Raw genomic sequence first — 288,358 nt, 5'->3', positions numbered from 1 at the left:
GAGCTATCCCCACTACCTTCATTAAATAAATCATCTTGGGCAACATTATGAAAAATAACTGAGCTGTCCTGATTTTGTTTGGACGCTATGGCGCAATTATCACAAACACTTGAAGGGGGACCCACATTTGTCTCTATACACACAGAACATAGGTTATCTGATGGAAAAGACATGTTAAACAGATTTAGGCAGGCAAACAATGCAATAAAAACGATTTTAAACAAAAACGTTACTGTCTCTTTAAATAATAAAATGACACATTTATTTCTGAATGTTCAAAAAACTATGAAGGCAATATCCGATGTTTCTGAAATTTGGACCCCAGTATCTTAATGCTTAGAAAGTATTGCACAGCAAATATGGAGACTCTAGCTCTTAAAACAAGCAAACCGGAGCTAATTGTTGGATTTAACCGTTTTTATACACCACAATCCCAGCTACAGCCTTGCTGCAGCTTTTTACCTTCCTTAGGGGTCACCATTCACAGAAAAAAGCCTTTTGGAGTCACTTTCTGAGCCACAGGACCCTCTCACATGAATCTGCATGCACTGCCTTGAAATTCAACTGCACAGCTGAAGTGCCAAAATGAGGCTTCCTCCCTCAGCACACTAGAGTGAAGGGGCCTTCCTGACTAGATTTAGGTGTCTAAAACAAGCCAGATCAATAAAAAACGTTCCCAAGTGTATGTGAGCTTATAAAATATTTCAAATGGTATAATATTCGATTTAGCCCCTAACAGTGTCTACCAGCATAAAAAACAAAAAGGGGAAGCCTGTTATCTTTTTTGCTGAGGTGAAAGAAAAATGGCTTACCGTTTCCCCTGAGGGGAAAAATGACTGTCATCTAGCATTAGCCTGTGTTGTTAGAAGGAGACTAGTCATACCTGAAGCAGATGAGTCTGCAAACTGTTACCCCCAACTGAAGTTCTCTTGTTTCAACAGTCCTGCGTGGTAACAGTAATGGATTTTAGTTACTTGTGCTAAAATCATAGCCCTCTTAAACAGAAATCTTCATCACTTTTCTGTTATATAGTAAATAGTACAAGCCAGCACTATTTTAAAATAACAAACTCTTGATAGAAGAATAAAAAACTACAACTAACACCACAAACTCCTCGCCATCCCCGTGGTAGATGCTACTTGTTCAGAGCGGCAAGGAGAATGACTGGGGGGCGGAGCCAGAGGGGGAGCTATATGGACAGCTCTTGCTGTGTGCTTTCCTTGCCTTTCCCTGTGGGGGAGAACATTTCCCACAAGTAATGGATGACGCCGTGGACCGGACACACCAATGTTGGAGAAATGGTCTTTTTGACATATTTGCAAGTATTCCAAGGATACTTGGGGGTCGATTTATGAAGCAGTGGGTTCTGCTTCCACCCCACTTCGCTTCAGGTCCACCTGAAGCGGAAGTTAAGAAGCAGCATTCCTAAGACCGCTGCTTCTTAACTCGTCCGCCACCTCTGAGGTGGTGGACAGCAATCAGCCCGATTGGATACGATTATGTTGATTGAAACTCCTTGCTAGCGGCCAATTGGCCGCGAATCTGCAGGGGGCTGCATTGCACCAGCAGTTCACCATAACTGCTGGTGCAATGATAAATGCCGACAGTGCATGCTGTCGGCATTTATTGATGTGCAGCGGAAATGATACGATACATCTTATCATGTCTGTCCGCACCTTAATAAATTGACCGCTTGGAATAATTCTATTATGTTGCAGGACCCCAACATCCAGAAATAGAGTGTAGCAATTGCATTCTGTAAATTTTTGTTTCTAATTCACACCTGCATTTTCATGATTGACAGATTTAGTACAGTAATCTTCATAAACAGGATTTCAAGGGGATCACAAGGGGATCACTAATTTGTGACTGATATTTCAAATGGGATTGCACCTTCGTGACCAAGATTTCATTAGGAACCGCGCCTTTGTGATTGCAAAGACAAAACCCTTTATGACAGTGCAGTTTTCCAGTTTTTGAGCCTACGTTACTGAAATCCTGGTAACAAACGCACAATCCCATTTTAAAAGCCTAGTTAGTAAGGGGAGACCTCATTTGAAAGGCCTACATTTTTGCATCTACATTATTGCATTGCTGCAGGTTCACAGTTTAAAGTTAAAATCCCATTTTAGAAAAATACATGAGTTGCCCCTAATGCTACTGTTTCCATGTGAGCCTTCAGGCTCGGTGGAAACAGGAGTTAAGAAGCAGCGTTCTTAAGACTGCTGCTCCTTAACTCATACGCCTCCTCTGAGGTTTTGTACATCAATCCGCCCGTTCGTGTGATCGTGCCTGAGCGGCATGGCACAAACAGTTCACCAGAACTGTATGTGCAATGTTAAATGCCAACAGCGTATGCTGGCGGCATTCAGCGATGTCTGGCGGACATGATCCACTACAGCGGATCATGTCCGCCAGGCATTAATAAATTGGCCCCATACTGTTTTTTTTTATTTTAGATGTGTATCTTCCAAAACCAGAACATGGTGCTTTCTGTTTTTTTAAAACAATATTTTTAAAATATTAAAAGTCTCAATTTGATCATTGACCAAACAAACTCAGTTTGGTTAGGTATCATGCCTATATACAAATGGCAAATGTCATTCATATTGTTTACCAAATATCAGGATGAATTCAGATTACAATCTCACACCTGTAATTGATGATATCCCTTAAACCAGTGTTTCCCAAACCCAGTCTTCAGGACCCTTAACAGGCCACATATTCATTATATCTTAACTAGAGCACAAGTGAACTGATCAGCTGATGGGTGAACTGATTATTTCACCTGTGCTCTAGTTAAGAATATGTGGCCTGTTAAGGGTCCTGAAGACTGGGTTTGGGAAACACTGACTTAAACAATGTTTAAAAGGGTTAGTTCAAAAGAACTGTACTGTAACCTCTTAAATTGTAAGTTTTTCATTGTATATGTCCATTTCAGTTGGATTCCCAGCTACGATATGTACAAATACATAACAACAAATACATAACAACTGAAAACATGTTTTTGCGAACTGTTCTAATAAAAACTCATTTTCATCTGTGAGCTTTTAGAAGCTTAATCCATTTTGGGTTGTAATTGATTGAAAAACCCATTTCCCATATCAGCGAAAACCGAAGTAATTGGGGAGTCGATATTAGAAAGACTGGAATCAAATTCAATATACATTAATAAAACTGCTCCAATTAGTAGACAGAAAAATTAAATATGCAACTAAAGCAATAGTAAAACAAAGCAGCTAATTAACTTTCATAGTTTAAAAGCATTTAAAAGCATAATTTGAGTAATATTTTATCTTATAGAAACAAAAATGATTGTTTATTAACATGAGAACCAAATGGTATTAATGAAAAACCAGTATAAAATATAAGATATTCTACTTAAAAACTTCAAAATGGGTAAAATTTGTAGAAGTCAAAGTTAAATGTTAAAAGCTGCTGGATATTGTTTTCTGAGGGACTGGATTGTTCTTATGCAAGATTTAGGGTTTTTATTGTCATACATTAAAAAGCTTGCAATAAGTTGGCTCTCACAAGATTTTCAAGTAGACTGGAATGACTTTGAATTTAACAAACCTGCAGAAAAATCATTACAGCCAAAATGCACAGGGAGTCTGATGGACTGTCATGGAGTTCAGTGTATAAAAGCATCTAAGGCACCACTGTTTGCAACTCTATCCGCTGCCTTTCAAATGAGTGTTACAATCAATTTGTGTCATCTAGGCTCCTGATTGGCTCCAGGGACCCTCCCAGATATGACTATAATGTATAATATTGTACTTTAGGCATCAGTGAATGATAAGAGACAGCGGTGTAATGTAAATCTTCCATCCATATTGACTGGTAGTTTTTTAACCTTAGCACTGTGTCACATTGCCATTCCATATACCTTTAGTAGAGGGACTGTGTGTCTCTTTAACACTATTCTGTTTAAAGCAAAGAGACGCAGATCTGCATTTTTTTTTTTACAAATATGACAAAGTCAAACATATAAAAGTTAATAATTGCTGATTATTTATCTAGGTTTGTACAATATTTTTTTCACTTCTGATTTACCTCATTGCAGAATAATTACATACTGTTGTGATTTTTATATATAACCCGAAATAAAGATTATGCTACAAACTTTTGTTTTTTATTTTCATTGCTATTAATAATCTATAATAATGATAATGATAATAATAATATCAAATAATAAAAATACATAAATTAATATAGTCCATTCCTATGTGAATGTTTTTGTTTGTTGATTCCAAGATGTACTTATAGAAGAATTCTGTCCGTGGAAATATATAGCTAACTTTAAATTGTCCTATCCATCTGGGTATATCATCCTAAGGTCTTGCAGACACAGAAAACCATCATAAACATGTCTGCCTTGCCTTTTCGGCAGGTGTTTCCATAAAAAACATACCCCCTATAAAAAAAGTAATCCCATGTCTTGTGTTCCTAACCAATAAGGTCTCATGATATGCAGATATTTATGGATCAACATGATAAGAAATGTATTAATAAAAACTTTAGATACCATTTACTGTCTTTCAATCAACTTAAGCCAGTATATGGGTCACACATTGAAACTCAAGAATAAAAATTAGATTGTATGGAGTGTAATAACTATAAAAAGGATAATTAAATATTATAAATATATTGTAGTCAAGACTATCAAACTATTTTTGTACAAATGATTCATAATATTTCTCTTAAAGAATACAGGACACAGCAGTTACTGTTTATGGGATAAGCATTGTGTGGGGAGTTGCTTTGTTGCTCCGTAGTACTTGTAACATAACGGTCATTGCCCCAGTTACTGCTCTTTAAAAAGTTCAACTGAAGTCAAACCAGCCCTGACAGAAAAGTTCACTTAATGCAATATTGTACTTTATTCAGTAAATCTATGGTTTTACATTTTTTTTAAACATGTATTTCAGGCAGCTTTTACCTAAGTTTATTTGGGTTCATTAAGTTCTTCCAGATCTTGTTTTACAATGTTATATATATATATATATATATAGATAGATAGATAGATAGATAGATAGATAGATAGATGCTAAACGCGCAAGATATTACTTAACAAAGTAAAACATTTTTCAATTGATTACAATTTTAAAAATGATTCAATACCTAAATCCATGGACAACATGAATATTAATCTATGGTGCTAACAAGCACCAAGATTACAAGTTGTGCACTAAACCCGGTGCATAAATAACGCTAAAAATGTAGCGGTACCGCACTTTCCATAGCGCTGCCATTCCAAGTTACAAAAAAACCTACTTGTGTCAAGGCCTGACTTGACGTGCATGTGCACATTTTCCTCCATACACATCAATGGAGAAAAAGTGTTAGAGAAAACTAACACCTGCAATTGTGGAATGGCGATCGCTATAACACATTTCCCATTGATGTCTATGGAGACAAGAAGGTTATGTATAAATCTAACACCCTAACATAAACCCCTAGTCTAACTACCCCTAATCTGCCGCCCCCCAACATCGACAACACTAAATAAAGATTTTAACCCCTAAACTGCCGCCCCTGCATCACTAACACCTAAATAAACCTATTAACCACTAAATCGCCGGCCCCCCACATCGCAACTACTATAATAAAGCTATTAACCCCTAAACCACAAGCCCCTCACATCACAACTACTATTAACTCCTAAACCACAGGCCCCCACATCGCGACACACTAAATTAAACTATTAACCACTAAACCTAACACCCCCCTAACTTTAAATTAAAGTTACAATATAACTATCTTAAAATAAATAAAAACTTACCTGTGAAATAAAAAACCTAAGATTAAACTATCACAAAACCTAACATAACTATTTTTTTTAAAAAATAACTAAAAATAAAAAAAACTAAACTACAAAATTAAAAAATTCTAACACTACGAAAATAAAAACAAATTACAGAAAATAATAAACAAAATTATCCAAAAGAATAAAAATTCTACCTAATCTAATACCCCTATAAAAAAGCCATCCAAAAATAAAAACACCCCCTAATCTAACAATAGACTACCAATAGCCCTTAAAAAGGCCTTTTGTAGGGCATTGCCCTAAGTTAAACATTTCTTTTACGTTAAAAAAAATACTAAGTCCCCCTAACAGTAACCCCCCCCACCCAACCAATCCCCCAAAATAAAAATAAAACTAAGTCTAAATAAACCTATGCTACCCATTGCCCCTAATCTAAAAAAACACCCCCCCCCAAAAAAAAACTATGTTCAACCCTGAAATAGGTATTCACTGTTCCTGAAGTCCGGCGGTAAAGGTCTTCTTCTTACAGGCAGCTCCATCTTCATCCAGCACGGGGACATCTTCTATCTTCATCTAAAGCAAAGGCGGCACGGAGCCAATAGGATTTCAGTAGCTCTCATCCTATTTGCTGATTTGAACATTTCAGCCAATAGGAATGCAAGGTAACCCAAATATAAAACCTTGCATTCAATCTTCAGTGTGCAGCAGCGATGGCATGAAGAGGATCTGGATGTCTGTGCGGCCCGCCGTTCCTGCACCGCGGCCACCTCTGCGCCGCCTTTGCTCCAGATGTAGATAGAAGATGTCCCCGCACTGGATGAAGATGGAGCCACCTGACAGAAGACCTTCACAGCCAGACTTGAGAAATGGCGAGTATCTATTTCGGGGTTAGATTTAGTTTTGTTTGTATTTTTGTTTTTTGGGTGTTTTTTTTTTTTAGAGTAGGGATTTTTTTTTTAATGGGCACTAAAGAGTTTATTGCCCTTTTAAGGGCAATGCCCATACAACTGCCCCTTTAGGGGAAATGGGTATCTTAAGTTAATTTAGACAGGTTTTTTTATTTTGAGGGGTTTTACTGTTAGGGGGGACAGTATTTTTTAAAATAAAAGAGCTGTTTAACTTAGGGCATTACTCTACAAAAGGCCTTTTAAGGGATATTGGTAGTTTATTGTTATTTTACGGGGTGTTTTTATTTTGGGGTAGCATTTTTTTGTTTTATAGGGGTATTAGATTAAGTTTAATTGTTATTATTTTGGATAATTTTCTTTATTTTTTTGTAATCTTAGATTTTTTTTGTAAAGTTCATTTTTTTTTTATTTTTTCATAGAATTATGTTAGGTTTTTTGATAGTTAAAGCTTAGTTTCTTTTCATTTCACAGTTAAGTTTTTATTTATTTTAAGATAGTTATATTGTAACTTTAATTTAAAGTTAGGGGGTGCTAGGTTTAGGGGTTAATAGTTTAATTTAGTGTGTCATGATGTGGGGGGCCGGCAGTTTAGGGGTTAATAGGTTTATTTTAGTAGTAGCGATGTGGAGGGTCGGCGAATTAGGGGTTAATAGGTTTATTTTAGTAGTATTGGTGATGTGGGGGGTCGGTGGTTTAGGGGTTAATACTTTAGTTTCACAATATTACTAACGACTGGTCTCTGATCGCGGAATGGATCGCGGCGGTATAAGCTATCACGCTAGCGTGATAGCCGGACTGCACAGCCTGTAATATGGAAGACCTGGAAATTCCACACTCAAAAGCCATTTTTAGTGCAGAATGGAGAGTTGCGTTACAGGTTAAAACGATAGCAGTATAGCCATACCGCCGAGACTTGTAATACGGGAGACCTCCCATTCCGCGTGCAAAGGCCAATTTTTCAGCAGTATAGCCGTACCGCAAAACTTGTAATTTGGGTGAAGGTTACTTAACCCCTTCACCCAATACAACGTATATATACGTCCTGCAGTAATTTGCCTATCGTATTGCAGGACATATATATACTTTGTCGCTTCAGGATGCTCCAGCAATCTCGGCTGTTAAGTAACAGCTGAGATCTGGAGCTCCTGAAGCTTCAGGCACCTCTGGCATATGGAGCCAGAGCACGATTGGTGCTCCGCCTCCATATGAGGGCAGATGCCTGATCGTTACAGACTGTGACACTGTGTGTTTAACTGTCTGTAACGATCTTCTGCTGGAGCCGGTGGGAGGTGTGGGCGGGAGTCGGGTGGTGGGTGGGTGGCCCAGCAGGGGAAGTGGCCCTACACTACGGAAAAGGAAAAATAAAGGGACAGGGAGGGATGGGGCAGCTACGCTACAGAAAAGGGGATCTGGGGATGTGGGGGCCCCCTAACTAAAGATTGTGGGTGGGGGGGGGGGGAGGTGGTAGTTACACCACTTACATAAAAATATTAAATAGGATAAAAAAAAAAATGTTTTGTAGGTACTGGCATACAGGTGGCAGTACCTAAGATGGCGGCAATAGTTAGGGCAGGGGAGGTTTCGATAGATTAGATAGCTGTTTTGGGGGATCAGGGAGGTTTGAGGGTTAGGGTAATCCTACACTGCAGAAAAAAATAAAAAAATGTATAAAAAAAGTTTTATTTTTTTTTATTGGCAGACTGTCTGGCAGTACTTAAGATGGGGGTGACCAGTGTGGGGGGGGGGGGGGAGGAAGAGAGCTGTTTGTGAGGGATCAGGTAGAGATCAGGGGATGGGGAGTGTCAGGTAGCAGGCTAATTTCTACACTAAAGCTAAACTTTTAAGCTACCTTATTAACCCCTTCACTGCCGGGAATAACAGAAGTGTGGTGCGCAGTTGCAATTACTGGCCTCCTAATTACTAAATAGTAATGGCAATGCTATATATGTCTGCTATTTCTGAACAAAGGGCATCCCAGAGAAACTTTTACAAACATTTGTGCCATGATTGCACAAGCAGTATTTAAATAATTTCTGTAAGAAACCCAAAGTTTGTGAAAAAGTACCAATTTTTTATTTTAAACATTTGGCGGTGAAATGGTGGCATTAAATATACCAAAATGGGCCTAGATCAATACCTTGGGTTGTCTACTTAAAAAAAAAATATATATATATATATATATATATATATAGATGTGATAGGTAAATAAAAAAGGCTCTGTTTCTGATTAAATGGAGTGACAGCAAAAATGCTAAAAATGCTCTGGTATTTTGAGCAAGCTTTTGTCCGGAAGTCCTGGCAGTGAATGGGGTTAATATGTTTTGAAGCATATCCTACATATGATATGTTTTGGTAAAAATTTAGTCTCTAGTGTAGCAGCATTTCAAGAAGTAGCTAGAGAATGAAACTGATGGCTGCTTGTCTAGTATATTGTAAGCTCTCTGGGAAGCATTCTTGGACAATGTTGCATATTACAAATACATATAATAACAATAATAATATTAATGCATAATTTTATACTTTGCTTTTCCCTCTTTTTTCGTGACTCCTCATTTCAAAGAGGGGAGTCTGCCCTTTCAAATGAATGGTCACTTTTACCTCTAGCAGAAAGGGATGAGGAGATAGGGGCTCCATTAGAGACCCCACAGAGTAAATTGGGTCAATAAACAAGACATTTATGTTGTCTTGTTTGTCTTATTTGGAGGAGCAAACCTGGGCTCTAATCTAACCCAGTCATTATGTTAGTATAAAGTACATTGTTTGGCAGTTTTTTTCTGCTTTATTCAAATAAGGAGATATATGTAGCAGGATTAGCCTTACAAAGTATGCAGTTTACATTTCCAGTTATGAGAATGTTAAGAGCTAAATTATATGAAATGTGGCCCAATAGATAATGAAAGAGTAAGAGAGTTACTAGGAGCAAATGTCAAGAATAGCTTCTTTTCATCTCTGGCCTTTCCTGTGACCATATCACCAACAGTACCCGCTGGGTATTCTGTGCCTGATGAGAAAACTGTGCCTGCTTCCCTCTCACTGTTTCTGCTGTACCCAGTATTTTGTGATAACCTTACCCTTTACTGTTTAATTTAAGCACCACAATCTGTTGGACTTAGTTACTAAACCTCTGGAAGTATTATGAACCTATATTGGACTTTAGTGTTTTGTATTGGACCTATGTTCAAACTTGCTGTTTCTGTGATCTTCAATCTGAACTACCAACTGTTCAAAAGACTTTCATTGTTCTGTGTAACTGTATTCTGTGTTCGACACACCCTAACATCCTTACAGAAAGTGTATAGCAAAGTTCTTTTTATTACTCATAACAAACATTTCTGTCCAATGGCATGAAGAGCCCACAAATCCATTAAATTACTGTCAGAGTTCCACATAGCTTTGTTTGCTATTTGCTGCTGGCTGCCATTTTACTTACCTCTCTCACTGAATCTGATGCAGAGTATGTAACGCTGCTCACTTATCTGGGTGCTCTCTTATGGCCAAACTGGTGAACATTATCAGTGTGAGACAGGTTGCAGTCCCAGGATTATGATGTCACACTTATTATTTAAAGGGCCTCTGTTTGGGGGCGGAGCCAACTGTCAACACAGCAAGACGTGTACACGGGGAGCTCCCAGTTTTAAACCTTAATATAGGGGGCTATCTGATAAATATTGGATATTCATCGCTATAGATGCTTGCAAGAACCGAAACTATATCAAGGAACATTGAAGGGGTCGAAAAATCTACCTTACTGCCACTTTACTTATAGTCAGTAACGCCACGTGTATCTGCAAAATGGAGATCTCCTATCTTATAGTGTTGGAGCTGCTGACAGGATTCGAGGAGACTATGCAGGCTGGTTTTGACAGCTTGATGTTGTGTATTAGAGATATTGCCAAGCGAGAAGTGCCTAGTCCCACAGAGGGGTCAGAGGAAGTGGCCCAACTCACACGACAGAGCATCTCAACGTGTCAGGCTATCCCACTAAGTGAGAACAGCTGCAGCTCAGTCTACTTACCGGAACCGTACAGTCAGAGGGACCATCCCTACTCTTTACTAGTGTGTTCTCTGGAGGCTGCTGCTGACTATCCGGAGCGAGATATGCGCCTGCAGAGAGGATGCCACATGGTGGATCCCCTATCTATGTGGCCCTGCACGAATGTAGCCCAATTTGGAGTATATGCAGCCCAAACTTCATTTGACTTAAGTATCAGTCTGCTGCCACTATGCAAAGCTCAGTCAGTTATGGCACAGATGCTGAATTCTCTGAACTTCCCAGCCGCTGTTCATTACATAAGATTGTGTGTGATCCAGAGGAGTTTGGAATGGATATTCATCTTCAGGGTGAAATCTTTCTGGGCCGAAGGGATCGGGTGAAACAGCATGGCATCTCGCAGTGAGCAGGGGACATACACCCAGCATGATGAAGACTTCATACTACCAAACCACATTTTACAGACGCTTACCAACTATATTATAGTTTTCTCAGTCTCCCATGATAACTATTTGACTTGCCAACTCACACATTCTTCACTTTGATTGTATATGCCTAGCGGCTCTTGCGGGGCTGGTTTTGTAGCCTACTTATTTATCCTTATTTATCGCACTCATGTCACCTATGTTGCTCTTTGCTAGTGTGTGTTTTGGGCTGCATGTGTCTCCTTGTTGCTTGGATCGATGGCACTAGGGCTGTCCCTAACAATATATTTTCTGGACAAGATTATATATATTTAGATTGGCTCATATGTTTGTTACGATCTGTGGTTAGTTAATTAGCTGTTAATTTAGTGTTCTGCATGATGTCTAGCCCTAAAGTCAATTATAATGTCTCCTTACATTTCTCTATGCCTAGTATAACACACCCTCATGATAATACTCCTTCAGAGACTATCTCCCTTGTGTTATGTGCCTTTGCATCATATCTAAGTATATTTGTATTTTTTAGCGGTGATATGAACTCATGTAACTATCTCTTCTAGTCACGTTATGCACAAGACTGTATACCTATATTGTTTTTGTTTTTCTCAGGTTATCCGATTTTATACTCGGAGAGATTGTAAAGCTTTCATGAAAATGCAATGAGCATACTTTGACTCAGGCTGTATATATTATACCCAAATCAGGGTTTCTTTGTAAAATTATTTTTGGTTATGTCATGCTCTTTCTATGATTCCTCCTTCTTCCAATATATTGGAATACTCCCCTATAGTACTATTAATATATATTTAAGCCTACTAGAACTAGTATACATATTTAGTCCTCAATACTCAATAGTTGATCTGTCTAAGACCTATTGGTAAAACTCCACTATACTTCTTATTAGATATATAGATATGCCTCCCATTTGATAAGGAAAAATGCCTAATGCACAGTTAAGCTCTTTTACACACTAAGACTTATTTTTCCTCAAGGAAGCTGCAGGAATAGATGAGAAGTTAATAACCTAAATATATGTCTGCTGGACTAGATGTATTATACTTACGTCTGTTAAAATGAATCTTTGTCAGCTCTTCCTTAACAAGCCTTTTGCGCACTATTATTTTCCACAAGTTAAGGTTATTATGTGCTATTTGTAGAGGTTATACATAAGACATTATATCTCTTATTGGCTAAGATACATACCACTTATTTGATATCTCTAAATATGTCTCTCTAGTTTCCTTACTGTTCTGTTGCAATATGGCTGATAACGTTCCTTGTTTTTTTTCTTTTTTTCTTTTCTTTTTAATGTTGTAATAATTATATTTTACATGGGATAGATGACATTGAACATTCCAATTTTTTCCTACGGCATATTATAACAATTAACTCTTGCCTATCCCCATACCGTCTTCCTTTAATGTTAAACGAGTTATTTTAACTAAGCTTTCTCTCCCCTCTTAGTCTAGAAACTAGTATAATATTTGTCCTACTCCATATCTGTAATATTAACATATGCTCCGGACTTCCCTCCATATTTTACTATATGACCCTTCGAGTCATCAACACATACATACTGCATTCTCCCCCTGATGACATGCCCTCTTCTATGTATATATGCATTTCAAGCTACCAAAGGTCATGTGGTTTATACCAACGTTTTAACCTATACCAAATTCTTTAATATCATTATTGGAGGTTCCAACATATTCCCTTAACTGCCCTTATATATATATATATAAATATACGGCTCCGCCCCTCCACCCTTTCCCTCATTTATAGAGCGGTGCTTACCCGCTGAAATCCCCCCCCCCCCTTATTATATATACTCATTCCTTCTATTTGTGAAGCTCATGAAGAGCTACTCATCTGACCATCAGTTATCTTTTATACCAATAGACCATTTGGTCCTAAAGTATGTTTCTCACTGGTCAGTCGTTTATGCTACTGTATTGTAAAACAGAGGTTTCATTAGCCTCCCTATTGTGTATTTTATAACTGCTGAAATATTTTGCTCAATTTTATTTGTATTCTTTTACTGTTATCAAGAGGCGATCTATGTTATATGTCTTTTATGCAAAACCTCAATAAAAAAAAAAATAATAATGTTTAAAGGGCCTCTGTTCAGTATGCTTTTGCCCCTGCATTGTCTCAGACTTGTTTGTTAGTTCCTGTGTATTACCTGGTTCGTCTGATGTCCCTTCTGGTTTCTGATCCCCTGGCTTGTTCCTGACTCTACTGTTTTCCTAGTTCCTGATCCCGGTTCGTCTGACTACTCACTTTGGCTCCTGACTCGGCTCATCTGACTACCATCTCTGGCTTTGACTCCTGGCTTGTCATTTGGCTTGTGGACTTTTTATTATTTTTTGTTATTAATAAAGGTGTGATTATTTTTGCACTTCACGTCTCACTCTGATTCCTGGTACCCTGACCATTACTAGTGGGAATTCAACTCCTGGCCACCAGGTGGAGGCAAAGAACACCCCAGCAATCTTCAAGCATCCTCCCAATACCCACAATCCCCAGTCCTTCTTTGGCTGTGTAACATTGTAGGTGATGTGCGAAAAAGGTGCCTGAATAAATCAAGTTGTTTATCCTTTAATGGGTACTTTTCCCTGCAAGCAAGGATTGGGGTTATGCTGTGTCCATGTAATTCTCTTTAGTAAGAGTAATGTTGGATTTTAACAGTTGGAAGACGGTGAGGTGGTCTTTGCTTACCTTCCAACATTTTTGCTTCTCCTATATAGAAAACCAGGGTTGGTTACTCTGTTTTTTCTTTATCTACAGGTCTATGTCAGTGAGGATTCTGTCACACCTGTTTGCTGTACCTGCCCTACAGCAGATCCATAGTTAAGGGCTTTTACCTTCTAGGTGAGAAGGATGAAGCACTTAGGAGTTCCTTGTTTAAAAAAAAAAAAGGATACTTAGAGAACAAGGTAGATCCTTATGGGACTGAATAACCTTTTTAAAAGTTGGGGATTTATTGGGCAGCAGTTCAGGGCACTGTTCTGTCATGTGAAGGCTTTTTTTATTTTGGCTATGGGGTTTGTTTGCACAAGTTTACCTTTTATTTAGTTTGGGTAATATCTCTTTAAGAAAGTTGTTGGACCACACCTTAGTTTTGAATTTGTGATCATGTGACCGCTCTGTTACTTCCTGAGTGTTGAACAGTTTGTTTCTAGCCGGTTGTTTGGAAGCCAGATTTTCAAGGAGACAGACCGGATTTTCTAGCATTAGATCATTTTCCTGCCTTTCGCTTCTCTCTGATGTTTGCAGCTGTCTAGGATCTACAATTTGAACTGGATTTATCTGCTGGTGTGGATTGGATTCCTGGTTACCGGTTGGGTGAGTCTTTCCAGCATGGCTGGGGTGTAGAGGTGCAGGTTTTAATAATTATTTATATATGCTTCAAATTTTATTCTAATTTTTTATATTGAAATTAGAGTATAATCTAGCAAGGATCATTCGTCTGCAAGCTTCTGAGGGCGAGATCTCTGATTCAGAATCTGCAGTTCCTAGTACAATAGATTCTGAGGAGGTTAATTTTTATATTTAAACTGGAGCATCTCCGTTTACTTATGAAGGAGGATTTAGCTACTTTGGATGACTCTGAAACTGAATAGAGTTTTTGATGTAAAACCTAAATCTGTAAAGGGTTTTCCTGTTCCAGATCGCATGTCTGACATTATATCTCAGGAATGGGAGAAGCTGGGTGTTCCTTTTAACCCATCTCCTGTGTTTAAAAAGATATTTCTTGTGGCTGATTCTGTGGCACACTGATCCTAGAGTAGAGGGTGCTATATCTACCTTAGCCAAGAGAAATACTATTCCTCTCAAGGATAGTTCCTCTTTTAGAGACTCTATGAATAAGAAACTGGAGGGTTATTTAAGAAAGATATTTCTTCATCAGGGTTTGCAGTGGCAACCAGTTGCTAGTATTGCAAAAGTTGCTGGTGCAGCCTCTTATTGGTGTGACTCTTTGTCTGATCGAATTTCAGAGGAGACTACTATAGACGAGATCCAAGGTAGGATCAAGGCTCTAAAGCTGGCTAATAGACTTATCTGTGATGCCAGTATGCAGGTTATTAGGCTGGGAGCCAAGATTTCTAGTTTTGCAATACTAGCCCGCAGAGCCTTTTGGTTAAAGTCTTAGTCTACGGATGAGACTTCTAAATCCAAGCTTCTATCTCTACCTTTTAAAAGTAAGACTTTATTTGGTCCTGGTATGGCAGAGATAATTTCCACAGTTACTGGTGGAAAGGGAGTTGCTGTTTTTTACCACAGCATAAGAAGAATAGACCCAAGGATCGTCAGACTTCTATTTTTGGTTCCTTTTGTAACTTCAAGGGACAGAGATCTTCATCATCTTCTAAATCTGAGCAAGCTAAGACTTCTTGGATAGCTAGCCAGCCCTGGAACAAGGGTAAGCAATCCAGAAAGCCTTCCGCTGAGGCTAAGTCAGCATGAAGAGGCCACCCCCGATCCAGTTCTGGATTAGGTAAGGGGCAGGGTTTCCTTTTTTTAGCAGGCTTGGATTCACAACGTTCCTTGGGCAGTGGATGTAGTCTCCCAGGGATACAGGATAGGATTCAAGTCTGGTCCCCCCCGGGACAGATTCCTATTATCAAGATTATCTGTAAACCAGGTAAAGAGAGAGGTCTTCTTAAACTGCATAAGGGATTTGTCCTCTCTGGGAATGATTCCAGTTCCTTTAGCAGAACAGGGTCAGGGATTTTATTGAAATCTTTTTGTATTTCCTAAAAAGGAGGGAACTTTTTTACCCTTTCTAGACTTTAAGTCTCTCAACAAGTTTCTCAAGGTCCTGTCCTTCAAAATGGAGACTATTTGTTTTATTCTCCCTCTAGTTCAGGGGGGGTTAGTTTATGACCACTATAGACCTAAAGAATGCATATCTTCATGTGCCTATCCACAGGGAGCATTTCAAGTTATTGAGATTTGCTTTTTTGGATCAACATTTCCAATTTGTAGCCCTGCTTTTCGGCCTCACCACTGCTCCTCGAATCTTTACGAAGGTTCTAGGGGTTCTTTTGGCTGTGGCCAGATCTCTAGGGATTGCGGTGGCTCCTTACATGGATTACATGGATACATTGGCTCAGGTGCCATCTTTTCAGTTAGCAAGATCCCATACAGATTCTCTGTTAGCTATTCTCTGCTCTCACGAGTGGAAGGTGAATCTAGGGAAAAGTTTCTTGGTGCCAAGTACTAGGGTATGTTTTCTTGGGAGAATCATAGACTCAGTATTTATGAAGATTTGTTGACGGAGGTCAGAAAATTCAAGCTTCTGGATCCCTGTCTTTCTCTTCAGTCCTCTGTTCGTCCATTGGTGACTGTATGCATGGAAGTAATTGGTCTCATGGTGGCATCCATGGACATTATTCCATTTGCTCACTTCCATCTGAGACCTCTACAGTTATGTATGCTCAATCAATGGAACGGAACAGAGACCACTCGGATCTCTCTCAGAGGATAGTTTCAGACTTTCAGAATAGGATGTCTCTGTCTTGGTGGATCTCCCAGGACCATTTGTCTCAGGGCACTTGTTTCCTGAGACCTTCTTGGGAGATTGTGATCACGGACTTTGGACACAGTAGGAGTCTGCCCTCCCTATAAATATCCTAGAATTGAGAGCAATTCTCAATGCTCTATCAGCTTGGCCTCAACTGAGTTTAGTCCGGTTTATCAGATTTCAATCGGACAACATCACTTGGGTGGCGTATATAAACCACCAAGGAGGAACTAGGAGCTTGTTAGCTATGAAGGAGGTTACTTGCATTCTTCAGTAGGCAGAGTATCACAATTGTCATCTCTCTGCCATTCATATCCCAGGGGTGGACAACTGGGAAGCGGATTATATGAGCAGGCAGTCGTTTCATCCAGTGGAATGGACTCTCCATCCGGACGTTTTCTCGATGTTAACCCTCAAGTGGGGAGTTCTGAAGCTGGATCTGATGGCATCTCGTCTAAACGACAAGCTTCCAATATACAGAGCAAGATCAAGAGATCCTCAAGCAGCTCTACTAGACGCCCTGGCAGTGCCAGGGGATTTTGGTCTAATTTATCTGTTTCCTCCGGTTGAACTCCTTCCTTCGGTGATAGCTTGTATCAAACAGGAGCAGGCTTCAGTGATTCTAATAGCTCCAGAGTGGCCTCGCAGAACTTGGTTTGTGGACCTAGTGAGAATGTTGTCATTTCCCCCGTGGAAATTGCCTCTGAGGAAGGATCTTCTACTTCAGGGTCCCTTCCTCCATCTGATCTTAACTTCTCTGAACCTGACTGCTTGGAGATTGAACGCTTAGTCTTGTCCAGACAAGGTTTTTCTGTGAATGTTATTGAGCCTATGTGACCGAATTATCAAGCTCCGAATGGAGCTTGATGCCCCTTGTTTCCAGCGAGCCTTCAGGTATAAAGACCGCTGCTCCATAACTTGCCTGCCTGCTCTGAGGCGGCGGACAGAAATCAACCCGATCGAATTCCAAGGTGGTCTCGGAACGCAATATTAACCAAGAAATTGTTGTTCCTTCATTTTGTCCTAATCCTTCCTCTAAGGAAGAGTGGTTATTGTTGTGCATGCTTTAAGGTTCTATTTTCAGGCTACGAAAGATTTTCGTCAATCTGCTCTTTTTGTTGTCTTTTCTGGTAAATGGAGAGGGCTACTTCTTCTACTCTCTCCTTCTGGTTGAGAAGTGTTATTCAATTGGCTTATGAGACAGCTGGACAGCAGCCTCCAGAGAAAATTATGGCTCACTCCACTTGGGCTGTCACTTCCTCTTGGACCTTTGCAGATTTGCAAAGCGGCCACTTGGTCATCATTGCATACTTTTTCCAAATTTTCCAAATGTTATGTTTTTGTCTGAGCTGAGGCTTCTTTTGGGAGGAAAGTTCTTCATGCGGTGGTGCCTTCTCTTAAGGTTCACCTGTCTTGTGTATCCCTCCCTTCAATTCTGTGGACTCTAGCTTTGGTATTGGTGGTATTGAAGGGATTTGTGGACTCTCCATGCCATTGGAAAGAAAACATAATTTATACCTGATAAATTATTTTCTTTTCTGGCATGAAGAGTCCATGACCCACCCTTATTTTTAAGACATCTTTTTGTCATTACCCTTTGTGTATTCTTCTCTTTCCATAATTCCTTGGCTGAATGACTGGGGATTGTGGGTAATGGGAGGATACTTGAAGCTTTGCTGGGGTGTTCTTTGCCTCCACCTGGTGGCCAGGAGTTGAATTCCCACTAGTAATTGAATGGATTCGTGGACTCTCCATGCCAGGAAAGAAAATAATTTATCAGGTAAGTATAAATTATGTTTTTATTTAAAAAATCTTAAGGCTTTTACTGTCCCATTAATTATTTTAAGTGCTTTTGCAGGTTATTAAAGCTTTTTGATGTTCACCTGACTTTTTTTATGTTTTCCCCCTTAAATATATAATTTTTGCTACATTGAGTGAGTTTGGACAGTGGTAGGAACATATATAAATTGTTAGTGTGGGTAAAACCAAACTTCTGAGAAACTAGAATTTTGCATAATTTTAAAAGGTATATAATATTTTGTAGCACAGAGTCTAGCAAAACTAAACATCTCACCTATAGCCATAGAGTGAAAATATTAATTGACAGCTACATGTTCAAATGCCTTACAATCTGCATTGCCACATTGATACATTCCCTTAAAAGATAACCAAGAGGATGTGCTTGGAATCAGTGTTACCTAAAGAATAGTTTATTTGATAATCAAAACAACATCTTTTCTGTGCAACACTTTATAATTTGTCATCTGCTAATAATAATTTTAAAGTGTCTACCTACAAACTTGGTGGTATTGTTCTGAGAACCCAGTTGTGAAGGATACACCTTTAAATTTTCCTTTTTGTTGTGCATTCATACTCAGCAGAGATCATCTATCTATGTTTTTTTCTTGGTGAAACGCTCTGTTGATAACCTGAGACTTGTAACCTCTCTCAATTAACCTATTGGTAAACAGATCTGCCTGTTCTACAAAATCTTTCTGATTGGTACAGTTAAGTTTAAATCTTATGAACTGTCCTTTTTAAACTCCATGAAACGCGTGTCTAGGGTGATAACTCTGTGCATGGAACAAAGAGTTTCCTGCTATTGGTTTTCTGAATACATTTGTTTCAACTTTTTTATCCACTATACATCTCAACACTACATCAGGGTATTACATTTTTTGTGTGATGAAAATGGTAGGTGAATTTCAAGCAACATCATTCCGGTTAACCCAATCAAAAATAGCAAAATATGTTCTAAGTATTTTGAAATAGATATATACCTTTACCTATATTTATATCTGTATATAACTATCTATATATATATATATATATATATATATATATATATATATATATATATATATATATATATATATATAATCATGTATATATTTATATATGTAGGTATAAATATATATTTGTGCAAAATGTGCTTTTTGTACATTTCATGCCACTGTTTCACCGCCAAATGCGATCATATTAAAAAAACGCTAACTTTTTCACAAACTTTGTGTTTCTCGCTTAAAATATTTACATACAGTATATGCAATTCTAACACAAATGGATGTAAAAGCTTTTCTTGGGTCCCCTTTGTTCAGAAGTAGCAGATATGCATGGCTTTGCCATTGCTTTTTGGTAATTAGAAGGCTGTAAAGTGCAGCTGCGTACCATACTTCTGGAATTCCTTGCAAAGGAGGGATTAAATAGGTAGCTAGCAAGGGTTATAATATTCTAATGTAAGGATTACCCATCCACCTGACACCTCGCAACTCTCTGATCTCTCCTAAACTGCTTCCTCCCCACACACACATTCACCACCATCTTAAGTACTGGCAAAAATGTTTTAGGGCTTTTTTTATATAGAAATTAATTGTATTTATTTATTTTCTGCAGTATAGGATCCCCCCTTAGTCTTTTACAAAAATAAATGTACATAGTGTAAAAGATAATACTTGCAAATTATTAAAAGTCACTATAAAGTTGATAAGCAATCCTGCTAATATGCCCATCGCATCATGCCTACAGCAGTTGACATTCAGATGGTTAAGTAGTAGTGAGAATGGATTCCGATTGTAATAGGTTAATGTCTCACAAGTAAATGAGCACTTCCCTTCCACAGTGAACAAAGTGGTTAATTCAAAAGCACTTAACTGTGACCCTAAGAGGTGTGAAAGGGCTATTGTATATGTCAGTTTCAGATGGCTTCCAAGTTTCTATTCTGAAAACAAGTACTTAATGGTAGTGGAAGGCATATTTGTGCATGTAGCGTCTTAAGGGTTATGCTGCCTGACTGAAATGTGAAGCTGTGCAGTGTGTGAGTTTGCAACAATTGTTGCAATATGTGGGGTGGGGACTCTTACCTGTATAAAGATGCATGGATGCTGGAATACTTCCTCTTTCTTGTCTGCAACTGCTGGAGAAAGGTTTTTTCTGTTTTGCTTGCAAGATGGTGCGGCCTAGGTGTCAGTCGGTTCCTCCAAAGCGGATGAGGGAGTCTTCGCCAGTGACACGGCGAGTATCTGTGAGGGGGAGAGGTGGCAGTTTAGGTAGTGAGGTAGCAGGCCCTAGCCCTTCTCAAGGGGTAGGCCTCACCCCTTTCCGGGATTCTGGGGAACCATCTGCGGTGTCTTCCTCCCCTTCCCTTTTCCCTGGGTCCCAGGGGGAGGATTTGGGGGATTCAGGGTTGGTTTCAGGGGGTGGCGGAAGCGATGGGGGGGTGGAAGTGTCTCCGGTTGGCTCAATCAGCCTCCCGGAGGTGTTTAGGGCCGAGGTAGGCCCCGAGCGGGGGCGCGTGGCGCAGGGCCGTGGGCCAATAGGCAGGCCGTGTGTTGGGCCTGCAGGGTCGCTAGTTGCCAGGGAACGTGAGGGCCTTGATTTGCAGGGGGAGCGGGTGGGCCTAAATCTGAGCGCGGGGCCTTCGGGCCTACACCGCGTGGTTGCACCTGGTGGCCTAGTGGGTCCCTCCCCAACCCCGGTGGCTTTAGGCGGCGCTGATCGCGGCCCGCATGGTGCCCCATCTGTCGGTGGTGGTACCGGTGGGCCTGCGGCCCCTCCTTGGGACGGGTACTTACCTAACTTACCTGTCCCTGAGGCGGCACGGGCGGCGGTCGTGGCCTTAATCAAGGCCCTTTCGGCGGGAGCGGGCCCGGGCGTCGCGGCGGGTGTGGAGCAGTCCGGCATCATCTCCGGGGGTCCGGCGGGTGTTCCGGTGGTCGGCGGCGTGGTTCAGGCCGGAGCAGCGGGCGGTGCTTCGTCCCTCGGCGGAGTCCTCCGGTCGGTGGTAGGCGCGGGTGACGTCACTTACGGTAGTCCCACTGGTGACGTCACTTCCGGGCGCCGCGCGTGTGACGTAATTTCCGGTTTTGGGCACGGCGGAGTGCAGGCGACGGATGGTGGCGCGAGAGGTGAGTCGGGAGCACGGGGATCCGGGAGGGGCAGCACCGGACAGGCTGCGGCGGTGAGCGGTCTCGAGGAGACAGGCACTTGGCAGATGGGGGCAATGGTGGGGGCGCATGGTGGACATATGGGTTCTGGCAATGGTGGGTCCGAGCATCAGGCTGGGGCTTCCGTGGGCCTTGGTGTTTGTAGTACTATGGGACCTGTTGGTGCGGGACACTGGGGCGGGGAGGGCCGGGCAGCTATGGTAGTGCCGGGTGTGAGTGGAAGTGGGGGAATGGAGTTTGGCCCTGCTGGGGGCAGTAATCAGATGCTTGGCTGGCTGCAAGTTGGGCATGAGCCTCTAGGGAGAGGACAGCAGGATGTGATGGGGGAAATTTTTAGGTTGGCATCAATTTTGGCCCAAGGGGCGCACGGGGGTCCCTCCGGGGTGGGAGGGCATCAGCATACAGTGCCGGTCAGGGCTGGGGGGTTGGACCCTGGTCATGCTGGAGTTGGGCGCAGGGGGTGGGCGGGTGTAAACTCGGGGGCGGGTGGAGCAGTGCAGTTGGGAGTTGGGGTCTCGGTGGGTGGTCAGCAAGGTAGTTCTGTAGCGGGAGGGGGTGGTGCCCATTCCTTGATCCCTGGTGCTCCCGTTTCCGTTTTGTCTCCCCAGGTGTGCGGGGCTGCTGTGGTGGCAGTGGGACCTGATGCTAGGCGAGAAGTGACTCAGAGGACCGGACCAAGCCAGGAGGCTCTTCCCCCGGCGGCGACAGGAGCAGGTGAGATTGCATTGTGTGGGGTGCTGGGGGAGGGTGCGGGTGGGTCATCTAGCGACACTGGCTCTGAGAGTGACGACTCCTTAGGGCCAGTGTCCAAACCTCAAAAATGGGTATTGAAGTATCTGCGTAGGTTGGTAGCCGGGCAACAGAGGCAGGAATTGAGGCTAGCTCCGGGTGGGGGAGCGCAGATATTGGACTCAGTGAGTGTTGGTCAGCAGGTAGGGTCAGGGGCTGTCAGCTTGGTGGTGGCAGACAGGAAAGTGGCGCTGCAAGGGGATGCTTACCCCTGCAATGTGCATTCATTGCATTCTCACCTTAAAGCTAAGACGATCAAAAAAATTAGAGATGGCAAATATGTGCACATTTTCGATTTGTCGCTGGAGGCCCATAAGGCCAAGGAGCGGAGCGAGGACGGCTCCGGTCCAAAAAAGGTCAAGAGACCGGAGACAATGGACGAGTGGCGCACGTGCTTTAGGGTTTTGGCTTCTTGCCTGGTAGAGGCGAAGCCGGAGCTGCGTGTTGACATGTTAAAATATATGGAAACTATTGAGTTTGTCCATAAGACGTATAAGGAGGGGGTGTGGCGGTCTTATGACGCGGATTATAGACGTAAGATGGTGGGGAACCCTTTGCTGACCTTTGGCACCACGGATGTGCATTTATGGCAGCGCTTGGGTTCGGAGCGCTCCCTCTCCCCCCCTTCAGGTGCAAGGGCCGGGGGGAGTAAGCAGATGGGAGGAGTCAAGAGAAAAGGGCGTGAGTGTTGGAAGTTTAATGACGGGAAGTGTGACCGAGGAGCGAGCTGCTCCTTTCGACACTCCTGCATATACTTCGGAGCTGGTCACCCAGGGACCGAATGTGCTAGACGAAAAGAGACAGGGGGCCGCGGAGCCGGCAGGGGGGCTGCTGGGGCAAAGGGCACCAACGCCGTTGAGGGTGGCCGCCCTTGAGCCATGGCTCAGGGCATACCCAGACAGGAGGGCGGGGGAGCTTCTCCTGGCCGGGCTGCGCAAGGGTTTCCTCATTCCGGTGGTAGGTCCGGTGATTGGGGCGCGTCAGAAGCGGAACCTCAAGTCAGCATATGACTATCCTGACGTAGTGAGGGATAAACTGGGCAAATAACTGAGTTTAGGTCGGATGGTGGGCCCCTTTCGGGAGCCGCCCATTGAGGGTTTGGTGGTCTCCCCACTGGGGGTTGTTCCGAAGAAGGAAGCAGGGAAATTCCGGTTGATTCAGCATCTATCATACCCGAAAGGTAATTCGGTCAATGATGCAATCAACCCGGAGGTTAGCTCAGTTTTTTATCAGTCGTTTGACCAAGCAATGGTTTTGGTGCAACAGGCTGGTGTTGGGGCACTCCTGGCGAAGCTCGATATTGAGTCGGCCTTCCGCTTGTTGCCTATTCACCCAGCATCCTTTCGGTTGATGGGATGCTGGTTCGAAGGTGCTTACTATGTAGATCATTGTCTCCCGATGGGTTGCTCGGTCTCATGCGCATTTTTCGAGATGTTGAGCACATTTCTGCACTGGGCTGTGTTTTCGGAAGCGCGGGGTGGGTTAAAGCCCATTACCTGGACGATTTTCTGCTAATCGGCAGAGCTGGGTCGTCTGAGTGCGCGCGGCTCATGTCAGTGATGAGAGCCCTATTTGCACGTTTTGGGGTCCCATTGGCGGAGGACAAGACCCAGGGGCCATGCCATCGATACTGTAGAAAGGCAGTGCAGGTTGCCAAAGGATAAGGTGGTTCGAATGCTGGCCGCGGTTTCTTCGGCTGCGGCGGCTGACCGGCTCTCGATAAAAGAGTTGCAGTGTTTACTGGGTTTGCTCAATTTCGCATGCAAAGTTATCCCGATGGGCAGAGTATTCAACAGGAGGTTGGAGGGCCCTCTAAAAGGGGATAGCGGAAGCCGCAAGTCGTGTCCGGTGTCTTCAGGTATGAAGGAGGATTTGAGAATCTGGGAGTTGTTCCTGGAGGATTTCAATGGGGTCTTGTTATGGAGGCAAGTGAGGACATCTAGTCAGGCTCTGCATCTGTTCACGGACGCGGCGGGAGCAAAGGGTTATGGGGCTTACTTCAACGGCGCCTGGAGTGCCGGGGAGTGGCCTGGGGCCTGGGTTGAGAGGGGATGGACCAGGAACCTTACAATCCTGGAGTTGTTCCCTATTGTCGTAGCCATTGAGTTATGGGGGCGGCAATTAGCAAACCAGAATGTAATATTCTGGTGCGACAATCTGAGCGTCGTGTTTGCTATCAACAATCTTTCAGCCTCTTCCCCTATTGTGGTGCGTTACCTTCGTTGGGTGGTGCTGCGGTGCTTGCAGCACAACATTGACTTTACGGCGCGGCATGTGCCTGGGGTTGATAACGTATTGGCAGACGTGTTGTCGCGAGGCCAGTGGGAGGCATTCAGGAAATTGGCACCAAGGGAAGCAAAGGTTGGTACTCCTTGTCCTTCCTTTCTTTGGCAGGTGGCGGAAGGGGGGACGTGCTGACTTCGATGGTTCAGGCGTCACTGGCACCTGCTACCTGGAAGGCCTACGGCAAGTACTGGGCGGAATGGGAAGTCTTCCTCAAGGGTAAGGGCATCCCGGTGGAATCCGGATCGCCTGCTTTGTTGCTTGAGTGGATGGTGTGTTTGAAGGAAGGTGGCTGTAGGAAAGGATCCATGCAGCGAAGGCTAGCTGCTTTATCCTTCTTTGCCAAATGGAGGGGTATCCAGGATGGGACGAATGCTTTCCTGGTTAGGCAGGTAATGAAAGGTTGGAGTAGGATAGAGGCTAAGTCAGCGGATCGGCGAGAGCCCATTACAATTCAGCGGCTGGGGGCGTTATTGGCAGCGCTGCCAGAAGTGTGCGCGGATGAGTATGAGGTTGCTTTGTTTATGGCGGCGTTTGCGGTTGCTTTCTTCGGGGCTTTGAGAGTAGGCGAGATAGTTAGTCCAACCAGGTCGGCGGTAGGTTGCGGTGTCCAAGCGCAGCATGTCAGGTTTGACATGCAGGCGCTATTGTTGTTCATCCCCAGATCTAAGACAGATCAAGAAAGGAAGGGTGTATGGTTATCCATACAGCAGCAGGACACTGTGGAGTGTTGCCCCGTCCGGCTCGCTTCTGAATTTTCGGTTAGGAGGCCAGGGAGTTCAGGGCAGTTTTTTATTCATGCGGATGGGTCCAATTTGTCCAGATTCCAGTTTCGGAGGGTGTTGGAGGAAGCGGCTAAGAGGGTCTGCTTGGACCCTGGGCTCATTGCTCCCCACTCCTTTCGCATTGGAGCGGCCACCAGCGCAGCTGCGGCTGGGGCCTCCGAGCGAGAGATTAAGAAATTGGGAAGGTGGAGTTCCAAGCGGTATAGGTCATACATTCGACCCCTTCAGAGTAAAGTGTAGATAGTTGGAAACAGGGGGTGTATGGACAAGTGGACGGGGACTTAATAATGTGGATTGTTGTTGATTTTAGGTGTAAGAGCCCCTCCTTGTAGAGCGTGGATAGTCGGCCACTCGTACGTTCACTGGGCGGCCATTCACGCTTTGAAGCACCCGGGCGGCCAGCAGCTGGGATTTCGTCCAGATGCGGTTTCAATTAGATGGCTGGGAAAAAGGGGAATGTTGTGGAGTGATTTGCCGGGTCTCCTGGAGGAGGCCTTCCTTCGTTGGGGGCGGCCTTCATTGATAGTGCTGCATCTTGGGGGAAATGATGTGGGGAGTTTGCCTGTGTTGGAGTTGGTGAACATCATTCAATCGGATGTACGTTGGTTGAAAGTGCGTTTCCCGGGAGTGCGAGTGGCCTGGTCAAATGTGATTGCGCGCTTGCAGTGGCGGCATGTGAGAGTGCACCGTTCAGCCTACCGTATTCGGAAGAAGTTGAACAGGGATGTGGGGAGGTTGATCGTGGAGGAAGGTGGTTTTGTAATCAGGCACAATAACATCTTGGGGGACTGCAAGCGGCTGTACAGGCCGGACGGGGTTCATTTAACAGAGGAGGACTTAGAGCTATTTTTGGCTAATCTAGCTGGCGCGTTGAGGCGGCATGTCAGTTAGCTATCCCTAGGTGTGGCGGCAAGAGCTCCATTATGGGAGCCAGGTGGTATCTCTTGTGGCGGGGTCCCGGCCGAATAATTTTTATGGTTTCCGCGAGGGTGTGGTCGAGCTAATGGGAGGGGCATGATGTTGCAAGTCGCAGCTTGTAACGCCTCTCCCCGCGGGCCTGCTGACCTAGAAACCCCTTGTGGATGATGCCAGCCTCTGAAGGGCAATGCTCGGCAGGAGCATTGCAACAACCAATCCGGGCCGGTGACCTCACTACGCTGGTTGTATATATATATACTAAATTATGGTTAGGCTTAGAATATAGTTTAGCCTCAGATGCCGCCACCCATATATATATATAAGCCTTAAGCTTCTCAAGTTAATAAGTTTAGAGTTTGCCTGGTTCTGTTTAATAAACACGACCTTGCTTCACGGTCTTATACCTCCAAATATGTGTCTGTGTCTTTATTTGGTAAGATGGGAATGAAGTCATGGCGATTTGACCCTTATGGTAGTGGAAGGCATATTTGTGCATGTAGCGTCTTAAGGGTTATGCTGCCTGACTGAAATGTGAAGCTGTGCAGTGTGTGAGTTTGCAACAATTGTTGCAATATGTGGGGTGGGGACTCTTACCTGTATAAAGATGCATGGATGCTGGAATACTTCCTCTTTCTTGTCTGCAACTGCTGGAGAAAGGTTTTTTCCCCTCCCATCCCTCCCTTGTTGTTAACATGTTTGATATTTTGTTGCAGGAAGGGGGGCGGCACTGAGGGAACAGCTGCCATTAGGGTGGTTTTGTTAGGACTTTGGCAGGGGCATGCCTACTCAGGCTAGCTGATCTTAAGTCCAAAGTGGTAATTTTTAGCTCCACATCATGGGCGTATGTTGTGCGTCTTACGTCTAAATGATGACCTTTATGGGTACGGAGCAATTTGCTAGCATAAGAGTAGAAATCATCGGCTCACTACGCTGGTTGTATATATATATATACTAAATTATGGTTAGGCTTAGAATATAGTTTAGCCTCAGATGCCGCCACCCATATATATATATAAGCCTTAAGCTTCTCAAGTTAATAAGTTTAGAGTTTGCCTGGTTCTGTTTAATAAACGCGACCTTGCTTCATGGTCTTATACCTCCAAATATGTGTCTGTGTCTTTATTGGGTAAGATGGGAATGAAGTCATGGCGATTTGACCCTTAAGGGACAGCAAACATCTTGTTATTTGTATATAACATGTTTAGTTGTGTATAATGAAACAACTTTCATTATTCATTATTTATTTTTCAGCTTTTTAATTTATCTGCAGACTGCTGACTTCTCAAGACTAACCCTACTATGTAGCTGTTACGCAGTATAAAGAATATTAATTTTTTTTGTTTTAACGTTAAATGGATATGATGCCCAAAAATTTTCTTTCATGATTTAGATAGGGAATACAACTTGAAACAACTTTCCAATTTACTTCTATTATTTTATTTGCTTCCTTCTCTTGTTATCCTTTGCTGAAAGCTTTATGTAGGAAAGCTCAGGAGCAGCAGAGAACCTAGGTTTTAGCTGTTAATTGGTAGCTGCATATATATATATATTGATTGTGATTGGCTCACCCATGAGTTCAGTTAGAAACCATTAGTGCATTGCTGCTACTTCAGCAAATGATACCAAGAGACTGAAACAAATTAAATTTTTCTATCTGAATCATGTATTTCTTGTATTTTCATTGTATTTTCTATCTGAATCATGAAAGAAAAAATTTGGGTTTCATGTCCCTTTAAGACGTGGTTGATATGTTATTCTATAGCAACAAAACAGAAATTTCTTGTAATTACAAGCTGCTTACTGTCCATTTTTCAGGAACTTTCCTGTTGAAAAGGCATCTGCAGCTGGTGGGCGGGTGGAAACTCGGGGGCGGGTGGAGCAGTGCAGTTGGGAGTTGGGTTCTCGGTGGGTGGTCAGCAAGGTAGTTCTGTAGCGGGAGGGGGTGGTGCCCATTCCTTGATCCCTGGTGCTCCCGTTTCCGTTTTGTCTCTCCAGGTGAGCGGGGCTGCTGTGGTGGCAGTGGGACCTGATGCTAGGCGAGAAGTGACTCAGAGGACCGGACCAAGCCAGGAGGCTCTTCCCCCGGCGGCGACAGGAGCAGGTGAGATTGCATTGTGTGGGGTGCTGGGGGAGGGTGCGGGTGGGTCATCTAGCGACACTGGCTCTGAGAGTGACGACTCCTTAGGGCCAGTGTCCAAACCTCAAAAATGGGTATTGAAGTATCTGCGTAGGTTGGTAGCCGGGCAACAGAGGCAGGAATTGAGGCTAGCTCCGGGTGGGGGAGCGCAGATATTGGACTCAGTGAGTGTTGGTCAGCAGGTAGGGTCAGGGGCTGTCAGCTTGGTGGTGGCAGACAGGAAAGTGGCGCTGCAAGGGGATGCTTACCCCTGCAATGTGCATTCATTGCATTCTCACCTTAAAGCTAAGACGATCAAAAAAATTAGAGATGGCAAATATGTGCACATTTTCGATTTGTCGCTGGAGGCCCATAAGGCCAAGGAGCGGAGCGAGGACGGCTCCGGTCCAAAAAAGGTCAAGAGACCGGAGACAATGGACGAGTGGCGCACGTGCTTTAGGGTTTTGGCTTCTTGCCTGGTAGAGGCGAAGCCGGAGCTGCGTGTTGACATGTTAAAATATATGGAAACTATTGAGTTTGTCCATAAGACGTATAAGGAGGGGGGTGTGGCGGTCTTATGACGCGGATTATAGACGTAAGATGGTGGGGAACCCTTTGCTGACCTTTGGCACCACGGATGTGCATTTATGGCAGCGCTTGGGTTCGGAGCGCTCCCCCTCCCCCCCTTCAGGTGCAAGGGCCGGGGGGAGTAAGCAGATGGGAGGAGTCAAGAGAAAAGGGCGTGAGTGTTGGAAGTTTAATGACGGGAAGTGTGACCGAGGAGCGAGCTGCTCCTTTCGACACTCCTGCATATACTTCGGAGCTGGTCACCCAGGGAACGAATGTGCTAGACGAAAAGAGACGGGGGGCCACGGAGCCGGCAGGGGGGCTGCTGGGGCGAAGGGCACCAACGCCGTTGAGGGTGGCTGCCCTTGAGCCATGGCTCAGGGCATACCCAGACAGGAGGGCGGGGGAGCTTCTCCTGGCCGGGCTGCGCGAGGGTTTCCTCATTCCGGTGGTAGGTCCGGTGATTGGGGCGCGTCAGAAGCGGAACCTCAAGTCAGCGTATGACTATCCTGACGTAGTGAGGGATAAACTGGGCAAATAACTGAGTTTAGGTCGGATGGTGGGCCCCTTTCGGGAGCCGCCCATTGAGGGTTTGGTGGTCTCCCCACTGGGGGTTGTTCCGAAGAAGGAAGCAGGGAAATTCCGGTTGATTCAGCATCTATCATACCCAAAAGGTAATTCGGTCAATGATGCAATCAACCCGGAGGTTAGCTCAGTTTTTTATCAGTCGTTTGACCAAGCAATGGTTTTGATGCAACAGGCTGGTGTTTGGGCACTCCTGGCGAAGCTCGATATTGAGTCGGCCTTCCGCTTGTTGCCTATTCACCCAGCATCCTTTCGGTTGATGGGATGCTGGTTCGAAGGTGCTTACTATGTAGATCATTGTCTCCCGATGGGTTGCTCGGTCTCATGCGCATTTTTCGAGATGTTGAGCACATTTCTGCACTGGGCTGTGTTTTCGGAAGCGCGGGGTGGGCTTATAGCCCATTACCTGGACGATTTTTTGCTAATTTGCAGAGCTGGGTCGTCTGAGTGCGCGCGGCTCATTTCAGTGATGAGAGCCCTATTTGCACGTTTTGGGGTCCCATTGGCAGAGGACAAGACCCAGGGGCCATGCCATCGATACTGTAGAAAGGCAGTGCAGGTTGCCAAAGGATAAGGTGGTTCGAATGCTGGCCGCGGTTTCTTCGGCTGCGGCGGCTGACCGGCTCTCGATAAAAGAGTTGCAGTGTTTACTGGGTTTGCTCAATTTCGCGTGCAAAGTTATCCCGATGGGCAGAGTATTCAACAGGAGGTTGGAGGGCCCTCTAAAAGGGGATAGCGGAAGCCGCAAGTCGTGTCCGGTGTCTCCAGATATGAAGGAGGATTTGAGAATCTGGGAGTTGTTCCTGGAGGATTTCAATGGGGTCTTGTTATGGAGGCAAGTGAGGACATCTAGTCAGGCTCTGCATCTGTTCACGGACGCGGCGGGAGCAAAGGGTTATGGGGCTTACTTCAACGGCGCCTGGAGTGCCGGGGAGTGGCCTGGGGCCTGGGTTGAGAGGGGATGGACCAGGAACCTTACACTCCTGGAGTTGTTCCCTATTGTCGTAGCCATTGAGTTATGGGGGCGGCAATTAGCAAACCAGAATGTAATATTCTGGTGCGACAATCTGAGCGTCGTGTTTGCTATCAACAATCTTTCAGCCTCTTCCCCTATTGTGGTGCGTTACCTTCGTTGGGTGGTGCTGCGGTGCTTGCAGCACAACATTGACTTTACGGCGCGGCATGTGCCTGGGGTTGATAACGTATTGGCAGACGCGTTGTCGCGAGGCCAGTGGGAGGCATTCAGGAAATTGGCACCAAGGGAAGCAAAGGTTGGTACTCCTTGTCCTTCCTTTCTTTGGCAGGTGGCGGAAGGGGGGACGTGCTGACTTTGATGGTTCAGGCGTCACTGGCACCTGCTACCTGGAAGGCCTACGGCAAGTACTGGGCGGAATGGGAAGTCTTCCTCAAGGGTAAGGGCATCCCAGTGGAATCCGGATCGCCTGCTTTGTTGCTTGAGTGGATGGTGTGTTTGAAGGAAGGTGGCTGTAGGAAAGGATCCATGCAGGGAAGGCTAGCTGCTTTATCCTTCTTTGCCAAATGGAGGGGTATCCAGGATGGGACGAATGCTTTCCTGGTTAGGCAGGTAATGAAAGGTTGGGGTAGGATAGAGGCTAAGTCAGCGGATCGGCGAGAGCCCATTACAATTCAGCGGCTGGGGGCGTTATTGGAAGCGCTGCCAGAAGTGTGCGCGGATAAGTATGAGGTTGCTTTGTTTAGGGCGGCGTTTGCGGTTGCTTTCTTCGGGGCTTTGAGAGTAGGCGAGATAGTTAGTCCAACCAGGTCGGCGGTAGGTTGCGGTGTCCAAGCGCAGCATGTCAGGTTTGACATGCAGGCGCTATTGTTGTTCATCCCCAGATCTAAGACAGATCAAGAAAGGAAGGGTGTATGGTTATCCATACAGCAGCAGGACACTGTGGAGTGTTGCCCCGTCCGGCTCGCTTCTGAATTTTCGGTTAGGAGGCCAGGGAGTTCAGGGCAGTTTTTTATTCATGCGGATGGGTCCAATTTGTCCAGATTCCAGTTTCGGAGGGTGTTGGAGGAAGCGGCTAAGAGGGTCGGCTTGGACCCTGGGCTCATTGCTCCCCACTCCTTTCGCATTGGAGCGGCCACCAGCGCAGCTGCGGCTGGGGCCTCCGAGCGAGAGATTAAGAAATTGGGAAGGTGGAGTTCCAAGCGGTATAGGTCATACATTCGACCCCTTCAGAGTAAAGTGTAGATAGTTGGAAAAGGGGGGGTATGGACAAGTGGACGGGGACTTAATAATGTGGATTTTTGTTGATTTTAGGTGTAAGAGCCCCTCCTTGTAGAGCGTGGATAGTCGGCCACTCGTACGTTCACTGGGCGGCCATTCATGCTTTGAAGCACCCGGGCGGCCAGCAGCTGGGATTTTGTCCAGATGCGGTTTCAATTAGATGGCTGGGAAAAAGGGGAATGTTGTGGAGTGATTTGCCGGGTCTCCTGGAGGAGGCCTTCCTTCGTTGGGGGCGGCCTTCATTGATAGTGCTGCATCTTGGGGGAAATGATGTGGGGAGTTTGCCTGTGTTGGAGTTGGTGAACATCATTCAATCGGATGTACGTTGGTTGAAAGTGCGTTTCCCGGGAGTGCGAGTGGCCTGGTCAAATGTGATTGCGCGCTTGCAGTGGCGGCATGTGAGAGTGCACCGTTCAGCCTACCGTATTCGGAAGAAGTTGAACAGGGATGTGGGGAGGTTGATCGTGGAGGAAGGTGGTTTTGTAATCAGGCACAATAACATCTTGGGGGACTGCAAGCGGCTGTACAGGCCGGACGGGGTTCATTTAACAGAGGAGGACTTAGAGCTATTTTTGGCTAATCTAGCTGGCGCGTTGAGGCGGCATGTCAGTTAGCTATCCCTAGGTGTGGCGGCAAGAGCTCCATTATGGGAGTCAGGTGGTATCTCTTGTGGCGGGGTCCCGGCCGAATAATTTTTATGGTTTCCGCGAGGGTGTGGTCGAGCTAATGGGAGGGGCATGATGTTGCAAGTCGCAGCTTGTAACGCCTCTCCCCGCGGGCCTGCTGACCTAGAAACCCCTTGTGGATGATGCCAGCCTCTGAAGGGCAATGCTCGGCAGGAGCATTGCAACAACCAATCCGGGCCGGTGACCTCACTACGCTGGTTGTATATATATATACTAAATTATGGTTAGGCTTAGAATATAGTTTAGCCTCAGATGCCGCCACCCATATATATATATAAGCCTTAAGCTTCTCAAGTTAATAAGTTTAGAGTTTGCCTGGTTCTGTTTAATAAACACGACCTTGCTTCACGGTCTTATACCTCCAAATATGTGTCTGTGTCTTTATTGGGTAAGATGGGAATGAAGTCATGGCGATTTGACCCTTAAGGGACAGCAAACATCTTGTTATTTGTATATAACATGTTTAGTTGTGTATAATGAAACAACTTTCATTATTCATTATTTATTTTTCAGCTTTTTAATTTATCTGCAGACTGCTGACTTCTCAAGACTAACCCTACTATGTAGCTGTTACGCAGTATAAAGAATATTAATTTTTTTTGTTTTAACGTTAAATGGATATGATGCCCAAAAATTTTCTTTCATGATTTAGATAGGGAATACAACTTGAAACAACTTTCCAATTTACTTCTATTATTTTATTTGCTTCCTTCTCTTGTTATCCTTTGCTGAAAGCTTTATGTAGGAAAGCTCAGGAGCAGCAGAGAACCTAGGTTTTAGCTGTTAATTGGTAGCTGCATATATATATATATTGATTGTGATTGGCTCACCCATGAGTTCAGTTAGAAACCATTAGTGCATTGCTGCTACTTCAGCAAATGATACCAAGAGACTGAAACAAATTAGATTTTTCTATCTGAATCATGTATTTCTTGTATTTTCATTGTATTTTCTATCTGAATCATGAAAGAAAAAATTTGGGTTTCATGTCCCTTTAAGACGTGGTTGATATGTTATTCTATAGCAACAAAACAGAAATTTCTTGTAATTACAAGCTGCTTACTGTCCATTTTTCAGGAACTTTCCTGTTGAAAAGGCATCTGCAGCTGCAGACTTTTAACACACAGATCCATGCTATGTGAAAACACACTGCAGAATTTGGCTGGAAAGCAAATAAAACATTTTGGGGAGGGGCAGCTGATAGACTGCGATCAACACATTTTAGGAATTGGAATTTACAGTATTCTTGTGGTCATGAACGGGACTTAAGTATTTGCCATTCAATACTTGTTTGTTTAAAAGTACAATCTTCTTACAGTTGTAGTTGTCCTCTCCCCTTCGCTACATAGGGCAGCGGAAAAACAGGATCTGCTGTCCTTATGTATCATTACACGCTCAAATGAGCATGTAATGCCCGCCCCTTCTCTCGCGCGACTAAGGTGGCGTAGAGTGTAAGATGGCATAGATGACCGCTGCTTTTTACATTGCAGAAAGCATATGCAAACTTGCCCAGCAAGGGCTCCAGAGCAGCTTTTCGCTTCTTCGAACATGGAGCCCATAGAAGAGAAACCCTATTCTGTACAATTAGAGTGAGGTTTGGAAATCATGGTCTGCACAGTATGAGTGAGGTATGGAATTCATGGCCTGTAAACTGAGAGTGAAGTTTGAAAATTGCTGCCTATACAGAGAGAGTAAGGTTTAGAAATTGTGGCCTATACAGAGTGAGTGAGGTTTGGAAATCATGGTCTGCACAGTTAGGCCCCTAGTTATCAAGCCGTCAACCTCAAATACGCTGGAATTCCACAGCGTATTTGTGGCGAGGCTGATTTGCCTTAGTTATCAAGCCCTAGAAACCGGCAAAAGTAGAATATAGTGACGTAAGCTTCGATCCGCCGGACTCAGTCCGACACAGATCGATTCTTACGTCACTACAGATGTTCCGAACACAAGTTCGGCACAATCTGACTACTTTTGCTAGTTATCAAAAAACTAGCAGGTATGCTCGGCACTTTTCCTGCCCAGCGTACCTGGTTTTCAACCCACCACCCTGGAGGCGGCGGATCCCATAGGAATCAATGGGAGTCTGACCATAGCGAAAGTTCATGTTCGCTGCTGCCAGACATCCCATTGATTCCTATAGGAGCTGTCTATACCTAACACCCTAACATGTACCCCGAGTCTAAACACCCCTAATCTGTCCAACCTACACCGCCGCAACTAAATAAAGTGTTTACCCCCTAAACCGCCGCTCCCGGAGCCCACTGCAAGCTATAATAAATATGTCAACCCCTAAACCGCTGCTCCCAGACCCTGCCGCCACCTACATTATACCTATTAACCCCTATCCTGCCCCCCCTACACCGCCGCCACTATAATAAATTTATTAACCCCTATTCTGCCCCCCCTACACCGTCGCCACCTATAATAAAGTTATTAACCCCTATCCTGCCGCCCCTACACCGTCACCACCTATAATAAATGTATTAACCCGTATCCTGCCCCCCCTACACCGTCACCACCTATAATAAATGTATTAACCACTATCCTGCCCCCCCCTACACCGCCGCCACTGTAATAAAATTATTAACCCCTAAACCTAAGTCTAAAACTAACCCTAACACCCCCCTAACTTAAATATTAATTAAATAAATCTAAATAATATTTCTCTTATTAACTAAATTAATCCTATTTAAAACTAAATACTTCCCTTAAAATAAACCCTAATATAGCTACAATATAAATAATAATTATATTGTAGCTATCTTAGGATTTATTTTTATTTTACAGGCAACTTTCAATTTATTTTAACTAGGTACAATAGCTATTAAATAGTTATTAACTATTTAATAGCTACCTAGTTAAAATAAAGAGAAATTTACCTGTAAAATAAAAACTAACCTAAGTTACAATTACACCTAACACTACACTATACTTTAATAAATTATTCCTATTTAAAACTAAATACTTACCTGTAAAATAAACCCTAAGATAGCTACAATGTAATTAATAATTACATTGTAGCTATTTTAGGATTTATATTTATTTTAAAGGTAACTTTGTATTTATTTTAGCTAGTTAGAATAGTTATTAAATAGTTATTAACTATTTAATAACTATCTAGCTAAAAGAAATAGTTACAAAAGTTACAAAAAAAATAAAATAAGTTACAAACATTTAAAAAATATTACAACAATTTTAAGCTACTTACACCTAATCTAAGCCCCCTAATAAAATAACAAAGCCCCCAAAATAAAAAAAATTCCCTACCTTATTCTACATTAAAAAGTTACCAGCTCTATTAGCTTACCAGCACTTAAAAGGGCTTTTTGCGGAGCATGCCCCAAAGAAAACAGCCATTTGGCTGTAAAATAAAAATACAAACCCCCCCAGCTTTAAAACCCACCACCCACATACCCCTAATCTAACCCAAACCCCCCTTAAATAAACCGAACACTATCCCCCTGAAGATCATCCTACCTTGAGCCGTCTTCAGCCAGCCGACCACCGATGGAACCGAAGAGGAGATCCGGAGCGGCAGAAGTCATCATCCAAGGGGCGTTGAAGAAGTCTTCCATCATATTGAAGTCAACATCCAGGCGGCGCTGAAGAGGTCTTCCATCCGATAGAAGTCTTCATCCATGCGGCGTCTTCAATCTTCATCCATCCGGAGCGGATTGAAGTTCAATCCGATTGGCTGATCCAATTAGCCAATCAGATTGAGCTTGCATTCTATTGGCTGATCGGAACAGCCAATAGAATGCGAACTCAATCTGATTGGCTGATTGGATCAGCCAATCGGATTGAACTTCAATCTGATTGGCTGATTCAATCAGCCAATCAGATTTTTCCTACCTTAATTCCGATTGGCTGATAGAATCCTATCAGCCAATCGGAATTGAAGGGACGCCCTCTTGGATGACGTCCCTTAAAGGAATCTTCATTCATCGTTAGTCGTCAGGAAGAAGAGGATGGCTCCGCGTCGACTCTGAAGATGGCTCCGCTCCAGATGGATGAAGATTGAAGACGCCGCATGGATGTAGACTTCTAACGAATGGAAGACCTCTTCAGCGCCGCCTGGATGTTGACTTCAATCGGATGGAAGACTTCTTCAGCGCCCCTTGGATGATGACTTCTGCCGCTCCGGATCTCCTCTTCGGTTCCATCGGTGGTCGGCTGAGTGAAGACGACTCAAGGTAGGATGATTTTCAGGGGGGTAGTGTTAGGTTTATTTAAGGGGGGTTTGGGTTAGATTAGGGGTATGTGGGTGGTGGGTTTTAATGTTGAGGGGGTTGTATTTTTAGTTTACAGGCAAAAGAGCTGTTTTCTTTGGGGCATGCCCCGCAAAAGGCCCTTTTAAGGGCTGGTAAGGTAATAGAGCTGGTAACTTTTTAATGTAGAATAGGGTAGGGATTTTTTTTATTTTGGGGGGCTTTGTTATTTTATTAGGGGGCTTAGATTAGGTGTAAGTAGCTTAAAATTGTTGTAATATTTTTTAAATGTTTGTAACTTATTTTTTGTAACGCAGCTTTTTTTATTTTTTGTACTTTAGTTAGTTTATTTAATTTAATTTAATTGTAGTTATTTGTAGGTAATTTATTTAATTAATTTAATGATAGTGTAGTGTTAGGTTTAATTGTAACTTAGGTTAGGATTTATTTTACATGTAATTTTGTATTTCTTTTAGCTAGGTAGTTATTAAATAGTTAATAACTATTTAATAACTATTCTAATTAGCTAAAATAAATACAAAGTTACCTGTAAAATAAATATAAATCCTACAATAGCTACAATGTAATTATTACATTGATTCAGCATCTATCGGTTGATTCAGCATCTATCATACCCTAAAGGTAATTCGGTCAATGATGCAATCAACCCGGAGGTTAGCTCAGTTTTTTATCAGTCGTTTGACCAAGCAATGGTTTTGGTGCAACAGGCTGGTGTTGGGGCACTCCTGGCGAAGCTCGATATTGAGTCGGCCTTCCGCTTGTTGCCTATTCACCCAGCATCCTTTCGGTTGATGGGATGCTGGTTCGAAGGTGCTTACTATGTAGATCATTGTCTCCCGATGGGTTGCTCGTTCTCATGCGCATTTTTCGAGATGTTGAGCACATTTCTGCACTGGGCTGTGTTTTCGGAAGCGCGGGGTGGGCTTATAGCCCATTACCTGGACGATTTTCTGCTAATCGGCAGAGCTGGGTCGTCTGAGTGCGCGCGGCTCATGTCCGTGATGAGAGCCCTATTTGCACGTTTTGGGGTCCCATTGGCGGAGGACAAGACCCAGGGGCCATGCCATCGATACTGTAGAAAGGCAGTGCAGGTTGCCAAAGGATAAGGTGGTTCGAATGCTGGCCGCGGTTTCTTCGGCTGCGGCGGCTGACCGGCGCTCGATAAAAAAGTTGCAGTGTTTACTGGGTTTGCTCAATTTCGCGTGCAAAGTTATCCCGATGGGCAGAGTATTCAACAGGAGGTTGGAGGGCCCTCTAAAAGGGGATAGCGGAAGCCGCAAGTCGTGTCCGGTGTCTCCAGATATGAAGGAGGATTTGAGAATCTGGGAGTTGTTCCTGGAGGATTTCAATGGGGTCTTGTTATGGAGGCAAGTGAGGACATCTAGTCAGGCTCTGCATCTGTTCACAGACTCGGCGGGAGCAAAGGGTTATGGGGCTTACTTCAACGGCGCCTGGAGTGCCGGGGAGTGGCCTGGGGCCTGGGTTGAGAGGGGATGGACCAGGAACCTTACACTCCTGGAGTTGTTCCCTATTGTCGTAGCCATTGAGTTATGGGGGCGGCAATTAGCAAACCAGAATGTAATATTCTGGTGCGACAATCTGAGCGTCGTGTTTGCTATCAACAATCTTTCAGCCTCTTCCCCTATTGTGGTGCGTTACCTTCTTTGGGTGGTGCTGCGGTGCTTGCAGCACAACATTGACTTTACGGCGTGGCATGTGCCTGGGGTTGATAACGTATTGGCAGACGCGTTGTCGCGAGGCCAGTGGGAGGCATTCAGGAAATTGGCACCAAGGGAAGCAAAGGTTGGTACTCCTTGTCCTTCCTTTCTTTGGCAGGTGGCGGAAGGGGGGACGTGCTGACTTCGATGGTTCAGGCGTCACTGGCACCTGCTACCTGGAAGGCCTACGGCAAGTACTGGGCGGAATGGGAAGTCTTCCTCAAGGGTAAGGGCATCCCGGTGGAATCCGGATCGCCTGCTTTGTTGCTTGAGTGGATGGTGTGTTTGAAGGAAGGTGGCTGTAGGAAAGGATCCATGCAGGGAAGGCTAGCTGCTTTATCCTTCTTTGCCAAATGGAGGGGTATCCAGGATGGGACGAATGCTTTCCTGGTTAGGCAGGTAATGAAAGGTTGGGGTAGGATAGAGGCTAAGTCAGCGGATCGGCGAGAGCCCATTACAATTCAGCGGCTGGGGGCGTTATTGGCAGCGCTGCCAGAAGTGTGCGCGGATGAGTATGAGGTTGCTTTGTTTAGGGCAGCGTTTGCGGTTGCTTTCTTCGGGGCTTTGAGAGTAGGCGAGATAGTTAGTCCAACCAGGTCGGCGGTAGGTTGCGGTGTCCAAGCGCAGCATGTCAGGTTTGACATGCAGGCGCTATTGTTGTTCATCCCCAGATCTAAGACAGATCAAGAAAGGAAGGGTGTATGGTTATCCATACAGCAGCAGGACACTGTGGAGTGTTGCCCCGTCCGGCTCGCTTCTGAATTTTCGGTTAGGAGGCCAGGGAGTTCAGGGCAGTTTTTTATTCATGCGGATGGGTCCAATTTGTCCAGATTCCAGTTTCGGAGGGTGTTGGAGGAAGCGGCTAAGAGGGTCGGCTTGGACCCTGGGCTCATTGCTCCCCACTCCTTTCGCATTGGAGCGGCCACCAGCGCAGCTGCGGCTGGGGCCTCCGAGCGAGAGATTAAGAAATTGGGAAGGTGGAGTTCCAAGCGGTATAGGTCATACATTCGACCCCTTCAGAGTAAAGTGTAGATAGTTGGAAAAGGGGGGGTATGGACAAGTGGACGGGGACTTAATAATGTGGATTTTTGTTGATTTTAGGTGTAAGAGCCCCTCCTTGTAGAGCGTGGATAGTCGGCCACTCGTACGTTCACTGGGCGGCCATTCACGCTTTGAAGCGCCCGGGTGGCCAGCAGCTGGGATTTCGTCCAGATGCGGTTTCAATTAGATGGCTGGGAAAAAGGGGAATGTTGTGGAGTGATTTGCCGGGTCTCCTTGAGGAGGCCTTCCTTCGTTGGGGGCGGCCTTCATTGATAGTGCTGCATCTTGGGGGAAATGATGTGGGGAGTTTGCCTGTGTTGGAGTTGGTGAACATCATTCAATCGGATGTACGTTGGTTGAAAGTGCGTTTCCCGGGAGTGCGAGTGGCCTGGTCAAATGTGATTGCGCGCTTGCAGTGGCGGCATGTGAGAGTGCACCGTTCAGCCTACCGTATTCGGAAGAAGTTCAACAGGGATGTGGGGAGGTTGATCGTGGAGGAAGGTGGTTTTATAATCAGGCACAATAACATCTTGGGGGACTGCAAGCGGCTGTACAGGCCGGACGGGGTTCATTTAACAGAGGAGGGCTTAGAGCTATTTTTGGCTAATCTAGCTGGCGCGTTGAGGCGGCATGTCAGTTAGCTATCCCTAGGTGTGGCGGCAAGAGCTCCATTATGGGAGCCAGGTGGTATCTCTTGTGGCGGGGTCCCGGCCGAATAATTTTTATGGTTTCCGCGAGGGTGTGGTCGAGCTAATGGAAGGGGCATGATGTTGCAAGTCGCAGCTTGTAACGCCTCTCCCCGCGGGCCTGCTGACCTAGAAACCCCTTGTGGATGATGCCAGCCTCTGAAGGGCAATGCTCGGCAGGAGCATTGCAACAACCAATCCGGGCCGGTGACCTCACTACGCTGGTTGTATATATATATACTAAATTATGGTTAGGCTTAGAATATAGTTTAGCCTCAGATGCCGCCACCCATATATATATATATAAGCCTTAAGCTTCTCAAGTTAATAAGTTTAGAGTTTGCCTGGTTCTGTTTAATAAACACGACCTTGCTTCACGGTCTTATACCTCCAAATATGTGTCTGTGTCTTTATTGGGTAAGATGGGAATGAAGTCATGGCGATTTGACCCTTATGGTAGTGGAAGGCATATTTGTGCATGTAGCGTCTTAAGGGTTATGCTGCCTGACTGAAATGTGAAGCTGTGCAGTGTGTGAGTTTGCAACAATTGTTGCAATATGTGGGGTGGGGACTCTTACCTGTATAAAGATGCATGGATGCTGGAATACTTCCTCTTTCTTGTCTGCAACTGCTGGAGAAAGGTTTTTTCCCCTCCCATCCCTCCCTTGTTGTTAACATGTTTGATATTTTGTTGCAGGAAGGGGGGCGGCACTGAGGGAACAGCTGCCATTAGGGTGGTTTTGTTAGGACTTTGGCAGGGGCATGCCTACTCAGGCTAGCTGATCTTAAGTCCAAAGTGGTAATTTTTAGCTCCACATCATGGGCGTATGTTGTGCGTCTTACGTCTAAATGATGACCTTTATGGGTACGGAGCAATTTGCTAGCATAAGAGTAGAAATCATCGGCTGGCATGGCGGGGTCCCGGCCGAATAATTTTTATGGTTTCCGCGAGGGTGTGGTCGAGCTAATGGGAGGGGCATGATGTTGCAAGTCGCAGCTTGTAACGCCTCTCCCCGCGGGCCTGCTGACCTAGAAACCCCTTGTGGATGATGCCAGCCTCTGAAGGGCAATGCTCGGCAGGAGCATTGCAACAACCAATCCGGGCTGGTGACCTCACTACGCTGGTTGTATATATATTTATACTAAATTATGGTTAGGCTTAGAATATAGTTTAGCCTCAGATGCCGCCACCCATATATATATATAAGCCTTAAGCTTCTCAAGTTAATAAGTTTAGAGTTTGCCTGGTTCTGTTTAATAAACGCGACCTTGCTTCACGGTCTTATACCTCCAAATATGTGTCTGTGTCTTTATTGGGTAAGATGGGAATGAAGTCATGGCGATTTGACCCTTAAGGGACAGCAAACATCTTGTTATTTGTATATAACATGTTTAGTTGTGTATAATGAAACAACTTTCATTATTCATTATTTATTTTTTAGCTTTTTAATTTATCTGCAGACTGCTGACTTCTCAAGACTAACCCTACTATGTAGCTGTTACGCAGTATAAAAAATATTAATTTTTTTTGTTTTAACGTTAAAGGGATATGAAACCCAAAAATTTTCTTTCATGATTTAGATAGGGAATACAACTTGAAACAACTTTCCAATTTACTTCTATTATTTTATTTGCTTCCTTCTCTTGTTATCCTTTGCTGAAAGCTTTATGTAGGAAAGCTCAGGAGCAGCAGAGAACCTAGGTTTTAGCTGTTAATTGGTAGCTGCATATATATATATATATTGATTGTGATTGGCTCACCCATGAGTTCAGTTAGAAACCATTAGTGCATTGCTGCTACTTCAGCAAATGATACCAAGAGACTGAAACAAATTAGATTTTTCTATCTGAATCATGTATTTCTTGTATTTTCATTGTATTTTCTATCTGAATCATGAAAGAAAAAATTTGGGTTTCATGTCCCTTTAAGACGTGGTTGATATGTTATTCTATAGCAACAAAACAGAAATTTCTTGTAATTACAAGCTGCTTACTGTCCATTTTTCAGGAACTTTCCTGTTGAAAAGGCATCTGCAGCTGCAGACTTTTAACACACAGATCCATGCTATGTGAAAACACACTGCAGAATTTGGCTGGAAAGCAAATAAAACATTTTGGGGAGGGGCAGCTGATAGACTGCGATCAACACATTTTTGGAATTGGAATTTACAGTATTCTTGTGGTCATGAACGGGACTTAAGTATTTGCCATTCAATACTTGTTTGTTTAAAAGTACAATCTTCTTACAGTTGTAGTTGTCCTCTCCCCTTCGCTACATAGGGCCGCGGAAAAACAGGATCCGCTGTCCTTATGTATCATTACATGCTCAAATGAGCATGTAATGCCCGCCCCTTCTCTCGCGCGACTAAGGTGGCGTAGAGTGTAAGATGGCATAGATGACCGCTGCTTTTTACATTGCAGAAAGCATATGCAAACTTGCCCAGCAAGGGCTCCAGAGCAGGTTTTCGCTTCTTCGAACATGGAGCCCATAGAAGAGAAACCCTATTCTGTACAATTAGAGTGAGGTTTGGAAATCATGGTCTGCACAGTATGAGTGAGGTATGGAATTCATGGCCTGTAAACTGAGAGTGAAGTTTGAAAATTGCTGCCTATACAGAGAGAGTAAGGTTTAGAAATTGTGGCCTATACAAAGTGAGTGAGGTTTGGAAATCATGGTCTGCACAGTTAGGCCCCTAGTTATCAAGCCGTCAACCTCAAATACGCTGGAATTCCACAGCGTATTTGTGGAGAGGCTGATTTGCCTTAGTTATCAAGCCCTAGACACCGGCAAAAGTAGAATATAGTGACGTAAGCTTCGATCCGCCGGACTCAGTCCGACACAGATCGATTCTTACGTCACTACAGATGTTCCGAACACAAGTTCGGCACAATCTGACTACTTTTGCTAGTTATCAAAAAACTAGCAGGTATGCTCGGCACTTTTCCTGCCCAGCGTACCTGGTTTTCAACCCACCACCCTGGAGGCGGCGGATCCCATAGGAATCAATGGGAGTCTGACCATAGCGAAAGTTCATGTTCGCTGCTGCCAGACATCCCATTGATTCCTATAGGAGCTGTCTATACCTAACACCCTAACATGTACCCCGAGTCTAAACACCACTAATCTGTCCAACCTACACCGCCGCAACTAAATAAAGTGTTTACCCCCTAAACCGCCGCTCCCGGAGCCCACTGCAAGCTATAATAAATATGTCAACCCCTAAACCGCCGCTCCCAGACCCTGCCGCCACCTACATTATACCTATTAACCCCTATCCTGCCCCCCCTACACCGCCGCCACTATAATAAATGTATTAAACCCTATTCTGCCCCCCTACACCGTCGCCACCTATAATAAAGTTATTAACCCCTATCCTGCCCCCCCTACACCGTCACCACCTATAATAAATGTATTAACCCGTATCCTGCCCCCCCTACACCGTCGCCACCTATAATAAATGTATTAACCACTATCCTGCCCCCCCCTACACCGCCGCCACTGTAATAAAATTATTAACCCCTAAACCTAAGTCTAACACTAACCCTAACACCCCCCTAACTTAAATATTAATTAAATAAATCTAAATAATATTTCTCTTATTAACTAAATTAATCCTATTTAAAACTAAATACTTCCCTTAAAATAAACCCTAATATAGCTACAATATAAATAATAATTATATTGTAGCTATCTTAGGATTTATTTTTATTTTACAGGCAACTTTCAATTTATTTTAACTAGGTACAATAGCTATTAAATAGTTATTAACTATTTAATAGCTACCTAGTTAAAATAAAGAGAAATTTACCTGTAAAATAAAAACTAACCTAAGTTACAATTACACCTAACACTACACTATACTTTAATAAATTATTCCTATTTAAAACTAAATACTTACCTGTAAAATAAACCCTAAGATATCTACAATGTAATTAATAATTACATTGTAGCTATTTTAGGATTTATATTTATTTTAAAGGTAACTTTGTATTTATTGTAGCTAGTTAGAATAGTTATTAAATAGTTATTAACTATTTAATAACTATCTAGCTAAAAGAAATACAAAATTACCTGTAAAATAAATCCTAACCTAAGTTACAATTAAACCTAACACTACACTATCATTAAATTAATTAAATAAATTACCTACAAATAACTACAATTAAATACAATTAAATAAACTAACTAAAGTACAAAAAATAAAAAAGCTAAGTTACAAAAAAAATAAAATAAGTTACAAACATTTAAAAAATATTACAACAAGTTTAAGCTACTTACACCTAATCTAAGCCCCCTAATAAAATAACAAAGCCCCCAAAATAAAAAAATTCCCTACCTTATTCTACATTAAAAAGTTACCAGCTCTATTACCTTACCAGCACTTAAAAGGGCTTTTTGCGGAGCATGCCCCAAAGAAAACAGCCATTTGGCTGTAAAATAAAAATACAAACCCCCCCAGCATTAAAACCCACCACCCACATACCCCTAATCTAACCCAAACCCCCCTTAAATAAACCGAACACTACCCCCCTGAAGATCATCCTACCTTGAGCCGTCTTCAGCCAGCCGACCACCGATGGAACCGAAGAGGAGATCCGGAGCGGCAGAAGTCATCATCCAAGGGGCGTTGAAGAAGTCTTCCATCATATTGAAGTCAACATCCAGGCGGCGCTGAAGAGGTCTTCCATCCGATAGAAGTCTTCATCCATGCGGCGTCTTCAATCTTCATCCATCCGGAGCGGATTGAAGTTCAATCCGATTGGCTGATCCAATTAGCCAATCAGATTGAGCTTGCATTCTATTGGCTGATCGGAACAGCCAATAGAATGCGAGCTCAATCTAATTGGCTGATTGGATCAGCCAATCGGATTGAACTTCAATCTGATTGGCTGATTCAATCAGCCAATCAGATTTTTCCTACCTTAATTCCGATTGGCTGATAGAATCCTATCAGCCAATCGGAATTGAAGGGACGCCATCTTGGATGACGTCCCTTAAAGGAACCTTCATTCGTCGTTAGTCGTCGGGAAGAAGAGGATGGCTCCGCGTCGACTCTGAAGATGGCTCCGCTCCAGATGGATGAAGATTGAAGACGCCGCATGGATGTAGACTTCTAACGAATGGAAGACCTCTTCAGCGCCGCCTGGATGTTGACTTCAATCGGATGGAAGACTTCTTCAGCGCCCTCTTCGGTTCCATCGGTGGTCGGCTGAGTGAAGACGACTCAAGGTAGGATGATTTTCAGGGGGGTAGTGTTAGGTTTATTTAAGGGGGGTTTGGTTTAGATTAGGGGTATGTGGGTTTTAATGTTGAGGGGGTTGTATTTTTATTTTACAGGCAAAAGAGCTGTTTTCTTTGGGGCATGCCCCGCAAAAGGCCCTTTTAAGGGCTTGTAAGGTAATAGAGCTGGTAACTTTTTAATGTAGAATAGGGTAGGGATTTTTTTTATTTTGGGGGGCTTTGTTATTTTATTAGGGGGCTTAGATTAGGTGTAAGTAGCTTAAAATTGTTGTAATATTTTTTAAATGTTTGTAACTTATTTTTTGCAACGCATCTTTTTTATTTTTTGTACTTTAGTTAGTTTATTTAATTTAATTTAATTGTAGTTATTTGTAGGTAATTTATTTAATTAATTTAATGATAGTGTAGTGTTAGGTTTAATTGTAACTTAGGTTAGGATTTATTTTACATGTAATTTTGTATTTCTTTTAGCTAGGTAGTTATTAAATAGTTAATAACTATTTAATAACTATTCTAATTAGCTAAAATAAATACAAAGTTACCTGTAAAATAAATATAAATCCTACAATAGCTACAATGTAATTATTAATTACATTGTAGCTATCTTAGGGTTTCTTTTAAAGGTAAGTATTTAGTTTTAAATATGATTAATTTAGTTAATAAGAGAAATATTATTTAGATGTATTTAATTAATATTTAAGTTAGGGGGGTGTTAGGGTTAGTGTTAGACTTAGGTTTAGGGGTTAATACATTTATTACAGTGGCGGCGGTGTAGGGGGGGCAGGATAGGGGTTAATACATTTATTATAGGTGGCAACGGTGTAGGGGGGGCAAATTAGGGGTTAATAAGTTTAAGATAGGTTGCGGCAGGGTCCGGGAGCGGCGGTTTAGGAGTTAAACTATTTATTTAGTTGCGGCGAGGTCCGGGATCCGCAGGATAGGGGTTAATAAATTTATTATAGGTGGCGACGGTGTAAGGGGGGCAGATTAGGGGTTAATAAGTTTAATATAGGTGGCGGCAGGGTCCGGGTGCGGCGGTTTAGGGGTTAAACAATTTATTTAGTTGTGGCGGGGTCCGGGATCCACAGGATAGGGGTTAATAACTTTATTATAGATGGCGGCGGTATAGGGGGGGCAGGATAGGTGTTACTAGGTATAATGTAGATGGCGGCAGGGTCCGGGAGCGGCGGTTTAGGGGTTAATACATTTATAAGAGTTGCGGAGGGGTCTAGGAGCGGCGGTTTAGGGGTTAATAACTTTATTTAGTTGCGGGGGGCGCCGGGGTCACCGGTATAGGGGGTAGAACAGTGTAGTTAGTGGGTGTGCTTAGTGACAGCTTGTCAATAAAGCTGTCAAAAAGCCGAAGAGCAGTGAGATCGGATGAGTGAAAACTATCACAGTCCGCTGCTTATCGCCCCATACTTGGTGCGCGGCTTTTTGACAGATTTATTGATAACTTTGGCGAGATTTTTCAGGTCCGCGGCGGCGATGGTAGGCGAGCTTAGGCGGGCGTATTGGGCCGGCGAAGGCAGGTAAAGTAGACATGTTGATAACTAGAGGCCTTAGAGTGAGGTATGAAAATCGTGGTTTGTACAATGGGTTTTTGTAAACACCACTCTTTCCAATTGTAGAACACAGACTCCATTAACCCCATTAACCCATTTGTTATTTCAGTGATCGGCATCCATTATCGCCAGTAACGACTGCCATTGTGGGAGAATGTGTGTTGACAGATAGATAATTAAAAAATGAAAACAATTTCTGGCCTCAGCTTAGAATGACACATAAAATATTATTTTAAATAAGGAATATTGATGCATTGCATTATTTTCCTTTTGCTATGATGATGGTAAACTTTGTTGATCAGAAAAGTTTGATCTTTAATTCTAATAAAAACATTTTTTGTGAACAATAAAATTATATGCGTTCAGGGTAAAAACTTGCATTTTTCATTCTAGTATTTATTTTTTTCATTGCAATTTAACAAAAAAATGCAGAAATACTTTTTTTTATAATTAAAACTATTTTTTAATTGGGCTTATTTAGATTTCTTGAGTAATAAAGTGTAGATGGGTTGGGAGAACATGGAGTCTCTGCGGTTAATAAATTAGTTATTTTATATCATAGGTGGATATTTGTAGCAATAAATAGAAGGGATACCATGAAACATATCAACCATGACTCATAGGCCTCTATTTAACAAAGTCTGGCGGACCTGATCCGACAGTGCGGATCAGGTCCGCCAGACCTTGCTGAATGCGGAGAGCAATACGCTCTCCGTATTCAGCATTGCACCAGCAGCTCACAAGAGCTGCTGGTGCAACGCCGCCCCCTGCAGACTCGCGGCCAATGGGCCCCCAGCAGGGAGGTGTCAATCAACCCGATCGTACTCGATCAGGTTGATTTCCGGCGATGTCTGTCCGCCTGCTCAGAGCAGGCGGACAGGTTATGGAGCAGCAGTCTTTGTGACAGCTGCTTCATAACTGCTGTTTCTGGCGAGTCTGAAGACTCGCCAGAAACACGGGCCATCAAGCTCGTCAGAAACACCCCCCTAACTTAAATATTAATTAAATAAATCTAAATAATATTTCTCTTATTAACTAAATGAATCCTATTTAAAACTAAATACTTCCCTTAAAATAAACCCTAATATAGCTACAATATAAATAATAATTATATTGTAGCTATCTTAGGATTTATTTTTATTTTACAGGCAACTTTCATTTAACTAGGTACAATAGCTATTAAATAGTTATTAACTATTTAATAGCTACCTAGTTAAAATAAAGAGAAATTTACCTGTAAAATAAAAACTAACCTAAGTTACAATTACACCTAACACTACACTATACTTTAATAAATTATTCCTATTTAAAACTAAATACTTACCTGTAAAATAAACCCTAAGATAGCTACAATGTATTTAATAATTACATTGTAGCTATTTTAGGATTTATATTTATTTTAAAGGTAACTTTGTATTTATTTTAGCTAGTTAGAATAGTTATTAAATAGTTATTAACTATTTAATAACTATCTAGCTAAAAGAAATACAAAATTACCTGTAAAATAAATCCTAACCTAAGTTACAATTAAACCTAACACTACACTATCATTAAATTAATTAAATAAATTACCTACAAATAACTACAATTAAATACAATTAAATAAACTAACTAAAGTACAAAAAATAAAAAAGCTAAGTTACAAAAAAATAAAATAAGTTACAAACATTTAAAAAATATTACAACAATTTTAAGCTATTTACACCTAATCTAAGCCCCCTAATAAAATAACAAAGCCCCCAAAATAAAAAAATTCCCTACCTTATTCTACATTAAAAAGTTACCAGCTCTATTACCTTACCAGCACTTAAAAGGGCTTTTTGCGGAGCATGCCCCAAAGAAAACAGCCATTTGGCTGTAAAATAAAAATACAACCCCCCCCCCAGCATTAAAACCCACCACCCACATACCCCTAATCTAACCCAAACCCCCTTAAATAAACCTAACACTACCCCCCTGAAGATCATCCTACCTTGAGCCGTCTTCAGCCAGCCGACCACCGATGGAACCGAAGAGGAGATCCGGAGCGGCAGAAGTCATCATCCAAGGGGCGTTGAAGAAGTCTTCCATCATATTGAAGTCAACATCCAGGCGGCGCTGAAGAGGTCTTCCATCCGATAGAAGTCTTCATCCATGCGGCGTCTTCAATCTTCATCCATCCGGAGCGGATTGAAGTTCAATCCGATTGGCTGATCCAATTAGCCAATCAGATTGAGCTTGCATTCTATTGGCTGATCGGAACAGCCAATAGAATGCGAGCTCAATCTGATTGGCTGATTGGATCAGCCAATCGGATTGAACTTCAATCTGATTGGCTGATTCAATCAGCCAATCAGATTTTTCCTACCTTAATTCCGATTGGCTGATAGAATCCTATCAGCCAATCGGAATTGAAGGGACGCCATCTTGGATGACGTCCCTTAAAGGAACCTTCATTCGTCGTTAGTCGTCGGGAAGAAGAGGATGGCTCCGCGTCGACTCTGAAGATGACTCCGCTCCAGATGGATGAAGATTGAAGACGCCGCATGGATGTAGACTTCTAACGAATGGAAGACCTCTTCAGCGCCGCCTGGATGTTGACTTCAATTGGATGGAAGACTTCTTCAGCGCCCCTTGGATGATGACTTCTGCCGCTCCGGATCTCCTCTTCGGTTCCATCGGTGGTCGGCTGAGTGAAGATGACTCAAGGTAGGATGATTTCCAGGGGGGTAGTGTTAGGTTTATTTAAGGGGGGTTTGGGTTAGATTAGGGGTTTGTGGGTGGTGGGTTTTAATGTTGAGGGGGTTGTATTTTTATTTTACAGGCAAAAGAGCTGTTTTCTTTGGGGCATGCCCAGCAAAAGGCCCTTTTAAGGGCTGGTAAGGTAATAGAGCTGGTAACTTTTTAATGTAGAATAGGGTAGGGATTTTTTTTATTTTGGGGGGCTTTGTTATTTTATTAGGGGGCTTAGATTAGGTGTAAGTAGCTTAAAATTGTTGTAATATTTTTTAAATGTTTGTAACTTATTTTTTGTAACGCAGCTTTTTTTATTTTTTGTACTTTAGTTAGTTTATTTAATTTAATTTAATTGTAGTTATTTGTAGGTAATTTATTTAATTAATTTAATGATAGTGTAGTGTTAGGTTTAATTGTAACTTAGGTTAGGATTTATTTTACATGTAATTTTGTATTTCTTTTAGCTAGGTAGTTATTAAATAGTTAATAACTATTTAATAACTATTCTAATTAGCTAAAATAAATACAAAGTTACCTGTAAAATAAATATAAATCCTACAATAGCTACAATGTAATTATTAATTACATTGTAGCTATCTTAGGGTTTCTTTTAAAGGTAAGTATTTAGTTTTAAATAGGATTAATTTAGTTAATAAGAGAAATATTATTTAGATTTATTTAATTAATATTTAAGTTAGGGGGGTGTTAGGGTTAGTGTTAGACTTAGGTTTAGGGGTTAATAAATTTATTACAGTGGCGGCGGTGTAGGGGGGGCAGGATAGGGGTTAATACATTTATTATAGGTGGCAACGGTGTAGGGGGGGCAAATTAGGGGTTAATAAGTTTAAGATAGGTTGCGGCGGGGTCCAGGAGCGGCGGTTTAGGAGTTAAACTATTTATTTAGTTGCGGCGAGGTCCGGGATCCGCAGGATAGGGGTTAATAAATTTATTATAGGTGGCTACGGTGTAAGGGGGGCAGATTTGGGGTTAATAAGTTTAATATAGGTGGCGGCGGGGTCCGGGTGCGGCGGTTTAGGGGTTAAACAATTTATTTAGTTGTGGCGGGGTCCGGGATCCACAGGATAGGGGTTAATAACTTTATTATAGGTGGCGGCGGTATAGGGGGGGCAGGATAGGTGTTACTAGGTATAATGTAGATGGCGGCAGGGTCCGGGAGCGGCGGTTTAGGGGTTAATACATTTATAAGAGTTGCGGTGGGGTCTAGGAGCGGCGGTTTAGGGGTTAATAACTTTATTTAGTTGCGGGGGGCGCCGGGGGCACCGGTATAGGGGGTAGAACAGTGTAGTTAGTGGGTGTGCTTAGTGACAGCTTGTCAATAAAGCTGTCAAAAAGCCGAAGAGCAGTGAGATCGGATGAGTGAAAACTATCACAGTCCGCTGCTTATCGCCCCATACTTGGTGCGCGGCTTTTTGACAGATTTATTGATAACTTTGGCGAGATTTTTCAGGTCCGCGGCGGCGATGGTAGGCGAGCTTAGGCGGGCGTATTGGGCCGGCGAAGGCAGGTAAAGTAGACATGTTGATAACTAGAGGCCTTAGAGTGAGGTATGAAAATCGTGGTTTGTACAATGGGTTTTTGTAAACACCACTCTTTCCAATTGTAGAACACAGACTCCATTAACCCCATTAACCCATTTGTTATTTCAGTGATCGGCATCCATTATCGCCAGTAACGACTGCCATTGTGGGAGAATGTGTGTTGACAGATAGATAATTAAAAAATGAAAACAATTTCTGGCCTCAGCTTAGAATGACACATAAAATATTATTTTAAATAAGGAATATTGATGCATTGCATTATTTTCCTTTTGCTATGATGATGGTAAACTTTGTTGATCAGAAAAGTTTGATCTTTAATTCTAATAAAAACATTTTTTGTGAACAATAAAATTATATGCGTTCAGGGTAAAAACTTGCATTTTTCATTCTAGTATTTTTTTTTTTCATTGCAATTTAACAAAAAAATACAGAAATACTTTTTTTTATAATTAAAACTATTTTTTAATTGGGCTTATTTAGATTTCTTGAGTAATAAAGTGTAGATGGGTTGGGAGAACATGGAGTCTCTGCGGTTAATAAATTAGTTATTTTATATCATAGGTGGATATTTGTAGCTATAAATAGAAGGGATACCATGAAACATATCAACCATGACTCATAGGCCTCTATTTAACAGACCTTGCTGAATGCGGAGAGCAATACGCTCTCCGTATTCAGCATTGCACCAGCAGCTCACAAGAGCTGCTGGTGCAACGCCGCCCCCTGCAGACTCGCGGCCAATGGGCCCCCAGCAGGGAGGTGTCAATCAACCCGATCGTACTCGATCAGGTTGATTTCCGGCAATGTCTGTCCGCCTGCTCAGAGCAGGCGGACAGGTTATGGAGCAGCAGTCTTTGTGACCGCTGCTTCATAACTGCTGTTTCTGGCGAGTCTGAAGACTCGCCAGAAACACGGGCCGTCAAGCTCCTTTCGGAGCTTGATAGATAGGCCCCATAGAGAACGAAACTCAGCAGATGATCATAAGGGCTCCGTCCTGTTAAGGTATTTTTGTTAATGATTAAATAAAGTTTACATTTTTTAAATTGTGAACCTTAGAGTGCAACCGTACCTATATGATTAAAGTTATAAAAAAAATTCTTAAAAATTAATGAGTACCCAATTATGCTCTTATGTAAGGCACTGCAGTAATTGGTAATATTGAGGCATAATAAAAATAAACTGCATTTAGTTTTGCTACAAATCTCTGATATATCAGATATTAAATAAAGGATAACTCACAGAGACAGCTGAAATTTATGATTAGATACAAAACAGTTACCTCAATGGATTAGCAGTGGAAGAGTTAACATTTGGTTGTTTTTCACTACTTTTTACTGTACTGAAAGTTTTGTCTATATATCTCAGCTTAACTATTTATTTACATTTTATATTTACTTTTTCTATTTGCAGGTCACTTTGTTCCAAGAAATGTGACACAGACCACCATTCTAGGGTATTATAAGAGTTTTTTTGTTGTTTTTTTCCCTGTGTAAAAAGAGCAGTACTAGTATTGTTTAGTGTTGTTGTACTTGTTAAATGATAGTTTTGAAAATCTGTGTTTTGCAAAGCTCATATAATGCAAACACTGAATAGGTGAGGATGATAATCACATTAAACTTCCTGATTGGTTACATTCAACCTCTTTTTGGTAAATATGAGACTTTCAGTGGCAAGATGTTAAATTGTAAGAAATCTATTGAATGTACAGTGAAACTTACTTTACATATTTATTATTAGAGCTTACTACACAGAAGCCATTTTTATATTTAGTGAGTGTACATTCTATGTTGTGTAAACCTGCTTTAAATACACTCCTCCTTCCAAGATCCAAGTTCACTGGAGATGTGGGCAGATTAGCAACCCCTATTTATTCCTATAGAAGGCACGTTGGTTTACCCACTTTTTAATAAAATATCGCCAGACACACATCTCATGGGTCTGATGATCCTTTTATCACTGGGGCCTCTAAGAGAAGACAAAATCAAACTTTCATGTTCAGCTGGACCATGTATTTTAAAAGACACATCAATTTGCTTCTATAATAAAATTTAATTTGTTCTCTTGGTATCCTTTGTTGAAAAGCATACAAAGGTAGGATTGGGAGTAGGAGTGCTTTACTTGGAGCTATCTGGTGAGTGGTGACTATACACATATGCCTCTTGACATTGGCTTATCAGATGTGTTCAGCAAGGTCCCAGTAATGCACTTTGTAGTGAATTGTTTGAGTGAGAAATCTAAAAATATTACATATTGCTTTTTTTTAAGCACACTCAGCAGATTTCACTAAACATAGTTGTAAACAATAGTGTGTTTTGTTTTTCTAAACTCTATAGTCCAACAAAGGGCATTTGGATATATGTATATAACTTTGAGCTTGGCATAGGAGCTCCCATGAGCCTCTGATCAAATAAATGCACATGTATTTATGCCAGCTGATCCATATTACCACTGTGATCACCTGGCTGTTTCATCTGAAATAAGTATAAGCTTTGGTTGGCTGGAAAGTATAATCTATCGCCTAGAAAGGCCTGCAGCTCCATGGGCATGGTTCTGGCTTTTAATTTGTGCACAAAACCCCTTAGCATTGTCTATCTGCTGTGACTTCCTCTGCTTAAAGGGACACTGAACCCTTTTTTTCTTTCTTTCGTGATTCAGATAGAGCAACTTTCAAATTTACTCCTATTATCAAATTTTCTTTATTCTCTTGGTATCTTTATTTGAAATGCAAGAATGTAAGTTTAGATGCCGGACCATTTTTAGTGAACAACCTAGGTTGTCCTTGCTGATTGGTGGATAAATTCATCCAACAATCAAAAACTGCTGTCCAGGTTCTGAACCATGAAAAAAGCTTAGATGCCTTCTTTTTCAAATAAAGATAGCAAGAGAACGAAGAAACATTGATAATAGGAGTAAATTAGAATGTTGCTTAAAATTGCATGCTCTATCTGAATCACAAAAAATGTGGATTCAGTGTCCCTTTAAGTATCATGAACATATGATGATGCCACTTCATGCCACCTACAGCTATAAACCACATGTCCATGGCAGTTTCACAGCTTTTGAAAACTGGGCAGGAATTTGGCACTAAAAAATTAGGGCACTGCAAACTTAACAAGGACGAACTGAATAATAAGCACCCACTGAATGAAACCCCAAAGGAAACCATAAATACTCATAGCTGGAAAATGTGATTTAATATAAAGACCGGTGAGCCAGAACAACCCTGAAGTGACAAAACAAATTAACTGGGGAAGAGAGGGGGAGGAAAATCAAATAAAGTATGTTTGATATATCATCAGTGGTAATAGTGATATTTCCTCAGTAGGAAAATATTTGATATTTTACTATACCAGTGTTCTTTTTTTTTTCTTTTTTTTTACTTTGCAAGGATATTGCTTATTTTCTGTCCCTGTGGATGAGCAATCTTGTTTTGCAAAATGTACATGTATGAGAACAAATGGTGTAATGCTGGTAGGGGAATATAATTAATGCTTCTTAGGTTTGGAATTGTGTTCATTTATACATTTGATTAGATAACAATGTTAAAACATTGCCCAGTTCAAATGGAATGAAGTTAAAGGAAAAAGATCATATAAAGACAACCCTGCACAATAAATCAACTCATAGAAAGATTATTATTTATTATTATTATTGGTTATTTGTAGAGCGCCAACAGATTCCGCAGCACTATAAACAAAGGGGGAGTACAACAAAACAATTATATGGATGAAATGGGTAGAGGGCCCTGCCAAGAGTTGCTCTATTGTAGTCAGCTCTTAAGAAGGTGATCTACAAACAGCTGGACTCTTAGGCTATTTATTCATTACGATACATTAAAACATTAAAAGGGTATTGGTGAAATGATTACGAGTGGAGCTCTATGTATCGGTTCTGCTCTCCACTAGAAATAAGCTTTTTGCGCACATCCGGTAGATCACGTATTGGAAGTTGAAAGTAAAATGTTTTTGCACAAGTGCAAACCCGATGCCCGCAAAAATCAGAATATTGAACAAGTCGCACAAACCTGATCACGTTTAACCAAGTACAGTAACCCAACGTGAAATATGAATATTTCACATTCCAATGATCTTCACATAGCAGAATATGTTGTATTTATTTATATATATATATATAACAATAAATAGTGACCGCACCACCAATAAGTCAAAAATGCTCTGGCACGGGATGGAGTCTGGCCCTAGACTCAATAATAATATAATTACAAAAAGTCCCAGCCAAGGAGTCTTAGAAATAAATTTAAATTTTCATTTTTACAAATGCAAAATCATACCAAAGGAAGAGCACAAAAGATGAGAGCTTACTCATATCCACACATACCCCATCCACCAAACATATCCATACTCCCTCCAAGCAATCCTAAACATAAACTAAAGAATAATACTCAAATCTAGAGTAATGAATCTAAGCAAAATAACACCCGCTGGGCGTCCCCAGTGAGTGAAGACACACTCCACCTGTCACTCAAAAAAATATATTGGTATAGCTTCAAATGAAATGGAACAAACAATAGTGCATAGTATTTCACAATATCACTATATCCTCATATAAAATCAATTACGGTCCAAAAAATAAACAGTCCATGTTGAAATATTTGTATCCAAACTGAAAACAAAGAGGCTTTCTTGTATCAATTGCAAAAAATAAAGATACAAACTCAAATGTCATTTCCAAAAATGAAAATGCAAACTCAAATGACCTTTCTTGAAACTAAGACGTTATAAAGATGCATACTCAAATGTCCTTTTTTGTATTTAAGACGTTATATGCTCACACAGTGCAATTAAGGTGCACTGGGATGTCCTTATTAAAGGTTTGTGAAAAAAGTGCTTTAAGCAGTCAGAGTGCAGCCCTTATAATCTACGGCTTGAATATCAATTGTATAACCACCGGTCTATGTTATCGGTTGCCAAACTGATAGCGAGGTACATTCATATAGCAAGTACAACCTCACACCCTTTGATGTTCACTCACGGTAAAGCTGTAGTATTGTGTGGTATACCTGAATGCTCCTAACCTGTACCAGGACAGATCAATAAATAGCAGCATCATTGTCTCTGTGCAGGTAACTATAATTATAGCAAAGCTGCGGGGCCAGTCATAAGCCGCGATATTACCTGTTGCATCAGATTTGCCAGTACCGTGAGACTCTATCTCCAGCGTAACCTTCGGTGTGGAAATGTACTCACTGTTGTAAATATCCCATCTTGCTACTTCCTTTCCACAGGCTAACCGATAATCGGATGCAATGTAGGTTGTGTTTGCCGTGATCAGGGTCAGTACAGGTGTTGGAGTCTTTGCTGGTTCCGACGCGTGTTTCGGGGACTCCTCCCCTATGTCAAGGAATGTCCAACCTCAGTATGAAGGTGAAATTTAAACGCCATATGAGGTTGCCTATTGGTTGTTGATTATGTGCACCTTCAAATGATATAAGACATATTACTAAATATGGATATGGATAAAGCTCACAGATCTGCCACTCACACAGCATTCATTACAGGTCAATTAATAAAGAAACAAATATACGAAAGACAAAGAAGAACAAAAACAAAACAAACGAAAAATATATAAACCAGAGAGAACGAAAAAGAAAAAAAGGAAACATTGAAAAGCATTTTTGTTCTGAGTATACGGATCCCAAAAATAAATAAATAAAGTATGTGCTCAAAAGCGGAGAAAAAAGATAATACTTAACGCAATTTTATCCTAATACTGAGTATATGCCTGCCCAAAATAATTACATAGGTAAAGTGCAAATTGTGCACCTGGTTCCATTAATCTAGAAGTATTCCAGATACATATGGTTATGTTATCCAAAAGTATCAGTATATAGGGACTAAGTTAAAGATTCAAATAACCTAGAATACCCAGGGATACATCTTGGTATATACTCAATATTTAGTCCTACATTGTCCTCAACAAAAACGAAAACAGTACTAAGTTTATGCCTGACCAGAATAAATACATAGATAAAGTGCAAATTATGCACATAATTACATTATCCAAAAACGTATGGTTACATTGTCCAAGAGTATCAATATGAAAGGGCTAAGTTAATAGTTAAATTAACCTCAAATACCTTGAAATATATCTTAGTCTACACTCAATTTATAGTCGTATATTATCCTCAAAAAATATATTGAAAAACAAAAACAAAAGCTAGCATACCAGTTAACCTTAGAAAACTGAGATAACTCAATCACTCAAAGAGAGTTATATTCTAAGGACAATGTAGAATTTCATAGGATAATAAGGTGTGGTCATAACAAAAGACCCAGAACTATTTTCCTGCTTAATCATTATAAATTGTATTCACTTGCAGTATTAGATGCACCACTGCACTGGATAAGAGACAATTCAGATAATTCAATATACACTGAAATGACACAGAATCGCAGCCTAGAAATTCAAAAAGATATTATCTAATCAAAGATAAGTAACCTAGGAACATATCCTTATTCTTCAATAGAGGGGAACTCACTGATTATCAACACCAAGCCGAACCAACCTGATAATTAGATAAAATTGCTCCAGGAAATGTCCCTATTCAGACCTCTGGGAACCATAGTATCTAATTTCCTGATCCACTGGGCTTCTTTTCTGAAAAGTAATTGTTGCCTATCCCCCCCCCCCTCTACGTAGAGGTGGAACCCCATCAACAATTTGAAAACGTAATTGGCTATTGTTGTGGCCAAATCTCGAAAAATTATGTGCTACCGGGGCATCCTCATCATTGCTACCTATCGCTGCCTTGTGTTGGCATATTCTATCTCTGGCCATTTGGGTGGTCTTCCCTACATAGGCTAAACCACATGGGCATTTGATAACATATATCACTTAGAGGTACATGAAAATCGCCCATGGATAGGTATCCTTTTTCCGGACAGAGGGTGTGTAATACTATCCCCTTGTTGCATAGAATGGCACAAGGCACAATTCATGCATGGAAATGAGCCCTTCTTAGCTATTTCCACTGTTTTTTTCTGGGACCCCCCAATCAGCACGGATCAGTACATCTCTGAGATTTCTTTGTACAGAAAAAAGGCACGGCCATGGGTTCAAACATAGCCCCAACATATGTGAGTCTTTTCGTTGGTCAATTTGAGGAAGATATAGTGTATAAAGATCAAGGCTTTAAAGATCACATACAAGGCTGGTATCGTTACATAGACGACATATTCTTTATCTGGACAGGGAGTGATGAGGATCTATCTAAATTCGTTGAGAGGCTTAATGCATCACATGTATCTTTACAATTCACTATGGAGGCAAGTAAATCTCAAGTAAGTTTTCTTGATACTATGATATCTGTTGTGGACGATCGTTTGAGAAGTGATTTATACACTAAAGCTACAGATAGAAATAATACTCTTTTGTACCCTCTCTGATGAAGAATCTTCCCTTGGGCCAACTATTAAGAACCAAAAGAATAGTTGATGATCCAGAAATGTGTTCAAAGAGATTAGAGGAGATGTCCCAGAAATTTCTGAGCCGAGGTTATCCACTTGAAATTGTTAACCAAAATATGAGTAAAGTACTGGAGATTGATAGGATAAGTTTACTTTCGAGAAAGAAACAAGACCCTAAGAAATTCTCTGTTCCATTTGTGAGTCATTTTGGGTTTCACAGCAGAGATTTGAAGAGATCTATACTCCATCATTGGCATCTACTGAGAGATGATGTTCAAGTGGGGACTGTGTTTTCTGATACCCCACTTTTTTCATTTAGGAGAAATAGAAACCTCAGAGATGTACTGATCCGGGCTGATTGTGGGTTCCAGAAAAAAACTGTGGAAATAGCTAAGAAGGGCTCATTTCCATGCATGAATTGTGCCTTTTGCCATTCTATGCAGCAAGGGGATAGTATTACACACCCTCTGTCCGGAAAAAGGATACCTATCCATGGTCAATTTTCATGTACCTCTAAGTACGTGATATATGTTATCAAATGCCCATGTGGTTTAGCCTATGTAGGGGAGACCACCCAAATGGCCAGAGATAGAATACGCCAACACAAGGCAGCGATAGGTAGCAATGATTAGGATGCCCCGGTAGCACATCATTTTTCGAGATTTGGCCACAACAAAAGCCAATTACGTTTTCAAATTGTTGATGGGGTTCCACCTCTACGTAGAGGGGGGGATAGGCAACAATTACTTTTCAGAAAAGAAGCCCAGTGGATCAGGAAATTAGATACTATGGTTCCCAGAGGTCTGAATAGGGACATTTCCTGGGGCAATTTTATCTAATTATCAGGTTGGTTCGGCTTGGTGTTGATAATCAGTGAGTTCCCCTCTATTGAAGAATAAGGATATGTTCCTAGGTTACTTCTCTTTGATTAGATAATATCTTTGTGAATTTCTAGGCTGCGATTCTGTGTCATTTCAGTGTATATTGAATTATCTGAATTGTCTCTTATCCAGTGCAGTGGTGCATCTAATACTGCAAGTGAATACAATTTATAATGATTAAGCAGGAAAATAGTTCTGGGTCTTTTGCTATGACCATACCTTATTATCCTATGTAATTCTACATTGTCTTTAGAATATAACTCTCTTTGAGTGATTGAGTTATCTCAGTTTTCTAAGGTTAACTGGTTATTCTAGGTTATTTGAATCTTTAACTTAGTCTCTATATACTGATACTTTTGGATAACATAACCATATGTATCTGGAATGCTTCTAGATTAATGGAACCAGATGAACAATTTTCACTTTACCTATGTATTTATTTTGGGCAGGCATATACTCAGTATTAGGATAAAATTGCGTTAAGTATTATCTTTTTTCTCCGCTTTTGAGCACATATTTTATTTATTTATTTTTGGGATCCGTATACTCAGAACAAAAATGCTTTTCAATGTTTCCATTTTTTCTTTTTCGTTCTCTCTGGTTTATGTTTTTCGTTTGTTTTGTTTTTGTTCTTCTTTGTCTTTCGTATATTTGTTTCTTTATTAATTAACCTGTAATGAATGCTGTGTGAGTGGCAGATCTGTGAGCTTTATCCATATCCATATTTAGTAATATGTCTTATATAATTTGAAGGTGCACATAATCAACAACCAATAGGCAACCTCATATGGCGTTTAAATTTCACCTTCATACTGAGGCTGGACATTCCTTGACAAAGGGGAGGAGTCCCCGAAACGCGCGTCGGAACCAGCAAAGACTCCAACACTTGTACTGACCCTGATCACGGCAACCACGACCTACATTGCATCCAATTATCGGTTAGCCTGTGGAAAGGAAGTAGCGAGATGGGATATTTACAACAGTGAGTACATTTCCACACCGAAGGTTACGCTGGAGATAGAGTCTCACGGTACTGGCAAATCTGATGCAACAGGTAATATCACGGCTTATGACTGGCCCCGCAGCTTTGCTATAATTATAGTTGCCTGCACAGAGACACTGATGCTGCTATTTATTGATCTGTCCTGGTACAGGTTAGGAGCATTCAGGTATACCACACAATACTACAGCTTTACCGTGAGTGAACATCAAAGGGTGTGAGGTTGTACTTGCTATATGAATGTACCTCGCTATCAGTTTGGCAACCGATAACATAGACCGGTGGTTATACAATTGATATTCAAGCCGTAGATTATAAGGGCTGCACTCTGACTGCTTAAAGCACTTTTTTCACAAACCTTTAATAAGGACATCCCAGTGCACCTTAATTGCACTGTGTGAGCATATAATGTCTTAAATACAAGAAAGGACATTTGAGTTTGCATCTTTATAACGTCTTAGATACAAGAAAGGACATTTGAGTTTGCATTTTCATTTTTGGAAAGGACATTTGAGTTTGTATCTTTATTTTTTGCAATTGATACAAGAAAGCCTCTTTGTTTTCAGTTTGTATACAAATATTTCAACATGGACCGTAATTGATGTTATATGAGGATATAGTGATATTGTGAAATACTATGCACTATGGTTTGTTCCATTTCATTTGAAGCTATACCAATATATTTTTTTGAGTGACAGGTGGAGTGTGTCTTCACTCACTGGGGACGCCCAGCGGGTGTTATTTTGCTTAGATTCATTACTCTAGATTTGAGTATTATTCTTTAGTTTATGTTTAGGATTGCTTGGAGGGAGTATGGATATGTTTGGTGGATGGGGTATGTGTGGATATGAGTAAGCTCTCATCTTTTGTGCTCTTCCTTTGGTATGATTTTGCATTTGTAAAAATTAAAATTAAAATTTATTTCTAAGACTCCTTGGCTGGGACTTTTTGTAATTATATATATATATATATATATATATATATATGATTTTTTTTGGTAAAATATATATATATATATATAATGAAAGAGAGATGCACTCCTAACAAACAAGGTAGTCGAATGCCCTGGGTGCAGCAAACAAATTAATAGAAAAAGATAACAAGCGCACTCCAAGGGAACTTTTGAAATCCAATGTCACTTTATTTAGTGAACTTTTTCGGACGCAATGCAGTCCGTCCTCAGACCAAAAAGTGTACAATCAAGTATACTTACCCTGCCACCAGATATATAACCCACCGTGCAATCGACCAGGCTACCATGCTCTCCTGTGTAGATCCGCCCCACAAGATGATGTCATCATCCCGGGCAGTGTGGGCCTAGGCCGTACGATTTCTAATAGTGAAAAATGTGATAAACATTAAAAATATATAAAAAAGAGAGGCATAGGTAACTAGCAATCAAGCATAATAAGCAAAAGTGTAAATATTCCCCAATTCCCATACGCTGCACGGAACGCCAGTGGTTACCATGGTAACCAAAAATACAAACAGGCGAATGGGAGAAAAACACTCTAACCACAAACAGTCCAGTGTATGGAAATGCAGGGCAAACATAATATAAAGAGAAGAGGGTAAATACAAGCTATATGCACAATGGATAGAGCAGAAAAAATGTCACAGTCAGTTATGCATATACCCAAAATTAACTAGACAAAAGCAGAGCCGCAGATAGGGCATTAAGGTAAGACTACCACTGCATTTAACTCTATACCAGAGCAACATATAAACTATAGTCCTGTATGCGGAAAGTGTGCCAAGTCAAACTGACATTGCGGTTGCCATAGCAACATCAAACCAAAACAAAGGGAGAATAGTTTGGATTGGCCACTGCACAAACAGAAAAAAGGGGAAATATATAGTTAAAAGTAATATGCCCAAATGTAACATCACATAAGATAGGAAATGAGTACAGGTAACAACATCATATCTAAACTATAAATAAACAATTAGCTATTAGGTTGTTAATGGGAATGGATCAGGACACTCAGAACATGGATCAAAGAACTCTCAATAACCAGGTATCGATCAAAGTTCCAGGAAATGTTATCAAGGTAAAAATAAAAGCAATGCTTTAAAGAAAAGCTTGCCAGTCCAAATGAGTGTTGAGACCTTTGGGGAACAGGGTTTCCAAATGGTATGTCCACCTCGCCTCTCTTTGTAGTAAAAGTCAATTACGGTCACCCCCTCTCGGCATGGGAGGGATGTGGTCAATAATAGTGTATTTCAAATCAGTAACCCTGTGTTGCAATTGTTGGAAATGTCGGTCAACTGGTTGTTCAGAATCCCCATTCTTGATCGCCATCTAATGGCCGAACGATGGTTGGCCATGTGTGTGCAGAGATCATCCACAGTCTTTCCGACATAAAACAGGCCACATGTACAATGAAGTAAATATACAATGTGTGTTGTGGTACAAGTAAGTCTATACTTATGTTTATAGACCTTCTTTTTGTGGGGATGCGTGAATGAAGGGCCAGTGATTAAACCTCCACAAGTAGTGCAACCCAGGCAACGGTACACACCAGGCTTGTTGGTATCCAACCATGTCGTTTTCTTATAGCATTTTTGTGGGTCGGTCTGGACCAAAAAGTCTCTCAAGGATCTCGCCCTCCTATACCCCATTCATGGGGCAGGCATGTTAAGAAGGGGTAGAGTATGATCACTGTTGATAATCTCCCAGTGTTTTTTAATTGCAGATGCTATCCCATTCTTATCCCCTGTGTAGGTAGTGACAAAAGTCATTCTGTTTTCTTCAGACTTCTTAGGGGTTTCAAGTACTTGTTGATATTGGTCACATAAGAGTTTGGCAGGTTATTGTCGTTCTTGAAAACAAACCTGCATCTCTGTTAATTGGACCATCTTGTTATCCTCATCTGTATTATTTCTTGCTACCCTTTGTAACTGTGACTTGGGTAGCGCTTTCTTTAAGGCAGGAGGGTGGCAACTGGTGTAATGTAGCAATGCATTGCGGACAGTCTCCTTACGAAATAAGGTAGACTGAATCTTCCCTTCCCCTTTATAGAGGCGTACATCCAAAAAATCGATCTGTGACTGATCATATTGTAACTTGAATTTTAGTGCCTCATTAGTATCGTTCAACTGGGTAAACTACAACTTCAATTCTTCCTCACTTCCTCTCCAAATGAGGAAGAGGTCATCAGTATATCTTCTGAAGAATTTAATATGTTTGCTCCCAAAGAGATGTGTTTCAAACTCTTCAAACATAGACCTGTAAAGGCTCACGTAGGATGGGGCCACATTGGACCCCATCGCCGTCCCAGTCAGTTGGAGATAGAATTGGTTTTCGAGCCTGAAATAATTTGTACTCAGACAAAATTCCAGAAGATGTAGTAAAAAATCCGATAGTGGTGCCACATATGGGTACCTGGCCAGTTGTCTGGATACTGCTTGTAAACCCTCTCTGTGGGGAATAACGGTATATAAACTCATTACATCCAGGGTAACGAGGTAATATTCCTGTTCAATCCCTTCCATGGTAGATAGTAGTAATAACAAAGTGGCTGAGTCCTTGAGATAGGAAGGCATATTGGTAACCAACGGCTGTAGGAAGTAATCCACAAAACTAGCGATAGGCTGTTGAAGTGATCCTATCGCGGAGACTATCGGCCTCCCCGGTGGTTTATGAAGTTGTTTGTGAATTTTGGGGAGAGTATAAGTCGCTTTGTCTAATATGCCTTGATTATGTGCCATATGTAGATAACCATCAATTTGTTTTTTGAACCCAAATGTAGGGTCACCAATAAAATTTTTGTAGGTGTTCAATTCCTCAAGTATTTCTTGTTTATAGTCAGTATAATTTAACAAAATAATAGCCCCTTGCTTGTCTGCTTCACTTATGACCAAATTCCTGTCATTGGAAAGTGGCCTTAATGCAGCCCATTCAAGTCTTGTAAAGTTGTTGAAGATGTCATTTTGATGTTGATTTATGGATTTCTCCATCTAATTGAGGCTTAATCTCATGTACGTGTTAATAATTGAATTACTGGACTGAGGAGTATATGTAGACTTTAGTCTAAACTGTCTTTGATCATCTTGATTGGAAGCAAATTTCTCTTTCAGGAGTAGTTAGTTGTCTCTGGAATTTTTTTGAATCAATATATAAATCAAAAGGATCTGTCCTGGTTGTAGGGATAAAGGTTAGTCCCTTGTTTAATACCTGTATTTCAAGGTCAGACAGTTGATGATCACTCAGATTAGAAAAAATAATTTAAACAGCCTCTTCCTCAAAAGAGAGAAAAGGGGCTTTTAAATACCTTGGCGCTGCAGATTGCGGCTAAAACTAATAATAAAGAAATATGCTCTGTTATAAGTCAAGGTGCACAAATTAAAAACTTGGCCTCAGATTGGAATAACAATATAAAAAATATATTTATTTGATACAATGTTTAAAAGCTGATCAGCGGGGAAATGGATTAAAAAATGTAACAAATATTTGCAATATATATTTGCACAAGAAATTACAGTACAAATGACTAAAGTGAGTGAAAACTAAAAATTGAATACACAAAATTGCATGCACAAAAGTAAAAACCCCTATCTAAATAAACCAAAAACAAACTAAATAAGTGTAGCATCAAATAAATAAATGAATAACAAAACAAATTAGTTTAGTAGGAAAAGAGGACAAATTGAGCCCTGTGGTAAATCCAGCCGGTGGAAATCACAACGAAGATAGTCGACATCCACAGCTGAAGTTAGATTCGGCAGAGTGGTGCTGGAACGAGAAATTGATCCAGATGAAACAGAGGCAGAAAACCAAAATTAAGGTGTTCACTTTTACTTACACCATGTCTTGGTTTCTGCAGTGGCGATGAAATCCTTTGGGTGGGTTGCAGCAGAGCCAGATACGTTTTGAAAGCGGTGAAGATTTTCCTTTTTGCGGTCCCGCTCAAGTTTGGAACAAACACAGATGCCGGTCTGTGAACGTAGTGCAGCGTCAATTGGCGTGTAGTGGGAGGAAAATCTTCACCGCTTTCATCTGGATCAATTTCTCGTTCCAGCACCACTCTGCCGAATCTAACTTCAGCTGTGGATGTCGACTATCTTCGTTGTGATTTCCACCGGCTGGATTTACCACAGGGCTCAATTTGTCCTCTTTTCCTACTAAACTAATTTGTTTTGTTATTCATTTATTTATTTGATGCTACACTTATTTAGTTTGTTTTTGGTTTATTTAGATAGGGGTTTTTACTTTTGTGTATGCAATTTTGTGTATTCAATTTTTAGTTTTCACTCACTTTAGTCATTTGTACTGTAATTTCTTGTGCAAATATATATTGCAAATATTTGTTACATTTTTTAATCCATTTCCCCGCTGATCAGCTTTTAAACATTGTATCAAATAAATATATTTTTTTATATTGTTATTCCAATCTGAGGCCAAGTTTTTACTTTGTGCACCTTGACTTATAACAGAGCATATTTCTTTATTATTAGTTTTAGCCGCAATCTGCAGCGCCAAGGTATTTAAAAGCCCCTTTTCTCTCTTTTGAGGAAGAGGCTGTTTAAATTATTTTTTCTGGTAGTTATTTGGAGATAAGGGTTTCTCCTGTTTTCCTTGGTTTACTAATTACCTTTCCCAGCGCAGGGTTACACTACTCACTTGTCTCTTTACTGATCACTCAGATTAACAACAATGTTCTCCTGCGCTATTTCTGAGGCATGACCGGGGGCTTTCTCTTTGTATCCACCTCTCCTGATCTTAAATCTTTTCCTGCCGAATTTTTGATCGTGTAGTTACTCCACTTGGTTGTTCAACTCGTCCACTGGAGCTTGGTATTTGCTCACCTTCTGAGCCTGAACTAGAGCCCGAGCTATCAACTGTGGCCAAGTCCCTGGGTTTCTGGTATCTCTGTCGTCTGGCCCAATATTGGCGTTGTCTTTGTCTCTCCTGTGTAGACAGCAACCACAGGTATATTCGTTTATCACAATAGTCCCTGATGACTGTATCTAATTTCTTGTTTTTAAAGTCGATGAGATCAGATTCATATTTCTTTATTTGTTCTTCCAGTTTTTGTATCCAATTCTCAATAGTATCAGCTGTTAACTTTAGCATATGGTGTTCTTCATATGTGGCAATTTCTGCTTTGATTTGAGTCAAAAGGCGACCCACTTCCTCTATAACCAACAAAATCAAATCCAAAGAGCATTTATTCTCAATCTTGTAATTTAGCCGATTGTTGCTAAAATAATACATTATGATAGTATTTATTTAAAATAGTTTATTGAGTTTGCACTATGTTAAAATGTTGCACAAAATACATGAAAAATTTCTAAGTTCATATATATTTGTCTATATAAGTATACATATGTATTATGTATGTATGTATATATGTATATAATTATACAGTATGTATTTACAGACATATATACACATAAACACATAAATACATACAGTATGTATACTTATATAGACAAATATATAAGTGCATTTGAGCCCGTTACAGTCAAATAGCTGAAAACATGAAAAATCATATTTATGCAATATTCATATTTAATAAAGTGTTTAACTGTGTTTGTACTGTAAATATTTCCCATTACAATGTTCTGCACATAGGAGAATATGTTTTAAGTATTTTTAAATAGATTTTCCTAAATATAGATCTGTAAATATCTGTACCTATATATAATCATCTTTATATATAGGGATATATATATATATATATATATATATATATATATATATAAATAAAAAGATAACAAGCGCACTCCAAGGGAACTTTTGAAATCCAATGTCACTTTATTTAGTGAACGTTTTCGGACACAATGCAGTCCGTCCTCAGACCAAAAAGTATACAATCAAGTATACTTAGCCAGCCACCAGATATATAACACACCGTGCAATTGACCGGGCTACCACGCTCTCCCGGGTAGATCCGCCCCACAAGATGATGTCATCATCCCGGGCAGTGTGGGCCCAGGCCGTACAACTTCTAAAAGTGAAAAATGTGATAAACACAGTCAGTTATGCATATACCCAAAATTAACTAGACAAAAGCAGAGCCGCAGATAGGGCATTAAGGTAAGACTACCATCGCATTTAACTCTATACCAGAGCAACATATAAACTATAGTCCTGTATGCGGAAAGTGTGCCAAGTCAAACTGACATTGCGGTTGCCATAGCAACATCAAACCAAAACAAAGGGAGAATTGTTTGGATTGGCTACTGCACAAACAGAAAAAAAGGGGAAATATATAGTTAACAGTAACATACCCAAATGTAACATCACATAAGATAGGAAATGAGTACAGGTAACAACATCATATCTAAACTATAAATAAACAATTAGCTATTAGGTTGTTAACGGGAATGGATCAGGACTCTCAGAACATGGATCAAAGAGCTCTCAATAACCAGGTATCGATCAAAGTTCCAGGAAATATTATCAAGGTAAAGATGAAAGCAATGCCCTATCTGCGGCTCTGCTTTTGTCTAGTTAATTTTGGGTATATGCATAACTGACTGTGACATTTTTTCTTTTCTATCCATTGTGCATATAGCTTGTATTTTCCCTCTTCTCTTTATATTATGTTTGCACTGCATTTCCATACACTGGACGGTTTGTGGTTAGAGTGTTTTTCTCCCCTTCACCTGTTTGTGTTTTTGGTTACCATGGTGGTTTTTCTTCCCTTCGCCTGTTTGTGTTTTTGGTCACCATGGTAACCACAGGCGTTCCGTGCAGCGTATGGGATTTGGGGAATATTTACACTTTTGCTTATTATGCTTGATTGCTAGTTACCTATGCCTCTCTTTTTTATATATTTTTAATGTTTATCACATTTTTCACTTTTAAAAGTTGTACGGACTGGGCCCACACTGCCCGGGATGATGACGTCATCTTGTGGGGCAGATCTACCCTGGAGAGCGTGGTAGCCCGGTCGATTGCATGGTGTGTTATATATCTGGTGGCAGGGCAGTGCTGCGGAATCTGTTGGCACTCTACAAATACCTGATAATAATAATAATTGTACACTTTTTGGTCTGAGGACGGACTACATTGCGTCCGAAAACGTTCACTAAATAAAGTGACATTGGATTTCAAAAGTTCCCTTGGAGTGTGCTTGTTATCTTTTTCTATATATATAAATATATATATATATATATTCATCAAAGAAAAACGGCACTCACTGGGTCTTATCCATAACAGTTTTATATATATTAAACTGTTATGGATAAGACCCAGTGAGTGCCGTTTTTCTTTGATGAATATTTACACAATTTCTGAGCACCCTGGGCATTGAGATACTGCGGAAAGGGATACCTGGAATTGCTTTACCGATCTTTGATGCATATATATATATATATATATATATATATAAAGAAGCAGAAAGAAGCACTCACTGGATTTTCATCAAAAAGTGATCAAAACTTTAATGTAGATTGTGACGTTTCGGGACAGCAACAGTCCCTTCCTCTGACAAACAAACACTGAACAAAAGCAGCCTTAAATAGGCTCCCAAACACACTCCCCTCAGGATCAGCCAATCCAGACTGAATAATTGAGCACACCCTTGAAGTGACCAATAAGGAAACATGATACAAAATCGTGTATGTGACTAATGAAACATAAACAACAAAAATGCTTTAAAAACAAAACCCCCTTGGGCCCCTAATGCTGGTGGTCATGCCCCCTAACTGAAATACACATCCTATATGATTGTCAATCAAAAAATAGGTAAAATAAATCGTAAAAATCGTTTATTATAATCTAACCAATCAAGCATTGGCTTGCAAACTTCAATTGCACTCAGCTCCAATACGTCATTCCTATAGTTACTACTCAGCCCCTTGTTGTCAGGGACGCCGAAACCATCTATAGTGAAAACAAAAGACACTCTTGCTGGTCCGCCCCTAATTACTAGGGACGCGATCACCGGCGTGGCCATAACTCACAAAGGAACCGGCATCTCAATACACAGTATCGCATGTTCAGCTGGATTAATTGTTACATGCGCTTTCAAAGATAATGATAATGTGTAGCCGATCGCTTTGGGAGAGCTATTAAGAATGTCAACAAACCTAATCCAATGGCCGAGTGCCGTGTCACAAAATGGGCGTGTAAAAGCCTACAAGTCTTGGAGTTACGTATGCAGTGTTATAATACATCGTAGCCGGAACCATACACATAAACTTACAATAACCATGTTGTGAACTACAAATCAAAGCCTCTTGCTCAAATCAATCAATATGCCAACAGACATATTATGGGATCGCCATAACAGAGTTGACAGAGTGTACATAAAAAACTAAAAATAAAAAAATAAAACTAAAGTTAAGAGTAAAAAGATCGTGCCTATAAGTGTGTTTATTTAAATGAACTTATTACGTGATTGTGCTTATAAACGTATTATATATGTTTTATCAACATTCAAACATTGAGGCGAAATTGACTAGCCCAAATGGGCGTGTATTTAGAGTGTGATACCTGAAGGAATCTATTGTTCAGACCTCTACTTGAACTACCACTTAAATATTCCATCATATAAACCCCATGTTAGTAAACGAATCCTTGTGTGGAAATAATGAAGAAAACATTTGGCATATATCGCAAAACGATCACCAGAAAATATTAAAAACAGTGCATAAGAATCTATTAACCCCAACCCGTCCTATCTCTGCCCCAATCATGAATGTCTACCTGTACCCCAGAAGGAGTATAAGGGGTAAAAGGGGACTTAACCAAGTGGGAGAGAACTATGTCATCCAGGGCATGACCAAACAGCAGAAGGATCCAATAGGGATCGTGTAAACACTCATTGGAGTGATACACCACATAAACAATACAGTTCAAATAAAAACAATTAAAAACAAAAATTGGCGCATGGAGAACTGACAAATAACAGATATTTCATATTGAAGAGGTAATGTCAAAAAAGGGACTATTATCTAAGCGAATCACAAGGAATATGTACAAGGTAATGATATTATAATGGTCTTTACCCTGAGGTAATTTAACAAGGAAATACATAATGTCAAGCTATATGCTTGAAATCTTATTTCTAAGGAATGGAGGCCAAAAAATTATTAGACCAAAATTTGGAAAAATTGAAATATGAAATAAAAAATAAAATAAAAATATATATGTGTGGGATCAAAATCAAAAATAAGCAAAAAAATCAGCAAAAAATTCAGAAACTTAGAAAATCAAGCAAAAACAATAACAAAAAATTAATAGCAAAAAAATTATTATAAAATTATCCACAAGTTGAATCAAAAAATAGACTAAAAAATAAACAAAAATAAAAAAATATAATAAATAAACAAAAAAACAAAAAATTGACTGGGTAATGGACTCATGGACTCTCATCAGTATAACTGTCGAATGTCGTGGACTCTCACAGAGTCTGAGATTCTCTTAGGGCCTCCTAAGGAATCATAAAAAGCAAAATTCAGAAAAATGAGAAAACAAAGTTCACAAAAAACATTGCCATCCAGTATGGGTATTAAGTCCTCTGGGGTGTATAGTCCCCAATTCATAAATCCATCTTGATTCCTTGCGTAATAGGAGATTACCCCTATTCCCTCCTCTTCTAAGGATTGGCACATGGTCAATGAGTCTAAATCTTAAATCATTAACTGAATGTCCCGCCTCCAAAAAATGTCTCGCCACCGGTTGATCCGCCTTGCCTTTTCGTATTGCCAGTCTAATACTGGATCTATGATTGGCCATCCTTGTTTTGGCATCATCTGTCGTCTTACCAACATAGAACTTGCCACATGGGCAATTTAGTAAGTACACCACAAATGTCGTGGTACAAGTGAGGAAATATCTGATGTTGTAAGTTTTGTTGCTTTCTGGATGATGGAAATGGGATCCTGTGAGCATCCCACTACAGGTAACACAACTGATACATCGATAGCAACCCTTTTTCTTTGTCCTTAACCACGTTTGTGAACCGCCATCAGGATTAATGTCGGCCTTTACCAAAATATCTCTAAGGTTTTTGCCCCTTCTGAAACCTATTCTGGGTGGTCTCCAATCTTTGAATGGTAAAGTGTTGTCTGCTTCTATTAGTTTCCATTCTTCCTTGACCATCCTGGTTAGTGGTACCACCTCAGGGGAGTATGTGGTCACAAACGTGAGTTGTTTGGTGTTGTCAGATGGTATAGTATCTGTTGTGGCTCCAGTGTTAAATGCTTGAGTTTTCATATCTCGTAACTCTTTTGGTTTGTATCCCCTTTGGATAAAACGTTTTGTCATCTCATGTAATTGTTGTTCACATGTTGTTTCATCCGTATTATTTCTGATTACCCGTTGGTATTGAGCCTTGGGGATGTTACGGATCAGGCTTGGTTGGTGGCAGCTCTTCGCATGTAACAGTGAGTTGCGGTCAGTTTCTTTACGGAATAAAGTTGTTCCCAGTCTGTCTTCTATTTTGAACACTCTCACGTCCAAGTAGTCCACACTGATGTTACTAACTGTGTGTGTGAATTTAATTGGACTGGCCAATGAATTGAGGAAATTAATCCATTCCAGTAGATTGTTCTCACTCCCCCTCCATATTAAGAACAGGTCGTTGATGTAGCGACAATAATGTCTGATGCGGTTGTCCTCAAAAACCTTCATCTGGACAGATTCATGTTGAGCCATAAACAAATTGGCAAAAGATGGGGCCACATTTGACCCCATCGCTGTTCCCGAAATTTGTTTGTAAAATGTGGTATCAAACAAGAAATAGTTCTCGGTTAGACATAGAGTGAGCAAGCCAATAAGAACTTCTTCAGAGGGACCGATATAGACTGCTTTTCTTAGAGCTTGTGTGACTACCATAATGCCTTCATGTTGGGGGATTACGGTGTATAGACTTGACACGTCTAGGGTGACTAATAAATCTTGGTCGGTGATATCCTTCAGATTGGTTATCTTAGTGATGAAATCCTGGGAGTCTTGTATATAAGACGGTGTTGATTTAACTAGAGGTTGTAAATAAAAGTCCACAAACTGGGCTAGAGGCTGAAGTAGAGACCCTCTAGCCGAGACAATAGGTCTCCCCGGTGGTCGTTCTGCATTTTTATGAACCTTAGGTAAGGTATATAGTAGGGGAATGAGTGGGTGTTCCCGTCGTAAGAAGTTGTAGTCATCTTGTGTGATCAGATTCTTATTTTTGTACTCAATCAGGGATGTATCAATTCTCCTCTTTAGTCTGGAGGTGGGGTCCCTATCCAAAGATAGATAGGTATTTGTATCTGTCAGCTGTCCAAGAATTTCAGACTTGTAATATGATATATCCATGATCACAATAGCCCCGCCCTTGTCGGCAGGGCGAATCACAATTGAAGAGTCTTCACTTAAGGACTTGAGGGCCACTCTTTCCTCTTTTGTTAAATTATCTCTTAATGGCATAACTGGTCTATCCTTGATGCTGTTGGAAAGAAAACCCGTGAATGTGCTGATAGTGGGATTATTCGAAGATGGATCAAATGACCCTTTCGCCCTAAAGTCACTCCTTTGTTCCAGATTGGTCTTGAAGTATTCCTTAAGTCTAAGATTTCTGCTGAATCTCTGTACATCTATATACAGGTCAAACTCGTTGGTTTTCACGGAGGGCACAAAAGATAAACCTTTATTAAGCAAATTGGTTTCAGTCTCAGATAATATGCGTGAACTGATGTTAAATACAATATTATCTATGTTCTCCGTTGTTGGTGGTATCGGCGGGCAATGCCCCCCCCCGCCTCGTGTGTGGCCTCCGCCTCTTCCTAAAAAATGATGTGCAGATGGATGTGCAGCCAATGGAGGTAATGCCGCTGTATTCGAGTTAGAGGACTCCCAATGTCCCCTATTGCCCCTCGATCTCGTCGTAACGCCTCTGTTGGCCCCGATGGTATCCTCAACTTGAGTCTCAGTTCCTGAGCTATCTCCAGAGCTCGTGTCCACCGTGGCTATGGACCTCTTAGTAAATCTCCGATCTCTCCTGGGCCTGTGTGGTCTCCTGTCTTCTGGTGCAACCATCCATCTGTAGATAGACTTATATGAATAGTCTAATGTGACTGTATGTAATTTTCGATTTTTGAATGCAATAAGATCTTGCTTATAGGACTTAATCTGGAGACTTAGTTTGTTCAACCAATTTGTGTTGGTATCTGATTCTAGTAGTCCCTGTTTTTCCTGTTCAAAAGATGATATTTCACTTTTAACTTCTTTCAGGAGACGACCAACCTCCCTAATAACAAGTAGCATAAGATCGAACGAACATTTATTTAGAATTTTGCACCAATTGATGCAAAATTCATTATTTGATCTGCCAATAGTGGGGATGTTCTTAATTCTAAAGCCCCTCGGGATCATTCTCTTTTTGTGGTAATCTGATAGATATGCCCCATGTAGATTTAGATCAACTTCCCTCTGTTTGAGCTTAATTAATGTGTTATACATGGTTTGTAATGATTCCTCTACTTGTTGCTCCTCAATAGAGCCAAAGCGGATCAGTTCAGCGTCCTCGTCATTAAAAGTGAAGATATCTTCATCTTTATCCTCAGATGACGTGCCACTGGGATTCACAGAAATCTCTGTGTCCATGATGTCCATATCCTCTCTGTTAGTCATTGTCAGTTCTCACAGTGTGTCAAATAAAATAGCAGGGGGGAAGAGTCATTCGGGTGTAGAACAACCCTATTGTGGGTGCACTGCACAAGGTTTCAAATACAGGCAAAGATTGGTGTCTGTGCACTCTCACCAAAATCCAACGACTACCAGGGTGCTGTGCGGTGAATGATAAAGAAGCAGAAAGAAGCACTCACTGGATTTTCATCAAAAAGTGATCAAAACTTTAATGTAGATTGTGACGTTTCGGGACAGCAACAGTCCCTTCCTCTGACAAACAAACACTGAACAAAAGCAGCCTTAAATAGGCTCCCAAACACACTCCCCTCAGGATCAGCCAATCCAGACTGAATAATTGAGCACACCCTTGAAGTGACCAATAAGGAAACATGATACAAAATCATGTATGTGACTAATGAAACATAAACAACAAAAATGCTTTAAAAACAAAACCCCCTTGGGCCCCTAATGCTGGTGGTCATGCCCCCTAACTGAAATACACATCCTATATGATTGTCAATCAAAAAATAGGTAAAATAAATCGTAAAAATCGTTTATTATAATCTAACCAATCAAGCATTGGCTTGCAAACTTCAATTGCACTCAGCTCCAATACGTCATTCCTATAGTTACTACTCAGCCCCTTTTTGTCAGGGACGCCGAAACCATCTATAGTGAAAACAAAAGACACTCTTGCTGGTCCGCCCCTAATTACTAGGGACGCGATCACCGGCGTGGCCATAACTCACAAAGGAACCGGCATCTCAATACACAGTATCGCATGTTCAGCTGGATTAATTGTTACATGCGCTTTCAAAGATAATGATAATGTGTAGCCGATCGCTTTGGGAGAGCTATTAAGAATGTCAACAAACCTAATCCAATGGCCGAGTGCCATGTCACAAAATGGGCGTGTAAAAGCCTACAAGTCTTGGAGTTACGTATGCAGTGTTATAATACATCGTAGCCGGAACCATACACATAAACTTACAATTACCATGTTGTGAACTACAAATCAAAGCCTCTTGCTCAAATCAATCAATATGCCAACAGACATATTATGGGATCGCCATAACAGAGTTGACAGAGTGTACATAAAAAACTAAAAATAAAAAAATAAAACTAAAGTTAAGAGTAAAAAGATCGTGCCTATAAGTGTGTTTATTTAAATGAACTTATTACGTGATTGTGCTTATAAACGTATTATATATGTTTTATCAACATTCAAACATTGAGGCGAAATTGACTAGCCCAAATGGGCGTGTATTTAGAGTGTGATACCTGAAGGAATCTATTGTTCAGACCTCTACTTGAACTACCACTTAAATATTCCATCATATAAACCCCATGTTAGTAAACGAATCCTTGTGTGGAAATAATGAAGAAAACATTTGGCATATATTGCAAAACGATCACCAGAAAATATTAAAAACAGTGCATAAGAATCTATTAACCCCAACCCGTCCTATCTCTGCCCCAATCATGAATGTCTACCTGTACCCCAGAAGGAGTATAAGGGGTAAAAGGGGACTTAACCAAGTGGAAGAGAACTATGTCATCCAGGGCATGACCAAACAGCAGAAGGATCCAATAGGGATCGTGTAAACACTCATTGGAGTGATACACCACATAAACAATACAGTTCAAATAAAAACAATTAAAAACAAAAATTGGCGCATGGAGAACTGACAAATAACAGATATTTCATATTGAAGAGGTAATGTCAAAAAAGGGACTATTATCTAAGCGAATCACAAGGAATATGTACAAGGTAATGATATTATAATGGTCTTTACCCTGAGGTAATTTAACAAGGAAATACATAATGTCAAGCTATATGCTTGAAATCTTATTTCTAAGGAATGGAGGCCAAAAAATTATTAGACCAAAATTTGGAAAAATGGAAATATGAAATAAAAAATAAAATAAAAATATATATGTGTGGGATCAAAATCAAAAATAAGCAAAAAAATCAGCAAAAAATTCAGAAACTTAGAAAATCAAGCAAAAACAATAACAAAAAATTAATAGCAAAAAAATTATTATAAAATTATCCACAAGTTGAATCAAAAAATAGACTAAAAAATAAACAAAAATAAAAAAATATAATAAATAAACAAAAAAACAAAAAATTGACTAGGTAATGGACTCATGGACTCTCATCAGTATAACTGTCGAATGTCGTGGACTCTCACAGAGTCTGAGATTCTCCCAGAAGACAGGAGACCACACAGGCCCAGGAGAGATCGGAGATTTACTAAGAGGTCCATAGCCACGGTGGACACGAGCTCTGGAGATAGCTCAGGAACTGAGACTCAAGTTGAGGATACCATCGGGGCCAACAGAGGCGTTACGACGAGATCAAGGGGCAATAGGGGACATTGGGAGTCCTCTAACTCGAATACAGCGGCATTACCTCCATTGGCTGCACATCCATCTGCACATCGTTTTTTAGGAAGAGGCGGAGGCCACACACGAGGCGGGGGGGGCATTGCCCGCCGATACCACCAACAACGGAGAACATAGATAATATTGTATTTAACATCAGTTCACGCATATTATCTGAGACTGAAACCAATTTGCTTAATAAAGGTTTATCTTTTGTGCCCTCCGTGAAAACCAACGAGTTTGACCTGTATATAGATGTACAGAGATTCAGCAGAAATCTTAGACTTAAGGAATACTTCAAGACCAATCTGGAACAAAGGAGTGACTTTAGGGCGAAAGGGTCATTTGATCCATCTTCGAATAATCCCACTATCAGCACATTCACGGGTTTTCTTTCCAACAGCATCAAGGATAGACCAGTTATGCCATTAAGAGATAATTTAACAAAAGAGGAAAGAGTGGCCCTCAAGTCCTTAAGTGAAGACTCTTCAATTGTGATTCGCCCTGCCGACAAGGGCGGGGCTATTGTGATCATGGATATATCATATTACAAGTCTGAAATTCTTGGACAGCTGACAGATACAAATACCTATCTATCTTTGGATAGGGACCCCACCTCCAGACTAAAGAGGAGAATTGATACATCCCTGATTGAGTACAAAAATAAGAATCTGATCACACAAGATGACTACAACTTCTTACGACGGGAACACCCACTCATTCCCCTACTATATACCTTACCTAAGGTTCATAAAAATGCAGAACGACCACCGGGGAGACCTATTGTCTCGGCTAGAGGGTCTCTACTTCAGCCTCTAGCCCAGTTTGTGGACTTTTATTTACAACCTCTAGTTAAATCAACACCGTCTTATATACAAGACTCCCAGGATTTCATCACTAAGATAACCAATCTGAAGGATATCACCGACCAAGATTTATTAGTCACCCTAGACGTGTCAAGTCTATACACCGTAATCCCCCAACATGAAGGCATTATGGTAGTCACACAAGCTCTAAGAAAAGCAGTCTATATCGGTCCCTCTGAAGAAGTTCTTATTGGCTTGCTCACTCTATGTCTAACCGAGAACTATTTCTTGTTTGATACCACATTTTACAAACAAATTTCGGGAACAGCGATGGGGTCAAATGTGGCCCCATCTTTTGCCAATTTGTTTATGGCTCAACATGAATCTGTCCAGATGAAGGTTTTTGAGGACAACCGCATCAGACATTATTGTCGCTACATCGACGACCTGTTCTTAATATGGAGGGGGAGTGAGAACAATCTACTGGAATGGATTAATTTCCTCAATTCATTGGCCAGTCCAATTAAATTCACACACACAGTTAGTAACATCAGTGTGGACTACTTGGACGTGAGAGTGTTCAAAATAGAAGACTTTATTCCGTAAAGAAACTGACCGCAACTCACTGTTACATGCGAAGAGCTGCCACCAACCAAGCCTGATCCGTAACATCCCCAAGGCTCAATACCAACGGGTAATCAGAAATAATACGGATGAAACAACATGTGAACAACAATTATATGAGATGACAAAACGTTTTATCCAAAGGGGATACAAACCAAAAGAGTTACGAGATATGAAAACTCAAGCATTTAACACTGGAGCCACAACAGATACTATACCATCTGACAACACCAAACAACTCACGTTTGTGACCACATACTCCCCTGAGGTGGTACCACTAACCAGGATGGTCAAGGAAGAATGGAAACTAATAGAAGCAGACAACACTTTACCATTCAAAGATTGGAGACCACCCAGAATAGGTTTCAGAAGGGGCAAAAACCTTAGAGATATTTTGGTAAAGGCCGACATTAATCCTGATGGCGGTTCACAAACGTGGTTAAGGACAAAGAAAAAGGGTTGCTATCGATGTATCAGTTGTGTTACCTGTAGTGGGATGCTCACAGGATCCCATTTCCATCATCCAGAAAGCAACAAAACTTACAACATCAGATATTTCCTCACTTGTACCACGACATTTGTGGTGTACTTACTAAATTGCCCATGTGGCAAGTTCTATGTTGGTAAGACGACAGATGATGCCAAAACAAGGATGGCCAATCATAGATCCAGTATTAGACTGGCAATACGAAAAGGCAAGGCGGATCAACCGGTGGCGAGACATTTTTTGGAGGCGGGACATTCAGTTAATGATTTAAGATTTAGACTCATTGACCATGTGCCAATCCTTAGAAGAGGAGGGAATAGGGGTAATCTCCTATTACGCAAGGAATCAAGATGGATTTATGAATTGGGGACTATACACCCCAGAGGACTTAATACCCATACTGGATGGCAATGTTTTTTGTGAACTTTGTTTTCTCATTTTTCTGAATTTTGCTTTTTATGATTCCTTAGGAGGCCCTAAGAGAATCTCAGACTCTGTGAGAGTCCACGACATTCGACAGTTATACTGATGAGAGTCCATGAGTCCATTACCCAGTCAATTTTTTGTTTTTTTGTTTATTTATTATATTTTTTTATTTTTGTTTATTTTTTAGTCTATTTTTTGATTCAACTTGTGGATAATTTTATAATAATTTTTTTGCTATTAATTTTTTGTTATTGTTTTTGCTTGATTTTCTAAGTTTCTGAATTTTTTGCTGATTTTTTTGCTTATTTTTGATTTTGATCCCACACATATATATTTTTATTTTATTTTTTATTTCATATTTCCATTTTTCCAAATTTTGGTCTAATAATTTTTTGGCCTCCATTCCTTAGAAATAAGATTTCAAGCATATAGCTTGACATTATGTATTTCCTTGTTAAATTACCTCAGGGTAAAGACCATTATAATATCATTACCTTGTACATATTCCTTGTGATTCGCTTAGATAATAGTCCCTTTTTTGACATTACCTCTTCAATATGAAATATCTGTTATTTGTCAGTTCTCCATGCGCCAATTTTTGTTTTTAATTGTTTTTATTTGAACTGTATTGTTTATGTGATGTATCACTCCAATGAGTGTTTACACGATCCCTATTGGATCCTTCTGCTGTTTGGTCATGCCCTGGATGACATAGTTCTCTTCCACTTGGTTAAGTCCCCTTTTACCCCTTATACTCCTTCTGGGGTACAGGTAGACATTCATGATTGGGGCAGAGATAGGACGGGTTGGGGTTAATAGATTCTTATGCACTGTTTTTAATATTTTCTGGTGATCGTTTTGCGATATATGCCAAATGTTTTCTTCATTATTTCCACACAATGATTCGTTTACTAACATGGGGTTTATATGATGGAATATTTAAGTGGTAGTTCAAGTAGAGGTCTGAACAATAGATTCCTTCAGGTATCACACTCTAAATACACGCCCATTTGGGCTAGTCAATTTCGCCTCAATGTTTGAATGTTGATAAAACATATATAATACGTTTATAAGCACAATCACGTAATAAGTTCATTTAAATAAACACACTTATAGGCACGATCTTTTTACTCTTAACTTTAGTTTTATTTTTTTATTTTTAGTTTTTTATGTACACTCTGTCAACTCTGTTATGGCGATCCCATAATATGTCTGTTGGCATATTGATTGATTTGAGCAAGAGGCTTTGATTTGTAGTTCACAACATGGTTATTGTAAGTTTATGTGTATGGTTCCAGCTACGATGTATTATAACACTGCATACGTAACTCCAAGACTTGTAGGCTTTTACACGCCCATTTTGTGACACGGCACTCGGCCATTGGATTAGGTTTGTTGACATTCTTAATAGCTCTCCCAGAGCGATCGGCTACACATTATCATTATCTTTGAAAGCGCATGTAACAATTAATCCAGCTGAACATGCGATACTGTGTATTGAGATGCCGGTTCCTTTGTGAGTTATGGCCACGCCGGTGATCGCGTCCCTAGTAATTAGGGGCGGACCAGCAAGAGTGTCTTTTGTTTTCACTATAGATGGTTTCGGCGTCCCTGACAACAAGGGGCTGAGTAGTAACTATAGGAATGACGTATTGGAGCTGAGTGCAATTGAAGTTTGCAAGCCAATGCTTGATTGGTTAGATTATAATAAACGATTTTTACGATTTATTTTACCTATTTTTTGATTGACAATCATATAGGATGTGTATTTCAGTTAGGGGGCATGACCACCAGCATTAGGGGCCCAAGGGGGTTTTGTTTTTAAAGCATTTTTGTTGTTTATGTTTCATTAGTCACATACACGATTTTGTATCATGTTTCCTTATTGGTCACTTCAAGGGTGTGCTCAATTATTCAGTCTGGATTGGCTGATCCTGAGGGGAGTGTGTTTGGGAGCCTATTTAAGGCTGCTTTTGTTCAGTGTTTGTTTGTCAGAGGAAGGGACTGTTGCTGTCCCGAAACGTCACAATCTACATTAAAGTTTTGATCACTTTTTGATGAAAATCCAGTGAGTGCTTCTTTCTGCTTCTTTATCATTCACCGCACAGCACCCTGGTAGTCGTTGGATTTTGGTGAGAGTGCACAGACACCAATCTTTGCCTGTATTTGAAACCTTGTGCAGTGCACCCACAATAGGGTTGTTCTACACCCGAATGACTCTTCCCCCCTGCTATTTTATTTGACACACTGTGAGAACTGACAATGACTAACAGAGAGGATATGGACATCATGGACACAGAGATTTCTGTGAATCCCAGTGGCACGTCATCTGAGGATAAAGATGAAGATATCTTCACTTTTACCGACGAGGACGCTGAACTGATCCGCTTTGGCTCTATTGAGGAGCAACAAGTAGAGGAATCATTACAAACCATGTATAACACATTAATTAAGCTCAAACAGAGGGAAGTTGATCTAAATCTACATGGGGCATATCTATCAGATTACCACAAAAAGAGAATGATCCCGAGGGGCTTTAGAATAAAGAACATCCCCACTATTGGCAGATCAAATAATGAATTTTGCATCAATTGGTGCAAAATTCTAAATAAATGTTCGTTCGATCTTATGCTACTTGTTATTAGGGAGGTTGGTCGTCTCCTGACAGAAGTTAAAAGTGAAATATCATCTTTTGAACGGGAAAAACAGGGACTACTAGAATCAGATACCAACACAAATTGGTTGAACAAACTAAGTCTCCAGATTAAGTCCTATAAGCAAGATCTTATTGCATTCAAAAATCGAAAATTACATACAGTCACATTAGACTATTCATATAAGTCTATCTACAGATGGATGGTTGCACCAGAAGACAGGAGACCACACAGGCCCAGGAGAGATCGGAGATTTACTAAGAGGTCCATAGCCACGGTGGACACGAGCTCTGGAGATAGCTCAGGAACTGAGACTCAAGTTGAGGATACCATCGGGGCCAACAGAGGCGTTACGACGAGATCGAGGGGCAATAGGGGACATTGGGAGTCCTCTAACTCGAATACAGCGGCATTACCTCCATTGGCTGCACATCCATCTGCACATCATTTTTTAGGAAGAGGCGGAGGCCACACACGAGGCGGGGGGGGGCATTGCCCGCCGATACCACCAACAACGGAGAACATAGATAATATTGTATTTAACATCAGTTCACGCATATTATCTGAGACTGAAACCAATTTGCTTAATAAAGGTTTATCTTTTGTGCCCTCCGTGAAAACCAACGAGTTTGACCTGTATATAGATGTACAGAGATTCAGCAGAAATCTTAGACTTAAGGAATACTTCAAGACCAATCTGGAACAAAGGAGTGACTTTAGGGCGAAAGGGTCATTTGATCCATCTTCGAATAATCCCACTATCAGCACATTCACGGGTTTTCTTTCCAACAGCATCAAGGATAGACCAGTTATGCCATTAAGAGATAATTTAACAAAAGAGGAAAGAGTGGCCCTCAAGTCCTTAAGTGAAGACTCTTCAATTGTGATTCGCCCTGCCGACAAGGGCGGGGCTATTGTGATCATGGATATATCATATTACAAGTCTGAAATTCTTGGACAGCTGACAGATACAAATACCTATCTATCTTTGGATAGGGACCCCACCTCCAGACTAAAGAGGAGAATTGATACATCCCTGATTGAGTACAAAAATAAGAATCTGATCACACAAGATGACTACAACTTCTTACGACGGGAACACCCACTCATTCCCCTACTATATACCTTACCTAAGGTTCATAAAAATGCAGAACGACCACCGGGGAGACCTATTGTCTCGGCTAGAGGGTCTCTACTTCAGCCTCTAGCCCAGTTTGTGGACTTTTATTTACAACCTCTAGTTAAATCAACACCGTCTTATATACAAGACTCCCAGGATTTCATCACTAAGATAACCAATCTGAAGGATATCACCGACCAAGATTTATTAGTCACCCTAGACGTGTCAAGTCTATACACCGTAATCCCCCAACATGAAGGCATTATGGTAGTCACACAAGCTCTAAGAAAAGCAGTCTATATCGGTCCCTCTGAAGAAGTTCTTATTGGCTTGCTCACTCTATGTCTAACCGAGAACTATTTCTTGTTTGATACCACATTTTACAAACAAATTTCGGGAACAGCGATGGGGTCAAATGTGGCCCCATCTTTTGCCAATTTGTTTATGGCTCAACATGAATCTGTCCAGATGAAGGTTTTTGAGGACAACCGCATCAGACATTATTGTCGCTACATCGACGACCTGTTCTTAATATGGAGGGGGAGTGAGAACAATCTACTGGAATGGATTAATTTCCTCAATTCATTGGCCAGTCCAATTAAATTCACAAACACAGTTAGTAACATCAGTGTGGACTACTTGGACGTGAGAGTGTTCAAAATAGAAGACAGACTGGGAACAACTTTATTCCGTAAAGAAACTGACCGCAACTCACTGTTACATGCGAAGAGCTGCCACCAACCAAGCCTGATCCGTAACATCCCCAAGGCTCAATACCAACGGGTAATCAGAAATAATACGGATGAAACAACATGTGAACAACAATTATATGAGATGACAAAACGTTTTATCCAAAGGGGATACAAACCAAAAGAGTTACGAGATATGAAAACTCAAGCATTTAACACTGGAGCCACAACAGATACTATACCATCTGACAACACCAAACAACTCACGTTTGTGACCACATACTCCCCTGAGGTGGTACCACTAACCAGGATGGTCAAGGAAGAATGGAAACTAATAGAAGCAGACAACACTTTACCATTCAAAGATTGGAGACCACCCAGAATAGGTTTCAGAAGGGGCAAAAACCTTAGAGATATTTTGGTAAAGGCCGACATTAATCCTGATGGCGGTTAAGGACAAAGAAAAAGGGTTGCTATCGATGTATCAGTTGTGTTACCTGTAGTGGGATGCTCACAGGATCCCATTTCCATCATCCAGAAAGCAACAAAACTTACAACATCAGATATTTCCTCACTTGTACCACGACATTTGTGGTGTACTTACTAAATTGCCCATGTGGCAAGTTCTATGTTGGTAAGACGACAGATGATGCCAAAACAAGGATGGCCAATCATAGATCCAGTATTAGACTGGCAATACGAAAAGGCAAGGCGGATCAACCGGTGGCGAGACATTTTTTGGAGGCGGGACATTCAGTTAATGATTTAAGATTTAGACTCATTGACCATGTGCCAATCCTTAGAAGAGGAGGGAATAGGGGTAATCTCCTATTACGCAAGGAATCAAGATGGATTTATGAATTGGGGACTATACACCCCAGAGGACTTAATACCCATACTGGATGGCAATGTTTTTTGTGAACTTTGTTTTCTCATTTTTCTGAATTTTGCTTTTTATGATTCCTTAGGAGGCCCTAAGAGAATCTCAGACTCTGTGAGAGTCCACGACATTCGACAGTTATACTGATGAGAGTCCATGAGTCCATTACCCAGTCAATTTTTTTTTTTTTTATTATATTTTTTTATTTTTGTTTATTTTTTAGTCTATTTTTTTATTCAACTTGTGGATAATTTTATAATAATTTTTTTGCTATTAATTTTTTGTTATTGTTTTTGCTTGATTTTCTAAGTTTCTGAATTTTTTGCTGATTTTTTTGCTTATTTTTGATTTTGATCCCACACATATATATTTTTATTTTATTTTTTATTTCATATTTCCATTTTTCCAAATTTTGGTCTAATAATTTTTTGGCCTCCATTCCTTAGAAATAAGATTTCAAGCATATAGCTTGACATTATGTATTTCCTTGTTAAATTACCTCAGGGTAAAGACCATTATAATATCATTACCTTGTACATATTCCTTGTGATTCGCTTAGATAATAGTCCCTTTTTTGACATTACCTCTTCAATATGAAATATCTGTTATTTGTCAGTTCTCCATGTGCCAATTTTTGTTTTTAATTGTTTTTATTTGAACTGTATTGTTTATGTGGTGTATCACTCCAATGAGTGTTTACACGATCCCTATTGGATCCTTCTGCTGTTTGGTCATGCCCTGGATGACATAGTTCTCTTCCACTTGGTTAAGTCCCCTTTTACCCCTTATACTCCTTCTGGGGTACAGGTAGACATTCATGATTGGGGCAGAGATAGGACGGGTTGGGGTTAATAGATTCTTATGCACTGTTTTTAATATTTTCTGGTGATCGTTTTGCGATATATGCCAAATGTTTTCTTCATTATTTCCACACAAGGATTCGTTTACTAACATGGGGTTTATATGATGGAATATTTAAGTGGTAGTTCAAGTAGAGGTCTGAACAATAGATTCCTTCAGGTATCACACTCTAAATACACGCCCATTTGGGCTAGTCAATTTCGCCTCAATGTTTGAATGTTGATAAAACATATATAATACGTTTATAAGCACAATCACGTAATAAGTTCATTTAAATAAACACACTTATAGGCACGATCTTTTTACTCTTAACTTTAGTTTTATTTTTTTATTTTTAGTTTTTTATGTACACTCTGTCAACTCTGTTATGGCGATCCCATAATATGTCTGTTGGCATATTGATTGATTTGAGCAAGAGGCTTTGATTTGTAGTTCACAACATGGTTATTGTAAGTTTATGTGTATGGTTCCGGCTACGATGTATTATAACACTGCATACGTAACTCCAAGACTTGTAGGCTTTTACACGCCCATTTTGTGACACGGCACTCGGCCATTGGATTAGGTTTGTTGACATTCTTAATAGCTCTCCCAGAGCGATCGGCTACACATTATCATTATCTTTGAAAGCGCATGTAACAATTAATCCAGCTGAACATGCGATACTGTGTATTGAGATGCCGGTTCCTTTGTGAGTTATGGCCACGACGGTGATCGCGTCCCTAGTAATTAGGGGCGGACCAGCAAGAGTGTCTTTTGTTTTCACTATAGATGGTTTCGGCGTCCCTGACAACAAGGGGCTGAGTAGTAACTATAGGAATGACGTATTGGAGCTGAGTGCAATTGAAGTTTGCAAGCCAATGCTTGATTGGTTAGATTATAATAAACGATTTTTACGATTTATTTTACCTATTTTTTGATTGACAATCATATAGGATGTGTATTTCAGTTAGGGGGCATGACTACCAGCATTAGGGGCCCAAGGGGGTTTTGTTTTTAAAGCATTTTTGTTGTTTATGTTTCATTAGTCACATACACGATTTTGTATCATGTTTCCTTATTGGTCACTTCAAGGGTGTGCTCAATTATTCAGTCTGGATTGGCTGATCCTGAGGGGAGTGTGTTTGGGAGCCTATTTAAGGCTGCTTTTGTTCAGTGTTTGTTTGTCAGAGGAAGGGACTGTTGCTGTCCCGAAACGTCACAATCTACATTAAAGTTTTGATCACTTTTTGATGAAATTCCAGTGAGTGCTTCTTTCTGCTTCTTTATCATTCACCGCACAGCACCCTGGTAGTCGTTGGATTTTGGTGAGAGTGCACAGACACCAATCTTTGCCTATATATATATATATATATATATATATATTCCTATATATAAAGATGATTATATATAGGTACAGATATTTACAGATCTATATTTAGGAAAATCTATTTAAAAATACTTAAAACATATTCTCCTATGTGCAGAACATTGTAATGGGAAATATTTACAGTACAAACACAGTTAAACACTTTATTAAATATGAATATTGCATAAATATGATTTTTCATGTTTTCAGCTATTTGACTGCAACGGGCTCAAATGCACTTATATATTTGTCTATATAAGTATACATACTGTATGTGTTTATGTGTTTATATGTCTGTAAATACATACTGTATAATTATATACATATATACATACATACATAATACATATGTATACTTATATAGGCAAATATATATGAACTTAGAAAATGTTCATGTATTTTGTGCAACATTTTAACATAGTGCGAACTCAATAAACTATTTTAAAGAAATAGTATCATAATGTAGAATTTTAGCAACAATCGGCTAAATTACAAGTTTTGCGTTATGGTGCGGTACGGCTATACTGCTGAAAAATTGGTCATTAAATTGGTATTTATTTTATTTTTCATCTTTGTATGGGTTTTTAAGCAATTGAGAAATTTAGTGTTTAACTTATAGGCATGCAAAATGATGTATTACTGGCAGGAAAATTTCCTCCCTTAGAGTTTGAAAAGTCTTTATCTCTGTGTTTCTCTCTGTGAAGAGGTGAAGCCTGCGATAAAGTTAGGATTGCCTTGAATAGGTAGATATTTGGAGTATGTGTTGTCCACCCCTAACCATTTACTTATATGTCTCCAGGCTTACAAAGGTTCACTGATTGTCAGAAACGTCCCAACAGTACTCAAGGCCTGGGAACTTGTGAGGTGTGGCAACATCTCAAGCGTCCAAGAAGATATCAGTTCTCTCTCCAGGACAGAATCGTGAAACAATCGACATGATCAGTCATTCCAGAACGAGTTTGCTTTGTGTAGCCCAATTATAGAGTTTTAAATTTGGTCAACCAAATTCCCCTGGTTCCATTGTGGCAGTAAATTTGTTCAATCTTAGTCTGTGTTTTTTATGTTGCCAAATAAAATCTATGATTATTTTGTTAATCTGGTTCAAATCTGATCTTTTAAAAAGGATGGGGAGCATCGCATAATAAATAGGACTTTTGGGAACACCATCATTTTAATTATGTTAATTCATCCGGAGAAGGATAATGGTAGTTGAGTCCAAGTGTTTCATTTACTATTTGGAATTGGAAACTAGGCAATATTTCACCTTCTGCAGGGTGTAGCCAAAGTAGCTCAGATTTGCTATGATTAATCTGGAAGCCCAATATCTTTCCAAAGTGTTCAATGAGAGACATTAGTTCAGGTATGCTTGTAGAGGAGTTCAGAACTATTAGAATTATGTCATCCGCATATAGGGAGAGGTGCCTATCTTGAAACCTTCAATATTTGTTCTTATTTTGATAGCTAGGGGCTCAATTGCCAGGTCAAAAAGTAATGGGGACAAGGGGCATAGAGTATACGTTTTTAATGATTTGACTAAAATACCCTTGGATCCTGAATTTGTCTAACGTATAAAACAGATGTTCCCACAGTACCTTGTCAAAAGCTTTTTCTGCATCAACCACTAGTAAACAAGCTTGGGGCAGATTTTATGTTCATGTTTTTAGTATGTGATACCTAATAATGTGAAAGTAAGAAGTCAATTCGGTCTTTGTGGATAAGTGTATCTAGGGTTTTCGCTAATCTATTCGCTAGAATTTTATAATCATTGTTCAACAGCAATATAGGTCTGTATGATTCTCGCAGGGTTGGGTCCCTCCTTGATTTGGCAATCAGGCTTATGTTGACTTCCACAAATCTGTCCGATATATGAGCCTCTCTTGTGAGAAGACCATTAAACAATTTAGTTAGGTTGTGTGCAATGTTAAGATTAAGAATTTTATAAAATTCACCTGGTAGTCTACCTGGACCCAGTGTTTTCCATAGAGGTAGCTTTCTGATGACATTGGTAAGTTCATTGATTGTAATGGGGCATTTAGTGCCTCTAGGTCAGATCTGGGTATTTACGTTATGGGCAAGTTTGACCTGAATTGGTGTCTAAGAGTTGGGTCAACCTCAGCTGAGCTGTACAGGCTCTCATAGTATTCTACAAATGTTTTACTAATGGTCAAATTATCTGATAATGTTGATTCTCCAATCTTTAGACTGGGAATAATATCCTTGGGTTTAGTTATTTTAGTAAGTGCCATCAAGTACTTACCGGTCTTATAGCCAAACCGATAAAGCTGACCAGAGTTTTTTTTTTAAATTTAGACAGAGCATTGTCTAATAGATAAGTGTCTTACTGGGTTTAGTGTCATAATATTTAGTCCTATTAATTATTGCGGGGCATCTAAGGTATATATTGTAAGCGTTATGAAGTTGACGCGGTAACAGGTCTGATTTAGCCTTATACTAGTTCTTAAGACAGATGGTGTAAGATGTTACAACACCCCTTAGGACTGCCTTTGCTGCCTCCCAGTATAACATAGGCTGGTGCAGATGTTCCTGGTTAGATCCTCTAAAGTGCTGCCATAATGCCATTCTTCCCTTAGGAAGGAATGAAATGTTGTGTCATTGTAAAGATAGGATGGAAATTTCCATCTGTCTGTTCCTTTTTCCAGAACATGGAAGTCCAGAGAGAGTTGTATAGGGGAATGGTCTGATATTGTCATTTCAAGTATGTCCACCTGGGATGTTTTGGGGATTAGACAGGGTGAGATAAGATAATAATCAATTAGTGATAATGTGTGTTGTGCAGCAGAAAGGCAAGTGTAGCCTTGTATCTCTGGGTATCTCTGGGTTTTTATCTCTCCATATATCTCGGAGATTTAGTGAATTCCTAAACTTAGTATTTGATTCATTACCATTTTCAAACTAAATATTCTGTACAGATCCACAGTCTGATATTTCAAAATACACATAGAAACATAAAGGTATTTATTTTTATTTGTGTGCAATAGTGAAGGGAGGGGTCTATAAGGAGATTAGTCAGTTTTTGGTGCTGTTCCTTTATCTTCAGTTATTTCTCTTGCCCAGAAAGGTCCAGCTTGGGGAAGTTGAAAAACAGCACTCTGGAACAGGGGCAAACAACCGCATAAGCTACTATGTTGAACTAAGTGCAGGGCCAGATTTGAAGTCTAATATTGGTAAATGTTTAATGGAAAAGCTGCAGGGCCAGGGGTCTGATCAAAAGTCTGATGTTTACATGTGGCTGACAGCAAAGTTTTAAAGTTATGAGGGCTAAACAGGGGCCAATAAGGAACTGTGGCTTCAAAATGGTCTGCAGGGTAAGGCTTAAGATATGTATATGGATAACAAAGGGGCTGAAGTGCCAGGGTATGATGTGTGTATGTGAATGACAAAAGGGATATAGAGCCAGAGAGGTATAGCAGGGTCATGGGGCCTCATTTGAGCCCATAGCTTACAGATGGGCTGCAGGACTACAGAGATTTAAAATTATGTGTGAGTGTGTAGCTGATATGGGCCGATCTAACTGCTAAATCAAAGCTCCTTTTAGCACCTCTGGGTCACCTGCTGGGCATACTAAATTTTTATGCAGTACAACTTGCAGCCTCGCAACATACTTTGAAATAAAAAAAAGTATGTGCTTTCATGTTGTTAAATATAATTACAGTATCATAAAAATAATATTATTAGATTCCATATGAATTTGGGAAACATATTCATTTTAATAAAAGTAAACAAATGTGCATAATGAAAATAAATATTACAAAGAGCCAGACAGTGAGTGAGTTCCAAAAAGCCAGGCTGTGAGTGAGAACCATAGAATAGAAATGATCTGCAAGTGCATTCACCTTTTGCACACTTCGACCAACCTACTGGTTTGAGATTTGTATTTACTTTAGCTTGTACTTTTTCACCTGCTACTTTGACAGAGGTGCCAGTGGTAATCTGCCCCATGGTTACCAATAAGCATATTAATTATATATTAATAGCAACAGATTGCACAAACCTGGTAAATTAGAAATTTTAGATTAAGTAATAATTGTAGAGGGCTGTAGTAATCTTTAATTGTTATATTACTTTTAATTAACTTATAAAAGGGACATGAAATTAGAATAATTTGTTAGAGCTTATATGTAACTATGCAGTCATTTCCAATCCTTGTGAAAAGCTTATCAAATAGACTATCAACAAAAATCTCAATAGATTTTAATGGTGAAATTTGTAGATTAACTGATTTGAATTGGCCCCTTATGTGTTTAACCTCTGAAAAGCTAAATTCAGCTCAAGAGAAGCAATACACTACTGGTCCATAACTGAATACAGCAGGTGAGACAATGACAAGAGGCATATGTGCATAGCCACCAATAACCAGTTATATTCATCTCTGGAGCAAATGTGCATAGCTGATATTATGTTGACTTTAACTACCTGTTTAAAGGGACAGTAAACACTAAATACATTTCTTGCACCTCCCTCTAATATTGGGCTAGATTATGAGTGGATCGCTATTTATCGCTCCCACTCATGTGTTAACTGAGCTCAACTTCGTCTTTTTGCGGGTGTCGGGTACCGCGCTACTACAAATTAAAAGTAAAAAGTTTTCGCTAGCATGCAAACACAACGTGCACAAAAGCAGAAGTTACAATATGGTGACTGCGCTAACGTACTTCACCATAGACTTCAATGGAGTATGAAAAGCGGAAAAAAAACATACTTGCACTCTAACCTGCATTTCAGTAAGCCTCCTACTCTAATAACCCCTAAATAGCCACATAGCCCACCACAAAGTACCCTACCTACATAATTTAACACCCCCGTAAGTTACCAAAAAAAAACCACCTAGCACTATTTAAAAAACTAACATTACAAAAAATTTTAAAAAACTAATATTACAGAGAAAAAACATAATCTTACATAAAATAAAAAAATAACATTACAGAAAATAAAAAACTACCATTACAGAAAAAAATACTAAAAATAAAAATCCCCACAATTATGTATATTTTAAAACTAAAGTCCCCATTAAAAAAACCACCCCAAAATAAAAAAAAAAAAACTTTTCTTACACTTAAAGTTACTATTGCAATAGTCCTTAGCAGGGCATTGCCCTAAATGACTTAGCTCTTCTAAAAAAAAAATACAAACCCATTCTGCAATAAAAGTAACCGACACTCCCCAAAATAAAGACTATATAAAACAACCTATTCTAAAATGTGCTCTGATAAGGGCATTTGATTGGGCATAAAAATAAAAAAACTAATCTAAAAAAAAATCCTACTAAACATATGCCTTGAAAAGAGCATTTGGTTGGGCTTTTCCCTGATAAGGGCATTTGGTAGGGAAGGGCCCTTAAGTGACTCAGCTTTTTTTTTTTTTCTAGTATTTATTGAGGTTCTTAAACATACAAAATAAGGAAAAATTACATTGCATACTTATTATACAGACATAATCAGGTACCAGTGCAATTTGATTTATAACAATCTACGTCTTGATATAGAATATTATATGAAACCTCAGATTTTTTCTTTTAGAGATACCTTCTCTTTACAATATCTTTGGCCACTTTTGGGCCCTTGGCCTCATATAAAAGTAAACATTAGAAGGTAATAAATGATAGGCCTCTTTTGGGCCTTAGTACAACTTAAAGGGACACTGTAACCAAATTTTTTTCTTTTGTGATTCAGATAAAGCATGACATTTTAAGCAACTTTCTAATTTACTCCTATTATCAAATGTTATTTATTCTCTTGGTATCTTTATTTGAAATGCAAAAATGTAAGTTTAGATGCCGGCCCATTTTTGGTGAACAACCTAGGTTGTCCTTGCTGATTGGTGGATAAATTCATCCACCAATCAAAAACTGCTGTCCAGAGTTCTGGACCAAGAAAAAAGCTTAGATGCCTTCTTTTTCATATAAAGATAGCAAGAGAAAGAAGAAACATTGATAATCGGAGTAAATTAGAAAGTTGCTTAAAATTGCATGCTCTATCTGAATCATGAAAGAAACTTTTTGGGTTCAGTGTCCCTTTAATATGAAAGTATGTGTTATTGAATATTAACCATAACAGTTACAAACATAAATACTTGATATATCACATTGGCATCTGAATCACACTGTACAATACTTAGCAGAGTCATTTACACTATAAGTTATATAGGAATGTCTAAACTGTAACAGTAACAATGTACAGGTAATTCTGTTCAATACAGGGATGACAGAAATACAAAATAAATGAATCTGTAGATATATAAGAGCTAACAAATCTCACAGTTTTATTTTGCCAGACGTACATTATAAAAGGAGACTCCAAATTATAAATAGACAATAAACAAAAGAGATAAATTATAATGATATAATTATATATAATGATATAGTAGTCTGAAACCGTCTGTCATATTAGTCCCACCCAACCAACTTACATGAGGTGTAGACTATTATAAATTCTATAACCATAACTATAACCATAACTGAAGGGGTATAAACTATATAATAGTGCCTACAAAAGACAGATTGAGCTGACTGTGCTGTCAGCTAAAGTGGGGGGTACCTTGATCTTAGTGTACTACTTGCTATGGATATATGATTTTTATAGTCCTAATACGTCGCTTCTAATTTGACCAAACATGACAATGCAGTTTTGGAGGATAAGTTCTCTCTTAGGATAACATTAGGGGCAAGAGGCTTTACCTAAAAAGACCATAAATATCAGCTAAGATATAAGAATCTATAGGCATAACTAGGGGATATTTTTGAATGAATATGTTTGGACTTTTAATGCCTTTGCATATATGTGCTTAACTTAGAAACTGTACCAAGATGAGTTTTGTTAAATCTATATAAAGGGGAAACCAAAAAGGATCATGAACAGCAGTTTCCCACATAAAGTGTTATAACAGTTAAAGTATGCAGCTCCGTCTCAGTTGGCAACAGAGCATGCTAGTTAGCTCATTAGTACACTCAACGGATTGAGAAATTAATTGTATTAGCAATGTATTAGTAGGATATTGTGCATAAATTTACAACTCAATAGAAAATGGAGTACAAGCTATATCCAGTTAATGAACAGCCAAACACAATACATGGAAAATGATATTGTGATTCACGAGAAAACACAAGTAGAACATTGATGAAGCCCCCGAAATGAGATATTTGTAGTAATTATAGAACATACAAATTATAATTATGCGCAATGAAGTTTAACCCCATTTTATAACAATCAGTCTCGGTTATTCCTTATATCTCGGACCCTCAGGAAATCTCCGGGACAGCGTCCATCATAAGAGGGGATATCTTAATGGATTGTGTGTAAAGGCAATGTCCATTCTCATATTGTAGGTAAAAAGAAAAGGCAGGAGGGAAAGCATTTGTAGGTTATCGATATGACAAAGTCTACCTGTGGTTCCTAGCTTCTAACCAACTACAGACTTTTTAGAGGGGGCGACCTGCTTTGTGCTGCAGATCAGGGGAAACTTCAAAACCGCTCCTGTACCAGACGATGGGCAGACATGAGGTTGCAGCAAACATTGTCTCTGAGGTAGATCTCTTGGCGTTAACTGCCAGGGTCTCTTAAGTAGGTGCTTCTGTGAGGCCAGAGCGGCCTGGTTTACCAAACCAGGATCTTTATAGAGACCATTATTCACCACTGGGTGCAGATCAATATCTCCTGGGTTAATGTCATCTGACCCATCGTCCCATCTCGCATGGATTATATAAACAACTCTCCAGGGATCGCTAAAAGTAGGGGATGAGCGCTGGGGCCCCAAAGCACCACCACTAGAATAATCCATTGTGAGATCCTGTTGGAGACCTTGTTCAGAAGCAGGAATAGTAGTAAGTTTGAACGCCATTTCCAGTGTCTTTTCCATCGCATTTTGATAGCTATCCAGGAGTTCGCTCAGTACTCTAATGATATTGGCGGCAAATTCCATGGCAGGACTATATAACAAGTTTTAAAAGTGATTAAGGAGATTTGTATGGCAGCATTAAATATCTGCCTTGTAACCCAGTTTCCTGGGGGATTATTATGCGGCAGCCCCAGCTACAGAGGTGGTCGGCCTTGTAAAAAATGGAGATCACTTTGCGGCTCAGCTGAAGAGCATAGGCGATCAGCAATCTCAATGTGGAGCTGTACCTTAGACCTCTTCATGGTGCTATAGAGCATAGGTATATTTTATTTCAGATGAATAGCTTGAGGTAAACACTTAGAAATCAGATTAAAGCCAGTAGCTCTACTTAGATTTGTCTTGCTGCTTCGGCTATAGGCTCCACCCTCCTGTGACTACTGCCAAAAAAAAAAAAAAACAACTGAATCTAAAAAACCCTATCCTAAAAATAGACTACCCTGAAAAGAATAAATAGAAAAAAATCCCACTCAAAAAACTCCTACCACTAAACCCCTAAATTGGTAAATTTTTTAGACAGGGAACAGACAAATCATCACAGTGACAGAAATCTCTCTTGGGAAGGAGAAAGAACCCTAAGTTGGGAAACAAGGGAAAGACCCCAAAAAAGAGCTCTAGAACAAGACGAGGGGGAAGAGGAGGATTTAGAATCAAGAGGAGGGAACAAAAGAAGGCAGAACTAGAATACATGAAAAAGATATTGTGAATCTCTCTGATGTAGTTTTGACCAACGATGATGTTAGGTTGTTGGGAAAGGGCTTTAACTTTGCCCCAAAATTGAATCCCAACAAGTTTGAAGTTTATATGGACATACAAAAGTACATCAGAAAGATGACACTTAAGAGATACTTATTTAAAGATTCAAAGAGTTATGAGCAACCAAATAACAAAAACTATTTGGAGGGTAGAGATATTCAAACTCTTTGCACTCTAAGAAGTCTAGAGTTGGAAAACAGGGGTAATATGGAACATTCTAATTTAGAATTAAATAATACTAATGTTAGTAATAATCTACTTGACCTCTCTTTGTATGAAGAGGACTTACAAATAAGACATACAAGTTTTAAAGGCAAATCACACTTTTATCCATATCAAATGCAAGGTGAACAACTCTCCTTGTTCAACAAACTAGTTTGTAGGGATCTTGAGTCTGAACTTACTAAATGTAATCTAAACAAATACAATGATAATCTCACAATCAAAGAGAGAGCAGCACTGAATACATTACAAAAGAATAAAAATGTGGTATTCAGAGCTGCAGATATGGGCGGTGGCCTGGTGATTCAGAATCATGACACTTATATAGGTGAAGCACATAACATTCTGAGTGACCAGCTTACTTATAAATGTTTAACTTTTAACCCGACTATAGATTTTTCCAAACAATTGGACTCCTTACTAAGGCCTAGATTTAGAGTTTGGCGGTAGCCGTGAAAACCAGCGTTAGAGGCTCCTAACGCTGGTTTTAGGCTACCTATGGTATTTGGAGTCACTCAAAAAAGGGTCTAACGCTCACTTTTCAGCCGCTACTTTTCCATACCGCAGATGCCCTTACGTCAATTGCGTATCCTATCTTTTCAATGGGATCTTTATAACTCTGGTATTTAGAGTCGTGTCTGAAGTGAGCGTTAGAATTCTAACGACAAAACTCCAGCCGCAGAAAAAAGTCAGTAGTTAAGAGCTTTCTGGGCTAACGCCGGTTCATAAAGCTCTTAACTACTGTACTCTAAAGTACACTAACACCCATAAACCACCTATGTACCCCTAAACCGAGGCCCCCCCACATCGCCGCCACTCGATTACATTTTTTTAACCCCTAATCTGCCGACCGCCACCTACGTTATCCTTATGTACCCCTAATCTGCTGCCCCTAACACCGCCGACCCCTATATTATATTTATTAACCCCTAACCTGTCCCCCACAACGTCGCAGCCAGCTACCTACAATAATTAACCCCTAATCTGCTGACCGCAAAGCGCCGCTACTTAAGTTATCCTTATGTACCCCTAATCTGCTGCCCCTAACACCGCCGACCCCTATATTATATTTATTAACCCCTAATCTGCCCCCCTCAACGTCGCCTCCACCTGCCTACACTTATTAACCCCTAATCTGCCGAGCGGACCGCACCGCTACTATAAAAAAGTTATTAACCCCTAATCCACCTCACTAACCCTATAATAAATAGTATTAACCCCTAATCTGCCCTCCCTAACATCGCTGACACCTAACTTCAATAATTAACCCCTAATCTGCCGACTGGAGCTCACCGCTATTCTAATAAATGTATTAACCCTTAAAGCTAAGTCTAACCCTAACACTAACACCCCCCTAACTTAAATATAATTTAAATCTAATGAAATTAATTAACTCTTATTAAATAAATTATTCCTATTTAAAGCTAAATACTTACCTGTAAAATAAATCCTAACATAGCTACAATATAAATTATAATTATATTATAGCTATTTTAGGATTAATATTTATTTTACAGGTAACTTTGTATTTATTTTAACCAGGTACAATAGCTATTAAATAGTTAAGAACTATTTAATAGCTAAAATAGTTAAAATAATTACAAAATTACCTGTAAAATAAATCCTAACCTAAGTTACAATTAAACCTAACACTATACTATCATTAAATTAATTAAATAAAATACCTACAATTACCTACAATTAAACCTAACACTACACTATCAATACATTAATTAAATACAATTCCTACAAATAAATAAAATTAAATAAACTAACTAAATTACAAAAAATAAAAAAGAACTAAGTTACAAAAAATAAAAAAATATTTACAAACATAAGAAAAATATTACAACAATTTTAAACTAATTACACCTACTCTAAGCCCCCTAATAAAATAACAAAGCCCCCCCAAAATAAAAAAATGCCCTACCCTATTCTAAATTACTAAAGTTCAAAGCTCTTTTACCTTACCAGCCCTGAACAGGGCCCTTTGCAGGGCATTCCCCAAGAAGTTCAGCTCTTTTGCCTGTAAAAAAAACCATACAATACCCCCCCCCCAACATTACAACCCACCACCCACATACGCCTAATCTAACCCAAACCCCCCTTAAATAAACCTAACACTAAGCCCCTGAAGATCATCCTACCTTGTCTTCACCTCACCGGGTATCACCGATCAGTCCTGGCTCCAAAATCTTCATCCAACCCAAGCGGGGGCTGGCGATCCATCATACGGTGGCTGAAGAGGTCCAGTAGAGGCTCCAAAGTCTTCATCCTATCCGGGAAGAAGAGTAGATCCGGACCGGCAACCATCATCTTCCAAGCGGCATCTTCTATCTTCATCCGATGAGGACCGGCTCCATCCTGAAGACCTCCACCGCGGACCCGTCTTCATCCGGCGACGTCCAACTGAAGAATGACGGTTCTTTTAAGGGACGTCATCCAAGATGGCATCCCTCGAATTCCGATTGGCTGATAGGATTCTATCAGCCAATCGGAATTAAGGTAGGAATATTCTGATTGGCTGATGGAATCAGCCAATCAGAATCAAGTTCAATCCGATTGGCTGATCCAATCAGCCAATCAGATTGAGCTTGCATTCTATTGGCTGTTCCGATCAGCCAATAGAATGCGAGCTCAATCTGATTGGCTGATTGGATCAGCCAATCAGATTGATCTTGATTCTGATTGGCTGATTCCATCAGCCAATCAGAATATTCCTACCTTAATTCCAATTAAGGATGATCTTCAGGGGCTTAGTGTTAGGTTTATTTAAGGGGGGTTTGGGTTAGATTTGGGGTATGTGGGTGGTGGGTTGTAATGTTGGGGGGGGGTATTGTATGTTTTTTTTTTACAGGCAAAAGAGCTGAACTTCTTGGGGCATGCCCCGCAAAGGGCCCTGTTCAGGGCTGGTAAGGTAAAAGAGCTTTGAACTTTAGTAATTTAGACTAGGGTAGGGCATTTTTTATTTTGGGGGGCTTTGTTATTTTATTAGGGGGTTTAGAGTAGGTGTAATTAGTTTAAAATTGTTGTAATATTTTTCTTATGTTTGTAAATATTTTTTTATTTTTTGTAACTTAGTTCTTTTTTATTTTTTGCACTTTAGTTTATTTCATTGTAGTTATTTGTAGGTATTGTATTTAATTAATGTATTGATAGTGTAGTGTTAGGTTTAATTGTAGGTAAGTGTAGGTATTTTATTTAATTAATTTAATGATAGTATAGTGTTAGGTTTAATTGTAACTTAGGTTAGGATTTATTTTACAGGTAATTTTGTAATTATTTTAACTATTTTAGCTATTAAATTGTTCTTAACTATTTAATAGCTATTGTACCTGGTTAAAATAAATACAAAGTTACCTGTAAAATAAATATTAATCCTAAAATAGTTATAATATAATTATAATTTATATTGTAGCTATATTAGGATTTATTTTACAGGTAAGTATTTAGCTTTAAATAGGAATAATTTATTTAATAAGAGTTAATTAATTTCGTTAGATTTAAATTATATTTAAGTTAGGGGGGTGTTAGTGTTAGGGTTAGACTTAGCTTTAGGGGTTAATCCATTTATTAGAATAGCGGTGAGCTCCGGTCGGCAGATTAGGGGTTAATAATTGAAGTTAGGTGTCAGCGATGTTAGGGAGGGCAGATTAGGGGTTAATACTATTTATTATAGGGTTAGTGAGGCGGATTAGGGGTTAATAACTTTATTATGATAGCGGTGCGGTCCGCTCGGCAGATAAGGGGTTAATAAGTGTAGGCAGGTGGAGGCGACGTTGTGGGGGGCAGATTAGGGGTTAATAAATATAATGTAGGGGTTGGCGGTGTTAGGGGCAGCAGATTAGGGGTACATAAGGATAATGTAAGTATCGGCGGTTTACGGAGCGGCAGATTAGGGGTTAAAAATAATATGCAGGGGTCAGCGATAGCGGGGGCGGCAGATTAGGGGTTAATAAGTGTAAGGCTAGGGGTGTTTAGACTCGGGGTACATGTTAGGGTGCAGACGTAGGGAGTGTTTCCCCATAGCAAACAATGGGGCTGCGTTAGGAGCTGAACGCGGCTTTTTTGCAGGTGTTAGGTTTTTTTTCAGCTCAAACAGCCCCATTGTTTCCTATGGGGGAATCGTGCACGAGCACGTTTTTGAGGCTGGCCGCGTCCGTAAGCAACTTTGGTATCGAGAGTTGAAGCTGCATTAAATATGCTCTACGCTCCTTTTTTGGAGCCTAACGCAGCCTTTATGTGGACTCTCAATACCAGAGTTATTTTTATGGTGCGGCCAGAAAAAAGCCGGCGTTAGCTACGCGGGTCCTTACCGACAAAACTCTAAATCTAGCCGTAAGGAAGGCTAAGGAACAGGATGTTATCAATCAGGACAAATTTAATTTTATTAAGCCCCTGGATCCATCAGTGCCCACCTTTTATCATCTTCCCAAGATCCACAAAGATCCTGTGAACCCACCAGGACATCCCATTATCTCGGGTATTGGTTCCTTGTGCCACAATTTGTCCAAATATGTGGATCATTTATTGCAACCACAGGTAGCTAAAACTAGGGCATACCTTAAGGATACCGCCGAGACAATCAGAATTTTTGAGGGACGGACTTGGGGAGATGATTTAAAGTGGGCAACGTTTGATGTGCCATCATTATACACTGTTATTCCTCATAACAAGGGATTAGAGACTGTCAGGGAAGCATTTCCTGGATATGATATTCCAGAAATTCATCTTGCATTTCTATTGTATTCTATTTCCTTCATATTATCCCATAATTATTTCAAGTTTTTGGGAAATTTTTATTTACAATTAAAAGGGACGGTGATGGGGACAACCTTTGCCCCATCGTATGCGAATCGAATACTTTAGATATATAGATGACGTAATAATTTTATGGAAAGGTTCTGAGTAGAATTTACTGAATATATCAATAAGAACAATTATAATCTAAAGTTCACTGGTAACAACTCTAGTAAGAGTATTGAATTTCTTGATATCATACTTTTTGTAGATGCAAGAAATAATAAGGTATCTGTCCAGAATTTTAGAAAGGCAGTGGACAAAAATAGTTTTGTTCATGCAAGCAGTGCTCATTTAAAGAGCTGGAAAAATAATATTCCAGTAAACCAGTATATTCGCATTAAACAAAATTGCACTAGGGCATTTTTTTATTTTGGGGGGCTTTGTTATATTTTTAGGGGGCTTAGAGTAGGTGTAATTAGTTTAAAATTCTTGTAATCTTTTTTTTGTAATTTAGTGTTTTGTTTTTTTTGTAATTTAGTTTAGTTGATTTAATTGTAGGTAATTGTAGTTAATTTATTTAATTTATTTATTGCTAGTGTAGTGTTAGGTTTAATTGTAACTTAGGTTAGGATTTATTTTACAGGTAATTTTGTAATTATTTTAACTAGGTAGCTATTAAATATTTAATAACTATTTAATAGCTATTGTACCTAGTTAAAATAAATACAAAGTTGCCTGTAAAATAAATATAAATCCTAAAATAGCTACAATATAATTATTCGTTATATTGTAGCTATATTAGGGTTTATTTTACAGGTAAGTATTTAGCTTTAAATAGGATTAATTTATTTAATAAGAAATAATTTATTTCGTTAGATTACAATTATATTTAACTTAAGGGGGTGTTAGGGTTAGGGTTAGACTTAGCTTTAGGGGTTAATACATTTATTAGAGTAGCGGCAAGGTCCGCTCGGCAGATTAGTGGTTAATACTTGAAGTTAGGTGTCGGCGATGTTAGGGAGGGCAGATTAGGGGTTAATACTATTTATTATAGGGTTTGTGAGGTGGGAGTGAGGCGGTTTAGGGGTTAATACATTTATTATAGTGGCGGCGAGGTCCGGTCGGCAGATTAGGGGTTAATAAGTGTAGGTAGGTAGCGGCGAATTTGGGGGGGGCAGATTAGGGGGTTAATAAATATAATATAGGGGTCGGCGGTGTTAGGGGCAGCAGATTAGGGGTACATAGGTATAATGTAGGTGGCGGCGGTGTACGGAGCGGCAGATTAGGGGTTAATAATAATATGCAGGGGTCAGCGATAGCGGGGGCGGAAGATTAGGGGTTAATAAGTGTAAGGTTAGGGGTGTTTAGACTCGGGGTACATGTTAGGGTGTTAGGTGCAGACTTAGGGGCTGCGTTAGGAGCTTAACGCTGCTTTTTTTGCAGGGGTTTTTTTGCAGCTCAAACTGCCCCATTGTTTCCTATGGGGGAATCGTGCACGAGCACGTTTTTCAAGCTGGCCACTACCGTAAGCAACGCTGGTATTGAGAGTTGAAGTGGCGGTAAATTATGTCTACGCTCCATTTTTGGAGCCTAACGCAGCCCTTCAGAGAACTCTAAATACCAGCGTTATTTAAAAGGTGCGGGGGGGGGGAAACATGCGTAGCTAACGCACCCCTTTGGCTGCAAAACTCTAAATCTAGCCGTATGTGCATTTAAATTTTGACTGGAATGTCCCTTTCAATATGACTTTGGCAGAACAATTTCATTACAATTTTAATGAAAGTTTTTTACCCCATATTTTAATTTCAGTATTTTATTTATTACTTTTTATACAATTTTATTTATTCATTTTTATACAATTTTAACTTACTATTTTTTGTGACTCCTATTGTAAAGTCTGCATCACCTTCACATACTTAAAAGCAGGGACACACTGTTCTCATTGTAAATAGAATTGGAACAGGGACTTCATAGTACTGGAGAGATTATTATTATAGAATCTCACAAACCCAAAGTGATTTATAGGGGCCTGCTGGCTCGCCAGAAACAACAGTTATGAAGCAGCGGTCACAAAGACTGCTCTGAGCAGGCGGACAGACAACGCCGGAAATCAACCCGATCGAGTACGATCGGGTTGATTGACACCCCCTGATTGGCCGCGAGTCAGCAGGGGGCGGAGTTGCACCAGCAGCTCTTGTGAGCTGCTGGTGCAATGCTGAATACGGAGAGCGTATTGCTCTCCGTATTCAGCGAGGTCTGGCGGACCTGATCCGCACTGTCGGATCAGGTCCACCAGACTTTGATAAATATAGGCCATAGAATCAGGCCTTGGTTAGAACGGTAAAAAGCATTTTACACCAGTAGAGTGTGGAGGCTAAAAATATTTGCAGTATTGTTGCGTTAACATCAATCAAGAATAGTCAGTAGTGCTTCTATTTTTTGCATATTACAGGTCGAAAGCTAATTTTTATAGTTCAGGCGATAGTGTACGGCGTACTAACATCTGCATGTTGGTTAGTGTAGGTGCACTAAATCCTATGGGGGCCTGCAGTGAAATTCATGTTGGATATTGTTTGAGCAATAAACCGATGTTGCGCTAAGCAGAGAGTGCACTAAGCTTACACCATTATTTTAGATTGTGCTTGAGTGTAACACATTAATACAAGCGCCATGTCTGCTATAATAGTGCTCCCTGCTCTATCCATTAAAAGCTAAAAAAGTTTTGGCTGTGTTAAAATGCTTTGGCTAAAAAATGTAACCATCCACATATTCTTAGTGTGAGGTTGAGCGCAAGATTACACACTGTCTGCTATCGATGGCGCTCCACTAGCAATCTATCACAGACTTGGTGCAATCAGTGATCTGTCCTATATCATTCATTATATTGTATTCCTCAATGCAAATAACTCAGAACTACCAACAGATTTAACAGATTTAAAGGGATAGAAAGGTCAAAATTGAAAACCAGTAATAACTTTTTCTAGAAACATTTTTGCTAATGGAAGTATATTGCACAAATGCTTCCATTTCAAATTAAAATGCATTTATGCACATTTCAATTTTGACCTTTATATCCTTTTAATACAGCACCCTATTTAGAGATTTATTACTAGATTGGCAGAAAGCATCTTAAAATGGATTATAAATTCTTACCAATCAGACATAACACCAAGTTTACATCTAATGATATATCTGACCTATTCAATTTATGGGATATTTGTATTTTTTTACATGTAAAAGATCTTAATCACTGATGCCCTTTTCAAGGCATTTTTTAGATTAGGATTTTTTTTTAAATAGTTTTTTTTTGGGTGGGGTTTAATTTGGTTTTAATATAGGTTTTTTTATGCAAAAGAGCTGATCATGTCAACTAGGGCACTGTCTGACAAATGTTTTTTTTAGTGGGGAGGGTTAAAGTAGACATTCATTTTAGGATAGGACAGGTAATGGTTGGGAGGTTTAGTTTTGAGGTAATTTTTTTTTGTAATGTTACTGTATTTTATTTTTTGTAACTTAGGGGGTCTTAGGTAAGGGGTCTTGTGAGGTTAGGGTATATTTTGCTATCGGGTGTGGTGGTTAGGGGGTTAATAGGTTAGGGGTATTTTGTGATGGAGGGTTATGGCAGTTAGGTGTAAATAGGTTAGGGTTAGTTTGTGATGGGCTATGTCAGTTTAGGGGTCAATAGTGTAGCGGGGGAATTTGCAGTGGGCCATGTGGTGATTTAGGGGTTTATTGTGTAGCTGGATAGTTTTGTGGTAGGCTAATTGGTGGTTTAGGAATTGATAGGGTAGTGGTTGATAGTGTACGTGGAAAACTTTATTATTATTATTTTGTGCTAATTGCAACTTTTTTGTCAGCCCAAACTCTTTACATGAGCTTTGAGTTCACGTAAAAAGTTTGATTATAAAATGCAATTGAGTTTGAGCGATCGCATTTACTTTACACTTGTAATAAGAGCGGATATTGATGTTCTATTATCCCCCTGCACATCAGGGAAGGGGAATCACATAAACTGCCATAAGTCGAATCAACTAGCGATGTCCAGAAATGTGAGTAAATACACATTTCTGGAGTCGCCAGTGACTTATGGCAGTTTAGAAACTGCCGGCGCATAAAAAAATAAAAAAATCAGCCAATAGGATTTCAGTAGCTCTCATCCTATTGACTGATTTGAAAATATCAGCCAATAGGAATTTAAGGTACCCTATTTTTAAACGGGTACTTTGAATTCAATCCTCAGTGTGCGGTGGTGATCGTACAAAGAGGATCTCCACTCTGGATGGCTCCACGGTCCCGGTCTTGTTCCGCGGTCACCTCGTTCATCGTATTTAGATGTATGGCGATCAATACATAATAGTATGTCATCCGATATTATTGAGGATAATATGGATTAGCCATGGTCACCAATTTAGTTGACTATTTTAATCTTATCGTTTTGAGTCTGGAAAAGGTAATTTTATTTATGAAACAAAAAGGGGGGTTTAATAGGTAGATTGCAATGTGGGAGGATGGTGGATTAGGGGTTAATATGTTTATTAGCTATATTGCTATGTGGGTGTTGGTGGATTAGGGGTTAATATACTTTATTAGTTATTGCGGTGTGGATGGCGGTTGACAGGTAGATCGATACTGTGCATGCGTTAGGTGTTTGTTAATTCTTCCAGGGAGTTACGGTGCTCACATTTTCAGTGCAAGGCTTGCTGCGCCTACCTATGTGTGGTGAGGTGAAAATGGAGTAAAATGTTTCCACTTTCACAGCGTAAATCATTGCACTGAATATATGATACCGATTTGTGACTCAATTCTATGTTAGTTTATGGCAGGGCCGGCCCTAGCCATTGCAGGGCCCAAGGCAGGATGACAAAGCGGGGCCCCCTTTCACTTCACCATACTATAGAAATGGGGCAATGCACTATACCACACAAACACACAGATATAATACACACAGAGATACTTATATACACATACATCCACACACTGTTTCAGACACACGACAGCCCACACCACAGCCAACTCACACACACACACCACAGCCCACACACACACACCACAGCCCACACACCACAGCCCACACACACACCACAGCCCACACACACACACACCACAGCCCACACACACACACACCACAGCCCACACACACACACCACAGCCCACACACACACACACCACAGCCCACACAGCCCACACATACATCACAGCCCACACAGCACACACACACAGCCCACACACACACACACACACCACAGCCCACACACACACACCACAGCCCACACCACAGCCCCCACACACACACACACACCACAGCCCACACCACAGCCCACACACACACATACACACACCACAGCCCACACGCACACACACACCACAGCCCACACACACACACACCACAGCCCACGCACACACACACACCACAGCCCACACACACACACCACTGCCCACACACACACACACCACAGCCCACACACACACACCACAGCCCACACAGCCCACACACACACCACAGCCCACACAGCACACACACACACACACAGCCCACACACACACAGCCCCCCCCCCCACACACACACAGCCCACACACACAGCCCACACACACCTCAAACACACAGCCCACACACACACATGCAATAAATAAAATAAATGGTGCCCCCAGCAATAACATGATGCCCCATCTCCCCTGCTATAAAATTATCCCCCCCTGAAATAAAATGATGCCCCCAACAAAAATATGATGTCCTTAGCCCCCAGAAATAAAATGAATCCCCCTGCAATAAAATGATGCCCCAGCCCCCTACAATAAAATGAAGCCCCCCTGCAATAAAACGAAGCACAGTCCCCCTGCAATAAAATTATGCCCCAGCCCCCTGCCCCACTGCAATGATGCCCCAGTAATAAAATGATGCCCTGCCCCTGCAATAAAATGATGCCCCATCCCCACTGCAATAAATAATGCCTCTAGCAATAAAATGAAGCCTCCCTGCAATAAAATAATGCCCAGTCCCCCTGCAATAAAATGATGCCCCCAGCCCCCCTGCAATAAATGATTACCCCAGCCCCATTGCAATGATGCCCCCAGCAATAAAATGATGCCCAATCCCCTTGCAATAAAATTATGCCCCATCCCCACTTCAATAAAATGAAGCCCCCAGCAATAAAATCAAACCCCCCTGCAATAAAATAATGCAGATGCCCCCTGCAATAAAATAATGCCCCCAGCCCCCCTTCAAAAATGATGCCCCAGCTCCCCTACAATAAAATGATGCCCCCAGCCCCTGCAATAAATTGATGCCCCCAACAAAAATATGATGCCCCCAGCCCCCCTGCAATAAAACAATGCTCCAGCCCCACTTCAATAAAATGATGCCCCCAGCCCCACTGCAATAAAATTATGCCCCCAGCCCCACTGCAATAAAATTATGCCCCCAGCAATGCAATGAAGCCCCCCTGCAATAAAATGATGCCCACCCCCCCTGCAATAAGATGATGCCTCTGCAATAAAATGATGCCCCCAACAAAAATATGATGCCCCCAGCACCCGTGCAATAAATGATGCACCCAGCAATAAAATGATGCCCCAGAAATAAAATTATGCCCCAGCTCCCCTGCAATAAAATGATGCCCCCAGCCCCTGCAATAAATTGATGCCTTTAACAAAAATATGATGCCCCCAGCACCCCTGCAATAAATGATGCACCCAGCAATAAAATTAAGCCCCCAGTCCCCCTGCAATAAATTATGCCCCAGCCCCACTGCAATAAAATGATGCCCCCAGCAATACAATGAAGCCCCCAGCCCCCTGCAATAAAATGATGCCCCATCCCCACTGCAATAAAATGATGCCCCTGCCCCACTGCAATAAAATGATGCCCCCAGCCCCACTGCAATAAATGATGCACCCAGCAATAAATGAAGCCCCCAGTCAACCTGCAATAAAATTATGCCCCAGCCCCACTGCAATAAAATGATGCCCCCAGCCCCACTCCAATAAAATGATGCCCCCAGCAATACAATGAAGCCCCCCAGCAATACAATGAAGCCCCCCTGCAATAAAATGATGCCCAGCCCCCCTGCAATAAGATGATGCCCCTGCAATAAAATGATGCCCCCAGCCCCCCTACAATAAATGATTACCCCAGCCCCACTGCAATGATGCCCCCAGCAATAAAATTATGCCCCATCCCCACTGCAATAAAATGATGCCCCCAGCAATAAAATGAAACCCCCCTGCAATAAAATGATGCCCCCAGCCCCCCTACAATAAATGATTACCCCAGCCCCACTGCAATGATGCCCCCAGCAATAAAATTATGCCCAGTCCCCCTGCAATAAAATTATGCCCCATCCCCACTGCAATAAAATGATGCCCCCAGCAATAAAATGAAACCCCCCTGCAATAAAATAATGCCCAGTCCCCTGCAATAAAATGATGCCCCAGCCCCCCTGCAAAAATAATGATGACCCAGCAATAAAATTATGCCCCAGCTCCCCTGCAATAAAATGATGCCCCCAGCCCCTCCAATAAATTGATGCCCCCAACAAAAATATGATGCCCCCAGCAATAAAATGAAGCCCTTAGTCCCACTGCATTAAATGATGCCCCCAGTCCCCCTTCAATAAAATGATGCCCCAAGTCCCCCTGCAATGATGCCCCCAGCAATAAAATGATGCCCAGCCCCCCTGCAATAAATGATTCCCCCAGCCCCACTGAAATGATGCCCCCAGCAATAAAATGATGCCCAGTCCCCCTGCAATAAAATGATGCCCCATCCCCACTGCAATAAATGATGCCCCCAGCAATAAAATGAAGCCCCCCTGCAATAAAATAATGCCCAGTTCCCCTGCAATAAAATGATGTCCCCTGCAATAAAATGATGCCCTTAGCCCGCCTTCAAAAAATGATGCCCCAGCAATAAAATTATGCCCCAGCTCCCCTGCAAAAAGATTATGCCCCCAGCCCCTGCAATAAAATGATGCCCCCAGCCCCACTGCAATATAATGATGCCCCCAGCAATAAAATGAAGCCCCCCTGCAATAAAATTATGCCCAGTCCCCCTGCAAAAAAATTATGCCCCCCAACAAAAATATGATGCCCCCAGCAATAAAATGATGTCCCCAGCCCCCCAACAATAAAATGAATCCCCCCAATTAAATAATGCCCCCAAAAGAATATACAAAGATAATCAGTGCGCCAATGATCAAATGACTACTATGTGTACATATGTGTAAAGAGTGATAGACTAAATAGTGGCTATCAAATTACAAGTGTTAAACAACTGGAACCAAAAGTGGAGGATCCTAAGTAGATAAATATAGATAAAATCTATAGATAATAACGTTTAAAATACAAAAAAACTATTTAACAAATAGTGCTTATAGCGATATAAATGCAAATTTGGAGTCAAAGAGTTGACACAATATTGTAGAGATATATGAATGAGACAGTCCCAAACAACATGTCCTATTGTGTTCAACTATTTACGGGATAGATTCCAGATCACGGGTGGCAAGCAGCTTCTTCAAACGATCCCTGTTGGTGACCCAGGGACGAGTGTCTAGATGGATAGTGAGATAAAAGAAGGCGCCAAAATAGTGCAGATATCAATGAGATAGGACACACAGTACATGTAAGACAATATACTTACAAGATTTCAGACACTTGATAAGTGTCACAATAGCCTCCTGGACCCTCAGAGTCGTCCAGCTAACTCCCACTCCACTGTGGTAGGAAGAAACCGCTCGTATCTACCGGCTGTGATGGCTCCGCTGATGGTCTCAGCTCCAAACTTAGTTCCAAGTTTACAGACCTGTGGCCAGCTCAGGATAACAAATGCGGTCAGTACTCTCCGGTGAGGAGTCAAAGTGCAAAACAACTAAACAGTTGATAATGGTGGCAAAATCAAATTTACCAATGATGACTGGAAAAATAAAAGTTTGTGGCTACAATCTTAAAATTGAATAAGAATTTAATGGCACAACGTTTCTCGGTCTGTACGTGACCGTTTCCTCAGGTGCAAAAGTGTATATTAAAAACACAAACAGCCACAAACTTATATAACTTTGCTCGGCGTCCTCTATCGCACACCGCGCATGTGTGTAGGTGTGTCCGAACACTGGGAGTTTCATTTACGTCATTTGGCCAATAAGGTGCTAGTAGTAAAACACACCTCACTAGTGCCGTGAATGATAAGCTTATACCACTAACCAATGCGGTACTTGCAATAGACCGCACCTTTCACTTGTATATTCTCGATGAAATGTTTGTTTGCAGTGTAGTGAAAAGCCAGAGTGGGCCCAAATAGACTATAATCGTGATGTAATATATAAAAACAAACTGCCAGATCGGACATACCTACTGTTAAGAGAAAAAATAGATGTAATACATTGTTTAAAAAGACCAATATCTCATGGATTCTAAACATGAAGTTAAAAACAAGTATACACAATTACACGGTATATCAAATTAAAAAACTTTTTTAAAATAAAAATAAAAACCCATATTAGGGTTGTATCTAAAACATTGCATGAAAGTTATAAGTTTACAAGTCACTAAAAAACAAAACAGAAATGTTCACATTAGTAGTAAAACACGGATATTAAATTACGTATAGTTTTTACATCCTCTAGAAGAGGTACAAAAAGACCAACATGAGAATAATAAGGTATTATAAAATATACGGATATTAATATCCCTGTAATACCTCGACTACCAAATGGCAATGTTGATCTAAATAGCCGTCCCAAAGACGTGCTAATAAACCGCTTATGGCTATATTAGATAATTTGATATTTCTCACTCTAATACTTAAACTGCTAGATGTTAATATATAACTGATGACCCGTCCCGAAAAAGTGCTACTAAACAGCTTATGGCTGGTATAGAGACCCCATTACTGGGGTCCATAGACTGTATAAAAGAACCTTAATTCCATTGTTCGAATTACATCTCTAACATAGATCTTTGTATCAATATACTGAAATAACCCATGAGTGTTAATATGGTAATGAGTGTTATAAATGTGGGTGACTAACGTATGAGTAGAAAGTTCAAAAAGGGCGAGCATATACTCACCCCACATAATCATAGTGATGTTGAATCTAAAATGTGTGGCACAATATTTAATTATACGATGGACAATATAACAAAATCAACATAGAATTAACCCTCTATTGAAGTGGGGTATCTACAGCTATAAAGGTAGGACTCTACTAAAAGGTAATGCCTCCTGTAAATATTCTATAGGACCAACAGTGTATGTATACTCTCTAATGGTCTTGCAAAGGAATGAATATGCAGGATACGGAATAAAAACACAAGTGTGTACATACAGCCTTCATTATATGATGGATTGATAGGTGGATCCAAATAAATGGCCTATAATGGGTCTCTAATAATGTATGTCAAAGGCTGACATATTAACAATGATATTGGGACTAGATAGTAATAATTAGTTGAAAGCTGCCATGTCGATATTTGCATTTAAGCCGCCAGGAGACAAGGTACGTAGCTTCCAAATCCAAAAAGTCTCCCTTTGTCTTAAATGCAGATATCTGTTTCTACCCCATTTGGGGTTCACTTGTTCTAGAGGAAAAATACTAAACAAATTGGATGTGCCTGTATGGCATGAATTTGCATGTCTAGGGACACTGTGGTTTGCAATGTTTTTACTGATATTCCTTAGGTGCTCCCCCCATCTTTTTTTGAGGGGTCTTGAGGTTCTTCCCACGTATTGAACCCCACAGTTGCATTCTAACAAATAGACAACAAATGCTGAATCACACGTAAAGTGTGTTTTGATATGAAAATTTTCCTTGCTTGTATAGGATACAAATTCAGTTCTCTTATTGTTGGTATATTGGCACAATCCACAATTGGCCCTATTACATTTAAAAAAACCTGGTTTACCTAGAAGTCTATTGCCTTTTTGACTTGTTTTTTTGCCATTCAAAACCCTTTTCTTCATTACAATCTTACTGGGAGCTAGTACATTTTTTAGCGTGGGAGCACGTCTAAAAGTGCAAACGGGTGAATTCCCTATACTCTCCCTCAGTAGAGGGTCCCCTGTCAGAATGTGCCAGTGTTTACCTAAAATATTTTTAATTTTGTTGTGGTTATTGTTAAATTGTGTAATAAATCTAACATTCTCATTCACCTTATCAGGTTTTCTAATCGATGTAATCTCCTTATTTTTAACAAAGAAATCCTCTCTGTATTTGTTTCTAGCTCTCATGTAACTATTCTCAATTAGATCTAAGGGGTAATGTTTTTCAATAAACCTATTTTTTAAAATCTTTGCTTGCATGTCATAACTTACTAAATCAGTACAATTCCTGCGAATTCTGCAAAATTGATTGTAAGGGATATTTTTCTTCCAAGGTAAGTGGTGGTTGCTATTGTAATTTAAATAGCTGTTTGCATCCACCGACTTAAAAAAAGTTTTAGTGGAGATATTTCCTAAGGTATCCCAAGATAGTATGAGATCCAAAAATTCTATACTGTTAGTGTCTATTTTGGAAGTGAACTTTAGGCCTAATTGATTCATATTCAAACTGTCAATGAAATTCTGAGCTAATATGGTCTCCCCCTCCCAAATAAACAGGAGATCATCTATAAAACGGCCATAGAAGACCAGGTTCGCCCCATATGAGGATGGGTAGATGTGATGTTCCTCAAAAAATCCCATAAAGAGAATAGCAAAACTAGGGGCGAACCTGGTCCCCATGGCCGTTCCCTTGATCTGTAAATAAAATTTCTCCTGGTATACAAAATAATTGTTTTCCAATACAAAAGATATGCAATCCAACAAAAAATCCATTTGTTTGACTGGCATGTAGATGTCTCTCTTTAGATAATATTCAATAGCTTGAATTCCCAGATGGTGAGCAATGTTGGAGTATAAAGCAGAGACATCACAGGTCAGCCAGACCAAATTTCTCCCTTCTTTCTTTATGTGAGATAGCTTATATATTAGGTCAGGCGTATCCTTAATATAGGATTTTAAGGTGATCACAGATTTTTTTAAAAATGAATCGACATATTCAGATAAATTGCATGTTAAATTATCAATTCCTGATATGATGGGCCTCCCTGGAGGATCCACCATACTTTTGTGGATCTTAGGGAGGTGATAGTAATATGCCAGATTAGGAGCATATGGTATTAAATAATCTCTCTCCTTCTTTGTGAGTATTCCCTCTAACCAGCCTGAATCAACCATTTTAATCAAATTAGTAAGAAATTTAGCTGTGGGATTGAATGTTAATAATCTATAATACTCGGTGTCTAGAAGTATACGATCAGCTTCTTTGATATAATCTTGAATGTTCTGTATTACTATCCCCCCTCCCTTGTCCGCCTGTCTTATCGCCAGATTTTTATTTGCTGCCAGTCTTGATAAAGCTGTTAATTTGTATGCATTTAGATTGGGATTTTTTATATTCTTATCAGAAAGTTTACTGAATTCTTCCAAAACCAGATTTTGGAATATTTCTAAACTGGTTCCAGTGCAAGGGGGATTAAAATTCGATTTGGGAATTAAATCTGAATGTAGATAATTATCAAATAATTCCTCACATAATGTCTCGGGTTCAAAGTATATAATGTCTGTTAGGGGCCTTTCTGCCATTTCATTTGTTAGAATTGGTGTATGACCAGTACCTTTAAGTTTTTTGTCACAAAAATATTGTTGAATTGACAACTTACGCACAAATTTGTTCAGATCTATGAATAATTTAAACAAATTGTGGTTTTTGGAAGGACAAAAAGAGAGTCCCCTATTTAGAACTCCCACCTCCTCATTAGTTAAGACACGATCTGATAGATTAAAAATGTTATCCCTCATTCGTTTAAATTTCTCCTTTTGGGATGACTTAGCTCTCCCTCTGCTGCCACGTTGGCGTATGATCTTTTTTTTGGAGTGGTTGTTAAATGCTCTCTTTCTGGACCTCTCTCTAATTGTTTTAATCGTATCGGAGTGTGTCTCACAATCGGGGAATTGTATGTTGTTCTCTGGGCCTGCTGAAAAACCTGTGGGTTGTTGGTGTGTTCTCTCTCATGTCTCTGTGTAAAGTTACTATTGTTCTCTGTATGGCTCCTAACCTCATTAGGATGATTATTCCTAGACATATAAGTGCTATGGTCTCTAGAGTTATCTGGTGTGTAGTGAGGTCTAAAATGAGGATGACCATATTCATTTTGATGATCTCTATTGGACCAATGTCTCCAATCATTATTGTAATTACTCTTGGGCATATGATTGTAATTGCCAACCCCTCTATCCTGATGGGGAGTCTGATTCCATTGATTAGATGAATGATTGCTATTATTAGCAGAATTCTTCCTATCTCTATTGAAATTATTATTCCTAAATTGGACATTTTTCTTTTTGTCTTTAGGTTTCCTATAATCTACTTTGACCCAGGTGTCTACCCCAGCTGCACTGGATGTAGGCACCTGGTTATCAGATTCCTCTACTTTATTATTATGGTGTGAATCATATACTCTATCCTCTAGATAATCTTGTTCATCCCTAGCTAGCTTTTTAATTTTAGTTGATACAATTTTCTTTTGACAATGTATCCTGTACTTCTTGGGTCAATTTAGCATAGTCTGTACTTGACTCAAACTTAATTAGATTCTTCTGGATGTCTTCTATCTCTACTTCAGTTTTATTCAAAAGAGTCTCCCTAAATTCAATCAGAAGATCTATAAGTTTAAATGAGCATTCAGTTAGAATGCTAAGCCATTTAGTTGTAAGTTCAGGATCCTTTTTAAAGGAGCACTGCTTGGATATCCTTAGACCTCTAGGTATATGTCCTCTTTCTTTATATTTTCGAAGTGTATCTATATCCCACCAGTGTCTATGTTCATTCTTAAGAGCCTCCTCTAGTTTATGAAATAATTGTACCATAGACAAATCACTAGTGGGTTCGCTACACATGTCAATAATATTTTCATTACAGCTCAAGGCTTTCCTGTTGTTAATCCTTTGATCCTTACTTTGCATCTTCCTGCTTAGTTAGGTGTTATATATATAAAAAAAAAATTTATCAAAAATTATATGTGGAGTGGGTAAATGGTGTGGTCTAGTGATGTGTAATAAATACGTGTGTGATATATTCTATTTATAGAAAATGAGTGAACAAAAAATAGTGATAAGGTAATAATAAAAAATAAATATAATCAACTCAATGCTATACGCAACTGGCAAAACACTTGGTGTACCCTAGTAGACAGAGCGTGTTGTGTGATCTAACTGTGATATATAACAAAGTTTGTATAATAATACGGTTGAATGACCCAAAACCACTAATATTGTAGTGGGTGTATAGTGACCCTGTCGCTGCCTGATCAGTTCCCAAAAAAGAGCAATCAAAAGAATATACAAAGATAATCAGTGCGCCAATGATCAAATGACTACTATGTGTACATATGTGTAAAGAGTGATAGACTAAATAGTGGCTATCAAATTACAAGTGTTAAACAACTGGAACCAAAAGTGGAGGATCCTAAGTAGATAAATATAGATAAAATCTATAGTGGCTACAATCTATAGATAATAACGTTTAAAATACAAAAAAACAATTTAACAAATAGTGCTTATAGCGATATAAATGCAAATTTGGAGTCAAAGAGTTGACACAATATTGTAGAGATATATGAATGAGACAGTCCCAAACAACATGTCCTATTGTGTTCAACTATTTACGGGATAGATTCCAGATCACGGGTGGCAAGCAGCTTCTTCAAACGATCCCTGTTGGTGACCCAGGGCGAGTGTCTAGATGGATAGTGAGATAAAAGAAGGCGCCAGCATAGTGCAGATATCAATGAGATAGGACACGCAGTACATGTAAGACAATATACTTACAAGATTTCAGACACTTGATAAGTGTCACAATAGCCTCCTGGACCCTCAGAGTCGTCCAGCTAACTCCCACTCCACTGTGGTAGGAAGAAACCGCTCGTATCTACTGACTGTGATGGCTCCGCTGATGGTCTCAGCTCCAAACTTAGTTCCAAGTTTACAGACCTGTGGCCAGCTCAGGATAACAAATGCGGTCAGTACTCTCCGGTGAGGAGTCAAAGTGCAAAACAACTAAATAGTTGATAATGGTGGCAAAATCAAATTTACCAATGATGACTGGAAAAATAAAAGTTCGTGGCTACAATCTTAAAATTGAATAAGACTTTAATGGCACAACGTTTCTCGGTCTGTACGTGACCGTTTCCTCAGGTGCAAAAGTGTATATTAAAAACACAAACAGCCACAAACTTATATAACTTTGCTCGGCGTCCTCTATCGCACACCGCGCATGTGTGTAGGTGTGTCCGAACACTGGGAGTTTCATTTACGTCATTTGGCCAATAAGGTGCTAGTAGTAAAACACACCTCACTAGTGCCGTGAATGATAAGCTTATACCACTAACCAATGCAGTACTTGCAATAGACCACACCTTTCACTTGTATATTCTCGATGAAATGTTTGTTTGCAGTGTAGTGAAAAGCCAGAGTGGGCCCAAATAGACTATAATCGTGATGTAATATATAAAAACAAACTGCCAGATCGGACATACCTACTGTTAAGAGAAAAAATAGATGTAATACATTGTTTAAAAAGACCAATATCTCATGGATTCTAAACATGAAGTTAAAAACAAGTATACACAATTACACGGTATATCAAATTAAAAAACTTTTTTAAAATAAAAATAAAAACCCATATTAGGGTTGTATCTAAAACATCGCATGAAAGTTATAAGTTTACAAGTCACTAAAAAACAAAACAGAAATGTTCACATTAGTAGTAAAACACGGATATTAAATTACGTATAGTTTTTACATCCTCTAGAAGAGGTACAAAAAGACCAACATGAGAATAATAAGGTATTATAAAATATACGGACATTAATATCCCTGTAATACCTCGACTACCAAATGGCAATGTTGATCTAAATAGCCGTCCCAAAGACGTGCTAATAAACCGCTTATGGCTATATTATATAATTTGATATTTCTCACTCTAATACTTAAACTGCTAGATGTTAATATATAACTGATGACCCGTCCCGAAAAAGTGCTACTAAACAGCTTATGGCTGGTATAGAGACCCCATTACTGGGGTCCATAGACTGTATAAAAGAACCTTAATCCTGTAATGTTCGAATTACATCTCTAACATAGATCTTTGTATCAATATACTGAAATAACCCATGAGTGTTAATATGGTAATGAGTGTTATAAATGTGGGTGACTAACGTATGAGTAGAAAGTTCAAAAGGGCGAGCATATACTCACCCCACATAATCATAGCGATGTTGAATCTAAAATGTGTGGCACAATATTTAATTATACGATGGACAATATAACAAAATCAACATAGAATTAACCCTCTATTGAAGTGGGGTATCTACAGCTATAAAGGTAGGACTCTACTAAAAGGTAATGCCTCCTGTAAATATTCTATAGGACCAACAGTGTATGTATACTCTCTAATGGTCTTGCAAAGGAATGAATATGCAGGATACGGAATAGAACTTTTGCACCTGAGGAAACGGTCACGTACAGACCGAGAAACTTTGTGCCAATTTTAAGATTGTAGCCACGAACTTTTATTTTTCCAGTCATCATTGGTAAATTTGATTTTGCCACCATTATCAACTATTTAGTTGTTTTGCACTTTGACTCCTCACCGGAGAGTACTGACCGCATTTGTTATCCTGAGCTGGCCACAGGTCTGTAAACTTGGAACTAAGTTTGGAGCTGAGACCATCAGCGGAGCCATCACAGCCGGTAGATACGAGCGGTTTCTTCCTACCACAGTGGAGTGGGAGTTAGCTGGACGACTCTGAGGGTCCAGGAGGCTATTGTGACACTTATCAAGTGTCTGAAATCTTGTAAGTATATTGTCTTACATGTACTGCGTGTCCTATCTCATTGATATCTGCACTATGTTGGCGCCTTCTTTTAGCTCACTATCCATAAATAATGCCCCCAGTCTACTGCAATAAATGATGCCACAGCAATAAAATGAAGCCCCCATCAATAAAATGATGCCCCCACCCCCCCTGCAATCAATAATTCCCCCAGTCCCACTGCAATAATGCCCCCAGCAATAAAATGATGCCCAGTCCCCCTGCAATAAAATTATGCCCCATTCCCACTGCAATAAATAATGCCCCCCCCCCAATTAAATGAAACTCCCCTGTAATAAAATAATGCCCAGTCCCCCGGCAATAAAATGATGCCCCCTGCAATAAAATGATGCCCCAGCAATAAAATAATGCCCCAGCTCCCCTGCAAAAAAATGATGTCCCCAGCCCCTGCAATAAAATGATGCCCCCAACAAAAAAATGATGCCCCCAGCCCGCCTGCAAAAAATTATGCCCCAGCAACAAAATTAAGCCCCCAGCCCCCCTGCAATAAAATTATGCCCCTGCCCTACTGCAATAAAATGATGCCCCTGCCCCACTGCAATAAAATGATGCCTCCAGCCCCACTGCAATAAATGATGCCCCCAGCAATAAAATGAAGCCCCCCTGCAATAAAATGATGCCCAGCCCCCCTGCAAAAAGTTGATGCCCCCAGCACAAACATGATGCCCCAGCAGTAAAATTATGTCCCATCTCCCCTGCAATAATATTATGCCCCAACAAAAATATGATGCCCCCAGCAATAAAATGATGTCCCCAGCCCCCCAACCATAAAATTAATCCCCCCTGCAATAAAATGATGCCCCAGCCCCTCTTCAATTGCCCCCAGACCCCTGCAATAAAATGAAGCCTACCTGCAATAAAAAGAAGCCTAGTCCCCCTGCAATAAAATTATACCCCAGCTCCCTGCAATAAAATTATGCCCAGGGTCCAGTCCCCTGCAATACAATTATGCCCCCAGCCCCCTGCAAGGCTGACTCCCCATCTCCCCACACAAGAAGAGCTCACTCAAGTAGTCAAGATAGAAGATGTCTTACGCACTCAGTCTATCGGTGGTCCTCACCCACCCCCACACGCTAACTGAGTGGCACTGCCACTGCTGGCATTAGTGTCAGTCTCTGAGTCTGTCTCTGGGTCAAAGCAGGACTTCTTATCTGGCTCCATGCGTTTACGTCTGCTGCCTGCCAGATTAGGGGTTAATAAATGTAGGTAGGTGTCAGCGATGTTAGGGATGGCAGATTAGGGGTTAATAATATTTAACTAATGTTTGCAAGGATGGAGTGCGGCGGTTTACGGGTTAAAAATGTTCTTTAAGTGTTTGCGATGTGGGGGGCCTCGGTTTAGGGGTTAATAGGTAGTTTATGGGTGTTAGTATACTTTTTAGCACTTTAGTTAAGAGTTTTATGCTACGGCTTTGTAGTGTAAATCTCTTAACTACTGATTTTAAAATGCGGTACCAGTCTTGACAGGAGAGGGTCTACTGCTCACTTTTGGCAGACTTGTAATACCGGCGCTATGCAAGTTCCATTGAAAAAAGAGGATACGCAATTTACGTAAGTGGATTTGCGGTATTTCCAAGTCTGGCCAAAAAAGTGAGCTGTACACCTGTACCTGCAAGACTCGTAATACCAGCAGGTGTTAAAAAACAGCATTAGGACCGGCTAACGCTGCTGGGCTGAGAAGGATTCAGTCGTGTATATGTATGTGTGTGTATTTGTATTCATGTATGTTTGTATATATATATATATATATATATATATATATATATATATAGAGAGAGAGAGAGAGAGAGAGCAGGGATGTGCACTCTCACTTCCAAATCTTCTGCCAGGGTGCTAGTGGATTTGTATATATATATATATATATATATATATGCGAAGAGAGAGGGTTGTAGGTAGTTGCGCCACAATTAGAGCAATAGTAGTTGTGCAGTGAAATACTCTATGAGGATGTCCAATGCCTGCTGCTATTAGTGATGTCTCATTCCTCCTGGGTGAGACTAAAGTGGTGAGAATTGGAATCGGGTGTGTTCTAATAGCGCTTGCAGAAGATGTTCCTCATAAGCAAGTGGGAGGGAGGAAAACAGAAATGGGAATATCCACAGATGAGTGATGGGTAGTTGAGATGGAAATAAATAATAATAAATGCTCACCTGTTGGATCACAGGGACCAGCGATCAGCGACGAGTAGAAATGGATGGTGTGTATTAACACCAAAGCACATGTAAGGGAGACAAGAGAATATGCACCCAAACGGATATTTGTGTATATATTTATATATCAAAATATAAAATGATATGTGAATAAATATAGATATATATGATTTATAAGTATGCAGGACCAAGAGGCAACCACTTAGTTACTGTGGAAACGGTTGTTGTGGAAACGGAGGCTGCTTGTGGGAACTTCCAATTCTTACCACACTGTATATGTGGACAGAGGGTAGAGAGGAAGGAAGTTCCTATTTAGTATAAGCTGATAACCAGAAAAAAATATATATAAAAATGAAAATGAAAAAAATGAAAAATATTTTGGGATATTAAAAATGTATACGTGTATGTGGAGAGATACAAAAATAAGTATTTAAAAACAATTACAATTTATTATTATTCTTATTAAAATATAAAACTTGTATATATAAATATATGGTATATATAATTAACAGATAAAAACATACGAAAATTGCAAAAATTTTTAAAAACGATAATACTGATAAGGGGAAAGTGGTACGAAAAGATAGTTGCCAAACGTAAAAAAGGGTTGGTAAGTGGCCAGGCAGCACGGCGGAATATGGTGCCGAGTGGATGGCGGATTTACTTACTTACAGTATAGAGCTGGGCAGGAGGACCAATGGAAGGGTCCTAGGGATCGAAAAAAGAGGAAATGCGGCTGAGACAAATAACGCTGCACGGAGCAGCTAGTGACAAGGTCTCGGCGTGTGTATCGGAATTCCGGAAGTGACGTCACGAACGTGCGTCACGTGCCTTACACGTTTCGTGAGCGTATCAGCTCACTTCATCAGAGGCTAATGGATCTGTTAGCATCCTGGTTGCCCTTAAATAGCGTCAAGCTATTTGATCAGGAAAAGGGAGGAGTGTGTCTTGATCTAATTGATCAGCTATATCTTTTTTGTATACACAAGACATTTTTCGATAACGGGGAATGGTTCCAAAAAATGGTGTTTATGGAGATATAAATAAATGGGTATTAAAAGAAAAATGTAGGTAAGATAGGGTTACATTAAAAACACTATAATCATTGAAATAATTAGAATAATTAAAATAGTTAAAATTTGGAAAAAGAGACGAATAAATTGAAAATATAAAAATAAAAATAAAAATGAATTTGGATAACATAAAGTTTACTGGCAGGTTAGAATGTAGGGATATGTATGTATATGTAATTATGTTTATACATATTTATGTGAGAAAGTAATCAATAGGAATAATAATGTAGTTAGTTCACGGTGTGTTTTATTCTTTAAAGGAAGGCTGCTAGATCTATATCGGTATTCAGGCCATATGGTTTCCTAGTTTTTAATTTGTGGATCCAGTATGTTTCTCTCTTTCTTAACTGGAGTAACCTATTTTCTCCTACTCTATATGGAATGTGTTCAATGGCCTTAATTTTTAGGCCTTCCACACTTTTTTCATGGAATTCCTCGAAGTGGGTACCAATGCCATACTCTGGTTTATCACTGGTGATGTTTTTTGTGTGTTCTAAGAATCTAGTCTTCAGTGTTCTTTTCGTTCTACCTATATATATTTTATTACAACTACAGGTTAATTGGTAGACAACAAATTCGGATTTGCAGTTCATCAAACTACTGATTTCAAATTTGTTGTTTTCATTATCTGTGATCCATTTGTTTTCTTCCTTGTTTTTACTGATATGTTCGCAACACACGCAGTTTTTCCGGTTACATTTGTAGAAACCTTTAGTTTTGGTTTTTAGCCAATTTCCCTGAGTTCGTGCTTTTTTAGTTTTTAGTTTAGTGGGAGCTAATATGTTTTTAAGATTTGTATTTTTCTTGTAGGTAATTTTCGGTTTCTCTGGTAGTGTTTCCTTTAGGAAGGGATCCTTCCTGAGCAGATGCCAGTGCTTATTCAATATTTTTTCAATGTTTTTGGCTCCACTATTGTATGTGGTGATAAACCTGGGGCAAGTAGTGTAATCCATATCTGTATTATTTTTATTTTCTGTTTTTTTTTGAGTTTAGTAGATTATCTCGGTCTATTTTGCTTACTCTCTCATAAGCTTTATCTACTATTTTCCTGTTATATTTTTTGTTATAAAACTTTTGCTTAAGGACACTTGCTGTTTCTTCAAAATCCTGTTTTTTAGAGCAATTTCTTTTTATTCGTTGAAACTGACCAAATGGAATATTACTGATCCATTTCATGTGATGGTTGCTTGTCGCGTGCAAGTAGCCATTTGTGTCAGTATCTTTGGTGTAAATTTTTGTTTCTATCTGTTCATTTTCAATGAATATAGTGATATCTAGAAAATTTATTTCTCTCTTGCTCCATGTATTAGTGAATTTCAGATTCCAGTTATTGTTATTGATATGATGGACAAATTCTTCAAAGTGCTTTTCATCTCCGTTCCAGATGATTATGATATCATCAATGAACCTTTTCCATGTAATTATATGTTTCAAGAATGTTTTATTTTTTCATATGTGTTGGTCCTCAAAAGCTCCCATGTACATGTTGGCAAAACTAGGCGCAAACTTGGTGCCCATTGCTGTGCCAAATTTTTGGAGGAAAATTTTATTTTCAAATGCGAAATAATTTTTGGTGAGAATGAAGTTGATTGCTTCCCCAATGAAGGAAATTTGTTCTTTTTTGATATTTGTATCTGATGTAAGAATTTGGTTCACTGCACTTATACCTTTACTGTGTGGTATGGATGTGTACAGTGCAGTTACATCCAATGTTGCTAGTGAGTAATTGTTATCCCAACGAGTGTCTTTCAATAATGTGAGTAGGTGTGGAGTGTCCCTTAGGTATGACTTAATTGTTGGTACCACGGGTTGTAAGAAATGATCCACATATTCTGATAAATTACTAGTTAAACTGTTTATACCAGAAATGATTGGGCGTCCTGGAGGATTATTAGTGTCCTTGTGCACTTTTGGTAAGTGGTAGAATACTGCAGTTTTTATCATGTCTGTCGATAAGAATTTATATTCATCATCGTCCAAAATGTTTTCTTTCTTTGCATTTCTTAGTAATTGGGCATATTCATCTGCGAATTGGCTGGTGGGGTCTTTTGATAGTACTTCATAGGTCTCTGTATCTGACAGTATCCTGTTAGCTTCGCTAATATAATCTCCTTTGTTTTGTATTACTATAGAACCACCTTTATCAGCCTCTCTAAAGACTAGTGTTTCATCTTTACTTAGGTTCTTTAGGATTCTTTCTTCCTTGTTTGTCAGATTTTTGTTGTCCAATTTGAATGATTTACACATTGACTCTAAATCATTGAGTACTAAGTCTTCAAATAATGAGATATATTGTCCCTTGGCCTGAGTGGGATAAAATATTGATCTCGGTTTGAACCCACTATGTTTCATGATTCTGTTTGTTTCTAGTTGTTCTGCTGTTTCCATGTCTAGTGATTCCAATAGATTCAACGTTGGAATATCACTTTGTGTAAGGATAACTTCATTTGGTAGGCTTATATCTGTCATAGGTTCACAGGTATCTTTTTGGTCTTTGTTTTTCTTTTTGAAATACCGTTGTAAAGTCAGTTTTCTTATATATTTATTACAGTCCACAAATAGTGAGAAGGCATCTGGTTTCTTACTAGGGGCGAAGGAGAGGCCTTTTTTAAGAACATTCTCTTCTTCCCTAGTCAGAATTCTATCTGACAAGTTGAATATTTTTACTAGGTCATTTTCATCAGGGTTTATACTGATTGTTGCCTTAAGTGCCAGTTTTCTCTTCTTAGTTTGTTTCTGTTTACCTGCTCTGCATCCTCTTCCCCACTTTCTTTTCTTCTTTTTTGTGGGGTTGATCTTTGTAGTATTTGAAAATTCTTCTCCTGGTTTTCCACTCGGAGTCTTGGGGGGATGTATGGTCTCTGAAAGGACTCTTTTCTTTCTCTGAGTCCTAAAAAATGAGTATGTCCTTGCTCCATATTTTGTTGAGTTTTTGTTCTCCATTGGTTATTAGATTCTTGATGTGTATCATCATAATCATTTCTGTGGTTTCTTGGTTCTTTTGGTCTAATGGTGTCTTGGTAGTAATTATTTTCTCTTTGAGTGTAAACATCCCTATCAGGGTGAAAGTAATTATTATGTGAATTGTGGTGATGAATGTAGTTTTGTTTTCTTGATTCCTCGTTATAATTAAACTGGTGTTGTTTGTGATGATAATAATTTTGCTTTCTATTATGATATGAGTAGTTATTTGCTGGTTTCATTTTTAAAAATGTATTACTGTTTGTCTGATTGTGTTTGTCTTTGTTTGTATTTGTACGAGTTTGTTGTTCTCTGGGTATGTTTTGGTATTCCGTGTTTTCATTGGTGTGTGTTGTTCTATCTGGAAAAAATCTATTTTTTGTATTGCAGAAAACTTCTATGCTTGGTGTGTCTGTGGCATCAACAAATTCATCTCTTTCTGTGTTGATATGCGTTTCCCCTACTTCAATTTTCTTATTATTGATATCTCTTTCAAGTTTTTTCTTTTTCTTTAAAATAGTGTCATATTCCAATTTCTGAGTTCTGCTTGCAATATCTTTATCTAACTGTTGGTAGTACACATCTTCATTGAAGGGTTGTAGTTTCTGTCTGATTTCTTTTCCTATTTTCTCCAGGTTCTGTTCTCTATATTTAATTAAAATTATTTTTATAATTTTTATAATTTTTATAAAATACCTCAAATACCTCAAATAGCTCAAATACCTTTATAAAAATTTTAATTACTAAGAAATGCAAAGAAAGAAAACATTTTGGACGATGATGAATATAAATTCTTATCGACAGACATGATAAAAACCACAGTATTCTACCACTTACCAAAAGTGCACAAGGACACTAATAATCCTCCAGGACGCCCAATCATTTCTGGTATAAACAGTTTAACTAGTAATTTATCAGAATATGTGGATCATTTCTTACAACCCGTGGTACCAACAATTAAGTCATACCTAAGGGACACTCCACACCTACTCACATTATTGAAAGACACTCGTTGGGATAACAATTACTCACTAGCAACATTGGATGTAACTGCACTGTACACATTCATACCACACAGTAAAGGTATAAGTGCAGTGAACCAAATTCTTACATCAGATACAAATATCAAAAAAGAACAAATTTCCTTCATTGGGGAAGCAATCAACTTCATTCTCACCAAAAATTATTTCGCATTTGAAAATAAAATTTTCCTCCAAAAATTTGGCACAGCAATGGGCACCAAGTTTGCGCCTAGTTTTGCCAACATGTACATGGGAGCTTTTGAGGACCAACACATATGGAAAAATAACACATTCTTGAAACATATAATTACATGGAAAAGGTTCATTGATGATATCATAATCATCTGGAACGGAGATGAAAAGCACTTTGAAGAATTTGTCCATCATATCAATAACAATAACTGGAATCTGAAATTCACTAATACATGGAGCAAGAGAGAAATAAATTTTCTAGATATCACTATATTCATTGAAAATGAACAGATAGAAACAAAAATTTACACCAAAAAAAAAATTATGCCCAGGGTCCAGTCCCCTGCAATACAATTATGCCCCCAGCCCCCTGCAAGGCTGACTCCCCATCTCCCCACACAAGAAGAGCTCACTCAAGTAGTCAAGATAGAAGATGTCTTACGCACTCAGTCTATCGGTGGTCCTCACCCACCCCCACACGCTAACTGAGTGGCACTGCCACTGCTGGCATTAGTGTCAGTCTCTGAGTCTGTCTCTGGGTCAAAGCAGGACTTCTTATCTGGCTCCATGCGTTTACGTCTGCTGCCTGCCAGATTAGGGGTTAATAAATGTAGGTAGGTGTCAGCGATGTTAGGGATGGCAGATTAGGGGTTAATAATATTTAACTAATGTTTGCAAGGATGGAGTGCGGCGGTTTACGGGTTAAAAATGTTCTTTAAGTGTTTGCGATGTGGGGGGCCTCGATTTAGGGGTTAATAGGTAGTTTATGGGTGTTAGTATACTTTTTAGCACTTTAGTTAAGAGTTTTATGCTACGGCTTTGTAGTGTAAATCTCTTAACTACTGATTTTAAAATGCGGTACCAGTCTTGACAGGAGAGGGTCTACTGCTCACTTTTGGCAGACTTGTAATACCGGCGCTATGCAAGTTCCATTGAAAAAAGAGGATACGCAATTTACGTAAGTGGATTTGCGGTATTTCCAAGTCTGGCCAAAAAAGTGAGCTGTACACCTGTACCTGCAAGACTCGTAATACCAGCAGGTGTTAAAAAACAGCATTAGGACCGGCTAACGCTGCTGGGCTGAGAAGGATTCAGTCGTGTATATGTATGTGTGTGTATTTGTATTCATGTATGTTTGTATATATATATATATATATATATATATATATATATAGAGCAGGGATGTGCACTCTCACTTCCAAATCTTCTGCCAGGGTGCTAGTGGATTTGTATATATATATATATATATATATATATATATATATATATATATATATATATCTATATGCGAAGAGAGAGGGTTGTAGGTAGTTGCGCCACAATTAGAGCAATAGTAGTTGTGCAGTGAAATACTCTATGAGGATGTCCAATGCCTGCTGCTATTAGTGATGTCTCATTCCTCCTGGGTGAGACTAAAGTGGTGAGAATTGGAATCGGGTGTGTTCTAATAGCGCTTGCAGAAGATGTTCCTCATAAGCAAGTGGGAGGGAGGAAAACAGAAATGGGAATATCCACAGATGAGTGATGGGTAGTTGAGATGGAAATAAATAATAATAAATGCTCACCTGTTGGATCACAGGGACCAGCGATCAGCGACGAGTAGAAATGGATGGTGTGTATTAACACCAAAGCACATGTAAGGGAGACAAGAGAATATGCACCCAAACGGATATTTGTGTATATATTTATATATCAAAATATAAAATGATATGTGAATAAATATAGATATATATGATTTATAAGTATGCAGGACCAAGAGGCAACCACTTAGTTACTGTGGAAACGGTTGTTGTGGAAACGGAGGCTGCTTGTGGGAACTTCCAATTCTTACCACACTGTATATGTGGACAGAGGGTAGAGAGGAAGGAAGTTCCTATTTAGTATAAGCTGATAACCAGAAAAAAATATATATAAAAATGAAAATGAAAAAAATGAAAAATATTTTGGGATATTAAAAATGTACACGAGTATGTGGAGAGATACAAAAATAAGTATTTAAAAACAATTAAAATTTATTATTATTCTTATTAAAATATAAAAATTGTATATATAAATATATGGTATATATAATTAACAGATAAAAACATACGAAAATTGCAAAATTTTTTAAAAACGATAATACTGATAAGGGGAAAGTGGTACGAAAAGATAGTTGCCAAACGTAAAAAAGGGTTGGTAAGTGGCCAGGCAGCACGGCGGAATATGGTGCCGAGTGGATGGCGGATTTACTTACTTACAGTATAGAGCTGGGCAGGAGGACCAATGGAAGGGTCCTAGGGATCGAAAAAAGAGGAAATGCGGCTGAGACAAATAACGCTGCACGGAGCAGCTAGTGACAAGGTCTCGGCGTGTGTATCGGAATTCCGGAAGTGACGTCACGAACGTGCGTCACGTGCCTTACACGTTTCGTGAGCGTATCAGCTCACTTCATCAGAGGCTAATGGATCTGTTAGCATCCTGGTTGCCCTTAAATAGCGTCAAGCTATTTGATCAGGAAAAGGGAGGAGTGTGTCTTGATCTAATTGATCAGCTATATCTTTTTTGTATACACAAGACATTTTTCGATAACGGGGAATGGTTCCAAAAAATGGTGTTTATGGAGATATAAATAAATGGGTATTAAAAGAAAAATGTAGGTAAGATAGGGTTACATTAAAAACACTATAATCATTGAAATAATTAGAATAATTAAAATAGTTAAAATTTGGAAAAAGAGACGAATAAATTGAAAATATAAAAATAAAAATAAAAATGAATTTGGATAACATAAAGTTTACTGGCAGGTTAGAATGTAGGGATATGTATGTATATGTAATTATGTTTATACATATTTATGTGAGAAAGTAATCAATAGGAATAATAATGTAGTTAGTTCACGGTGTGTTTTATTCTTTAAAGGAAGGCTGCTAGATCTATATCGGTATTCAGGCCATATGGTTTCCTAGTTTTTAATTTGTGGATCCAGTATGTTTCTCTCTTTCTTAACTGGAGTAACCTATTTTCTCCTACTCTATATGGAATGTGTTCAATGGCCTTAATTTTTAGGCCTTCCACACTTTTTTCATGGAATTCCTCGAAGTGGGTACCAATGCCATACTCTGGTTTATCACTGGTGATGTTTTTTGTGTGTTCTAAGAATCTAGTCTTCAGTGTTCTTTTCGTTCTACCTATATATATTTTATTACAACTACAGGTTAATTGGTAGACAACAAATTCGGATTTGCAGTTCATCAAACTACTGATTTCAAATTTGTTGTTTTCATTATCTGTGATCCATTTGTTTTCTTCCTTGTTTTTACTGATATGTTCGCAACACACGCAGTTTTTCCGGTTACATTTGTAGAAACCTTTAGTTTTGGTTTTTAGCCAATTTCCCTGAGTTGGTGCTTTTTTAGTTTTTAGTTTAGTGGGAGCTAATATGTTTTTAAGATTTGTATTTTTCTTGTAGGTAATTTTCGGTTTCTCTGGTAGTGTTTCCTTTAGGAAGGGATCCTTCCTGAGCAGATGCCAGTGCTTATTCAATATTTTTTCAATGTTTTTGGCTCCACTATTGTATGTGGTGATAAACCTGGGGCAAGTAGTGTAATCCATATCTGTATTATTTTTATTTTCTGTTTTTTTTCGAGTTTAGTAGATTATCTCGGTCTATTTTGCTTACTCTCTCATAAGCTTTATCTACTATTTTCCTGTTATATTTTTTGTTATAAAACTTTTGCTTAAGGACACTTGCTGTTTCTTCAAAATCCTGTTTTTTAGAGCAATTTCTTTTTATTCGTTGAAACTGACCAAATGGAATATTACTGATCCATTTCATGTGATGGTTGCTTGTGGCGTGCAAGTAGCCATTTGTGTCAGTATCTTTGGTGTAAATTTTTGTTTCTATCTGTTCATTTTCAATGAATATAGTGATATCTAGAAAATTTATTTCTCTCTTGCTCCATGTATTAGTGAATTTCAGATTCCAGTTATTGTTATTGATATGATGGACAAATTCTTCAAAGTGCTTTTCATCTCCGTTCCAGATGATTATGATATCATCAATGAACCTTTTCCATGTAATTATATGTTTCAAGAATGTTTTATTTTTCCATATGTGTTGGTCCTCAAAAGCTCCCATGTACATGTTGGCAAAACTAGGCGCAAACTTGGTGCCCATTGCTGTGCCAAATTTTTGGAGGAAAATTTTATTTTCAAATGCGAAATAATTTTTGGTGAGAATGAAGTTGATTGCTTCCCCAATGAAGGAAATTTGTTCTTTTTTGATATTTGTATCTGATGTAAGAATTTGGTTCACTGCACTTATACCTTTACTGTGTGGTATGGATGTGTACAGTGCAGTTACATCCAATGTTGCTAGTGAGTAATTGTTATCCCAACGAGTGTCTTTCAATAATGTGAGTAGGTGTGGAGTGTCCCTTAGGTATGACTTAATTGTTGGTACCACGGGTTGTAAGAAATGATCCACATATTCTGATAAATTACTAGTTAAACTGTTTATACCAGAAATGATTGGGCGTCCTGGAGGATTATTAGTGTCCTTGTGCACTTTTGGTAAGTGGTAGAATACTGCAGTTTTTATCATGTCTGTCGATAAGAATTTATATTCATCATCGTCCAAAATGTTTTCTTTCTTTGCATTTCTTAGTAATTGGGCATATTCATCTGCGAATTGGCTGGTGGGGTCTTTTGATAGTACTTCATAGGTCTCTGTATCTGACAGTATCCTGTTAGCTTCGCTAATATAATCTCCTTTGTTTTGTATTACTATAGAACCACCTTTATCAGCCTCTCTAAAGACTAGTGTTTCATCTTTACTTAGGTTCTTTAGGATTCTTTCTTCCTTGTTTGTCAGATTTTTGTTGTCCAATTTGAATGATTTACACATTGACTCTAAATCATTGAGTACTAAGTCTTCAAATAATGAGATATATTGTCCCTTGGCCTGAGTGGGATAAAATATTGATCTCGGTTTGAACTCACTATGTTTCATGATTCTGTTTGTTTCTAGTTGTTCTGCTGTTTCCATGTCTAGTGATTCCAATAGATTCAACGTTGGAATATCACTTTGTGTAAGGATAACTTCATTTGGTAGGCTTATATCTGTCATAGGTTCACAGGTATCTTTTTGGTCTTTGTTTTTCTTTTTGAAATACCGTTGTAAAGTCAGTTTTCTTATATATTTATTACAGTCCACAAATAGTGAGAAGGCATCTGGTTTCTTACTAGGGGCGAAGGAGAGGCCTTTTTTAAGAACATTCTCTTCTTCCCTAGTCAGAATTCTATCTGACAAGTTGAATATTTTTACTAGGTCATTTTCATCAGGGTTTATACTGATTGTTGCCTTAAGTGCCAGTTTTCTCTTCTTAGTTTGTTTCTGTTTACCTGCTCTGCATCCTCTTCCCCACTTTCTTTTCTTCTTTTTTGTGGGGTTGATCTTTGTAGTATTTGAAAATTCTTCTCCTGGTTTTCCACTCTGAGTCTTGGGGGGATGTATGGTCTCTGAAAGGACTCTTTTCTTTCTCTGAGTCCTAAAAAATGAGTATGTCCTTGCTCCATATTTTGTTGAGTTTTTGTTCTCCATTGGTTATTAGATTCTTGATGTGTATCATCATAATCATTTCTGTGGTTTCTTGGTTCTTTTGGTCTAATGGTGTCTTGGTAGTAATTATTTTCTCTTTGAGTGTAAACATCCCTATCAGGGTGAAAGTAATTATTATGTGAATTGTGGTGATGAATGTAGTTTTGTTTTCTTGATTCCTCGTTATAATTAAACTGGTGTTGTTTGTGATGATAATAATTTTGCTTTCTATTATGATATGAGTAGTTATTTGCTGGTTTCATTTTTAAAAATGTATTACTGTTTGTCTGATTGTGTTTGTCTTTGTTTGTATTTGTACGAGTTTGTTGTTCTCTGGGTATGTTTTGGTATTCCGTGTTTTCATTGGTGTGTGTTGTTCTATCTGGAAAAAATCTATTTTTTGTATTGCAGAAAACTTCTATGTTTGGTGTGTCTGTGGCATCAACAAATTCATCTCTTTCTGTGTTGATATGCGTTTCCCCTACTTCAATTTTCTTATTATTGATATCTCTTTCAAGTTTTTTCTTTTTCTTTAAAATAGTGTCATATTCCAATTTCTGAGTTCTGCTTGCAATATCTTTATCTAACTGTTGGTAGTACACATCTTCATTGAAGGGTTGTAGTTTCTGTCTGATTTCTTTAATTTCTTTTCCTATTTTCTCCAGGTTCTGTTCTCTATATTTAATTAAAATTATTTTTATAATTTTTATAATTTTTATAAAATACCTCAAATACCTCAAATAGCTCAAATACCTTTATAAAAATTTTAATTAAATATAGAGAACAGAACCTAGAGAAAATAGGAAAAGATATTAAAGAAATCAGACAGAAACTACAACCCTTCAATGAAGATGTGTACTACCAACAGTTAGATAAAGATATTACAAGCAGAACTCAGAAATTGGAATATGACACTATTTTAAAGAAAAAGAAAAAACTTGAAAGAGATATCAATAATAAGAAAATTGAAGTAGGGGAAACGCATATCAACACAGAAAGAGATGAATTTGTTGATGCCACAGACACACCAAACATAGAAGTTTTCTGCAATACAAAAAATTGATTTTTTTCCAGATAGAACAACACACACCAATGAAAACACGGAATACCAAAACATACCCAGAGAACAACAAACTCGTACAAATACAAACAAAGACAAACACAATCAGACAAACAGTAATACATTTTTAAAAATGAAACCAGCAAATAACTACTCATATCATAATTGAAAGCAAAATTATTATCATCACAAACAACACCAGTTTAATTATAACGAGGAATCAAGAAAACAAAACTACATTCATCACCACAATTCATATAATAATTACTTTCACCCTGATAGGGATGTTTACACTCAAAGAGAAAATAATTACTACCAAGACACCATTAGACCAAAAGAACCAAGAAACCACAGAAATGATTATGATGATACACATCAAGAATCTAATAACCAATGGAGAACAAAAACTCAACAAAATATGGAGCAAGGACATACTCATTTTTTAGGACTCAGAGAAAGAGTCCTTTCAGAGACCATACATCCCCCCAAGACTCCGAGTGGAAAACCAGGAGAAGAATTTTCAAATACTACAAAGATCAACCCCACAAAAAAGAAGAAAAGAAAGTGGGGAAGAGGATGCAGAGCAGGTAAACAGAAACAAACTAAGAAGAGAAAACTGGCACTCAAGGCAACAATCAGTATAAACCCTGATGAAAATGACCTAGTAAAAATATTCAACTTGTCAGATAGAATTCTGACTAGGGAAGAAGAGAATGTTCTTAAAAAAGGCCTCTCCTTCGCCCCTAGTAAGAAACCAGATGCCTTCTCACTATTTGTGGACTGTAATAAATATATAAGAAAACTGACTTTACAACGGTATTTCAAAAAGAAAAACAAAGACCAAAAAGATACCTGTGAACCTATGACAGATGTAAGCCTACCAAATGAAGTTATCCTTACACAAAGTGATATTCCAACGTTGAATCTATTGGAATCACTAGACATGGAAACAGCAGAACAACTAGAAACAAACAGAATCATGAAACATAGTGGGTTCAAACCGAGATCAATATTTTATCCCACTCAGGCCAAGGGACAATATATCTTATTATTTGAAGACTTAGTACTCAACGATTTAGAGTCAATGTGTAAATCATTCAAATTGGACAACAAAAATCTGACAAACAAGGAAGAAAGAATCCTAAAGAACCTAAGTAAAGATGAAACACTAGTCTTTAGAGAGGCTGATAAAGGTGGTTCTATAGTAATACAAAACAAAGGAGATTATATTAGCGAAGCTAACAGGATACTGTCAGATACAGAGACCTATGAAGTACTATCAAAAGACCCCACCAGCCAATTCGCAGATGAATATGCCCAATTACTAAGAAATGCAAAGAAAGAAAACATTTTGGACGATGATGAATATAAATTCTTATCGACAGACATGATAAAAACCACAGTATTCTACCACTTACCAAAAGTGCACAAGGACACTAATAATCCTCCAGGACACCCAATCATTTCTGGTATAAACAGTTTAACTAGTAATTTATCAGAATATGTGGATCATTTCTTACAACCCGTGGTACCAACAATTAAGTCATACCTAAGGGACACTCCACACCTACTCACATTATTGAAAGACACTCGTTGGGATAACAATTACTCACTAGCAACATTGGATGTAACTGCACTGTACACATTCATACCACACAGTAAAGGTATAAGTGCAGTGAACCAAATTCTTACATCAGATACAAATATCAAAAAAGAACAAATTTCCTTCATTGGGGAAGCAATCAACTTCATTCTCACCAAAAATTATTTCGCATTTGAAAATAAAATTTTCCTCCAAAAATTTGGCACAGCAATGGGCACCAAGTTTGCGCCTAGTTTTGCCAACATGTACATGGGAGCTTTTGAGGACCAACACATATGGAAAAATAACACATTCTTGAAACATATAATTACATGGAAAAGGTTCATTGATGATATCATAATCATCTGGAACGGAGATGAAAAGCACTTTGAAGAATTTGTCCATCATATCAATAACAATAACTGGAATCTGAAATTCACTAATACATGGAGCAAGAGAGAAATAAATTTTCTAGATATCACTATATTCATTGAAAATGAACAGATAGAAACAAAAATTTACACCAAAGATACTGACACAAATGGCTACTTGCACGCCACAAGCAACCATCACATGAAATGGATCAGTAATATTCCATTTGGTCAGTTTCAACGAATAAAAAGAAATTGCTCTAAAAAACAGGATTTTGAAGAAACAGCAAGTGTCCTTAAACAAAAGTTTTATAACAAAAAATATACCAGGAAAATAGTAGATAAAGCTTATGAGAGAGTAAGCAAAATAGACCGAGATAATCTACTAAACTCGAAAAAAACAGAAAATAAAAATAATACAGATATGGATTACACTACTTGCCCCAGGTTTATCACCACATACAATAGTGGAGCCAAAAACATTGAAAAAATATTGAATAAGCACTTGCATCTGCTCAGGAAGGATCCCTTCCTAAAGGAAACACTACCAGAGAAACCGAAAATTACCTACAAGAAAAATACAAATCTTAAAAACATATTAGCTCCCACTAAACTAAAAACTAAAAAAGCACCAACTCAGGGAAATTGGCTAAAAACCAAAACTAAAGGTTTCTACAAATGTAACCGGAAAAACTGCGTGTGTTGCGAACATATCAGTAAAAACAAGGAAGAAAACAAATGGATCACAGATAATGAAAACAACAAATTTGAAATCAGTAGTTTGATGAACTGCAAATCCGAATTTGTTGTCTACCCATTAACCTGTAGTTGTAATAAAATATATATAGGTAGAACGAAAAGAACACTGAAGACTAGATTCTTAGAACACACAAAAAACATCACCAGTGATAAACCAGAGTATGGCATTGGTACCCACTTCGAGGAATTCCATGAAAAAAGTGTGGAAGGCCTAAAAATTAAGGCCATTGAACACATTCCATATAGAGTAGGAGAAAATAGGTTACTCCAGTTAAGAAAGAGAGAAACATACTGGATCCACAAATTAAAAACTAGGAAACCATATGGCCTGAATACCGATATAGATCTAGCAGCCTTCCTTTAAAGAATAAAACACACAGTGAACTAACTACATTATTATTCCTATTGATTACTTTCTCACATAAATATGTATAAACATAATTACATATACATACATATCCCTACATTCTAACTTGCCAGTAAACTTTATGTTATCCAAATTCATTTTTATTTTTATTTTTATATTTTCAATTTATTCGTCTCTTTTTCCAAATTTTAACTATTTTAATTATTCTAATTATTTCAATGATTATAGTGTTTTTAATGTAACCCTATCTTACCTACATTTTTCTTTTAATACCCATTTATTTATATCTCCATAAACACCATTTTTTGGAACCATTCCCCGTTATCGAAAAATGTCTTGTGTATACAAAAAAGATATAGCTGATCAATTAGATCAAGACACACTCCTCCCTTTTCCTGATCAAATAGCTTGACGCTATTTAAGGGCAACCAGGATGCTAACAGATCCATTAGCCTCTGATGAAGTGAGCTGATACGCTCACGAAACGCGTAAGGCACGTGACGCACGTTCGTGACGTCACTTCCGGAATTCCGATACACACGCCGAGACCTTGTCACTAGCTGCTCCGTGCAGCGTTATTTGTCTCAGCCGCATTTCCTCTTTTTTCGATCCCTAGGACCCTTCCATTGGTCCTCCTGCCCAGCTCTATACTGTAAGTAAGTAAATCCGCCATCCACTCGGCACCATATTCCGCCGTGCTGCCTGGCCACTTACCAACCCTTTTTTACGTTTGGCAAATGTCTTTTCGTACCACTTTCCCCTTATCAGTATTATCGTTTTTAAAATTTTTTGCAATTTTCGTATGTTTTTATCTGTTAATTATATATACCATATATTTATATATACAATTTTTATATTTTAATAAGAATAATAATAAATTGTCATTGTTTTTAAATACTTATTTTTGTATCTCTCCACATACACGTATACATTTTTAATATCCCAAAATATTTTTCATTTTTTTCATTTTCATTTTTATATATATTTTTTTCTGGTTATCAGCTTATACTAAATAGGAACTTCCTTCCTCTCTACCCTCTGTCCACATATACAGTGTGGTAAGAATTGGAAGTTCCCACAAGCAGCCTCCGTTTCCACAACAACCGTTTCCACAGTAACTAAGTGGTTGCCTCTTGGTCCTGCATACTTATAAATCATATATATCTATATTTATTCACATATCATTTTATATTTTGATATATAAATATATACACAAATATCCGTTTGGGTGCATATTCTCTTGTCTCCCTTACATGTGCTTTGGTGTTAATACACACCATCCATTTCTACTCGTCGCTGATCGCTGGTCCCTGTGATCCAACAGGTGAGCATTTATTATTATTTATTTCCATCTCAACTACCCATCACTCATCTGGGGATATTCCCATTTCTGTTTTCCTCCCTCCCACTTGCTTATGAGGAACATCTTCTGCAAGCGCTATTAGAACACAACCGATTCCAATATATATATATATATATATATATAAATATAAATATATGTATGTATCTATGTATGCATTGTTTTTAACCTATATTGCATTACAAAATCATTGTTTAAAAGTAAGTGAAGAACTCCGCTATTTGTCCTTTAGTTTAGCGCACCTGAAGTTTAGCGTACCTTCGGGTTAGCGCACCTTCGGCTTAGCTTTAGATCGATAGCCAAGTAGCCGACATGAGTTTTTCAGCACTTCCCGAAAGAAGTCTATTATGTAAGGGTTTTAGTGGAACCATGCTATCCAACATCTAGTGATCTAGATGTTAGAGATCCCTAGACTTTTGCGTGACCTATAATATATTATTTTTAACTTGGAATATGAGGGCAAAAATAAAAGTGCTATAGATTTAACTTGATGTTAGTGAACAAAAGCTCTATTATTTTTCTAGACCATAATCTAGGAATTAACTATAAACCATATAAAATATGTAAATGAGACTACAGTTATTGGGTATGATGTTACATAACAGGCTGTTTAATATGTAATTTCCCTTTTAAAATTTGTTAAGTGATATTTAGAGTTTTCTTTTAACTTACAATCTTTGTTCATAATCTGACTTTGAACTGTTGAAAATCAGCCTGCTTCTTTGTCAGTAACCAATGTCATCTGTAACCGTGGCAATGTAACAGGGGTCAATGTCATCTTTTGTATTGATTGTAATTCTATTAAATACAAAGGAAGGACTCAAAATACCATTTATTTTGTCTCTATACTGAAATGCATTTAAAAAATGAGTAGAAATATATAACCAAACCTTACAGTGTATATACCATGAATTTGTCCATCACTACAAATATGCTACGCAAGTCATTGAACTGCCAAAGGAAGATCGCAAGGACATTTACCTTTATGCAAACACCAAATGTCCCCTTAAAAGCTTCAGTTGTAAATAATCTTCTCTTACTCTCAAGCCAACCACCAGCTATGGACATACAAATCTCCCTCTAACTAAAACCAAGAGGATATTTTTGTTGGGATACAAACATATACAATTTGCAGTTACTGGTAAGAATGATATGTTTTTAATAATGTCCTAATTACAACAATAACACATTTTTTAATTTTAAATATTTTTCATATATATATATTAAGATGAATACATTTAGCTGAAATGTGGCAATCGCTAAACTAAGTATTTGATTAAATTGGTTTCATACATTTTTAGTTAGAATCACATTACCTATATTGAGATATGAGTATTTGTAGACCATTCCCAAAATAATGTACAATTTTCATTAAATTTGAAAGGGTGATAGATCCAATGGAACATAAACGCATTGATATTGGAGCGTAATAATGTTCTGAACATTTTGCTAAAACTGGTTGAATAAATCTAGAGACATAAGGATTTAAAGTTAACTTTTTTGCAATGCTTTTCACTTGTATTATCAAAAATAAGTCTTAATTCTTAAAGGGACATTCCAGTTAAAATTGTAATACTCATGGATACATTTCAGTTTTGAATAGAAGCACTTTTGCAATATACATGTACTGGAAAAATATGCTTCTAATTAAGCTATAACTGTTTCAAGTGTGTATTTAAGTATGCACCGTGCACCAGCATTTTAAACACAGCACTTGCTCAGAGAGCCTAAGGTGCTTGTATCATCTGGTAATGACTCAATTTGTTAATTGCTGACATGATTACAAGCCCCACTGACACTCTAAGCAGCTGCATCATTTAAAATGCTGATGCACAGAGAATATCTAGCTAGGCTTCACATGCACATGCAAAGAAAAATGTTAGCTCTAAAACAGTAATAACTTTTACTAGAAGCATTTTAGCCAATGCATGTATAGTACAAATATATTTCTATTTAAATACGTAATTTATCTATGTGCATTTAAATTTTGACAAGAATGTCCCTTAATTCTTGCATAGGCAGTTTACATTTTATTTTTATTTTGGAAGTCATTATGATCTGAAATAACGATTTTGATTGTAAAAGGATCTGAATTAGTCCAATAAATTTGTGAAGTTTGTAGCCACTATTTTTATTTCCTTCGCTCCTTTAGAGCACTTATTTTAAGACCTGATAGGTTCCTGGCTTGACCAAGCATACACATAGGCTGACCACACAAAAAAATAATTGTGCCTAAAAAAGAAATAGTTAAATAAAATAAAAAACCTAGTTTAGTTTTTTAATGCTAACAATAACATCTTTAAACAAGGGTGTTTACATTTTTTAAAGATCTAAATAAGGAGTTCAAAATATTTTTGACATTAGTGAAAGGACATTTTTTTCTAGGGAGATGTCTTTGCATAGCTGATTTGTAATCACATTTTACCTATGGCTAGAATGGACCAAGTTTACTATGTGATGCCATTATAAAATGGAAAGTCACTATGGAAATTTAATAAGTCAGGAAAGTTTTGGATATTATGCATCTTAAATATATGTTGATGGTGAAAATGACTCTATTTTATATATTAATAGCCATTTTTTAGAGATCATAGTGAAATATCTCCATAAAGGATATGTATTAATGTGCATAGCTTATATACAGAATATTCTTGATTTAAGAACCCTTAAGTACTTGACTGCAATAATGTATTAATGTGCAGCCATAAAATGTAGTGTATAACTAGCTAATATATCCAATCTAACTTGATACAATAAAGACAGTAGCATATTAGACATCAGTGTACATTTTATTATACTTGAAAGCTGTTTATCAAAAAAAATTCTACCATAGTTTTCCATAAAGTATATTGGAATTGTGTAGGTAAATTCTATGACAACCATGTAAAATTTAATATAATTTACTTTATTGTTGTTATGAACAGCATGGCTGACACGTTAAAATAACTTGATAATTTTGATATTGAACTTGTTTGGGTACAAACTCAAAGCCTGAATCCTATTCTCGCATGTAAATGATTTACTCAACATGGTTCAGGACAGGTTTTTTTATCTTTAGCTGTCATGGGCTAGATAACAAGTGGCACGCTATAGCGGCGTGCATATTACAAGTAGAAAGCAAACAGGTTAGCTTGAGCACAAAGAGTGCTTAAGTGGAGACCTAGCTTAATATGTAAGAGTTAAAAAAGGCACCAAACACAACATATATATATATATATATATATATATATTCAAATAAAGTGTTAAACTTATATATACACTATCTGATAAAAAAATATTTATATAACTATTAATAAAAAAATTATATAATGGTTAAAAGGTATATGGTATATGACAAGGTATTTGAATGGTAAGGGCTATAATTAATATATATATATATATATATATATATATATATATATATATATATATATATATATATACATTTTTTGTATATACATGTGTATTTATATATGTATATACATACATATAAACACATATATACACATGTATATACATACACATATATACACTTTAGAGCCCTTTCTATTCAAATGCCTTAAAACATGAACAATTATTTTTATTCAATTATATTATTTTATAATATGTTTTACTGTATATTTACTGTAATAAATATAACATTCCAATATTCTTCAAATAGCAGAATTTTTTAAGTATTTTTCAAAATATATTCATATAAATCTGTATATATCTCTACCTTTATATGTTCATAAAGATATATATGTATAGATATATATTTAAAATATATATAAATAAATATATATATATATATATTTTTTTTTTAAAAAAAAACATTTCCTCTGTGTGAAGAGCATTGGAATATAAAATATTCATGACTACTTTCGGGTTTAGAGCTGTAGGTCTAACGCAATGCCAGATAGCACACAAGGGGTAAGTGTTAGTTGTTGTTTTTTAAAGCATGCTTCTTTAAAGTCTGTGGGGAGAAGAAGTTAGCGTGGTCGCAATATCCAAAAGCCTTAAAGATAGTGTGCATCTAGTTTAACTCACAAACATTTTACTTTCAACTTGTAATATGTGCGCTACCCTTCTGCGTTAAAATTTTACTTCTAGTTGTGCTTGCGTGCAAGCGAAAGTGCTAAATAACACTTCACTTGTAGTCATATGGAAAATCAATTAACATTTTCTTTAATAATACTGTAATGATACCCTAAATGATAACTGCAAAAAGTATTTACTTTTATTTTTATTTAATTTATTTAAATTTAAAATATTAGAATAGTGTAACAATATTTTTCTTATTGTGTTTCTGAAAATCTAAAATAAAAAGAGAATGTTTAAAACATGTATAGATAACAAAATGCCGTAGATACATCTGTTCCCCATCTAAAAAGCTGAGTAAAAACACCATTTTATTAATGCTTTTAAATTATTTTGTTAAAGTATTACAAAAGATTTTTGTATGAAATAATAAATATAACAGATTTCAATTTAGAAAATGGAACTTGAGCTAGGAAAACAAAATATAAATCAGATGCAGCTAATTAATGTCTATATATAAACCACTTAATGTGACTTATCTGTTAGGATAACTGTTCCAGTCCTTGGTATGCTTGCCCGAGGTGCTATGTAAAACAATTTTGTTGTCACATGGGGGCCTATTTATCAAAGGTCTTGCGGACCTGATCCGACAGTGCGGATCAGTTCCGCAAGACCTTTGCTGAATGCAGGGGGTGTCAATCAACCCGATCGTACTCGATTGGGTTGATTTCCGGCGATTCCTGTCCGCCTCATCAGAGCAGGTGGACAGGGTTATGGAGCAGCACCAGAAACACGGGCCCACAAGCTTCGTTCGGAGCTTGATAAATGGGCCCCATGATATGCAGTGCTAGCACCAAATTGGACCCACAACAAAAAGGATCGCCCCTACCCTAAAATTACATGTCAGACAACTAACTGGCAAAACTTGAAGCAGTGATCAAGTGCGAAGGTCCCGCATGAAACGCGTCTGTGTTCTGCAGTTTCCTAACTCTTGTTTGTGACATATGGATGAGCTGTGTTTTTAGTTTGCACATTGTTTTACAGTGAAGAAGGGTATCATTTTATAATCCCGGGAAGCCAGTTTGTGAGAACTTTTTTTTCCACTAAACTTGATACACCCTTATATTTGCGATATTCTACTTTTTTTACTTTACTGTGTATTATAATGCAAAAAAAAATACTGTCTATACTGCCTATAGAACTAAATGGCTGCAGTTTGCTTTTGAAACACTATATGGCAGCAATTTTTTCTCATTGTTAAAAGCATTCTTGTAAAACTGCTGTCATGTTGTGTTCCAGACAAATGTATGCTTCTGAGCCTACCTACCTGCACACAATTGTACACTATCTAAATCATGAAAAAAACGGATTTCTTTGTGTATAAGCTAAGCTCCTAAGCTGTTTCTGAGCAGGACATGGCCAAACCAGAAATGTTTTTCTAGGCAGCAGCAGCAATGCATTCTGGCTCTCTAGTTGTCAAATAAATGTTTGCCTAAAAGCTTTAATATAATAGTAATTTTCTCTACTTTTTGTGTGCATCGGGTAGCTCTCAGATTACAAATTGAAAGTAAAACGTTTTTGCTTGTGCACAAGCTAACTCAACACACACAAAAAGCCAGTTAGAATATCGCAACGACGTTCACATATTCCCCCATAGAAGTCAATGTGCAAATACATAAGAACCCTAACACCCTACTTGTGCTCAAACCCAAACTTATATATATATACACATGATTATATATAGGTATAGATATATAGAGATTTATAAAGGAATGTATATTTATAAACACTAAGAATATATTCTGCTATGTGCATAACATTGGAATGTGAAATATTTATAGTAAATACACAGTATAACACTTTATTAAAATTGTAACAAACAAAGGAATCCAGCACTCAAAAGTCCCAAGAGTGTGCAAGTTGGAAGGGCCACTGTGCAAACCCACAAATATACAAAGTCAAATCCAGCCGCACCACTTATCTTCAATGAAATTTTATTCCATATACAGGAAAAAGGTACAAAAATTGACTACGCTTCAGGCCTTACAGCCGTAGGACATGAGTAAGGGTGTAAGGCCCGAAACGTAGTCCATTTTTGTACCTTTTTCCTGTATATGGAATACAATTTCATTGAAGATAAGTGGTGTGGTTGCATTTGACTTTGTGTACTTTATTAAAACTGAATATTGCATAAATATGATTTTTCATGTTTTCATCTACTTGACTGCAAAGCACTTCTATTTATGTCTGTATATATGTCTGTAAATATACAAATACACACACACACACACATATATATATATATATATATATAATACATAAATATATATATACACACATAGCAACATATATATACATATACAGATACATATTTAGACATGCATGTGTATGTATATCTATGTTAAAGCCCATTGCAGCCTTTTTTGTTCTTCTAACACCTCAGATTGAGTGTAACTGTACATTTAAATGTATTTTTTATGTGTTTTGTGATACTTTTTTGTTTTGCAAAATAGTTGACCAGAGCTCTGAGGACACTTTTCCAATGAGCGTTAAATTCAGTTGTGCTCAAGCAATATTCCATTGTGCACTTACCCAATATGAAAATAGGAATATTTCACATTCCAATGTTCTTCACATATGAGCGTTAAAGGGACTTGAAACCCAGATTTTTTCTTTCATGATTTAGAAAGAGCATGCAATTTTTAACAACTTTCTAATTTACTTCTAATATCTAATTTGCTTCATTCTCTTAATACACTTTGCTGAAAAGCATATCTAGATAGGGTCAGTAGCTGCTGATTGGTTGCTGCACAAAGATGCCTTGTGTGATTGGCTCACAAATGTGCTTTGTTATTTCTTCAACAAAGGATAGCTAAATAATGAAGCAAATTAGATAATATAAGTAAATTGGAATGTTGTTTAAAAATGTATTCTCTATTTGAATCATGAAAGAAAAATTTTGGGTTTAGTGTACCTTTAAATTCATATTCCGGGGGCGGAGCCTGGCAAGAGATGGAGATGTGTAACACCGGAGCTCCGTGCAGACAGCTAGATAGAAGATGACCAGCTTAGGTTAAAATCTTAGAACCAGTCCTATCTTTGTGTGGAACAGCTAAGGAACAAGTGGGGACCCTGCAACAACAATTTGAAGGCAGCTGGGTGAAGATAGCACCGGATAACATTACGGAAGCGTGTCTCTGCCTTATACAGTGCAAGCGCCGACGCCATCTTGCCATATACGTGGCGCAGAGAACTGCAATGACCGGAGCCCTGCCTGATAGAGCGATCCCACATGTTAAGGGGTAAGAAGCGACTGGCACATATTAAAGCTCCATTGCACCATAACATTACCATGATACTTGTCAGCTTAAAATCAAGAGACTAGAGATGTCTAGTAATAGCGGCAGGGGACTAAAGCAAGAAAGAGAGTAGGACGTTTTAACCTGCAAGCTGTAAATTTCCCTAATAGCTATGTAAGGCAACAGAAAGCTGTATTGAGATACTCAGCTGCAATCATCCTCCCGGTGAGGAAATCAACATAATTGGGACACAACTTGAGAATCCCACTCGGTAAGAGAAACAATGTATTTTGTGCAGTGTATACAATAATGTTTAAAGAGAAAAAAGAGCAGTTCTCTTCAATGCGCAGCAGCAAGACATGTGGCTTAAACACAGTTAGGAAAGGTCTGGTATGAGAGCTGAACTCTGTGAATACACAATTTCCACTACATACAGGAAAACTGCAATCCAATGCCTTCTGCAGTTTGTTATGAATGCCACTCTGTAAACGATAATTAGACAGATTTATCCACTTTGAATCCTGACGGCAACTCAGTCACACTTGCATATTCATACTTAACAGTTACACACTGATCCACACTGAATAGGCCCACTACGACTTCATCATTGTGCTGAAAGGCTAAAACATTAGATTACAACTCCTAAGATGTCCTCTAGACAAGTTAAAAAAGTAATTCCAGCCTGCAAGCAAACAGCACCCAACTTATTCTTTAAGCCACCCAAAGGGGATAAACCCTTGAAGCCGCCAGAAACAGATGGGGAAGGTGCTTCAGACCAATCGTTTCAGGAAAGACCTGCAGACACTGATCTGATGCCCATTACAAAGGCAGATTTAAAAGATATGGTATCCAAACAGGACATCAAAATAAACTTTGAAAAAATGTGGGCAAAACTTGATTCCTTTCAATCTACTGTAACCAATAGCCTAACGGAAATAAAGCAGGATATGCAAGAACTGGGCACGAGAGTGGCTGCTTTAGAGGAGACTGACAATATTCGTGAAGAAACCACTGATAAAATCTCACAGCAAATTCAATCTCATAAACAGGAAATAGATGACCTCCAAGATAAAATGGAAGACCTTGAGAACCGTACAAGAAGATGCAATCTGATGCTTAAAGGGATACCAGAGCTGATAACGCAGACAGAGTTGCAGACCTACTTGAAACAACTGTTCAAGGCTATCACAGGACACAGTGAGGAGGATCACTTTCAAATTGAGAGAGCACATCGTGCCCTCAAACCCAGACCCAAGGGAGACCATCCACCCAGGGATGTAGTTGTCAAATTATTACGCTTTCCAGATAGAGAAGCAATCCTCTCGGTGGCCAGACAGCATCAAACATTCAAATTCCAGGGTTCAGTAATTCAAGTTTATCAGGACTTATGTGTGCAAACACTCCAGAGAAGGTATTATCTGCAACCTTTAACTTTGCTGCTCCAAAAAAAACAAATACCCTATAGATGGGGATTCCCATTTGCCCTAATTATACAGCATGAAGGAAAGACGATGTCCATCAAAGATCGTCAAGACATCCCAGAGATCTGCTCCTACTTGAACATGGAACCTCCAGATCTCTCAACTTTTGATAAAGACAGAGAGGAGGATACCAGACAACAGAAAGAAGAAAGCTACAAAAGGGCCAAGTGGACTACTGTTCAAAGAAAAAGGCCAAAATAATACAAGACCCAAAATTGAAGACAACAACCGAAGAATCATGCTTCACTGTTCAGATAAGTATGATATGATTGATGTAAATGTCTCATCTCCCTTGTTCCCCTTCCCTCCTCCCCTTGGGAATTTTGAAATAGACTGTGGGAGTACTGTTGTTTTCAGAATAAGATGTGCTCAAACAGAAACTATACACAAAGAGACGAACTATTGCCTTAAAAAGATGGGAATATGTTTATTATATGTAGACACTTTTGACTATGCTTGTGAGAGCTTACAAACATTTAGGAGAAGATGTCCATGAGGTGGTGGAGGCCCCAAATCTCCTAGATAAACAATGCCCCTTTTTGATCAGAAGGGGAGAGGGAGAGGAGGAATATAAGATTGATGATGGATCGTTAAAAAATGTTCAGGTTCTAGGTTATTTACTAGGGACAAGGTTCATATAATGGAATATTGCTGATTCACTACTGTTTTACTATAAGCTACCCTATATTGACCTACTGCTCGTTCAGATAAGATGTTAGAAGTTCTTTTTCTGTTTTTTCTAACCCCCTTATCTTTTGAAAATAAGATAATTATTTACTGTTTAAGGTTTAAACTGTTCAGCTTTTTTCTTTTGTTATTATTGGTTCAAGATCTGATGTTTACAGAGGTTCACATGATTGTCCAGAGGTGGTATCGCTTCCCCATATGGGGACCTTTCCTGATGTCCCTTCGGGCCGTTGACAGTGAGAAGGATAACACCCATAGTTTGCATGTCTAATGATTTAATTATACTCTCACATAATGTGAGAGGCCTTAATACTAATGTCAAACGTAGAATTGCACTCACACAATATATAAAATTAAAAGCAAAAATAGTGTTTCTTCAGGAGACACACTTCACGCAGACTATAATCCCTAAATATTGGCACAGACAGTACCCTATCCACTTTCACTCCACAGCAGATCAGAAAAAAAGAGGTGTTACAATTTTAATACATTCATCTTTACAATTTGAAAAAGATGAGATAATAGCAGACCCTGAGGGCCGATACCTTATAGTAAGGGGACGTATCCAAGGAATGAGTATTACTCTATGTAATGTTTATGCTCCAAATGAAAGTCAGCGCTCTTTCTTCCAACACGTTTCTCATACACTTACGCAATGGTCCAATTCTAGGATAATACTCGGAGGGGATTTTAACGTTAATATCACCAATCATGACACTGGGAGAGACATCAAAAGATCAGATAAACATCTCAGGCAGCTATCAATAGCGAGGTCCATAAAAGAGGTAATGGCTGAACATAATTTATTAGATACTTGGGAAACACTATATGGCCATACTACAGATCATACGTTCTACTCACATGCCCATAACATTTATACTAGACTGGATTACATATGGGTTAGTCAGATTCTGATACCAAACATCTTATCCTCTAGTATACATCCATGTGTTTGGTCAGACCACTCAATACTCCAATTAACAATGACTGGAGTAACTGACTTCCGTCAACCAAAATCGTGGACATTTGACCCCTCCATACTCAGCAGCATGTTGTTTCACAGTGAGGTAGAAAAACTTATGAAGGAATATTGGTCTCTAAACACAGATTCCACATTCAACCCACTTAACTCATGGGCAGCACACAAACCCTCCATTTGGGGGATTTTAATAAAGGAAAAGGCTGGCTAGACTTACCAAATTAGCAAATGAAACAATTAACCAACTTCATTCAGACATTAAGACATTGGAAACTCAACATAGAAACACACAATCTAAGATCACATTTAGAACCCTCCAAACCAAAAGAAACCTCCTGAAGAAAATTCTAAATGACTCAGCGACAAGAGCTCTCCAGAGACTCAAAGCTGGATACTTCCTATACTCTAATAAACCAGATAGGTACTTAGCAAGTAAACTACGAAACAGAACAAAGGCACACTCTATACCCAAACTACTCACACAGAGGGAGACCATGACGTCAGACCCCCAAGAGATAGCCAACACCTTTGCTGCATACTATGCGACATTGTATGATGGTCTGAAAGTACACCACACAGATCAAACACAGCTACTGTTATCCCAATTTTTGCGCAATTCTAATTTGCCCACGCTTACTCCTGAGGAATATGACATCCTGAATGCTGAGGTCACGGCCCAAGAAATACTTACGGTAATTAAAGATCTAAAATCAGGCAAGGCGGCGGGGCCTGACGGTATGCCTAGCGAATATTATAAATTATTTAAAATACCCTTAATACCCCACATACAGAAATTTTGCAATTATATAATGCAGGGCAACTCAGTCCCCACAAACATACTCAGAGCCAAAATAGTGGTCATCCCCAAACCTGGAAAGGACCCTGTTAAGTGCCAGAGTTATAGACCCATTTCATTAATAAATCAGGACCTCAAGATCCTAACAAAAATATTAGCGAACAGGCTGCAAACACTACTCCCCCGACTGATCCATCCTGATCAGGTGGGTTTTATCACAGGCCGAGAAGCCCCGGATAATGTCCGCAGAACTATAGATTTAACAGAATACCTAAAAAGACAGAAGATGCCTTCTCTGCTCCTATCCCTGGATGCGGAGAAGGCGTTCGACCGCATAGATTGGAACTATATGTTTCAGATACTATATACAATGGGATTTAGTGGTCCGTTTATAGAAGTGTTAAAAGGAATATACTCGACCCCCAAAGCCACCATAAGCGCAGCGGGCTACATGTCCAGGACCATAGACATTAAAAACGGAACACGACAGGGATGCCCTCTCTCGCCACTCTTGTTTGCCCTGTGCATTGAGCCATTAGCAGCTACTATTAGGAATGCGGATGATGTCAAAGGAGTGACGATCGGTAACTGTGAATATAAAATTTCACTTTTTACGGACGACGTGCTGCTGACCTTAACTAACCCACTATCCTACTTGACCAATCTTTATAGAATTTTACAGGATTTTGCAAAAATCTCAGGATATAAGGTAAATATCGACAAATGTGAAGCCTTACCATTGACACTTCCCTCCCACACAAAAAAATTTATAGAAATTTATTTCGACATAAAGTGGGTAGAAAATTCCCTCACCTATCTGGGAATCAAACTTTCTGACTCCTACGAAAGTCTATACAAATTAAACTATATCCCCCTATATAATTCCATTAGAAAGGATTTAAGATCCTGGAAAAAGGGAACATACTCATGGTATGGTCGCCTATCATCCATAAAGATGAACATACTACCAAGGATTCTGTACCTTTTTAGAGCTCTCCCGAACAAAATTCCTCCCCTGGACCTTCAAAAATTACAAAAGGACCTTATCTCTTTCTTGAGAGGAGAGGGGAAAGCTAGAATAGCCTCACACATACTAACCAGACACAGAAGGCTGGGAGGAGTAGGGGTACCGAACTTACAAGACTATTATGTAGCAGCTAGGATAGCACAAACCTCACTCTTACTTAAGCCAATAACTGACGTCATCTGGACGAGAATCTAAACAGACACAATGGGCCTAGACAATGCTGATGACCTCTTGTGGGTCTCGAGACGAGTGGCAGGTCAAACTGATATTAGACTATCCTCAATGTTAGATACTATTTTGCATTGGAATAAGATATCCAAACATTCGACACTACTCCCAGTGGGGACATGGCTCAAGCCAATCAGATTTCTGCTACCAAAAGAAACACACAGGTTAGTGGGTAAATGGATCAACAAGGGATTATATAGAGTTGCAGACTTTATCACACACTCACAGATAATCTCATTCAATCAGCTACAAGACAAAATTCACCCACTCAAACTCCACTGGTTTGTAAATCTTCAAATCTCTTCAGCTCTTAACAAATATGACATATCACGAGGGAAAAACCCACTTACAATGCTAGAGAGAATGAGCTTAAAACCATGCAGGGAAAAACAACTTATTTCTAAATTCATATTCCAATGCACATTTAATTCAATTGTGCTCAAGCAATCGCGTTTACTTACAACTTGTAATATGAGCGCTACATCTGATGTTCCCAAACAGTCTCGATAAACCCGATATTGCTTGTGCGCCACTCGGAATCTAGCCTTTTATGAGTTAATACTTAAAGGGACACTGAACCCAAATTCTTTCTTTCGTGATTCAGATAGAGCATGAAATTTTGGGCAACTTTCTAATTTACTCCTATTATCACATTTTCTTCAATCTCTTGGTATCTTTATTTTAAATGCAAGAATGTAAGTTTAGATGCTGGCCCATTTTTGGTGAACAACCTGGGTTGTTCTTGCTGATTGGTGGATAAATTCATCCACCAATAAAAAAGTGCTGTCCAGAGGCCTGAACCAAAAAAAGGCTTAGATGCTTTTTTTTCAAATAAAGATAGTAAGAGAACAAAGAAAAATTGATAAATGTAGTAAATTAGAAAGTTGCTTAAAATTGCATGCTCTGTCTGAATCACAAAATAAAAAAAAATTGGGTTCAGTGTCCCTTTAACTGTTTATATGCAGCTGGTTGCTTCTCTTCAAACATGTTTTTATTTTTTCTTTACTGTCACGGCTACATTGCCATCACTATTAACTAACAGTACGGGTGGCCCTCATTTTACAACGGTTCAATTTACACCGTTTCAGAATAACAACCTTTTTTTTCCAGTCATGTGACTGCTATTGAAAAGCATTGAGAAGCAGTGCATTTATTAAAATAGCTAATAGGTGGAGCTGTCCACTTGTGTTGCAGCAAAGCCAAGCAAGCTGAGATTAATTAGTTTAACCATACCTGAGCTATCAAGCAGATTTTAAAGAAACAAGATCTTCCTGTCTATAACTCAGTCCAGATTGGAATGCATAGAAAGAACTGTTTGCAGAAAAATGCAAGTGAAGTCTGTGTTGTGTGATTATTTTATTAGGTTTATAATGCTGTCTAGCATTTAAAGTCTTAATTTCAAAGCTTTAAAAATAATTTATTAGGTGTTACTTTTAGAGTGGGGCCTGGAACCTATCTCCCTCACTTCCCATTGACTTACATTAAAAACTGGGTTTCAATTTACAACGGTTTTGATTTACAACCATTCCTTCTGGAACCTAACCCAGGCGTAAACTGAGGGCTACCTGTAGTGCGCTCCCACGCCATTTGCTGTCATAAGAGATGCAGAAGCCAGTAGCCATAATAGTCAATATCAACGGCACTACAGCCATGTCAGGAATTAAAAAAACGTGCTTGAAGAGGGTCAGCTGGCTACATGGAAGAGGTAAGTATTAAGGGACCAGTAAAGCCAAAACTAAACTTAACCCTTTGAGTGCTAAGCACTTTCCCACCTGGGTTTTATTTTTTAATTTTTTTAAATATATATTTTTTTACTTTTTGCTTGGAAAGGTTAGGTAATTACCTTTCCAATGGTGGGTATTTGGGGTCTGTAGTTGCTTAAATGCTTGAGATACAGGCTTCTAAGCAGCATGCCCCATTTCCCTAAACTGTCTATTGTATTTTTTTTAAATAAAGTTGCGCTGTGACGTCATCACGTCATTGCACGTGATGTCACCACGCGAAATGTGAAGCCCCGGCGATGCCTGTCACTATGCAGGTCAGGGGTAGGAGCGGGTGGGAGCCCCCAGATCGCCCTCAAGATGGGAGAGTGCTAGCGACGGCTCTGAGCCGTCGTTAGCACCTGACTGAGACAATTTGCGAATAGACTGTATAGAGCATGACATTTCAAACAAATTCCACATTTTTTTCTGTAATCAGTTTTACTTAGTTCTCTTGGTACCCTTTATTAAAGAGTAATCCCTGGGGAGTAAAGGAGTGTGCACGTGTCTCTAGCCAATTGGAAGCAGTGTTTGTAACATTGTTTATAGCAATGTTATACATAGACTGCTAAAGACATGTGCATGCTCCACTATCAGCCTACCTAGCTTTACTCTTAATAAAGGACAGCAAGAGAACAAACCCAATGTGTTGATAGAAGTAAATTGGAAAGTTGTTTAAAATCATGTGCTCTATCTTAATAACAAAAGGTTCAATTTTGACTTTACTGTACCTTTAACTGCTAAAATAAAAATGCACATACCGTTTTAAAAACTTCCTTTGCTGTTTCTGTCTGTGCACTGCATATCGCCATATAAATGTTGGCAAGTCAAGTAAATATATTGTACCAGATTCTGTATAATTGCTTTGTGTGTTGTGATATCAAAACTAAACTTCATATGCAAGTATTTGAAGCAGAAGGATTACATTGAAACAAAAGAACAATGCAATATACTGTTACAAACAAAACTGAGTCAAAGATAGCACAAGCGATAAAGGTTATTGAATATAAAAAATATATCTCAACTTTTGATGTTTAACCTCTTATCTGCCATACAGAGCTGAAACACACTGGGAGTGGACATCCTTTGGCGTTCTAGAAGCATGGGTCTTCATTTATTAAGCTGTGGATGTGACTTTGTGAGCTTAGTGTTTTGCGTAAGCCTAAAACGATCTTTAAGTGTTGTGTAGTTAAATAATCCTGATCCTATCAGGATGATTGACAGCCCCTGCACACATGCGATTGGCTATGTAACACGCGAGCAGGGGGCAGCACTGTACAAGCAGCAGCTTTTGCAATGATAAATGTGTGCAGTGGATGCTACCTGCTCACCATGATTCCTGGCAGATGAGGTTCCTGAGAGTGAACCTGTCTGCCCGGCAAATGATTAATGCAGCCCATGGTTGGGATTTTACATCTACACTTATGCCCAATATGTGAAATTCAAATAGACTCTTTTGCCCAATAAAGTATCTCATCCCACGGCTGTGTCTCACTGTTTCCAAGTTGACAAGGTTGTTGTTTCCTTTTGTGCATATGTTAGAGTGGGCTATTTTATAGAGGGAGCTTTTTCATTTTTATTTCTTTGCTTTGTCACTTTTGGAAGATGTTTTTGTGATGTTGGTATCCTTCACACTGGAACTCGTTCATACTTGTCGATGAGATGGGGGAGGGTACAAATCTTTTAGAATATTGCAATTTTAGAGATATTAGGTTCACATCACGTTTTAGTGACTCAATGGTACATTAGATTTGTATTGGTTAATCATAGTGACACACAATCATTTGCGCAATAATAAAATGCTTTAATACATTATATAATTGTATTATTGCATGGTTATTCTTCATAAATGCTCTGATCAGTTTATATATTATATTTTTTTACACACACACACAAACATACAGTATATTTATCTGATAATATATACTGTAATCCTGATGAAGGGGTGAGATGAAGGTGGATATATAAGTCTAAAGAAGGGGTAAGATCCCCGAAACATCACTAGTTTGTTTTGTGCAATCATCTGTTTATTGGACTTATGTTTATGATTTCACTTGCACCCTGGTGGCTGAAATTCAAGGTGAGCGGGCACTCTATTTGTATTTATTATATCTATAGCTATATATATATATATATATATATATATATATATATATATATATAAATATACTGAATGCAGAAGGTGTATTAACCATTGAATATATGATTTTATTAAAGTGTTTTATTTTTATTGCCTTTTACAGACTCTGTGACAGAAATACAAGTACATCATGTCAGTTACCCTACGCAGTATTAAGAAGCTTGGGGAAGACAATAAATCATTTGACTCAGATGAATCAGGTAAACAAACTTCCAGTTTAATTTGAAAACCAACCTATGAATTAGTTTTTGTCAATATAGCTCATTCTATAGGATTCCGATAAATAACATTCATTGTTCTATCCAAATAAATGAAGTGGACATTCTTCAGAGAAATTATTTGTGCAAATTTGTTCATAAAAAAAATGTGTCATAAAAGCATTTAATTTTTACCCATTAAAACAAGATCAGCATTGTTTGCTGTGTTCAAAAATACTTTACTTATCCTCTTTCAAGTCATGGGTGCACAGATATAACATGCTCCAGCAAACTGGTTAAAGTGTGTTATATGTTCTAAAGAATCTAATACTGTTGCAAGAATGCAATTTTGTAAACAAACACCTAGAATGGTACAGCAAATGTAATAAGGATTTCAGGACCACATATCCATTTGATCTTTGATGAATGTCTGTAAATGTCTTAATTTCCAAGTGTTCCCATAAATATGGTATCTGTAGTTGGTTGTATGTTGGTTTGGTAGCTGTTAACATTGCTTAGCTGGTGTGTTACCAGGAGACACAAGTTCAAATAAGCATATGGAGCTCGATGCCCCTGTTTCCGCACAAGCATTCTAAAGACCACTGCTCCATAAATTGTCCGTCTGCTTTGAGGCCGTGGACAGAAATCAACCCAATCGAATACGATCGGATTGATTGACACAACCTGCTAGCGACCGTGAATCTGCAGGGGGCGTCAAGAACTGCTGGTGCAACCATAAATGTCAACAGCGTATGCTGTCAGCATTTATCAATGTGCAGAAGACGTGATACACTACATCGTATCATGTCCGCTTGCACTATGATAAATTTACCCCATAGCATTTAAAACAGCTGATGTTTATGATATACAGTACATACATAGACAATTCTGGCCCAAGAGCAAAATCTTGCAGCAATTCATTACAGTATTGAGATAAGAAGGTAAAATATTAAAATACTTCAGGAGCTCGTTCTAATATAGTTGTAATTGAAAAAAAGTGAGTGCATTACAAATGTTTGGCTATTAATACTGAGATATAGACAATGCTACATACTAGCAACCCGCTTCCCCTATAACAAGTATGTGAATGTCTAATACCATAGAGATAAATATATATACATGTCTAAATAATATGTATATGTGTGTGTGTATATATATATATTTTTATATATATATATATATATATATATACACACACATATATATGTATATATGTGTGTACATATGTATGTATGTGTTTTACTGTATATTTACTGAACATATTTGACATTCTAATGTTTTTCACTTACAGAATAATGTCCCTTTTATTATAAATACATATTGTTCTCTCTATATATATCTATATATACCTATACCTGTATATCTATCCCTATAGATATATAGTTATAGATATGTATTTTACATGAGCAGTATCATATTTATTGAAATATATTTTTAATAATAAAAAATACATTATTTTCTATGTGAACAACATAGGAATGTAAAATATGCATTTTGCGCATTGTGTTTCTTAATTTCGATTTTAACGCGATCGAATTAGTGCACATGAAAACCTAGTAATTATAAGGAACATTTTTTAAATACTACATATGAAATATTTTTAAAAATTAATTAAAATGATTTAGCGCTCTTGAATAAACAGGGTTGGGTTATCGAGTATGGGTTAGGTTTTTTTTTTTACGTTTTTGCACTTTTCTGGGAGAAGAAGTTAATGCGGTCATGATATTTTTTACCATTTTCTTTCAACTTGAAATACATGCTCAACCCAACGCGTCTCGCAAAGTTAACGTGTGAGCAGAAGCACTAAATAGCTCGCCACTTGTAATCTAGCCCTCTATGGCCTGATAGTCAAAAACTTGCTGGCATATAGAAAATCACTCAAAATCTTTAAAAAAAAAAATAATTTTTAAAATTATATTGTAATGTAGAAGTCACTCCTTCACATCCAGAACCCTGCATAGCGAGATAAACAACAGCAAGGTAAACAGCTTTCAAACTAAAATTTGCCTTTCTAAACTTATCTAAGGGACCTTGTAGTACTGACAAGATTTATTAGATAATTTTGCTAAAGCGGAGAGCTTTAGATCAACAGGCCTTATGTTTTAAATCCATCCAAATGGGTTAAACATATATGTTAAATACAGCTTGGGGGCCACAAGCACTTAAGCTCCCAGGGGCAGAACTACCGGTGATGTGACAATCGCAACCGCGACTGGGCCCAGGAGGTCCCTGGGGGGCCCAACTACAGACAGTTTTTTATTTAATTTTTATTTATTTTTTTGTTTGCAAATTTTGCAAATATAATTTGCTTTGCTGCCGCCCGGAGGAATTTCCCATTTTGGTGTGCAGCCCACTACCGCACAAATAGGCTAGAGCAGGAGACCCAGGGTGGAAATAGAGCATAGAGTCAGCCTCCTTCTGACTGACTGCACGTGTATCGCCTCATGACTTCACGTGCAGTCTAGTCAGTAGGAGTCTCTGGGACATCTGTGAGTCTGCAGCCCGGCAGACTGTGAGTGAGACTGAGTGGCAGCCGCCGCAGAGAGGAGCAGCACGTTCGGTGAGCACAACTGTTGAAAGTGCGCACCAATGGTTGGTAAGCCAGTGTGTGAGCTCGGTCCCCGGGGTGGAGTGGCCGGGGACAGCTGTGTTGGCTCTCGCTGGAGACAAATATTCAAGGTAAAGATGGGATGAGTAGTATACTAGTATGGGTGGGGTGAGCTACTAACTTGTGTTGTTACTTTAAATAAGGGAATGAGGCCCTGAGGAAATATGAAACTGGGTAAAGTGGGAGTCCTACACATTTTCAGTACATACAGGTCATTTTTATATATCTGTTCTGGCCTACAATGTTGATCATTACTGCTACTGGTATAGGATGCACTCATATTACCAACTGGTACAATGTCAATAGCACCAAGTTAGCACAAGTGGGAAGAAACAACACTTTCTATTTGTTTAAAATGAATATTTTATATGATAAGGTGTCTGATTGTGAAGGGTTATGTGTATATGCACATGCATGAAGATGATGCTTATGTCTGTACTTGTACGTTGTACCACAAAGTCAGAACTAGCTTTTAGCAGCCTCTGTGTGTGCATGGGAAGCATCTGTAACTCAGCCACTGATCTGTTATCAGTTAAACACTTTGGCTGCCAGAGAGAACATGTGATTGAAAGTGTGTTGCAGACCCAAGGAACACTAACAGGTTAATTTCATATTGATATGGCGCTGTCTGGTCGTTCTTGTGCTCAGTGTTATTGTTTTGCTTTCACTTTTATTGCGAGAGTATTGGGAAGCCAAGCTCATAGCCACTCTTGTATCTGTGATGTGACACAATCTCCTTGCTGCTGTTTACAACTGTTCCTCTATGCTTGCTTCTGTTTGATCATAATGTATGTTATGTTTTTGTACACTGTGGCACAATGTAATGAAGGCTTCCTCTGTGTGCTTTTTAAATCTGTTTATAGTAAGGCAGCCAGTTGCTTGTTGGCATTTTACTGTTCTGAGACTTTATCACCATTTCTGTAACTGTATTTGTTGTCGTTACCTGTGTCAGTTGGTATAAGGGGTGTTTGTATTTACTGAGTGAGTGATGGGGATCCCCCAAGCGCCTACCAAACCGGAGGCAAAGGAGGGCTTAGTAACGATAAAGATCTAATTATAAAAATAGAGATTTATTACAAAGTCTAAAAACATATAGTGTAACTCATGGATCCATGATGACAGGGTTAATAAATATAATGATTACTAAAAAAGATACAGATAAAAATAAAAACAATGGATGGTCACAGGTAAGTGGCCTATCTATAGCGCAGAACTGGGTGCAGATTAGCAGGATATCACTATGATAAGTACAACAAATGACAAGTATTCAAAAAAATCCAAAAATCCAAAAAATATGAGATAATCAAAAAAACACACGTGTTAGGGTGATGCAAGAGTCTCAATGAAAGACTGTCAATAAAAACAATAATGTGAATTAAAATTCAGATCCAAAAATCAAATGTTCAAATGAAAAAATTGTGGTAAAAAAATGTGGTTAAAATTTTTTAAAAATTTGAACAAACTCCTGTGCACAAACAAAAAATAAAAAATTGAAATAGTCACCCAAACCTATATGGATATTCCTTGCAGTGGTCCCATATGTAGATGTATCCTTGAGGGTGTGGAGAGATGAAGGACAGTGCCCACAGAAGTGTGGAACAAGGGGTCAGAAATCGGTGTATGAACCAGATTAACACAAAAGAAACAATATCCACCTATATGGATATTCCTTGCAGTGGTCCCATATGTAGATGTATCCTTGAGGGTGTGGAGACATGAAGGACAGTGCCCACAGAAGTGTGGAACAAGGGGTCAGAAATCGGTGTATGAACCAGATTAACACAAAAGAAACGATATCCACCTAAAAATATGTGAAAAGAAAAATATAGTGCAGATTACTTCACACAATATTGCATAAATGGAAATAGGCTTACCAATACTCAGTTGACGCGTTTCAGCCCTAGTATAGGCCTTTATCAAGACTTTGAGTTTCGGCCCTAGTATGAACCAGATTAACACAAAAGAAACGATATCCACCTATATGGATATTCCTTGCATTGGTCCCATATGTAGATGTATCCTTGAGGGTGTGGAGAGATGAAAAATAAAAAAAATATAGTGCAGATTACTTCACACAATATTGCATAAATGGAAATAGGCTTACCAATACTCAGTCGACGGGTGTGGAGAGATGAAAAATAAAAAAAATATAGTGCAGATTACTTCACATAATATTGCATAAATGGAAATAGGCTTACCAATACTCAGTCGACGCGTTTCGGCCCTAGTATAGGCCTTTATCAAGACTCACTCGATTTCTATTGGTGGTTACTAGGTATCACCCCCCCCCCCCAAGCTCTAAGGGTATAGAGTAGGCGCTGGTTCAATCCCTATTATGTGTTTGTATTTACTCAAAGCCCTGAATGTGTAAACATGGAGTAACACTGTCTCACTTTGTTTTATGCACATTAGGCTAATCCTTGTGCTGGAACATAGGGTTCAGATGTTCAGTGTTGGGGTCACTGTAGCAGTAATGTGGGTAAACTAACCTACTGACAAACATGTTCATTTCTAAGGGAACAAAATGACAGTGGACACTATATATACTGTATATACAGTATATATATATATATATATATATATATATATATATATATTGTATATATATTGTATATATAAAAATATATATATTATTAAGAAATAAGCACTCACTGGACTTCAGCCAACTGTGACAAAAACTGTGTTCTTTGTTGTGACGTTTCGGGACACAAGCAGTCCCTTCCTCTGACAAACAACTAGTGAGAAAATCAAGCCTTTTAAAGATCTTTTTAACCCTCCCCCTTATTTACAGCCAATCAAAGCTGTCCAAGTGGTTAACAGATCAGTGACATCATCTGTTTATATATACATTTTACGTTACATGCAAAAACATCAAATAATGTGTATATCATAATGTGGAATAATGTGAGACTAATATAAATTGAGTAACTATATATGTTGTGTAATATCATCATGATTGATCAAGTCTGATCTAAACTGTTCAACTATCTATGGTTCATACAAAATGTAAACAAACTATAGGGGACAACCAATAGAAACAGTTAACACTGTCACACCCCTACACCATTCTAAACATAGGTTTATTCATGAATCATCAAAACTTTATAAGCGTATACTTTTTTTATAACCACAGCTGGTAAACGATCTGCTATCGACTAACACCCAGAGAGTGATTTATACTTTGAGCATATTGCGAGGGGTATTATGTATACACAATGTCTGTGTTCACCCTTGACTCCGCCTCTAATGGGCGTGCTAAGTCACTACCATGACAACCATGATAGTATCATAACAACCAGGGCATGCATCGATTAATAATCTATCCCCTTAAACCTATTGATTGAAACATCTGCTCCTATTTTTCACCTCCTTATAACACAATGTGTTCCTATAGACTGAAGCGGATCTGTCTGATAAAACGTAACCACGGCAGTAAGACCTGCCCGCCTATGGTAACGTCATAGATCTCCATGGCAACCTGAGAAATAAACAACAGTCAATATCTCGCAATAAACTAGCCTTGTGTGCATCACAAATCTCACAGCTATTACTGATAATAGTGGACTAACCTAATGAAGTCATAATATCGTCTCCAAGTGACGCCCCCTATGGGCATGTTCACACTATCCACTGTTTATTCTCCTACCAGCCTACTAGCCTGGTCTGTCCCACTGTTGTCTATAAGTTGTCAAAACGCTTATCAAGAGATATCCCTACTTATATGAAAAGAGAGAATCCTTTCTTAATCTTTCCCACTAATCCATTAATCCTATTCAGGGTATCTAGGGACCATGATGTGTTAACCTATTATTTACTTAACTTCCCATTCTCAAAACGGCTGCTATCAGAATCCCCTATGTTACCAGCATATGCACAGATAGACCAGAATTGATCAACCCTACTTAGGGTACCAAACCTGTGTAAGTGTATATACAAAGTGAGTAAAATAAATAAAAACATTAAAAACAAAAACATACATATACCTGATCATTAGTAATCAATACCCTACAGTGGATTTAACCCCATGGGTACTAGTACCTATATTCAAAACTTCAAATATAGAGGACACAACCACAGGATTGTGGACTCTCATCACATTTAATGATATTTAATGATATGGCCGCCCATATCGAAACCTTCCTGTTTATGGACTCTCATCTGAATCACAGACTCTCATTCTAGCCACTTCTTGAATCTTTACAGGTAGAACTGCCATCCAGAATGAACATTCAATCCCCTCGGGCTGAGAGTACCTAACTCATAGATCCATCTTGCCTCCTTCTTCAAAAGGATCCTGGCTATATCTCCCCCTCTTCTTAGTTTACGCACATGATCTTTGAGGCAAAATCTCAGATCATTCACTGTGTGACCAGCCTCCATGAAGTGTCTAGCCACTGGTAAATCAAACTTCCCTTTCTGTATGGCAGTTTGAATGCTTGATCGATGGTTCGCCATTCTAGTTCTTGCGTCATCCACTGTTTTTCCTGTGTAGAACCTCTCACAGGGGCAATTAAGGAGATAGACCACAAATTGTGTGGTGCATGTAAGGTAATATTTAATCTCATAACTTCTCTTCTGGTCCAGATGTTGGAAATGTGTGCCAGTGATCATACCACTACATGTAGCGCAACTGATACACCTATAGCAACCTTTCTTTTTGCTAAGCCATGACCTGTGTGATGTTAATGGATCCATGTCAGTTTTCATTAATGTGTCCCTTAGGTTCCGACCTCTCCTGTAGCCAATTCTCGTTTACCAGCTGTGGTTATAACAAGGTATACGCTTCTAAAGTTTTGATGATTCATGAATAAACCTATGTTTAGAATGGTGTAGAGGTGTGACAGTGTTAACTGTTTCTATTGGTTGCCCACTATAGTTTGTTTACATTTCGTATGAACCATAGATAGTTGCACAGTTTTGATCAGACTTGATCAATCATGATGATATTACATAACATATATAGTTACTCAATTTATATTAGTCTCACATTATTGCTCATTATGATATATACATTATTTGATGTTTTTGCATGTAACGATATGTATATATAAACAGATGATGTCACTGATTTGTTAACCACTTGGGCAGCTTTGATTGGCTGTAAATAAGGGGGAGGGTTAAAAAGATCTTTAAAAGGCTTGATTTTCTCACTAGTTGTTTGTTAGAGGAAGGGACTGCTTGTGTCCCGAAACGTCACAATAAAGAACACAGTTTTTGTCACAGTGAGTGCTTATTTCTTAATAATATTACAGAGTTTTTTTTATAGCACCCTGGCTGTTGTGGTTTGATAGTGAGAGTGCACACACCTGGACTGTATAGATTATATTTATATGTGTCTCTTAATGAGCCCCTTCAAAAATGGCCATCCTGTGCAGGTGTGTTTGTCCCTTTCTCATTTTACGTGTAATTTGAGATGATTTTTTTTTTTTACTGTATTACATGTTGCAAAAAAAAAATGAGAAAAGAAAACAAACACTTTTTTTTGGGGGGGGGGGCCTTCATGGATTCTTGCACCGGGGCCCTGAGGTTTCTAGTTACGCCTCTGGCAGCTCCCAAACATGAAACTACCAGTGAGACAGTCAGAGGAGCAGCAGACACATGGCCCACTAATCTCTTGGTTTCCTGCTTGGGACCTGCAATGTTTGCTGCGTCCGAGCTGCATTTCACCTATATGTTTAATTCTTTTGTGTGGTTAAATATATAGTTATCTTGAGTAAGTAATGCAAAAGAGACATTTGGTAACAAATTTAAATATGTAATTTTTCCATTAGAATGTCCTTGTAATTTTGCTAAATATAACTCTGGCTAGTATCTTTGTGGCAGTCTTTGCAGTTTACATTACACAACTGATATACTAACATACAATACAATAACACATAAATATTTTACATGATTTAATTAACTATATCATCTGTAATTCTTTTGACAGATACTCTGAAGAAAAAGTAAGTATCACAAGCAATTAATAAGAAGCTAAATACAAAAAAATTACAAGAAGTTTGATTAATTTTTAAGAGAACCATTAATCAAAAAATGCAATATGATCCTGTAAATTAACCAACAAATTATTAGTATCGGTTATCCACTATGATCAGAATCATTTTAAAATTCTTGGAAGAAGACAATTTGAATGAAAAACAGTACATTAATTATCATAACATTTGAATTACACAATTTAATATTATTAATATGGTTGAATATTTAATGCTAAAATATACAAAAATATTTTCAATTTCTTTTATATCAGTGATACCTATGGAAATGGGAACGCTTCATCAAAAAAAGAAAAAAAGTAAGTATGACTTATTTTTTTATAATTATGCTATAAATAGGCATATTTGAAGTAATGTCTAATACTGTACATTCTTATGTTTCTTTAATAGAACAAAGGACAAGGAAAGTGATGGAATGCGAGTTGGCTTCTTTCAGCTGGTAAGAACACAAATAGATAGTTACATATTGTTAAATTACCATTTTCAATCGTTATTCAGAGCAGTATCAATTATGCTAAATTTGAGAGAGCTTATAAAAATATTAAAGACGAATGCTTAAAATAGATTATAAACTACTTATTCCCAAAACTTCTTGTGTTAATATAAAATGCTATAAAAACATAAATCCTAACCTTTTATTCTATCTTGAGTTGTACTAGATAAAAAGGATATAGAACTTAATTTAATGTGGAGATGATAAATATTAAAAACTTTTGTTGGAAGTTGAAGCCTCAGGGGTCAATTTATTAAAGTCTAGCAAACATTATACGCTGTAGCATATCATGTCCGCCAAACATCACTGAATGCGGGCAGCATACGCTTTCTGTATTCAGCATTGCACAAGCAGCTCTAGTGAACTGCTTGTGCAATACCGCCCCCTGCAGATTTGCGGCCAATCAGCCGCTAGCAGGGGATATCAATCAGCCCGATCGTATGTAGATTGTATATAGATCGGGTGGATTGCTGTATGCAGCCTCAGAGGTGGCATATGAGTTAAGGAGCAAGGTGAATTGGCCCAAATCGGCCAATAATAAATTGACCCTTCAGACTCATCTTCTAAGCACTCATTTAGCCAAGGCTTTCATTAGCCATGTGACTCGTGAGTTGCTTTTAAAATTTCTGTTATGAAAAGATACATATTATAAGGATTGCGCCTTTTTTCGGATCATCACAGTATAATCTTTTAGCACTTCACAAATCAAGCATGTTATTACAAATGTAAATTAGCTTACTTTCTAGAGGATGTGGTTGGCGTAAGTTGTATATATATATTAGTTCTACTTAGCTTCTCAGACAATATTCCATAGAAAACAAGCAAATGTACAGGTGTGGGAGCATGTTAATGAAGTGAGAGTCTAGTCAAAATGACACTTTTATGATTCAGATAGGGCATGTAATTTTAAACAACTTTCCAATTTACTTTAATTATCAAATTTGCTTTTTTCTCTTGGTATTCTTAGTTGAAAGCTAAACCTAGGTAGGCTCATATGATAATTTCTAAACTCTTGAAGGCCGCCTCTTATCCCAATACATTTGTTAGTTTTTCACAGCTAGAGGGTGTTAGTGTGCCATATAGATAACATTGTGCTTACGCCCATGGAGTTACTTATGAGAGGGCACTCTTTGGCAAGTCTGTCAAAAGAACTGAAATAAGCGCTATCTGTTGTGGGCAAGCATAAAGGGGTTTATCGCAGCTGATTGTGTGCATTCGGCTAGATTACAAGTCGTGCTCTGACTGCAGCGCACATGCAATATGTTTTTCTTTAGGCTCTCTAGCCTCACCAATCCTTATGTTATTAAAGGGACACTGAACCCAAAAAAAATTATTTCGTGATTCAGATAGAGCATGTGATTTTAAGCAACTTTCTAATTTACTCCTTTTTTAATTTTTCTTCATTCTCTTGCTATCTTTATTTGAAAAATAAAGCTTTTTTTTTTTTTGGTTTAGACCTCTGGACAGCACTTTTTAATTGGTGGATGAATTTATTCAACAATCAGCAAGAACAACCCAGGTTGTTCACCAAAATGGGCCGGCATCTAAACTTACATTCTTGCATTTCAAATAAAGATACCAAGAGATAATAGGAGTAAATTAGAAAGTTGCTTAAAATGTAATGCTCTATCTGAATCACGAAAGAAAAAAATGTGGGTTCAGTGTCCCTTTAAATACTATTTAATAACATAACACCTGGTGAGGCTAGGGAGCCTGAAGATACTCGAGGGAGACTAAACAAAAACCATATCGCATGTGCCCTGCAGTCGACTTGTAATCTAGTGGATTGGAAGTTGCGTGCATATATATATATATTATATATATCTATACACACACATATATATAAATTCAGAACCACTTTTAAACATGAGACTATAGCGCACTTTTATCAATTATATAACTCATGATTGTGTAGAACAAATACAATTGAAGTAAAAAAACTTCTTCTTGCATCAGTCATGGTTGTATACCGGTAGCTGGTCACTCCTCTGCCCAAAAAGCTCTGGATTTAAGCTTCAACACCCACAACAATTCTGTAAAAGAAATATATGGCACAAAATAGTATAACCTGTAAAGAATGGAATCACACTAGATCCCTTTGATCAAAGTATATTTACAAATTTCCTAAACCAAACAAATAGTGTCTATTTGCTTATTTAAGCCTTTAAGTCATACACCTAACTCACTCTAGACAAATATTCAAGTGGATAAAAATATATATTTGCAATAAAAACATATGGAGGCATATTTAACAATGTGCGAGCGGACATAATATGAAGTAGCGTATCATGTCCACTGCTGGTGCAATTCTGCCCACTGCAGATTCGCGACCAATCGACCGCTAGCAGGGGGTGTCAATCAAACTGATCGTATTCGATTGGGTTGATTTCTGTCCACCGCATCAGAGCAGGCAGACAAGTTATGGAGCAGCAGTCTTTAGACCGCTGCTTCATAACTTCTTGATAACGTCTGTTTCCGGCGAGCCTTGAAACACGGAGCTTGATAAATATGCCCCATGATGTTCATTATCAAATCGATTCGATTGGGTTGATTTCTGTCCACCGCATCAGAGCAGGTAGACAAGTTATGGAGCAGCAGTCTTTAGACCGCTGCTTCATAACTTCTTGATAAGGTCTGTTTCCGGCGAGCCTTGAAACACGGAGCTTGATAAATATGCCGCATGATGTTCATTATCAAATCGTTTCTCTGCCTTTTTTATGAGCTTAAGGGGCATATTTAACAATGTGTGAGCGGACATGATACAAAGTAGCGTATCATGTCCACTGCACATCGCTGCCCATTGATAAATGCTGATGACATACGCTGTCGGCATTTATCATTGCACCAGCAGTTCTTGTGAACTGCAGGTGCAATACCGCTCCCTTCAGATTCGCGGACAATCGCTGCTAGCAGGGGTTGTCAATCAACCCGATCGTATTTGGGTTGATTTCTGTCCGACGCATCAGAGCAGGCGGACAAGTTATGGAGCAGTGTTCTTTAGACCGCTGCTTCATAACTTCTTGATTACATCTGTTTCCATACACAGATTGATCAATATGCCCCTAAATGTGTAAGTTTCATCGGGTGAAAAGATCTACACACACTTTTAAGATTCTTAGACAGTATTTAACTGATCAGTTATCGTGCCAGTGTCTTATTCTGAATGGATGTATGAGATATTATGGAAAGATTGCCAAGCTTTTTTCATATTTACACAAAATATGTTTCATTAAAAAACTATAGTTAAATTAAGCACACACTTACCTTTCAACAGAGGAAAATTAAAAAGTTTGTACAATCAAATACTGTACCCTTACCTTATTTGTCCATCATGGTCTCTTCTGTTACAGAAGCAGAACACTACAAACTATTAGATAAAGCATTTATAGAAAGAAAAAAGATGCTCACTCCTTCTGCCTTCTCTCTCCTCTGCTCAAGTCATTTCATGACTCTAAGCTTTTCATAGGTTATATGGAGATAGATAGATAGATGATAGATAGATGATAGATAGATAGATAGATAGATAGATAGATAGATAAAGAGATGAAAGATAGATAGACAGGTAGATAGACAGACAGATTACTTAGCAGATCATTAGCAATTGCTAGTTGATATGAGTGGAACTAAAAATAAAATAATACGATTCATGCTTCTCCAGTTTAGATTTTCTTCCTGCTCGGAAAAGGTGATGATGGTTTTTGGAGGACTTTGTGCAGTAATTCATGGAGCAGCTCAGCCTTGCATGCTGCTTGTCTTTGGTGTGATGATAGACACATTTATAATGTATGATGTAGAATTACAAGAACTTAGAAATCCCAACAAGACATGCACAAACAACACAATTGTGTGGATTGATGGAACATTTCAAGAAGAAAATGAGACTTTAAGTTGTGGGTAAGTTTTACTCTAAAGGAAAACATTCTGGTATATATTATGGTATATTTTAAATGACAACTCCTTTGCTTCCAGGGAGAGCTTCAGTACATTTTGTGAAAAGCTTATTAAAGGCCACTCTGGCAAAATGTGGTCCAAAAGATATGGTTAAATGTCTAATTGTTAGTTAATGTTTACTGAACCATGCATCTGTGGTTTGCACTAGACCCTGTTTTAAGCAAAATGTTGAAACACTTTCCATATTTCTTAACAGAATGTTGGATATTGAAAAGGAAATGACAAGATTTGCAAGTTATTATGCAGGAATTGGATGCTCAGTCCTAATTCTTGGATACGTTCAAGTAAGTAGTACATTTCCCCATTTTAGACTATTAGACTATTCATGGACCATTTCAGACATCAGGGAAATGTCATGTGATTTATTTTGCTGTGTAGAGCATTTGTCATGTGATCTATTTTGCTGTGTGAAAAAGGAATGTGGAATGTTCTGTTCTCATTCTTGGTACCTCAATGGTGGTTTTTACTTGATGGCATTATTATGTGAAGTATTATGGAATTACACATAATGATGATGTGTCTGCTTTTCAGATGCATTAAAACATTGCTTGTGGTACAAAAGGGCCATCTTAAGTAATCAATATCATGGCTCCTGCAGGTGATAGGCGGTGTAATGCAGCCCTTATCTCCATCCTGTATGACTCAGAGTGAACCATCATTTAAGGGTAAAACCCTTGCTTTCAAATAAGCTATCACTTGTTCCTTAGGACACAGATGATCATTGTCAGATATGATCATTCCCTATACCTTTAGGCACAAGGGAGTTTGTTATGGATGAGGTGCTATTAAAACTCCCTGGTTTGTATTTTTGGGGATGAAACCCTTTATTTAAAAGGTAAGAATTCCCTCTTCAATTGAGGTCCTCTAATTTGCAAGTGATTATACTACTATTAATATTAATAATAGGACCTAGAAATAAAAGTAGCACACAATATTGCTAAGGTGACATGGCTACCAATAAAATGTATTTAATACAAATAAGAAGTAAACTACACAGGTTCTTCTTTTCAAATAATTATATACCATACCATACCAATTCTCTACCATACCATACCATACTCATGTCTTCTATAGATTTGTTTTTGGGTGACTGCCGCAGCTCGTCAGATTCAGAGAATACGAAAGATGTACTTTAGAAAAGTGATGAGGATGGAAATAGGGTGGTTTGACTGCACTTCAGTAGGTGAACTGAATACCCGTATGTCTGAGTAAGTACTTTATATGCCAGCAATTGTTTATATTAAACACGGTAAAGGGACACTTTACTTTTTTCTTTCACAAATGGGAAGGAGAACCATATTTTCATGGCGATGTGTATGCAAATGTACAAATGTAAGGTAAAAGGAAACTGCTTAAAGTTAAAGGGACAGTCTACAATAGAATTGTGTAGAATAATCCCTTTATTACCCATTCCCCAGTTTTGCATAACCAACACAATTATATTAATATACTTTTTACCTTTCTAATTACCTTGTATCTAAGCATCTTCTGACAGCCCCCTGATCACATGACTTTGTATTTATTATTTATTGACTTGCGTTAGTACTGTTGTGCTAAATCTTAAATAACTTCTCGAGCTTGAACACATTTTATCTATATGGCCCACATGAACTAGCAGTATCCTGTTGTGAAAAGCAAATACAAAAGCATGTGATTAAGAGGCTGTCAATAGAGCCTTTGAAACAGGCAGAAATTTAGAGTTTTAAATGTTATAGAGTCTAGCAATGCTGGTTTTGCAAAGCCGGGGAATGGGTAGTAAAGACATTGGGGGATATTTATCAAAGGTCTGGCGGACCTGATCCGACATTGCAGATCAGGTCCGCCAGACCTCGCTGAATGCGTAGAGCAATACGCTCTCGGTATTCAGCATTGCACCAGCAGCTCTTGTGAGCTGCTGGTGCAACGCCGCCCCCTGCAGATTCACGGCCAATCGGCTGCCAGCAGGGGGCTGTCAATCAACCCGATCGTACTTGATTGGGTTGATTTTCGGCGATGTCTGTCCGCCTGCTCAGAGCAGACGGACAGGGTTATGGATCAACGGTCTTTAGACCGCTGCTTGATAACTGCTGTTTCTGGCGAGTCTGAAGACTCGCCAGAAACACTGGCCCACAAGCTCCATATGGAGCTTGATAAATGGGCCTCATTATCTATTGTTTTAAATAATAACAATTTTAATGTAAACTGTCCCTTTAACTTGAAGCTAATCTGTATCAGTTGTTTACTTCCAGCAAAGGTTCATTCGCTCATATGTACTCCCTACAAATGTTCATGGAGTGATAAATGCTATCTACTAATGCCAACTAACTGATAGCTACTTCTGATTAATGGTCATTCACTTACAGCTTCTTCCTGCTAATGCTCATTCACTGATAGGCACTTTCTGCTAATGCTCATTGGGTGATATGAACTTCCTGCTAATGCTCATTGGCTGACAGGCACTTCCTGCTAATGCTCATTCACTGATAGGCACTTCCTGCTAATTGGTTGATAAGTTACATTTAGCTATGTTCCCTTTTTCTGACCTTGAGTATTTGTACCTACAAGCAAGTGAGCCTTGGCAGAAATTATGTTATTGATACAGCTGTATTCATTTAAGATTAATTTAAACAGCATTTACCTCAGGAAAAAACATGTTTGGAAGATGACCTTTCATGTGGATGACAGATCATTTTGAATCACAACGTTTAGATGGTTTTGTCAGTTAATTAAAGATCTACATTCTCATCAGGACAGACTAACAAATTAAGTTGTTAAATTAATGCATGAAAGAAGTACTGTTTGCTTGTAATTGCAGTGTATCTTTTTTTTTGCAGTGATATAAATAAAATTAATGATGCTATTGCTGATCAAGTGGGAATCTTTATTCAGAGATTTACGACATTCCTGTTTGGCTTCCTGTTAGGATTTGTCAATGGCTGGAAATTAACCTTGGTCATTATTGCAGTAAGCCCTCTGATTGGTATTGGAGCTGCTCTAATGGCGCTGGTAAGAAACCCACAAAGTGATTTTAATTAAAATATAGGAATTTTAGTACAAGTATTTTGCATTAGTTATGTAGGGTTAAGTAAACAATCTCATTGTGTTATATATATGTACAAATATACACCATTATGCATTGTGTGGCAGCATCTGTTCAGAAAGTCGTCAGGCATATTACATCAGCAATATATGAATTGTCATATAGAGAATGAAATAGTATTATGGTGAATTTTACCCAAACCAGAGCTCTTAAAGAGTCCTTCTAGGTGCGATACCATGGCCGCAAAATTGCAAACGGAAATGTCATATTAAATAAGATGGGTAAAAACCAATTCAGCTTTAATTATATTTAGTATGAGCATATGGAGATAATATAAACAACACTCAAGAGACTTTTTAAAGGATGTACCTCAGGACTGGAAAATAATAATGCAAATTTTGCTAACAAAATTATTTTTATTTTTATCTTTATTGAAGTTCTTTTGCAATACAGTGATTAATTTCTTATGCACATAAAAAAATGTATTTGTTTTCATTGGGTTTATTTGTTTTCATTCGTTATTTTGTATGATAACAAGTATGAATAATAACAATAAAATGTATATGTTAGCAAAATGGGGTTCTTGTTTTGTACCATTGAGTACCTAAATATTTGTGTAACATATCCTTGCTTTTTTTGTGTTATTTATTTCCCCTTGTCTGTAGGCTGTAGCAAAACTTACTGGCAGAGAGTTGCGAGCTTATGCCAAAGCTGGTGCTGTTGCTGATGAAGTACTTTCGGGTATCAGGACAGTGGCTGCTTTTGGAGGAGAGCTCAAAGAAGTTGAAAGGTTTGTAATATGAAAGCAGGATACATTCAATATATATTTTCTCTATTTGTAGTGATGTCAAGTAGACTGTATATTTGTAGGTATAGAATACAGATTTACATACAGATATATCTAACTCAGTTAACAGAACACTGATGGCTAACTAACACTTAACTAACTAACTAACTAACACCAATGGCTTAGATTAGAAATGGAGTACAAAAATATTAGTGCAATTGTGTGCTTACACCGCTCAAGTTAAATTAGTATTATTTTTGTGCTTGTATTACAAGGTAAAAGTAAAATATTAGCTCAAGCATAGTAAGCTTATTATGGGGGATGCTGAAAACCTCATGTCGGCTATCGCGTGAGCTCTAAGCCGAAGGTGTGCTAAGGCTTAAAAGCCTTTAAATAAATGATATTACGGTTGGTTTTTAAAATAAAATTGTAAAGAATTTTAAGAAAGTCCTGGGGCTTCAGTTATCAAGTTGCTACTTAACCTCTCTGCTACCTAAAATGTAGCAGATTTCAATCATCCCAATTTGATCTGATTCGGATGATTGAAAGCTCCAGCTTACGTGCAATTGGCCTGTTAAATGTTGGCAGCGGGTGCTGCCTGCTCACTGCAAGGTCGGGCGGATGAGGTTCCTGACTGCAATCCTTGTCCACCCACCAGTTGATAAATGGATCCCTTGTTCTACAAGTAGAGAATTAAAAAATGATTTGAATATTTAACCATACTTGGAATAGCCCTATTCTTGCCCATGTAAAAATAAAATTAAAATTAATCTACAAAGTTGCCAAATTATGATTTTGGATTCCCAGTCCAACACCTTATCACAAAGCATATCCCTTTAAATCACTGTTAAAACATTTACTTCAGTGAGTGAACTCATTTATTTTAATATATTATGCATGTGTTTTATTATGCATATATTCTAGCCTTAGCACTGTACTTCAGTTCTCCAAAAGCGCTAAATTTTCCAGCATCTTCAGTGAAACACATAACTCACCACCTTTAATATGAGGTATAATAGTGCACCCTGTGCTATCTACTTAAAGTATAGTGTACAAAATGTTGTCCACACTAAGATCCTCTGGTAAATCTTTTACCATTCACTTATAATACCAGATTGTGAGCTATTCTTAGTACAGGACTGCAATATGGACCCTGCACTCCACTTCTAATCTAGTATAGTAACATCGGAACCATAAATCAGGAATAGAATATTGTAGCTGTTTGAACAATTATACTAGTTAATAAACATAAACTTAATTTTATCTTGGTACGTATTAACCTGTCTGTTTCAATAAATACTAATTATAGTATATGTGCTTATATGAAAAGCTGAACCTTAGACAAGCTAATTTTCAGTTAGCTATTTTATTCTTAAAGTAATGATAAACTTTACATGTTTTTAAATTAGGTCCAGATTTTAAGTCAGACATTCTCAAACTTGGCCCTTCAGAGGTATTGGAACTACATTTTCCATGATGCTCAGCCAGCATATAAGCTGTCTGAGCATCATGGGAAATGTAGTTCCAAAACCTATGAAGGGCCAAGTATGAGGATGTCTGTTTTAAGTGATCATATTTAAATAAAGATGTGCTGTAACTTACATTTTATTCTAGCAGTCCCATTCTAATACCACACGCTCCAGCTGCCCACTTCAAAACTCATATTTTTTGTGAGCTGACTGTTTTCCAATTGGTGCTCTAGCTAAAATAAAAAGTGTTGTATGACTAAAGTGCTGATTGGAGAACAGCTCACAAAAAAGATGAGTTTTGATGTGGGCGGCCGGAGCACAGGGTATTAGAATGGCTAGATTAAAAAGCAAGTTACAGCGCATCCTTATTAGAAGTGATCAATTAAAGTCCATCTAAAATATCCCTTTTATTCTGGATTTAATTTTAAAGCATGTAAAGTTTGCCATCACTTTAAATGTAACAAAATGTCTACAAAAATGTTCAGCAGGGTAATCCTGTGTTAGCAAAAGGGCATATCAAATAGTGACTAACTACACTTCTGACTACATGTCCAGTAACCAGTGTTCCAGTAACCAGTGTTCCCTCTAAGGTCAGATTTTTTTAGCGGCTCAGCAGTGAAACAGTTAATTAGTTGTTGGGTTTTTTTTAAATATGGTGTGTACCTATGTAATTGTGTTTATGTTGCACAATAACCAAATGAGTGCTTAGTATTTTTCATTGTTTCATCTTCATTTAGATATGACAAAAACCTGGTGTATGCCCAGCGCTGGGGAATAAGGAAAGGAGTGATTATGGGATTCTTTACTGGATATATGTGGTTTATTATATTTCTTTGCTACGCTCTGGCCTTCTGGTATGGTTCAAAGTTGGTCCTTGAGGAAGAGGAATACTCTCCTGGAAACCTTTTGCAGGTAATCTTCTTTACAATATGTGAGGCTCATGTGGTTTTAAAGACAAATGACAAAACCCATTGAAGAAGATGGTATAATATACAGGGAGTGCAGAATTATTAGGCAAATGAGTATTTTGACCACATCATCCTCTTTATGCATGTTGTCTTACTCCAAGCTATATAGGCTCGAAAGCCTACTACCAATTAAGCATATTAGGTGATGTGCATCTCTGTAATGAGAAGGGGTGTGGTCTAATGACATCAACACCCTATATCAGGTGTGCATAATTATTAGGCAACTTCCTTTCCTTTGGCAAAATGGGTCAAAAGAAGGACTTGACAGGCTCAGAAAAGTCAAAAATAGTGAGATATCTTGCAGAGGGATGCAGCACTCTTAAAATTGCAAAGCTTCTGAAGCGTGATCATCGAACAATCAAATAACTGCCCATGAACTGAGAAAACTCAAGCGTGCAGCTGCCAAGATGCCACTTGCCACCAGTTTGGCCATATTTCAGAGCTGCAACATCACTGGAGTGCCCAAAAGCACAAGGTGTGCAATACTCAGAGACATGGCCAAGGTAAGAAAGGCTGAAAGACGACCACCACTGAACAAGACACACAAGCTGAAACGTCAAGACTGGGCCAAGAAATATCTCAAGACTGATTTTTATAAGGTTTTATGGACTGATGAAATGAGAGTGAGTCTTGATGGGCCAGATGGATGGGCCCGTGGCTGGATTGGTAAAGGGCAGAGAGCTCCAGTCCGACTCAGACACCAGCAAGGTGGAGGTGGAGTACTGGTTTGGGCTGGTATCATCAAAGATGAGCTTGTGGGGCCTTTTCGGGTTGAGGATGGAGTCAAGCTCAACTCCCAGTCCTACTGCCAGTTTCTGGAAGACACCTTCTTCAAGCAGTGGTACAGGAAGAAGTCTGCATCCTTCAAGAAAAACATGATTTTCATGCAGGACAATGCTCCATCACACGCGTCCAAGTACTCCACAGCGTGGCTGGCAAGAAAGGGTATAAAAGAAGAAAATCTAATGACATGGCCTCCTTGTTCACCTGATCTGAACCCCATTGAGAACCTGTGGTCCATCATCCAATGTGAGATTTACAAGGAGGGAAAACAGTACACCTCTCTGAACAGTGTCTGGGAGGCTGTGGTTGCTGCTGCACGCAATGTTGATGGTGAACAGATCAAAACACTGACAGAATCCATGGATGGCAGGCTTTTGAGTGTCCTTGCAAAGAAAGGTGGCTATATTGGTCACTGATTTGTTTTTGTTTTGTTTTTGAATGTCAGAAATGTATATTTGTGAATGTTGAGATGTTATATTGGTTTCACTGGTAAAAATAAATAATTGAAATGGGTATATACAGTATTTGTTTTTTGTTAAGTTGACTAATTATTATGCACAGTAATAGTCACCTGCACACACAGATATCCCCCTAAAATAGCTAAAACTAAAAACAAACTAAAAACTACTTCCAAAAATATTCAGCTTTGATATTAATGAGTTTTTTGGGTTTATTGAGAACATGGTTGTTGTTCAATAATAACATTAATCCTCAAAAATACAACTTGCCTAATAATTTTGCACTCCCTGTATTGCTATCAATAAAGTGCAGTCCTGTTAAAGGGACATGCAGACATAGAAAATAAAAGCTCAAATTCGTTAGACCATGTGTTTTTTTGCATTATTGACTCCAGCTTAATATGGGCTAGATTAGAAATGGTGCACGCAAGCAATATCGTCTTTTTGTGCACAACAGAAAAAACGCTCGTATTACAAGTTGAAAATAAATGTGATTGCAAGAGCTTTTTATGCTCGTCTGGTTAGCATGATTCAAAACCATGTATAGAGGGTGGTGTTAACAAATAAAAAGTTGCACTAAGCACAACATGAATACATTTAAATTACAGTTACACTCATATAAACACCATCTGATAACAATTATTCATATAAATATTTTTTTTTTTTAAAGTTATAAGGGTTAAATGGTATATGGTAAATGACAAGGTGTATGACTGTTTGAAGGGCTATATTGTATACAGTATATACATACTTATGCATGTCTAAATATATATATGTATTACAAATTATTAATTATTATTAAAAATTATTATTCATACAGTAAAAAATTCCATAGAATATATATACAGGTATATATAAATTACAGTATGTATGATAATTTGTAATATTATTTTTAATATTTAAAATTTAATATTTCAAGAACACATTTTAAGATTAGTAATTTTTCATGTTTGCTAACCCTCCACTGCGTTAGAGATAAATTGTGAAACACAAAAAGTGTTGCGCATATTTTACATTCCTATGTTCTTCACATAGAAAATAAATAGCTCCTGTTGGGTTAAATGTTCGATTTTTTTTCTTCTGCGTTCTCTATTGAAGTCTATAGGGGAGAATAAGTTGACTCGGCCGTGATATTCAAAGTCCTTTGGTTTTTGAACTTCGGGTTTCGCTTGTGCACAAACTTTACTTTCAACTTACAACAATACACGTGCTACATGACACACGCAAGAAAGCTTACTTCTAGTGAAGCTTACGCTTGAGAAAAAGTGCTAAATAGCGTGCCACTTGTATTCTGGCCCTTTGGGTTTAAGCCTCAAACAGTGGTTAAACAGAGGTAAAGTTGTGCTTGGAAGCTGTTTCAGCTATAGAACCTAATATTTGGGAGCTAATTGAAAAAGTATGCAGACATAATATATGGAGCCTTTTGCAGCTCAACAGGGGTTCTACACCTGTGTTTGAAAGTTCATGGCACCCCCTGCACCTCTATTGAACCACTACTGCTTGGAAGACAACAACGGTGGCGGCTAAATCTTGCTGCCTCTTACTGGCTTGCTGAGCAGCTGTGTCCAGCTCAGAACCAGGAATGCTTACAGGTCCTGAACAGGATGCATTTAACCTATTTGTCAGGGTTCAAAAATAAAAAAAAATGTAGTCAGTAATGCATAAATCTATTGATGTAATGAATTAGAATTCCCTATTTAAAGGGACATTAATCTTAAAATGTTATGCCCCATAAAGGGCCAGATTGCAAGTGGAGTGCTGACTAGTGCTTTCACTAGATCGCTAATGGCGCTAGCGGTAAACCTTTTGCGTGACTCGGGTTGCACTGATATTATGAGTTGAAAGTGAAACTTATCGCTCCTGGGCTAACCCGACTGTCGCAAAAAGCCAAACCTACACTATCGTGCATGCGATAACCTACTGCCCCATAGTAACCTACACTATTAACCCCTAAACCAGAAGCCCCCAACATCGCAAAGTAACAAACTAACATCTAAACCCCCTAACCTAACACCCCCTAAGTTAAACCAAAATAGACTAACCCTAGCTTTACAAACAAAAAATCTAACTACCTGTAAAAAAAATCTTACCTCTAAAAAAACAACAACCTACCACTATTGTAAAAAGAAAAACTAAAAAAAACTACCATATCCAAAAAAAAAAAAAAATTACATTGCTTAAAAAAAATGTAAAACCCCAATAGGTTATGCCTATTCTAAAATAAAAATTATAAAACCCACCCAAAATAATAACAAAAATTTAAACTAAACAGCCTTTTGTAGGGCATTGCCCTAAAGTGATCAAACAATAAAAATAAATGCAACTTATTCTAAAAAGTGTCCTGAAAAGGCACTCTTTTGCTGCCCAGATTAAAAAAACTAACCATAATGTTAAAAAAAAAACTGACCTCAAAAAACAACAACCTAACTCTATGTTAGTGGCTGAAAGTTTAGGGGTTAATAGTGTAGTGCTTTACTTTGTGGTGGGGTGTGTTGGTTTAGGGGTTAATAGTGTGAAGAGATAGTTTGCCATGTGGGGGGTGGCGGGCTAGGATTTAATAGGTTTAGTTCCCCTGTTTCCTCCGGACAAACTCAAAAGTTTGAGTGGTAAATGCGATTGCGTTTGCGGGATTGCATTTACTTTCAACTTGTAATACGAGTACATATTACTCGCTCAACCTTTATCAATATTTAATTAAGATTTTAGTGGAACATTTCTGGAAAATAGCTTTAGAACTGTGTACATTCTATAATAATATTATCTTTTATATGAGTTTCAAAGCAATATGATATTCCTTTTTGTTTTGTGTATGAATAACAGGAAATAAATACAACAGCCAGATAAGCTATGACTTACAGCTAACTGTGAGAAGATTTAATAAATTGGCATAATGAAAAATTGTGCAGATATTTATGCCAAACATAAAATAACTTACAGTACTGGGATTTTCCTATCTTTAAATAATTTACTTTTTATATTAATCTTCATATGAATCTCAATAGTCTTTTAACATCTTGTAACACAGAAAATGTTTCCAAAAGTACTTTTAATTAATTAATTGATTTATTTATATATGGCAACAGTGTTTACAACAATGTTTTTAACAATGTTATTGATATAGTACACAAGACACATGCACGTTCCTGAGCCTACTTCAGTATGCTCTCGGGGAAAGAAGCTAAGTTTCAACACAGGATACTATGAGAAAAATAGAGAATTTGATAAAAGAAATCAATTGTTTTAAAATTGTAAAATGAATCATTAAAGTTTAATATAACCTGACATGAATATGGTGCAAGCAAACACACAAGGAAGACTAATAAATAATGTATCACTTCTTGATGAGATTCTCCATTCCATTCCCATTTAGCTGCTTGTTTGGGGTGTTTGAGAGGACTTGCTCTCTCATGATTGGTGTTGAACATGGAGTCTTTATGCCATGGTACAGCGGGCAGTGGACGTATAGCATCCGCTGCCCATTCATTGCGAAGGATGGAGGACAAGTTGCCAAGTCAGAATTCTTGTCCGTCTGTCAAATAATATTTGGGGCCAATATATCTTAATTATCTGGAAATTTATGTTAACTGAATCATTGTTTTACAGGAATGGTGAATAAATGTATGCTCTTCTTTTTTGTATTATCTTCCTAAAGGTATTTTTTGGAGTATTGGTCGGTGCTTTAAATCTTGGTCAGGCATCTCCTTGCTTACAGGCCTTCGCTTCCGGTCGTGGAGCAGCAACTAATATATTTGAGACCATTGATAAAGTAAGTTCCAAGACTTGTGTAAAAGGTGTGTTTAATATCAGTCTTGTAACAATACGTGTATTTAATGAAAAGAGTGTACTGTGATGTTTTCCCAATTATCTATCTATCTATCTATCTATCTATCTGTATATATATATATATATATATATATATATATATATATATATATATATATTACAAATAGCTAATTTACCTTTATTGTAACATTTGCAACAACTGTTTTTGCCTGTTGTAATCCCCACCATTGAATGGCCAAAACTCTTAGAAATATTTTTTCTCCTTCTATGCTACTTCAAGCAAAAACAAATATTTGGATATTCAAAAAGTAGATTGCAATAAATGCAGAAGAAAAACATGTAAAACTTGTACACACATCATACAAGGTGATAGCTTTTCATCTACAAAAAAAAGGACATAATTACAAAATCAGATTTAACTTCACATGTAACACCACACGTTATATATTTATTAACATGAGGTGGGTTTTAACATCCAATATGTTGGGCACACAAAAAGTGCCCTTAGAGACAGAATTCTTGAGCATTTGAGGGGCATAGAAAATCAAGATTATAACACTCCTATTGCCATAGAACAGGTACCTAGACACATGAGAGGTGGGGACAAGAGCAACTTCTCAACCAGCGAGAGGTCATTTAGATTTTCAAATTACATATGGTCTAAATTCCATTATAGATGTTAGCTTATTCTATTAAATTCAATGTTAAATTATGCAATGTTTACAAGATTGTTTACACATAGACATGTTGTATCTAAGGATCTTATTTTTTGGAATGTTGTGCTCCATTTGACCAGGAATATCACTGGATATCTACGTGCTTGTTTTTATGGATTATTTCTACATAATTTTGTTTTTAAATTTGTACAAATAAAGGACTATATATTTTAAGTAATTGAACGTGTATTTGCTGCAACATTAGGAGTGCAGAAGTGTTTTGTTTCTATATCCTCACCAACACTGAACATTTTTAGTAATTTAAATATGGGTTATTTAAAACTAGAGGTTTTAGATAAAATCATGATCCTAGTAGGGGTGTGACAGAGAGATACTGAAAATGTTCACCTCCATTGTTCTCTCTATTAATTGTTTTTTAAATAAACTGTGAGAAATAAGACAAGGAATAGTGTGGGTAAATAATTACAGATAAGCTAATGTGGAATGCTCTCCCTGCAAACCTTTTGCTATTTCATTTACTACAATAAACCTAAAGGAAAATAACTTCTCATATATTTTATACTCTGCTGCTCGTATAACAAGTCATTAAAACATTTTTTATGGGAAAACTATTTTGCAGTATATTGTCCCCTTAAATTGATAATTACTACAACATAAATTGAAATTGTAAATATATTCTGTACATGTGTTTTAAAAATATTTCCTGAGCTGCAGTCGGCAGCGTAACAAGTGATGAAAACAATTTAGAATAAAGCAAAATAAAAATCAATATATAACTATGAACTTAAACAGTACAAGAAAAATATATTTCCTTGCAATGGAATTTTTTAAAATAAATATTTACAAATTAAATTTAATTGGTGCCCATTTGTAAAATTAACCCTACAGAAATTCATACCGGTACATTCTAGCTGGGGAAGCTATCTAAAAACATCATATTTTTTTTACATAATCATAACTGATTAACTGTTGTTTGTGATGTATAATGTCAGGCTGTGTATTGAGGAAAACGTTTACTTTCGCCCAAATCGCCCCCACTATACTAAAGTTATTAAGCCTTACACCGCCGCCACTATAATAAACCTAATAACCCCTAAACCGCAAGCCCCCCCACAATGAAATATACTAAAGTAAACTAATAACCCCTAAACCAAAAGTACCCCACATCGCAATAAACTAAATTAAACTAGTAACCCCTAAACCTAACGCCCCCCAAACATTAGATTACAATTACAATTTCCTTATCTTAAATTAAATTAAAACTTACCTGTCAAATTAAAAAAAGTTAATTTAAACTAACAATTAAACTAATATAATTATTAAACTAAAATGTAACTACCAATTAAATAAAACTAAAATACACATTAAAAAAATCCTAACACTGCTCTAAAAATTACAAAGAATCTAATTACAAAAAATAAAAAAGACAAAATTACAAAAAATAACAAACACTAAATTAAGATAAATAGCAAATGAAATTATCCAAAATAAAAAAGAATTACACCTAATCTAATAGCCCTATCAAAATAAAAAAGCCCACCCAAAATAAAAAAACCCTAGCCTACAATAAACTACCAATAGCCCTTAAAAGTTAAACAGTTTTTTTACCTGTAAAAAACAATACAAAGACCCCGCCATTAGTAAAACCCACCACCCAACCAACCCCCCAAAATAAAAAACCTAACTCTAAAAAAACCTAAGCTACAAATTGCCCTGAAAATGGCATTTGGATGGGCATTGCCCTTAAAAGGGCATTTAGCTCTTTTACAAGCCCAAACCCTAAACTAAAAAAACAACACCAAAAAAACCCTTAAAAAAACCTAACACTAACCCCTGACGATCAACTTACAGTTTTTGAAGTCCTGCTTGAACGATCTTCATCCAGGCGGCGAGAAGTCTTCATCCAGGCGGCCTCTTCTATCTTCATCCAGACGGCGAAGTCCTCATCCAGGCGGCGAGAAGTCTTCATCCAGGCAGCCTCTTCTACCTTCATCCAGGTGGCATCTTCTATCTGTATCCCGGCAGAGCAGAGCGGGTCCATCCTGAAGACATCTGGCACAGAGCATCCTCTTCACATGGTCACCGCTGTACACTGAATCTTCAATGCAAGGTACGCGATTCAAGATAGCATCCCTTGCATTCCTATTGGCTGAAAAATTTGAATCAGTCAATAGGAATTAGAGCTGCTAAAATTCTATTGGCTGTTGAAATCCGCCAATAGGATTTAAGCAGCTCGCATTCTATTGGATTCAGCCAATAGGAATGCAAGGGACACCATCTTGAATCGCGTACCTTGCATTGAAGATTCAGTGTACGGCGGCGACGACCGTATGAAGAGGATGCTCCGCCCCGGATGTCTTCTGAATGGACCCGCTCCGCGCCTCCGGGATCAAGATAGAAGATGCCACCTGGATGAAGATAGAAGAGGCCACCTGGATGAAGACTTCTCGCCGCCTGGATGAGGACTTTGCCACCTGGATGAAGATAGAAGAGGCCGCCTGGATGAAGATAGAAGAGGCCGCCTGGATGAAGACTTCTCGCCACCTGGATGAAGATCGTTCAAGCGGGACTTTTAAAAACTGTAAGTGGATTGTCGGGGGTTAGTGTTAGGTTTTTTAAGGGTTTTTTGGGTGGTTTTTTTTTTTAGTTTAGGGTTTGGGCTTGTAAAAGAGCTAAATGCCCTTTAAGGGCAATGCCCATACAAATGCTATTTTCAGGGCAATGGTTAGCTTAGGTTTTTTAGATAGTTTTTTTTATTTTGTGGGTTTGGGGGGGTGGGGGTTTGTAATGATAGTGGGTCTTTTTATTATTAGTTTTTTCAGGTAAAAGAGCTGTTTAACTTAGGGCAATGCCCTACAAAAGGCCCTTTTTAGGGCTATTGGTAGATTATTCTATAATAGGTTTTTTATTTTGGGGTGTTTTTTTTTTTTAAATGGGTATTAGAATAGAAATAATGTTTATTATTTTTGATAATTTGTTTGTTATTTTGTGTAATGTATTTTTCCGTTTTAGGGTGGGTTTTTATTTTTAGATTAGGGCTTGGGCAGCAAAATAGCTAAATGCCCTTTTAAGTGCAATGCCCCCTTTTCAGGGCAATGGGTAGATTAGGTTTTACTTTATTTTTATTTTGTGGGTTTGGAGGGTGGGGGTTTGTATACTGTTAGGGGGTGTTTGTTTTGTTTTGTAGCAAAAGAGCTGTTAACTTTAGGGCAATGCCCTACAAAAGGCCCTTTTAAGGGCCCACAAAAAAGGACCTTTTAAGAGCCCTTGGTAGTTTATTTTAGATTAGGCTTTTTTTTATTTTGGGGTGGGTTTTCTATTTTTTTAAAAGGGTATTAGAATAGGAATAATTTTTATTATTTTGGATAATTTAATTTGTTATTTTTTGTAATGGTAGTTTTTTTTTATTTTTTAGTAATTTTAGTGTAATGTTAGGTTTTAGTGTAAGGTAGCTTAGGTTTTATTTCACAGGTAAGTTTGTATTTATTTTAACTAGGTAGTTATTAATAATAACTATTTACTAACTAGTCTACAAAGTTAAAATAAATACAAACTTACCTGTGAAATAAAAATAAAACCTAAGCTAGCTACACTATAACTATATATATAGGTTTATTTAGTGGTAGTGATGTGGGAGGCCAGAGGTTTAGTGGTTAATAGCTTAATTTAGTTGCAGCGATGTCGGAGTGCGGCAGAATAGGAGTAAATATATTTATTATAGTGTGGGCGATGTTGGGGTGCAGGGGAATAGGGGATAATAACTTGAGTATAGCGGCGGCGATATCGGGAGCGGCAGATTAGGGGTTAATAGTTTTATTTAGGTAGCGGGCGAAATGGGGGGTGGCAGATTAGGGTTTAATTACATTATGTAGGTGCCGGCGATGTTGGTGGGGGCAGATTAGGGGTGTTTAGACTCAGGGTTTATGTCAGGGTGTTAGGTTTAAACGTTAGTTTTTTTTCCCCATAGACATCAATGGGGCTGCATTACGGAGCTTTTCATTCTGCGACCGCAGGTGTTACGTTTTTTTCTGACCCGCTTTCCCCATTGATGTCTATGGGGAAAGCGTTCACGAGCACGTCAAAACAGTGCTTGTTTTTGGTGCGGTATGGAGCTTAAAAGCACCATATCGCACGCTCAAGCCGGGTTTTTAAAAACTTGTAATGACTGCGCTATAGGGGGTTAAATAACGCAACTTTTGTTGTGTTCGTTAATTTCCCTATTGCGCGCATAACTTGTAATCTAGCTGAGAGTCATCTTAGTTTAGTAAGGAAAAAATTACATGAGTTACTGAATCAGAGCATGTCATATTTCCTATTGAATGTCTCTTTATTTCTTACGTGCAGAATTAGGGGCCCATTTATTAAGCTCCGTATGGAGCTTGAAGGGCCATGTTTCTGGCGAGACTTCAGAAACACCAGTTATGAAGCAGCGGTCTAAAGACCACTGCTCCATAACCTGTCCGCCTGCTCTGAGGAGGCGGACAGAGATTGCGTGAAATCAACCTGATCGAATACGATCGGGTTGATTGACACCCCCGGCCGCAAATCTGCAGGGGGCTGCATTGCGCCAGCTGGTGCAATGCTGGTGCAATGCTGAATGCAGAGAGTGTATTGCTCTCCACATTTAGCGATGTCTGTCTGACATGATCCGCTGATCGGATCATGTCGGACAGAAATTTCATAAATAGGCCTCTTAGAATTTACTTGCAAGAGAATATTAAAGGGACACTGAACCCAAATTTTTTCTTTCATGATTCAGATAGAGCATGCAATTTTAAGCAACTTTCTAATTTACTCCTATGAATAATTTTTCTTTGTTCTCTTGCTATCTTTATTTGAAAAAGAAGGCATCTAAGCTTTTTTATTATTACAGAACTCTGGACAGCACTTTTTTATTGGTGGATGAATTTATCCACCAATCAGCAAGAACAATCCAGGTTGTTCACCAAAAATGGGCCGGTATCTAAACTTACATTTTTGCATTTCAAATAAAGATACCAAGAGAATGAAGAAAAATTGATAATAGGAGTAAATTAGAAAGTTGCTTTAAATTTCATGCTCTATCTGAATCGCAAAAGAAAAAAATTTGGGTTCAGTGTCCCTTTCACAATGTTACAGATCATATAGGCTGCTAGTTTTTGGTGCTAAGAATCTCTTGGCAGTGGCCTCTTTGACTTCTATGCAAGTTAATGGTTATCTCAGAATTCTTATCACGCAAAGTTCTATGCTGCTATTTTATGTTCAATCAAATTGCTCCTCAAAATATGAAAGAATATAAAAAACTGGTTCCTTTATTTATAGAGGAAAATGACTTTTGCCATCTTTTATTTCAATCTTAGCATTTTTTTACAGGAGCCAACAATTGATTGCATGTCAGAAGAAGGATATAAGCTGGATAAAGTAAAAGGAGAAATTGAATTTCATAATATTTCTTTCCACTACCCATCCAGACCAGAAGTAAAGGTAAATAAAGATCAATGACAGTAAAAACTGCAGTTTGGAAATAATGTAAATATCTAGATATATTGGATTCATTTATATATTGTCATATCTCATATATTTTTACAATTCCGGTATCAAGGAATTCATTACATTTTACTTATTGACTTGCAAAACGTAACTCCTCTTCTCCTGGAGTGTGATTAGTAAGAGTTTCAACTAACTTTATTCTCATCTCCTGACTGCAGGACCTATTTTACTGTACCTTTAAAGATGTACAATTTACTGTCTTCACCTTGAAATTAGATACAAATTGCTGTAATGTATTTCACACAAAATTTACTTAGTCCTTAATTTTTTCCTGCATGATTAAGACAGAACATACAATTTTTTATTATAATTATTATACTTTATTTATGAAGCGCCAACATATTCCGCTGCGCTGTCCATGGATACAATTCATTTAAATAAAACATTGATATAAAACTTCTAGGAGACAGGACAACATTTACAAACACATACAGGAGGAATTGAGGGCCCTATTCCCATGGGAACTTGCAATCTATAAGGGTAGGAGGTTAAGAAACAGGAGGTGAGGACTGCGAGATTGAGAAAGATGCTAATGCAGAGTTAGATGAGGGAAATGTTAGGTAAGTGAAATTAATTTATTATTGAGTTGGGTATTAGGCTTCTCTGAACAGAAAAGTCTTCAGGGAGCATTTAAAGCAAGAAAGATTAGGGCAAAGCCTGACAGCACGAGGGAGAGTGTTCCAGAGGGTAGGTGCTGCACGACAGAAGTCCTGCAGTCTAGCATGAGAGGAGGTGACAGTCACGGATGCAAGGAGCAGGTCATTGTTGGATCTTAGTGGGGGGCCTGGAGTATACTTGTGTATTAGAGAGGATAGGTAGAGGGGAGCGGCGTTGGTGATAGCTTTGTATGTAAGGGTGAGAATTTTGAATTTAATTCTGCTGTGAATGGGGAGCCAATAAATGGACTCGCAGAGAGGTGCAGCAGATACAGAGTGACGGGAAATGTGGATCAGCCTGGCAGAGGCATTTAGGATGGATTGAAGGGGGAGAGGCGGGAAAGAGGAAGGCCAGTAAGTAGGTTATTGCAGTAGTGAAGTCGGGAAATAACAAGGGAGTGGATTATTTGCTTTGCGGTGTTAGCACTCAGAAAAGGGCAAATCTTGGAAATATTGCGTAGATGGTTGCGGCAGGATGTAGAAAGCGATTGGATATGGTGGATGAAGGATAGATTTGAGTCAAGTGTAACTCTGAGGCAGCGGACTTGGGGCGATGGGGAAATGGTGATGCCGTAAACAGGGATAGAGAAGTCAGAAGTCAGCGTAGAGCTTGAGGTGGGATAAGATGGAGCTCAGTCTTTGATATGTTAATCTTTAAGTGGTGAGAGGCCATCCATGAAGAAATACAATTTTAAACAACTTTCCATTTTACTCCTATCCTATTATCAAATGTGATTCATTTTTTTTGGTATCCTTTATTGAAGGAGCAGCAATGCACTACTGGGAGCAAACTGAACATATCCAGCAAACCAATGACAGGAGACATATATATTTTAAGCCACCTATCAGCATCTAGCTCCAAGTAATGCAATTCTGCTCTGATGCTTACCTAGGTATGTTTCTATAAAAAAAGATACCAAGACAACAAAGCAAATTAGATAAATAGAAGTAAATTCAAAAGATGTTTAAAATTGCATGTTCCACCTGAATCATAAACGTCTTAGACTGTGTCTTTCCAGATTACTATGTCTCTCTCTGTTAAAGTGAAGGTCAATTTTGACGAATTAGTCCCCGGTTTTTAATAATCCTATTAAAAACAAGGCCACTTTAATTCATCAAAATTGACATTTCAAGCGTTTTCTTCAAAAACTTACCTTTTAATCCTGAAAGCTGCTCCATCGATTCCCCCGGCCGTCGGAGGCCTCTACTTACGTCAGAAATGACCAATCCGGCTTCCTCAAATCACTGCGTTCCCCCCGGGGGATCATGGCCTGAGGGAATGCCGTCATTGGACGAAGCCAGATTTGTCATTTTAGACCCGAGAAGAGGACTTGCGATGGGCGGAGGAAGCACTGCAGCGGCTCTCAGGATTCAAAGGTAAATTTTTGAAGAAAACGCTTGAAATGTCAATTTTGATTAATTAAAGTGCCCTTGTTTTTAATAAGATTATTAAAAAATGGGCACTAATTCGTCAAAATTGACCTTCACTTTAAACTGAAATTCAATATACAAATGGAGAGAAAAGCCTTAACAATGCATTTTAACCCTTCTTTGCAAGTTGCAGTAGCAGGCAGTTTCAAAGCCTGTGATAGGCCAAAAAAACGGTTGGCAGTAAGAATGGTCCTTTAGCCTTGATTGGCATAGTCTTTCTGTACTTTTTTTTTCTAACAGAAAGATTAATCTTGTAAAGTTTCTGAAATATTGTTCTTTAGCTTTGTGTGGCTCCTTTCTACCATAAATCGCAATCCTTGCTTAATAGAATTATATTTTTTCATTCTATAGTTTTGAATTATCCCCATTTAGTTGTTTGTAAAAAACAGTAAATCATATTGTATTTTTTGTGTTTACAGATTTTAGAAAAATTAAACATGATTATTAAATCAGGTGAGACAACAGCCTTTGTAGGCCCAAGTGGAGCAGGAAAAAGTACTACAATTCAGCTTATTCAGCGATTCTATGATCCTGATGAGGGTATGGTAAGTTTGCAACCTCTTTCTAAAGTTATTACTACAGTATTACTAGAAATACAATTACTTTTGCAACTTGTAATTCAAAAACCTCCCAAAAGAGATGATAAAAATCAAAGGTAGCATTGTAAATGTTATTTGTGTTTTTGAGAACAATTTCACTGACATTTGCACCTTGTATAATTAATCTATAAATTATTCATAAATAAAATATTACAAAGGAATCATTCTTGGAGATTGGACATATACTTTAAATATGTATTTCAACATACATATAATATTTTGTTGTTTTTTTGGTAGGTGACATTAGATGGGCATGACGTTCGTTCCCTTAATATTCAGTGGTTGCGTTCTTTGATTGGTATTGTGGAGCAAGAGCCAGTTCTGTTTGCTACCACAATTGCTGAGAACATTCGGTTTGGTAAGGAAAGTGCAACAATGGAAGACATTGTGAATGCTACAAAAGAAGCCAATGCCTACAACTTTATCATGGATCTACCTCAGGTAGCCATCTTTATTTTCTATTCATGCAATATATGTGCAAGTCATACATCTGTCAGGTATTCTTAGAAGATATAATACATATGCCAATTAATCTTTTAGTTAGATTTTTGCTACGGAATTCCATAATTTGAACATCATTATTTGTATTAAAATTCAGTGTTCAAATTATATTTTTATGTTAAGGTAAAATGAAAGTTAATGTAATACCTCTGCTGTTCTTCTGAAATACATTTTATAAGATTTGGGGGCATATTTATCATGCGCCGTATGGAGCTTGAGGCCCCTTGTTTAGACTGCTGCTCCATAACTTGTTTGCCTGCTCTGAGGCGGCGGACAGAAATCAACCCGATTGAATGCGATCGGGTTGATTGGCACCCCCTGCTAGCGGCCCCTGTGTTTGGCCTCGCATGTTGCTCACTTTAATCTGTAATAAGTCATGTGCATTTGTATCATAGTCTTTGTCATTTTCCTATACCTAAAGTATGGAATGTCTAGTACAGAGTTTAAGAGGAATTATTGATAGTTTGCCAAAATTATTAGTATAAAAGAACCATAATATTTTGAAAAATTATCTTATAGTCATATCCTAAATGGTTTTTAACTGGTCAGATTCTAATTAAAATAATGAAAGGTGCTGTAAAAAAACAAACAAACAAAGAAAACAAAAAATGTTTTACATGTGTGTACTTGTATGTTATCTACAGAAAGGACAACATAATGATTATGATGTCTATAAATGTATTTGTTTAAGCAAAGTACATAAATAAATCAGAGGTAGAATGTCATTAGACATAAATCCATCGGAATTATGTTCATTCCATTCTTGTAATATTGGGTGAAAAATTACGTTAAATGTTTTTTCACAAAATCATCACACACGGGACATGTAGAGGTTAGAAAAACTATTTTATTCTGATAACATATAATTCTAAAACTAGTGGGAAAGAAAATAAAAAGAAATAATTGTGGAGATAGTAATTATTAAGTTTAGTTTTTTTGTATCTCTGTTGGATTCACATTTGTATATTCTACTTGATCTTCCAGTTGCTTTACATTTGTATTTTGTATTTATTTTACACTTAACTCTTCTTACAACGCATTTGTATATTTTGGTTGGTTTACATTTGCATGTTCTTCAACTCTTTTATCTTTAAGTTTTTTTCTGGCAGCTCTAAATTTTCATCTGCTGGATGCTCTACAGCTGTATCTTTTGGTTGTTTTTCATTTGTTTCTTCTGGTTGGTCTGTATACAATTTTTTTGTTTTTTGTGTGTGTTTCTTCTGGTAGTTTTATGCCTGAATTTGCAAGCTGACCTACATTTATCTATTCTGGAAATGTGTCTGCTCTGGATGCCCTGCATTTTTATGTTATGGCAGCTTTACATTTGTTTCCAGTATTGTTTGCTCCTGTAGCTTCAGGGGTGGTTGTTTGCTTGTTTGAATATTTGGCTTTGTTTTTGTCTGGACCTTAATCTGATTATTACTATAATTTGGGTTTTGGCCATGTTTCTTTCCAGATTTCCTGCATATCTTGTTTCCTTTTTTCTTATTTGACTCATTTTTGTGATCTTTTTCCACCTCTTTTCCTGCTTGCTGGCCCATATTCTCTCTTACTTGCAGTCCCGCCTTCTCTACTGCTTGCTGATCTGTCTTCTCTTCTGGCCGTTGCCCTGCTTTCACTACTCCTTGCTGACTTGTGTTCCCCCCTAGCTGTTTTATTTGATTATCTCCTGCTTGCTGACCTATGTTTTTTCCTACTGGCTGACCTGCCTTCTCTACTAGCTTTTTTCCTTTCTTCTCTCCTGCTTGCTGACCTACCCTCTCTCCTGGCTTATTTCCCTCCTGATCTCCTGCCTGCTGACTTGTCTTCTCTTCTACTTGCTGACCTGTCTTCCCTCCTTGCTGTTTTAGATGCTTCTGTCCTGTTTGTTGACCTATCTTTTCTCCTTCTGATTGACCTGTCTTCTCTACTAGCTGTTTCCCTTGATTCTCTCCTGCTTGATTACCTATATTTTCTCCTATTTGCTGACCTGTCTTCTCTCCTGCTTGCTGAACTGTCTGTTCTCCTGCTTGCTGACCTGCCTTCTCTCCTACTTGCTGACCTGTCTTCTCTCCTTGCTGTTTTACTTGTTTCTCTCCTGTTTTCTGACCTATTTTTTCTTCTACTGGCTGACCCATCTTCTCTCCTAGCTGTTTTATTTGCTTCTCTCCTGCCTGCTGACTTTTCTTCTTTTCTGCTTGCTGACCTGTCTTCTCTCCTGCTAGCAGACCTGACATCTCTACTGCTTGCTGACCTTTGTTTTCTCCTACTGATTGACCTGCCTTCTCCACTAGCTTTTTCCCTTGCTTCTCTCCTGCTTGCTGACCTATCTTTTCTCCTTCTGATTGGCCTGTTTTCTCTTTTAGCTGTTTCACTTGCTTGTCTCCTGATTGCTTACCTATCTCTTCTACTGCTTGCTTACCTGCCTTCTCTATTGCTTGCTGACCTGTCTTCTCTCCTGGCTGTTTTCCAGTCTTCTCTATTGCTTGCTGGCCAGTCTTCTCTCCTAGTTGCTGACCTATCTTTTCTCCTACTGGCTGACCCATCTTCTCTCCTAGCTGTTTTATTTGCTTCTCTCCTGCCTGCTGACTTTTCTTCTTTTCTGCTTGCTGACCTGTCTTCTCTCCTGCTAGCAGACCTGATGTCTCTACTGCTTGCTGACCTTTGTTTTCTCCTACTGGTTGACCTGCCTTCTCTACTAGCTTTTTTCCATGCTTCTCTCCTGCTTGCTTACCTATCTTCTCTCCTGGCATATTTCCCTCCTGACCTCCTGTCTGGTGACTTGTCTTCTCTTCTGCTTGCTTACCTGTCTTCTCTCCTGCTAGCGGACCTAACTTCTCTACTGCTTGCTGAATTGTCTTCTCTCCTGGCTGTTGTCCTGTCTTCCCTTCTACTTGCTGACCTGTCTTTTCTCCTGCCAGCTGACTTGCCTTATCTATTGCTTGCTGACCTGTCTTCTCTCCTGGCTGTTTTCCTGTCTTCTCTCTTGCTTGCTGACTTGTCTTCTCTCCTACTTGCTGACCTGTCTTCTCTTCTGCTTGCTGACCTGCCTTCTCTCCTTGCTGTTTTACTTGCTTATTTCCTGCTTGATTACCTATCCTTGCTTCTTTTTGCTGACCTGTCTTCTCTCCTTCTTGCTTAACTATCCTTTCTCCTACTTGCTGACCTGCCTTCTCTACTGCTTGCTGGTCTGCCTTCTCTACTGCTTGCTGACCTGTCTTCTTTCCTGGCTGTTGGTCCATCTTATCTACTGCTTTCTGACCTGTGCTCTCCACTAGCTGTTTTATTTGCTTTTCTCCTGCTTGATGACCTATGTTTTCTCCTACTGGCTGACCTGCCTTTTCTATTAGCTTTTTTCCTTGTTTCTCTTCTGCTTGCTGACCTGTCTTATCTCCTATGCGCTGACCTGTCTTCTCTTCTACTTGCTGATCTGTCTTTTCTCTTTGCTGTTTAACTTGGTTCTCTCCTGTTTGCTGACCTATCTTTTCTCCTACTGGCTGACCCATCTTCTCTCCTAGCTGTTTTATTTGCTTCTCTCCTGCTAGCTGACTTGTGTTCTCTTTTGCATGCTGACTTGTCTTCTCTCCTGTTAGCGGAACTGACGTCTCTACTGCTTGCTGACTTGTCTTCTCTCCTGGCTGTTGTCCTGTCTTCCCTTCTGCTTGCTGACCTGTCTTCTCTCCTTGCTGTTTTATTTGATTCTCTCCTGTTTGCTGACCTATCTTTGCTCCATCTGATTGGACGGTCTTCTCTACTAGCTGATTCCCTTGCTTCTCTCCTGCTTGATTACCTTTCTTTTCATCTATTTGCTGAACTGTCTTCTCTCCTGCTTGCTGAACTATCTTTTCTCCTACTTGCTGACCTGCCTTCTCTACTGCTTGTTGGCCTGTCTTCTCTACTGCTTGCTGACCTGTCTTCTTTCCTGGCTGTTGGTCTGTCTTCTCTACTGCTTTCTGAACTGTGCTCTCCACTAGCTGTTTTATTTGCTTCTCTCCTGCTTGCTGAGCCATATTTTCTCCTACTGGCTGACCTGCATTCTCTACTAGCTTTTTTCCTTGCTTCTCTCCTGTTTGCTGACCTATCTTTTCTCCTTCTGATTGACCTGTTTTCTCTTCTAGCTGTTTCACTTGCTTGTCTCCTGCTTGATTACCTATCTTTTCTCCTGCTTGCTGACCTGTCTTCTCTATTGCTTGCTGATCTGTCTTCTCTCCTGGCAGTTTTCCTGTCCTCTCTATTGCTTGCTGACCTGTCTTCTCTCCTAGTTGCTGACCTATCTTTTCTCCTACTGGTTGACCCATCTTCTCTCCTAGCTGTTTTATTTGCTTCTCTACTGCCAGCTGACTTGTGTTCTCTTTTGCATGCTGACCTGTCTTCTCTCCTGCTAGCGGAACTGACGTCTCTACTGCTTGCTGATTTGTCTTCTCTCCTGGCTGTTGTCCTGTCTTCCCTTCTGCTTGCTGACCTGTCTTCTCTCCTTGCTGTTTTATTTGCTTCTCTCCTGTTTGCTGACCTATCTTTGCTCCTTCTGATTGGCCTGTCTTCTCTACTAGCTGATTCCCTTGCTTCTCTCCTGCTTGATTTACTTTCTTTTCATCTATTTGCTGACCTGTCTTCTCTCCTGCTTGCTGAACTATATTTTCTCCTACTTGCTGACCTGCCTTCTCTACTGCTTGCTGGCCTGCCTTCTCTACTGCTTGCTGACCTGTCTTCTTTCCTTGCTGTAGGTCTGTTTTCTCTACTGCTTTCTGAACTGTGCTCTCCACTAACTGTTTTATTTGCTTCTCTCCTGCTTGGTGAGCTATATTTTCTCCTACTGGCTGGCCTGTCTTCTCTGCTAGCTTTTTTCCTTGCTTCTCTCCTTCTTGCTGACCTATCTTTTCTCTTTCTGATTGACCTGTCTTCTCTACTAGCTGTTTTCCTTGATTGTCTCCTAGCTGACCTGTCTTCTCTCCTGGCTGTTTTCCTGTCTTCTCTATTGCTTGCTGACCATTCTTCTCTCCAAGTGGCTGACCCATCTTCTCTCCCAGCTGTTTTATTTGCTTCTCTCCTGCCTGCTGACTTGTCTTTTCTCCTGCTTGCTGACCTGCCTTCTCTATTGCTTGCTGATGTGTCTTCTCTCCTGGCTGTTTTCCTGTCTTCTCTCCTACTTGCTGAACTACCTGCTCTACTGCTTGCCAACCAGTCTTCTCTCCCATCTGTTGCTCTGTTTTGTCTCCTGCTTGCTTACCTGTCTTCACTCCTAGCTGTTTTCCTTGCTTCTCTCCTACTTGTTGACCTGTATTCTCTACCGCCTGTAAGCTTGTGTGTCCCCCTAACTGTTTTATTTGCTTCTCTCTTTCTTGCTGACCTATATTTTCTACTACTGGCTGACCTGTTTTCTCCACTTGCTGTTTTCCTTGCTTCTCTCCTGTTTGCTGACCTGTCTTCTCTCCTACTTGCTGAACTGTCCTGTCTTCTGACTTATTTCTTTCCTTCTCTCTAGCATACTGACCTGTCTTCTCTTCTGCTTGCTGACCTGCCTTCTCTACTGTTTTCTGACCTCTCTTCTCTCCTGGCCGTTGTCCTGTCTTCTTTTCTTTCTTTTTTCCTTGATTCTTTCCTGCTCTCTTCTGCCTTCCTAGAACCAAATCTTTCCAATGTATACCCCTTTTTGCTCTTAAGCTGATTTTCCTATTTTCATTAAAATCTTGTTTTCGTAGAGAGTCCAGATTATTTGCTTCTTTAGGATTGGATGATACCATATCTTCCTCTTCACTGCTCTTTGGTTTTCCTGTAAAGTTTTTATTGTTTTTATTTTCTGGCAAACCCACTTTCAATGAGCTGTAATGTTGTTTTTTTTTTTTTTGTATTTCTACAAAAATAGAAACATAAATATTTATAAATATAATACAAAATTAAAGACACACTCAAATGTAAAAATAATAATAAAAAATATATACAGGACCACTAGTAATTGGAGAAGTCAAAACACTAAAACAATCTTCAAGATGTGCTATCTAGATTCACCATGAATTTGACATATATAGAACTGAAGCACCACGGGGTTCCAGACATTATGGGATGGAAACAAGCATTTATTTATAAAAGGAGCAAACTAGTAAAAACAATTATTTTATGTCTGTAGATCAAAACCAGAAGTAAAGAGACACTAAAGCCAAACTTAAACTTTCATGTTTCATATAGAGCCTGGTTTCTCAACATCCGGGCCGTGGCCCAGTACCGGGCCGTGATAGCCCTGCTGGTGGGCCCCGGCCTGTCAGGGCCCCACTGCACACCCTTACCCCACTGCACACCAAGGGCAGACTGATACCCTTCAAGGTCCCAGGAACACTGTCTCACACTGAACAAAATGTATTAAATTATATGCAACTGAACATGGTAGCCTCCCTGCCCTGCCCCCAACAGGCCCCTCAACCTCCAGATCCAGGACCCCCAACATTAAGGTCCAGAGAAAGGGTACCCAACCTCCAGGGCCAGACCCCACACTCCATGGCCCTCACAGTCACAGACCCTCGCCAGGGCCCCTCTAAACTCACACTTTTTTTGCTTAGTTACTGATAGGGCAACTGAAAACTCCAGCTTAAGGAATGCACCAGGATCCGTGGAGATGCCATTTGTGGGCCCCCTTACTTGCTGGTTCCTCGGCCCAGGTCCTATTTGCCTGGCTGATCAGCTCGCCTCTGCTGCTCACTTAAAACTACCGGGCCCTGGACATGTCTAGCTAAAATTTACCGGGCCTTGAGGTCACTTTGGTTGAGAACCACTGATATAGAGGATACAGTTTTTAGAGGCTTTCCGATTTACTTCCTTTATTAAATTGTGCTCAGTCTTTTTATCTACACACTTTCTGAGACACCACCTACTACTGAGCTTGTGCAAAAATGCATGATGTTTATGTATATGGGTCTGTGATTGGCTGATAGCTGTCATGATATAGAAGGCTGGCAAATTGAAGTAAATTTTGAAATATTCAGAAAAAAATTATCTACAGCTCATTTAAAGTTCAAAGCAAGTATTATTGTATTTAATTTTGCATTTGTTGATTCTGCAGTTCTACTGTATTTAATGGTCTTTCTAATTTGCATAATGTTTCTGAGTTTGGTCTATTTTTAAATAATGGGTATTTATGAAACTGTATGTTAATAGACTACTTTACAACTATCCCATTCATAGTAAGAACAGCAGACTTGCAAAACTTGTGCATTCACTTTTCTTAATTTTTTTAGAACTGATTCAGAGCACTCAGGTGAGTGACCCCTAATGTTGTTTTGGCAAATTGTTGACCTGGGCAGTGGGCCTCTGCATCAACAATTTTGCCAAGTTAGACTTTTCCAGCAAGCCAACTTTAGAAACAGGGCTCCTCTCACTGCTGTAGGGGCCTCCATAGAAAAGGTCATATGTTATGTGCATTAATATTCCTCAATTATGTATCCAGGCATTGTGGTGTATGATTTCAGGAGAAATCAGGAAATGTACATAAATGTGACCCAGAGCTTTGCACAGGAAATGTTTTCACTAAAACAGTGGAAGCATTTTTGTAAATCGCATACATACATACATACTTGGAACTGAATTTATATTTCACTACTATACATGTAAACATTTAACTAGGATACAAATATCCCTTCATCATTCTAATTAAGTGTTTTTCTGTAAAACCTCTTTCTTTTTTGCTTATATAAACCAGTGGTCTTGTAATAAAATCATTAGTTTAAGTATAGGTTATAAAGAATAACGTTTTTGGCCTACCATGTAAAGGTCTCAGGCACTTAAATCCACAAAACGTTTGACAGCACTTAGTTTCAGTAGAGAGTGAGACACAGTCATTGTCCTTAGTGCAGTCTGGTAATAAACATATTGTATGGCTCCTGTGCCTTGATTTCCAAGAATCTGTATGGTTTATGTTGTCCTTATATCTATTGTAAGTTTTGTTTCTGATAAAATCTCTACCAAAATATGGAGGACATGCCCCAGGTCTTCCATTTGTGCTTTGTGTACCTGAGAGAGGCAGGAAAGAAAATGTTAATGCTAGAACACTGTACGATTCTACTATTGTGCTATTCTAATGGCATGTTTCCATATATCAGTATAATAGATATAACCAACAAATGTCTAAGAAAAGATACATCAAACCTTCAAATATTTAAATAAGAGAAATAAATTATCAGCAATATGGTTTAACATCTCAGAGCTGAGCTGAAGATATAAAGAGTTTTTTTTAATACTGTGAAACGTATATTTCAATATTATTATTATTATTTATATATATTTTGAAATAAGGATTTTGATGTTTTATTTAATGGTACATTAAGCTCAACTTAATTAAATAATATAAAACAAATTATTCTCTTTATTTTAAGACAACCTGGAGTGACTGTATTATACTTATTGGGGCATGAAAGTCATAATTAAACATGATTTCAACAGAACATACAATTTAAAAAAACGTACAATTTACATCTATTATCTAATTTATTTTGTTTGCTTGATATATTTTGTGGAAGATGATACCTAGGTAAGTGATGGAGCATTACGGTGTCTTGTGCACTATATACAGTATATATATATATATATATATATATATATATATATCTGTGTGTGTGTGTCAACAGCATTTGAAATATGGCATACAGAGTGCTCCTTAGCCTATCTAGTTATTCTTTTCAACAAAGGATTCCAGGACAAATTGCATGCTGTCTTAATCATAAACGTTTAATTTTGACTTTCATATACCTTTAAGTGTGGTGAGGTTTACGTGAGCCTGCAACATCCTACGTAGTAATTAGTTACCTCAGTACATAAAATCATTTGCAAATTACCCTAATTTGCCATAGCAAAGAGGCTAAGAACATGGATTTCATAAAGACTTTCAAGGGATATATGCCTGATCTGCTCTTGATTTGCAAACTTTGTAAACTGTGCTAACAAAATTACAATATTAAATTATTATTAAACTTCTATTTTACAGTGTTTAGTTGCTGATATAAGTTTAATCATCCTACAATTAAAACGATCACAGTATATGAGATTTGAGTATGTTATACATTTGTCTCTGGAAGCTGTAATACATACTATAATAATTTATTTCCAAACACCATTTAACTTAAACTTTTCAATGTGTTGAGTAAACATTGTTGAAGATAAAGACATTGTTCAGAAAAAAATATGTCTAATATCACTTATGATTTGAATTTTTACAGCAGGAGGATCAGAAAATGATATGTGATATGTTCCTTAGCAAACAATTAGAAATGATACAGACAATGATGTAAACACATTTAACCCTTTGAGTGCTAAGCTGAATTTAATATTTTTCTGTTTTTTACTATTTTCAAAAAACATTTTTTTTTACTTTTTTATTTTTTTCTGCAGATCCCCAAGCCTTATACCGTTGGAAAGGTTAGGCGATTACCTTTCCAATGTGGGTCTTGGGGGTCTGTAGCTGCTTAGATCCCTGAGATACAGGTTTCTAAGCAGCATGCCCCCTTTCACTTTGTATTGACAATTTTAAATAACGTTGCGCAGTGACATCATCACGTCATTGCGCGTGATGTCACCGCATGTAACGGGAAGCCCCAGCGATGCCTGTCACTATGCAGGCCCATTCGCAAGGGTAGGATTGGGTGGTGGCCCCCAGATTGCAAATAATAATAATAATAAACAAATTATTTTAGAAATAAAACAAAATGATGTCTTGATCTTTGATGCTGTTTAACTGTGAGTTAGCATGTTTAAATTAGCTTGAACCCTGTGCTAATCACTTACCTTCTGGTGTAGTTGTTGCTGATGCCAGTCCAAAGAGCACAGCAATGAAGATAAACTTCATTGTGCCTACACAGCAATATACTGTATGTATGAGCGTTCTTCTTTAGGACTGAAAAAAGCGATCATTTAAGAGATGGATCTATGTTTATTTCCAGGCCATTTATATTGGTCCTACAGTACTATGACCCTGACATTACATACAAAATCCCACCCACTTGAAATTAGGGAATAATTTAAGCTCACACGATCCTTGATTACCAGCATTGTTGCCGTCAGAAAACTTGGTAATGGGATACTAGAAAATCACTGGCAATTAATGTCATTGTATATTTTCTATTTAGTTCTTTTATTTCACTTATTGTTTTTCTAACATATTTTACGTATTATTAGTTTGTGCTACCTGGAAAAGAAATTCAGCAAATTGCTTGCCAATTTACCCAGCGTCTGATAAACAATAAAGCATTTTATTTGTAATTATTGTTGAATTCCGGTTACTATATTACTTATGAACAGTATACATTTTGGCATGTCCAGCATTTACTAAAAATAGAAAAATAGAATTAAAATCACATAAACAATTGGAGCGTCAAGAGATTTAGGAGTTTTAGTATGTGAAGCAAATGTAACCTGGTGATGTACTATTAAACTGAAACAGAGGACAATCAGATTAGGGTTTTGACCTAATTATAAATATAATGTAGTCTTGGTATTTAGTATTGAACATGGCTTACAATAGTATAATTAATATACCATGTCATTTCTGTTTTTAGAGATATTTGCATGTTCAGTTTAATTACCGGTATTTATTTCACTTTTGTTATTTTTTTTTTTATTTTATTTTTTTTATTTCTTGAAATATATATATATTTTTCAGCAATTTGACACTCTTGTGGGAGAGGGTGGAGGTCAAATGAGTGGAGGACAGAAGCAAAGAATTGCCATTGCCCGAGCTCTGGTCAGGAATCCCAGAATCCTCCTGCTAGATATGGCCACATCTGCGCTGGATAATGAGAGCGAAGCCACAGTGCAAGAGGCCCTTGACAAAGTTAGTACTTAAATGAAATAAAGAACCTTAATTGTAAATATTTGGGAAAGTTCGTCCTCACAAATGTTATTTAAAGGGACACTGTACCTAAATTTTTTCTTTTGTAATTCAGAAAGAGCATGCAATTTTAAGCAACTTTCTAATTTACTCCTATTATCAATTTTTCTTCGTTCTCTTGCTATCATTATTTGAAAAAGAAGGCATCTAAGCTTTTTTTTTGTTTCAGTACTCTGGACAGCACTTTTTATTGGTGGATGAATTTATCCACCAATCAGCAAGGACAACCCAGGTTGTCCACCAAAAATGGGCCGGCATCTAAACTTACATTCTTGCATTTCAAATAAAGATACCAAGAGAATGAAGAAAATTTGATGATAGGAGTAAATTAGAAAGTTGCTTAAAATTTCATGCTCAATCTGAATCACGGAAGAAAAATTTTGGGTACAGTGTCCCTTTAATTCCTAATTTTAATTGACATTTACAGGGGCAATATGAATCAACTTGTTCCTGAATTTTTATTTTAATAATGAGTTTAATTTTTTTTTTTTTTTATTTTTTTTTTTTTATTGAGGACAGTATAACAAAGCATTATTACAACATAATTGTCATATACATCAATTACTCATAACATGCTTGGTGGTTTGTCGCTGACACAATGATAGTCCTCTTTTTATTTTTTTCCATCCCTTCTATTCTAAAAGGTCACTCTTGGACCTGTGGTGTTATATATGTCCATAAATAGGGATTATTAATAACCATAGTAAACATAACAGTAACATAGAAAAGAACAGAAACAAGTTGAACAAATTGAAATGTGATGAGCCACAGCTGCTGACAACATTATTATCTAAAACAGTGCTTGTACAGTCCCAGCAATCAATTAAATTTATGTAATTTCTAATTGGGAGCTTATAGTTTACCAGGGATATAGGTAATATGGTGTAAACTCTTTAATGAGGAGGCTTAGCTGTACTGTATTGGGGATGTGTGGCATTAAGATTTGGGGGCAAAGGGGGATAAGGGGTTGTAATTTCTAGATGATATTGGTTCTAAATATTATATCCATTCCAGTGAGGTAAAAACTGGGTTGTTATGCTCCTGCCAGAGATATCATAATCATTGCTATGTGGAACTGTCACCTTTTCGTGGATGCCGGTTAAGTTGGGCAGCAGGAAGCTTATAGCAGCATAACAATTAGAGGATTGCTTATGGGTACATTGGTTCTAAAAAGAGATTGCTTTAGTATGTCACTCTCAATGCGTGCACAGCCTATTCTGCCCTTCAGTAACCCCGGCCGTTGGTCACATATCAGGGATCCTATATAGATTAGCCTTCTGTGCCCTATTTGCTTTCTGAGATGCAATGAACCAAAGATATATTAATTAAAAGGAATATCAATCCCCTCATTACCCCATAACACAATAAGATATCATAATCATTAACATAATAATAGAACATAAGTATAATTTGCCAGGTGTGGTAATATCACATATGCCCTGCTGAACATATACACTCATTGAGAGTATCTAGCTGAGTATGTGAGCTATAGGAAACTGCAGGCACCACAAAGCACGAGTAAATAGTAATAGACACAGTCCACTGATATTTATCGCACATAACTTCTAGCAGGGAGTCCAATCATACTCAGTCCCCGGATTATCCCCTGTAGGCAAAATCTGATGGGAAGGGTGTGGGCAAAAATGATTGCTACTTAAATTATAAAATATATGGCTGACATCACATTAAAACATGCCCCAGCAATATCATTGCCCCTACTGCAGAGCGCATGTTGATAGCAACAGAGTCCTATTTAACAGCGCTTCAGTAGTATCTTGCTTGAAAAGAAAAAAACGCCTTCACATTACCCTTCTCCTGTCTTCGGGATATGTCCCTCATTATGAAGGTGTAGGGTGTCTTGCAGAGAGATAACTGGCAGTGTAGATAATGTGTTGCCGTGTCTGCAAGATTCATCACGGTTAGGTTTGCAGGTAAGAGGCTTGTCCGGCATTTGGTGTTGCTTTTTCGGGGGAGCCCTTCCGGGCCATTGCATTAAAACAGCTTGTGCCGGTGTTGTCTGCTGATCGGCCCAATTATATTCAAGAATGCGGTTCCTAGATTTTGCGCTCCACATATTAGGTTCTCCCTGCGCTATTGTAGGCATTTCTGACAGCTCCGCGGTCTTTCCCACTACCGATGGCCGGTTCTTTTGAGGCCGCGATTGCAGCTCTTTGCTGTGAGAGCCTTTGTATGTATTGGGGGGTGGTTGATTACTCATTGAGCTGTGCGGCTCCTTTGGCATGGGTTTGTATTTAGCACCAGTATGCTCGTTGCAGGGTTTTACCACCAGTGAGTCTATCATGTGTGCTGTGGTCTCTTCCTCCAAGTTTAGACGCTTCAGCAAATATTCATACGGAGCTCTCTCAATTAACCTGTGCATGAGGATGTCTAATTTTGTAAAGAAATCTTCAGGTTGCGACAGGCAGCTCTCTTCCGCCATGCTTATCGAGTGTCGCTGAATAAAGTTTTCCATTCCTCGCTGCAAGAAACTTAATGCTGCTTGGTTGTGGAGAACAGTAGATTAGCTTGAGGACTTCTTAGTGAGGTTTTGAAGAGGTTCAGTAAGTCAGTATTGCTGACGGCACTGATGACCCGGCTCTTCCCGGGGGGGAGGTGGATACCTAGTAGTAGGCCGCTGCCTTAGGCCTTAATGTTCCAATCTGAGGTCCCAGTATCTTACAGCAGCCGGGAGAATAACAAATGGGGTCACAATTAGCAGGACTGCGACACCCTTATAAATTGTATGCTTAATGTTGCTGCTGAGGGTTAATAATCAGCGGATTATCAAAGATATCTCTGGAGCACTCAGAATATGCGTCCTATCCAGTACGCTGCATGGACACGCCCCAATGAGTTTAATTTTTTATTATTATATTATTTAACCACTTAATGACTGCCGATGTACCCTGTATGCTGGCAGTCTTTCACATACCCCCTTATGGGCTAGATTACAAGTGGCACGCTAACTGTAGCATGCAAGCAAAATCAGATTTTTCCGGCTTTTTGTTACTTAAATACAGTGTGTATTATGAGTAAAAGTACTGTTACATGCATATTGACACTATCTGATATAAAATAGTTAAAAATAAATTAGTAAAAAAAAGTTATAAGTGCTCAAATATAGATGGTGTAAGGCAGGGGTGAGGTTTTTTGGAACTATATTTTCCATGATGCTCAGCCAACTGAAAGTGTCTGAGCATCATTGGAAATGTAGTTCCAAAACCTCTGTAGGGAAGGTTGTATAAGGTGTTAGAAGAAAAAAAAAGTCTGGAAAAAGTTTTACCATTGCTAAATATGTATATATACTGTATGTGTACATAGATGCATATATGTGTGTACTGATGTATTTAAGTATTTATGTGTTTTACTGCATATGTACTATACATATTTCAAATTCCAATGTTCTTCACTTATAGGATGGTGTACTTTTTTATTGCAAATACAAATATCTATATATATATATATATATTTATATATACCTATAAATGTATATCTATTCTAATAGATATATAGGTATAGATATATATATATATATATACGTATATTTTACATTAACAGTACCAGAAACGTATATATATAGAAATATATATTTAATGATAACAAATACATTATTTTCTATGTGAAGAATATAGTAATGTAAAATATAAGTAATGTGCATTGGGGTTCGCAATTTAGGACTAACGCAGTCGGATTAGCGCACATGAAGAATTGCTATCTTCAATGCACGTTATAGAAATATTAAATATTTAAAATATAAATAAAATGATTATACATATTTTAAAAATATATAGATATATTCTATGGATTACTTAAAATAATCTATAGTACCTCATGTAAAATATTTTAGCCATATTAACATTTAAAAAACGATTTCATTACCTAGTTTAATTAAAATGTTAAACTAGTTAATAAGTTACACTTTTGAACTATGAAACATACTCACAAATAAAATGTGATCTAAATGTTTGATCATGATTTAAATTTGGATATTAAAAATGTCTTAAAATAATTTAATAATTTTATTTATGAAGAATAATAATGTAATTCTTAAATGTATTATTTGGTGGCATTTAATTAGTGGTTTTGTGGTTTTCTTAGTTCTTTTGTGGTATTCTGTGTATCATGACATAAAGGTTTGGTACTTCAGATTTGCTCACAATTTTGTGTTCTCTTTTAAAGGTTCGTTTTGGTCGTACAACCATCTCTATTGCACATCGGTTATCAACAATTAAAAATGCTGATGTCATCATTGGCTTTGAGCACGGAAGAGCTGTAGAGAGAGGAACACACGATGAACTTCTAGAGAGGAAAGGAGTTTATTTTACTTTGGTGACATTACAAAGTCAAGGGGATAAAGCACTCAATGAAAAGAAAGGCAAGAATATGTTTCTTTAAGAATAAAAGTATATTTTTTTACCTTCTCATGATATAACACTGAGATTTGCTAAGAATTTGAAGACGTCTCTTGTTAGAAAAATATTTAGCTTTCTATAGTGCCATAAAGAGTGGATTCCCAACACAATTAATAAAACTTTACAACTCTGAGCAGATCATTTCCATAAGATCGTTACATGGGGAGATGTATCTAACTGTTGAGTTATTTTCACACATTATAAGTCTAGTGCAGTGTCTTTATTTTCTGAACCTACAAGCTTCATGTTTTATGCGTTACAATGATATACTGCTATGTTCTATTTTACTTGAATTAACCCACCATTACACTTGCTTTAAAGGGACACTAATCCCCCCCAAAAAAATGCATGGGTGAGCCAATCACACGAGGCATCTATGTGCAGCAACCAATCAGCAGCTACTAAGCCTATATTGATATGCTTTTTGGGAAAGTATATCAAGAGAATGAAGCAAAATAGATAATAGAAATAAATTAGAAAGTTGTTTAAAATTACATGCTCTTTCTAAATCATGAAAGAAAAAATTTGGGTTTCATGTCCCTTTATGGGTGAGATCAATGGTTCACAAATACACAAAATCCTTTATATTAACTTATTCTGAAATATGCTCATGAAGAGCTTAGATAAGTGTATAATTTAAATTTAATGGACACTGTACTAAAAAAATGTTCTTTTCTTCCTTAATATGTTTCCAATGATCCATTTTACCTACTGGAGTGAATTAAATTGTTTAGAAATAGCATGAGAATTGTGCCTGAGATACCTACACATACTGAAAAAGTTAAATACTGCAGTATTGGCTATAGAAAAACAAGGTAAAAAAAGAGATATCAGAACAAATCAACATCACTGCTGGGGGGAGGGAGAGACAGAGAGCCCAGCCCATTTGAAAGGGTGTTCCTTCATAAAATGCAGAATACCAGAGATCACAAATCTTTCTGCTTCAGTCTGTTTATCATTGTATTTTGTATTGTGCTATAAGGCTGCAGAATATATTGGCAGATTACAAATGAATATAATAATATTATTTTTGCTAAATGAACTATATTATATTTCAGATACCAGTAGCAAAGAATTTGAGGAGCCTAAACTCGAGAAAGTTCAGTCTTTTAAAAGAGGAAGCTATCGGGCAAGTCTGCGGTATGTGAATCATGAATTCAATTACTTTACTAAAGCTCACAGCCGATAGAATAATATATTATGCTTTCTTATAGTATAGAACAAAACATGAAATAAATGGATTTGTACAAATTTATACATATATATGTTTTTAAATGCACCACATGGCTTTGCTATTAAAATGTTCCTTTAACAATGACACATAATTCCCCTCAAAAAAAAACATTGTTTTAGATTGTATATACTAGGTCCTATAATATAATTATATTGTTTAAAACAAGGCATAACATGCATTTAAAAACATCTCATGTCTAAAAATACACCACTAATAATAATAATTAAACGATAATGCTATGCTTGTATATGAGATGGAAACCAAATTCCATATTTGTTATTTATTTTTTTAGTTAAGGGATAAAAGGAGCAAATGGATAAAGAAGGACAGAGAGAGAGGGGGATGGGTAACAAACAGTAGCAGGGAGAGAGTGGAATGGTGAGAGTGGATAATTAAGGTAGAACGTGATTGAAGGGGGGAAATGTATGTATGGAAAGCATGGAAAGGGAATAATGGGGAATAAAAAAGAAGGGAAGTGAAAATAGAGAGAGAAAGGAAGGAAGAAAGAAAGAAAGAAAGAAAGAAAGAAAGAAAGAAAGAAAGAAAGAAAGAAAGAAAGAAAGAAAGAAAGAAAGAAAGGAAAGAAGAGTGTTAAATGAAAGTGATAAAGAAATGCAGATAGAGGATGGAGAAGAAAGAAAAGGAAAATGAAGAAGAAGAAGATAGAAGGGGAAATGAATGGAGAGTGAGTAAACAGGACAAAGAGAAGGAATGGGAAAAAGGAAGCTATGGAAGAGTGATTGGCATAAAGAGAAGGAGATAAAGATAGAGGGGGAAAATGAGACATGGGGATAGAGGGGATGAAAGAGACAGAGAGGATTTAGCTTGGAAAGAAGTTGGGTGAAAAGGGGAAGGGAGGAAGAGAGAGAATGGGAGGAATGAAGAGATGGAAAATAGAGAAAGTGAAAGAAGATGTGGAAATAATTGAAAGGGTTATATAGAGATGTAGAGTAAGAGATAGTGAGAGGAAAAGGTACGGACAAGAAGAGAGAAATGGGTAGATTTATCAAGCAGCAGATGCTGCAATCTAACCATCTCTGAGGTGGTGGACAGCAATCATCCCAATAGGATACGATCAGGATGATTGACACCCCCTGCTAGCGGCCGATTGGCAGCGAATGTGCAGGGGGCAGCATTCCACAAGCATTTCACCAGAAATGTTAATGTTACAGCGGATCATGTCCACCTGACATTTGATAAATCTACCCCAAAGGCTGAAGTAACAAGTAAGGAAGGAGGGGAGAGGTGAAGATAGATAGTAGGGAAGAAAGAAAGGTGAAGGGAAGGACAGGGTAGGGAAGATGAATGGTAGAAAGTAGTGGGAAGAATGACACAGAAAACATAGTGAAATGGAAAATGGAGAATGGAAGGCCAGAGGAAAAGAAATATGTGGTAGAGGGTGGGGGAGAGAGGGGGAGATTGAGAGAAGAAAGAGAGAAGGGATGCAGAGAAAGAGAAAGAAGAAAGAGCAATGGAAGGGAAGACAGGACAGAACATGGGAAGTAAAATGATGGGATTTGCAGGGTAAGACAGGCAAGCGATAGGAGTCAGGAGGGTGAATGAAAAGATACAAATTATACCTTAGAAGCCAGTGACATACAAACAGGAATTGGCAGCTTGGCTGCCAGTGACTTACAGAGACCATGATTAACGCCTTACTGCTAATGATAATTCACGCATTATGCCCCATCATTGGCCTACTTGTCTTATTTGTAGCCAGTTCCTCTTGTGCTGCATTAGGGATTGAGTACATCATCTAACCTTGAAAAATAGGTCAGGTGTGCGGTAAAGCATAAACCACTGAGAACCAATGTGCTGAGTAAACCAATATAGTGCTGCGTTTCTAACATTAACATATGAAGACAAGATAGTTGGATTTAAATAATATTTTCACTGGCAATTTAAGAAACCCATTATTCACCATAGAAAGAATATCAACTAAAGCAAATGAATTAACAACAGGTCACACTGAGATAAAGGTAATAATACAATTTAAATATGCATTAGCTTCACAGCCAATACATTAAGAGGATAGATGAGTAAAACAAATATATGCAGATTAGCTAGAGTCTTATGATCCATTTTTCTTTTAAAGGTCACTTAGAGGATTGAAATGTGCTTGTTTATAATACATACAGCTGTTTAATATTAAATCCACTGTAAGGTTGCAACTACACAGTCACAAAATCAGTCGGTGTTTGAAAGTAAAAATGTGCTCACTGACTTTTCCTACTTATACAGATAAGGCGGAAGGAAAAAGCTTTATTTCCCTGCTGTTGGTCTCCATAATGCTATAGAAAACATGTTTTGATAAAATCTTCAGGTTTCTATTCATTTTAATGAACAAAGAAACTTCATTTTTTTTTTTTCATGCAATCAACCAAATGGAAGCTGTATGTGAAAATATAATTAACTTTTCATGGAATCTGCTATATTTAAGTTTTCTGTTTTAAGATTTTACCAGAGATTGACTTTATAAGAAGACTGATGTATGTCAGTAGTTTAGGTCAGAGTAATGTTTAGGGGTTCCACCCCGGCTATGTTTTCTTGGACAGGAAGTGCAGGTAGGAACATGAATAGTGTAGTCCAGCAGCACTATTTATGTGATGTCCAAAGGCACAATGCATGTTCCTCCCTGCAAACCCTGCAGCATGTGAAACTCATAACTATCCAGGAAAAAAGGTGGCTACCCTAGTAAATGTTCCTGATGTACTGTTCAATTCTAAGTTTTATGTAATCAACTACTAAGTGGAGTGATAAAACTGATTAGTAACAGTAAGTCCATTCATAAGACAATCTATCTAATATTTCTAAATGCAAACAATGTTTATTTTTTTATTCTTGCAGTGCTTCTATTCGTATGCGATCAAAATCTCAGCTGTCTAATATTGTACCAGACAGTAGCTTGTTAATAGTGGGGGATACCTCAGATGCCTATCATCACAGCTCAGAGTATGAGGAGACAAAAAAAAGACCAAAGGTGAGAGAAACACATACATACACAAAAACAAAGTTCTGTGGAGAAGATATTTGTCTATAAAGAGAAATAAAGGACAGTAATCTGTGTATTGGTTATATATTCCTTTACACAGATAGAGTTATTAGTTAGGGTTAGAGCATATTCAAGTCTTGATTCTCCTAAGCCTTTTAGCCTGGAGAAAAAAATGTTATCAAAAAGACACAGGTGTATTCTTGTGAAGGTGTGTATGGAAAAGGTTGTGTCTATACAGATACAGTATATAATGTTTGAGTTGGAGGGGAATCATTATCACTGTGTTTATAGCAATGCCCTTGAATATAGTGTATTTGTTTATCTTTTGGCATATTACATTATTTCTACAGCTTACTTACGGCTAGATTACGAGTTTTGCGTTATGAGGGGTGCGTTGCTAACTTGCACTTTATTGTCACCAATCACTTTCCTACAGCCCCGGTATTACAGGTTTTCAGAAACCTGGCGTTAAAAGGCAAGAAGTGAACGTAGAGCAAAATTGTGCTCCATACCTCACTCCAATACCAGCGCTGCTTAAGTCAGCGGCGAGCTGGTTGTACATGCTCGTGCACGATTTCCCCATAGCCATCAATGGGGAGAGCCAGCTGAAAAAAAGCCTCACACCTGCAATAAAGCAGCGTAAAGCTCAGTAACGCAGCCCCATTGATTCCTATAGGGAAACTAAATTTATGTTTACACCTAACACCCTAACATGAACCCCGAGTCTAAACACCCCTAATCTTACACTTATTAACCCCTAATCTGCCTCCCCCGACATTGCCGACACCTGCATTATATTTATTAACCCCTAATCTCCCGCCCCCAATGTCGCCCCAATCTACCTACACTTATTAACCCCTAATCTGCCGCTCCAGACATCGCCGCCACTATAATAAACACATTAACCCCTAAACCGCCGCACTCCTGCCTCGCAAACACTAGTTAAATATTATTAACCCCTAATCTGCCGCCCCTAACATCGCCGCCACCTACCTACATTTATTAACCCCTAATCTGCCGCCCCCAATGTCGCCGCAACTATACTAAATTAATTAACACCTAAATCTAAGTCTAACCCTAACCCTAACCCCCCCTAACTTAAATATAATTAAAATAAATCTAAATAAAACTTACTATTAATAACTAAATAATTCCTATTTAAAACTAAATACTTACCTGTAAAAAAAACCTAAGATAGCTACAATATAACTAATAGTTACATTGTAGCTAGCTTAGGGTTTATTTTTATTTTCCAGACAAGTTTGTATTTATTTTAACTAGGTAGAATAGTTACTAAATAGTTATTAACTATTTACTAACTACCTAGCTAAAATAAATACAAATGTACCTGTAAAATAAAACCTAACCTAAGTTACACTAACACCAAACACTACACTACAATTAAATAAATTACCTAAATTAAATACAATTACATAAATTAAATACAATTAGCTAAATTACAAAAAAAAACACTAAATAACAGAAAATAAAAAACAAATTACAAGATATTTAAACTAATTACACCTAATCTAATAGCCCTATCAAAATTAAAAAAGCCCCCCAAAATAACCCCCCCTAGCCTAAACAAAACTACCAGTAGCCCTTAAAAAGGCCTTTTGTGGGGCATTGCCCCAAAGAAATCAGCTCTTTTACCTGAAAAAAATACAAACAACCCCCCCAACAGTAAAAGCCACCACCCACGCAACCAACTCCCCAAATAAAACCCCTACTAAAAACACCTAATCTCCCCATTGCCCTGAAAAGGGCATTTGGATGGGCATTGCCCTTCAAAGGGCATTTAGCTCTATTGCGGCCCAAAGTCCTAACCTAAAAATAAAACCCACCCAATAAACCCTTAAAAAACCTAACACTAACCCCTGAAGATCCACTTACAGTTTTGAAGAGTCGACATCATCCTCAACGAAGTGGCAAGAAGTCCTCAACGAAGCCAGGAGAAGTCTTCATCCAAGCCGGGAGAAGTGGTTCTCCAGACGGGCAGAAGTCTTCATCCAGACAGCATCTTCTATCTTCGTCCATCCGGCGTGGAGCGGTGTCCATCTTCAAGACATCCAACTTGGAGCATCCTCTTCTTCCGACGGCTCTTCTGGAATGAAGGTTCCTTTAAGTGACGTCATCCAAGATGGCGTCCCTTAGATTCCGATTGACTGATAGAATTCTATCAGCCAATCGGAATTAAGGTTGAAAAATCCTATTGGCTGATGCAATCAGGCAAAAGGATTGAACTTCAATCCTATTGGCTAATGCAATCAGCCAATAGGATTGAGCTTGCATTCTATTGGCTGATTGGAACAGCCAATAGAATGCGAGCTCAATCCTATTGGCTGATTGGATTTTTCAACCTTAATTCCGATTGGCTGATAGAATTCTATCAGCCAATCAGAATCTAAGGGACGCCATCTTGGATGATGTCACTTAAAGGAACCTTCATTCGTTGGGTAGTCATCGGAAGAAGAGGATGCTCTGCGTCGAATGTCTTGAAGATGGACCTGCTCCACGCCGGATGGATGAAGATAGAAGATGCCGTCTGGATGAAGACTTCTGCCCTTCTGGAGGACCACTTCTCCCGGCTTGGATGAAGACTTCTCCCAGCTTCGTTGAGGACTTCTCCCGGCTTCGTTGAGGATGGATGTCGGATCTTCAAAACTGTAAGTGGATCTTCAGGGGTTAGTGTTAGGTTTTTTTAAGGGTTTATTGGGTGGGTTTTTATTTTTAGGTTAGGGCTTTGGGCCGCAATAGAGCCAAATGCCCTTTTAAGGGCAATGCCCATCCAAATGCCCTTTTCAGGGCAATGGGGAGCTTAGGTTTTTTTAGTTAGGGTTTTATTTGGGGGGCTGGTTGTGTGGATGGTGGGTTTTACTGTTGGGGGGGTTGTTTGTATTTTTTTTCAGGTAAAAGAGCTGATTTCTTTGGGGCAATGCCCCGCAAAAGCCCCTTTTAAGGGCTATTAGTAGTTTAGTTTAGGCTAGGTTTTTTTTTTATTTTGGGGGGCTTTTTTTATTTTGATAGAGCTATTAGATTAGGTGTAATTAGTTTAAATCTCTTGTAATTTGTTTTTTATTTTCTGTAATTTAGTGGGGGGGTTTTAATTTAGCTAATTGTATTTAATTTATTTAATTGTATTTAATTTAGGTAATTTATTTAATTGTAGTGTAGTTTTAGGTGTTAGTGTAACTCAGGTTAGGTTTTATTTTACAGGTAAATTTGTGTTTATTTTAGCTAGGTAGTTAGTAAAGCTAGGTAGTTAGTAAATAGTTAATAACTATTTAGTAACTATTCTACCTAGTTAAAATAAATACAAACTTGCCTGTAAAATAAAAATAAACCCTAAGCTAGATACAATGTAACTATAAGTTAAAATGTAGCTAGCTTAGGGTTTATTTTACGGTGCTCTGACAAAATGCAGAAGGACATTTGGCAGAAGGACATTTGGCAGACGGACATTTGGCCGACAGACATTTGGCTGACAGACAGCTAAAGAATGTTCCGATTTCGGCCGAGGGCAGATACGTTCCAGAGTTCTCTGTTCTAATCACAGCCTCGGGCGCCGCAACTGCCTCTGGGAACCTTACCATGGGTCCTAGGCCGCACGTTTTGTAATTCTCTGTCTGGGAAACTATCTATCTATCAAATCTATCTATTTATCTATCAAATCTATCTATCTATCGTATCTATCAAATGTATCTATTGCATCTATTGATCTATCTATCTAATCTATGTATCTATCTATCTATCTATCAAATCTATCTATCTCGTGGCCGGACTGTTATGTGACAGCCACTTGTGTTTCAGCCAAATGTCCGTCGGCCCAATGTCCGTCGGCCAAGTGTCCGTCGGCCAAAAGTCCGGCCACGTTATTTTACAGGCAAGTATTTAGTTTTAAATAGGAATTATTTAGTTATTAATAGTAAGTTTTATTTAGATTTATTTTAATTATATTTAAGTTAGGGGGTGTTAGGGTTAGGTTTAGATTTAGGTGTTAATAAATGTAGTATAGTGGCGGCAACGTTGGGGGCGGCAGATTAGGGGTTAATAAATGTAGGTTAGTGGCGGCGATGTTAGGGGACAGCAGATTAGGGGTTAATAATATTTAACTAATGTTTGCGAGGTGGGAGTACGGCGGTTAGGGGTTAATATGTTTATTATAGTGGTGGCGATGTCCGGAGTGACAGATTAGGGGTTAATCTTTTTTTTTTAGTGTTTGCGATGCAGGAGGGCCTCGGTTTAGGGGTTAATATGTAGTTTATGGGTGTTAGTGTACTTTGTAAAACTTTAGTTATGAGTTTTATGCTACAGCTTTGTAGTGTAAAACTCATAACTACTAACTTTAAAATGCGGTACAAATCTTGATGGGATAGGCTGTACCGCTCACTTTTTGGCCTCCCAGGACAAGCGCATAATACCGGTGCTATGGAAGTCCCATAGAAAAAAGACTATATGCAATTTGCGTAAGTTGATTTGCGGTAAGGCCAAAAAAGTGTGCGGTGCCCCTAAATCTGCAAGACTCATAATACCAGCGGTAGTAAAAAAGCAGCGTTATGAGGCTTAACGCTGCTTTTTTACTATAACGCAAAACTCGTAATCTAGCCGTTAATTAATTAAGCATTTGTGAGTAAAGGACACATTCTGATACAAGCACTGATTCATCTTTTTCATTTGTTACCTGGTGTGTTTAATCCATCCCCCCCCCTCCCCAGTCTCTGCTCAGAATCTTCTGTTTCCCTAATTCACCCATCTCTAACAATAATTATAAGAATGATAATAACAGTAATGCTCCCTAAATACATTTTTGTTCAGGGAAGCCTATCACCCAACTCAGTAACAAATGAATAGCACTTTCCTAATAATAGCCCTTGTCTAACTCTGTATTAACATCACTCTCACCCTTGCAGTCCTCACCTCCTGTTTCTCCCCCTTCTACCCGTCTAGATCCCACAGAAACAGGGCCCTCAATTCCTCTTATATTTATTTGTCAAATTCTATATTGTCTCTTACAAGAATTCTATCCTTTTGTTACTTATATTTATTGTACCCACAGACAACACTGCAGAATAAATTGGCGCTTTATAAATAAAGTATAATAATAATAATGTAAACAATGTTTGAGCTTTTGGCCTGTGAATTAATATCTTTGGTATGATTCCACTGGATCAACATTACAGATGTACACATAGCTCTACTCAGCTTTTACTACAAGCACAACAATTCATTTACTAAAGAAAAGGAACACAGTAGCAATAAATATGAATTAACGTACAAATATATAATTATTATTATGTATAGGATACTTTCAGACATAAAATATTCTTTTAAAATACTTGAGGTTTGTTCCTCAAATATTAAAGGGACATTAAACCCAATTTTTTTCTTTCATGATTAAGAAAGAGCATGCAATTTTAAACAACTTTCTAATTTACTTCTATTATCTAATTTGCTTCATTCTCTTGATATCCTTTGCTGAAAAGCATATCTAGATAGGCTCATAAGCTGCTGATTGGTGTATGAACATATATGCCTTGTGTGATTGGCTCACCCATGTGCATTGCTATTTTTAAACAAAGGATATCTTAAGAATGAAGCAAATTAGATAATAAAAGTAAATTGGAATGTTGTTTAAAATTGTATTCTCTACCTGAATCATGAAAGAAAAAAATTGGGTTTAATGTCCCTTTAAAAACAAATATTTAATTGTACGATGGGAGCCAAAGTGAGCAAATAAATTATATAACTAATTATACATAGGCTTTATTTAGCCTCAGAGAGAATTCAGTTTTACTCAACGACTATATGCATTTTTGTACATATCTAAAACATTAAAGAGATTAAATTCATTGCTAACATTTGTGAAAATACTGTGCCTCCTTAAGGGATATAAACCCCAAATGTTTCTTTTGTGATTCAGACAGAACATACCATTTAAAAAAAAGTTTACAATATTTTCTCCAACATTGGTGTGTCCGGTCCACGGCGTCATCCTTACTTGTGGGAATATCTCTTCCCCAACAGGAAATGGCAAAGAGTCCCAGCAAAGCTGGCCATATAGTCCCTCCTAGGCTCCGCCCACCCCAGTCATTCTCTTTGCCGTTGCACAGGCAACATCTCCACGGAGATGGTTAAGAGTATGTGGTGCTTAGTTGCAGTTTTTTTATTCTACTATCAAGAGTTTGTTATTTTAAAATAGTGCTGGTATGTACTATTTACTCTGAACAGAAAAAGATGAAGAGTTCTGTTTAAGAGGAAGATGATTTTAGCAGACAGTAACTAAAATCGTTTGCTGTTTCCACATAGGACTGTTGAGATGAAGTAACTTCAGTTGGGGGAAACAGTTAGCAGACTTTTCTGCTTAAGGTATGACTTGCCATTTTTCTAACAAGACTGTGTAATGCTGGAAGGCTGTCATTTCCCCTCATGGGGACCGGTAAGCCATTTTCTTAGTCTCAAACAGAATAAAGGGCTTAATATGGGCTATAAAACTGGTAGACACTTTTATGGGCAAAATCGATTGCTTTATTTGGGCATTTTATTCATGTTTATGCTTGTTATTCACACTTATAAACTTGGGGAACGTTTTTTAACGTCAGGCACTGTGTTAGACACCTTTTCAGTCAGGAAGGACCTTCCCAGTTGTAGGCTGAGCCTCATTTTCGCGCCATTACTGCGCAGTTACTTTTGAGAGCAAGACATGCAGATGCATGTGTGAGGATCTGAAAGTAGTTGGAAAAGTTCCTAGAAGGCTTCTTTTGGTATCGCAGCAAAGACTGTAGCTGGGACTGTAGAGGGGTTAAAACTGTTATTTTAAGGGTTAAAGCTCTGAAAGTTGGTGTGCAATACTTTGAATGCTTTAAGACACTGTGGTGAAATTTTGGTAAATTTTGAACAATTCCTTCATACTTTTTCACATATTCAGTAATAAAGTGTGCTCTGTTTAAAATTTAAAGAGACAGTAACGGTTTTGTTTTAAAACGGTTTTTGTGCTTTATTGACAAGTTTAAGCCTGTTTAACATGTCTGTACCTTCAGATAAGCTATGTTCTATATGTATGAAAGTCAATGTGTCTCCCCCTTCAAAATTATGTGATAATTGTGCCATAGCGTCCAAACAAAGTAAGGACAGCACTGCCACAGATAGTAAAATTGCCCAAGATGTTTCATCAGATGAAGGGAGTAGACATAGTTCTACATCATCTCCTTCTGTGTCTACGCCAGTTTTGCCCACGCAGGAGGCCCCTAGTACTTCTAGCGCGCCAATGCTTATTACTATGCAGCAATTGACGGCAGTAATGGATAACTCCATAGCAAATATTTTATCCAAAATGCCTGCATATCAGAGAAAGCGCGATTGCTCTGTTTTAAACACTGAAGAGCAGGAGGGCGCTGATGATAATTGCTCTGTCATACCCTCACACCAATCTGAAGGGGCCATGAGGGAGGTTTCGTCAGATGGGGAAATTTCAGACTCAGGAAAAATTTCTCAACAGGCTGAACCTGATGTTGTGACATTTAAATTTAAATTAGAGCATCTCCGCGCACTGCTTAAGGAGGTGTTATCTACTCTGGATGATTGTGACAACCTGGTCATTCCAGAAAAATTATGCAAGTTCCTAGAGGTTCCGGTGCACCCCGACGCTTTTCCTATACCCAAGCGGGTGGCGGATATAGTGAATAAGGAGTGGGAGAAGCCCGGCATACCTTTTGTCCCCCCTCCTATATTTAAGAAATTATTTCCTATGGTCGACCCCAGAAAGGACTTATGGCAGACAGTCCCTAAGGTCGAGGGGGCAGTTTCTACTCTAAACAAGCGCACTACTATTCCTATCGAGGATAATTGTGCTTTCAAAGATCCTATGGATAAAAAATTGGAGGGTTTGCTTAAAAAGATTTTTGTACAGCAAGGTTACCTCCTGCAACCCATTTCGTGCATTGTTCCTGTCACTACAGCAGCGTGGTTCTGGTTCGAGGAACTAGAAAAGTCGCTCAATAGAGAGACTCCATATGAGGAAGTTATGGACAGAGTTCACGCACTTAAGTTGGCTAATTCTTTTATTTTAGATGCCGCTTTGCAATTAGCTAGATTAGCGGCGAAAAATTCAGGGTTTGCAATTGTGGCGCGCAGAGCGCTTTGGCTAAAGTCTTGGTCAGCGGATGTATCATCCAAGACAAAATTGCTTAATATTCCCTTCAAGGGTAAAACTCTCTTTGGGCCAGAATTGAAAGAGATTATCTCAGACATCACTGGGGGAAAGGGCCACGCCCTCCCACAAGATAGGCCCTTCAAAGCCAAGAATAAGTCTAATTTTCATTCCTTTCGTAACTTCAGGAACGGACCGGCCTCTAATTCTGCATCCTCTAAGCAAGAGGGTAATGCTTCACAAACCAAACCAGCCTGGAAACCGATGCAAGGCTGGAACAAGGGTAAGCAGGCCAAGAAGCCTGCTGCTGCTAACAAAACAGCATGAAGGAGTAGCCCCCGATCCGGGACCGGATCTAGTAGGGGGCAGACTCTCTCTCTTTGCTCAGGCTTGGGCAAGAGATGTTCAGGATCCCTGGACACTAGAAATAGTTTCTCAGGGTTATCTTCTGGAATTCAAGGAACTACCCCCAAGGGGAAGGTTCCACATGTCTCACTTATCCTCAAACCAAATAAAGAGACGGGCATTCTTACATTGTGTAGAAGACCTGTTAAAAATGGGAGTGATACACCCAGTTCCATCGGCGGAACAAGGAATGGGATTTTACTCAAATCTGTTTGTAGTTCCCAAGAAAGAGGGAACTTTCAAACCAATTCTGGATTTAAAGATCCTAAACAAATTTCTCAGAGTACCATCGTTCAAAATGGAAACCATTCGAACGATTCTACCTACAATCCAGGAAGGTCAATTTATGACTACCGTGGATCTAAAGGATGCGTATCTTCATATTCCTATCCACAAAGAACATCATCAGTTCCTAAGGTTCGCCTTTCTGGACAAACATTACCAGTTTGTGGCTCTCCCATTCGGGTTAGCCACTGCTCCAAGGATTTTCACAAAGGTACTCGGGTCCCTTCTTGCGGTTCTGAGACCAAGGGGCATTGTAGTAGTACCGTACTTGGACGACATTCTAATACAAGCGTCGTCTCTTTCAAAGGCAAAGGCTCACACAGACATCGTTCTGTCCTTTCTCAGATCTCACGGATGGAAGGTGAACATAGAAATAAGTTCCCTGTCTCCGTCGACAAGAGTTCCCTTCTTGGGAACAATAATAGATTCCTTAGAAATGAGGATTTTCCTGACAGAAGTCAGAAAGTCAAAACTTCTAAACGCTTGTCAAGTTCTTCATTCTATTCCTCGTCCTTCCGTAGCTCAGTGCATGGAAGTAGTAGGGTTGATGGTTGCAGCAATGGACATAGTTCCTTTTGCGTGAATTCATCTAAGACCATTACAACTGTGCATGCTGAAACAGTGGAATGGGGACTATACAGAAAGCTCAGGGACTTTGTAGTCCGTGCTCTAAAATTCTATTTAGAAGCTACAAAAGAGTTCAGACAAACATCTTCTCTGTTTGTCGTCTATTCTGGTAAGAGGAGAGGTCAAAAAGCGACTTCTACCTCTCTTTCCTTTTGGCTTAAAAGCATCATCCGATTGGCTTACGAGACTGCCGGACGGCAGCCTCCTGAAAGAATCACAGCTCACTCTACTAGGGCTGTGGCTTCCACATGGGCCTTCAAGAACGAGGCTTCTGTTGATCAGATATGTAAGGCAGCGACTTGGTCTTCACTGCACACTTTTGCCAAATTTTACAAATTTGATACTTTTGCTTCTTCGGAGGCTATTTTTGGGAGAAAGGTTTTGCAAGCCGTGGTGCCTTCTGTTTAGGTAACCTGATTTGCTCTCTCCCTTCATCCGTGTCCTAAAGCTTTGGTATTGGTTCCCACAAGTAAGGATGACGCCGTGGACCGGACACACCAATGTTGGAGAAAACAGAATTTATGCTTACCTGATAAATTACTTTCTCCAACGGTGTGTCCGGTCCACGGCCCGCCCTGGTTTTTTAATCAGGTTTGATGAATTATTTTCTCTAACTACAGTCACCACGGCACCCTATGGTTTCTCCTATTTTTTCCTCCTGTCCGTTGGTTGAATGGCTGGGGTGGGCGGAGCCTAGGAGGGACTATATGGCCAGCTTTGCTGGGACTCTTTGCCATTTCCTGTTGGGGAAGAGATATTCCCACAAGTAAGGATGACGCCGTGGACCGGACACACCGTTGGAGAAAGTAATTTATCAGGTAAGCATAAATTCTGTTTTTTGTTATCAAATTTGCTTCATTCCCGTGATATTCTGTGTTGAAGCGATACCTAGGTACGCATCTGGAGCACTGCATGGTAGTAAATAGTGCTGGCCTCTTGTGCTCTTGAAAATGGATAACATTCTTGCAAAACTGCTCCAGAAATGGGCCATCTCTTAAGCATGCATCCTTGCTTTTCAAAAAATACCAAGAAAACAAAGACAAATTGATAATTAATGTAAATTAGAAAGTTGTTTAAAGCTGCATGCTCTATCTACATCATGAAATTAACAATTTGTGTTTCATATCCCTTTAATCTCTCGTGAAATGTTTTATATATTACTTATTCTGTTATATATACACCACTCTATTTAGATGTTCAGTTCTGTTTTATTCTTTGTTACAAAGAGAATCACATTAGATAGTGACATCCTGTAATGTAATGTGCTCATATTTAATACATACAAAAATAATTATATCTTTCATTTGCAAAAAATGTAGTGTATTTTTTTTTTTCTTTTAGGAAGCTTTGGATGATGATGATGACCACGTAGAGCCAGCTCCAGTAGCCAGAATATTAAAATACAATGCTCCAGAATGGCCTTATATGTTATTTGGTTCAATTGGTGCAGCAGTGAACGGTGCTGTAAATCCCCTCTATGCCCTGCTGTTTAGTCAGATTCTTGGGGTAAGAACACGTATATATATTTTTTTTAAATAGTTACCATTATGTTTTAAAGAGACAGTTTAATCAGGATTTCTTTATGACTGTTAAACATTCATTTTATTTATTGATTCCTATATTTTGTTTGTAATTTTTCATTTCAAGGCATATTACCATTAGAGACATATGAATACTTTAGCCATAGGTGTGATTAGGAAGTAAATACACAGTGTATTCTGGCGTCTTTTAATGTACAGAAGTCATTTAGTAAATTATGCATTATTGTTTTATAGCAACAGGTAATTTATAGTAGGTTGCTAAGTAATTCACAGTAAATGTTGGTACATATAAAATTCCCATTTAAAACATACATAATACCATGAAAACATTATTAATTTTCCCTATAGAAAATTTAATAGCGTCGAAGGGAATTAGTATTGAAATGCAATATTCAGATTTTAGGATCAAATACTTGAATATTACATTTAATATTCATATGTTAAAAAGAGAGATGACATAAAAATTAACCTTGCATAGTTCCGAGAGAGTGTACAATTTATAAAAAAATCCAGCTTACTATTATTATTTAATTTGCCATTTTCTCCTGGTAGCCTTTGTTGAAACATATTTTTTTTCCTTGATAGCATATTGAGATAGGCTAAGGACCATGCAATATATGGCAAAAGTGTCAATAAAAAGTAACCTCAATATGCTATGATAGAACAGAGCTAAGTTTTAATAATGAATACCTAAAAAACTGAACCATCTGTCTGAATAATGAAAATGTAATTTTGATTTTGTTGTTCCTTTAACATTCAGTATTCAGTTGCTAGTGTGTGTGTAATAAAAGCATTAAAACATATAAACGCCCCTCAATATTAATTAATCATACTTACAGTCTGTATAATGTCTCTATTAGTGCAGTAACAACTTAACCTCCTTACATGATTTATCTTCTTACATCTTACCATACTGGAAAAATTATTTGAGCTCAAGTAGGGCCAATTTATTGGAATGAAAACACTGCAGTTCTCAGTACAAATAGATACAGGATTTGTTTTAATAAGGTGACAAGACTCTAAAGTGATCTCTATAACAGATCTAAACATTAAAAAGCAGAGTTGGTGATGAGCAGTTATTTTATACTTCCAGACATTCTCGCTGCCAAATGAGGAAGAGCAACGGGCGCAGATTGATGGAATCTGTGTGCTTTTTGTGCTTATTGGTGCTGTATCATTTTTAACACAGTTTTTGCAGGTAAATAAATAAATATATAACTTTGTATTTTAAATGGATAATATTTTGGTTTCTATTTTTTCCTGATATCTTGTTTTATCTTTCCTCAGGGTTATACTTTTGCAAAGTCTGGTGAACTGCTTACACGACGGCTCCGTAAGATTGGCTTCCATGCTATGCTGGGTCAGGAGGTTGGATGGTTTGATGACCCCAAGAATAGCCCTGGAGCACTGACCACAAGGCTTGCAACAGATGCATCACAAGTTCAAGGGGTAAGAGTGGCAGTCATAGACTACTTAGTTTCAATGCATTTGCTAGAAATGGGCAATTTTGCAATTCTTATATTTAAATTTTAGAACAAATGTTCAGCCAGATATTTGTCCGTTCTGTATCTAACAATCAAATGTTACATTTTAACTTTTAGATATTATATTTGAATATTGATTCCAATAGATTTACATTACATTCTTTTTAAATTAGACTTGGAAATTTGCTTCTCTGAATATTCATTGCCTGTGCTCTCCGATATTTTAAAACAAAACAAATATTAAATATTGGTTAAACATTTACATTTGTTTTCTTTAAACCTTTAGGGTGCTGGAGAGCTGCACTCCCTGCTCCTCTTTTTCAGAGAGCACCGGATGCGCTATTAGGAGGCTTTTTGTGGCGGCTTCCAGGGCCTGCACTTAAAGGGACACTAAACCCCACATTTTTCTTTCATGATTTGGGTAGAGAATACAATTTTAAACAACATCCCAATTTACTTCTATTATCTAATTTGCTTCATTATTTAGATATCCTTTGTTGAAGAAATATCAATGCACATGGGTGAGCCAATCACACAAAGCATCTATGTTCAGCCACCAATCAGCAGCTTCTGAGCCTATCTAGATATGCTTTTCAGCAAAGGATATCAAAAGAATGAAGCAAATGAGATAATAGACTTAAATTAGAAAGTTGTTTAAAATTGTACGCTCTTTCTAAATCATCAAAGAAAAAAATTGGGTTTCATGTTCCTTTAAGGACCTTCTCCTTTAGATCAGGCCCTGGGAATACCGCACCGCACTAATAGGAGCATTGTGAAGAGGGAGAGTGGGGGGTAGTGTGGCTCTCTAACGCACTGAAGTTAAGTATATTAACCATTTAAAGGAAACAAATGAATACTGACACATTTCACCAGTATTTATTCATTTTCTTTAAATTTTGAGGTTCATTCATTTGGATTTTCATTTAGTGTAAACAAAAATTAAAATCCCTGTTTCATTAAAAACCTAGCATTTGTTACAAAACTAATGCCCAAGCCTAATGTAAATCAACATTCAAATGTTACAATTTAAAAACTTTTGCGCATGTCAATATTTTTTACTGAGTGCAAAAGATCCTAGAAAGTTTAGATACGTTATCAAGAGAAATACATAGATCCTCATTGCTGTGCCAGTCTTATAAGCAGCTACCTGGAAACATTTGTTGGAGGTTGTTGCAGTCAAAGGAGGATCTACAAGTTACTAAATTCAAGGGTTTAATTACTTTTCCAGCCTGCACTGTAAATATAATTACTTAGTGTCTTCAAAAAAATGTTTCTATTTAATTGCAGTAAAAATCATAAAAATTACTCAGCAAAATCATATTTTATGCAAAATTTAAATTTGTATTGAAGTTACTCAGGAAACAAAACTGAAGGCACACAGTAGAAACTGTAATAAACCTACACTGCACAGGCAAAAAAATGCTGTGAAATTTGTATTTCTAATACAAAATTGAAATCATATTACTTTCCTTTTTGTAAAATGAGTTTTTCTGCTTCTGCTAGTGGCTGAACAGGGGTGTTCCATGGGAGTAGCTAAAAGGTCTCTGCAACATCTGCCATATTGTCTAAACATTTCCCCCCTGCTGGTGTTGCTGTTTTTCCTCACAAAATATGAGAAACACTTATTATCCTCATAGAAAAAACAGATACATATGCAAATATTATTATATGACAGCATATGCTGAAAGCAGAGTAATCCTATTTGTATTGGCTGCAGTAGTTACCTTTTAAAGTGCGCCCAACTAACTTCGTTCTCCCCACCAATGTTTCCTTTTCCAGTAAGCTCTATTACGTTTTACAGGAGACATCTCACAACTCACAGGGAGAGCCCCTTTTATAGATATTCCCCTAAAATCAGTCCCTGCGGGTGTCTGATCTTACAAAGGTTTGATCATCGGGTCCATCTAGCAAGGACTAATCGCAGCATATAATATAACTTTAAAGAAATGTCTTGTTTTTTAAATATTATATGAAGAAGCCATATAGACCAGATTCTCTTTACTTGACACCCGCCTCTTTGTAAATGGAAACCAAGTAATTATTTATACTTTGGGTAACTGTTAAATTCAAGCAGGCTTCTTGTGTAAATGTGTTTTTTTGGTTTTTTTTTGCTTAACAAAGTCTAATTGAGATGCTTTTATGGAGGAATGAGTGAAATGTATCACAGATAATTTGACAGACAGAAAAAGTATTGCTAGGAACTCATATGGTTGTTGTTTTCAAGTACAATAAAATGAAAAAAATCTGTAACAGAATGAATTTATAAATAAGTGTGGGTGTGTACATTAGCCGTGGGCAATAAAAGGCACTCATTTAGCAAACAAATGCCAAATCCATGCCAAATCAATTTAACAGATTGTCATTAAACGTGTGCAATGTCAATCTGATTGTAAAGACCGGCTTTTGGCCTAAGGGTACACTTGGTATATTTGTCCCAGGAATCTGCCCCAATCTGTAGATTTGTAGTGAATGCCTGAGTGTAGGGAATCAGATATGAGATTTGTTTTACACATGGATATTAAAATAATATTTAGTGGTGCATTGGCTATTTGTGAATTTCCTACAGTTTATAAATTAACTTGAGTAATACAATGTAATATTTGTGTGCAATGTAATATTTGTGTGCAATTCACATTTACGGCTAGATTTGGAGTTCGGCGGTAAAAGGGCTGTTAACGCTCCGCGGGTTTTTTTCTGGCCGCACCATAAATTTAACTCTGGTATCGAGAGTTTAATCAAATGCTGCGTTAGGCTCCAAAAAAGGAGCGTAGAGCATATTTACCGCAAATGCAACTCTCGATACCAGAGTTGCTTACGGACGCGGCCGGCCTCAAAAACGTGCTCGTGCACGATTCTCCCATAGGAAACAATGGGGCTGTTTGAGCTGAAAAAAAACCTAACACCTGCAAAAAAGCAGCGTTCAGCTCCTAACGCAGCCCCATTGTTTCCTATGGGGAAACACTTCCTACGTCTGCACCTAACACTCTAACATGTACCCCGAGTCTAAACACCCCTAGCCTTACACTTATTAACCCCTAATCTGCCGCCCCCGCTATCGCTGACCCCTGCATTACACTTTTAACCCCTAATCTGCCGCTCCGTAAACCGCCGCCACCTACGTTATCCCTATGTACCCCTAATCTGCTGCCCTAACATCGCCGACCCCTATGTTATATTTATTAACCCCTAATCTGCCCCCCACAACGTCGCCGACACCTACCTACACTTATTAACCCCTAATCTGCCGAGCGGACCTGAGCGCTACTATAATAAAGTTATTAACCCCTAATCCGCCTCACTAACCCTATCATAAATAGTATTAACCCCTAATCTGCCCTCCCTAACATCGCCGACACCTACCTTCAATTATTAACCCCTAATCTGCCGACCGGAGCTCACCGCTATTCTAATAAATGTATTAACCCCTAAAGCTAATTCTAACCCTAACACTAACACCCCCCTAAGTTAAATATAATTTTTATCTAACGAAATAAATTAACTCTTATTAAATAAATGATTCCTATTTAAAGCTAAATACTTACCTGTAAAATAAATCCTAATATAGCTACAATATAAATTACATTTATATTATAGCTATTTTAGGATTAATATTTATTTTACAGGTAACTTTGTATTTATTTTAACCAGGTACAATAGCTATTAAATAGTTAAGAACTATTTAATAGTTACCTAGTTAAAATAATTACAAATTTACCTGTAAAATAAATCCTAACCTAAGTTATAATTAAACCTAACACTACCCTATCAATAAAATAATTAAATAAACTACCTACAATTACCTACAATTAACCTAACACTACACTATCAATAAATTAATTAAACACAATTGCTACAAATAAATACAATTAAATAAACTATCTAAAGTACAAAAAATAAAAAAGAACTAAGTTACAGAAAATAAAAAAATATTTACAAACATAAGAAAAATATTACAACAATTTTAAACTAATTACACCTACTCTAAGCCCCCTAATAAAATAACAAAGACCCCCAAAATAAAAAATTCCCTACCCTATTCTAAAATACAAAAATTACAAGCTCTTTTACCTTACCAGCCCTGAACAGGGCCCTTTGCGGGGCATGCCCCAAGAATTTCAGCTCTTTTGCCTGTAAAAAAAAACATACAATACCCCCCCCAACATTACAACCCACCACCCACATACCCCTAATCTAACCCAAACCCCCCTTAAATAAACCTAACACTAAGCCCCTGATGATCTTCCTACCTTGTCTTCACCATGCCAGGTTCACCGATCCGTCCTGGCTCCAAGATCTTCATCCAACCCAAGCGGGGGTTGGCGATCCATAATCCGGTGCTCCAAAGTCTTCCTCCTATCCGGCAAGAAGAGGACATCCGGACCGGCAAACATCTTCTCCAAGCGGCATCTTCTATGTTCTTCCATCCGATGACGACCGGCTCCATCTTGAAGACCTCCAGCGCGGATCCATCCTCTTCTTCCGACGACTAGACGACGAATGACGGTTCCTTTAAGGGACGTCATCCAAGATGGCGTCCCTCGAATTCCGATTGGCTGATAGGATTCTATCAGCCAATCGGAATTAAGGTAGGAATTTTCTGATTGGCTGATGGAATCAGCCAATCAGAATCAAGTTCAATCCGATTGGCTGATCCAATCAGCCAATCAGATTGAGCTCGCATTGTATTGGCTGATCGGAACAGCCAATAGAATGCGAGCTCAATCTGATTGGCTGATTGGATCAGCCAATCGGATTGAACTTGATTCTGATTGGCTGATTCCATCAGCCAATCAGAAAATTCCTACCTTAATTCCGATTGGCTGATAGAATCCTATCAGCCAATCGGAATTCGAGGGACGCCATCTTGGATGACGTCCCTTAAAGGAACCGTCATTCGTCGTCTAGTCGTCGGAAGAAGAGGATGGATCCGCGCTGGAGGTCTTCAAGATGGAGCCGGTCGTCATCGGATGGAAGAACATAGAAGATGCCGCTTGGAGAAGATGTTTGCCGGTCCGGATGTCCTCTTCTTGCCGGATAGGAGGAAGACTTTGGAGCACCGGATTATGGATCGCCAACCCCCGCTTGGGTTGGATGAAGATCTTGGAGCCAGGACGGATCGGTGAACCTGGCATGGTGAAGACAAGGTAGGAAGATCATCAGGGGCTTAGTGTTAGGTTTATTTAAGGGGGGTTTGGGTTAGATTAGGGGTATGTGGGTGGTGGGTTGTAATGTTGGGGGGGTTATTGTATGTTTTCTTTTACAGGCAAAAGAGCTGAACTTCTTGGGGCATGCCCCGCAAAGGGCCCTGTTCAGGGCTGGTAAGGTAAAAGAGCTTGTAACTTTTTAAATTTAGAATAGGGTAGGGAATTTTTTATTTTGGGGGTCTTTGTTATTTTATTAGGGGGCTTAGAGTAGGTGTAATTAGTTTAAAATTGTTGTAATATTTTTCTTATGTTTGTAAATATTTTTTTATTTTCTGTAACTTAGTTCTTTTTTATTTTTTGTACTTTAGATAGTTTATTTAATTGTATTTATTTGTAGCAATTGTGTTTAATTAATTTATTGATAGTGTAGTGTTAGGTTAATTGTAGGTAATTGTAGGTAGTTTATTTAATTATTTTATTGATAGGGTAGTGTTAGGTTTAATTATATCTTAGGTTAGGATTTATTTTACAGGTAATTTTGTAATTATTTTAACTAGGTAACTATTAAATAGTTCTTAACTATTTAATAGCTATTGTACCTGGTTAAAATAAATACAAAGTTACCTGTAAAATAAATATTAATCCTAAAATAGCTATAATATAAATGTAATTTATATTGTAGCTATATTAGGATTTATTTTACAGGTAAGTATTTAGCTTTAAATAGGAATAATTTATTTAATAAGAGTTAATTTATTTCGTTAGATAAAAATTATATTTAACTTAGGGGGGTGTTAGTGTTAGGGTTAGACTTAGCTTTAGGGGTTAATACATTTATTAGAATAGCGGTGAGCTCCGGTCGGCAGATTAGGGGTTAATAATTGAAGGTAGGTGTCGGCGATGTTAGGGAGGGCAGATTAGGGGTTAATACTATTTATGATAGGGTTAGTGAGGCGGATTAGGGGTTAATAACTTTATTATAGTAGCGCTCAGGTCCGCTCGGCAGATTAGGGGTTAATAAGTGTAGGTAGGTGTCGGCGACGTTGTGGGGGGCAGATTAGGGGTTAATAAATATAACATAGGGGTCGGCGATGTTAGGGGCAGAAGATTAGGGGTACATAGGGATAACGTAGGTGGCGGCGCTTTGCGGTCGGAAGATTAGGGGTTAATTATTTTAAGTAGCTTGCGGCGACGTTGTGGGGGGCAAGTTAGGGGTTAATAAATATAATATAGGGGTCGGCGGGGTTAGGGGCAGCAGATTAGGGGTACATAAGTATAACGTAGGTGGCGGTCGGCAGATTAGGGGTTAAAAATTTTAATCGAGTGGCGGCGATGTGGGGGGACCTCGGTTTAGGGGTACATAGGTAGTTTATGGGTGTTAGTGTACTTTAGGGTACAGTAGTTAAGAGCTTTATAAACCGGCGTTAGCCAGAAAGCTCTTAACTCCTGCTTTTTTCAGGCGGCTGGAATCTTGTCGTTAGAGCTCTAACGCTCACTGCAGAAACGACTCTAAATACCAGCGTTAGAAAGATCCCATTGAAAAGATAGGCTACGCAAATGGCGTAGGGGGATCTGCGGTATGGAAAAGTCGCGGCTGTAAAGTGAGCGTTAGACCCTTTAATCACTGACTCCAAATACCAGCGGGCGGCCAAAACCAGCGTTAGGAGCCTCTAACGCTGGTTTTGACGGCTACCGCCGAACTCTAAATCTAGGCCTTAGTGTTTTGGTTAATCTGGTCAATATTTCTTGATTGCTCTACTGCAAAATGTCCCTGAAAATTGATTTCAAATACTGGCGACGATGACAAAAAACACCCATTTGCCCACCTAGTATTTTCAAAATAATAAAACACAAGTTGTTGTCTTTATTCAGATAGAGGGTATAATTAAAAAAAAAACTGTTCAATTTACTTCTATAAAAAAAAGCAGGTAGGTAGTCTCAGGAATGTGGCACTGTGGCACACGTGTGAAGCACTATATGGCAGAAGTAATGCTAGAATACGTTCAACATTGTTATAACTAGTGCAAACACTGCTGTCACATAGTGCTCAAAAGTGTATGACATTGCAGTCACATAGTGCTCAAAAGTGTATGACATTGTTATAACTAGTGCAAACACTGCTGTCACATAGTGCTCAAAAGTGTATGACATTGTTATAACTAGTGCAAACACTGCTGTCACATAGTGCTCAAAAGTGTATGACATTGTTATAACTAGTGCAAACACTGCTGTCACATAGTCCTCAAAAGTGTATGACATTGTTATAACTAGTGCAAACACTGCTGTCACATAGTGCTCAAAAGTATATGACATTGTTATAACTAGTGCAAACACTGCTGTCACATAGTGCTCAAAAGTGTATGACATTGTTATAACTAGTGCAAACACTGCTGTCACATAGTGCTCAAAAGTGTATGACATTGTTATAACTAGTGCAAACACTGCTGTCACATAGTGCTCAAAAGTATATGACATTGTTATAACTAGTGCAAACACTGCTGTCACATAGTGCTCAAAAGTGTATGACATTGTTATAACTAGTGCAAACACTGCTGTCACATAGTCCTCAAAAGTGTATGACATTGTTATAACTAGTGCAAACACTGCTGTCACATAGTGCTCAAAAGTATATGACATTGTTATAACTAGTGCAAACACTGCTGTCACATAGTGCTCAAAAGTATATGACATTGTTATAACTAGTGCAAACACTGCTGTCACATAGTGCTCAAAAGTGTATGACATTGTTATAACTAGTGCAAACACTGCTGTCACATAGTGCTCAAAAGTGTATGACATTGTTATAACTAGTGCAAACACTGCTGTCACATAATGCTCAAAAGTATATGACATTGTTATAACTAGTGCAAACACTGCTGTCACATAGTGCTCAAAAGTGTATGACATTGTTATAACTAGTGCAAACACTGCTGTCACATAGTGCTCAAAAGTGTATGACATTGTTATAACTAGTGCAAACACTGCTGTCACATAGTGCTCAAAAGTGTATGACATTGTTATAACTAGTGCAAACACTGCTGTCACATAATGCTCAAAAGTATATGACATTGTTATAACTAGTGCAAACACTGCTGTCACATAGTCCTCAAAAGTGTATGACATTGTTATAACTAGTGCAAACACTGCTGTCACATAGTGCTCAAAAGTATATGACATTGTTATAACTAGTGCAAACACTGCTGTCACATAGTGCTCAAAAGTGTATGACATTGTTATAACTAGTGCAAACACTGCTGTCACATAGTGCTCAAAAGTGTATGACATTGTTATAACTAGTGCAAACACTGCTGTCACATAGTGCTCAAAAGTGTATGACATTGTTATAACTAGTGCAAACACTGCTGTCACATAGTGCTCAAAAGTGTATGACATTGTTATAACTAGTGCAAACACTGCTGTCACATAATGCTCAAAAGTATATGACATTGTTATAACTAGTGCAAACACTGCTGTCACATAGTGCTCAAAAGTATATGACATTGTTATAACTAGTGCAAACACTGCTGTCACATAGTGCTCAAAAGTGTATGACATTGTTATAACTAGTGCAAACACTGCTGTCACATAGTGCTCAAAAGTGTATGACATTGTTATAACTAGTGCAAACACGGCTGTCACATAGTGCTCAAAAGTGTATGACATTGTTATAACTAGTGCAAACACTGCTGTCACATAGTGCTCAAAAGTGTATGACATTGTTATAACTAGTGCAAACACTGCTGTCACATAGTGCTCAAAAGTGTATGACATTGTTATAACTAGTGCAAACACTGCTGTCACATAGTGCTCAAAAGTATATGACATTGTTATAACTAGTGCAAACACTGCTGTCACATAGTGCCCAAAAGTATATGACATTGTTAAAGGGACATGAAACCCACAATTTTTCTTTCATGATTCAGATAAGGCAAAACATTTTGAACAAATTTCCAATTTACTTCTGTAATCAAATTTGCTTCAAACTCTTGGTATCCGTTGTTTAAAGCATAACTAGTTAGGCTTAGAAGCTGTGATCTAGCTGCTTATTGATGGATTCACATAAATACCTCTGAACATTGGCTTACCGATGTGTTTAGCTAGCTCCCAGTAGTGCATTGCTGCTCCTTCAATAAAGGATACCAAGAGAACAAAACAAAACTGATAATATAAATAAATTGGAAAGGTATTTAAAAATGTATGTTCTATTATAATCATGGAAGAAAAATAATTGTCCATTTAAAGCCATATAGGGCTACCAACACTTAAAGGAACAGTATGTTACAATTTTTTCTCCCCTTTAATTTGTTCACAATTATCCATTTTACCTGCTGGAGTTAATGAAAATGTTTACAAATGGCTCCTTTATAACATTATTTGGGCATTTGAAATAGCTGATTTTTCCTGTGGTATCCCCACCTATACTGTACATGTCAATACTTACATATTGGGTATAGAAAACCTTTGTAAACATAGCCAGCAAAAGAAATTACACTCCCAGTGGGAGGTAGGAGAGAAAAGTAATACAATGTTAATTTCACAGCACACTGACCCTATAATCTTGAAAGAATAAAGTAGGGGTTTCATGTCCCTTTAAGTTTATTTTTATAAATCATATATTATTTGTATATGGTCTTATAATGCACAATATTAGTTTTTCTGAGAGCTTCTAGTATGTTATTATGTTAGCACCTTTCTTCAGAAGTGATATTCGGGGTTTCTTTAAATGCACTGCTTTGTTGCTTAAAGGGACACAAGTCCCTTTATGATTCAGATAAAGCATGCAGTTTTAAGAGACTTTTCAATTTACTTCTATTAACAAATTTTGCACATTTTATATACACACTTTCTGAGGCACCAGCCACTACCGAGCATGTGCACAAGTTCAAAGGGTATACTTATACTAGTCTGTGATTGGCTGATGGCTGTCACATGATACAAGGGGGGCAGCAAATGGGGTAAAAATACATTTGTCAGAATTTTTTTACTGCTTATTTGAAATTCAGAGTATTACTGCATTGTATTTTTATTATGCACTTAATTATGTAACTCTACTGTATTTAGTGGTCCTTTAAGTAACTAATAATGAAACACAATATTTTTTGCATAATTCCAGGCCACTGGATCACAGATTGGAATGATTGTAAACTCATTTACAAACATCGGAGTTGCACTTATTATTGCTTTCTACTTCAGCTGGAAATTGAGTCTCGTGATATTGTGCTTCTTACCTTTCCTGGCGCTGTCAGGTGCTCTGCAAGCGAGAATGTTGACAGGATTTGCTAATCAAGATAAGCATGCAATGGAATCAGCTGGAAGGGTAAAGCCATTTATTTTATCTAAGAAACTACAATTAAATGCGGTTTAGAATATTTCAATCAGAGATAAATACAATCTGTAAAATTCTTTCTTTATAGTGACGTAACAGATCTACAATTGCACGTTTTTAACACTGAAATGTACATGAGTGTATTTCAGTTTTATATAGAAACAGGTTTCAAAAACTTTTTTAATAAATTGCAAATTGGTCATGTAAAACATTTCACCACAATTGAGCCTTAAAATATCTTTACTCCATCTTGTTTTTGATAGTTTCTAAATTGTGAATGTTGCTTTCATTCAACAGACAACCTAAGTTGTATTGTTTAATGTAAGACATCAGCGGCATTGTTTAATGTATGTGTCAACACCTTGTCTTGCACTTAAAGAGACAGCCTACAATAGAATTTTTATTGCTTTAAAAGATAGATAATCCCTTTATTAACCACCCCCCAGTTTTGCACAACCAACACTCTTATATTAATATACGTTTTACCTCTGTGATTACCTTATATCTAAGCGTCTTCTGACAGCCCCCTGATCACATGACTGTGAATATTTATTATCTATTGACTTGAATTTAGTATTGTGTTGTGCATACTCTTAAATAACTCCTCGGGCGTGGACACAATTTTAGCTATATGGCCCACATGAACTATCAGTATCCTGTTGTGAAAAGCAAATACAAAAGCATGTGATTAAGAGGCTGTCTATAGAGCCTTTGAATCAGGCAGAAATGTAAATGTTCTAAAGTATATTAATCTAAAAATGTTGGTTGTGCAAAACTGAGGAATGGGTAGTAAAGGCTTTGTCTATCTTTTTTAAAAAATAACATTTTTTGTGTAGACTGTCCCTTTAAAGAAGTCTTCAAGCTATGAAACAGATTTGTTGCAAACTGATTTCATGCTTCTGGCAAAGAGCTCTAACACTGACACAATGCCAACAGAACATACAATGAACTGAAAATGAAATTGTAACTGATACTGCTCAGGCATTGCCACGTCAATCTTACCTATGATTATAAAGGGACATCAAATATTTTATAAATGCATAGTATATATCAGCAGTTAAAGGGACAGTCTGTTTGAAAAATGTTATTGTTTAAAAAAAAAATGAATCCCTTTATTACCCATTCCCCAGTTTTGCATAACCAATACTGTTATATTAATACATTATCTTGTATTTAAACCTCTGCAGACTGCCCCTTATCTCAGTTCTTTTGACAGACTGGCATATTAGCCAATCAGTACCAATCAGTGCTGACTCACAAATGACTCCATGGGAGTGAGCACAATGTTATCTATATGGCACACATGAACTAGCAGTGTCTGACTGTGAAGAACTCTCAAAATGTACTGAGATAAGAGGCAGCCTTCAATCACTCAGATATTAGCATATGAGCCTACCTAGGTTTAGCTTTTAACAAAGAATACCAAAAGAACAAGGCAAATGTGATGATAAAAGTAAATTGAATGTTTTTTTTAGAATTGTAGGTCGGAAATCATGAATCATGAAAGTGTCATTTTGACTTGGCTGTCCCTTTATGTACAATGTTGCAAAACATCTGTATAAAAGTAAATATAAGCATGTAAAGCGATATGTTTCTAGTAAAAGTTGCAGGGTTTTTCTATCTCTGACCAGTGCAGGATACACAATCTAATAGTTAGACACCATTATATCATTGTATCCACATTGTGTTTGTGTTACATATTGTATTATTTTAATATTGTGTTTTATTTGGAATTCTCTAAATAATTGAATGTATGGACACTGGTGTCTAATATAGTTTGTATGCATAGCAAAATAAATGTGTATTTTATATTTGTAATATAATATATGCATATCCAGTTATTATTTTAGTACTCAACACAATCTAAGTTCTTTAGCGCCACCCCCCTAATATCTCTTTTTTGTACTAAAAATGCAGTGCTTACTCTATACTAACAATATTTTGTATATTTTAGATATCAAGTGAAGCTCTTGGGAACATCAGGACTATTGCTGGAATTGCAAAAGAAAATAAATTTGTGCAAATGTATGAAGAGCAGCTGGAAGCTCCTTACCGATCAGCTATCAAAAAAGCAAATGTCTATGGACTTTGCTTTGGTTTTGCTCAGTGCATTGTGTTCATTGCAAATTCTGTTTCATACAGATATGGTGGATACTTAGTAGATAAAGAAAATCTTCATTACAGCTTTGTTTTCAGGTATAGTAGTTTTTTTTAATGTTGAAGGTACAGTCTACAATAGAATTGTTATTGTTTAAAAAGATAGATAATCCCTTTATTACCCATTCCCCAGTTTTGCATAACCAACACAGTTATATTAATATACTTTTTACTTCTGTGAAAACCGTGTATCTAAGCCTCTGCAGACTAAACCCTTATTTAAGTTCTATATTTATATACATACATGCATTTTAGTCAGTCAATACTGACTCCTATGGAACTCCACAGGAGTCTCTTTTAAGCACAGCACTCCATCTAATGGGATGCATTTAAATGGAATGTAACATGAAAAACTGATTCTATTTTTAAACACATATGACGCTAACTGTCCCAACCTTAAAGTGACGGTAAACTTTAACTAATCATATGCCATATATGTAATCTTTTTTTTTGTTTTTAATACATTTGTGAAAGGGTTAAATTAGTTCATATAGTAATGCTTCTATTGCAATGATATGCCAGCCCACTTGGACAAACTATTTTTTTTTTTTTATGACAATTACAGTTAACATAAAAATCAACACGTGTGTCATTTGACAATCTGGAAGTCCAGCCCCTTTAAAGCCATTAAAAAGCCAATGTAGTAGGTGGGACTGCTCTATACATTGCAGCCTAGCCAAAAGAGGAAATTAAGGGGGGTGAAGGAACAGACAATACAAATTAGGATTATAATTCTTTTATTAAAAATTATATATACACTTTAAAAAAATAATAATAATTATGTGATATTACTTGCAAACTAATATATTTTTCATTGCATCATTCTTATAGTCTGAAATTTACCATCACTTTAAAGTGGCCTCAAATTATTAATAATCATTCTGCAAAGTACATCTTCATCAATCATATCTTATGGGACATGTCATAAAGATATAACTTGACTACAAATGAAGAGTATGTTGTGTGTAGCCATGTTGGAACAACTCAAATGAAGGTTTTATTACTGCTATGTCCAAATGATAGATTGTACTAGATTTAAGTGCTGACCTGTTGTTCTTATATGGCACAATTACATTACAACAAACATCTTACAATACATAAGTAAGTAAGTCAAATTAACAAACTTCCAATGTTACACCCCCAAATGTATGGACTTTTCTCCAACATTGGTGTGTCCGGTCCACGGCGTCATCCTTACTTGTGGGATATTCTCTTCCCCAACAGGAAATGGCAAAGAGTCCCAGCAAAGCTGGTCACATGATCCCTCCTAGGCTCCGCCCACCCCAGTCATTCTCTTTGCCGTTGCACAGGCAACATCTCCACGGAGATGGTTAAGAGTTTTTTGGTGTTTAAATGTAGTTTTTATTCTTCTATCAAGTGTTTGTTATTTTAAAATAGTGCTGGTATGTACTATTTACTCTGAAACAGAAAAGGATGAAGATTTCTGTTTGTAAGAGGAAGATGATTTTAGCAGACAGTAACTAAAATCGGTTGCTGTTTCCACATAGGACTGTTGAGATGAAGTAACTTCAGTTGGGGGAAACAGTTAGCAGACTTTTCTGCTTAAGGTATGACTAGCCATATTTCTAACAAGACTGTGTAATGCTGGAAGGCTGTCATTTCCCCTCATGGGGACCGGTAAGCCATTTTCTTAGTCAAAAACAAACAGAATAAAGGGCTTATTATGGGCTAAAAAACTGGCAGACATTTTTATGGGCTAAATCGATTGCTTTATTTGTGCATATTATTCAGATTTAGGCTAATAATTGGCATTTATAATCTTGGGGAACGTTTATTAAACGGCAGGCACTGTATTGGACACCTTTTTCAGTCGGGGGCTTTTCTAGTCATAGACTGAGCCTCATTTTCGCGCCATTAATGCGCAGTTGTTTTTTGAGAGCAGGGCATGCAGATGCATGTGTGAGGATCTAAGAATCTCTGAAAAAGCTTTTAGAAGGCGTCATTTGGTATCGTATTCCCCTCAGGGCTTGGTTGGGTCTTAGCAAAGACTATATCTGGGACTGTATAGGGGTTAAATTGAAAAACGGCTCCGGTTCCGTTATTTTAAGGGTTAAAGCTCTGAAATTTGGTGTGCAATACTTTCAAGGCTTTAAGACACTGTGGTGAAATTTTGGTAATTTTTGAACAATTCCTTCATACTTTTTCACATATTCAGTAATAAAGTGTTTTCTGTTTGAAATTTAAAGTGACAGTAACGGTTTTATTTTAAAACGTTTTTTGTGCTTTGTTGACAAGTTTAAGCCTATTTAACATGTCTGTACCTTCAGATAAGCTATGTTCTATATGTATGAAAGCCAATGTGTCTCCCCATTTAAATTTATGTGATAATTGTGCCATAGCGTCCAAACAAAGTAAGGACAGTACTGCCACAAATAATGATATTGCCCAAGATGATTCCTCAAATGAGGGGAGTAAACATGATACTACATCATCTCCTACTGTGTCTACACCAGTTTTGCCCATGCAGGAGGCCCCTAGTACATCTAGTGCACCAATACTTATTACCATGCAACAATTAACGGCTGTAATGGATAACTCCATAGCAAATCTTTTATCCAAAATGCCTACTTATCAGAGAAAGCGCGATTGCTCTGTTTTAAACACTGAAGAGCAAGAGGACGCTGATGATAATTGTTCTGTCATACCCTCACACCAATCTGAAGGGGCCATGAGGGAGGTTTTGTCTGAGGGAGAAATTTCAGATTCAGGAAAAATTTCTCATCAAGCTGAACCTGATGTTGTGACATTTAAATTTAAATTAGAACATCTCCGCGTACTGCTTAAGGAGGTGTTATCTACTCTGGATGATTGTGACAATTTGGTCATTCCAGAGAAATTATGCAAGATGGACAGGTTCCTAGAGGTTCCGGTGCCCCCCGACGCTTTTCCTATACCCAAGCGGGTGGCGGACATAGTAAATAAAGAGTGGGAAAAGCCCGGCATACCTTTTGTTCCTCCCCCTATATTTAAGAAATTATTTCCTATGGTCGACCCCAGAAAGGACTTATGGCAGACAGTCCCCAAGGTCGAGGGGGCAGTTTCTACTCTAAACAAACGCACTACTATTCCTATCGAAGATAGTTGTGCTTTCAAAGATCCTATGGATAAAAAATTGGAAGGTTTGCTTAAAAAGATTTTTGTACAGCAAGGCTACCTTCTACAACCAATTTCATGCATTGTTCCTGTCACTACGGCAGCGTGGTTCTGGTTCGAGGAACTAGAAAAGTCGCTCAGTAGAGAAACTCCATATGAGGAGGTTATGGACAGAGTTCACGCACTTAAATTGGCTAACTCTTTTATTTTAGATGCCGCTTTGCAATTAGCAAAATTAGCGGCGAAAAATTCAGGGTTTGCTATCGTGGCGCGCAGAGCGCTTTGGCTAAAGTCTTGGTCAGCGGATGTGTCATCCAAGACAAAATTGCTTAACATTCCTTTCAAAGTTAAAAATTTATTTGGACCTGATTTGAAAGAGATTATTTCAGACATCACTGGGGGAAAGGGCCATGCCCTTCCACAGGATAGGTCTTTTAAGGCTAAAAATAAATCTAATTTTCGTCCCTTTCGCAGAAATGGACCAGCCTCTAACTCTGCATCCTCTAAGCAAGAGGGTAATGCCTCACAACCCAAACCAGCCTGGAAACCAATGCAAGGCTGGAACAAGGGTAAGCAGGCCAAGAAGCCTGCCACTGCTAACAAAACAGCATGAAGGAGTAGCCCCCGATCCGGGACCGGATCTGGTGGGGGGCAGACTTTCTCTCTTTGCTCAGGCTTGGGCAAGAGATGTTCAGGATCCTTGGGCGCTAGAAATAGTTTCTCAAGGTTATCTCCTGGAATTCAAGGAACTACCCCCAAGGGGAAGGTTCCACAAGTCTCACTTATCCTCAAACCAAATAAAGAGACAGGCATTCTTACATTGTGTAGAAGACCTGTTAAAGATGGGAGTAATACACCCAGTTCCAATAAAGGAACAAGGAATGGGATTTTAATCCAATCTGTTCGTAGTTCCCAAAAAAGAGGGAACGTTCAGACCAATTTTGGATTTGAAGATCCTAAACAAATTTCTCAGGGTACCATCGTTCAAAATGGAAACTATTCGAACGATTCTACCCACCATCCAGGAAAGTCAATTTATGACTACCGTGGATCTAAAGGATGCGTACCTACATATACCTATCCACAAGGAACATCATCAGTTCCTAAGGTTCGCTTTTCTGGACAAACATTACCAGTTTGTGGCTCTTCCATTCGGATTAGCCACTGCTCCAAGGATTTTCACAAAGGTGCTAGGGTCCCTTCTAGCGGTTCTAAGACCAAGGGGCATTGCAGTAGTACCTTACTTGGACGAAATTCTAATACAAGCGTCGTCCCTGTCAAAGGCAAAGGCTCATACGGACATCGTTCTAGCCTTTCTCACATCTCACGGATGGAAGGTGAACAAAGAAAAGAGTTCTCTGTCCCCGTCAACAAGAGTTCCCTTCTTGGGAACAATAATAGATTCCTTAGAAATGAGGATTTTTCTGACAGAGGTCAGAAAATCAAAACTTCTAAGCTCTTGTCAAGTGCTTCATCCTGTTCCTCGTCCTTCCATAGCGCAGTGCATGGAAGTAATAGGATTGATGGTTGCAACAATGGACATAGTTCCTTTTGCACGAATTCATCTAAGACCATTACAACTGTGCATGCTCAAACAGTGGAATGGGGATTATACAGACTTGTCTCCAATGATTCAAGTAGATCAAAAGACCAGAGATTCACTCCGTTGGTGGCTGACCCTGGACCATCTGTCTCAGGGAATGAGCTTCCGCAGGCCAGAGTGGGTCATTGTCACGATCGACGCCAGTTTAGTGGGCTGGTGTGCGGTCTGGGAATCCCTGAAAGCTCAGGGTCTATGGTCTCGGGAGGAGTCTCTTCTCCCGATAAACATTCTGGAACTGAGAGCGATATTTAATGCTCTCAGAGCTTGGCCTCAACTAGCAAAGGCCAAATTCATAAGGTTCCAATCAGACAACATGACGACTGTTGCTTATATCAATCATCAAGGGGGAACAAAGAGTTCCCTGGCGATGAAAGAAGTGACCAAAATAATTCAATGGGCGGAGGATCACTCCTGCCACTTGTCTGCGATCCACATCCCAGGAGTGGAAAATTGGGAAGCGGATTTTCTGAGTCGTCAGACATTTCATCCGGGGGAGTGGGAACTCCATCCGGAAATCTTTGCCCAAATAACTCAATTATGGGGCATTCCAGACATGGATCTGATGGCGTCTCGTCAGAACTTCAAGGTTCCTTGCTACGGGTCCAGATACAGGGATCCCAAGGCGACTCTAGTAGATGCACTAGTAGCACCTTGGACTTTCAACCTAGCTTACGTATTCCCACCGTTTCCTCTCATTCCCAGGCTGGTAGCCAGGATCAATCAGGAGAGGGCCTCGGTGATCTTGATAGCTCCTGCGTGGCCACGCAGGACTTGGTATGCAGACCTGGTGAATATGTCATCGACTCCACCATGGAAGCTACCTTTGAGACAGGACCTTCTTGTTCAAGGTCCATTCGAACACCCAAATCTGGTCTCCCTCCAACTGACGGCTTGGAGATTGAACGCTTGATTCTATCAAAGCGTGGGTTTTCAGATTCGGTGATAGATACTCTGGTTCAGGCCAGAAAACCTGTAACTAGAAAAATTTACCATAAAATATGGAAAAAATATATCTGTTGGTGTGAATCCAAAGGATTCCCATGGAATAAGATAAAAATTCCTAAGATTCTCTCCTTTTCTTCAAGAAGGTTTGGAGAAAGGATTATCTGCAAGTTCTCTAAAGGGACAGATCTCTGCTTTATCTGTCTTACTACACAAAAGACTGGCAGCTGTGCCAGATGTTCAAGCATTTGTTCAGGCTCTGGTTAGGATCAAGCCTGTTTACAGACCTTTGACTCCTCCCTGGAGTCTAAATCTAGTTCTTTCAGTTCTTCAAGGGGTTCCGTTTGAACCCTTACATTCCATAGATATTAAGTTACTATCTTGGAAAGTTTTGTTTTTGGTTGCAATTTCTTCTGCTAGAAGAGTTTCAGAGTTATCTGCTCTGCAGTGTTCTCCTCTTTATCTGGTGTTCCATGCAGATAAGGTGGTTTTGCGTACTAAGCCTGGTTTTCTTCCTAAAGTTGTTTCTAACAAAAATATTAACCAGGAGATAGTTGTACCTTCTTTGTGTCCGAATCCAGGTTCAAAGAAGGAACGTTTGTTACACAATTTGGACGTTATCCGTGCTCTAAAGTTCTATTTAGAGGCTACTAAAGATTTCAGACAAACATCTTCCTTGTTTGTTGTTTATTCTGGTAAAAGGAGAGGTCAAAAAGCGACTTCTACCTCTCTTTCCTTTTGGCTTAAAAGCATTATCCGATTGGCTTATGAGACTGCCGGACGGCAGCCTCCTGAAAGAATCACAGCTCACTCCACTAGGGCTGTGGCTTCCACATGGGCCTTCAAGAACGAGGCTTCTGTTGACCAGATATGTAAGGCAGCGACTTGGTCTTCACTGCACACTTTTGCCAAATTTTACAAATTTGATACTTTTGCTTCTTCAGAGGCTATTTTTGGGAGAAAGGTTTTGCAAGCTGTGGTGCCTTCCGTTTAGGTGACCTGATTTGCTCCCTCCCTTCATCCGTGTCCTAAAGCTTTGGTATTGGTTCCCACAAGTAAGGATGACGCCGTGGACCGGACACACCAATGTTGGAGAAAACAGAATTTATGCTTACCTGATAAATTACTTTCTCCAACGGTGTGTCCGGTCCACGGCCGCCCTGGTTTTTTAATCAGGTCTGATGAATTATTTTCTCTAACTACAGTCACCACGGTACCATATGGTTTCTCCTATATATATTTCCTCCTGTCCGTCGGTCGAATGACTGGGGTGGGCGGAGCCTAGGAGGGATCATGTGACCAGCTTTGCTGGGACTCTTTGCCATTTCCTGTTGGGGAAGAGAATATCCCACAAGTAAGGATGACGCCGTGGACCGGACACACCGTTGGAGAAAGTAATTTATCAGGTAAGCATAAATTCTGTTATTTGTTGTAGTAGTTGTTCCAACAGCAATCAAGCATGAGTACTAGACAACAGAAGCAAGCAAAGAAAGCTAGACATTGTTATATAACCAATAGGCTCATATAATGACTACAGCTAAGCAGCACCAGGATATTTTGAATATGCCTTACTAAGGGCTTGGTTACAAGTGGAGCGCTACCTTCCATAAGAATAACACACAATCTGGTATTGCAAGTGTATGCTTAAATTTTATAGCCAAAGCATCTTAACACCAACCAAAATTTTTTAGCGTACAGTGTAGTTTTAATTGACAGCGTATTATTAAAAGTGGTGAGTTATGTGTTGCACACGAGTGCAATCCAAAATATATCTGTCAATTTGAGCTCTTTTACAGACATGAAGTAAACCATTATTATTAATAGTATAGCACCGAAATACATGAAAAACTCCACTACTTGAAAAACATTGGCTTACCACTCAAGTGGTATCCGACATTAATTTGACTGTGCGCCCCATGTAACTCTATTGTTATCTGACATGCAGATGTTAGCGCACCCTAGACTATTGCTCAAGCAATAAAAATAAATATGAGCACAAAAATAGAACCGCTATTGATTGCGCTTGAGTAATGTTAGCTCATAGATCTAATATTTTTGGGCTCCAATTGTAATCTAGACCTAAATGTCTGCTACTCACATTCCATGCACTTTTTAATTTATTGAATGTAAAGGATTTAAAGTTTATGGACATACAGACAAGTAGATGGTAGGAAGTGTGATAAATGGATGGAACTAAACAATGCAGAAAAATTTCTTGACAATCAGATTTAACTGAATTGATTTGTTAAGTAGTTTTTTTCTATTATTATCTTTAGAGTAATATCTTCAATTGTGACCAGTGGCACTGCTTTGGGAAGAGCATCATCTTATACTCCAGATTATGCAAAAGCTAAAATCTCTGCTGCACGGTTCTTTAAACTAGTAGATCGTGTCCCCAAAATTAGTTTATATAACAATGAAGGCGAGAAATGGGTGAGTAATTTTGTTGAAGTTTATAGTAATATTACAAATATTGCAAATAATTATTCTTCTAGTAAAACATTTAGGGCCAGATTGTGAGTTGAGGGAATAATATTGCTTATGCAAAATCAATATTTGTGCTCCACTCAGTAATACCAGTGCATGTGACTTTGCATTCGCATTGCACTGAAGCATTGCGCTCACAAGAGTGTGCTTCCATAAGCTCCAATGGGAGCCTCGTTCTCATGCCATCAGACACGGGATGAGAACTAGTACAGTGAAGGAGGTAAGTCAAGCAGCAATTTTAAATATTATTTGTATATGACTATATACATATGTATTTATGTGTTAGCCTGTGTATATACATATATTAACACATAAATAAATATATTTGTATATGACTATATACATATGTATTTATGTGTTAACCTGTGTATATACATATATTAACACATAAATAAATATATTTGTATATGACTATATACATATGTATTTATGTGTTAAGCTGTGTATATACATATATTAACACATAAATAAATATATTTGTATATGACTATATACATATGTATTTATGTGTTAACCTGTGTATATACATATATTAACACATAAATATATATGTATATATTCAAATACATATATATTTACAGGGAACACACAGTTCCCATAGACTGCTAAGTAAAGGCACCTTTCAGTGCCATTTATTTTCCAACACCCCTCAGCCGCCACTTTTAGCCCCTTATAACTGCTTTTTGCAATTACTTTTTAAAAAAATAAAGATGTAACCATTTTTATTTTTTAATAAAGATTACTATATTGAAATTTAGGGCCAATTGGGGCACTTTTAGAAAATTAACCAGAGCTCTGATCTCTGGTTAATTTTCTGAGCACTAATTGCTACCGTGAGCTTGTGGTAGCAATAACCAGCCACTTGTAATAGCTGGTTATTTATCACGCACCCGCAAAAAGGCAAATTTGCCATTTGCGGGCACGCAATAAAACACCTCTTTTTTTTGTAATATAGCCCTTAAGGTGCAATTTTCTTCCCTATTATTTCTAAAATTGATAGATTTAACCTTTTAAATGCCACAGTAGACTTCAGCCAGGTGTTGTGTCTATTTTTTAACATAAAGGGGTTAACACACTTCATACATAATAACTGATTTGAACTTCAGTTTTTAATTGCACTAAAGGGAAATGGGGCCTGACCTCCTTGTGAACAGTACTTATAACCAAACAGTTTCTTTGGTATTTAAGTTACTTTTTTGCATTAAAATACAATCACCTACTAAAGAAATAATTTAGCTTGTTAATAATTCTTGTTAATTTTTTTTATCCACAGAATAATTTTAAAGGTGGCATTGAATTTATTAACTGCAAGTTTACATACCCTACCCGTCCTGATATCCAAGTGTTGAATGGACTCAATGTCTCTGTACAACCAGGACAGACTCTTGCTTTTGTGGGAAGCAGTGGTTGTGGAAAAAGTACAAGTGTGCAGCTTCTGGAAAGGTTTTATGACCCTGACCATGGAACAGTTGTAAGTAGGGCATGTATAATTATTGTAAGAATATATAACCAAACTGTTTCCATTTTGTATCTATTCATCCATTCTTATTGTTTCACATATTATCAATTTTTAAGGTGCTAGTCTTGGGTATATATCTTAATCAAATGGATGCCCAAACATTTTAAGATAATGTGTCTAAATTTTCTTCTAAAAAATTATCTTGTTGGCAGTACGGCCCACTTGGTGATCTATATATCAGTATCCATGGGTAAAACCTGCTTCTTGAATGCTGGTAAAATATTTTGTGTGTCACTTTGGGCGAGCATACTAGGATTTTCAACCCCTGGTTTAGTCATTTACATATATATTTATAGGTTAAAAAAAAAGGTAAATGTTAATGTCTTGTCAAAGTATTTTGTCTTCATATATATGAAGAAAAGCAAGCAAGTTTTACTAATTTGTGGCTTCATCATATTAATTTTTTTCCATAACTTTTTGTGACTATGAGGTAAGATACCATTAGGTAATTTTATTATTTATTACATTTAATGAAAATAAAAAAAAGTTGTTTTTAAATTTAGATTAGTCTTCCTTTATTTTCACTTTTAGCATTTTGAAACCAAGATTGACCATTTTCTTTTGTAAGATATTATTCTAAAAGACTCCCATAAATAGAAATAATGGTCACTAGCTCAAAAACATAAAAAAACAGTGTTTGTGGAATATGTATACTCTCCATCTAAAAATCTTAAGCATGAAAATATCCTATGAAATGCTTCTAATTATGATATAGGGACTTCAAGTAATGTACAGAATATAGAAATAATTATGTTACAATAATGAAGTGTCTTCTTCAAAATGTCAACATAAATAACCAAATCCATGCCTTTCCTACCCTAAATAGAAGTTAATTATTGTACAGCAAAAATATCAATGCTTTGGGAATTAGTTTGTTTATTATAGTGACTTGGGGAAGGAAACATCTTCCCTATTCTGGGTCAGATTACAAGTGGCGCACTATTTAGCGTTTTCACTCAAAACACTATAAATATATATATACAGTATATATATAATTAGGGAAAATAGTGGTAGCACTCCTGGTACAGCTGAAGGGCCCAAACTGGCCCACGGTGCCCTGGGTGCATCCAAATGTAAATACAGTGCAGTTGAAGAAGGAGTCACTCACAGGGTCTTGTATTCAAAATAACAATGTATTTATTGATGTTTCAGGGTCACCCCCGTTTTCAAAATAAGCATACAAATTTACAGAGACTTACCCTCCTATATACCCCTGCTAATCTAACACCGCTGGCCGGCAATCACGACCGCAAACTGGAAGTTGCACAGCATCACGTGATGTAAACGTCACATGTGTTACCATGCCAACCGGACACTAAGTCGCGAGTGCCTAGTGTGAAGTTAAAAACAACAACAGCTGTAACATATTCTGTAGTAGTGCCTGGTGTAACCTATTAACATTCAAGAATCTACATGTCATAAGACATCTCGCTAATACATAGGATCAATCAGCAATTAAAGAGACAGCACCTCGCTGCGAACAATATAAACAGTACACAACATGGTCATAGTAACGAATCAAACGAGTAGAAATGAAACTGCTTAACGCAGCAATCATAAATGACAGAGTATATGGAAACAAGCATGCAATATAAACAAAACAGTATAAATAGCATATTAGTGCGGAATCAGCCCGTTATTACACCGTACTATGTTATAATGTTATGGCAAGCCTGTGATATAGACATATATTAGACATAAATCAGACATAAATTAATGCTGTGTGATATTAGATGGGAATTACCTAATTAAATGGATTGATTAGTACAGGTGCTGCTACTTGGATATGGAAATACTAGGATTAAGTACACAAATTAGCAGTGGCTACTAACGATAGAATCAAGGGTATTAATACAAAATAGAGGCCTCTAATTGTAACGTATGTATGTAGTGAATAAAGCTAATGATGTCAAAATATCTCAAGTAAAGTTAAACCGATTCAGACATGTTAAAACAATATTAGCTTCATTTGGGATGTACAATATAAACCAAGTATCACAAAAATAACAGGTTTGTGGATGCTGTGGCCTATAAAGATACATGGTGAAATATTTAAAGATAAAAATAGTAGGCTATATATAGATGCATGGCCCACGTAGCATGTATCCTACACAATAATTTGGAATAATAATTAACCAGAGATGTACATTCGCATCAGAGGTTCCATGTAGTACCAATATCAGTATAGGGACACTATAGGCAGCAATGCCAGTCCAGGTGTACATTAAGACCCCTATGGGTCATAGTTTCCAAATCAAAGATCCACCTCTCCTCCCTTTGTAAGAGGGTTTTAGCCCTATGCCCACCTCTGGTGGGAGGAGGGATGTGGTCAATAATGATATATTTGACATTAGTGACCTTATGTCCTGCTTCGACAAAATATCTGGCCACAGGCTGATCAGAAGTGCCCTTATCCAGGGCTGCCTGTGTGGCTGAACAGTGGTTGGCCATTCTGGTTCAAAGGTCATCCACTGTCTTGCCCACATAGAATTTTCCGCAAATGCAGTGGAGCAAGTATACTATGAATTTTGTAGTGCAGGTCACTCTGTGTTGAATTAAAACTAAAAAACCTTATAGAGTGAGCGCTAATAAATATCAGCTAAAGGTAAATATGGAATAATTGACACAATCAATACTTGCTAAATTCAACGTTTACAACAGTATTTAATTGATTCTTTTAAAACTTGTTTAAAACCTATTTGTTAAAAAAGACAGTATTTAAAACACAAGTTATTTTATCTTTTAAAAATACAATCATAAAATCACAGTTCATATAGGATAACAATATAGAGTGCACACTCTTAAAAACATGTAAAACTAAAACAACTAAAAAAGGGGGGTTTTCCCTCTCTGGTTTAAATTAAGTGGGGCTATAGCTACAACTAAGTAATGTTCCTTAATGGAGGATCGCAAAAAGATATGGCTCGCACTTTCTGCTCTGAAGGCTCACTGAAATGCCACTTTTATTATGTGTTTATACTTGCACCGTGTTTTAACATCCAACACTTTAAACTCTCCTGTATGCAGCTTGTTGTCTGTGTTTTCTGTTACCTCTTTCCCCAGGTTCCTTTATGCAGTCAGAATCTTCTTAGGACTGAAAGGTTACTGTGTTAGCAGCTTTTTTCATCCGGTCCCGAATTGTGTAGGTGATCCGGTCTATAATCACAGCTTAGGGGTCATTCCAGAAAGACACAATAGTTTTCTTTAAGCAGTTCTTTTTCTCTTGTTTGCAGTCTTAGAGTCTCTAGCACTGTTAAACTAGTGACTTAAAGGAGTTCAATCAGAATGTTGTTTTTTGCTCCTTGCCGATCCTTGTAACAAACAATGTTTGTGCTCCAAAATGAAAACAGTCCAGCAGCAGCTACACTCTGTGTTGAATCTTGTATTTCTTTGTTGAGTATGGATGGCTAAAGTAATTTCCTGTGGTGAGTCCACCACATGTGGTACACCCTAAACAGCGAAAACAACCCGGTTTTGTTTTCAGCCAGGTTCCGCTGTTGTAACAGCTTATGGGATCCATTTTAATAAGCTGATATCTGAGTGAGTAGGCCCTGCGATATCCAATCCTGGGTGGTAGCATATTCTTGAAAGGTAGATCCCTGTCTGTAGTGAGTAGGTTCCAATTGTTGTGAGGAGTGTCAGCAATGCCCTCTTTTCCCATTGCGTAGGTTATGGTAAAGATCAGGAAATTACTTTAGCCATCCATACTCAACAAAGAAATACAAGATTCGACACAGAGTGACCTGCACTACAAAATTCATAGTCTACTTGCTTCACTGCATTTGTGGAAATTTTTATGTGGACAGTGGATGACCTTCGAACCAGAATGGCCAACCACCATTCAGCCATATGGGCAGCACTGGATAAGGGTACTTCTCATCAGCCTGTGGCCAGACATTTTGTCGAAAAGGAACATAAGGTCACTGATCTCAAATACATTATCATTGACCACATCCCTCCCCCCACCAGAGGTGGGAATAGGGCTAAAACCCTCTTACAAAGGGAGGCGAGGTGGATCTTTGATTTGGGAACTATGACCCCTAGGGGCCTTAATGTACACCTGGACTGGTATTGCTGCCTATAGTGTCCCTATACTGATATTGGTACTACATGGAACCCCTGATGCGAATGTACATCTCTGGTTAATTATTATTCCAAATTATTGGGTAGGATACATGCTACATGGGCCATGCATCTATATATAGCCTACTATTTTTATCTTTAAATATTTCACCATGTATCTTAATAGGCCACAGCATCCACAAACCTGTTATTTTTGTGATACTTGGTTTATATTGTACATCCCAATGAAGCTAACATTGTTTTAACATGTCTGAATCGGTAGACATTGTGACATTAGCTTTATTCACTACATACATACGTTACAATTAGAGGCCTCTATTTTCTATTAATACCCTTGATTCTATCGTTAGTAGCCACTGCTGATTTGGGTACTTAATCCTAGTATTTCCATATCCAAGTAGCAGCACCTGTACTAATCAATCAATTTAATTAGGTAATCCCCATCTAATATCACACGGCATTAAATTATTTCTGATTTATGTCTAATATAAGTCTATATCACAGGCTTGCCATAACATTATAACATAGTACGGTGTAATAACGGGCTGATTCCGCACTAATATGCTATTTATACTGTTTTGTTTATATTGCATGCTTGTTTCCATATACTCTGTCATTTATGATTGCTGCGTTAAGCAGTTTCATTTCTACTCGTTTGATTTGTTACTATGACCATGTTGTGTACTGTTTATATTGTTCACAGCGAGGTGCTGTCTCATTGATTGCTGATTGATCCTATGTATTAGCGAGATGTCTTATGACATGTAGATTCTTGAATGTTAATAGGTTACACCAGGCACTACTACAGAATATGTTACAGCTGTTGTTGTTTTTAACTTCACACTAGGCACTCGCGACTTAGCGTCCGGTTGCCATGGTAGCACATGTGACGTTTACGTCGCGTGACTCTGTGCAACTTCCGGTTTGCGGTCGTGATTGCCGGCAGGGGTATATAGGAGGGTAAGTCTCTGTAAATTTGTATGCTTATTTTGAAAATGGGGGTGACCCCGAAACGTCAATAAATACATTGTTATTTTGGATACAAGACCCTGTGAGTGACTCCTTCTTCAACTGCACTATATATATATATATATATATATATATACAGGGAGTGCAGAATTATTAGGCAAGTTGTATTTTTGAGGATTAATTTTATTATTGAACAACAACCATGTTCTCAATGAACCCAAAAAACTCATTAATATCAACGCTGAATAGTTTTGGAAGTAGTTTTTAGTTTTTTTTTAGTTATAGCTATTTTAGGGGGATATCTGTGTGTGCAGGTGACTATTACTGTGCATAATTATTAGGCAACTTAACAAAAAACAAATATATACCCATTTCAATTATTTATTTTTACCAGTGAAACCAATATAACATCTCAACATTCACAAATATACATTTCTGACATTCAAAAACAAAACAAAAACAAATCAGTGACCAATATAGCCACCTTTCTTTGCAAGGACACTCAAAAGCCTGCCATCCATGGATTCTGTCAGTGTTTTGATCTGTTCACCATCAACATTGCGTGCAGCAGCAACCACAGCCTCCCAGACACTGTTCAGAGAGGTGTACTGTTTTCCCTCCTTGTAAATCTCACATTTTATGATGGACCACAGGTTCTCAATGGGGTTCAGATCAGGTGAACAAGGAGGCCATGTCATTAGATTTTCTTCTTTTATACCCTTTCTTGCCAGCCACGCTGTGGAGTACTTGGATGCGTGTGATGGAGCATTGTCCTGCATGAAAATCATGTTTTTCTTGAAGGATGCAGACTTCTTCCTGTACCACTGCTTGAAGAAGGTGTCTTCCAGAAACTGGCAGTAGGACTGGGAGTTGAGCTTGACTCCATCCTCAACCCGAAAAGGCCCCACAAGCTCATCTTTGATGATACCAGCCCAAACCAGTACTCCACCTCCACCTTGCTGGCGTCTGAGTCGGACTGGAGCTCTCTGCCCTTTACCAATCCAGCCACGGGCCCATCCATCTGGCCCATCAAGACTCACTCTCATTTCATCAGTCCATAAAACCTTAGAAAAATCAGTCTTGAGATATTTCTTGGCCCAGTCTTGACGTTTCAGCTTGTGTGTCTTGTTCAGTGGTGGTAGTCTTTCAGACTTTCTTACCTTGGCCATGTCTCTGAGTATTGCACACCTTGTGCTTTTGGGCACTCCAGTGATGTTGCAGCTCTGAAATATGGCCAAACTGGTGGCAAGTGGCATCTTGGCAGCTGCACGCTTGACTTTTCTCAGTTCATGGGCAGTTATTTTGTGCCTTGGTTTTTCCACACGCTTCTTGCGACCCTGTTGACTATTTTGAATGAAACGCTTGATTGTTCGATGATCACGCTTCAGAAGCTTTGCAATTTTAAGAGTGCTGCATCCCTCTGCAAGATATCTCACTATTTTTGACTTTTCTGAGCCTGTCAAGTCCTTCTTTTGACCCATTTTGCCAAAGCAAAGGAAGTTGCCTAATAATTATGCACACCTGATATAGGGTGTTGATGTCATTAGACCACACCCCTTCTCATTACAGAGATGCACATCACCTAATATGCTTAATTGGTAGTAGGCTTTTGAGCCTATACAGCTTGGAGTCAGACAACATGCATAAAGAGGATGATGTGGTCAAAATACTCATTTGCCTAATAATTCTGCACTCCCTGTATATATATATATATATATATATATATATATATATATATATATATATATATATATATATATATATAAATATGTATAGGTATATGCAACTATATATAGGAATATATAATTAAATATACATAGAACATTTTCCCCTTTGTTAAGGACGTTGGAATATAAAATGTTTACACTACATACATAGTAAAACACATTATAAAGTATTTAAATTTATTAAAAAATATTTTTCTTGTTTTCAGGTATTTGAGTGGAAAGGGCTCCAAAGTATATATAAATATGTATATATGCGTAAACGTGTTCATATGTGTTTTTATGTATTTATAAACATATACATAAATACACATGTATAAATATGTATATACACATTCATACACATATTTAGACATGCATATGCATTTATATATACAATATAGCCCTTTCAATTCAAATACTTTGTCATATACCATATGCCTTTTAACCCTTATAACTTTTTATTATACTTATATGAATAATTTTTACTAGATAGTGTATTTATGATTGTATTACTTTATTTTAATGTATTTATGTTGTGATTGGTGCAACCTTTTATTTAGCTCTAACCCTTTATGCAAGGACTTCAGTCACACTAAACAGACAAGCATAAATTTAATTTAGCCCCTTCTATGCTTGATTGCAAGTGGTGCACTAAAGTTTGTGTGTGAGCGATATTAGAAATATCATGGGTGCCTTAATTTGCACAATCAAGTTAATAAGTTCACTTGTGAGCAATCTATCTTAATGAGTGTCGGCATAGCTCCACTGAAGACCTCATTTAAAGGGTTATGGATAAAATAAAAGGACGGAATTACAATAATTCTTCATGTGCTCTAACCCAACATGAATTATCGTAAGGTGCACCTTAAGATAACTAATTATTCATGTGCTCTAACGCTATACCACGTTAGACCTAAAGCTCAAAACCAGTAGCACGTTACACATATTTTACATTCCAAAGTTCTTCACAAAGAAAAACATTTAATTTGTATTATTAAATATATATATATATATATATATATATATATATATATATATATATATATCTGATAATGTTAATGTCAAATATAAATTTCTACATATATATCTAAAGGAATATATATATATATATGTATTTAAATTAAAAGTATCATTTTCCTGTATGTGAAAATCTTTGGAATTTGAAATATTAATAACTCCTGTACGGTTAGCACGTAAGCGATAAGTATTAGGTTCTTTTCTTCAGTGTTCTCCATTTAAGTCTGTGGAGAGAAAAAGTTTGCGCAGTCACGTAATCGGAGGTCCTGAAGTTAGCGCACATCGGGTTTCACTCACGTACAAACATTTTACTTTCAACTTGTAATATGCGTGCTAACCCACACGCGCATAACAGACTACTTCTAGCAACGCTCTGTGTATAGTTTCTGCCATAAGTGGACTTCCAATTAGGTCATTCTTGGCAACACAATATTTTTTATTATTCAAATAGTAATGTGTTATTACAACAAACTAGAAATGAACAGATATAAAAGCTGTTGAACTTTACATGTAAAAACATAGGGATACATGTACAAAGCAGCATAAGCTGCTCTGGAGTCCTTGCGGGGCAGGTTCACACATGCTGCTTCTTACATTCTTCGCCCAGGTGGCGAAGAGAAATCACCCAGAGCTCACTCGCTCTCAGTGATTGACAGTCCCCTTCTTTCGTGTAAGTAAAGTGGCAGGCATTACACACTCAGCAGAGTATGTGATGATGCATATGGGCCAGCGGACGAACAGTGTGCAGCGAAGGCGTGTGCGTACAGCTTCTCAAGTTGAGAAGCTGTCAGCACACCTTTTAACACATGGGCCCCATAATCCATATACCTATTAAAGCCAGTAGAAAAAAAAAAATCACAGAGAAAATTAGCTCACTTGTAAACAATATTTTAAAGCAGAAAAAAAGTTTCTCAAAGGTGCAGTCATTAACAGATACATCCATAAATTATCGGGGCAACACAATAAAAATAATAGATATAAACAAAACATATTTGATCTTTAAACATGTAGACAAAAAAATATTTATCAGGACAATTATCCTATTTATAAACAATTTTGTAAAATAGAAATATACAATTTTAAAACAGAAATCCACATTGTCACCATCCCGGGATTGTCCAACTGTAGCAAAGATTATAATCGGTGGTTTAACGTAACTGAGTTTAATTAAAGAAACTCAATTAATTAATTAATTAATTAATTAATTAAATAAATTCTGAATTTTTGTCCTGCTCCCATTTAGAATCACATTTGAAAGACTCAAATGCAAACTTAATTATTTATTTATTTTTATTGCATTTTTATGTCCAAATTATCAACATTTAAAACACTGAAATATCATTTAAATTCAATTTTAAATACATTTAAATTAGTATTTACTGTCCTACAAACTGACGAATAATGAATATCATAAGTAAAGCTTCTTTTCATTGGCTCACTCAGTGTGTTCAGCTAGATCTCATTCGTGCATTTCTGCTCTTTTAACAAATTTGATAATAGAAGGGAGATGGAAAGTTGATTAAAATTGTATGCTCTATCTGGATCGTGAACAATTTTTTGGGGTCTAATGAACCTTTAAGTATTAAGAAATAATGTGTACCTTATTATACTATTATATTTTAAGTTCATTTATAGCCATGCCTCAATTTTTCAGGTACCTTTAAATTTGACAAATAGAAGCTAAAATATCACCTTTATCAAATTAAAAAAAAGATTTACAAACTTGGTGACGTGAACAGACATAAGGAAAAAAAAAGAATAAAAAGTAGAAATATAGATATAACCTACTGTAGATACATACGGCTAGATTTGGAGTTTTGTCGGTAACGACCCGAAAAACTAACGCCCGCGTTTTACTGGCCGCACCATAAAAATAACTCTGGTATTGAGAGTCCACATAAAGGCTGCGTTAGGCTCCAAAAAAGGAGCGTAGAGCATTTTTAACGCAGCTTCAACTCTCGATACCAGAGTTGCTTACGGACGCGGCCAGCCTCAAAAACGTGCTCATGCACGATTCTCCCATAGGAAACAATGGGGCTGTTTGAGCTGAAAAAAAACCTAACACCTGCAAAAAAGCCGCGTTCAGCTCCTAACGCAGCCCCATTGTTTGCTATGCGGTAACCCTTCCGACGTCTGCACTTAACACTCTAACATGTACCCCGAGTCTAAACACCCCTAACCTTACACTTATTAACCCCTAATCTGCCGCCCCCGCTATCGCTGACCCCTGCATATTATTATTAACCCCTAATCTGCCGCTCCGTAAACCGCCGCTACTTACATTATCCCTATGTACCCCTAATCTGCTGCCCTAACATCGCCGACCCCTATATTATATTTATTAACCCCTAATCTGCCCCCCACAACGTCGCCTCCACCTGCCTACACTTATTAACCCCTAATCTGCCGACCGGACCGCACCGCTATTATAATAAAGTTATTAACCCCTAATCCGCCTCACTAACCCTATCATAAATAGTATTAACCCCTAATCTGCCCTCCCTAACATCGCCGACACCTAACTTCAATTATTAACCCCTAATCTGCCGACCGAATCTCGCCGCTATTCTAATAAATGTATTAACCCCTAAAGCTAAGTCTAACCCTAATACTAATACCCCCCTAAGTTAAATATAATTTAAATCTAACGAAATTAATTAACTCTTATTAAATAAATTATTCCTATTTAAAGCTAAATACTTACCTGTAAAATAAATCCTAATATAGCTACAATATAAATTATAATTGTATTATAGCTATTTTAGGATTTATATTTATTTTACAGGTAACTTTGTATTTATTTTAACCAGGTACAATAGCTATTAAATAGTTAAGAACTATTTAATAGCTAAAATAGTTAAAATAATTACAAATTTACCTGTAAAAGAAATCCTAACCTAAGTTACAAATAAACCTAACACTAGACTATCAATAAATTAATTAAATAAACTACCTACAATTACCTACAATTAACCTAACACTACACTATCAATAAATTAATTAAATACAATTGCTACAAATAAATACAATTAAATAAACTAGCTAAAGTACAAAAAATAAAAAAGAACTAAGTTACAAAAAATAAAAAATATTTACAAACATAAGAAAAATATTACAACAATTTTAAACTAATTACACCTACTCTAAGCCCCCTAATAAAATAACAAAGCCCCCCAAAATAAAAAAATGCCCTACCCTATTCTAAATTACTAAAGTTCAAAGCTCTTTTACCTTACCAGCCCTGAACAGGGCCCTTTGCGGGGCATGCCCCAAGAAATACAGCTCTTTTGCCTGTAAAAAAAAACATACAATACCCAAGCCCCCCAACATTACAACCCACCACCCACATACCCCTAATCTAACCCAAACCCCCCTTAAATAAACCTAACACTAAGCCCCTGAAGATCATCCTACCTTGTCTTCACCTCACCAGGTATCACCGATCCGTCCTGGCTCCAAAATCTTCATCCAACCCAAGCGGGGGTTGGCGATCCATCATCCGGTGCCTGAAGAGGTCCAGAAGAGGCTCCAAAGTCTTCATCCTATCCGGGAAGAAGAGGCGATCCGGACCGGCAACCATCTTGATCCAAGCGGCATCTTCTATCTTCATCCGATGACGACCGGCTCCATCCTGAAGACCTCCACCGCGGACCCATCTTCTTCCGGCAACGTCCAACTGCAGAATGACGTTTCCTTTAAGGGACGTCATCCAAGATGGCGTCCCTCGAATTCCGATTGGCTGATAGGATTCTATCAGCCAATCGGAATTAAGGTAGGAATATTCTGATTGGCTGATGGAATCAGCCAATCAGAATCAAGTTCAATCCGATTGGCTGATCCAATCAGCCAATCAGATTGAGCTCGCATTCTATTGGCTGATCGGAACAGCCAATAGAATGCGAGCTCAATCTGATTGGCTGATTGGATCAGCCAATCGGATTGAACTTGATTCTGATTGGCTGATTCCATCAGCCAATCAGAATATTCCTACCTTAATTCCGATTGGCTGATAGAATCCTATCAGCCAATCTGAATTCGAGGGACGCCATCTTGGATGACGTCCCTTAAAGGAACCGTCATTCTGCAGTTGGACGTCGCCGGAAGAAGATGGGTCCGCGGTGGAGGTCTTCAGGATGGAGCCGGTCGTCATCGGATGAAGATAGAAGATGCCGCTTGGATCAAGATGGTTGCCGGTCTGGATCGCCTCTTCTTCCCGGATAGGATGAAGACTTTGGAGCCTCTTCTGGACCTCTTCAGGCACCGATGATGGATCGCCAACCCCCGCTTGGGTTGGATGAAGATTTTGGAGCCAGGACGGATCGGTGATACCTGGTGAAGTGAAGACAAGGTAGGATGATCTTCAGGGGCTTAGTGTTAGGTTTATTTAAGGGGGGTTTGGGTTAGATTAGGGGTATGTGGGTGGTGGGTTGTAATGTTGAGGGGGGGTATTGTATGTTTTTTTTTTTACAGGCAAAAGGGCTGAACTTCTTGGGGCATGCCCCGCAAAGGGCCCTGTTCAGGGCTGGTAAGGTAAAAGAGCTTTTAACTTTAGTAATTTAGAATAGGGTAGGGCATTTTTTATTTTGGGGGGCTTTGTTGTTTTATTAGGGGGCTTAGAGTAGGTGTAATTAGTTTAAAATTGTTGTAATATTTTTCTTATGTTTGTAGATATTTTTTTATTTTTTGTAACTTAGTTCTTTTTTATTTTTTGTACTTTAGCAAGTTTATTTAATTGGATTTATTTGTAGCAATTGTATTTAATTAATTTATTGATAGTGTAGTGTTAGGTTAATTGTAGGTAATTGTAGGTAGTTTATTTAATTAATTTATTGATAGTATAGTGTTAGTTTTAATTGTAACTTAGTTTAGGATTTCTTTTACAGGTAAATTTGTAATTATTTTAACTATTTTAGCTATTAAATAGTTCTTAACTATTTAATAGCTATTGTACCTGGTTAAAATAAATACAAAGTTACCTGTAAAATAAATATAAATCCTAAAATAGCTATAATATAAATATAATTTATATTGTAGCTATATTAGGATTTATTTTACAGGTAAGTATTTACCTTTAAATAGGAATAATTTATTTAATAAGAGTTAATTTATTTCGTTAGATTTAAATTATATTTAACTTAGGGGGGTGTTAGTGTTAGGGTTAGACTTAGCTTTAGGGGTTAATACATTTATTAGAATAGCGGTGAGCTCCGGTCGGCAGATTAGGGGTTAATAATTGAAGTTAGGTGTCGGCGATGTTAGGGAGGGCAGATTAGGGGTTAATACTATTTATTATAGGGTTAGTGAGGCGGATTAGGGGTTAATAACTTTATTATAGTAGCGCTCAGGTCCGCTCGGCAGATTAGGGGTTAATAAGTGTAGGTAGCTGGCGGCGACGTTGTGGGGGGCAGATTAGGGGTTAATAAATATAATACAGGGGCCGGCGGTGTTAGGGGCAGCAGATTAGGGGTACATAAGGATAACGTAGGTGGCGGTCGGCAGATTAGGGGTTAAAAAAATGTAATCGAGTGGCGGCGATGTGGGGGGACCTCGGTTTAGGGGTACATAGGTAGTTTATGGGTGTTAGTGTACTTTAGAGTACAGTAGTTAAGAGCTTTATGAACCGGCGTTAGCCCAGAAAGCTCTTAACTACTGACTTTTTTCCTGCGGCTGGAGTTTTGTCGTTAGATGTCTAACGCTCACTTCAGCCACGACTCTAAATACCGGAGTTAGAAAGATCCCATTGAAAAGATAGGATACGCAATTGACGCAAGGGGATCTGCGGTATGGAAAAGTCGCGGCTGAAAAGTGAGCGTTAGACCCTATTTTGAGTGACTCTAAATACCAGCGGTAGCCTAAAACCAGCGTTAGGAGCCTCTAACGCTGGTTTTCACGGCTACCGCCAAACTCCAAATCTAGGTCATAGTCATTTTTCTTTAGAGTTGTATAATGTCTATTTTTAATCATTATTTTTCATTATGCTAAAATTGCCACTTTCTCCCTGTTAATTAAATAGACAAGCAAGTAATGCTTCAATTAACTTCAGTACATAATATCTATTCTCAAAGCAAAATGTTGTTTTGCATGATTTATATTTCCTTAGTACAAAAACAAATCAAATGCATGCATGCTCACTTTATGCAGCCTCTGAATGCCTAGACAAAATACACAAATACATTGTGGTGTAGGCTTAATGAAATAAGTTTGTATGCATTTTTATTAAGCAGAAATGCATCAACCCATATCCTAAGAACATACACCCGAATGTACAGCCTAATTACTATAAATATGAGCTCATAATTGATACATTTCTCTCTGAGGGAGATCTCAATACAATCTAAAATGTCAGAAGCTAATTTATTGTACAGCTTATTGTTCTACGGTCAGATACACACCAGTTTATAATAAATAAATAAAAATAAAAATTATAAAAGCAAACAAGCTTATTTGAAGAATATATTTTCAAATATTGATGTTCTAAATCATCTGAGTTTTCCATGTAATCACCATTGAATGGGGCATATATTTAATACTGTATTATTATTTTTTTGAACAGCTAGTGGATGGACATAACACCAAGAATATTAGTGTCTCCTTTCTCCGATCAAAAATTGGAATTGTGTCTCAAGAGCCAGTATTGTTTGACTGCAGTATTGCGGATAACATTAAATATGGTGATAATACCAGAAATATCTCAATGGACCAAATTATTGCAGCAGCAAAGAAAGCCCAGCTGCATGATTTTGTGATGGAACTGCCAAATGTGAGTACATATCTTCCTGATTTAAAAATACATTTCTGCCATATTAAAACAATGTATCATATGCCAAGGTGCCAGTTTACAAAAAAGGTTTGAAAATGTCTTGGAGGGAAAATGCTGGGTTCTAGTAAAATTAACCTAGCAAGTCAAGTGTACGGTATATGTGTTTAGATGTGGCTGTTAGTGCTAAATGTAAGGATTTTATTAAATAAAGCATTTTTATCCATTAATATAGAAATATGACACCAATGTTGGAGCACATGGATCTCAGCTGTCTCGAGGCCAGAAGCAGCGCATTGCAATTGCTAGAGCTATAATTAGAGACCCTAAAATCCTGCTGCTTGATGAGGCAACATCTGCGTTGGATACAGAGAGTGAAAAGGTTAGTAACAGCAGACTACGAATACTTAATCCAAAGACATCATATTTCTAAAGGAACATTAAATACTACTTGCTTTTGTTTCAAAATTGTGCTATGTCCACGATCCCTAGAGAGGCCAAAAGACAAATTTGGTCACCTAAGATTACTCAAAAATGCTGCAAATAGTGCAAACAAGCTTTGCTCTCTAGCCTCAATAGGTAGTGTGGGAAAAGCACACAGTTTGCATAAATGCCAAATATCTTTGATTTCCCTTTAATTTTAAAGAGAAATGCAATTTATACCAGCTGCCATTGGCTGTCAATGGACTAGATCATTAACATACGGGGTAGATTTATAAAATGTCGGACGGACATGATTCGATGTAGTGAACATAACTGCACAACATTGCATAATGCTGACAGCATACGCTGTTGGCATTTATCATTGCACAAGCATTTCTAGTGAAATGCTTGTGCAATGCTGCCCCCTGCACATTCGCAGCCAATCGGTCGTTAGTAGGGGGTGTCCATCATCTCAATTGTATCCAATCAGGATGATTGCTGTCCACCACCACAGAGGTGGCAGATGAGTTAAGGAGCAGAGGTCTTACGACCACTGCTTCTTAACTTTTGTTTCCTGCAAGCCTAAAGGCTTGCACAGAAACAGCTGCATCCGCAGCATAATAAATCTACCCCTTAGAATTCTACTTGCAAATACACACTGGTACCAATATGGCTTGTTAATATATACTAGTGTACACCTTGCATTCCTTGATAAAGATGATATTTTAAGATTTAAAAAAGTGAAAATAATAATCTTAACTTATTAAATGAACATTGACACTATCTATACTATAATTGCGTTTGTAATTGCGCACGCATCCTCAATGGAATGTTGGCAGCGCAAGGACAAAAGAATTCACCTGGATGCAGCGGAGCTGCATCAAGGGGAATTCTGAAAATGGCAGGGTGGTGAAGTATCCAACAACCTGCCTTTTTCAAAATCCACTGGGATGCAGCAAAGGCAATCGGAGCATTACAAAAGCAACAACTAATCGTCTGCATCAAGTATTAAAATAAAAAACTAACCACCCGCATCAAGTATTTAAAAAAAAAAAACACTGCCCGCATCAAGTATAAAAAAAAAAACACTGCCCGCATCAAGTATAAAAAAAAAAAAACACTGCCCGCATCAAGTATAAAAAAAAAAAAAAACACTGCCCGCATGAAATATAACAAAAAAAAATCCTACACAAAGTATTAACTCCTAAACAGCAAAACCCCCACATTGCTATATACCTAATTTACCTATTAACCCCTAAACCGCAAAACTCCCACATCGCAATAAACCTAATTAACTTATTAACCCTTTAAACCGCCAAAACCCATGACGCAAATAACTATTTAAATAACTAAGTACCCTAACCTAACACCCCCTAACCTAACAACCCCTAACCTAACACCCCATTAAATAAATCCAAATTACTAAAACTAATACAATCTAAAGTTGCAAAAAAAAAAATAAGTTTACAAAAAATAAAAAAGGCTAACAATAAAAAATAAAAAACCAAATTACCAAATTTAACAAAATTAAACCTAATCCCTATGAAAATTAAAAAGCCCCCCCAAAATAAAAACAGCCCCTACTCTAATAATAAACTACCAGTAGCCCTTAAAAAGGCTTTTTGCAGAGCATTGCTCCAAGATAATCAGCTCTTTTACATTAAAAATACACCAAGTCCCCCCTAACAGTAAACCCCCCTCACCCACCAAACCCCACAAAATAAAAAACCTTACACTAAAAAACCTAAACTACCCATTGCTCTGAAAATAGTATTTGTTTGGCATTGCCCTTAAAAGGGCATTTAGCTATTTTACTGCCCATCCCTAAATAAAACAACCCCCCAAAAAACCCTTAAAAAAACCTAAGTCTAACCCCCAGGTTGGTACTCACGGTTCCTGAAGTTCGGCGGAGAACGTCAGGTTTCAGGCGGGGAAATCTTCTTCCAAGCGCAACCTCTTCTTCTTCCAGGAACATCCTGCGTGGAGCTGAGCTGAAGACTGAAGGCTGCGGAGCTGAAGACCAGCGACCCTGGAACTGAAGACCGTCGATCGTGGAGCCATGGAGCATGGAGGATCCTCTTTGTAGATCCCCGCAGTACACTGAATAGTGAATTCAAGGTACATGAATAAAGATGGTGTCCCTTGAATTCCTATTGGGTGATTTGATTCTTCCAATTCAAATAAGCCAATAGGATGAGAGCTACTCAAATCCTATTGGCTGTTCAAATCAGCCAATAGGATGAGAGCTACTGAAATTATATTGGCTGATTTGAATAGCCAATAGAATTTCAGTAGCTCTCATCCTATTAGCTGATTTGAACAGCCAATAGGATTTGAGTAGCTCTCATCCTATTGGCTGATTTGAATTGGAAGAATCAAATCAGCCAATAGGAATTCAAGGGACGCCATCTTTAATTGCGTACCTTGAATTAACTATTCAGTGTACGGCAGAGATCATACGAAGAGGATCCTCCACGCTCCATGGCTCCGCGGTCAACAGTCTTCAGTTTTGAATAGCCAATAGAATTTCAGTAGCTCTTATCCTATTGGCTAATTTGAACAGCCAATAGGATTTGAGTAGCTCTCATCCTATTGGCTGATTTGAATTGGAAGAATCAAATCAGCCAATAGGAATTCAAGGGACGCCATCTTTAATTGCATACCTTGAATTCACTATTCAGTGTATGGCGGAGATCGTACGAAGAGGATCCTCCACGCTCTATGGCTCCGCGGTCACCAGTCTTCAGTTCCAGGGTCGCCGGTCTTCATCTCTGTGGTCTTCAGTTCCGCTATGCACAGGATGTTCCTGGAAGAAGAGGGTTTTTTTTGGGGGGGGGGGTGTTTTATTTAGATTAGGGGTGGGCAGTAAAAGATCTAAATGCCCTTTTAAGGGCAATGCCCAGACAAATGCCCTTTTCAGGGCAATGGGTAGTTTAGGTTTTTTAGTATAAGGTTTTTTTATTTTGGGGGGTTTGGTGGGTGGGGGGGGTTACTGTTATGGGGGAATTTGTGTATTTTTAATGTAAAAGAGCTGATTATCTTGGGGCAATGCCTGCAAAAAGCCATTTTATAGGCTACTGGTAGTTTATTCGCAGAGTAGAGGGTGTTTTTATTTTGGGGGGCTTTTTTATTTTCATAGGGATTAGGTTTAATTTGTTATCTTTGGTAATTTGTTTTTTATTTTCTGTAATATTAGATTTTTTTATTTTCTGTAATTTAGGTTAATTTAAACTTAGGTTTAATTTTTTTATTTTTAGGAATTAGACTTTTTTTTTTTTAATTATTATTTTTTTTTTTTTAGATTAGGGATGGGCAGCAAAAGAGCTGAATGCCCTTTTAAGGGAAATGCCCATACAAATGCCCTTTTCAGGGCAATGGATAGTTTAGGTTTTTAAGTGTTAGGTTTATTTATTTTGGGGGTGGTGGGTTTTACTGTTAGGGGGGACTTAGAATTTTTGGTTACTGCAAAAGAGCCCCTTTAAAGGCTATTGGTAGATTAGCATTAGATTAGGGGGTGTTTTTATTTTGGGGTCGTTTTTATTTTCATAGGGATTAGGTTTAATTTTTGATAATTTGTTTATTTTCTTCTGTAGTTCAATTTTTTTTCATTTATCAATACATAGACTGAGAGGGGAGAGAGAGCAAATGAGAGGGAAGAGAGAACAAAAGAGAGGGGAGAGAGAGCAAAAGAAAGGGGGTAGAGCAAAAGAGAGGGGGAGAGAGAGCAAAAGAGAGGGGGGAGAGATCAAAAGAGAAGGGGGAGAGAGAGCAAAAGAGAAGGGGGAGAGAGAGCAAATGAGAGGGGGAGAGAGAGCAAAAGAGAGGGAAGAGAGAAAGCAAAAGAGAGGGGAGAGAGAGAGCAAAAGAGAGGGAAGAGAGAGAGCAAAAGACAGGGGAGAGAGAGAGCAAAAGAGAGGGGGGAGAGAGAGAGCAAAAGAGAGGGGGAGAGAGAGCAAATGAGAGGGGGAAGAGATCAAAAGAGAAGGGGGAGAGAGAACAAAAGAGAGGGGGGAGAGAGAGCATAAGGGGTGGTAAAATAATCCACCTGAATGGATTCTTTCACCACCCTGCCATTTTCGGAATACACATGGATGCAACGTAAGCTGCATCCAGGTGGATTCCGAGTGGCTCGGTGGTTCCGTCAGCACAATAGACTGCCCTCTGGGCAGGCTTTCCCACTAGTACTTTAATAATGGATAATAAGAGATGGCATTTGTGAGCTGTAAAGGGCAAACAAACTGTATATTGCTTGTTCTGATTTTACTCTGTTAATATCTTAATGCACACTAGCTACACAATTATTTCAAATAAAAATGCTGTGTAATATCTCACAATGATAGTACTTCATCATGGTAAGTCACCTAAAATAGGGATGGCCAACTGGAGGACCAAGAGCCACCTGCTAGACTCTGCACTCATTTTTATTGTGGTTCTATGAATAAAATCAGATCTAAGAACGTGAGTTTTAGTTTTTGTGGCTACAGCAGAAAGAATAACTAAAAATGGTGTGTGGGCAAACACGAACACCCTTAAATACATATTCCTTTTGCCCTGGAAATGAGCTTCACTTAGCAGCAAATCAGACATATCTACTGCTGATGAGAGCTAATGAGCTTGAAACAACTGTCAAGCAGTGGTTTTGATTTTGCTGCACCTACCCCATATGTATTTATGTATGTATATATATATATATATATATATATATATATATTTATTTATATATGTTTGTGTGTTTATATATGTGTGTATATATATATATATATATATATATATATATGTGTGTGTGTGTATATACGTATATCTGTGTTAAGTGTGTGTATATATATATATATATATATATATATATATATATATATATATATATATATATAAACAAGAAGATAGATATGTGTCATAAATCAAAAATATATTCAGCAGGACTAAATTAAGTTGAACATAAATATACTTTGCATTATGTTTGTTGCAGACTGTTCAAGCTGCGCTGGATAAAGCAAGAGAAGGCCGTACTTGCATCGTGATCGCACATCGTCTGTCAACAATTCAGAACTCAGATATCATTGCAGTTATGTCTCAAGGATTTGTGATTGAACAAGGAAACCATGAACAATTAATGGAAAAGAAAGGAGCCTATTACAAACTTGTGACAACTGGAGCACCAATTAGTTAACATCCTAAAGGAAATAAAAACAATAATGTTTAAAATATGTTTTTATTTAACCCTTGTGTTGCAGTTTTCTTTGTCAGACACAGGGTTAAAGCAGTGCAATAGTATGCCAGCTGCTATTACAGCTTATTTTTTTATAAGTTGTTATTCAACTTATTTATATGCAAATCTGGTTATCTATAATGTTATGCTGCCATATTGCTGAAAACAATTCCAAATAAATGCAATGCTAAGTATTACATAAGCACATTCCTTCTAACTCCTGGCAAGTTCACACACTGGGAATGAGAGAATAAGTGTAGTATTGATATTTATCTGTAATTCCTCGGCAATAAACAATATAATGAACACTGCACATTGTATAAAGGTGAATACAAATACCTTTGTTCCAAGTTCCAACAGAAGAAAATAAAATGTCAATAAATGTTTGTCAACAGCAGATGCTGGTAAAGTCTATAAGTTTTCACCTGATCCATACAAAAAGCAAAGCATCAGATGTGTGCTGTATATAATAATTTCTTTTATTTTAATATTTATTAATAGGTGTACAGTATGATATGATTGAATGGTGTCTTGTTACATTGAGATCTGATAAAAATGTGAATCCTAAAGTGTGTTGTACAATATCATGCAATTTATATGATCAAAGTCCTGCATATTTCATGCAAGCTTATATAGTACTCTTAGAATTTCCAAATGATTATTGACAAGTAGTAAAAGTTTTATGCAGTTATAATCAACCCCTGTCAATTAATTTATTAAAAATGATTTATGATGTGTACCAATATTTACAAGCATGCTTGAAAAGATGTTATATATTACTTATAATTTACTGTAAGGGTGTGGATATTTTATTTATTTTTACTCAAATAAAAAATTCTCCGAAAGAGGCCTTTAATTACACATTTTTCATTGTTATGTTTTCAACAAACTAAGTTACAAACATAGTTAAAACTAATACACCCCAATAGACATATAAAAGACACAAGGAAATAATAAATGTATAATACAACTCTTATATAGAGAAAAATATTATATAGAGAATAGCACTACTTTTTTTTATGGGCTAGTAAAGCGAGACCCTCCCTCCTGTATGCCGTTATGTAACAATACAACGTGTTACTATTTTAATCACCTGCTTCTGCTTTGGAAGAACAGCATTCATTTAAAAGGAAAGCTGATATATGGATAAAACATTACTTCCTCTCCTCTTATAAAAAACAAACAAACTGTTATTCTGTCTCAATTGGATTCAGCACACAGTGCACAAGCTGTCATTTAGTGGAATATACCATAAGGTACATTGTGTAAGATACAAATGTACCCTAAAGACTTTTTTTCTTTTTTTAATGAATAACAAACTTTTATTGTGTGGGTCAATATACAGGAGGAGCAGCTTTGTTGAATCATATGGTAGAAGCTTCATATGGTAAGAAAGGGATGCCATATAGGATGTGGCAAGAAGATACTATAAGTTTGTGCCGAATTTTACAATCCATATTACTCTAACACTTATTTATAGCATTTCCCTTTTAAATGTTCCCAATGTTGTTAAATGGGTTTGAGTTGAGGTTCGATTATAGAGGGAAATCCATGCAAATTAGCAGTCTTTGCTCTTCTTTGGACTTCAGGTATGACTAACACGTTTTGTGTGTTTAGGGTTGTTGTCCTTCTGGAAACTGAATCCTCTTGCACACAACTTTAAGCCAGAGTTATTGCCTCTGCCGAGTGACACTTTACTTTCATCAAAGAGCAGTTAATCTTGTACAAGTCCCCAACTCCAAAATAGGCAAAGCTTCTCTATACCTGATTATTTTCTGCACAATATATAATTGTAGGATTTACGCACTGTGCCTCTCATTTTGCCTTTTCTTAACATTAACTGTGCAATTGCAACCACATTTCCTTTCTTAATTTTCTGTATTTTTTGGATCACTATTTAGATTTTTTTATTCAATGAAGAAGGGGTTTATAGACCACTATTTTCCCATGAAGACTATACTTTATCAGTTGTGTCTCAACTGTGCATTTACTTACTGGAATAAGATGTTCTTTGTTCATATGGGCTTGAATTGTAGACGCAGATGCTTTTATATTTTGTAATAATGTTATCCCGATATACCTGTCTTCTGATGATGTGGCCACTTTCAGCTTTGCTTTAGATGAAAATGTTTTGTTTTCACTTTAGTTTGTGTTTCACTGCCCCCTTACAAATATTCAACTTAGTTGCAATTTGGTGATGGGAATGTTTTTCATCACTCAAGAGAACTTAATCTTAAATTCACTTAGCTATTTTGACATTATTATAAAAAGGTATTTTAACCAGTGTCCTCCTTCAAAGGCCCTAGCACTAGCAGAATCATACAAATATAATATCAGGTAATAATTATTAAAACACAAGTCACATGGTCGCTAGGATGCCACCTTTTAATTGAAATAGATAATGTCTCAATAGTCTTAAAGTGTATATGCAAATGGTGTGTGAAGAGGATATTCACATGAAGGACAATATCACAAATATTCAATTAAAAGATTGTCCCAGTGTTAAATGAAAGTATAATAATTATAAACTTATTAGTTAAATCAGTAGTGATCTTTTTCTTGTGCTCATATTAAGACAGATTATAAGTGGAGCGTTATTTAATGCTGCCGCTCAAGCGTTAACTGTGCTAGAAGTAAGCTTTTTGCGTGCGTCGGGTTGCACTCGTAATAGAAGTTGAAAGTAAACTGTTTTCGCTCATGCGCTAACCAGACGCGCATAAAAAGTTGAACTTACAATATTGCGCGCTTGATAACCCTAATCGTGCGCAAAACCAAATCCCATATTCTAATGTGCGATAACCAACATGAAAATATGAATATTTCACATTCCAATGTTCTTCACATAGAAAAATATATGATAATTATTCATAAATACATATTTCTATACATATGTCTGATTTTTTTGCACAAATATATATTTATACCTACATATATCTATGATTATTTATAGTAATAAAAATGGATATCTCAAATCAATATCGCTAGGGGCGCACAAGCTGTATTTAAAAATATTTTTCTATTGTAAGAAATGTAACTAGCTGAATGATGCAATAAATATACCATAAAAAAATGACAAAATTCTATAAGACAAACCACATGATAATGGGATACAACACTATGTGATAGAACCAAATGAGTCCAAATAACTCTGGCAGGGATTTGTGTGTGACTGAGGCAGATCCACTTTTGATCACTGGTGTAGAAGTCAGTCTAAAGATGAGAAAGAAAACAAGGCATGCCTCATAGTGTAACCATGTTAAAGACACCACTCAATGTGATAAAAGAAATCTCACTCAAAGTTTGAAGATGCACCTTGAGTGAAAGAGGTGCTAGTAGAGCATGCAGACACCCGCAGTGGTTAGCTCACTGCTGTCATGTAGTTGCGACTTGGTCTCCAGTTCCTCTAATGATCTTTGAACCAGAGTGTGTGAGGTCAGCTTTCACTGGATCCAGTCAAGAAGACGGCGCATAACCCAAACTCCACAAAGCCGCAATGTGCAAAAAATGGGGCTCAACAACCACACCACTCATGTGTCAGCAAAATAAAATAGGCTTACAAACAATGCACAATTAAGAATACGTTTAAAAAGTCCTTTAATGCAATGTATTTCTTGGCCACACACGGGCCTATTCATCAGGCCTGATGAAATGGAAATGAAGAATCTAAAACAATCCAGGTAAGAATCAAATATACCTTTATCTACAAGACGATAGATAACCACAATCATAAGATGTAGGGAGAGTAGAAAGAAACTGCAATTATTCAAATCGTTGACCAGATGTAGGGCCAGATTACAAGTTGAACCTAATGATAGCGCAGGACGTGATAAGCAATATCGCAGGGCTCCACTAACATTAGCACATAACTTCCATTGACCACAGAAGGGTTAGCGTGGCTGATATTGCTCTAGCACAACCGACTACAGCTAATTTTTGCCATTACAAACAGCTCCACATGTGGTATAAGTTGAATTAATTGGAAGCTTGCTAATAAGACCAACTTTCAATTACATCATTCCATTCAAAATGCCAAAGATCATAGAATTTGACAGACATAAAATCTTACTTTTGCATTCACAAGGCCACTCTCATAGGGAAATCAGCAAACAAACTGGAACTCAAGATGTGGTATTCAAGCTGTTGGCGATATTGTCTGAATTGATGGGATCATGAATGCAAAAAATTACAGAAAGGTTTTAATTCATCATGCCATTCCTTTTGGAAAGTGCTTGACTGGGAATGGTTTTATTTTTAAGCATGATAACGATTCTAAGCAGTAAAATCAAATTTGGAGAGAAAAACAGCTGATAAAACACTGATAGTCATGCACTGGCTTCCACAGAGTCCAGGCTTGAATATCATAAAGGCAGTATGGGATCACCTAGACAGAGAAATAAATAAAAGACAACCTAAATCTAAAGAAGAACTCTGGGAAGTGCTGAAAGAAGCCTGGTATAATATACCAGAAGATTACTTCAGAAAACTTCAGTACAGTTTCCCCAAAAGAGTTCAAGATGCACTTAGTGCCAAGGGAGGTCACACTAAATACTGATTTTTGGCTGAAGAAACCATTTTGTTCAGAAAATTTAGTTTTTAAAAATTTTGTGTACATATCCTGTATTATTCTATTTGTATGTTAATAAAGAGACTGAAAAATAAATATGGATGGTCATTAAACTTTGCTAAAACAACAAATCGAATGACTTTTCCACAGTACTGTATATATATATATATATATATATATATATATTTAAATCAAACAAAGATGAAAGGCGCACTCCCACTCGCTCTTGGAATAAGGACCAGGGTGCAACAAATTCTAAAAACTACAGTCCAATGATTGCACTCTCTGGATTTAACTCACAGCACACTTTATTGTGAATGTTTTCTGAGCATTCACTCCTTCCTCAGACAATCAAAAAGTGAACAAAACAGTGCTTAAATGGAAATACAGGATCCTCCCATATCCCCTGCAACCAATCAAAAACTCCTAACACAAATCAACAGTATTGCATATAGGTGATATTACATATAGGTGATAGTATCCACACAGTAATAAGTGTATCAAAACATGTCAATTATTTCAGGATATGAAATTCATATCAGCAGTGCAAATCATAATCATAATCTTCATGAACTATACAGTGCATGTATCTAGTGACGAATTATACCCTAAATCCAAGTAAACACCTACATCCAGGAGACAGATCATCATAACCGTACCCATCATAAATGTTATAATAACACAACAACCTGTATGGCTCAAAGTATCCATGATTATTTATATAAGGAAAGCATAGAGGACATAAGGAAATATACAAAGACCCACCTTGTGTATAAGCATGCTCTGTAAAAAGGATCCGTATTGTGCTTCTAAATCGCCATCATGGACACCAAACAGACAAACCTTCCCCACATGGTGTTCAGAGCCACGCTGCGTAAGGGGGAGGTGTGCATCCATACATCATAGCATGTCAGTGACCAATAGTACTTGCATTAGACTAGGACACGCCCCTTTATCATAACTCCGGAGCTACACTGCAAGTAAGGGGTCCGAAGAGCAAATAAAATAACATCCACAGTTTACCAAGACCTGCAATATTGTCACAATAAATCACAACAAAGGACATGGCTCATAGCGCCCCTAACACCACCAAGGGTAGACTAATGTCAACTAAGATGCCACAATATGGAATGCAGCATGTCCACCCTCACATAGCTCCCGCAGTGTTGATATGAAAAGTCAATACAACCTGAGGAGGTATATGTTATATGAGAATCTCTACCTCTTCACTAGCTCAATTTTAAGAGCTAAACTATAAAATGCCATAGTGGGTACTATATATAGCCTCCCATAATGCGCACAGTCACTAGAGTTGTCCACACCACATTCCACAAACCATGCCACTCAAACAGAGAAGCCCAATACATATACCTATCCAAGTGGCAAAACTTTTATAGACAGTGGCGTATACACATCCATGGCTATATCACATAGACACTATCACTGAACAAATACCCAATATAATGCTATGGTAGGCATGGCTTATGCTAACTGAACTCCCAGCTGGATAAATGATGCCCAAACAGTTGGAGCAAAGGATACACAATCAGACCAACCCCAGAGCGGCTATAAGATCATCTCATTTACACAGATAAAAACCATTCTGCCTGTATATCACAATGTTCGGAAGTGCATCATACATCAGGTTCATACCCTCTCCAACTCCATAAGCATAAAAATCAGGGAATAGTAACAATACAGAAGAAAGAATATCTAGTACCTATTCTTCACTAACTCATAAGTATGTGTCCCTATACCATCAGGGAAAGGACATTAACAGTCAAAGATACAGTAATCCTAACTCTACCCCTATAACTTACTACCATTGCTAAGATGTAGATCCTACCAATATACATATGCTAAGCTCACCACCCCATGTCATCACGGAGTATGGTAGGTACATGATCTATTAGAATAAAACGTAGATCCATCACTGTATGATTCATCTCAAGGAAGTGCCGCGCCACAGGTTGGTCCGTCTCTCTTGTCTTCAAAGCTTTTCTGATTGCACTCCGATGATTAGCCATTCTTTTCTTAATATCATCGTCCGTTTTGCCTACATAATATTTACCACAAATACAATTGAGTAAATAGACCACATATTTAGTGGAGCAGGTAAGATGACTCTTAATCTTGTATCTCTGGTTTAAATGTGGATGGTGGAAGGAACTACCCTGAATCATTGAATTACAAGTAGTGCAGCTGATACATTTAAAACAACCCAATTTTGGGGTCTTTAACCATGTATCCTTGAGATATGTACGTGTAGGATCTGTGAGCATCGACCTCTCTTGAAACCCATCCTAGGGGGTTCCATTGTCTGAAAAGGTAGTGTTGCATCTGTTGTCAATAAGCTCCAATGCTCCCTAACTGATTTAGCCAGTACATCAACCACAGGGGTATACGTGGTGACAAATGTCATCCGTGTCTTGCAGGTTGCCTTGCATTGATCTCCCAGGAGATCCTTCCTATTGCACTCATTAGCTGCTCTCTGCACCATTTTGATGGTATCATAGGTGTAGCCACTTTGTGAGAACTTCTTTGGCATTTCCTGAAGCTGTACAGTTGTGATCTCCTGTTTGGAATTATTCCTCACAACTCTATACATCTGTGATTTTGGTAATGCTTTAATAAGGGATGGTGGGTGGCAACTATTTGCTAACAACAGCGAGTTCCTGTCTGTGGGTTTATGGTACATCGTGGTTTCTAGTTTGATCCCCTCCTTAAAGATTCTTAGATCTAGGAAATCCACTTGACTTTTATCATGTACCATTTTAAACTTCACAGGTGTTGTCAGTCCATTCAAAAATTCAAACCAAGACATCAGACTCTCCTCATCACCTCTCCAAATAAGAAAGACATCATCAATGTACAGCCTATACATGATGTACAACCTGTGGCGCGGCACTTCCTTGAGATGAATCATACAGTGATGGATCTACATTTTATTCTAATAGATTATGTACCTCCCTTAAAATGGGGTGGTGATAGGAAGAAGAAAGAAGAAACTCTTGCAGCTGGAGACATGCTGGATATATACCTTGGGGACTGTACACCCAGGAGGCTTGAACACGAGCATAGACTGGCACTGTTATCTTTAAATACAGAAGTTGTGAAAAGTACACTACCATACTCCTTGATGACATGGGGCGATGAGCTTAACTTACTTATTTATTCAATACATATGGCTTAACAATGGGATGTTTTACACCTGTTGTCTATATACACAGAAGTTGTGGAAAGTATACTACCATACTCCGTGATGACATGGGGCGGTGAGCTTTGCATATGTATTGGTAGGATCTACATCTTAGCAATGGTAGTAAGTTATAGGGGTAGAGTTAGGTTTACTGTACCTTTGACTGTTAATGTCCCTCCCCTGATGGTATAGGGACACATACTTATGAGTTAGTGAAGAATAGGTACTAGATATTCTGTCTTCCATATTGTTACTATTCCCTGATTTTTATGCTTATGGAGTTGGAGAGGGGATGACTTTGTGCATATTATGGGAGGCTATATATAGTACCCACTATGGCATTTTATAGTTTAGCTCTTAAAATTGAGCTAGTGAAGAGGTAGGGATTCTCATATAACATATACCTCCTCTGGTTGTATTGACTTTTCATATCTACACTGCTGGAGCTATGTGAGGGTGGACATGCAGCATTCCATAGTGTGGCATCTTAGTTGGCATTAGTCTACTCTTGGTGGTGTTAGGGACGCTATGAGCCATGTCCTTTGTTGTGATTTATTGTGGCAATATTGCAGGTCTTGGTAAACTGTGGATGTTATTTTATTTGCTCCTCGGACACCTTACTTGCAGTGTAGCTCTAGAGTTATGATAAAGGGGCGTGTCCTAGTCTAATGAAAGTACTATTGGCCACTGACATGCTATGATGTATGGATGCACGCCTCCCCCTTACACAGCATGGCTCTTAACACCATGTGGGGAATGTTTGTCTGTATGGTGTCCATGATGGCGATTTAGAAGCACAATACGGATCCTGTTTACATAGCATGCTTATACACAAGGTGGGTAATATATTTCCTTATGTCCTCTATGCTTTCCTTATATAAATCGTCATGGATACTTTGAGCCGTACAGGTTGTTGTGTTATTATAACATGTATGATGGGTACGGTTATGATGATCTGTCTCCTGGATGTAGGTGTTTACTTGGATTTAGGGTATAATTTGTTACTAGATACATGCACTGTATAGTTCATGAGGATTATGATTATGATTTGCACTGCTGATATGAATTTCATATCCTGAAATGATTGACATGTTTTGATACACTTATTACTGTGTGGATACTATCACCTATATGTAATATCACCTATATGCAATACTGTAGATTTGTGTTAAGAGTTTGTGATTGGTTGCAGGGGATATGGGAGGATCCTGTATTTCCATTTAAACACTGTTTTGTTCACTTTTTGATTGTCTGAGGAAGGAGTGAATGCTCCAAAAACGTTCACAATAAAGTTTGCTGTGAGTTAAATCCAGAGAGTGCAATCATTGGACTGTGGTATATATATATATATATATATATATATATATATATATAAATACACACACACAGGTATATATATATATATATATATATATACGTGTGTGTTTGTGCTTTTTTATTTTTTATTGAGGTTTACTATATCAAAACAATTGCAATTTAGAGGATTATGTCTCCAAGAACACACAGTAAAATTACATTTTACATAAATTTAGAAGAACACAGACTATAATAAAAATAAATAAAACAAAGCTTAGCACTTTAAAAAAAAAAAAAAATTGCACTCTTGAACCATCTAGGCTGAAGTTATGAAATATAGGGGCCATTAGGAATTATAGCAGAAATTGCCACTGTTGGACCCATTGTAGCTTAGATACGAAAATGGAAATATCATTACCTAAACCTGTTTTAAAACGTTTAAATATACTGAGTATGAATAACTAGCATTTTAATATTAAACAAAGCTGAGCATATATAACTGCCTCTTCTAGGATAAAATACAATAGGACTCCTAGTCAAATAACAAATTACCCAAACTGATGTTGTTGTTTTTTTTTTATTTGTAAAGTTTTTTCATTGAGGAGTAAGCATACATAACATAGCATAATAAGATAGATAACATATTATTACAGTAGAGAGCAGACCAAGGCCAGCATCAACAACATTCAAAAGATACAAACCATTGCCTGAAAGAATGCGACCCACTATTATTAAACCTTATTTTCTAAGATAATTGAGCAGAAAAAAAGTTCACTTTCGTGCTGTATATAAGTTTAGTATGATAAGACAACGAGCAAAAGCCGTTCTAACTTGGCCCTAAATAACTATGGTTAGTGTGAAAGGAGTTAATTTAATGCTAGAGAACCATAACTTGAAAACTCACAATGTGCTAGTAATAATAAAAAAAACATATGATCATAACTGTTCTAAATAATATAAATGAGACCAAATCACCTTCCAGTGTGAGCCTAAAACAAGGACTGAGGATAACCGTTTCCTCTGGGTACCCCTTCTAGAGCTTTCGAAGTTTTAATTATATGTATTATCAACCTTTTTATCTGACTGTTTAATAAACAGTGAATTCTAGGTACAGTATCACTACAAATGGAAGAGGAACTAAGAGTGACATTTATTATTATTCCATTTTTAGATGGAGAAAGATCATACATTGTGTGATGCTAAGAATGATTTAAGCTACTGTAGGAGGGGGAAGACTGTGTAGTATTAGCGTTCTGTTTTCTACTAGCTGCAGTGCTGAGTAGTCACCACAGAGGTGTCTGCATTTTATTTGCAATAAAATTAGTATATAACTTGACTAGCAGACATCATTAAGAATACTGACAAACTTTCATCAAGGTAACCCCACAATCTGGATGTGTAAATTTGTCTCGGCCGTTGACAGAGCAGGAATATAATAGTCATGGGTAAACCCTTAATACAAGTGCTTCAACATCAGAGAAGCAGTTAGTGACTACATCTACTAAGGAGGGGATCCTATATGTGTCAATAGATGTTGAACAATTGTACATCCTATACAGTTAGTTACTGAGAAACAATCGCCTAGATTACGAGTTTTGCGTTAACAGGGGTGTGGTGCTAACGAGCAGTTTATGCTCACCGCTCACTTGCAGACAGCGTTGGTATTACAGGTTTTTACAAACCCGGCATTAACCGCAAAAAAGTGAGCGTAGAGCAAAATTTAGCTCCACATCTCACCTCAATACCAGGGCTGCTTACGTTAGCGGTGAGCTGGCTAAACGTGCTCGTGCACAATTTCCCCATAGGAATCAATGGGGGAGAGCCGGCTGAAAAAAAAACCTAACACCTGCAAAAAAGCAGCGTAAAGCTCCTAACGCAGCCCCATTGATTCCTATGGGGAAAATACATTTATGTCTACACCTAACACCCTAACATGAACCCCGAGTCTAAACACCCCTAATATTACACTTATTAACCCCTAATCTGCCACTCGCCGACACCTACATTATATTATTATTTCCTAATCTGCTGCTTCGGACACCGCCGCCACCTACATTATACTTATGAACCCCTAATATGCTGCCCCCAACATCGCCGACACCTACATTATATTTATTAACCCCTAATCTGCCGCCCCCAATGTCGCCGCAACCTAACTACATTTATTAACCCCTAATCTGCCGCCCCCAACCACACCACCACTATAATAAACATATTAACCCCTAAACCTAAGTCTAACCCTAACCCCCCCTAACTTAAATATAATTTAAATAAATCTAAATAAAATACCTACAATTAACTAAATAATTCCTATTTAAAACTAAATACTTACCTATAAAATAAACCCTAAGCTAGCTACAATATATTTAATAGTTACATTGTAGCTAGCTTAGGGTTTATTTTTATTTTACAGGCAATTTTGTATTTATTTTAACTAGGTACAATAGTTATTAAATAGTTATTAACTATTTAATAACTTCCTAGTTAAAATAAAGACAAATTTACCTGTAAAATAAAACCTAACCTAAGTTACAATTACACCTAACACTACACTACAATTAAATTAATTACCTAAATTAAAAACAATTAATTACAATTAAATAAAATTATCTAAAGTACAAAAAAAACAAACACTAAATTACAGAAAATAATAAAGAAATTACAAGATTGTTAAACTAATTACACCTAATCTGATCCCCCTAATAAAATAAAAAAGCCCCCCCCCCCCCCCAAATAAAAAAAGCCCTACCCTACACTAAATTACAAATAGCCCTTAAAAGGGCCTTTTGCGGGGCATTGCCCCAAAGTAATCAGCTCTTTTACCAAAAAAAAAATTACAATTCCCCCCCAACATTAAAACCCACCAACCACACAACCAACCCTACTCTAAAACCCACCCAATCCCCCCTTAAAAAAACCTAACACTAACCCCCTGAAGATCACCTTACCGAGAGACGTCTTCACCCAACCGGGCCGAAGTCCTCAACGAAGCCGGGAGAAGTCTTCATCCAAGCCGGGCAAGGTGGTCCTCCAGATGGGCAGAAGTCTTCATCCAGACCGCATCTTCTATCTTCATCCATCCGGGTCGGAGTGGGTCCATCTTCAAGACATCCGACGTGGAGCATCCTCTTCTTCCGACGGCTAAACACAGAATGAAGGTTCCTTTAAATGACGTCATCCAAGATGGCATCCCTACAATTGCGATTGGCTGATAGAATTCTATCAGCCAATCGGAATTAAAGGGCCACTAAACCCAAAATCTTTCTTTCATGATTCAGATAGAGAATTCAAATTTAAACAACATTACATTTTACTTCTATTATTTATTTTGCTTCATTTTTTAGATATCCTTAGTTGAAGAAAAAGCAATGCACATGGGTGAGCCAATCAAACAAGGCTTCTATGTGCAGCAACCAATCAGCAGCTACTGAGCATATCTAGATATGCTTTTCAGCAAAGAATATCAAGAGAAAAAAACAAATTAGATAATAGAAGTAAATTAGAAAGAGGTTTAAAATTGCATTCTCTTTCTAAATCATGAAAGAAAAAATGTGGGTTTCATGTCCCTTTAAGGTAGAAAAAATCATTTTGACTGATGCAATCAGCCAATAGGATTGAACTGGCATTCTATTGGCTGATTGGAACCGCCAATAGAATGCCAGCTCAATCCTATTGGATCAGCCAATAGGATTGAACTTCAATCCTATTGGCTGATTGCATCAGCCAATAGGATTTTTTCTACCTTAATTCCAATTGGCTGATAGAATTCTATCAGCCAATTGGAATTGAAGGGACGCCATCTTGGATGACATCATTTAAAGGAACCTTCATTCTGTGTTTAGCTGTCGTTTGAAGAGGATGCTCCGCGACGGATGTCTTGAAGATGGACCCGCTCCACGCCGGATGGATGAAGATAGAAGATGCCTTCTGCATGAAGGCTTCTGCCAGTCTGGATGACCACTGCGCCCGGCTTGGATGACTTCTCCTGGCTAAGTTGAGGACTTCGGCCCGGTTGGGTGAAGACGTCTCCCGGTAAGGTGATCTTCAGGGGGTTAGTGTTAGGTTTTTTTAAGGGGGGATTGGGTGGGTTTTAGAGTAGGTTTGGTTGTGTGGGTGGTGGGTTAATGTTGGGGGGGGAATTGTAATTTTTTTTTCAGGTAAAAGAGCTGATTACTTTGGGGCAATGCTCCGCAAAAGGCCCTAAGGGCTTAAGGGCTATTTGTAATTTCGTGTAGGGTAGATTTTTATTAGTTTAAAAATCTTGTAATTTCTTTATTATTTTCTGTAATTTAATGTTTTTTTTTGGTACTTTAGATAATTTTATTTAATTGTAATTAATTGTATTTAATTTAGGTAATTAATTTAATTGTAGTGTAGTGTTAGGTGTAATTGTAACTTAGGTTAGGTTTTATTTTACAGGTAAATTTGTCTTTATTTTAGCTAGGTAGTTATTAAATAGTTAATAACTATTTAATAACTATTGTACCTAGTAAAAATAAATACAAAGTTGCCTGTAAAATAAAAATAAACCTTAAGCTAGCTACAATGTAACTATTAGTTATATTGTAGCTAGCTTAGGGATTATTTTACAGGTAAGTATTTAGTTTTAAATAGGAATAATTTAGTTAATGATAGCAATTTTATTTAGATTTATTTAAATTATATTTAAGTTAGGGGGTGTTAGGGTTAGGGTTAGTCTTAGATTTAGGGGTTAATAACTTTAATATAGTGGCGGCGACGTTGGGGGCGGCAGATTAGGGGTTAATAAATGTAGGTAGGTGTCGGCGATGTTAGGGACGGCAGATTAGGGGTTAATAATATTTAACTAATGTTTGTGATGCGGAAGTGCAGCGGTTTAGGGGTTAATATATTTATTACATTGGTGGTGATGTCCGGTTTGGCAGATTAGGGGTTAAAACATTTATTTTAGTGTTTGCGATGTGGGGGGGGGGCTCGGTTTAGGGGTTAATAGGTAGTTTATGGGTGTTAGTGTACTTTTTAGCACTTTAGTTAAGAGTTTTATGCTACGGCATTGTAGAGTAAAACTCTTAACTACTGACTTTAAAATGCGGTACCAGGCTTGACAGGAGAGGGTCTACCGCTCACTTTTTGTAAGACTCGTAATACCGGCGCTCTGCAAGTCCCATTGAAAATATAGGATACGCAATTGACGTAAGTGGATTTGCGGTATTTCCGAGTCTGGCCAAAAAAGTGAGCGGTACACCTGTACCTTCAAAACTCGTAATATCAGCGGGCGTTAAAAAGCAGCGTTAGGACCGGCCAACGCTGCTTTTTAAGGCTAACGCAAAACTCGTAATCTAGGTGAATGTATATATAAGTCAATAGCTAAACTTAAGAGCTTAAAATAAAAAAAAAGCACACAAAGGAAAACACATTATTATGACTAATATTGTTTAACATTCTATCTCTATTGCATTTAGGCTCAGTATAAAAGACAGTTCAGTGTAATTAGATTCAGTATCTAGGAATGAGTGTAAGTCATTACTGGCTGGAGAATAGGTGCTGATGTTGAAAAACCGTAGGTCGAAAGGTGCGTGGCAGTCCCTGAGGTTAGGTGATACGCCTCTGTATGGCCCTTGTAGACCTCAAGTTTATCCAACACCAGTTTTCAGTATCATATCGCAGGATATCTCAAGTGCAAGGTGTGCTTCTACTGGTAAGAGTTTTATATAGCTGACAGCTCGATCATATAAGGGGGAGCAAGGTTGAGGAGATAGGCTTTGAAGCTCCAAAGATGCAAGGGGTAAAGCTTTATAGAAAGCTAGAGGGCTTGTTAGCACATATGAGTGCCCTCTGTGACCCACAGGTGAGTTTCCAATAGTGATAACTGTCCAGGCTGTGGGAGCAGGCCCAAAGGTTCAACTCACCCCATCCACACAGTTTAATGTGAACACTGTGGGACAGCGAAGATGTGGCATGCTGCTATTGTCAGGAGGCTGCGATTCTCCTCTCCAGTAATATTTTAAGTGGACACTCCGACCAGTGGTGTCTGTAGCGATCATCTTGCAAAATCAACGGCTGGTCAAGAATGTCGAGCAAGGGGAGGAAGCTTTCTAGGATTTCCTGTTTAAGGTGCTGAAAATGATCGTCAAGAAGCTGTGCTCTGTCGAGAACTCAAATTCCTCGAAAACTCCAATCTGATGTCACTTCCAGTGACTCTTTTATTTTCACTATCTGTTTTGCCTGTCTTGGGGGGCCCACCACTGATCCTCTGGCATACACCCCAAGTAAAGCTTTAGGGATGAGGTTTACAAGGGGGTCTTTGCCCCCCTTGAACCCCCCACGTGGAGGCAAAATAGATAGTGAAGATAGGCGATTACAGTGCCCATCTGATTAGTTGTGAATCTTGTCACTCACTGAGACTTGAACCAATCAGATGTATGGAATCACTGGAAGTGACATTAGATTGGAGGCTTTGATGAATTGGAGTTCTCGATAGAACACCTGCAGCGCCCGTGTCTCCCATCGGTCAACAAGCAGAGCTATCTCCATTTTACTAGAGTAGGTGAAAGAGTATTTCAGCTCTCCTTGATCTTTAAAGCTGGAAGGTTAGTTGGTGGGTTGATAGGCAGGTTCTCTCTTAAAGTAGTATCTGGGTGGTGTTGGTAACTGATGATATGGCCACTGCCTAAGGCATCAACGGTGTGAATAAGGAGGTATAGATCGTATATGCTGCAGAAATTAAATTTAAATGTTCCACTTGTAGCAGGGGATCTAGAGGGAAGATTGGCACCTGTTGATGCTGTGGTCGTTTATAGATAATTAACGGATTGATGTTTTAGTTGTTGGAGCTCCAGGTTTTGTAGTCATGCTTGTTCGTTGCTTGAACATTCTCCCCTGATGTTGTTTTTTATTATCTAGAATTTATATGAAGTTAACCTCCAATTTCCCCTGAAGTTGGCAAGGGGAAATCTATTAGAGATAGAATGTAGCTATACAGTTTCTGTATAGTACTAAATGTTTCCACTATCCTATGTGACTGAGCCCTGTCATATGGGTAATGCAACTTTTTTATTACTACATTTACCTTTTTTTATGTATTTTGATTTATTATTAGACTGAGACATTTTAAATACATTTTTTCCCTCTTCACCTAATTTGCAACGCAATGTTCAACTGCTACAATATATTATACAACTTTAAAATAGCTTTATTCTCTAGTTAAACAACATATTGCAATTGAGCTGGTGCTTTAGTGTAACTGCCTAATTGTTTCACTAAAAAAAAATCTCATCGCAAAAAGTGAAAAGAAGTCTACCTGTGGGCTAACAAGTAATTAGTTTGTATACTGGTATAAGCAACCAGAGCAATTTTGAGCTGTCAAATCTCCCTTTAAATGGATACTAAACCCACATTTTTCTTTCATGAGTAAGATAGAGCATGCAATTTTAAACAACTTTCTAATTTACTCCTACTATACATTTTTCTTTGTTCTCTTGGTATCTTTATTTGAAAAGCAGGAATAAAAACTTAGGAGCCAGCCCATTTCAGGTTCAGAACCTGGGTAGTGCTTCCTGAATGGTCGCTAAATATAACCACCAATCTGCAAGCGCTTTTTCAAATAAAGAGAAAAAAAAAATTATAATAGGATTAAATTAGAAAGTTGCTTAAAACTGCATGCTCTATCTGAATCATAAAAGAAAAAAATCAAAATGTATGCTTACCTGATAAATATTTTTTCTTTCTTGACACGGTGAGTCCACGGATCATCTAATTACTATTGGAAATATCACTCCTGCCCAGCAGGAGGCGGCAAAGAGCACCACAGCAAAGCTGTTAAATATCACCTCTCTTACCCCCAACCCCAGCCATTCGACCAAAGTAAAGAAGAGAAAGGAAGCAACAAGGTGCAGAGATGCCTGAGGTTTATAAAATAACAACAAAACCCCGTCTTCAAAACAGGGCGGGCCGTGGACTCACCATGTCAAGAAATAAATAAATTTATCAGGTAAACATAAATTTTGTTTTTTTTCTAATGACACAGTGAGTCCACAGATCATCTAATTACTATTGGGAATCAATACCCAAGCTAGAGGACACAGATGATAAGGGAGGGACAACTCTCCCTTATCATCTGTGTCCTCAGACAACAGGGAACCTAAACAGAAGGTTCCACTGCTTGAAGAACCTTTCTCCCAAAGGGCTCAGACAGGGCTCAGACAACAGGGAACCTAAAAAGAAGGCACCACTGCTTGAAGAACCTTTCTCCCAAAAGAAGCCTCAGCCGAGGCAAAAGTATCAAATTTATAGAATTTGGAAAAAGTGTTTAGAGAGGACCAAGTTGCAGCCTTGCAAATCTGTTCCACAGAAGCTTCATTTTTGAATGTCCAGGAAGAGGAAACAGCCCTCGTAGAATGAGCCGTGATTTTCTCAGGAGGCTGCTGTCCAGCAGTTTCATAGGCCAAGCAAATTATACTCCTCAGCTACAAAGAAAGAGAAGTAGCCGTAGCTTTCTGCCCCTTACGTTTCCCCGAGAAAACTACAAACAGAGCAGAAGACTAACGAAAGTTGCCTGTAAATAGAATTTCAAAGCATGCACCACGTCTAGGTTGTGCAGAAGACGTTCCTTATGAGAAGAAGGGTTAGAACATAAATAAGGAACAACAATCTCCTGATTAATGTTCCGATCTGAAACTACTTTAGGAAGAAAACCTAACTTAGTACGTAAAACTACCTTATCCAAATGAAAAATAAGGTAAGGAGACTCATACTGTAATGCCGAGAGTTCTGAAACTCTACGAGCAGAAGAAATAGCAACAAGAAAGAAGACCTTCCAAGATATCAACTTAATATCTAAAGAATGCATAGGCTCAAACGGAGCCTGCTGAAGAACTTTAAGAACAAGGTTAAGACTCCAGGGAGGAGTAACTGGTTTAAACACAGGCCTAATTCTGACCAAGGCCTGACAGAACGATTGTACATCTGGTACATCTGCCAGACATTTATGTAACACAATAGACAAGGCAGATATTTGACCCTTCAAAGAACTTGCCGATAAACCCTTTTCCAAACCTTTTGGAGAAAAGATAAAATTCTAGGAATCCGAATTCTATTCCAAGAGTAGCCTCTGGATTCACACCAATACAGATATTTACACCATATCTATAGTAAATCTTCCGGGTAACAGGCTTACAAGCCAAAATCATGGTCTCAATGACCGACTCTGAAAAACTGCGCTTAGATAAAATTAAGCGTTCAATCTCCAAGCAGTCAGCTTCAGAGAAACTATTCCTATAAGATAGGGGGCGCCCTAAGAAAATACAAGTGTATCAAACCTAGTATGGTGTTAAAATAAATATCAGATCTGTTTAACAGAAATTATAAATCATAAATTATAAAATATATCACAAACAGTGCATAGACAGTTAGTGGTACTCCAATAATTCCAATCATACAAATAAAGAGTCTCTGAGGAGTGAATTGAGGGTAATCTTAGGCAGCAATCTGTAGAGAACCTGGCCAGGATCCCATAGAGATAATCTACAAAATAGAAAAGAGACAGATGCGCCACATGGCCCGATATTGTTTGTTCAACACAGTGAATATGGTCTAGTTGTGTCAGTGCAAACTCACAATTTAGGGAGCACTCCAGTTAGTGCAATAGAAGCAGTCTGGGATCAATCACAGTCACCCAGCAGACCGACCTCTTGGATAGGAAGGATTAATCTGTGGTGGAAATACAAAGAGACACAAAGGTGCCTATATGGCCTAGTACAGTTTGGACCCAAGAAGTAGTACTGTGTATAGTTGGTAATATACTCACAATTGGTAAAGCATCTTCAGTGATGCTAATCAGGCAGGATGGGATCAATACAGTCACCCAACAGACTATGACAGGGTTCCCACAGGAGGCAATCAGCAGAAGTCCAAAAAAGGCCAAAATTGGTCCAAAAAATGCACAAGAGCAAGTGTTTTATAAAAAAGTAATAAAGTTTACTATTTAAAACAAGTAAAAACAAGCAACGCGTTTCTCAGCACACAAGCTGTTTCATCAGGCTTACTTTTTATTATTGTAAATTATACTTTATTATTATATATAATATTAGCTATAATATAGCCACACACACATAGATAACGTCACAATTTGCACTACACACACACAGTGTGTATACATGTATGTATTTATATATATACAGATTTTAAGTTCTAGTAAACATCTGCCACAATATACATCACATGGGGTTTATACTCTAATCATTATAGGTTCTCTATATTGTTATTACAATTAACCAGTATGTCACTCACAGATTACTATAATATCACACCTGCCATTAATTGGTATGATAGTAATGTTATATACACTCTCACATAGATAGGTACTCGCAATTTTAAAAGTTTTCATTGAGAATCGTTATTATTATGACTGGGCCGATGGTTTAACAACATTTTATCTCACTGATCATATATGATATTGGTGATGGATATAATACTTACATCTCCCTTATTTTTTAGACACTAGACAAACTATAATATACTTTCATTGATACGGGTCATGATATTATACTTACACACCCTCCATTTGCAGTATGATGATAGGTTAGAACAACCTGTATCTATTGGTTGTTATCCGGATGTAATCACGTGAGAAACAACCCCTTTGTAAATAAGGAGATTTCAATAGCCTCTGACAGATAATCATTCATTGACGAGTTCTAGCATAGAATAGCAGTCTACATACTGTCCACTGTTATATTATAATACAGATACTCCTATATAAACTCATTTTGAGAACATTGTACACTCCCTAGTAGGAATATAAACTGTCAGATAGCGATGAGGGAGAAAAAATCTGTAACCGTATTGGGAATTGGCAATCAAACTTTATTACTTATCAAAGTTCGTCATCCAAATAGCAGAGCGGTGCTTTGTTTGAATATCCCAGCACAGCAGGACACTCACACTACATATTTGTTATATGGCTATCTTTTAAATAGATTAGACGAACACTTATATTAGAGCCGCGGCATTTAGGCGATACACGCATGCGCATCTGTAAGACAGAGACTGACAGATGATATCACACGCATGCGTAGTTACAACTAGAGAACGCCGTAGGAAATACAAACATGTAGATCAACTCTCCATTGACACTCGATATAACAACACTAACTTCACGTAAGTCAACAAATCTTTTAAGCTGCAAATATATACTGTCAATCCATTCTTTAGCTTTCAATAGAGAGAATCTATATAAATATATATCGCGCACTACTACTCTGTTCGGTGGTGCCCAACAGGATTACTAATGTTTTAGGTTGATGAATACATATGAGAATATAAAGATGGGGAAATAAATATACTTATACTGTAAGTAAACATCAATTTATTACATTGTTATGCCCTTTAATGTGAATCACATATGTCATCCACTATAGTAAATGCTGATAGGGTATATTCAAAGGGAGTTGCCTTTGGCCACCCCCCTAACAGGTGTGTCCAATTAAGCTGATACATATTTTGGTTATAAATAGCAAGTGTTTTAGTTATATGTTGTAAGCCTGATGAAACAGCTTGTGTGCTGAGAAACGCGTCGCTTGTTTTTACTTGTTTTAAATAGTAAACTTTATTACTTTTTTATAAAACACTTACTCTTGTGCATTTTTTGGACCAATTTTGGCCTTTTTTGGACTTCTGCTGATTGCCTCCTGTGGGAACCCTGTCATAGTCTGTTGGGTGACTGTATTGATCCCATCCTGCCTGATTAGCATCACTGAAGATGCTTTACCAATTGTGAGTATATTACCAACTATACACAGTACTACTTCTTGGGTCCAAACTGTACTAGGCCATATAGGCACCTTTGTGTCTCTTTGTATTTCCACCACAGATTAATCCTTCCTATCCAAGAGGTCAGTCTGCTGGGTGACTGTGATTGATCCCAGACTGCTTCTATTGCACTAACTGGAGTGCTCCCTAAATTGTGAGTTTGCACTGACACAACTAGACCATATTCACTGTGTTGAACAAACAATATTGGGCCATGTGGCGCATCTGTCTCTTTTCTATTTTTCAGAGAAACTAGATTTTGGTGAAAGAAGGGCCCTTGAAGTAGAAGGTCTTTCCTCAGAGGAAGTTTCCAAGGGGGGAGAGATGACATCTCCACTAAGTCTGCATACCAAATTCTGCGAGGCCACGCTGGAGCAATGAGAATCATCGACGCCCTCTCTTGTTTGATTCGAGCAATGACCCGAGGAAGGAAAGCGAACAGAGGAAATAGGTATGCTAGACTGAAATTCCAAGGAACCGCCAGAGCATCTATCAGTACCGCCTGAAGGTCCCTGGACCTCGACCTGTACCTCAGGAGCTTGGCATTCTGACGAGATGCCATGAGATTGAGATCCGACTGTCCCTATTTTAGAATAAAGCTGGAAAACATTTCCGGATGAAGTTCCCATTCCCCCAGGTGAAAGGTTTGTCTGCTCAGAAAATCCGCTTCCCAATTGTCCACTCCTGGAATGTGGATCGCAGATAGACAGCAGTTGTGAGTCTCTGCCCACTGAAAAATCTTGGACACCTCTGACATGCCCAAGGAGCTCCGAGTTCCTCCCTGATGATTGTTGTAAGCCACTGAGGTTTTGTTGTCCGATTGAAATCTGATAAACCGGGCTGAAGCTAACTGAGGCCAGGCCAGAAGAGCATTGAAGATTGCTCTCAGCTCTAGAATGTTTATGGGAAGAACTGAATCCTTCCAAGTCCATGTCCCCTGAGCCCTTAGAAGGCCCCAGACTGCTCCCCAACCCAGTAGGCTGACGTCCGTTGTCACAATCACCCAGGAGGGTCTGCAAAAACAGGTTCCCTGGAAGAGATGATCCTGAGACAACCACAAAGGAAGAGAATCTCTTGTGATTTGATCCAGATGAATTTGCAGAGATAGATCCGAATAATCCCCGTTCCACTGTCTGAGCATGCATAACTGCAGAGGTCTGAGGTGGAAACGAGCAAACGGGATGATGTCCATAGCAGCTACCATCAGACCGATTACCTCTAGACATGTGCGATTCGGTTCAGATCGATTCGGAAATTCGGCAAAATTCGTAAAATTCAGGATTTGGATTGATCCGAATTTCCGAATTAAAATAGTGCCGAATCTACCGAATAAGTCCGAATTAGTTCGGATTTATTTGGTAGATTCGGATGGCCATGGATTACACTAGTATTGTACATGATATTAGTTTTTATCACTCTGCTATGGGTTACACCTAATATACAGTACATAATACTAGTCTAATCCCACCTAACACTTACCAAAATTCCGAATTTCCGAACCGAATCAAACCAAATCCAGCCGAATTTATTAGAATCCGAATGAATCCGAAACAAATCCGAACCGAATTTATTAGAATCTGAATGAAACTGAAACAAATCCGAACCGAATTGATTCAAATTTTTCCGAATTCGAATTTTTCCAAACTGTACTAGGCCATATAGGCACCTTTGTGTCTCTTTGTATTTCCACCACAGATTAATCCTTCCTATCCAAGAGGTCAGTCTGCTGGGTGACTGTGATTGATCCCAGACTGCTTCTATTGCACTAACTGGAGTGCTCCCTAAATTGTGAGTTTGCACTGACACAACTAGACCATATTCACTGTGTTGAACAAACAATATTGGGCCATGTGGCGCATCTGTCTCTTTTCTATTTTTCAGAGAAACTAGATTTTGGTGAAAGAAGGGCCCTTGAAGTAGAAGGTCTTTCCTCAGAGGAAGTTTCCAAGGGGGGAGAGATGACATCTCCACTAAGTCTGCATACCAAATTCTGCGAGGCCACGCTGGAGCAATGAGAATCATCGACGCCCTCTCTTGTTTGATTCGAGCAATGACCCGAGGAAGGAAAGCGAACAGAGGAAATAGGTATGCTAGACTGAAATTCCAAGGAACCGCCAGAGCATCTATCAGTACCGCCTGAAGGTCCCTGGACCTCGACCTGTACCTCAGGAGCTTGGCATTCTGACGAGATGCCATGAGATTGAGATCCGACTGTCCCTATTTTAGAATAAAGCTGGAAAACATTTCCGGATGAAGTTCCCATTCCCCCAGGTGAAAGGTTTGTCTGCTCAGAAAATCCGCTTCCCAATTGTCCACTCCTGGAATGTGGATCGCAGATAGACAGCAGTTGTGAGTCTCTGCCCACTGAAAAATCTTGGACACCTCTGACATGCCCAAGGAGCTCCGAGTTCCTCCCTGATGATTGTTGTAAGCCACTGAGGTTTTGTTGTCCGATTGAAATCTGATAAACCGGGCTGAAGCTAACTGAGGCCAGGCCAGAAGAGCATTGAAGATTGCTCTCAGCTCTAGAATGTTTATGGGAAGAACTGAATCCTTCCAAGTCCATGTCCCCTGAGCCCTTAGAAGGCCCCAGACTGCTCCCCAACCCAGTAGGCTGACGTCCGTTGTCACAATCACCCAGGAGGGTCTGCAAAAACAGGTTCCCTGGAAGAGATGATCCTGAGACAACCACAAAGGAAGAGAATCTCTTGTGATTTGATCCAGATGAATTTGCAGAGATAGATCCGAATAATCCCCGTTCCACTGTCTGAGCATGCATAACTGCAGAGGTCTGAGGTGGAAACGAGCAAACGGGATGATGTCCATAGCAGCTACCATCAGACCGATTACCTCTAGACATGTGCGATTCGGTTCAGATCGATTCGGAAATTCGGCAAAATTCGTAAAATTCGGGATTTGGATTGATCCGAATTTCCGAATTAAAATAGTGCCGAATCTACCGAATAAGTCCGAATTAGTTCGGATTTATTTGGTAGATTCGGATGGCCATGGATTACACTAGTATTGTACATTATATTAGTTTTTATCACTCTGCTATGGGTTACACCTAATATACAGTACATAATACTAGTCTAATCCCACCTAACACTTACCAAAATTCCGAATTTCCGAACCGAATCAAACCAAATCCAGCCGAATTTATTAGAATCCGAATGAATCCGAAACAAATCCGAACCGAATTTATTAGAATCTGAATGAAACTGAAACAAATCCGAACCGAATTGATTCAAATTTTTCCGAATTCGAAATGCTCCGAACCGAAATTCGAAAAAATCTGAATCGATCCGAACCAAACCGAACCAAATTTTTTCGCCATGCACATGTCTAATTACCTCCATACATTGAGCCACTGATGGCTGAGGAGAGGATTGAAGCGTCAGGCAAGCATTGAAAATTTTCGATTTTCTGATCTCTGTCAGAAATATCTTCATCAATATGGAATCTATTATGGTTCCCAAGAAAACTACCCTTGTAGTTGGAATAAAGGAAATCTTTTCCAAATTCACCTTCCATCTGTGAGAGCGCAGGAAGGATAACAGCATCTCTGTGTGGGAACCTGCTTGTTGAAAGGATGGGACTTGAACCAGAATATCATCCAGATAAGGCGCCACAGCAATGCCCCGCAATGGAAGAACTGCCAACAGGGATCCCAGAACCTTTGAAAAAATTCTTGGAGCTGTAGCAAGGACGAATGGAAGAGCCACAAACTGAAAGTGTTTGTGTAGAAAGGCAAACCTCAGAAACTTGTGATGATCCCTTTGGATGGGAACATGTAGGTACGTGTCCTTTAAATCTACTGTTGTCATAAATTGACCCTCTTGAACTAAGGGAAGAATGGAGCGAATAGTTTCCATCTTGAAGGACGGTACTCAGAGGAATTTGTTTAGACTTTTGAGATCTAAAATTGGTTTGAAGGTTCCCTCCTTTTTGGGAACCACAAACAGATTGGAGTAAAAACCCAGACCCTGTTCCTGAATTGGAACAGGAACTTTCACTCCCATGTCGGAGAGGTCCCGAACACAGTGTAAGAACGCCTCTCTGTTTATCTGGTCTACAGATAATCTTGAAAGCAGAAACCTTCCCCTGGGAGAAAAGGACTTGAATTCTAGTTTGTATCCCTGGGACACTATGTCTACTGCCCAGGGATCCTGAACGTCCCGAACCCAAGCATCAGTGAAGAATTAAAGTCTGCCCCCCACAAGATCCGGTCCCGGATTGGGGGAAGAACCTTCATGCTGACTTAGATTCACTAGCGGGCTTTTTAGATTGCTTTCCCTTGTTCCAAGACTTGTTAGGCCTACAGGAAGGCTTGGACTGTTCCTGCTTGGTAGAGGGAGAGGAAGGCTTACCCTTGAAATTTCGAAAGGAACGAAAATTACTCTGACGTCCCTTCTGTTTATTTCTCTTATCCTGAGGTAGGAAATGCCCTTTTCCTCTTGTAATGTCCAAAACAAGGTCTTACCCTTGTAAGGAATAGCCAAAAGCTTAGACTTAGACGACACATCCGCAGACCAGGATTTCAACCATAAGGCTCTGCGGGCCAGTATGGCAAAACCAGAAATGTTTGCTCCCAATTTGATAACCTGAAGGGAAGCATCCATAATAAAAGAATTGGCCAATTTAAGAGCCTTGATCCTATCCTGGATCTCTTCAAGGGGAGTGTCTGTTTGAACAGAATCAGACAACGCATCAAACCAGGTTGCCATTGTAATCCCTGGTGAACATACATCTTTTTAAGTAACCCCTCCAACTTCTTATCCATAGGATCCTTGAAAGAACAGCTATCCTCTATGGGAATAGTAGCTCTCTTAGATAAAGTGGAGATTGCCCCTTCCACCTTGGGGACTGTCTGCCAAGACTCCTTGATAGAGTCAGCATTAGGAAACATCATCTTAAAAATAGGGGATGGAAAAAAAGGGATACCCGGTCTCTCCCATTCCTTAGCAATAATCTCTGCAGCCCGATCTGGTACAGGAAAACACTGCACCATGGAAGGAACATCAAAATACTTGTTAAGTTTACTAGGCTTCTTAGGGTTGACAACGACAGTAGTGTCACAGTCGTCCAAGGTAGCCAAAACCTCCTTGAGTAGTAAACGGAGGTGTTCCAGCTTAAACCTGAAGGATACAACTTCAGCATCAGAGGAAGGAACTACACTGAGTCTGGGATTTCACCCTCAGATGCTACCAAAGTATCCTCCTCCTCAGACTTTTGGGAGGGAAAATTTGGAATAGCCACGACCGTGTCAGAAACCTTACTCACTGATTCTTTACATTTCCTCTTGCGCTTTCCCTGCAGCATGGGAAAAGGAGACAACGCATCCGAAACTGCAGAAGACATGCGGGAAGCAATGTCCTGCAAGGACACTCAAGACAGAGCTTGAGAGGAAGTGCAGGGCACTGTTTTAGTGGACAATAATATTTGGGACACCTGAGGAGAAAACTGCGGCATATCTTGAACATTGTCAGAAGATTCCTGGACAGCATCCGTCCTAGACAAGGTTGGCTCAAAAAGTCTATCCCTGAAATTTAATGTTCTCTCAACACATGGGGAACAGAAAGGGATTGGTGGTTCAATGTTAGCATTCAAACATAAAGGATATCTGTAATCTAAAACAGAGTTTTTATACATCTTTACAGAATTAAAAAATAAAAATACTCAATTTTTTTTTATAAATTTTACACAGAAAAAATTCATTACTGTCCCTTTAAAAATGCTTTATTTAAACAGCAAAGAAATAAATTAATGAACATTTGTGCAAAAAATTATTTAAACAGTTATAACTCTCAGACAGCCTCTACACCTCAGCAGCTCTTGCTGAGACGCCTACCTGCCTAACGATACAAAACACGGTACACTAAGGGCCCAAAGATGAAGACGATTCCGGTTTTCAACCTGAGCTTAGAAATAAGGTCCCTTAGATATAAGAAGGACACCAACTGTGACCGCAATGGAAACTCTCCTCTCCGGTATACAGGAAGTGGAGAGGAGAGCGCGAAAAAGAAATATGAATTGCGTCACAAAACTCTGCCCCTCGTTGCGCGCAATTAAACAAACCTCCCGGTCGGTATTTGTACAAAAGAAAACCACTGGGAGTAAATAAAAAAAAAAAAACACAAACCACCAATAAAATGCCTGACTCTTTGTCCCCAGTGCCTGCACCACTGCCAAAATAAGCCCGATAACTGTTAAGGGCTATTATTAAAGTTTTAATAAAGTGAAAGTGCCATATTTTTTCATGTTGCATCCCAGAAAAAAAATATAAAATAGCACTTACCTCATAAAGGCTGCCTGGCAGTAAGGCAGATCACTAGGTTTGAGAGGTCCACTCCCTCACATGGACCTGTGGAAAAATAATAAGACTGGATATTATGTATAGTCTTACAAAAATAAGGGCAGCATTTTTATTTAACATTATGGGAGGCGCAGTGAGAATTATGTCCCACAAGTTCCAATTGCTTAAAAGCCACCATTGCTCTACTGAAGAGAGTGAAATGAACTACGGCTACACCCTAGAGGAAAAACAGCACATACTTGTACTGCAAATAAAATAATAAAATCTTGATTGAATAATCTTTCCAGACACCTAACTTTACCACTTCCTTACTCTAACAAAGGCAAAGAGAATGACTGGGGCTGGTGGGAAGGGAGGTGATATTTAACAGCTTTGCTGTGGTGCTCTTTGCCACCTCCTGCTGGGCAGGAGTGATATTCCCAATAGTAATTAGATGATCCAAGGACTCACTGTGTCATTAGAAAGAAAATGGGTTTAGTATCCCTTTAATTCCAGTATCACTAAGAAATATTATTATAAATCAGAAAAAAATGAAACACTAGAGTTACAGCAAAGCAAAACTTTATACAGAAACAAACACTTCAAAGAAGTTCAAACTGTTTACTAAACTATTTTGAAATTTTAGAAGTCACAGTATATTCATTACTTGATAAAACAATGAGTAAAGAACAAGGTCACTGGACGATTTAAACTGTGCAAATATCTGAATGTTTAACATCATGAGATAAACACATTTTCCTGCTTTAACATTTTTAAAGATAAAATAACATCTCAGGATTTTACTTTAGGTTTATAAACGTATTACTAGTTAAAGAAAAAATAGGATTTTTTACAATGTAGAAAACATTGTACTTATGAAAGAGTAATGCTTAAAAAATTTATTTATATTTTTTATTTTTGCCTGAAAATGTGATGTAAAAATCTGTGAAGTTTAAATTGAAACTAATAAAAGGTATTAGTTGTTATTTCACACTTATGCT

General features: G+C 38.3%; 1 protein-coding gene across 1 annotated transcript; it reads left to right on the top strand.

The window, feature by feature from the left end:
• The first annotated feature begins 136,510 nt into the window (after positions 1–136,510).
• On the top strand, positions 136,511–260,613 carry LOC128645411 (bile salt export pump). The gene is made up of 29 exons (XM_053698400.1): positions 136,511–136,634; positions 151,993–152,089; positions 160,624–160,639; positions 160,942–160,986; positions 161,078–161,126; positions 164,839–165,074; positions 165,328–165,415; positions 166,206–166,339; positions 167,945–168,116; positions 168,816–168,940; positions 171,144–171,318; positions 176,268–176,381; positions 182,428–182,538; positions 185,111–185,236; positions 185,528–185,731; positions 196,410–196,580; positions 200,817–201,012; positions 202,108–202,189; positions 205,131–205,263; positions 216,080–216,244; positions 217,373–217,477; positions 217,567–217,728; positions 228,021–228,224; positions 230,188–230,429; positions 238,326–238,482; positions 239,810–240,007; positions 254,384–254,590; positions 254,823–254,969; positions 259,977–260,613. The coding sequence occupies exons 2-29, from the start codon at positions 152,020–152,022 to the stop codon at positions 260,175–260,177; spliced, it is 4,035 nt and encodes a 1,344-aa protein (XP_053554375.1). The 5' UTR covers positions 136,511–136,634; positions 151,993–152,019; the 3' UTR covers positions 260,178–260,613.
• The last annotated feature ends 27,745 nt before the right edge of the window (positions 260,614–288,358 follow it).

This window comes from Bombina bombina, chromosome 1 (assembly GCF_027579735.1).
Source record: "Bombina bombina isolate aBomBom1 chromosome 1, aBomBom1.pri, whole genome shotgun sequence".
In the NCBI taxonomy this organism is placed as follows: domain Eukaryota; kingdom Metazoa; phylum Chordata; class Amphibia; order Anura; family Bombinatoridae; genus Bombina; species Bombina bombina.
Note: the sequence above shows the minus strand (reverse complement) of the source record. Positions and strands in the feature narration are given on the sequence as shown.

Bases quoted from the DNA above. Each gene is read 5' to 3' on its own strand.
- LOC128645411 (XM_053698400.1), top strand. From the start codon at position 152,020: ATGTCAGTTACCCTACGCAGTATTAAGAAGCTTGGGGAAGACAATAAA. The intron at 161,127-164,838 runs GTAAGAACACAA...ATGCTTCTCCAG, and splicing joins GAGTTGGCTTCTTTCAGCTG to TTTAGATTTTCTTCCTGCTC. The intron at 176,382-182,427 runs GTAAGTTCCAAG...ATTTTTTTACAG, and splicing joins TATTTGAGACCATTGATAAA to GAGCCAACAATTGATTGCAT.